We start from the raw sequence: 214,293 nt of genomic DNA on the forward strand, positions 1-214,293 counted from the left end.
CCACCACTTACATGATCTCTAATCTGCTTTTTTTTTTTTTTTAATAATATAGTTACATGTTTAATCTGTTCTTGAGTTGAGTTTTCAGGAAAATAAGGTTGTACGAAATTTAATCATATATAGTAAAATAATAATATCATAATAACTGTTGTATTATTAATATATAACAAGTATATATATAATGTATTTGCTATATGATTAATTCCATATAATCATGTATATTTTTTTTTCATTTAATTCTACAAAATAAATCACCTTTGTAAAAAAAGTTGAATATTTTTCATTTATCCCTCCAATATACTAAGTTTGTAATTACATAAGAGATTTATTCAATGAAGTTTGCGCATCATATTTTTTCATCTGACGATTATCATTTTTTTATTACTACAATAGGAGTGAGAGCAGTCTATTTTAACAAGAAAAGTGATGCTAACTTAATCAATTAATTGACAATGAGGAATCATTTCTGTAGATTCATTTCACGGGTATTTTTTTTGTGTCTAAATGAGAATTTGGGCGTATGCATATTTATTTATTAATAAAAAGAAAAAGAATTATAAATAACGAATAGTATTAGGGTTCATGGTGTTGCGAGTTACAGCTAATCAAATTTCTGAAAAATCACTGAACCTAATTAATACCACTTGTTTGGTGGTCGTTGTATTTGTAGTTGAAACATTTCATGTATGATGTATCCCTATAAGAAGTAAGTGTCTACAATTGAGTTAAAAGATATCCCACACGACATCACTTCCTTAATAGTTGCTTTTCCAATTAAGAAACCCTTTGTTCGTAGAAAACAGTTGTTGGCTTTTGCTCTTGCTTGCTTCTACCAAGTTACATGGCCACCATCGGTGCCGCCTCACTTTGAACAAATCATATAGCAAATGTAATATATATACTAAATGTGCAATTTCTCTACAATAAAAAAAAAAGATAAATAATTCCATAATAAATATATTATACTGTGATTGATTTGTTTCTGTCAAACCTGAATTAGATAAAAATTTGGGGTGATGTCCATTGTTTTTGAAGAACATTTGTACCCACTTCATTCGGTTTATTTGATAATTGGCATTTGGATCATAAGCCCATTCATTTGTTTGCATTGCCTAACTACAATAAGATTATAGGTACTATGGGCTCTAAATTTGGGCCTGCCCTGTTTGTTGTTGACCTTTCCTTTTTCCTTTTTCTTAAAAAGACTTCCCTTTTGTTGCCATATTTGAACACAAAATCCACATTAAACATATCAATGTGGGGTGGGCAACAAAATATAACTCACCAATTCCTTCAACACCCACATACATATAATATGATTTGCACTAGACAGGAGACTATAGTTTATACTTAGAATCCATGTGTTAGGGGCATATAAGAAAAGAAGGATAAATTAGTCATTTCACCAATCTTCACATAAACCCTAGCTAAATAAGTACTATAACTCTCATCCCCAAACCCTGCCAATTCCACCAATTCTTTACAATTCCCCCCGCCGCATTAACATATCTTAACCCGCCCAAAAATGCCGCCCAAGTTCGACCCAACCCAGGTAGTGGACGTTTTCGTCCGGGTCACCGGCGGTGAGGTCGGCGCAGCTTCTTCCCTCGCCCCCAAAATCGGCCCTCTCGGTCTCTCCCCTAAGAAAATCGGTGAGGACATCGCCAAGGAAACCGCCAAGGATTGGAAAGGCCTCCGTGTCACCGTCAAACTCACCGTCCAAAATCGTCAGGCCAAGGTGACAGTCGTTCCCTCCGCCGCCGCATTAGTGATCAAGGCACTCAAGGAGCCCGAGCGTGACCGTAAGAAGACCAAGAACATCAAGCACAATGGCAACATCTCCCTTGACGACGTTATTGAGATCGCTAAAGTTATGCGCCCCCGGTCCATGGCCAAGGACTTGAGTGGCACGGTGAAGGAAATTTTGGGTACCTGCGTTTCTGTTGGTTGTACGGTCGACGGAAAGGATCCGAAGGATCTGCAGCAGGAAATTACCGATGGTGATGTGGAGATTCCTCAGGATTGAGATTTTGTTGGATTGGATTTCGAGCTGAATCTCTATGGTTTGGATATTTTTGTTTCTTTAGCTTTACTCTGTACTTCCTCTTTTCTTTTAGTTGAATGCAGTATGTGGATGCTAATTACTGCTTCTATTACTCAGTTTAAATGAGATTTAAGTTTATAATTATGGTTTCATTTTTGAGTATTGATTGGGCTATGGTGGGACTTGGAGTTCCTGAGTGGATCAATTCGCATTTGATTCGTGTGCGTCATTTGATTGATGAACCGCAATGCATCCTACAAGTTACTGAGAAATATTGAGGGCAACCTTTTCCCCTAGCTGCAAAAACAGTTTAGTTGGAATACATTGTGCAGGGGTGCTAAGACCGTATGCATTTGCTAGATTTTGTTAGATCCTCACACGGGAGTTCTGTCTTTTCCACATCCCTTCACTTTGATCATTATACTTGTTGCAGCAGCTATAGATATCTATGTAGTCTTTATTTGTAAAACACTGCAGCACCTAAGGTCTTTGTCCTTCTTTAATCATCTTGAATTGTATGTTCCATGAATTGGAGTCATGCCATGTAGTTGCTGATGGCTGAGCATAAGCATTGGATCGAGTTAATGTAATTTGCTATTCCACTCGATAAATTCCAGACTGATATTGCCCCTAGTTCATAGTCTGGTGGATGTTTCTTGATGCGCATTTGATGTAACTGGGAGTGTATGTCATTAAAGCAGCAAATGTCTCATATTAAGTATACTGTATACCTGCATCTGCCATTAGATGCCTCTCTAAGGAAACTGTGTTGCATGATTGTCTAGCACAAATGTGCATGTGTATGTGTGTATGTCGCATGTTTGTTGTGTTTATTCGGCATGTTGAACTATGATTAACTTGACATTTGAGGGCAGAGGTTGACTTTCTGTTTTTCAGATGGAGTTAGTGTTTAGTTCAAAGAGTCGTGGTGGATTGGGATGGGATCATGAACATGATTATGCTTTTGTAGTGCTCTAGCATGATGTGTTGTGCTAATAAAACATAACGGAAGTGATATATTACCTCAGACTGTGGTTATACGTTTGTGCTTCTACCGTTTTGCTCCAAAGAACATAAATGTTTGAGAAATGAACTGTGGAAGGCTATGGAGTCACTGTATGTTTATAGTGAGGACTGCACATAAACTCCCATGTATAGGTTGATGAGCAAGTGGTTTGTAGGAGGTGTTGGCTTTTATATGATTAAGACCTTGGGAAAGTAAATCATATAAAGCATGTTACGACATCATCTATTCAAGTGGTAGGACAGTGAAGCATCCCGTTTAGAAGTTGGGCTGTTACCTACATTTATATAGTTGTTCTGAGACGACTACATACTTGTCTTTGCTTGGTCTACTAATCGTATTGCAATGTATGCCAATGGTGGTGGACAAAGAAAGTTACCAGAAGTTGAACCCTTTTCTTTTGCTACAAAGAAATTACCTTGCAATTGCAAGAACGTTTTTAATAATTTTTATTTTTCTCTCTCTTCTCAACTCTCACACCCTCTTTTATTCTTTTATTTCTTTTTTCAATATGATGCTCCAAAAAATATACATAACCCAAGAAGAACCCCTGTTTGAGAAAAATACAATGAAGACCCAAAGGCCCAAAGAAAAATCCAAGGCGAAAGCAACTTCAAACCCAATACCCTGAAGGGATTCGATGCCATGAAGCCGAAAGAAGACCTATGAAGGCTCATGGGAGGCTCAAGCATGGCAGCCACCGAGACACCATAGTATCCTAGTGCACAAGTGGCTGGATGCTAGTTAGACAACTTAGAGGAGTGACGATCACCAAGTGCCCAAGGATCCAAACGGTTGTTGGACTTGTTCTAAACCCCCTAGGAATATGATAAACTTATCTCACGGGAAGGCTTATCCTCTTGAAGGCCAATAATTAGGAAATCCTTGTCGACCCCTCCTTTTGCTTTTGGGAAGGATCGGGGAGTGAAGACTTTGATTCAATCAACTAGTACGAGCTTGGAATAAAAACCTCGTTAGCTGTTAAATGGCGTTAGCGCTGAAGTCTTCAGGTAAAGAATCTTGGCTTTCCCAGCTGCACATTCATCGTATATATATAAAAGAATATGCCACACTGTCCTTTCCTTGCGTGGGATATCTTTACTAGGTAATTAAGGGTCGATGCAATTGAGAACCTGTGGTGGGAATATTGTCCTTGTGCTAATCGGTCCGGTCTCTGAAAGAAGGTGCAAAAGAGGCAAGAGCGACTCAAGCAGCACCGACTAAGGGAACTTGGCCATTCTTTCTAAATGAAAAACTATTATTAGTTCAGTTCGGTAGAACATCGATAAGAGGATAATTTTTTCACAGAAGCATATGATTGCCCCTCAATCGCCAGGCCAGGTGCATGAGTAGCTTTGCTGGCAATAGTTGGAGTCAATATCTCCTAAACTGCTTTCTCAAGTTCCAAGAGGATTGGGCTCTCTCAGTCAACAAGGGGTGAGGGTTGTTAAAAAAGGATCCTTCTCCTCGATAAAGGGTAATATTTTTTCAATATTCACACAAACTATATATGTTATTTTTCTGCAAAGTACTCTCGTATTGAATTATCATTTTACTTCACATTTTCACAGTTTGAATTCTTACTTTATCATTATTTATTGATCTGAATGTTGAAGTGTCAACGTACTTTTTTTTAAGTTATCTTCTTAAGACTTGTACAAAACTAGGCCCAAAAATCAAAGTTGGATTACGAGCAATATTTTTGCTCTCACACTAATTTCTCATAAAATTATTATATATTTTTTAATAATAATTATTTTTTTAAAATTTAAAATTAATTATGCACACAAATTTTCACATGCCTATATACTAGTTTAGATAGTAGTGGGAGGGATGAGAGAGAACTTGAGGGATTACATACACAATTAAGTTAGGCAATGAAAGAGACGGGTCCTCTCTACCTGCCTGTCGGTGCCATAAATGCTACATTTAACAATATGAAATATTTATTTCCCATACATACGTTGGACTTTAGTTGCTCCGCCCGTGATGAGGTTGATGAAAGAAGATGACAAATTAGCCAAGTGTGTGGTTCCAATTCCGACAGAGTTTCACATCTTCCACATGCTTAAATTCTTACATTATTGGACGCGAGTACTCCACTTTCGCAGCTACTTCACCAGTCCTTCCACTCTCCTCACTTTCTCCCTATAAATTAGTGTTGCACCAAAACCCCACTCCCAATTCCCATCTTCAACAAACCATCTCTATCAATATTCCTCTCCTCCCTCTTCAGTACAGAGATATACAGAATCCATTTCCTGATCAGCAGTTGTTGATGAATCTGATGATGACGAAGCGGGTCGGATTGTTGAGTTCTTGGGTGGAGGTTGCACCAACCCTTGTTGTTTTCCCTCGCAAGCCCTCCACTAATTGTCGTCCCACCCTGGAGACCATTGCAGAGGAGGAATCCGACATCATTTACGACGACGACGATGACGATCAACACGAGCAACTGCTGCAATCTTCCTTGCAACCTTGTTTCAACTACTAAGGATCCATTTGCAATCTTCTTCTTTGCAAATTCAACCTTATAATCTTAGGAGTAATTAACCTTTTATTTAGATAATCTCTATATATGTATCAAACTATCACTCCAAAGCGGAAGGCATAATTAAGAGTAGTTTTAGGTTTCTGGTTATGTAATGAAAATTTTACCAGATAACACCAATTGTATACTTATTTACTATTTTCTTATGGGCGATTTCTGCATCTTTCTTCAAATTATAATTTGGTGTATAAAAGCTCTCTTTGCATTCTTTTCTTTTTATAATTTTAGACCCATGCAGTTAAGTAATATTATATATGAGTGTGTATAGGAGCAATTTAGGACCGGTACGTAATTGACATATATATATATATATATATATGTCGGCAAGGCGACAGATACAAGACTTCTGTATAGTTAGGCTATTAAATCTTGATATTGAGCAACCTCCGACCTTTCTTTACATTTTGGATCATTCCAATTGTTCTCCACATTTACCACATCATCACAAGTTAAATGGGACTGATTATTCTATTGTAAGAGACCCCTTTTTACTTTATATTGATGGGTACTTAATTATTTGCATGTGATTGAGGCATTCGTCCTATGTACGAACGAACCACTGTTAAACAATTCTATTAAAATTTTGTTTAAAACCTAAAATACCCCAAAAATAATATATATAAAACCAATGTTTTTTGTGGCACGTATGATTGTGTGCACTTTTAGTGGTGGAGTAGGATGCATTGCGAGAAAATCGGAGTCATGCTACCACAAAGTGAGTAATGCTAATCCTACAGGACCACCTCCCACCCACCCCCCACACGCAAAAATCTTGCACACAATAAAAAGAGCATATAATATTTATGGGTCTTAATTGCATTTATTGTTTCGTATAAGAAGGGGAAGTAGCAAAATAAGAACTCTTAATATAAAGATAGCAAATAATACTTTTATTAGCATTATTTTTGTTTTTGGCAATTATAAAATGACCATCGAATTCTAAAAAGTGGCCCGAAATTGATACGTGAACCAAAATTAAGGGTTTTTGTTGACATGGAATTGTAATACAAAACCAACTGTCAATTAAGATATTTTCTTCTTCTTTTTGCTTCCTATCATATAAGCGCACAGTCGGGCTACAGGAATGTTGCCTAGTGCTCGGGGGTAACGCCATTCGCCCACCTCAGCTGAGGGCAACACCGTCGGTGGCGAGGAAAGGATTATAATTTTTTTTAATTTATATTATATAATATTTTTTTATAATTTATAATTATATACATAATATAAATTTTATTTTATACATTTTTTTTTCATGTAAGTGCTTATGTGTCAGGTTGTTTTAAGACATACCCAATCAACTTTGTTTCAAATTTAAAAAGCTTTAGATTTATACATATTAGCAAATTTTGGTCATTTTAAAAATTCAGTGACTTGAAATCCTAGAATTGTCAAAAAATAATAATTTCGGATTATTGTTTGACACCTCTATATTTACAATCTTTATTTTACCACCCCTTGTATATGGGGCACTAAATGCAATATTAAACGGATTTATGCGTCAGCTTGTGATATTGCATTTCGAACAGAACTTATCTTCTCTCACCAGTTTGAGAAGAAGAGATGGAGTGCGTTTACTAAGAGAGAAAAAGAGAAGAGAGTGGTACAAGTAGACAAACTCAGTCGAGTGTCTCTTTCATCCAGAAGGATCGAGAAGGAACAATTGACTGCATGCAAGCTATTAAAATGTCCATTTCCAGGTTAAATTGGACAGCAAAAGAGAGGCTTTCACTCCATAATAAATGCTACAAATATAGCAATATGAAAGAAATGTTAGATTTCCCATATGTGAACTATAGTTTGAAGTTGTCAACATTAACAACAACAACCTATTTCAGTCGAGTGGTTTCTGTTTTCTGGTGTCTATTTCATCCAGAAGGAACAACTGACTGCACGCAAGCTATTAAGTTCTGTGGTTTCTACGGTTCTCCACACCTTCCACATGCCAAAATGAAATTTCTGCACTGCACTTTCACAGCTGCTTCAGCCGTCCTTCCTTCCACCCACCACAACCTCGACTCCCTATTCCTTCACCTGGTTTTGTCCTATAAATGCACCACCCAAACCCCCCAACTCCAACTCCAACTCATAACAAACCATCACTCCTCCTCTCTTCAGACAAAACAATAAACCTTAATTATTAACCTCTCTGAATCAATCCTATTTCCCGAATTACATGGCGAAGTGGATGGTGGTCGGGCTGTTGAGTTCTTGGGTTGAGGTTGCACCATCTCTTGTTATTTTTCCTCACAAGCCCTGCAGCTTCTGCCCCACCCTGGACACCATATCAGAGGAGGAACCTGATGAAATTCGTGATGATGATGAAGAAATTACTCACCACCAATCCCAAACTTAAACCTCCTTAATTTGCAAATTAGCTTTAACTGCGAACCTAATTATGTTCTTAACATTTTATTTGTGTGCGTTCTTTCTGCTTGCTGCCAAAGTATGACAGAGAAGGGACAACAAGATTCTTTTACGCTTCTGGCTATATATTTTCGTTTTCCAGAAAATATGTGTTTCTTCCAATCATATGAGAGTGTTATGTATATGTAGTAGTGTTTAGTCCCAGGCCAACTTTAGCTAAACATATGTATACCAACTTTTTTATTGTATATGGACAGCAATTTTTTGGATGAGGCATTACAATATATGGTCCGTGTACGTTTACTGTTACAGTAGTTTCTTCTTTTTTTTTTTTTTTTTCTTATTTTAATATAGTTGTTGATTTTTGTATTATCGATATTGACATGTATTGGGTCCAACACCGCTACAAAAGTCGAAGAATCTTCTTCAAACTTTTACAATTATCAAAGACTAATCTGCAAGAGATTGAGGTCATACATTTGTGGTTGTATTTGTTTGCCCCACAAGAAAGAAGTTGATATATACATATGGTTAGATGGTGAGGAATGTGTGTGTACACATAATTGTTAGATTTGGGAAATCAAATGCACAAGGATCTTACTATGATCTATTCGTATATTACAAGTCCCAAATTAAAAAACAAGTGGCCACTGTTACGCAAACTCATCGCTTTCTGATGTCTCTTTCTTACAGGAGAGGATGGAGAGCCACACCTCACTCCCCTGCCCCTGCCCCTGCACCCGCACCCTGGGCATCATAACACAAGAGCAATATTCCGATCATTTATGGTGATGATGATGAACCTCTTTTCATTACCTCAATAATTCAAACCTAATATTATGTTTGAAGCACGTAGAGACAGATGTGTGTATGTGTGTGTTCTTTCTGCTGCCCTTCAAGATTCTTGTTTTTTTTCTCTGTCTTTTGGGCTCTCTTTTCTTCTGGTTGTCAATGGTTGGGTGTTGTGCCAATCAAATTAATAAAGTTTGTGTAGGAAGGGCAATATAGATGGTGTAAATGTGGAAGGGCCCATGGGCTGATGATGTTAGTGGATATTGACTTGGGCCACATAAAGCCCAAGCTTCTTAATTCATTCCACTAACATTACTTATTTGATTTATAACGCAGAAATCATTCCACCCAAACGCGGCATTACTTATTTGGTGGCAGAGCACCGCTGGTTTGATTGGATTATAAGTAAAATTGATTCGCGCACAAAGCAAAAACGGAAGGTCCGCATTTAAAGTGTTGAGTGAGTGGACAACATTTTTTTTCTTAACAATTAAGAATAAGTTCCCTATTCTTAACAACACACACACACACACACACACACACACACTACCATCACCTTATTTACATTACAGATACAGCTCATGAGAGAGTTTATCTGCAGTGTAGTTGGGGGTATTTGTTTGAAGTTTCACTATCATTAAGGGTGTTACTTGTAATTACAATTACAAATAGGATGTTTGTATAATTAAATTTAATTTTAAAAGGTGTCCATGTAATTTATCTTATTTTTAGTTTTATTTTAGGATAATTACATTAACATTCCCTTATCTATGGTTTATTTATACAAATCACCCATATTTTTTGAAAAATTACAAAAATTACCCCTGACAGCCTTTAAAGAATGCTAGGGATGATTTTTGTAATTTTTCAAAAAATATGGATAATTTGTATAAAAAAAAATAAGTGATGGAGTGTAAATGTAATTATCCCTATGTGTAAATAATAATTACGTTTTTTATGAATATATAATATAATTATTCAAAAGATCCAAATAATTTATATAAATAAATTATATATCACGAAAATAAATGTGAGTATGTCACTATCCCTTTTATTTTTATTATGGAGAATAGACCGTACTCAATCTTTTTTGCCTAAAATTAAAGAAAAATACAAAGCCAGCCAACATCAAGATCCATTGATTGATAGTGAAATAAATCCCTAACTCGTAGTGATGTCCACTGAGGAACACGATTTTCTTGAACCTCTTGCTTCACCCAATGAAAGTGATGTTTCCGTAACCTTATACACAACAAACTTGTAATATTTGCATCTCAGATCATGCAAAATGTCTGTTTGCATAATTCTCAGCACCTTAATTTGCATGTAACTGTATTAGTCACAAACTAGCAGTACATCTGATATTACAATCTTAATTTCTCTACCCATGTGGCTTTAAAGATATATAAAAATTTTCGAAAATAGTATGTAATTTTGTTGTTCATTCGATATGGACAAATATATATCATATAATTTGAGACAGTTCGTGAACCATCCTATATCACTCATCTTGTTTATGATGGTGAGTGTATACTATCATCACATGTCACATAAAGACGAGAAATTTAAACAATATATAAGCCTTAAAGTGCATACGACTTTTCGTTCAAAATTGGCAATATATTTGTATCAGAATTGAAATGAATATAAATCGTTAAAAAATTTATTTAACAAGGATGGAATCAATCAATGAAATCAACCTTAATTAATACCTGATACCTTTATTTCATTACAACTCAAATAGCACCTAATTCAGACATAGAGATAGAGAGTGGTTTAGGTTATTAATTGGAGAAGATTTGAAGTAATTAATAAAAGAGGAGAGGAGGATAAATTAAGGTTGATAGTGGGTGGATTTTAGGGAGGGAAGGACAGCAGCCATTGCTAGTGGGGTTAGTGGGGGTGGAGGAGCGCCTCTTAATCCCCTTTTCCCGCAACTTGGAGTGGAGCCTCCGGGCCCACACCTACCTTCCATGTCTACTTCTGCAGCTACGTCTTACTACAAACTCTCACCAATTTGTTTGTAATAACTTTTATTTTATTATACGATTAAATTATAAATTTAATAGTGATGTATATAACCCAAAAAAATCTAGTTCAAAAAAAAGTAAAGGGGTTCAGGGTCTCCTGTAGTCTACCAATAACCCATGAAAGCAGTGATCATCCCTGATATTCAAGGACCGAACCCAAAAATGTGGCTCAATCAGTAACAATCAGCCTAAGATCCATATTTAAATGCCCCACGTGGCATAACCTAGGCCGCCAAATGTATCTCCAAGTCAATATGGAAGACACTTATCGAGGGATGCTCCTTCAAAAACTCAAACTCACTCCCTGCAGATTAGGAGTTCTCATCGATGAAAGATCCCCTCAATATGGGGACTGACTTGTATTGACCAAATTAACAAGAGATAAGAGCGGAATGTAGCTTATCCTAACAACTTCTATCCATTCCGCCCAAAAATAGGGCGCATGTGCAAACTCTTACTAGAGGAAGACACCCCCCTATAAATACAAGTTTGATCCCTAGGCGAGGGATACCTTCCAAACTTGAATTCTTGCTGTCAACTCTCTCTTTGTACTCTCTTGGTACTCTCTTTGCACTTTGAACATGATTTTCTCTTATGAATTCATTTGTTATACTTCGATTCTTGATTATGCTTTATTTTTTGCGCTTATTATCTTTTGAATTCGATACTAATTTGAGCATCATAGTACTAACGTGTTGTTTTGTAGGTTTCGTTCTTTAAGATAATTCTGTACGCATCAAATAATCTATAAAACACATTATATATAATACAAAAAAGCATCTCCTTGCAACTAGCAAGTTCCAATTTGTGCTCAAAGGAACTTTTCCACCATACTCGAGTCAAGGGGTTTCAATAGCATTATTGTAGTAATAATCATAATAATTAGAGCATAGACAGTTTTTGAAAATTGTGACTACAGGACGTTAACCTGCTAACTCATTCATTATTAAATGTCAAATCAAAGTAGATCATTCTCCACTATTAAACTAATAATACCAAAAACTATAGTTAATCGGAATTTATAATCAAGAAATCCACATACAATAGGTTAAAAAAATTGAGACTTTAATGAATAAATTTAAAATTATGCGTTTCAGAATAGTTAAATGTATGGATATTTATCTCATTTTAAATATAAATTATATTCAATTTATTAAGATACTATTTATCACTTAAAAAAAAAGACAAAAGTCAGAAATTCACCCATCAAATATAATATTATACTATTGCGAACTAAGTTGTACTACTTAATAGTCGTTTTACTGCACCTCTATCCCTTTTTCCTCTAGGGTTGCGTTCCAAGTGATAAATTTGAATTTGACTAGAACTTAAAACCAACGGATCTCAAATTTATTTGATTCTAAATGCACATATTTGAATCTTTTTATTTGGTTTTATAAGAAATTTTCGTATATAGTTTAAAATTCAATTGATTAACGATGATATTATTTGATGATTGAGTGGATTTCAAAAATATTATAAGTAGGTTTAAGATTTACAGAATATGATGGTATCTCCAATCATTTTTTCTAAATTCCAAAATATAAAGGAAGTGGACCCAATTTGTGCAGGAATCAACTCTGTTGACCCATGAGAAAGGTATTTAGTTCATATTTCAAATCTTTACAACTACCTAGCACAAACCCCAATACAACAAGGTGACCAAGTGGACATCAAGGATGTTACATCACACATATATCTTACATCTTTTGGGACATGTTATATTGAAACTTCAACAAACACATCTTAGATCTATGGCGGCTAACCTAACAACAGCAAGCAAAACGAATCTCGCTGAACTCGGGCTGACATGGCATATCTCATTCAAGATAAGTCCAAGTTGTAATATTTTTTTCTCTTTTTGTTATTAGTTAGCTAACTCATGCATGATTCGTGTATCATAAATTACAACCACTTTCAAATCTTGCTCTCCATCGACCTATAAATGAAGGTCGTTGTGCAGACATAAGACGTCAAGTATTATTACTTCACTCTCACTCTATTCTCTCAATTTTCACCAAGTTCCTTGTATTCTTATGCACTGCACATAATTATTCTCACTTTCTTTTGATACATCATCAAGTCACTTCACGTATTTCATTATTATTTTTGGATTTTTCAAATTTTTTTATTATTTTTTCAATAAACCTATTGATGACTTAAAATCGGTACCAATCACTACTTTATAGATTGATATTCTTTTGATCTTAAGATTTTTATAAAAATTATTAGACCATTGTTGTGGTATTCGATCCCACTACACATTAGGTGCCAACGAGGGATTTACTACCATTAATTTATTTTGGAAATCAAACAAGTTAAATAAATTTTAATTATGAATTATAAATTCAAATAACCAGACTCATCAATTTAAATGCATCATAACAATATGTTACGCTTATATGAATTTGTGAGAAGAATTTAAAAAAATAATTTTAATAACACTTATATTAAAAAAAGTTAGAAGTTTATAGAATATAATTTTAGAAGAGAGTTAAATGATTGTTTATACTATAATATTAAAAATTTAATCATTTATTTTAAATTTATAATAATCCTATAAATAATGTATGGGTTTTGAGGGTATTTGTGTGAATGTTGATTATACGCAATACCCACTCGGCCACTCCCAACCCCGCACCGCACCGCACCGCACCGCACTCCACTCAGCCAATTCTCATCCCCATCATTAGATTCCTCTTCCACTTCGCTTTTCCTTTTACCCCCACCTCACCCCACCCCACCCCACCCCACCCCACCCCACCCCCCTCTTATACCTATACATACATTATATACATACATTCCCCCCTTCCACCTTTCTCCTTTCTTCCTCCTTCCTATCCTAACGCCTCAATCAATCCACAAACCCCACATTTCCCTTCTCTTCAATCAAATTCCCTTATTCCTTTGCCTTTCTCTCGTTTTGCTTGGTGATTGAGAGAAGAACCGCCCGAATTATATTCAGCATGGGTAATATTGGGAGCAGTGGAGCCAACGGCCGGAGAAGAAGCTCCAGTAGGCGGAGCCACCCGCCTCCGCCTCCGCCTCCGCCGCAGGCTCCGCAACCAGAGATCACGGCCAACCGTTACGTTTTCGCTGCTGCCACTCCTTATCCTCCCTCACAATACCCCAACCCTAACGCTCCCCCGTATTACCAGTACCCGGGTTATTATCCGCCTCCTCCGCCTGCGTCTATGCCGGTGCCCCTCCCGGCTCCGTACGACCATCACCACGCCGCGCCGCATGCCAATTGGGTTAACGGTCGGTACCCCTATGGCCCCATGATGCAGCCTCAGCCGCCGCCTCCGTACGTGGAGCATCAGAAGGCGGTCACTATTCGGAATGATGTTAACTTGAAGAAGGAGACTCTAAGAATCGAGCCTGATGAGGGGCATCCCGGAATGTATCTCGTTGCGTTTACATTTGATGCCACGGTGGCGGGAAGGTATAAACAGCGTTTTTGTCCGTTTCTTCATGCCTTTTTCGTCTTATGGATTCTGTGTAGGTTTTGTTGATGATTAGGTGATTTAACTTTCGTACTTGAGTTTCCTAGATGATCATATTGAAATGTTTCTGCAAATTTGTTACGTCTTGTGGCGCATCATTTCTGACATTTGAGTGAAATGGCTATGCTTGTTAGTAAAGTTATCGGACTTTGTTTGTTCTACAATTTGCTACAATTTACCCTGCTGCGCGAAATTAGGCGCTGTCTGGGGGTCGTAAATAGGTTTGAAAATTTTGCCTGTCTGGTGCTTGAGATTTCTTATAAGCTGAGCCTGAACACGATCTCAACATCATAGACTTCTTTGGCATAGTGTTGAGCTTGGACTCGCCTAGTTAAAATGTGACATTGAGATGTCACAAGTTAGCTAAGTTGGTCTAGCTTGTTGAATGTCTGTATGTACTTTAATACGAACCTCAGCAAGCTTAGTGTGAAAAGATAGATAAGCTCTTATATCTCAATGTGGCAGATGAGCTTGAAATTTGGACGCATGATAGCTCATATCAACTTTAGGGGTATATTTGCAAAACTCAATTCGGAATCAATTTGTCTTGATTTGATTTGTTAGAAGCTCATATTATCATTTTCAAGTCAATGGTTTGTTAAGATTTTTATTATGGATACAATTCAGATAACATCATTTTTCCTTTTCCTTGGCTGCAATTAGCATGTTTACCATGGATAAGTGAGATGTTCAAGGAATGCACATAACAAAGATTTCACTATTACAACCAGGATAACTTGACACCTATTTCTAATCCTGATATTTTCTTTTTTCACTCCGTTTTCATTTCATTTCCAGTGTACTTCATGTTGCTCAAGGATTATTCTAGATACTTCGATTGGGTAATTTGATTTTTAACATCCTTGTCATATATATATGCAGCATTACCATAATTTTCTTTGCTAAGGAGGGTGAAGATTGTTGCTTGACTCCAATGAAAGAGAACTTACTTCCACCTATCACGGTTCATTTTCAACAAGGTTTAGCCCAGAAGTTTAAACAACCCGCTGGAACCGGGATAAATCTTTCAATGTTTGAGGAGGGAGAATTGTTGAGAGACGGGGACATGGACGTCTATCCTCTAGCTGTTAAGGCCGAGGCGTCTCCAGACGACCAAAGTGGAAACTCTGACAGCGGATCCACAAACTCCCAGATAACTCAGGCTGTGTTTGAGAAGGATAAAGGTGAATATCAGGTTAGGGTGGTCAAGCAAATATTATGGGTGAATGGCATGAGATATGAATTACAAGAGATATATGGCATTGGGAATTCTGTTGAGGGTGATTTTGATGGGAATGATCCTGGAAAAGAATGTGTCATATGCCTTTCTGAACCCCGAGACACTACTGTCCTTCCTTGTCGACATATGGTACCCTCTTCTCTGCTCACCCTATCATGATGTTTTTCTTTAATGTTCTATTAAGCATATTCCGGAGTTGTGAGAACAAGATCTCCCTGATTAAACATAATTAATCAATTCATCAGTTTGTAAATGACAAACAATACTCATCATTTCTTTCAATGCAGTGTATGTGCAGCGAGTGTGCGAAAGTTTTAAGGTTCCAGACAAACAGGTGTCCAATATGCAGGCAGCCGGTTGAGCGCCTTTTAGAGATCAAGGTCAACAATGGTACTGAAGAATGATGAAAATAATCTAATGCTGGCTCTGATTCTGTAAAGTTTTTGTTTGATTGTAATTTTTTACTCTTTTTTCCTTCCTCCTGGCCATGCCCTCATTGCCCTGTACCTGCACTTCCGGGACTTCAATAATCAGATTGGAAGCCTCTTTGGTAGGCAAATGTGTTTGTAGTACACTATGATCTTATTAGCCTATTAATTTCTTTCAAGAATGATTTCAGAAAAGCACATATTGCCATCCTTCGATTGTAGCCTTCTTTTACATGACACAAGATATAAAAAGTGTGGCCTGTCCGGTTTCAGTGTTCCATTTTATTCATGCACAAAACCATTGAACAACTACCCTTTCAGCTTAGCTATCTAATTGACCATTTCTTGGTAACTCTCATTATACAATGTTTAGCAAGCAACCAAGGGTGTGTACTCCGTGCGCTGTATGTTGCATAAAAACCACACCCCCCTTGCAGCTGTTTGAAGAAATGACCATCTGATAATTGAATTTAGACCTCCGATGCTGTGGTCCACCACTCCAGTTAAAAAATAATCGCAGAACTCTTTGGAAGGATCAGTCTGGCTCCAGAATCTAAACTGCTTTCAGCTTCAAGTAATTTAAGATGATTATGTAATAAGAAAAAACAAAAGGGTCAGCATCAATGTTGCAAAGCATCTAGGTTTACTGACAAACTCAAATCACATGCTACAAAAACAACAACTAATAATACCCACTGAGGTTAATTATGTCGAGGAAAAAGAAGAGCCCATCAATGAATTTAAAAATAAATCTTCTATGGCAAAATTTGCTATGGGAATCAGACTGCCAGATAAGTATAAAAAGAAACAAAATGAAAGAAAGAATTTTAGAGAGGCGTGTTAAATTATTTAGTCAATCACTAAATGTTCCTTTGATAGCTCTCTCATACTTACAATGAGGTTGCAACATGCTTCTCTCAATCCCATGGCGATTGAAAATCCATTTCAGCCCTCTGTCTATACACTGGCCTTTGTCAGTTAATCATTCAGTGGAAGCCTGTCCAAATGGCAACAGCAGATATCCTTTAAGCTTTGATCATTGACTCATTGTTTGTAACTCAAAGTGACAACTTTCCCCGATATCGATGATTTTTCCTTCAAGCTCAAACTCGTGAGAGAATCAGAGTTGCTCATTTGGCTTTCAGCAAAACCTGGTCTGGTCCAAATCTTGATGTGCCCCTCCCGGCAAACTGTGAGAACGGATTCCTGAGTGAATGTCAAACCAGAGAGAGGTTCTGTGTGAACACGGTGAGCAACCAATGGAGAGAGCTTCGGAACATCTCGCATGCTTGGAGCAGGTTGCAAGGTACCGGCAGGGCAAGCACTGTCCCAGTGAGATGACTGACTTCCGGTACTAAAAGTGGGAGATCCACCTGGTGGGCGACGAACTGGTACGACGAGCTCCTCTATTTCCAGATCCCATAGTAGGAGTTGTGTGTCCTGCATAACATTTAAGTTTTCATATGGCATATCACAGAGGTGGTGCTAACAACGAAAACTCGTTCCAACCATTGCAGTACCAGCAGGGGAATAAGGTTTACAGTATACTGGCATTATCAGTTCTTTGGTCTGGAGCTAAAGATAAGAAACTCCTAAATTTATGGTTGTAACTCTGAGGCAGGAGTTAAACTCTACCTCAGGCAATCAAATATACTAGAGGACCAACAATACATTTCAGATACCTGGCCAACAGAACCAAAACGGTATACAATGTTTCCCCCCACGCCATCTGAATTTGGAGCCAGCCAATATGAATCAAATGCCACTCCACTGACCTGCCATCATTGAGCACAAAATAACTCTACTCCTTGCTACATAAGAAACTAAGGAGCAATACTAGTTACCAGTGCCATATGGATTCTTTGCATGAGCATCATGCAGAACTGTATGTTCATAGTTTGATTTAGCAAGCCACTAAACATTAGATACCTCAGAGAAGATTGTTATAGTCTTTGTTTAAGTTGAATCCCTTGCTTTGAGTTGGAATGGAGTTTTCTTGGAAAGGGATTTATTGTAACTTCCTATTTTTCGCCCTCAGAAATTATGGCTGTTAGTTACATGCATCATGCAAGTTCTTCTGGATACAAATTGCTATTGGCAGAAATAGGTGATCGCCAGTAACTGGTTCAAAGAATTAGAGTAACTAAACTACAGCTGAAGGGATTAATTTTGAAGTCCTTTCCAGCAGGAAGCCATCTCTGAGTGCCATGTCAACAGTTGACATTATTATCTTTTTATATGTGATGAAGATTAGTAATGAAAACTATTGATGCATGTCAATCGATCAACCATGCATAGTAACAGAACCAATACAAAATAGCTTAAAATAGCTCAAAACTCACCCATGAGTTGTGTCCATCTCCCCATGCTACAATCTTTCTATCTTCCATACTCCAAACTTGAACTAGGTCATCCTCTCCTCCAGCCAAAATGTATTTTCCGTCCATGCTGTTGTTCTTATGCCATCAGTCACTCCATATTCTCGCATTATTAGCTTAGAAAACAGTTTCTTTCCATAAAACAAGAACCATTGCATACAGAAAGAAAGCAAAAGTCGGACAACAAATTTCAGAGTTATGGACAGAAAAACTAATTTTCCCTCACCTCCACGCACAACACAAAAGAGCACCATAATAGCTCTTTCCACCACAAACTAGCTGTTCATTTTTGTAGTCAAACACTCGTAGGTAACCTGCATTCAATAGTCTTTTTCACATAGATGGAGATGTAGAAACAGAACAGGGAGTCGGTTGGCTTGGGGGGTTGGACAGATCAAGCTAAAATCCAAATACAAATAGAGCAGAGACAATGACTATACCATCCCTTCCTACTGTTGCTACATAAGAACCATCTGTTGAAAAAGCAATGCCATTTATTGAACCCAGGCATATATGCCATCTAGCAACTGGATTCTGCAGAAAATCATATGAAACTATATGAGGGCGCTTTAGACCATAGTAGTAATATATATACAATGAGCAGAAGAGGAGAGCATAATTAACAGCCTCAAACAATCATGAGAGATCCAGCGGTAGCATTTGCTTCCATAATAGGATACCCTTGGTCATAAAGAAGGAAGAAGAGGAACAGATTAAGAAACTATAGCCAAAGAGAATATTCAGATGTAGTCATTCAACTTAAAATTCAATGTCCACAAAATTTATAGACATCTAATACTGCTACACAAGTATGACAAAATCGGGGTCCCAGAACTTGAATTGAATCACCTTTATGTAAGAAACAGAATTTACTCTTGAAATCCTCACCCTACACCTTATATTAGCATACTCATTTGGAATTTCAGATGACACAGTACACATGCATAGTCCATCTTTAGCGAGGAAGGTGACCTTGTCCTCAAGAAGCTTATTTGGACTCAATTATTTGATGACTAAATCCCTCATAAGGAAGCCTGATATTTTTGGTAAGCATCTATTATCATAAAATATAGGGTAAATTCCAGCTACCTCCCATAAAATTTGGCATAAATAAAATCATCCCCTTGTGCTTGATAAATTGCCAATAACCCTCTAATTTTATCATCCGTCCAACAATGAGCCCATTTAGGATTACGAATTATATACATATTTGAGAAGGCAACTATGACTTTACCCACCCTCAAATTCTTTTACATTTTCTCAACCGTCTTTGTTTTCCCAAAAAAAAAATCAACAAGACATTTTCACCTCACCATCCAGGGGCTACAAACTATTTTCTATTTCGGTTATTGGTACTTTCCAAACAATGAGTGAATATTTGTAATTATGCCAAAACCTGAGGGCAACTCGTTGTAATTTACCCTAAAATATAACATCAACTTGTCCTCTTCCGATCCCGTAAATAGATGAACAAACTAATACTACTAAGAAATGTGAGTAAATCAATAGAGCTAGACGGGTGAGTGGAGGATCATAATGGTATTCAACCAAATAAAATTCAACTAGCACCTTACTGTAGCGGGCATGTGCTACAGAAAATTGTGTCTGATCCTTGACCACAGGGAATGAAGCATCACCAGAACCATCTTTATTCTGAAAAATAAAGAGAGCTACTTAGTTCCCACAGAACTATGGAATTAAGAGGATGATATTGGCTCATTGAAATAAAGGTCATGACTTGCCTTTTCATATACATACATATTGCCATCCGCATGAGCAACTATAAATGAGCCATCACCATTTGGAATCCACGCGATGCAAGTACATCGACTGTTAATTTACAGAAAAGAAAAATTGAATAGAGAATAATCCAATGATCCCAAAGTATACATCAGTATATATTCCATAGTAAGTAATAGAAACAATAAGGTAAAGGCTAGGTTTCAGAAACTTCTATACACCATCTTAATGCTTAGTTAATATATATGGCACAAAATGAATAAAGTTTCTCAAACTCATGTGGAGGAAAAGGTACCATAAAAATTATTAGGAAAAGAATAAATAATATTGATAATAGGCATACTTCTAGATGTTTTGTTCCAGGTGAAGATCTGCAATTAACTAACAGATAATGGCGTACAATCCATCATTGCTGCCATTGCAGTCTGCATCACAAGTATGACCCGCATCACTGCTTAAGAGGGGCAATGCTTCAAAAATGTTTGTCCTTCAAACTTTGATTTGCCCAAGCCAACCAACCTCAAGTGCTATGAATTCAAATAACCACCTATGTGAACCTAGTATATACATACATATTTCGAGTATTCATTAACACCTCTGTTTAGAAGACATAACTCCGTTTTTACAAAAGCTATCACTGCGTCATGTCTTTGTGGAAACTGAATCGCTGCTCTATCTTTCTCCTAACTAATTGTCCACTAAGATATAATGCTGACTTCTTTATAACAATGACATTGTTTGAATGCTTCAAAATGTTCCTTCATTTGCCAAATATGACCTTTTATCGTCACCACCAAGGACTATGAGATTACTAAGGTTAAAACATCAAAAATTAGAAGAAACTGGTCAAGATATGCTAATATAATAGGCTAACAAACTAAAGAGACTAATAAATTATCTCGTATCATAACAAGATATCTCATCGAAGGCTTGATACTTAAATATAAGAAGACTAAGGGAATGAAAAGTCAATTTCTTGCCTATTATTAACAGAACCATCTTTATTATAATGTTGAGCCCCCACAAGCTTCTTTCCAGCATCTTGTAATTGTTGTCTTAGAGACATTGAATAAACTACAAAAGAAAAAAAACCAAGTTTATTCGATGAAACTTTGAATTACATGTTAGTCCCTTTAAAATGTGGTGAGTAAAGGCATACCATCTCCAGAGTGTAAACCAATAAGCAAATCATGTCCATCTTTTGCATCGGGGTCATATGCATGGCAAACTGGATTTGAATTACTGAAATGTATAGCTTTTATGGGATCCTACACACAGCAACCCTCTCAAAATGAATTAAATTTAGAATAAAATGTTAAATTGAAGATAACCACAGAAGTACCTTATCCTGAGAATTTAGGTCACTGATGAAAATTGCATCACCAACATTGAACACCAAGTAAGTCCCTTTGCCATCAAAGTTTGAATTTCCAACCACATTATTTGAACCTGAAGGCCCAAATGATCCCAATCTAGTACTAGTCCCATTCATTGACTTACTTCCACCATTCCCTCCAACAAAACTAAGTGCCCTACTCCCATTCCCACCACCCAGCAATCTCGCTGCTGCTGATCTAACTCCACTGGTTACACCCAAACTTGAAGATGACTGTAATGGTGCCTGCATTGGCTTATCCTTAATATGACCAAGAGTCACCTGACCAAAAAGATTAACTGAAATCAACTAAAATTCAGTTAATATTTCCATTTCAAGTTTTAAACTATTTTTTCAAGGGACAGCATTAAAATTAGTGCTCAGTTCACAGGGACCCAAATCCCAATGCTTTAACTAATCAGTGCTTTTAGATATGGGATCCACAAGAAGGTTAAATAAAAAGAATTATGTCCAAGTACAAAATAGTCTAGAATTCAGACCGAAAAATTACCAGGAAGAGGTTATCTAAATGTTCTATCCTTTTTGAGTGGGAATTGAACAATGCAACATGCAAAAACGGTAAAAACTTCTACCCGTTTTCCATACTCGAACCTTCCATTTAACCACGTAAAGATGCACCAAGTCAAAAGCTTTAGACTTTGAGAAATGTCTAGCATGCATTGGCCAACAACTCAATCCAAAAATCCAAACTTTTAAGACAATAAACCCACAACACATTAGAACAAACAAGTGAGTCATTCCGACATTCCAATCTCTTCGCACCACGGAAAGCCAAAAACCACGATTACCAAAAAGAACAGTCTTGGAAATTAACTAGAGCAACTCATTGCCCCAAAAATAAGCAAACTTCCAACAAAACCATTGGCAAACAACTGCAAAGGAGAAGAAAATATTTAAAAACATGAAAACAGAATAAAACCTAAAATGTATGAGAAATTGACGAACCTGGGTCACAGTTTTGCCATGAGCGTAGTGAAGAAGACCCGGGGGATGAGTTTTTTCATACTGAAGTTTGTATTTACCTTCCGGGGTCTTAAAATACGTCTTCAAACTCGGCGCCTGCGCGTTGCTCCCAGACGCCGATGCAGAGGACATGGTGTTATTATTAGCCGCTGTATTCATCGCCTCTTCTTAAGAACTAACTATACAAATACAAAACAAGTGAAAAAATTCAATGAGATCATGAATTCCAAATGGGTTTTTACTCAGGATTCTGGGCTGGTTTTAACTTTGTGAGATGAGAGAAACAGAGAGAGAGAGAGAGAGATTCAATGTGCTATGTGCATCGCGGATCAAGAGTGTTTTCCATTAATTGTTGTTCTGGGAATGAATTTGGAGTGGATTTTCATATTTTGAGGATGCAGATTTTACTTTGAGGGGTGAATTTGGAGTTTGGAGTTGGAGTCCTCTAGTCTAGAGTGTAGTGTGCGTTTTTTTCTGGCTTTAGGTTGAATTTAGAATCTACACAACTACTTTGGAGAGTTGAATTTGGAGGGGCTGATTTCAGTTACATTCATGGTTTGGACTTCTGCTCTTGCTCCTTCGCTTCAAAGTTTTAGGCCCATTTCATATTTCTATATTTCTAGGGTTTAACCATTAATTTTTAGTAGGTTTCGAGTTATTTGTATGGAAATATTTATATTGTTTAGTATTAAATTAACTTCTAAAAGAAAATAAACACCCAAAAGAGAAAACCCGATACATTTATATTTTTCTATGATTAAAGAGTACAGACGGATGGACGACCAACCATACCAATCCAGATCTCGACTTGCAGTTCTTGAACCAATCACTTTGACTCGGCGCCAATATGAAATGGCTCACATTTTGGCACCAAAATTTTAGTTTCCTCAAGTAAAGGATTAGAGTGAAATAAGCAGACTTTAAGACTTGCACCTTCTCCTTCAATTAACTGTTCTACGTACAATTTCCTAATGTTATTTCCATTTCACCAGGCTGTCAAGTACAACATACTGCAATGAGCCAATGATAAGCATTTGGGGAAAAAAAAAGGCCTATAAAAGTGTAACCAACTGCAGCTGTTGAAGGTTAGTCAAAACTGCTATTTCTAAAGAAAATGAACGCTCTGAGCCTCATCCTCAGTAAGAATTCCAGGAAATGCATTTTCCTACTCCGCATGAAGTTAAAAATGAAAACCTCCAAATCCACCAGGAAATCCACCTCCGGGAAACCCTCCTTCAAAGTGGAAGGTATATTGTTGGCCTCCTCCCCCGAAAGGATTGAATCCTCCACCGCCCATTCCGGTTCCCATGTCATCAAGATCTTCACCCCTGTCATATCTGGTGCGCTTGTCCTCATCACCAAGAATCTGCAGAGAACATAGCCATTGGATTTTCAGAGCAACACTTGGATAATTGAAAAGAGCAACAGTGGACCAACATTATCTCAACAGGTTGAACGAGAAAAGAGTTGGAACAGATAGATTCAAAGATGAAAAGTACTGAACAGAAATATGACAAATATGAAGGTAGCATCATGACAGAAAGCGGAAATAAGGGGAAGACATTAGTCCCAACCATGTAATGGTCATTTTGACATATTATAGGCAGAACGTCAAAGCAGCCCTAGAAGGTCTATAAGATCATCAAATCACTCAAATGATTCAGAAAAATGATCAATGAACTTTGAGCAGACCAACCTCATATGCAGCGGCTATTTCCCGGAATTTGGCTTCAGCTTCCTCTCTATTGTCAACATTCTTATCTGGATGCCACTGTAAAGCGAGCTTCTTGTAAGCTTTCTTAATCTCTGACATGGACGCAGTTTTTGAAACTCCCAATATCTTGTACCAGTCCTTCCGTTGGCTCAATTTCAGTGATCTTTCAGCCTTCATTAAAGCTTCACGAATATTCATATCCTGTTAAAGGTTACGGATTTGATCAACTTCCAAGGATCTCACAAAAGCACAAAAACTATAGAACTCTGAACAAAGTACAATCAAATAATCAAACACGGGTAGGGACTGTATCATAAGAGATAACAAGTATTCAGAGAAGCATCACAAAAGTCCTCGGGCAAAATCAAAGTCTAAGGGGATCTGTTGTAGAATTATGCTATTTCATTTAATTGGAGTTCAAATTTATAGGACATTGTGCTGAAGTAAAATCTCAGACCTCCACACCTCACAATCAGCTCCTCTTTAATTAAACAAGCTAAATGCATCTAAAGCATATAAAAAGAAATCTCACATTACATAACTTGATCTCAATCAGAGTGCAAATCAGAGTGACTGGACAAAGGCTACTCAATCATATGAAAGTTGAGAATATGGAACAATTCTATCCATTCAACTCAAACACCAGTTGACTCTCATAAACTTTAGCTCCGAGTGATTGTAGGAGAGCAGAATGAAAGAAAATTACATCAGAAGGAAGTAGGTTCAAGCTGAAAGTTGAGAGCGGTGACAGGGCAATCTGTATCTCTGGTATGCTTATTTTCAGAAGCAACTCAGGAAAACAAGAGAAGATCAACATTAAAAAAGTTGATAGTTAAGCCTTCAGGAGAAGCAAAAATTCTATAAGCATGACACAGCCTATGCCTTAATACTCCAACAAACTCTACATGGATCATTCATATAGGGAGACATTAATACACATAACAAAAGATATCAGTAGAATCCTAAATCAAGGCATAAACACTAGCATGAATTATAGAACTTAATCATTCTAGCTTAGAAAAAACGACAAACCTGCGGCGACTTTTCAGCTGCTGATTTTAGGTCTGCTACGGCTCCTTCCCAATCTTCCACCAAAAGCTTAGCTTCACCCCTCTAGGAGATTTCATCAAAAGTTAAAAACCGGAATATCAAACTAGCCATCCATTAAGACAGCACAGTTCAGACAGCATTTTCTTTAGCTTTTTAATGCGCTTTTTTTTTTTTATTTTTAAGCCTTAAAATAACAGAAGATGCATACCTGGGCTAGAGCTTCAACTAAATCTCCATCAATTTCAAGTGCTTCTGTGCAACTTGCCACAGCATCCTTTCCCCTACCAAGTTTCACCAAGACTTTACACAATCCAAGATGAAGATGTACATTATATGCAGAATGGTCAGGATCCAAAGCAAGGGCTGCTTTATAATCCTCTACTGCCAGGCGAAGCTTACCCTTGCTGGCATTATCTTCTGCCTGCATGAAATATAAAAATTATCAACTTTCAAGACGGTTCACTATAACACTATCTTCACGTGAAGCATCAGAGAATGAATGTATAAGCCTCACACTTTTAGTCTTTTTCAGGAGGTTTTTCAATCCAAAATAGGCTTTCTTCAACTCCCCGTGCTCAGGGTCCAGTCGGAGACCCTTCTGGTAATGTCTGAGGAAGAAAATGTGAAATTATAGGAACATACTCACATAGATAAGAATCTCAAGTATAATCATAGCTGCATAAATCACTAATGACCCATCCTAATCACTTTGCCTCAGTGCATTTGGCTAGGGGTGTGAGGAAACCGTGTATACATTTTCAAACGCACCTAACGGCAACATCATGATCAGCTAAATAATAGTAAGCACGACCCCGTAACAGCAATGCCTCTAAATTAGCTTCATCTTCTTTAAGAATATATCCTGTCTCAGTTATGGCACTTGAATAATCTTTAGTTGCTATCAATAATCTCACTTTAAGGAGTTTAGCCTGCAAGACAAAACCAAAAATTACATGAAGATGAATCCATGAGCTATGTAATTTAGCAAGTACCAGAATAGTCCTTTAACTGAAGAATGATAATCGTTAATTTAGTCACTAGGATAGATTTAAATACAGACCTTGGAGCACGCTGGAGAGAAAACAAGTACAACTTTTTCGATATATTCCAAAGCTTTATTAAAGTCTCCTGAAATGAAAAGATTGTCGGCTGAATCTAAGGCATTCCTAGCTTGGTGTAACTGAGAAAGCTCCTTCTCTGCTGCTGAATTCCCAGGTTTCATCTCCAAGAACTTTTTGTAACTTTCCTCCGATTCCTCATATCTACATTAGCCAAAAATTTCCTGAATCATATGATCTGTCAATCAGATATTAAAATGGGACATAGACTACGAACCATCCAATACTTATCTACAGGAAATACTAAAATTCTTAACTACATTTGGGCTCAAACTTTCTCATCTCGTACGTGGAAAGAACCTCAGTGACACTAAATTATGCAGAAGACAAAGCAAAACAATATACAATTCGTTAAATAACAAAAAAATTTATCCAGTTTTGCTTTAAGAGAAAATGTTTGATGAAGTGCTCGATATTGAAATAACAGGAAGGGGCAATCAACATATGGCGTCTGGTTTCAGCAATATTCTACCCCCACCAACATCTGAGAAACTGAAAAGGAAGAAGCAAGGAAGAGACTAACACACACACACAGAGTACTGATGCCAAATTTATACGATTTTCTGTTAGAAGCAACAAACATATTTGATGAGTAAATTTTCATTCATAGCTGGAATTCAATTAATTCAGTTCCACTTAATTGATCATATAGCTATCAACTCACTAACATAGCACACAATATTTTCAAATTTTACATCTCAACGTATCCTTGTTTAATGAATAATAAAAATGTATAGTTATTCCTCTTATCACACACACACACATGCGGAATCTTTGAATAGAGATAAAAGCCGTTATGAAACCTGCACAACTGACGAAGGACAGATGCTCGATGTGAATATGCTTCTGAAAGTGCTGGATCAGCCTCTATAGCAGCATTGAGTTCAGCGAGTGCCTCACTATATTTTTTCACTTTTATACTCTGTGAAACCCTCTCAAATAGAGTAGCAGGATCACCGGGTTTTCCATCTGCATTTCAAGTAAGAAAGGAAGAGTAAGAGCCACTTAAATTTATAAAGTCATAGACTTTGACAAAACTGTACTACAAAAATAAACATCATAAGCAGATAAATTCCTTCTATTAGCTCATGTAACTCTCTTAACATTGCAACAGGGACAATCTCAAGAAGGCCCAATGCCGCTTAAAACCAATAAATATAGCCCTTAATACATGTTCAGCATCATGTCCAGAATCCATGGCCATATAAAAACAAAATTCATATTCAAATTGCATTGGATATTTGTTAAATACAATTCAACCCCGAAATCCCAAATAATCCAATTGTTTAAAGTAACATTTTTTATAGCAACCTAAAAAATGAACATTGACGATTACGCTCACTCTAACCCATAACTTTGAAAAATACCACAGTAAACTCAACCAAAACAGATCATTACAAATTGGAATATCCAATCAACACAAAGATAGAGTAAAATGAAGGGACAAATTGAAATTGAAGGTGACCTATGGCAGCAACAAGAGGCTGGAGGAGAATAAGCTGACAACAAAACACGAAATTCAGAATAAGTACTGTATATATGAATCCTCTGCAGGCCACCATATCAAGACCAAAGACCTTCATCCCCATCCCCATCTCCATCTGAAAACCTTAAAGAACTTACAAATAACTGCAAATCATAGATACAATCAAGAAATGCAGTTGCTAGTGTGTGAGACGCTGCGTGTGATTTATGTGAGGATTATATTAGGCAAAGTGGGAGGAAGTATTATTATTGGGTTACAGTAATCGGAACCTCATCGAGGAAGGAGGAGGCGCTATAGAAGGTGCCGGTGTGTCATTCCACGTTACTCCGACCTATAGCTGGTCTCCACGTGGAGGGTCAGTTCCTCTGTGGCCCGTTCAGCTACCCAACACAGAGATGCCACGAATAGCGGCCATGGGCCCAATCATCTATCAAATATTAACAGCCCAGGAAAGATGGGCCCAGACCCAACTGCACTTTAGAGGCAGAGGAAGACGAAGAAAATGTCACAGGGTCGAGTGGCTTATCCAAACGTAAGGGTGATAAAAAAAATTTAAAATCATTTAAAATCGTCTGAGTCGAATCAAATCAAATAGTTTTTCATGATTTATTTTTTAAATTTTAATTCTAAATTTAGAGTACAATCACACCATATTATTTGTTTAGGTTTAATTTATAACTTAAAAAAAATCGCCAAAAATCGAATCACACCATTTAATATATAATTATTTTTAAATTACATATATAATATTCAATAAAATAATTATCTTTTAAAAAAATTTCATATTCGAATTATATAATTCCAAAATTCATATGTTATCAAAGATCCATATTACAAAGTCTATTTTTGAAAAAACTATATTTACATTTTATACAAAAAACAAATATGTTTAATTTTTCAAATAAGTTTTGAGTTCATTTAATGATTGTCTCAATTTTTCATTCATTTTTTTCCCCTATTTTTTCTCTACCTCTCTTTCTTCTTCTCTTTTTCTTTGTTCTGTCTTTCATCTCTATTTTCTCTAAAATCAGCCCTTTGTGGGATTAAGTGTTTCCTTTAGATTAATATATATGATCTTATATTTTAATTTACTTAAAGTTGTGGAAAGTGTTGGAAGTATATGGTGTATAATGTAGGTTTTTCTCGCTTTGTTACATACAAATACTTGTTTCATCTCTTGATTTTTATTAATCTCAATGTTTTATTTTCGTTATAAATATTAAAATCGTCAAATTGCTCGCAATCGTTCAAAATAGCACAATACCGCACATCTTATTTTGATTTTAAAATTGATAATTTAATATATAATTTTATAAAATCATCAATAACAATTCAATTTGAAAATAAATTTAAAAAAATCGAAATCACAGCATGAGTACCCATATCCAGCAAAAAGAAACAAAATGGCATTGTAAACTCGATTGCATTGTTTTTATTGTGGACTATCTTTTATCTCATCCCTCTTTTTTCCCATTTAAATTTATAAATGCTTTATAAGAGTGTCATAGTGGTTTATGACAATTGCGACGGGTTTTTATTTTTCTTAAGAATAAATTAAAAATTGAATCGGATAACTCTTTTGCATAAGTAAATAATAAACATGCATAAGCTGGCTAGCTGGGGTTAAATCTGAGCCATGCCTGGAGCATTAAACGCAGGAAGAAATCCCGTATGAGGATTGCTTGTGAAGTAGCTCCATGGTTGAACTCATGGAAGCAAATGTCCATCTCTCCGCCCTGCGGGCACATTCACTTCGCAAATTGTTGGTCATGCCTTCCAATATATATTTATACGTTTCATACCTAAAGGGGTTACTGTACAAATATTTTCAACTTTTACTGTGGCACAGTCCACTAACTGTAGAAACCGGGCAAAAACACCAGCTGCGACAAAGCTCCAATGGCATAGAACTATTCCACCTTGAATCTACTTGGAGCCTCTATGGATGCCGAAGCTTTATTTCTTTGTCCTCTCTCGCTCTGACCATCAGTAACAATCTTGTCTTCTCTGTTATTTATACTCTTCCGACTATCTACAATAGGACGCCTCCTTTTCTTTATTCTTTTCTGTGGGGAGGTTGTGTGTTTGGGGGGGGGGGGTGTCAATGAGAAACAAGTGTATAAGTTCCATGTCAATAAGTCACTGCAATCAACATATCCCAAACAGGTCACATACAAATGCAAACCTATTATACAACCCAACCAAATACAAGAGCGACATCGTCAATGGACCAAGAGAATACTGAAGAAGCGCACACACAGTTCAATCCATCAAATCTTGCTGCCACTTTATTTCCTCAGCACACTGCAAGTTAACATTTTGTCATCAGGAATGATATCTAATCTAAGCAAGAGAGTGTAAGCACAAATAAGCATGTTATTATTAGCTTATTACTAAAAACATGCTAATATAAAAGGAGAGCGGAGAGATGTCTAAGGTGCAGTAATAAGTTTCTTTTCAACAATATGAAAAAGAAACTTACTTGTACAAATAGGCTGCAATTCCAAGAATTATACACAGCAGAATGATGTCAATGCAGAAATTTCGGCTAGATCTCAGCTGCAAGAAAACCAAAAGTTCCATAAGTACAGCAAAAATTGGGAAAAGTGTCCTACCGTACATTCTGAAAAGAGCATGATTATCCTTAGTTTCTTCTGGGGCTCCAAGACTTGAGATAATCATAACCATCTATCTTGTAGACCCACAAGAGATCCACTATATATAGATAGTTGCAATTTTCCATAGACTTGGAGCTCGAAAACCTCCCAAAAATTACATGTGAAGAACATATCAAAATCCAAGAATTGAACATAGTATCACCTGATTAACTGTGTCCTTCAGTCTGACATTGGTATTTTTTAGGTCAGCTGTTGCCTTGTCCACCTATAGGCAGTCAACACGGAAGCTTAGAACTCCATCACAAAGTCAAACTACTGCTTAATACTGGCAATTAGTCAACATAGATGCTGTGAATTTCTTCTTCAAAGTCCAAGTACTGCTCAGCAATGGCAACATTAGGACTATACCATGCTCTAATTGCATTCTTCAGCCAGTACAGAAAGCTAATAACTTCAAGCTTTATGAGAGGAGGTAGTAACACTCTAACTTTGTCCATCACACAGTATTTGTTATGTTTTGAGGGCGTCAAACTTGTCCCTCTTTCTTTAAATGAAAATACTTAATAATAACCAGTGAGTAGCATACTGTTTGTATAGCCTTTGCGTGCATAGCAGAAGAAGGGACGCTGTCAATCACATTAAGTGAACTAATAATTTGCTGGATGCTTTAGAACTAATGACAGAAACCATTAGACTATCAGGCAACACAAAATAGACAAAAGCATTTGAAAGGTGAGTATAAATAACTTCATGTATTGCCAACCTTATTGACAAGTTTAAGTCCCAATGTCTAACCTTAGTGTCAATTTCATCCATGAGAGGAACTTGCCTATCCACTTCCTGAAAGAAATACACAGTACTTAAAGTTATCGATCATAACATATTTGAAGGCAACTGTAATAGCAACTACTCAAAATGAAAAAATGAATAAATAAGCATAACAACATGGAGAACAGGAATATAGAAGAAACATAACCTCATTCATGTCCTGGGCCATGTTTTTTAATGTATCCAGACCTTCTGCTATGACATCCAATCCTTGGTCCTGCATTAAGATGATGCTACAATTAAAGTAAATGCTAAAACTTTGAAAAACAATTCTACATCATACATTTTCAGAAAAGCACATGCCTGTTTCATTCTCCGCATTTCATATTCTTGCCTAAACTGGCTTGACTCTTCAGTTTGCTGAAAGTATTCGTTGTCGAACCGTCCATCTAAAAGTCAACATTAATGCATAAGTTAACAACAAACAAAAGGGGCTGAGGCTTCACCAGAGACGAAGAGTCAATGACGCACACACAGAGTTGGACACATTGAAAATTAAAGATATGAACCACGTAGGAAAACCTGAATCAAATTTGATTTCAGTACGAACAGCTGAAGTTCCCCAACCCCCACCAGATGATTTAGGTGCAGCAGCAGAGCCATCTGGTATGGCTTGAATTCTATCGGGCAAGGCAAGGACCAGATCATTGCGGGCAGTAAGTTCTTCTGTTGAAAGTCCTTTAACCTGCATTGTCAATGCTTACCAACTTCAAAAAGCCATGTGACTAATTGTAAGTGGGGCGACACAAAAGGTGAAATAACAAAAACCGTAAACATGGCACGAGAGACAAGAAGCTGCAAAAGATGCAAAGACTGCACAGGTCTATCACAAATGAAAAAGAACATGATTCATCCATTCCTAGCAACAGTGGTGATCAGTCATACAAAAACAGCACATGTTTTCCTGCCCAAATTAAGCTCTCCTTGCCAGAGTGAACTTCCAGATATATTGACTCCACCAGAGGCTCTTGTATATAATGATTGATCACCATTACAAAATCATTACTTATGTGGATGTCGAAGTGCGTCTTAATCATTTTAAAGAAAACATTCAACAACCAAAACCATCTTTTCCTTGATCGTATTAAAAAAAAAAAAAACATTCTACAAACCTAACTAACTGTTTACTTTACTCTTTTTTTCGTTAAAGCGAAAAAGTAAAAGAAGGGGGGGAGTAAGCAAAACCTTCTTAACAGCCAAACGCTGCAATTTGGGGACCTCTTCGAGCAATCTAGCCTTGGTCCTTCGAATCTCGGCGTTGATCGCCACGACCGACGCCCTACTCTTCTCACTTGCAGCTGTCTCCGCTTTCTGCCAAATTCAATTGGAAAAAATAAAACAAAGTAAAATAAAAACCCTATCACATTCACTAAATCGAAACACACGTGAGAAATGGTTAAACCTGAAGAGCGGCCTCGATATCAGACTCTACGGCGGCGTAGAGGCGGGCGAAGGCATCGTCGCCGGAAACGTTGGAGTCCTTCTGCGTGACATCGTACTTGTCGTACTTCTTGCAGATCGCGTCCACACGAGTCAATATATCGATCACGCTCATTTTTCACCTCTTTGAATTTCAAAAACTGGAATTTCCTCGCAAAAATATAAAAACCTACTAACAGAGGTTTTATGTTGTGAACAGGCTGAAATACCAATACAAATCTCTCCAAGTAAACTCTTGCTATTTCGAAAGCAACTTCACCTGAATTACCAAAACTACCCTTGTCGAACCATCTGAAAAGTGTATTAACAGCATGAATAAACTTTGATTTGTGGTTAAGATTCAAACATTTATAAAGACACAGTTCAATATTGCGACTACAGTAAAGATATCATTTTTCACATTTTGAGATTCTAATATATGATTGGTTGAAATTCGAATTGGGTCCCCAAATAACACTAAAGTAGTTGAGTACTCATTAAATACTCTATAAAACACCAAACTTTGAAAAATTCGATATCATAGAGAGAACGATGAGATGATCAAGCAATTTATGTGATCGAATGCAAAAATTGAATAAAATGAAGGTAATAGTGAGAGAAATATGTATATTGTGGATTCAAATTGAATCGTGAATGAAGTATTTATAACTTTATTTAATGGTACGAACAATCCTACCAGGTTTATGATGCTTATGGGTTGTCACTTCAATTAATTAAGGTCCATAAAAAAAGAAAAAAAATGTAAATAAAGAGACATTCAAGGGCCTTTTCTGACAAATACAATGTGAACTGGGCCGTAACCCATAATCCCCATATGCTAGTAACAATCAATTGGGCTGATTTACTTAGAATATGCAGCCTAAGAGGCCTGGCCACAATATATTGATCCAAAAAGAAAAAAGTAAAAACATAAATACATACAACATAAAGATATACGTACATAATTATGCGTACACACGCTCAGATAATATGATTCATACTCGTAGTTGTCAAGGAATACGCCACCCATTATGAATCAACCGCTATATAAAATAAAATATTCCATCGATTCAGCTGACGATTTACCCTCCTCCCCAACCCCCCCCCCCCCCTCTCTCTCTCTCCCTCTCTCTGTTGTTGTTCACATTCCCTGTGGTTCTACAGTGTATTGATACATTTACAGTCGCCGTTGATCGCTCATTGGAATCATCCCATCATCGATTAACTAAGGTTCGTGGTTTTTCTTTTTCTTTTTGTTGTTTTTTATTTCCTTCTTTTTTTCACAAGTGAATGCACAATCTGGTTATGTTTCTTCTTCTTATTATTATTTTTGGCATGGAATTATATTTACTTCGTCTGCTCTTCGCTTGATTGTTGGTTGGTTGATTTTATTTTCTTTTTCCCCCTCCGGCTCTCCGATTAACAAGTTACGTTCCAGCCTTTTCTTCTTTAAAAAAAAAAATTAATTGTATGGATGGTGTATTATTTTTTCTTTTATCACTGTCTAAATTCTTGAGTTTACGATTTTTCCCAGCTATGGGCTTTGTTTTTCTTTACGTGAATTTGTTTAATTTTGAATTTTATTTTTTCTGATTTGATTTCATTTTTCCGTATGTTTGTTTTATTGTGCATGTCGTAGCGGTTGATTTTGATTATTAAATTTATTTTTTGGCCGTGTTGTCAATATATTTTTAATTGTGCTGTCTGTTGCCAGATTCTGTTCAACTGATAATAGATGGTGGTTTGGGTGATCTATATCTTGCTGAGATTGCTTGCTTGACGAGTTTCATTTCTGTAATTAAATTGTCTTGTTTTAGGAGTTGCCCATTTTCATTTTGCTCCTTTCGACCTAACTGGTTTTTAGGGCTTTTGTCCCGTGTCAGTCAGGATGTTATTATATTATTTGTTGTCACTAATTGTGGTGCGTGGTTATGATAACTTGATATGATACTAATATTGTTATATCTTGTCATTTTGACTATTCTCACAAATTGTGGTCATCACCATTTTTAATTGTTTCCTGCCCCTCACATATTCTGCTGAGAAGATGCTTTGAGGTAACTGTGTCTTTATTGATGATTGTTTTAAGTAGCTACTTAGTGCAACAATTTTCATGTTAGTATCATTTTTATTATGTCCCAAAAAATTAGGTTTAGATGTTTTCCAATATGCAGGCAGGGGTTGCTGGTTCCATATATGTATGGGAGATTTGGCCTATGATTTATAAAGAATCTCTACATGAAGCCTAATAATACAAACTTAGGCATTTTTGGTTACTTGAGCCTGTTTTTGGAACAATGACACCACATCATTTTTGTCCACCTCCTTTATCTAAAAATGAAAATGAATCGGCAAAGCACATGGATTGAGAGAACAAGTTGCAGGTGAGCTGTCTTGATTCTCAGTTCTCTCTCTCTGTTCCTCAAATAATTTCTTCTGGAACAAACCTCCTTATGTTTCATCAGTCAAGCTATGCTTACAGTTTGATTATCATAAAGAAGGTTTCTAATGCAGGGTTTTAGATGATGGCTAAGCATAGCTAGGATATGAACAGTGTATTCAGATCTTGGTTTTATGTGTCTTGTGTAGGCTTAGTCACATTTAACGTGTTAAAAAAATGTAGAAATTGCACTATGTCCTAGACACAGTTCGGGCGCATGCTTAGTGGATAGTTGCTTAGCCTTTCTAACATGAAGAATCTGAATCATGAATTGTATTGCAGGGACTTTTATGGTCTATCTGGATGACTGATGAACAGATCTTATTTTGATTTCTGCTGTTCCCTACAAAAGATTATTAGATTGACCTCTTCAGTTGCAATATCCAATTCAGCATTGAATTGGACAAGAAACAAGCGAATATAGGACTCATTGTTGCAGGACCCTTAATTTCCTTGCCTTGAGAGTGGAATTTACATGTACATCATTATGCTCCAACAAACTGACACCGACATCACTCTGAATTAATTCTAAGATTGCCAATAACCCTTCATGAACATTACCAGTCATATTTTGGTGTTCTGGGGGCTTTTTTGGTGTGAGACGCTGGCATATTTTGTGTCTTCATGATGGTGCATGTCAGACATATGGGAACAGGAATGCTAATAAATTAAAAGTTCTTCGTCTGGCTTTTGAAAATTATTTTGGCCAATTTCCTTAGTGGTAATGGGTAGCATGGAATTGGAGTACTAGGTTGGGTTGCAATTCTGGTTGTGCTGATCAAATCTACATGGTATGGTACGTGATGGAAGAGTTCAGCGTTGCCCTGGTCATTCTTTACATTCATCCGGGAGATTCATATGTAAATAATTGCACATTATGTATTTAATAAAGTCCTCTCTATCCCATCCTGGTCCAGTACGGAATGAACTTGTAATCATGGAATCTACTAGCGCCAGTTCCTTTTCCTTGGGTTCAGTTACACACTGGTTGTTTATCATTGTAGTTAACTCCGTTGAGGTACTGATGCTTAATCTGGAAGGTTATTGATTATGATCTTACTCAAATGTTGGCTGGGATTCAGCTTTTGAGTAAGAGAACGCTCAATAAAGTGGGCAGCGTAAGTTTAAGTGCATGGTCTGATGGCTATTTGCTATTACTATGTTCAGGGTATGGACTTATTTATAGCACATCAACATCATCAATTTAATAGTTAGATGGGGAAGCACAGCCGATATGCTGCACCAGAATGAATGCTGCTTATTCCTGCCTCGCATGTTACTGCAGCCTGATAATAGATGACAAATGTTGTAACTTGTACTAGTAAATGCTCAATGACTGATAGGAAATTAGTGGTGCACTGATTCATGGACAAGCTTCTGTTCTTGATAAGATGAAATTTTGATGCATGATGCCTTTATAAGCCTGAAATTTATTTGTGTTTCCCTGGCTGCATGGCTGGAAATGCAAGCACTATGATTTTGTTGATGAAGTTCTGTCCAATGAACTGAATGACTCTATCTCCCATTAATAGTTCTGGAATTTTCCTTGTTTTGGTCGAAACAGATGCCATCACTGAGGTACATATTTAGGCTGTTTATATGGTATTTTGCGTTTATTCAGTTCAGTGCTAGCTGTGACTTTTTATATTTCTCTTCTTTTGAAATCCTACCTTGTTCCTGGTACAATATGATCTAACTCACTGTTTGCTGCAGACAGCACGGTAGGTATGGGGAAGATTTTGTTTTTGGCTGTATAATTGTGAACATACTGCACTTTGTTTGAACTTGCTTGGATAATAGTTTAGTGAAAAATAATATTTGGACCAATGATCACAACTTGTTTTCCTTCTTAAGACATTAAACGTCATATTAGTGTTACTTAGTATCTGTTTTTGGAGTAAGATCTGATCTGCAAGTATAAATTTCATTCCTCCAAGGGCATACGGTCTTAGTATTCTGGTATTCAGCAGATGGAGAATGCATTTGTATGCAATTACCAATTCTAGTTACCATCTTTAATGGATCTACTCCTGCAAAGGTCATCACAAAAGGTTATTCATATAAGTATATTTCTTGTAGTTGTCTAGTATGTTCATTCGTAGCTTCATCTTATTACAGAGAGGAATGGACTGTGCAGTAAAACTATAATGCATTTGGTAGACATGATGATAGAAATCTTACTGTGAGGAGCCTCAAGCTTGCAAGATGTGAAATTTTAAGGTTTTTTCCGCTTATGATTACCATTCTGAATTACCTATCTTATTCAGGTCATAGGTTCCTGTTTGAATTTCAGGTGGTGTCTCAAAAGTTGTTTTTATTTCCACCCATCCTTTTTTGTACTTCTCATTTTTAATAAAGATGAGAAAGGAAACTGGATTTTTGTTAAGCTTGCATTTTTGAGTTAAACAATCCATTCTTCTAGTCTTGATAAAGTTGGACCTCCTTCAAATCATTATGGTGGTGATCCAATATAGCTGCAATTTTTTTGGGTTTCTTTGGAACTTTTTGCTGGTAGAGAGACCTGCTTCTGAGATAATTTGATCCCCCTGCAGGTTCCAGGCTGCTGAGTAAATTGGTTACCACAGATCAGCCAGCTATGGGGCATAGACACATGTTTAACACACCTCTGATTCATGAGACTGATGCTGATGAGGGATGGAATCATGCAGAGCAACCTTACTTGCCTATGGGTATATATTCAACTGTTTCAGTTGCATGCAGTGTTTTGGTTGCATGACTACTTTTTTGTTTGAAGCGGGTAACGAGCATTTGCTTTGCTATCGTTTTTTTTCATAATTGAACTGATTAAGAAGCCTTCTTAGGCTTCATGATCTGCTCGGAACCTCTTGCCCTTTTCTAGTCATTGTTAGCCTGTTTTGGCTTTAATTTGATCTCTTATAGAATCTTGTCACACAGATGACTAACTTCTGTCGGGATATTATCCTTTCATATATGCAATTTCTAGAGAACTTGAAGGATTGAGTGAGATGTTTGGGACTACAGTCCATCCTTGTGGCTGTTGGGTGACCCTTTTTGTTATGATGATGTACTCTTTAAGAGTTAGCGGAAAAAATGAATCTGCTCATGATGGAAAGTCATATACTAATTAGGTTGAAAATTTTACCCTAGTCTGAAATTGATGAATTATAGGGCAGTCAGTTAATAACAGAGGTTACGGCTCTATAAAAGTAACACTTCAATTATGCTTGGTAATGGTTTTCATAGCTTTTCTTTGTTTTCATAGCACTCTTATGCTCTTTTTCTGTTTTCTTTTTGTAGCAAGGTCTGGTGTTTCTGGAAGCAGTTCTCTTGTTCATCCTGTGGAGAATACGACCATTCAAGGTGGACCCTCGACTTCCCTGTGGAACCCTCCTCCTAGGTCGAGTGGATACTCTTCATCCACTCTTAATGCTCAATTGCCACATTATCAACCACAGGCTCCTACTCCATCTCATGATCCTTTTCCGCATCAACCTCCTGGTGGGAATTTCCATATGGTCCCAGATGCTTACTCCCATCACCCATCTTCGTCCAGCCTCAGTGGGCAAACAGTCCCTGGAGTAGATTGCAGTTTTTATAATCAAACAATGGGCAGTGGCAGGGGACCATACAAGCGCAAAAGCCCTGGAATCACTCTGCCATATGATAGGGGAATTACATGCAGATATTATGATGCTGGAAGTTCGTCGAATCAGTACTTACCTGCTGATGGGTTGCAGGAAAAGCGGAGTACAGAATCTCATCATATGCCTTGGGAGTATCCACCTGGTTACAGAGTTAATAGCCTCTCTATTGGTGGTGAAGGTATGCTGAGAAATGTGAGAAGTAGAGCTGGAATTCACATGGAACCCAATCTGGCTAGGACTCGTTTGCCAAGCAATTATTTGTATTGTTCTTTTTCTAGCCGATCCACTGATCAATCTAATTTGGTGGATTTCCGGGGGCAGGGATCAAATCCCCCAAGAAGGGAATGGGATCCTTCTCTTGTAGCTGGTCACGTGGTGAATTGTGACACAGGTATATTTTTGTTGATTTATTATGTTGTATAGCATAAACCAAATTTATAAGTTTGAAGTATCAGAGTCAAGGTTCCTTATTCGTGATCAGAACACCCTCAATGCACTAAACAGTTATGCTTATGGTTTGGCAGAGAGTGGGGTTTACAGCAATAATGCTATCTCAAATGGGAATCCTGTTCCTCAAAATGCTAACAACCACCAATCTGTCAGAGGGGTTAGAAGTGGTTATTGCCAAACATCTGTTCCATCTTTCGGGTCTTCGTCAAGCAACTTTCACACAGGACAGGTAGGTGCCTCTGATGAAGGGCTGCAAATGACTGCAGAAAGTTACCTTTCTAGACATCCACGGGTCTTTTCTACCACAAGATTGCGTAATGGTGAAAGGATTGGGAGAACTGCGATATTAAGGGACAGATATCGGTCAATTACTGAGCAGGCGAGCCTTCGTGATCGATTGACATCAGAGGTATGCACTATCTTAAAGGAAATCAGCTTATTTTCCTGCAAATGTTTCTGCTATGGAAAAGTAGGAGTAAACAGCTTTGACAGGGTAATTTTGTGGAGGCCATGTTAATTGAAGTCACGGGCATGTTGAATGCATGGAGATGTGGGTTAGCCTTTTGTCCTATCTGTGATTCATGCTTGAAATTCAAAGGACCTTTACTCTATATTGAATGCATGGAGATGTGGGTTAGCCTTTTATCCTCATCACAGTTGCCTGACAATCCCTTTTTAGTTTGTTGGAATTCATTTCAGTCAGTAATTTTGCCTTATAAAATTCCAATATTCTGGAACAAAAATTAGTAGAAGGGTAAAGGAAAAGCAAGAAACAGCAAAAGAGGTGGAAGAATAGCAGGGAAACTTTTCTGCTGCAAAACTATTTCTTGACTAAGTTTTATAATTCCTTGCGAGTTTATATCTTCTAAGTAAATCTGTGTCATCGAACTCATTTATTTAAAAATGCAATTTTTTCTTTTTTCCCCCTATCCCTGAGAACTGGTACTTATGGGGCAAGTATGCAAGTAGTGAAGGAAGGATCCTTCAATTTCACATTTATGCCAAAAACTGACTAGAACTATATTCAAAGATATCTCCGTAATTTGCAGTCTCTCATGTGGCTCTATTTCAGGGCCTCATGGTTGCAGACCGTCCTACATTTTATGAATCCAGAACTCTTTTTGATCACCACAGGGAGATGAGACTTGACGTAGACAATATGAGCTATGAGGTTACATCATGCTCCTTTTCCTAACATTTTTCTTCATTTGGCTTTGTCGAAAAACTTATGCTTCTCGTTACTACTATTATTTTTATATTTACGGTTTTCAAACCTTATATACTGAAACACAATTGGTGTGGGTGCAGGAGCTCCTTGTACTGGGAGAGAGGATTGGAAGTGTCAGCACCGGCTTATCTGATGGTTTAATTTCAAAATGCTTGACTGAGTCGATATACTGTTCATCGGACCAATCTCAAGATGATGGAAAATGTGTTATTTGTCTGGTGAGAGTCTCACACTGTCTGGCAACTTCTCTCTCTCTCTCTCTCTCTCACACACACACACACACACACAAGCGCATGTATATAAATGTACTTTGTCTTAATGAAAAATCAATAGAATGTTGCATATTACCTATTTCGTAGTTGAGTTTTAATAATTTACATGTGTGTGTATAGATGAGAATAATTCTGCATTTCTAACTTCAAATCCTAATTGGTGTTAACAGGAGGAATACAAGAACATGGACGATGTTGGGACTCTGAAATGTCGCCATGATTTTCATGTGGGCTGTATCCGAAAATGGTTATCAATGAAGAATTTGTGTCCAATCTGCAAGGCGTCGGCCATGGATGATGGTGTCAAGGAGAAATCTTCTGCTTAAGTTTTCCTATAATTTACCTGGACCTTTTTTGTAAAATATGTTGGAAAAATCCTCATAATGGATGACTGAGTTTTGAAACAAGATACTCTATTAATGTATTTTATTTTTTGGATCATGCAATTTACTTTTGCAGTTTACTCCACATGGTTTCGCGAGGGGGGCAGAAAACCTCATGTCAAAATTCAGAGAGCTGCTTAAGAAAAGCTTTGCCACAGATTAAGAGCTTGTTTAACTAAATTTATTTAAGTGATCTTACAAATTCAGACATTTTTAGATTTTGTTAAAATATTCTGAGGATAAGCTTTTTTATGTATTCATGCACAAAAAGTAAGATCATATAGTTTATAAGATGTTAATATTCATATTTTTATAATTAGTATGAAAAAAATTGAATAAGTTTATTAAGACTTTAAAAATACATCATATTTTTATAAACTTTTTAATTTCTATTTTTATAAAATTTACCAAATACATCATAACATGAAAATTTATACCTTTATTTTATATTGTATTTTTAATTTCTTTCCTCTACTATGTCGTCCCACCAACTATTTTCATTTTCAATTTGAAAATAGTATTTAAAATAAAAAAAAATTATATATTTGTATGCATTCTCATTAAAAATATATTAATTTAACATTATAATTTCATATAAAATATAATCTCTTTAATTAATTTAAATATATTATTATTTTCATACGATAATTTGTGTAAAATTGAAACACATAAATTTGATTGAAGAACAAAATTTGGTGCAAAATAAGGAAAGAGAAGTTGCATGCACTAAAAGCTCATCAAGCCCACAATTGCCATGTTAAGGACTCCAACTCTAAAATCTTGCGGCCCCAATTCATGGACTTCGTTTTAACCCTCTTTCACCAAAGAATGTTGGGCTATAAATACACATGTAAAACTATTTGGGGGCATTCCGAGAATTGAACTCGGGACCTCTCGCACCCTAAGCGAGAATCATACCACTAGACCAAATGCCCGATTTGTTTATTACAATTCGACTACATGCTCATCCTCTTGGTGGAACTTCTCCACATACAATTACTTGTAGGATTTAAAATGCTTGATAAACAAAAGTAGAAAATGATGTGAAATCATCACATAAGTAACTAAACATGAGGTTTTCCATATCCATAGTTAAAAAGTTGTGCATCAGATGTTGCCAAGAATCTTGTCTTTTTCAGCTTTTGCATGCCCAGAGTAGTCATTTAACATGTGAAGTACTTTGTGGAGAATAACTGATAAGGTTCCACAATTCTTCACTTCTTCATTCCTCCTTTATGTACTACCTCTACAACTACAGCCCCTCATCCCATCATCCTTCTATCTTCATACCCTAACCAACCACGCACACATCAGATGGCTGCAGAAAACTTTGAGGCCGTATGCCTGTTTGGGGCCATGGATTGCCTCTGGTTTAACCAAACTATTCTTTTCTCCAAACACTCCTTATCTCTTGGCCCCATCACACCCTTGCCCATCTCAGAATCACCAAGAAACTGCTCCCAAGAATCACAACTCCCACACCAAGAAACCTCATCTTTAGCTTCTGTAATAACTACTACGCATTCACAGGTAAGCAAAAACTATATATGCCCACTAATCCCTCTATGTAACTCTCATAAATCCCATCTCAATATTGTTGAATTACGTTGCTGTTTGTGATTATGACAATGTTTAAGGATGAGGCCGGCTGCAGCTTCTTTCAAGAAAGTGATCATGATAAGGATTCTGATCATGATTTGTCTTCACTACCAGTCTCAGCTCGAAAACAATCCGTTTCCTCAGCAGGGAGATTGCAGAAAAGCATGAGCTGCAAGAGCTTGGCGGAGCTTGAACTTGAGGAAGTAAAGGGTTTCATGGATTTGGGATTCACTTTCAAGAAAGAGAACATGAGCCAACGCGTGATGAACTTAGTCCCAGGATTGCAGAGGATCGAGTCATGTAATAAGACGTCTAAGGACAAAGATGATTCATCATGGGATGGGTTCGGATTCACCCATGATGATCATACTGATAATAATGTTGAAGAGAAAAATGAGACAATGATGATGATGATGAGGCCGTATTTGTCTGAAGCGTGGCTGATGAAAACACCTGATTCTCCATTACTCAACTTGAGAATTCCAAGAGTTTCTACTACTGAGGATATGAAGAAACATTTGAAGGATTGGGCTCGCACTGTTGCATCAGCCATTCACCAACAATCTTGACGTCACCTCCATTTTTCATCAATGTCTTCTCCAACACATCTTGGAAGGCGACAGTGATGTTTGTGATTAGGATGCCTTCAAACCTGATTGCTTTTCCTACTCCAAGTTCTCCTGCTTCTTTTATTTCAGATAATATACACAAAAATTGTTTCATTTATTTTATTTTAAAAAAAAAATTATACATGTGACCCGGATATATTAAATGGAATAAAAAATTCAACAAAATATGAAATAAAAAATCGAATCAGGCTAGAGAAATAAGGTATATGAAAATTTTTAGTACGAATCAAGTTTTGATCATAATCAAATAAATTCGTGGGGTAAATTACAACGGGCTACTTTAAAGTTTTTCATAATTACAATATTCTCTCGTTGTACGAAAACTTTTGGTATGAACTATTATCTAGCAAATACTTTCTTGTAACAATTCATTATAGACGGTATTTGTTAAACGGTCTTTAATTTCGGGGATATTCATAATTTTTCAAATAATGAAAAGATATTTGTAATTATAAGAGATATTGAGAAACCATGTTGTAATTTATTCTAAATTTGTGAGTATTATGTAGTCAAAACTTCGCTTCTTGGGCTACCATTATTTGTCTTTGATTAATTATTGGTATGGGCCTAACATTGGGCTGGACCGTGGACGGTATGATACAGAAAGACCAATGGGCTTGGCTGGACTAGTATTGGGCTTTCCAAAGTGATCCAGAGGCCTCAGTTAGTAATATGATCATTCACAAAGCACCCCCCTCATTATTTTCAGTGGTAAATTAAATATATGACTCAACTAATTATGAATTCATCAGTCAACTTTAACATTAAATAAATATATAATTACCTCTAATTTATTGTATATGCGGATTTAATTTTTAACGGACGGACAAGATTGCACCAACATCTTATAGACATTGGTGATTTTCAGTGGGTAGTGGGGCCCTTACCCATATATACGACTCTTGAAGGAGACATGATTATGGTAATATGATGTTAATTGAGATGATAACCATTAAATAGGAACACTCGCAAACAACAAAGTTAAAACACAAACTCCTTTGCGTGCTTATTACACCATTAATCCTACCATCAAAATTCTTGTCTTAATGCTTAATTATTAAATTTTCGTTTAAATATAGGAGTTGTGGATCACTGATTTATAATGTTCGATTTAGTACAATAAGATACCGTAAAACAAACATATTTTAGGCTGAGTTTGATGTCCCATAAATAAATTTGAGATCATGAATTCAAATCTTATCGAAGGTAGATTTTTTTTTTTTTTTTGAGTATTTATAAAATATTTAGAGTTATACGGATGTATTCATTAAATTAAAAAAAAAAAAGAAGTTTCTTTAATCATAAAACAAAACACTAATGTAGATTATTACACGACACCCACAAATATCACTTTTTTAATAATATTTTATTAATTATAAAGTTATGATGAAACCATAATTATTTCTGAAAAATTGGTGTAAAGATGAAAGCTCAAACTTTTAACTTAATTGGGCAATCGGAGTTTCTAGCTCACCAACATTATTACCCAAGCCTCACGATATTATTATGTCGACAATCAATAAAAAATTTAAAACTCATCAATAATTTTTATAGTATTTTTTAATACTAAATCAATTTAAATTAACAAAGGAATATATGTGGAAATTTTAATCCGCATCCGATTTTAGCCGAACATGAACTACTTATATAGCAAGTGTAATATATTATTTGATCGATATACAATTTAGAAAAAATGACCAATCACATAATAAGTATATTGATTTAATTTAATTAGGCAAAACCTGATTCGAGCAAAAAATTGATTACAATCATTCTTGTCGGATGTCAATATATAACAAAGACAATTATAATAATTTAACCAACACCAATTATTACAATAGAAGCAATACCTACTATTCACAGAGCATGAGTCCACTGCACTTGTCTTTTCATTTTCTGCATTTCACAGTTGAAAAAGTGGATGAATTCTTTTTTTTTTTTGAAGTCTATTATGTTTTCTATTTTAACTGTAATATATTAACATTACGTGTAAAAAAATTATATTATTTATTTTATTTAATTATTTTTATAAATATGATATATATATTTAAAATAAAATAAAAAATAGAATACGAATTAAACTAACAAATCCCTATAAAAGGGTCTTAAATTGCGGGTCCCGTTTAGGAAAACTTTGGTGAAGAGTGAAGAGCCATTGCACCTAACCTTAAATCATGCATCCATAGTAATACAAAAAGTAGTAAAGGCATGCTATTTATTGTCTGAATGTAATGGATAATTATTACCTATTCTTTTATTTATTAAAAATAAAACATATAATGATCATCTAACTATTTAGTGTACTAAATATCAATTAGACACGTCCTGTTGGCAATTAAATTTTTTGGTATTTTCATAATAAATACTCGTGACTTCTAATTTTTGTGTCCAAATTTTTATTTATCTAAAATCTATCACTTATTTAAAATTATAAATATTTTGGGTAAACTATAGCTACGGCCCTTGACTTTTGTCATAATTAAAAAAAATTATTTATTATTTAAAAAATTATAAATATTCCAATAGAATGAAAAATAATTATGTCGTCTTTAGACGTTGAGGTAGAAATTACTATTTTGTCCTTGTTAATATTTTTCTTTGAAAAATGTGAAAGAAAAATGAGGAAGAATAAAGTAAAAAAAATTTAAAAAATCTAAAAAATATATAAAATTATAATTTATAATATAAAAAAACATTTAAGATAGTTCACCAAAAAAAATTGAATAAAAACTTAATTGAGGTTAATAGAATGAATATGTTATTTGACAATTCAGGACAGTATCCATAATTTTTTAAATGATTGGTATAGATTTACTGTAATTATCCAAATATATACACGTACAGTACAGTCTCTATACCCCCTACTACGTGTATTTTTTTTTCAACAAAAGGACATTACTTATGGAGGTCTTACCATTACTCATCGGTTACACCAAAAATTAAGACAATAATTCCAACGCCTGTCCCTACGTAAAATCCAATTTCTTCAAATCCCAAATATACCCTTCCAATCTTCATATCCTTCCCGGTAAGAACACCACCACCAAAACTGCTCACGTCGGAACTGCAAGAATCTCTTTACCGCCGCTGGATCACCACGTGGTCTCCACATGTCTTCTCCTCTTCTCTCCCAACACCTCCCTTCACACTCACTCTCTCTTCTGATTTCCTCTGGTCTGCTTCTTGAACTTTTTGAGAAGAGAAACAAGCAAACACGGCCTTGTTCTCTGATTGGTTGCTCTGTATTGCAGCCATGATGTCACTTTCCGGCGGCTTTTCTTTTGGTTCGGTTTTCGTAGCGAGTTTTGTTTTGTTTTCCTTTTTTTCCGGTAATGCGTTGAGGGCGACGGAATTCGACTTCGGTTCGTTGACGCTCTCCAGCCTGAAGCTCCTCGGGGACGCCCACTTGAGCAACGGGAGTGTGAGGCTTACGCGAGATCTCGGTGTTCCGAACTCTGGTTCTGGAAAGGTTTTGTACTCAAAGCCCGTCAAATTCCGGCGGGCTGGGGTTCAGTCACCGGCTAGTTTCTCGACGTCATTCTCCTTCTCCGTTACGAATTTGAACCCCTCCTCCATTGGTGGGGGCTTGGCTTTTGTCATCTCGCCGGATGACGAGTTCGTCGGTGACGCCGGCGGGTTTTTGGGGATCATGGACGCGAAGGGAGCTCCAAAGGGTGTCGTCGCCGTGGAGTTTGACACTCTAATGGACGTTGAATTCAAGGACATAAACGGAAATCACGTGGGCTTGGATCTGAACTCAATGGTTTCTGCCGAGGTTGGTGATTTGGAAACTGTAAGTGTTGATTTGAAAAGCGGCAACCTGGTCAATTCATGGGTTGATTATTCCGGGCCAGGTCGGGCTATCAAAGTTTACGTATCGTATTCGAATTTGAAGCCCGAAGAGCCCATTATATCAGCCACTTTCGATCTTGATGACTACATAATGAACGATGTCATGTTTGTTGGGTTCTCAGGGTCTACTCAAGGGAGCACAGAAATTCACACCATACACTGGTGGAATTTTAGCTCGTCTTTTGATGAAAATCCGAGTCATAATCCGGTGTCTCCGTCGGGATCACCGCCGGCGGGGGGTATTCTGATGAACCCAACGGCGGACACAGCCTACCTGGCACCACCCTCTCTCGCCCCTGAGGCTGACAACAGAAGTTCCACGTCGCACGGAAAGGAAAGTAGTGGGAATTGTCACAACCAGTTATGCAGAAAAGGTGCCGGCACCGTCGTCGGAGTGGTAATCGCCAGTGCGTTTTTCGTTGCACTTTGTGCTCTGGCATTTATATGGGCGTACCATAAGAAATCCAAGAATGACAAAAACTCGGAGACTTTGGCTTATGATGTGATCAAAATGCCGAAAGAATTCAGCTATAAGGAGCTAAAATTTGCTACCAAAGGATTCGATTCCAATCGGATCATTGGGAACGGAGCGTTTGGGACGGTTTATAAGGGCAACTTGCCAGCCACCGGCGACACTGTGGCCGTGAAGAGGTGTAGTCATAGCGGACAGGGGAAGGCAGAGTTCTTGTCCGAATTGTCGATAATTGGATCCCTTAGACATAGAAACCTAGTTAGGCTTCAAGGTTGGTGCCATGAGAAAGGTGAAATTCTCTTAGTTTATGATTTGATGTCAAATGGGAGTCTAGACAAGGCATTGTTCGAGTCGAGGACGGTATTGCCATGGCCTCATAGGCGAAAGATTTTGCTAGGTGTGGCATCGGCTTTAGCGTATTTGCATCAAGAATGTGAAAATCAAGTGATTCACAGAGACATCAAGACCAGCAACATTATGTTAGATGAAGGGTTCAATGCAAGATTAGGAGATTTCGGGCTAGCAAGGCAAATAGAGCACGACAAATCCCCCGATGCCACGGTGGCCGCAGGCACAATGGGCTACTTAGCTCCCGAGTACTTGTTAACCGGTCGGGCCACTGATAAAACCGACGTGTTCAGCTATGGGGCGGTTGTGCTGGAGGTGGCGAGCGGGCGAAGGCCGATTGAGAAGGAGTTCTCGGGCGTCGGGGTGAGTACTAATTTAGTGGAATGGGTGTGGAGTTTGCATAGGGAAGAGAGGTTGATGATGGCGGCTGATCCAAGACTTAGGAATGAGTTCGATGAGGGGGAGATGAGGAAGGTCCTATTGGTTGGGCTGGCTTGCTCGAACCCTGACCCCATGGCTAGACCCACGATGCGGGGTGTGGTCCAAATGCTGGTGGGGGAGTCCGAAATCCCTATTGTCCCGAGAGCCAAGCCAACTATGAATTTCAGCACATCTCAGCTCCTAATGACCCTGCAAGACAGCGTCTCCGACTTGAATGGCATGATCACAATCTCCACCACCTCGTCGGAATCCAGTCTCTATGCCGCCGCAGGCGGCGGTCCAGACTTCGTATAAACAAAACTCCAATTTTGCTATGAGATTCTCGCACCCGGATTATATGTTTTTATTTATTACGACATATATATTCATTGATTTATAATTCTATGCATGTAACACGAATAACTTACATGCCTATGTACTAAATAAACATCTTCTTGCGACAACATGGAATCCTAAATTCTAAATAATCAACTCCTCCCCCATCTCAATTAGAGGAATTTTAACTCAAATCAAATTTGATCAAATTTAAATTAATTATATAGTAAGTATAAAATACTTATTGTATAATTGATATATAATACTAGTGATCAATCACATAATAAATATGATATTTTAACCACGTAATTTGCTTGGCTGAATCAAGCCTAATTTGATAAAAAATTTCTGAATGACAGTTGATAATGCGAGAAAAAAGAGGTGAATGATTATTATAGTTATGGAGAGGGGGACAAATGGAAATGGTGTATGGTAGTCATTTTCTTGCAATCAGTTGTTCTGCGGTTGCTTTCACACGTAACATGTGTTTTAGAGTACAAGTCTGGTAAAGTGTGAGAGAGTAGAATAATTGGCAGAAAGAGAAACATGTTTATTTATTAGCAGGTATTATTGGACTTTTCTACGGTTTTCTGCTTTGGATTTTACTGTAAAAGGTGCCCATTTTTTTGTGGGCTTTTCCACTTTGCTTTGCATCTACTGCAAAAGATTCTTGTGCATACGTTTCAGAGTATAGATGATCTGTTTACTAATTATAATTCACAATAAATAAGTATAGATGATATGGTAACCTTGTCATATATATGAAATTACTAAAATATTATCGTTCGAAACTTCGAAAAACCCAACCAATCAGGATCTCTAATTTATGGTTGGTTGATGTCGTAACTTCGAAAAATTCAACCTATCGGGATCTCTAGTTTAAGATCGGGTGATATCATGACTCCAATAGATTGTTCGACTAATTACGAATTCAAGATAATTGATGAAACACATCAATTAATATGACGTGTTTGATGATGTCGTCACTAATTTGACCGTTGGATCTATTATGAGTTCAGAGCTACCAATAAAACATGCGGATTGATGTGATAAGTTCAAGTGAACACCAACTACAAATAGCCTACTCGTACAAATGCCAGGTAAGCAAGTGAGAAACGTATTGCTTATCATGAGTTTTACATCGGAACGATCTTTACTTATGTATTGGAGGACTATAACTGGGGTTTTATCCAAATTATTCCCGGATCGTACTTTATGAATGCACGACCTAGGATCGAAGCTCGAATTCTTTCATGACTTAGAAGCACAAGTTGCCTCCAAAGTCATACTTGTATATAGCACATTCGATTTATGTGTACAACACATAATTAAAATAATTATGGTATAAATATAAATAATTTTAAAAGAGAGTATTTGGAGCATAGGAAAGAGATAAAATAAATACCTCTTAAAAAAATAATTTTTATTATTTAAAAATATGAAAGTTGATATATAAAAAAATAAATAAAAAATAGTTTAGCGCGATGTATAATGTAAATATGGATATTTGAGGGAGTGGAGTGCACATGCACACAAGTTCCATCAAGAATCTTGTCCCATGCACTCCCGTACATAGAGAGCTGACTGCAGAGCAAGTGATCTGGGATGTGCTGATTGTTTTTTGGACTTTTTGCCTTTGCCTCCATTCCCTAACTCATAATTAACCCACTTTATTATCACACTCACAATCTTTAATCATTATTCTTTTTAATTATAATTCAACGTCATGTCCCTTGTCACTCCATCTCCCTTTTATTTAAATTAATTTTGTTTCATAATTCATAATATTTAAACGGTGATGTAAACGAGTCGAGTCGAGCGCAATACATTATTATTAAAAAAAATTTAAATTATTGTCGAGTTGGAAAATTATTTTCTAGCATGGTTTGATATTAATCGAATCAAGTTCAAATAAATTTTAGATCAGACAAGAGTCAAGCTCGACTAGTTTGATATTTTAAAAATATTATTATTTTTTTTGCTAATCGAATCAAACAGGAGAGCAGGGTGAAAATTTTTATGCAAGTTTGATTCATTAATTGATATACTTGGGCTTGGGCTGCATAAGTTTTAGTGTGTTGTTTGGGCTTAAACGGCGGAATTGGGTTAATTCGTAAATAAGAGAAAATGGATGGTCTAATTAGAAATTTTGGTCTCTGCTACCGAGCTACAAGAAACACTCGTCAAAGTAAAGACCCTGGCCTACACACTCTCGCAATAATCTTCAATTTCTCGCGTTGCGGATCTTTCAATTTATCTACTTCTTTTTTCTATTTAAAATTTCTCAAGAAAAAAGGTGCGATGGATTACGAACCAGATGCTGAGTTCGATCGTGTGCCTCCGTCGTTTGATCGTATGGTATTTATTTATTTATTTGTTTCCGTTTTCTTTGGATCTAATTTCAGTTGTATCTTGATTTTGCTAGATCTGTTCTGTTCTCGAGTGGATTTTAGTTGTTTTATTCGTTTGATCTAGGGTTTTGTGAAAATGTTATAGATGGACGATTGATGCTGTGTTTTTTTTTTTTTTTGTTTTTTGCATGCATTTGATTTTCTGAAGGAAAAGGTTTTATATTTATCGATAATCAGCTGGAATCTGATTGCTTCGTGGTGTGGTTTTATTTGCTGGATTTAGATTGGATTTTTATTTCACCTTATCATTTGTTCTAGTTAAGGCTATTCCTGGAACCTGGATTTTTTTGAGGAAAAGGGTAAAGAAGATTTATTCTGCATTTGCTTCTGATGTAAACTGCTAAGAAATTAATCAAAGTAATGTGTTTGTGAGAAATATCGATTTTCTATAGAAGAAAATGGAGCTATTCTTTCAAGAGTTTAGTATAATACTTTCACTATGTTTATAACAAATGGGCTTTTTTACTGTCTGTGTTGCTCAGAGGAATAAAACAATGATTTCTGAGATTTATGTATTTAACGACTATGGAGAGACTCCTGAGCTAATATGCCCTCACTCTTTGGACTTGCATATTCCGATGACCCCTTTACATGTGTTAGTTTGCCATTGTCGTGGAGAATTCGAGATTGCAAAATTGAGCTCTTTAGCCGACAGAAATTTCTCAATAGTGAATTTAGCTTATTTCCTTTGGTTGACTGAATGGAATGGATAGAGTGGTCATTTTTATGTTCTTAAGCAAATATTGAATCAATTTCAGAGTTAATTGTAGTTCAATACCCTCATATATGGATGTTGATCCAGAGTTTATCATCAATAGTTCTGCTCTAGTCTTATTTATTTAATACGCCTATAATTCTTTTCCATAAGTTTGTTACGACATTCTTTTTTAAGGAAGAGGCTAGACATGCTTTGGCTTGAGTTCTTCATGCTATAATCTATTACACAAATCATTCATCTTCAGTTTAATCTGAACAACGGTGGTTATATAACTGATCCTTCCTGTGGCTGGTTGCTACACTACGATTTATTATTTTTCATCTTCTGGATTAACAGAAAAATGTGGTCCGGGGTGCTGAAGCCCAAGGATTCAACCCTGGATTGATTGTCTTGCTTCTTGTTGGGGGACTGATCTTGCTATTCCTTGTGGGAAATTACGTGTTGTACGTTTATGCCCAAAAGACTCTTCCTCCAAAGAAAAAGAAGCCCGTCTCAAAGAAGAAGATGAAGAGGGAAAGACTGAAGCAAGGGGTCTCAGCGCCAGGAGAATAGATTAGTGATGGGTTGTTCCCCTTACAGATTGAGCTGCTGTTTTTCAAATACTTCGTGTTCTCTGAACTTTATCAGGAATCTTTGCAGCACTTGATGTTTAGAGCCTGCCCTGTTGTTTTGCTAGCTGACTGAAAAAACCTGCGGTTTGTTTCTTACAGGGTAACTAGGTCTTTGTTTGAGAATCAGACAATTATATATCTTTTTTAATTTGAAGTCATTCTAACATGATTGTCTTTTGAGTTGCAATTTGAGGCTCATGGTTTCTATACCAAGTCTTAAGCAGTTTGAGGCTCTGAAACAAGACTTCTATAGCTTGAAATGAGGCATCCAATCCAAACAATAGTCGTTGAGCTATAACTGACTTTGACAGGTGAACTGTTTGAGCTCGCTATCCCCAGAAAGATTAGTTAAGTTGCATATAAACCTAAGTAGCAATAGAAAGAACAACATAAACACCTTAAAAGAGTAACAGAATAGCAACAATCTGAATGATAAACTTGGCAATTCCAGTTATTAAGAACAGTTGATGTATCTGTATCCTATACTCGGATGCATAAAATTTACTTGTATGCACGTTTTCGAACTACATAATAACTATATTGTCAACCTCAGCAATCAGATAATATTACAGAAATGCAGTCGGACAGAAACTCTTGGCAACATAACATTAATTATTGCTAATTAGGCCACACGGCCCATGGTCTGTCCCCCTGGTGGAATCATGACCATCACGGCTTTACCCATGAATCCAGGATGAGGAAGCCTCCTACGCAGCTCACGAGCTTCCTGACAAAGCGCACACGGATGGCAGAAGACATGGGTAGCAAGGTCACAGGCGGTTTCACAGTGTTCGTTCTGAACCTCGTCCATCCCACAGCCCCCACAACACCCAAAGGATCTCACGAGTTCCTCACAGTTTCCCTGTTGTAACCATCAAATTCCCAGTAGCTCAGACTTCTTTACAATAGTATTGCATCTCACGTAAATTATATGAGACACATGCAAAATTATATGAACATAGCTAACCTCAAGGTTAAAGTTACGTCGGATGGCTGTCCGGGTGGGATAAGAGAACCAGGGCGCAAGGCAGTTCCAGCCAAAAAAGCAGCTTCCGATCACGTAAAGCCCAGTGTAAGGCAAGCACTGATTAGCAAATATACCAGGCGCATATCCAAGCCTCTCAACATTGCTTCCGTGGAGCACACAGGGTGCCACAGCACCCAGTAAACCTGCTCAACATCACAACTATCAAACACCAAAAGAAGACAGCCTACATACCACCATTCGTACAGTACTCCGATCCCATGGGAAATTCTAATCAAGACTGCGTTTGTTCATACCGGAAAATTATAAGATAAGTGTAATACACTTATAGTGTAATTGTTGAAAGTAATCAATTACATGGTGAGTGTAATACACTTGCTATGGAATTGATTTGAAAGTAACCAAAGGAATTTTCTGGAAAATTGCTACAGTCTTCGTGATGAAGCTATTCTAACTGAAAATTTCATCCAATACATAAACCAATGTAATTATATACTGCAAGTTCTTCATCATCATAACCAGGCAAAAAACTGTACATTACAATCCCAGATATAAATCAATTATCTGGATTGCGTTTTCAGCATAACAAACATCAAGAATTAGTAAACAAGTCCAATATCCGAAATGTAAATGGATTGAGACCCCCAAACATGCCACTAGGCAATCGAAGACCTGAGGCATCAAAATCGAATCTTGATTTTCTACCTGAGAAAAAGGAATTCACGGAAGGAAAAAAAAAATGAAAAACTCACAAACTTCGAGATCACTGCTGTAGAACTCATCATTCCTTCCAAGACAAGAGAAGACGCGGGAGTGCCATTGGGACCTCTGCGTCAGGGGCTCCCGGTGCATCACGGGCTCCCCCACCGGAAGCCCATTCGCAGTCCATCCCACCGGCACCGCCGGAGGAGGAGGAGGCGGAGGTCCACCGTTCTTGGCGGTGCTGGTACCAGTACTGGTGGAGGATTTCGTTTCATGCTTTATCCCTGCTTCTTTTTCTTGCTTTGGTAAAAAGGGATTTGATTCCTCATAATTCGCCATTCTTGAAATAAAAAATAGATATATAAAAGTTCAGAAAATGTGGGAATGTGGTTATATATATATACATATATTTGTAGGAAATATCAAAGACGAAATAGAGAGATGGGCTTTCTTGATAGGCGCTCTCTCTCGCCTCCCAGATTGTCATATGCTGACTCTTGTAATTTATTACTATTTTGTTTATTGGTTTGTTTTTTTCATTACTATTTAATTCGAATGACAAAGCCTTGTGGCGGACCGCAGAATTTTCTTAGTCACAGATAACACAGATTAGAACCCGTTAACTTTGGAAATTACACTGTCTTTACCAGAATCACACCTTTTTGTAATAATATCAAGAAATGGTGTTTTCCAATTAACAAATACAGTTTTATGTTCGAGCTCAAAAGAGTGTTGGAAAATCAGCTTGGTACTTGAATAATAATAGTAACAATGTAGTTTATGGGCTAAATGTAAAAGGGTCATTTCTGTTTTTAAAATTTTTTAATTTCTTGAAATGAGAGAATTATGGAGAGATAATTATTTATAAGACAAATTGCAATAATTACAAAGAAAAAGGAAAATCCAGAATCCAGTATATAACATAAATTTTTGTGTAATAAAATGCAAAACAGAGCTGTTGAATGATTACAGTCCCCTACATATATATGGCTTGCAATAAACATTACACTATAAATCACAAAGACAAGATATCTGAATCTGCATCTTCATCCAAACTAGTCACAGTACAACATTACAGAGCCCTTTCATCAAACCTCAATTTTCTTTCCCTGAAACGAAAACCCCATCAAAAAACAAGAATTCATCAGACCAAGCAGTAGCTAGTAATCGGGGTAGCAGCAAGTAAACAAGAGTTGTTCTTACATTCGGTCTGTCATTGCGGAGTTTGGATCTCCGACGGGCCATGCTGGTCTGGTAATGGATTCTGGGCCGGGGACCGGCCCGATTCGGTGGTGGAATGTAGCTGTGGGTCTCTGGACCTCTGTAATCAATGTCGTAAATCTCTGTCCCCATATTTTTTGCATGCAATCTCCCTGCAAAACCACCATATATCATAACATATTTTTCGATAATCAAGCATGATCTCGTGTAATAAAATGAAGCCAAGAAACATAAGGGGGTCGAGAATAACCTATTGAGAAGGCCGGCACGGCGACGAGGAGGAGGAGGAGGAGGAGAAGTAGAGTGCCAATGCAACTGTTCTTCATCTCCATAGCATTCGAAATTGAAGTTGCAGGAATTAAGAAACTAAATTTTTGTTTCTTTAGTTGTCTGAATCCGAGAGAGATGAGATTGGGGGAAGAAGTAGAGCTAGCCAAGGTAAGGTAGTGTTTGGGGAGAGGGTTTGGCAATTCAAAGTGTCGCCATCCGCACAGCAATTGATTGCAAGGACGACCTGACTGGTATGGTGCTGCTTAGTTGTAACATTTAAGTAGAGAGATCACCGCTTTGTAGAGTGTTTGGATGTAGCCAAATCCAAGGAAACGGAAATTATTAGTAAGGGCTATTAGTGGCCAAATTAAACATGACAACAAACAAGTCATATATAGTGTGATATATATACATATATAATCATATTTTTCAACATTATTCTTTAGAAAATTCTCTTACATCTTGTGGGGAAGTGAAGTCAGCCGTCATGAGTACATTCTTAGCCCAAGTGAATGATATATAGTCTTTTGCATATCATCTTAGACATGTATGAATATTAATTGCAACCTCTGCAATGTTAACTTAAATAGGTGAGGCTGCATGCTTACTACCCTTTATGTATTTTTGATATGAATGCAGATTTCAAGAATTAAAAAGAAATGGATTGGGATATGGACAGTCCCATGTGTGTATTATTGGAATTTGGAATGGTCTTAGAGGAGGGACATCAAAAAACATTTAGGAGACACCTACACTCTACACACCACCCCCTTTGGCTCCACTTCACTACACAAAAGCCTATCTTAGAATTCCTGCCTAATAAACGCCACCACATTATGGACCTTTTCTGCCCATCATCATTCACTTGTGTGGTGTTCTTGGAATTTACTGCAACTTGTGGTCACCTTTGTAATTCTTTTTTCCCAAAATTCACTATAAAATACGCATCCAAATCCCATCAAAATTATGATAAAATCGTAATTGCTTCCATAAAAAATTAGAGAATAAATTGAGTTGCAAACATCATAAATTTGTTGTGACCACTTATAGTTGGGATATTTAATGCATGCACTGCAACAAATATATGCATAAATAGTTACTCTTCCATGTCTGGATATAAACTTATATAAAATTTATTACACACCTTCATAATCTAACACAAAAACACACTTCATAGGAATTTTTGTCGAATATATACATTTAGAATTCTTTGATTTTTCCTCAGAAAATCACCAAATGAAGTGTTACAATAATTTGAATATGAAAGAGGGCAGGAGACGATGACAGAATTTGTGAAATATCAAATTGAAATATTTCCCCGACAACGTAATAAGAATAAGGGGTCAAATGAAAGTAACGTCATATTTCTGTATGAAATGGCCCCCAGTTATAAAAGGCATTGATTGGATGGATATGTCTTGTTTCAAGGATATTCATTCATCCTCTTTTTAACTTTATAATTTTAAGCTAACAATCAAATTTCAAATAATTATATTTATTCCAACTATTTATAAATTACTCCTATTTATTTTATAATTAAAAAAATCATTCTTAAAGTTTAAAAGTAAATACAATTCATATAATAATATTAATATTTTTGGGGTAGATTTATAGTATTTTAAAAAATAAAGGTGGTTTGTGTAAATGATATTAATATTTTTAATAGGTTTATATATAATTATTTAAAAGAAAAGAGTGACTTTTATAAACAAATCATAATTATCCCATAAAATTTTGCCTCAAATATTCTGACTCCATTTTTCAATTTGTTTTATTTGCTTTTTTAGAAAATTGATGGTATTGGGTGTTTTTTTTTTTTTTACTTCTTTTTGGGCTTTTCCGGAACGGGCCTGCAATTGCTAATTTTAGGAGATGGGCCGTTTATAAGTTTATTTATTTATATTATAAATTAATAGTATTTTCATGATTATTTCCTTTTCCTTTTTTTTTCTTTTGTGGGGGGGGGGGGGAGGAAATGGGGGTTACGTAGAAACTGTTCAAAGAAATTCTTATGTGAACCAAAAATCACAAGCTACTTTATTTTTACAATAATTACTATGTGTTTTTTTAACAGCTGTTTGATTGTATTTTTTATTTCAAATCATATTGTATCTTTTATTTTATATTATATACATATATTTATTTATATAATATTACTTCTATACACATAACATGTGTATATATATATATATTAAAATGAAGGATATGATATGATTTGAAATAAAAAATCCAATTCGATTTCCGTCGGAGTTTGAGCAGCAAATGATGAACTCCACCACCATCAATTCTTGACTACTTTCTTGGCTCGTTCTCGACTCTTCCACTGCATTTTCACAGCCGGGCTTTTGCAGTTTTCCGGATTTTTTCTCATTTTCAGTTTGACTAAACCCCAAAATCTGCCTCTCAATGACAGAGATCTGTGAGGGGTAGATTTACATCTTGTCAAGATTGAAACAATTTTTAGTGGAGAAGAAGATTCATCAACCCTACTTCGGCTGTTTCTGTCGCTACCACCACCAACATTTTGTGTCTTTGCACTTGTCTGATTAGAACAAACCCTGAAAGAATCCTCTGCTGTGTCGACTTTCTTGAAACAACCAAACCTTAAAAACGAACCCCACTTGCACAAACTGCTTCTTTTCCGGCAGCGGAATCTTAACGGTGATTGCCCACAAAAAAGGACTTTCTTGAGCAACCAGCAGCGGCGGCGGCTAGGGGAGGCGCCGCCGGGTTTCTCGACATTGGGTTCGGCGGAGCTGCTGGCTCTGACCTGGCCAATGCAGGTGACTTCTGGAGAAGAAGGGTCCTGAATAGGTTCGGTCACTGTTGATGCAAACATTGGGGTAGGACGTGATCTTCCCCTGTTTCTACTCTTCAAGAATGTGATTAGGGGCGGTAGGAATTGCTCCGCCGTGCTCGGACTTGATATTGGCTTTGATGAAGCTTTCATCTTGATTGACTGGATATGCATGCATGGACTGTGCAGCAATTTTTTCTCTTTGCTTTTCGGACTTGAAATCCCCGATCATCACTTTTTATATATGTATGGAATTTACACTTGAAAATCCAAACGAATAGTAAAAGAAACTCTAACAATGCCTGAATTTCTTGGATGGGAAAAAAGGAAGAAATCAAGTAAGAATTTCTAACCATGCAAGAATTGCATTGTAGAGAAAGTGGGCCTAAATTTATTGCCAAATCCTTATCATGTTTACAACTTTGTTGAAAAGTGATTGCGAACTGAACATGGGATCTGTCACGTCAGCGGATTGAACTATAGATAAGTTCTAAAAGGTTTTATTTAAAGTAAAGAAGAGTTGGAATGAAATCGTTGTCAAAGTGTAGGCAGCTGAAAAATCTACAACCAGAAAGAAATGAGTTTGCAGAAGAAGAAGCAGACGGAAGTGAAATTGCAGAATTTGCAATGGCTCCAAATATTTGCTTTCCTTGCAAGTCTGCACAACTAAGGGTCATGGCAAATTTTTCACAGACAAAATCACTTTCTCAGTCTATATTTTCTGCAAATACTTACTCGGTAGGCAACTTCGGTAGGTGAACAAAATGTCAACTAATTTACTGCGCTCGACTTAACAAGGCCAAGGCAAAAGGAAGAAGAGTCCGAACAGGACTAACTAGTTTAAGAGTACTAATTTTTCGTTTTTTGTTGTTGGGATGGGGGGTGAGGGGTGTTTTGTCCCACTTGTTTGTGAGGGAAACAGGGTAGTTCAGATGAACATTGGTGTCATTCGGCGTCCATCGTCCGTTTCATCCCAACCATTGATTTTATTGGCTCAAATCCCAGCTTCTCTTGATCAACCCCATCTCTTTTTTTCATGTCCTCCTCCTTGTCCTCAATTTCTTCATCTGAAGATTGAAATGAGGGGTCAAAATAGGCATTGAGAGTTTAGTATTTAGCAGAAAGAGTTTTGAGCTAAGTTACAAAAACTATTTATGAACTAGAGGCAAATAAGGGTAAGAGTTCATGCCTGAGTAACTTGCCAAGGAAAATTCGCTTAGACGTTTGACGCAATTCTTGAGTGCTTGGAGCTCTGCTTCTTTCTCCTGGAGTTTAGAATGTGCATGATGCAGCTCAGCTTCCAACTCCACTATTTGGCTTTCCTGACGCTCGATGAGCACATGGCATAATTTTTTATCCAGTTCAGCTGGCAATACTCCATCATAAGGGCACAAATTTAAATTCCCATGATCCTCTGAGTGATGTTCTTCTGCAAAATTCTCAACCTGCATGACATATTGCAAAGTTTCAGCATATACTTATTCTCGAGCTAAGATGACCTCCATAGATAGAGGAAACTTGTTCCCAGAGAAAGATTGAAATGAAATGAACACGATGCATGTGTATACTGAACTAATTATCAGGTAGTAGATAATAATAAACTGTTTGTGGTGGCTGCTATATTTGTGGCGGGCGCGGGGGGGGGGGGGGTACAAAGAGTGAACCAATATCTTCGCCTAAATGAACAGGATACTTCAATTCAGATTGGAATGATATCTCATGGAACAAGACTTGCCTCAGAGATATCTGGTCTTCCTTCAGAACCAGAACTTGCTGTTACACACCAAGGAAGCTTTTGTAGTTCGGTCTCAAGCTCTGCTTCCAACTGATCCATTTCCAGCACCTCAGGCAACTGTTCTGCCGTAAGAACATTAATGGCGCATTCACCTTCCTCCATCAAAGAGGGGCCAAATGGTTTTATTTTATATTTGCTCTTGATGTCTGGCTTAATGAATAACGTACCACCCTCAGTTTGCCTTTTATTTGTTTCAGCTTTGTTTCCAGCAAGAGAAGCAGTTTTGCTGCTTGTGATCTCAGCTTTTAGTTCTTGGACGATCTTGGCAGTCTCATCCATTGCACAGTTCAACCTACTAATTTCAGCTTTCCCAGCTGACATCATATACATTATTCCAACACCGACTCCCCAACCAAAGGAATTATCTGCAACAGCAAATAACAACCGTGATAATGATCATGCTTTTGCTGTCGGAGGATGAAATAAATCATATGAAAGCCAGAGACAAGACAAATGGATTCACCTTTAAAGCAACAACACAAGCAATAAAAATTCAGCTCAATCTTCCCATGTCCAAACTTTGTTGCACGGAATGGAAGCACATGTTTTCTGATCAATGGCATAGAACTTTTCATGGTATGCATAATAGGATTAACATAAGGTTACACTAGAACAACTTCCAGCGGCCATGTTCATAATATGAAAGCTGGTGAAATTTCATTAGTATCCTGAAGCATTATGACAACTATTTTCGTGACTTCCTCAGCAAATGTTAATCTCAAACATCAAAACAAGATTACCACACTACACATGCTTTCTGCCTAAACCACTTCTAATTCAAAACCAAAAACTTAGAAGGCTTGCAATTCTGAGATCTTGTGCATTTAACACAAAGATACTATAAAGCAAACCCTGAGAGTTAATAATCGCTTCAAGTTTTTCTCTTCTACAGAAAGTTGTCAATCCTAACACAACTCGGACAATCTTCAACTTATCCAGATCATCAGTTAAACTCCAGATAATAGTAGTATCTTGAAATAATAGAAGAAGGCCTGAATAATAGATTTAGAACTATCCATGGACCTCCCATCAAACCAACAGCACCATTAAATTATTAAGCAAGAAACTAACCTTTTGAAGAACAAGATTCACACTTTCCAGCAGAATGTTTGCCAGTTCTCCTCTTCTTCAAGCAAACAGTGTTTCTCTTTGCACTTCCATTTCCTCTCTGATCCACCGCCAACTCTTTTGCACCACCTTCCCCAAACCCACTTTTTTTTCCCTTCTTTGAACCGCCATATTTCTTGAGCCCCTTAGACCCACTCCCAGTTTTCTTCCACAATTCCTTAGACGCTGTCTCGGGGCTTGAAAACCTAAAGATTTTGCCATCATCATTGATTGCATCTCCCTGTTCCTGACTGCTGTCTTCTCGAACTGCACCTTCAGTGGGAAAGATCGAATCTTGGGGCTGCAAAGCTTTACTTGGATCACATTCTTGGTCATTTTGCTTGGAATCAGAAATGGGTTGCTCAGCGTCAGTGGGGTTTATTAATTTCTTTGCTAAAATTCCGGATCCTGCTGCTGCAGCTGCTGCAAGTAGAACTTGCCACATTCTGGTGTTTTGAAAATCAAAATGCAGATTCAACTACTGGGGTCTGAAATTCGGTGATAAAATTGGAAGTTTTCATCCTAGAGAGAGAGAGAGAGAGATTTGTTACTGAGCAGTGAATGACATCTATTCAGTTTGAAAAGGTTTGCAAGTGTTGTTGGGTGGAAGCATGTGACGGTCTGAGAGTGAGACAGCGAAGAGCGGTAATAGTCTTATGTCTTATTGCACGTGACCGAGGTCACGTGCTTCCCGCTTTGAACATTGTCCACCTGGAGGGAAATTTTCTTCATGTCTTCACTTCATCGGATATTCCTATTGCTATTGCTATTGCTATTGTTACTCCTAACTTCACGTTCTATCATCATTACTTCCTAGTCCAAAACTTGCAGGCATACGTCTAATAAATTTCGTATTTAACTTATCAATAATTACAATCACTCTTCTCCAAATTTGACGTAATTACACGTAAATTTTCTACAGTTTAAAAAAATATATTTAATATTTTTAATATTTATTTTCATCCAACAAATATATAATCATTTATTAGTCAAATTTTATGAAATTTGTTCATCAACAAAAAAAATTAATTGAAAATCCATATTTTACTTCCAATTGATTTATTTTTTGACTGAAAAATCTATATATTTACCCATATTTGATTTAGTACTAACTTAGCGGTTAATCAGACTAAATATAAATTTTATTCAATTTTTTTGCTAACATCAAGAATTTTTCTAAATTTAATAATAGATGAATTTATTTATTGAATAAAAACAAACGTCAAAGTGCTATAAGAAAAATCTACATATAATTAAACCAAATATCAAAGGTGGTCCTTGTAATTATCCCCGGAACTTAATTAAATTATCATCTAACCATTTTATTGGAACTTTGGTCTTGCTTATACTTCATTGAAGTTATCCAACGACATAAGCAAGCAACAGCCGTACCAATTTGATGTTGAAATTTATTAGATTTTAATTGTTATATCAAGCTCTGCTGACGCTGAACTTTTTATATCAAACTCTACGGTATTTTATGTTTCATTTAATATATACAAACAATATATATATATATATATATCAAAAACCAGAATACTTGCCAATATAAGAACCCTTTCACATACGCACACATTAGTTCAGGAAATTCAACTTCTACTGCGTCATCGTTTCAGACATTTTGAGTCCATACAACAGTTGAAGATGAAAAGCTAGAGCCACAGTTACTAATATAAGAACTGTGACATTGTGTAAGATACTAAAAGGCCTTTAAATTAAAGAGGGCATCATAGACTATGCATTCAAGCAGAGCAACTGATTCATATGTATAGACCTCCACCTCCACCGCGAGCTTCTGAAACTAATTGCTCTGAGTCATTCTGATTCTATTATTCTCTCTAAAATTGAGTTTCCTCCCAGTGATTTGGCAGATGGTTTTCACTTGCGTGTACTTCTGAATGCCTTGCAAGAACCAATAAAGCAGGGACGAATTACATAGGTTTAACACAGCAAAGGAAACAAAGTACCTCAAATGATGTACAAACTAAATCATATACGCGAATTATGAAGTAAATATAACCCATAGCGGTTATGCTCTTTTTCACTTGATGCATCCATCAATGCGTCAAACTCTGTGTGTGTGCAAGTGAAAAAATGAGTACTAGGATATGAACTCCTTGTACTTCATCACACAGCCACAGTCATGGACAAGAGCAATTCAATCTGGTCCTTAGATCCAACTTATTTGGAGAGTGGCTAGAAAGTTCAGATAAACTCCAAGCATTTCTCACAACTGTCCATTAGGCAATCCGGTGTTTTTGTCTTTAGACATTAAAGAGGTCCGGCAGTGCAAATAGACATCCACTATTTATCACAATGTAAGGAAAAGAAACATTCAGAAATGGAAATATTACTCAGGAGATGCTCCTGAAATCTCTAGCTTTGGGGGTTTCAGATTTAAGGGAGCTTCTCTATAAGAGAGTAAACAGTGATAATTTCACATATATGTCATACTAGCAACTAAAAGGCGGCAGTCCTTATTTACTATGTGAAGGTCCAACCAATAGTCAACTAAATGTCAAAATATTCAAAACACTCCTGTTCTTATCCTTTGATCTTATTTATAAAAGACTGTCAATCTGTAATCAAGCTTTCAAATTTCTTTATAGTGAAAACACAACAAAGATCCCTACAATGTCATATTTAACAGGATTTATCTGCAGTGAAGCAGCACACAGATTAATTGTGATTGGAGCTGCACATAACAGATGCAGCTGTGGAGCGGCATAACAGCTATAACAGTTCAATAATCAAATTTACTGATAAGATGAACCAATTTCTTTCAAGAAGAATGATGGCTCAACACGAATGCCTCTAACTGAAACAACCAATCTGCCAATCCCTAGTTTAGATTGGGACAGCGTGCACGTTCTATCTACAAGCATATTTGAAGGCAAAGAAGCAATTCGAACGTCTTGCAGTAAGAGATCATGACAAGAGCAAAACAGATTATTCTTTGAAGCATGACTACACAATTTCATAGAAGAATACTTGTATGCATCCTTTCTCAGATTCCCATGTGATTGTAGCTAGAAAATTGTCAACTAAATTGCAGGGACTAAAATTCAGAAAGTAAATCTTTTAACTCACTTCTTATTATGCTTATAACAGCATAAGAAAATCTTGCAGACAAGCTTGTAATTAACTGGATGAACCTAATTGCACTAAATTTTTCAGATAATTCCAGATGAAACCATCAAAAATTCAATCATACATTTGACTCTAAAAGATGCATCAGCGAAAGTACCACATACTCAATGGTCTATCGGCAACCAGTCAATCTGATCGCTTATAGGACACATGTTTCCTGGCAGCCCTGGCGTTCTCATACTCAAACTTCAACACATTAGGAATGTGCGAAGTATCCTTCACATAGAACATTCTCCCAAATGCACTCTCCTCAATCGCCGGAAAATGACACCTGAGCAGATTGTTCACCACCCAAAACCACCCTCCGCCTAACACCGCCCCAAGCGCTGCCCCAGCAAACACCTGTGCCACCGTATGGTACCCCAAATAAACCCTGGAATACAGAGTCAAAACCGCCAAGGGCCACACCACAAGCCCCACAATCCACATCTGATTCCGGAACAAAGCACCAATTCTATAATAAGTTAAAAGCGTGAAATAAACCGCGAAAAAGAACATGTACTGGGAATGGCTTGAGGGCCAGCCGTGTGAATCGCACATCTCCAGGAGGGCGCAGGTCTCGGGCCGGGCCTGCTGAACGGATGTCTTGATGATCTCGTTTATGAATTGCGAGATCAAAAGCCCGAGCGCGAAGAACATGCCTTGAAGCTCGCGACGGAAGATGAAATGTGAAAAGAAGCCGCCGAGGCTGATGAATACCGGGACAAGAGAAATCCATGCCAGGAAATGGCCCAATTGATCTCCCCTTTGGTACCGAACGTGGGTCAGGGTCACAGCTTTCAGGGGCGGAAGCGGGTGTGGATCCGACATGGGTTCTCTTCGGGATTATCGGATCTTGGACAATTGAGATAATTACTGCTTACGAACAACGTCGATGGCTGATCTCTTGTGCGTTAACTGTTGTGAGGATGATGTAAAGAGTAGAGAGTAGCTGAGACTTGGTTGTGATGCGTGTTCCGTGCGTGTGTTGTGTTTTCTGGAGTTCTTTGCGTGTAGCAGAAATGTTTGACGGCGAGGATGGAAATGGAAGCAGTGGCCATCTTTGTTTATATTTTATTTTTTTGCTTTATTTTGTTACGGCTCTCTATAATTGATAGTTATTATTATTTGTGTAAAAACTTATAACAATTTTTTTTTTCAAAATTAACGTCATTTAGTATTAAAAATAAAAATTTATCTATACTTTTATATTTCATTAATGTTTCTCTCTATAATTTTCGTATCTCTTTTTCTTGTCTCGTTTTTTATACTTTTTAATATTATATTAATTTAATTAATATATTTTTAATAATAATAGTAATTTTTAAAAAAAATTTAATTGATTGTGCACACAACATGTAAGTGTGCCACATATACTCGTGGCATGCAATTTATGTGTATATATAATATTTTTTATTTTAAAATATATTATAAATAATAATAGAAAATATAAACTACCAGAATATATATATACTAATATAAAAATAAATTAAGCTGATTCTTTATCAAAATATTAATTACACTTTTCTCCCACAAATTATGTTTACAATTACATTCACCAATTTAAAATATAAATATAATAAAGATTAACTTAAATAATAATAACCATAAATTTTGAGACGACACTGTCCTTAATATTTGACTCCCTTAGAAAAGGTTTATTACAGTCGTTCCCTTATATTAAAACTTTTATTTAAAGCAAAAATCATAATAAATCATTGTTCTTGTAGTTACTATTATCATAAAAAAATAATAATAAAAATAACTCATATAAAGTGAAATAAATACTCATTCGTTTAATAAAATTTAAATTTATAACTTTGAATTTATTAATAAAATTGCTCTCTTAGCGTCAACTACTAAGTTAAATCATCCTTCGTCAAAAGGTGTATTATTAGATTCAATTGAAAATTTTCACATGGAGAAAACCGGACTAACCTTGTCACGGACAACATATCCACTACCAGAATGGGAAATTCCAATAAGCCAAACAGTACTGAGAAAGCCAGCGTGAAATCGAGTAAACTTCCCCCAAATTTTAGAATCCCCCTAAAATCCTGTACAAAGCCCGCGACCCACTTCAACTTCAGGAAAGGCGCGGCAATCAAGAAATTTCAAGAACATCTTCTCCCTTCAGCTGCCTGAAAATCTTTTCGCGAACCCGTGTTTTCTTCATTTGATCAAAGGGGGGAAAACTAAGGAACCCTTGTTTGCTTCTATCCTTAGCTTACTGGAAGATTTTCCGAGTAATAACCTTAAACCTGCGAGACGATGTCGGATGAAACCTCAACACCCCAGAAAAGAGGGCCCATAAAATCACCAGGCAAAACCACACTCTCCTTCCTTTTCACTATATGCGTGCACGTCTGAAAGTAGCTTATTTATTCATTTATTTTTATAGTTTAGCTTTTTTGTGTGTGGGGATGGTAGAAATAGAAATCGTTTTGTGCTTGTATGTGTTGTTTTGTTCTATTATTAGATAGATGGAATGAGGGTGTATCTGCTGGTTATTTCAGTTGGAAGTGTCGCAGTGCAGAGGAGACGAGAACATGCAGTTATGGTAGGAAAAGAAAGAAGAGAAGCATTAATGAGGACAAAGCGTTTATGCAGAGTGGGAGTTAGCAGTGAAAATGCTGACGTTCCAGTAGAAGACGACATGATGATGGATGAAGAACAATCAGTTCTAGAGGATCAAACTCTAAAAGCAGTGGAAGAATTGAAGCATGCCATTGGCTATCAGTAAGCCACATTACTTTTGTTTTGAGTATATTGAAATTTTGATGCTGTGGAGTTACAATATTTGCATCATGCCAATCTAAGATAAATTGAGGCTAGGAGTTAACTGAGCTCTGTACATGGGATTCTTTCTGTGTGTCTTGGTTGAAAAACACTGAACTATGAATCATGCAACAGTAGGACAGCGTAGGTCCCATTGGTAACGTGGCATGATTCAAACTGCCTAGTGTTTTCAAACGCTGTTCATCTAGGAAAAACCTGTATATTCCAACTAACATCGCAGCGTGATTTAACTTGTTGTGTTCTTATGCATGTAACCTATTAGTTGGGGTTATGGCCAACTGAACTAATATATCAAGTTGTATTTGTGTATTCAACTACCGACCTAGTGAAATGTTATCCATCAGCTAAAACTGCACCAGCATAGTTGTATATGACGTGTGAAAGCTGTTCTACCCTTGTATATATTTTCAGATCATATTGAAAGCTTGCTGTGGGATTTTGACTTATACTGTATTTACGGCCTCCTAGGGGTAAAGGAGCAATGCAAAAAAGAGTTGGTGCTCTTCGTGAGCTAAGACGACTGTTGTCAAAATCAGAATATCCTCCAGTTGAAGCAGCCCTCAAGGCTGGAGTAATGCCCACTCTTGTTCAATTTCTTTCATTTGGTTCACCTGATGAGCAGGTTTGAGGACTCTATTTAACTTTTGCTAATCGTTTATGTGAAGTCTACAGGTTTCTTGTCATATAGAGATCACTCTGATGGATTATATGGTGCCAACTTATCTAATGTATAGTGTCTAAAATAACATACCACATTTTTAGTTACTCGAGGCCGCTTGGTGTCTGACAAATATAGCAGCTGGGAAACCAGAAGAAACAAAAGCATTGTTGCCGGCATTACCGTTAATTATTGCTCACATGGGAGGTTGGTAGTTTCTGTAGGGCTTTATTTTCTTTTGGGCATAATTGTTGGTATTTTCTTAATTCCTCATCATAAAGGCATCGAGCTTTTAGTTAACTGGACAGTGGTGGCATGCACAATTTTTGAATCCATTGCTTGGAATTTATTCCAAGAGTATTTTGTGTTTTCAAGTTCAGTTGATCACCACTAGGACGCCACTTTTTTTATGCTTTTTGTTTGATTTATTGGATTGTCAATGTCGTCAGTGTTATTCCAGATACACTACAGAGAGAGAGAGAGAGAGAACACAGCTACATAACTAAGCCATTTTTATGTGAAGTACTCTCAAGTGATGCAAATTGTCTCTTTTGAATCAGTAATGTTGAATGATAACAATCTGATTATCCATGAAAAAGAGAACTGGAAAAGCATTGCCATATATATATGTATATATCTATATATATCTTCTTGTTAGTACCACACAGTCTTCTGGTCTTTATTGGTCGTGTTAATATAAATAAGTTGTGCTTTTTCCCCCATAAGATCAACATTTCAGCTTCACGATTGTACACTATAATTGGATTTCTTTTATCAGCTTCGATCACTTCATTGAGGTCTTCTCAAGAAATTTATTGCATTGTCTTTATTCCTTTGCAGAAAAGAGTTCACTGCCTGTTGCAGAGCAATGTGCCTGGGCGCTGGGAAATGTGGCTGGTGAAGGAGAGGAAATGAGAAACGTTCTGCTATCACAAGGAGCTCTGCAACCTCTTGCAAGGATGATGCTGCCAAACAAGGGCTCAACCGTGAGAACAGCTGCTTGGGCATTGTCAAACTTAATTAAGGTGCTGAAACATGTTTTGAGCAGAATATATACTTATTAGTTTCAAAATAGTTTTGACTAATGTCAAACATTCGATAAACTGTTAGAACGATAATTTTCTTCTTATTTTCAAGGCTTGTAACAATTCATCGCAGCGGTTTATCTCAGCTTTTTGCCAAATAACATATCTTCTTTCTAAAGAATGTAATGTTGATTTTTTCAACTTCTCTATGGCACTCTGTTGGTGCATAAGCCTTTAACAGCACAGAGAAAACTTTTTAAGGTTTAGCTCATACTTTCTGCGATATGTATGTAACATGATATCTTGGGTGTAGGGACCAGACCCCAAAGCTGCCACAGATTTAATAAGGATTGATGGCGTTCTTGATGCAATTCTTCGACACTTGAAGAGAGGGTAGGGAGTAAACTTTTGCTCTCATCATGTCATTCTTAGTCATGTTGGAAAAGCTACATATCACGTGATCTCATTTCCTATCTTACTCTTCAAATTTTCTGCTGGTTTAATCAGGGATGAAGAGTTGGCTACTGAAGTGGCATGGGTGGTTGTGTATCTAACAGCCCTTTCAAATTTTGCTACCAGCATGCTGGCCAAAAGTGATCTTCTGCAAATAATTGTAGATAGACTGGCATCATCAAATAGCTTGCAACTGCTTATCCCGGTAATGGGCATGATATGTAGATGGTATACTTATTTAGAATCATTTACTTAAAGCTAAAGATCAAATATTGCTGCTAGCAACTGCCTGGAAGCCTCTCTGGTTTAATTTGTCTTTGAGGTACCATATCCATGTTTTCTTTGTCTAATCAATACGGAAAAAACTTTCTTGCCACATTCCATCATGAACTAACTGTTAAACATTATCACTAACATGGACTAGTTAATGAAAACAACAGAAAAGCAAGTTGCCAGTTTCTTGACAATGTTTTCTTGTAACAAATTTCATGTTTCTCTGACTTCGAGTTCACAAATCCTCTTTTACTTCAAAAATTCAATGAGTCAGCTGCAAAAACTAATTCCTAGATGCATTCTACTCGTATTTTTGGGGCACTGTGTGAAATTTATATGGAGTCATTTAACGTAAATATCACCTTCTTCATGAATTAAAAGTTCTTATGATTTCTTTCTGTAACACGTTTCACCCTCTAATTGTCTGCTGGCATTGTCTGGTTATACAGTGCTGATGTATAATTAATTTTCTACACTTTTTATTACTGTTCATGTATGCAGTTGCTACGGGGTTTAGGCAACCTTGTCGCTGGTGATTCTTATATAACTAATAATGTCCTTGTTGCAGGACGTGAGATCACAGGCTAGTACTAGTTCTTTTTCTGCTTGTTTTTTCGAGTGAAGGTATTCTACACTAATGTTTCTCAATGACCAATTTTCTGCAGTAAATGTAATTCAAGCACTGATAAAATGTTTGAAAAGTGAGCACCGTGTCTTGAAAAAGGTGTGACAATTTATATTTTCTTGTTATACTTGCCTATATGTGAAGACAATTGTTATTGCATCAGTATCAATTTGTTCTATGCATGCATTTTGTAGGAATCTGCTTGGGTGCTATCTAATATAGCTGCTGGTTCTGTTGAGCATAAAAAAATAATACATTCAAGTGAAGCTGTGTCATTATTGATGCGCCTGCTGTCAACTGGCCCATTTGACATAAGAAAGGAAGTTGCATATGTTCTCGGGAACCTCTGTGTTGCCCCGGCCGAAGGATCTGGAAGACCAAATTTGATTGTTGAGCACTTGGTTTCTCTTGTTGGCGGAGGATGCCTTGTTGGTTTTATTGACTTGGTAAGATCTGCAGATACCGAGGCTGCAAGATTGGGGCTTCAATTCCTAGAGCTGGTAAGCAGACTTTTCCCAGTCACTGTCTGATCAGGAACATTGGAGAGTGTATGTTATAGCTTGCTGGTCGTAACAATTCTCTCTTTAACAGAACTGATTGTGAAGATTAGAGTTTTAATAAATGACGAAGAGTTTCTCCCCTTCTTGTTAAGCACAATAACACATGATGCTTTTGTTGTTCCTGGCCCTGTACGTGCTGTCTTTGACTGTTGTTTTGTTAGATAAATGGAACAATTAAAAACTTTTGTTGGTATATTATGCGGGGAAGCCAGTTCTTTATTTAAGCTCAGAGGTTAACTGTTTGACTTTGTTTTTGGGACAACGCATACAATGTAGCAAAGGCAAAAAGTCTGTGTAAGAACTTTGTATTTTTATCCTTCAATAATTTTTCATTACATTCTTCCCCACAGGTTCTGAGGGGAATGCCAAATGGCGAGGGACAAAAGCTTGTCGAGGCAGAAGATGGGATTGATGCCATGGAAAGATTCCAGTTCCATGAAAATGAAGATCTAAGAAACATGGCCAATGAGTTAGTCGACAAGTACTTTGGAGAGGACTATGGACTCGATTCATAGAAACAGCTCAGACATTGCGTACTTTTGTGTGATAACTCAAAGACGCGATTACCTTGAATTATGCCTAAGATATTGGGATGATATATGGATGTCCAAGCTGATTTTACAGTTGAAGTGTTTGTTGAGGGACGTTGTAAAGCACTAATCTCCGGTGTATATTGTTTGGGCCATCTTTAGGATGATGTTCTCTCTGAATGCTTTCTGTGTCTGAATTTTGTATCTTTTGCCCCCATATTTGGTGTGTTATTTCAGCAGCAACAGATTTTAATTTCAGTTAATGGTTAATTCTTTTTCTTATGTGATGTTTACGAAGAAGAAAATGGGGGAATCATTCAATATAAGTGTTTGTTGATGAGAAGGATGGGTTTGAGAAAAAATCAAGTTCCGTTGCCAGGGAACGACCCAGGTCTCCTGGGTGAAAGCCAGACAACCTACCGCTGGCAACTGTGAGTGGAACATTTATCTTTTCTTTTTATACTGGCAACTGTGATACACAATTTCCTACGTATATTTTTTTATTGAATTACTCTTATTGTTCAAGAATTTTCCTTTCTTTTTTTCTTTTCTTTTTTTAAATATAATCAATATCAATGAGTTTGCTTTTTTTTGTAAATATGAGTAATTTATAAAAATTGTTTTGTTTTTCAATGGTTATTTCAAGAATAAAATATATGAATACGTGCATTATATTTAAAAAAATCAATTTAAGGATTATAGACACATTAAAAGAAACTGGCAAAATAGTGTCACAAATTAGTAATGGAAATTATAGTGTTTTTTTTTTGGTTCCCAACAATTATGGAACGCGATTCCTGCGTATATTTTTATTGAATACAATGCAAGGATTACTCTTATTTTTCAAATATATTAGGAAATTCAACAAACATCAATTGGATTTTAAAAAATTCCGTTGCCGGGAATCGAACCCGGGTCTCCTGGGTGAAAGCCAGAGATCCTAACCGCTGGACGACAACGGATGGTTGATGAGTAAAAGCAAAACATGGTTTATGTCGTTATTTACCCAAAACCCTCGTAATCGCTAAAACCCTAATTCCAGCTGCTTCAATTTGTTGCTTCTTTATACAGAGAAGCTATCCAAATCCCATCAACAGAACACCAAAATTACGTTATCAGCGACAGAAGTCTTGATCATTCTGTTGATTTGTCTGATACCTAATGGAAAAGGACACGTCTTTTCTTTTTTCCGGCATCACTTTCAATCGCAAAAAGTTTGCTGGTGATTTCGCGAGATTCAAGGTAAATTATACAAATTTATAGAAACAGTACAGCTTGTTTTAAATTTTGACCAATGCGCTGTTACATGTGGAATGTACTTTCTGGTATATAAAGATATATTAAATGCATAAAAATATTCGTCAGTTTGATTTGTATGTTTTGTTGAAATCTAAATTAGGAGAAAACAGAGAGTGATGATGTTGTAGAAAAGCCCAACTTGATTGAAAATGGGGTTTCTACTATGGAGGAGGGAATGGCGTTGCGTGCTGATAAGAAGAGGAAGAGAAAAGTGGCTCGTTCAGGTGATTTTTCTTTATCGCTTAGTGCGTGTGTCAATTTGATTGAACCGGGGAAGTCTCTGTAGAATTAGAAAGATTTAGGTGCTGTACAGAAGATCTGCTACAGATGCTTAGGATGAATGATCTTGGTGGTAACTCATGAGCTAATGTGTGATTTCTCACTCGAATTCTATTAAGAGTAGTGCTTATTGCAGTTTTTTATGAATGAAGAATAGGAGGATTCAAAGGTGTAAAACGCAATCCTGTGAGCTAATTTTTCTTTTACAATCTGTTGGTTTTCAGACCCAATTGAAGGATTCAGTGTATTTAAAAGATCAAAATCAAAAGCTGTTGATGAAGCAGGAGAGCATAATGAAGATGAAATTTTACAAGAGAAGAAGGAATATTATCGGCAGTTGGAGGTTGTGTCTCTCAGTTTTATTTGATGCATCTTATTTTATATTTAAGTGTACATTTCCCTCAAAGTAAAAAGGAGAAGGAAAGTACTGGGTTTGTGTAAACGAGATGCTTTTGGTGGTTTTTATACAAACAAAACATAACAGAATCTTTTCCCTGTCATTTTTGTTCATGATTGTTAGAGGGATGCTCTTTTCCGGAAGAGGTATAATATTCATGTTTCTGGGAGCAATATCCCGTCTCCACTTCAGAACTTTACAGAGTTGAAATCGAGGTAATAAATGATACTTTTTTCATTCATGGGATTATCCTTTGTGCTGCTATTCTAGCTCTCTTGATTACCATCACCCATGCATTGGCTTCATTTCCTATTTCTAGTCATATATCCATACGAATACAAGTAAACAAGCTATAGTCTTTCAAAGCTTTTGTTTACAGAATAAAGGAATGTAGCGGTACCCAGTGGAGTGCAAGAAGTACCTAGCTGAATCATGATAATGTGTTTATAGTGTTGGTTGAATAAGTACATGGAATGAAAGAGACAGCTGTTTCGTGGAAATAACATTTAAAAAATGGTGAAATATCCAGCTGGTTTTACTTTGTTGAAAACAATCATAAAATATGATACATATGAATGCTATTCTGAATTTTGCTAATGTTAGCTGGATGGAGATGTTTTCTTGTAACTAGTTTTCATCAAAGTAAGTTGTTTTGGTTCTTGCTCCCCCCTCCCCCCCCCCCCCAAGTTATTGTCACTAAATTCAGTTTATAACTATTCTGTACAGGTACAATTGCAAATCTTACCTGTTGCACAATTTGAGTGATCTGGGTTTTAAGGAGCCAACACCAATCCAAAGGCAGGCTATTCCAGTCTTACTATCTGTATGATCTTTCATTTGAACTGTTTTTGTTTTTTAATTTTCTATTTTAATTTGTCCATCTCCTGTTTTGTTTTAATGGATGTAAGAGGTCATTAAACTTTAGCATTGCAACTCTCATCTAAACTCTGCTGCTTTCTGCTACTTGTGTGTGTCCAGGTCTAACATTTTTTTGTTTTAATATTTTTTACCTTTCTAAATGTGTGCAGGGAAGGGAGTGTTTCGCCTGTGCTCCTACTGGTTCTGGAAAAACCTTTGCATTCGTCTGCCCAATACTTATGAAACTTAAGGTATATAAGACACATCAGAAGTCCCAATATAATTATATGATATGATGTCCTCTGCTAATTGATCACTTCTCAACAATCAGCATGCTTCAAAAGATGGTGTTCGGGCAGTGATTCTTTGCCCTACACGTGAATTAGCTGCCCAGACCGCGAGAGAATGCAAGAAATTGGCCAAAGGAAAGAAGTTTTACATCAAATTAATGACTAAGCAGCTTGCCAAAAGTGCAGATTTCTCAAAACTGCCCTGTGATATTCTCATCTCCACTCCGTTCCGGATACAGTTTGCGATCCGCAAAAGAAAACTTGATTTAAGCAAGTAAGATACGCATTCCCTTCTGGTTTTGTGGCTTCTCTTTGCAGTTGTGCTGATTATCATATGCTGTATTCTGCAGTAAGAAAAAGACATGCTTTATCTGTTTATGTTGAAAGATTCATGAGGTTTTCATTCTTAAATTCTTGTGTTTGTGTGAAGGTCATTCTTATTTTTCGGTCATTATAGTTTCTTATGTGTATGATGTTAGACAATGTGATATTTCTGGTGTATTATGATATAGTATTGGTCCAAATTAATTGCTCCCTTGGTCCTTAGACTTGGAACTCAACTGAAAATACTACCAAATGGCTTTTGCGCCATAAAAGCGTGAAAGGGTTTTCTCTGAATATAGGTAATGCATTTACTGGAACAGAACTATCTGTTCTATTTTAGTGGAAAACCAGAAACACTTGAGTCTCCACAGTTTGTGCACAGAAGCTGCTTGTTCTCATTCTGAAGAATGTCACTACTAGAAGAGATTGTTATTTGAAGTTTTGGCAATGTGAAAGCTAGAAGTCCTACTATGCCAATGACTTCGAAAATTAGCTTATCTGTGTTTTTGGGTTGACTTCTTATCATTGTGTAGGGTTGAAGTTCTTGTCCTGGATGAATCCGACAAACTTTTTGAGTTAGGATTGGTTGAGCAGGTTGATGCTGTGGTCAAAGCATGCTCAAACCCTTCCATCCTGCGCTCATTGTTCAGTGCTACTTTACCTGATACTGTTGAAGAACTTGCACGTACAATTATGCATGACGCTGTCCGTGTTATCATTGGCAGAAAGTAAGAAATAATTGCTTCTATTGACAGCAGGAAGGAATCTTATTCTTCTGCTGATTGGATAAATCTATTTTGAAAAGTAGAGTATCAAACTAATGGCATTATATAGGGATGTACACCTGTTCTTTATTGTGGCTCTTTTATCTTCGCAGAAACTCTGCTTCTGAGTCAATAAAGCAAAAGCTCATATTTGTAGGAAGCGAGGAGGGGAAGCTTCTTGCTCTTCGTCAAAGCTTTGCAGAGGTATGGATGTCACTTGAAGTGTTATTGGACTAGCTTTATATATATATAAAATTGCTTTTTGTTTCTTTTTTTTTTTTTTTTGTTGTTGGGGGTTGGTTGGGCTATTTATGGATGGGCTTGAAGATGTATCCTTGTATTTGAAGCCTTTGTCAAGGAATTCCAAGGCAAAATTGCTAGTACTTTGTTCCATGTGGTCATTGCTAATATTGACTACTGAAGATTGTTTACATATACTTTTTAAGATGTTAAAAGAGTTCCTACGTACTTAGATTGGGATCTTTTTGTTTTTAATTTCCAGAAGCACTCCTTAGTGCTAGATGAATGTATTTGCTATCATGCTTCTTTTTTTAATTTTAGCTGAGGATATTATCCAGCTTTAAGTATTGTCATTCGACCACCTTCATTCATGATTCCAAAATGTTTCTTTTCTTTGTTTTTTTTATTTTTTTTCTCCTTTTCTGTTTCTATATGTTACCTATATTGATGTCATGACTGTTGGGAGCAATTTGTGTTTTCACTTCTTCATTTATTCGAGATATTCTGGAGAAAGACTTGTAGTACTTGGCATGACCCAGTTAAATGTTTTGTCGTCTATTTCAGAGTTTGAACCCACCGGTGCTGCTTTTTGTCCAAAACAAGGAGCGAGCTAAGGAACTGTACAACGAACTGAAATATGATGACATTAGAGCTGATGTCATACATGCTGACCTTCCCCAAATACAGGTGATATACCCTTAACCATACCTTAGGGCATGCTTGGGGTGCTTGTTGAATTGAGAAAAAGCCTCAGGCTGTTTTTCATTTGCTCAAATTCCATATATGCAACAGCTTGTAAATAAATGCATGCTTGAAATGGTTAGCTTTTGTGGATCTTTGTAAAAGTTTCCATTTCTGGATGGTGCCTAATTTTGCTTATTGCTTCGCCATGTATCCTCCATACTTAACTGGTGTTCTTCTCTATCTGCAATGTTCAAAGCAAGAAGGAAGGGGTTAATGGTTGTTCTCTAGATTGAAATGCCTGTTACCAGCTATTTGTATCTGAAAAGCAAATTTAGGTGTTGTGCTGGCAGCTTGAGTGGACTTAAACTCTCCTAATGCACTCTCTCTCTCTATTTGTCTCTCTCTCACACACAGACACACATGCACATGCATTTTAAAAAATCTCTCCTTAGCCGTATCAGACAATTCATTACTATGTAAATAGAAGAAGGCAAAAGCCAAAAATACTGTGCCTTTGATGTTTGCATTGGATATCTGATATAGAACTTGAGCAAAAGTCGGTATTCCCTCCTAGCACAGTTTTATGTTCCTTTGAATTATTATTGGGAGGAATCCTCTGAGGTTAGATCCTTAGCATATTTTCTATCTGTTTGTCTTTTTCACTTTTAAGTTGACTCATTAACTTTTTGTTCGTACATAACTTCATATCTTTCAATTTCCTGATAAAATTCTCTTTTGTTTTCTTTAGCAAATATGCGAACCCTATTGATTTATTTCCATTACACATTTAAATGATGCAGAGAGAACATGCTGTTGATAACTTTCGATCTGGGAAAACTTGGGTTTTGATCGCCACTGATGTTATTGCTCGGGGCATGGACTTCAAAGGTGTCAATTGTGTGATCAACTATGATTTTCCAGATTCTGCTGCTGCATACATTCACAGGATTGGTATGTTCATGTTTCATTGTCTGGGGTTTTGATCCTTGATCTTCTTGTCCTCATTTAACTACTAATTTCCATTTGTTAAAAGCTACCATACCCCTGTTTTATTGAAATAAATACCCACCTGTCGTGAATTGTTTATTGGAGTTTAGTTGATTGTTAGCGAAGGAAATGATATATAAGACTTCTCTGGCTTAAATTTGTGTTTATTTACTTCAAGCCAGCCAGGCACCAGTTCTTGATAAGAAATTCTAGTTTTCGTTTCCTCATTCTTCTGTTTTTGCTCAAAGGTGTATTTTCATACATATCTGATGATCAATTAATTTGGATTCTAATTCAAAAGATTATGTTGGCATACCCATAACATTGCGACTATCATAGGTTGCCAATTCTATTTCCGATCACATATTCTCCACCCTCATTTATTATTTGTTTGGCTGGGAATCATTTTCAAGTGTACTAAAACAGTTTCTTCCGATGTTTCATAAAGGTCGTTCTGGCAGAGCTGGGAGGAGTGGGGAGGCAATAACATTATACACTGAAGCAGATGTTCCGTTTTTGAGGAATGTAGCCAATGTCATGACAGCTTCTGGCTGCGAGGTGCCTGAATGGATCTTGTCCCTACCCAAGAAAAAATGGAGGAAACATAGGCCTCAAAGGGAATCCATCTCTACGAAATCTCAAGATGAGAATTGACAACCAATAGATGATGGATGCAATCATGGCCTCAGAGTTCTGCAGAGCTGGTCCTCTCTCTCTCCATCTAATTCAATTTTGTTTGAGAAACATGTTTAATGATAATGCTCTGAAATATAGGGTTGTTTTCTTGGTGTATCTGAATTCTGATGTCATTTATGCTGCTGGACTCGGGAACATTCTTTTCTCGTTCCATCAAAGGACTGTTTTATCTTCAATTACAATGAATATAGGGTCTTCGCTTTTGTATTAACATTGTTTACTTGGAATTGTTGGAAAGATTATCTGGGTTTGGAAGTAACAGAGATCCCCACTTCCCAAAGGCTGGATTCTGATGTTAAGATGATGAGGAATTATAGAGAGGAAATGCAGAGGATGGGCTGCAGTTATCTGTCCGCTTAACTAATCTTTTCTCAGCGAAAATCACATAACTGCATATTCCCCATCAAACTTTTGCTTCTTGGAAATTGGATTGAATTTTCTTATTTTAATTTTATTATATTTTTTAATTCCACTCATATGCATTATTCGTTTTATTTCAAGAATTTTGTTTACTCATAATATGACTCGGAACAAGAAAATTAAATTCGAATGAAAATGTCCAAAGTAATTTATCAATCAGGAAATTATATGAAATTAAGACTGTAAATGATATGAGTTTAGTGGAATATGTCATTGTTTAAATTTGTTAGAGTATTATCGAGTTTGAAAATTTGTATTTGAATTTGGTTTGATTATTACTCTAGTCGTGTTCAAGTAAACTTTAATTGAATCAAATACGTGTGTCGAATTCAAGTAATTTAGTACTTTTAATATACTTTATCATTTTTGTACTAATTGAATTGAGTTCGAGTCGGATTTGAAAGTTTATCAAAGTAAAAAAAATGTGGTCAAATTTAATTTATTAAGTTTAACAAATTAAATTTCAATGATTTTTTATACAATTTTAATTGAATATCAAATAATTTAATTTGTTTTTTCGCCCATATTTAAAAGGACTTACAAAATTTGGTATGAGAAGTTTATTAATGGCAACTCTAAGGCAAGATAAACCGAAAGTGTTGCTATTATTACTTCTTTTTATTTATCTTTTCAAAAAGTGGGAAATTAAAACTAAAACCCATCCTCCAAAGCGGAGCGACGTATATGTCTTCTCCACTCCTCTAACCCAAACCCTCGATAAACCCTAATTTTTCTGCCGTCACAATGAGTTTACTCGCCAGAGCAAAATTATCCGCCAGAAGACGCCTTCTCCTTCACCCCATCACTGCTCTTCAACATTCGAATTTCTATTCCACTCATGTCAAACAAAAAGCGCAGCAATTGAGCAAGCCTAGAACCCAGAAATCTTCATCAGGTTTTCCTCAGAGAACCGGGAAACAGGATGGTCCGCCAATTGTTTGGCCTAAGCCAAGAGAGATCCCATACCAAGCAAAAGTTGCGAACTTTGTGAATTTGATAGGTTACGTCACAGCCCCTGTTCGGTTCGAGGTTGCTTCTGACGGGAAGCACTTAGCTTCCACTGTGATTTCTGAGGAAATTAGTGGTGGGAAAAACTCTTTTTTGATTCCTGTTGTGTTTGAAGGTGATTTAGCTCATGTTGTGGCTTGCCATGTGAAGGAGAAGGATTGTGTTTTCGTATCGGGGCAGTTGAATGTAGACCCATTGCGCTTTGGGTTGAGCGAGAGTCTTGGGAGGTTTCTTGTTTTGGCTGAAAATCTCAACTTTGTTGAGGGACTCGGGAGAAATGATTCCGCTACGGAAGCTCTGGTCTCGTTCTCAGGTGTGGAAATCGATAAGCCTGTCCCTCAAAAGAGTGACGAGGTGACAGAAAAGGTGGATAATGATGAGGACTTCAATCAGCAATGGAGAGAGGCATTGGAACATGCAAAGGAGAAGCGTATTTCTGGCGTTAAGGATGATTGGGCATCAGGTGTTTATGCAAGCAATTCTATTGTTCCAGAGTTGCAGGCTGGTGCTGAGATAGCAACTTTGGAACATGACGAGTCTAAAACCGAAAAAGGTAATGAGAATAATGGAGAGAACGCTAACAAGAAGAAAGATCGGGATTCAATCTTGGATTTATGGGTGGATCTTGTGCAAAATTCCCTGCTGTGGTGGGATTATCGCCATCACAAGTCTAATGGATTGGTTAAAGAAAAATTCCCAGATTTTAAGCGCAAGGTGACTGGTGAGGCACTCTGGATCAACACTGCTCCTAAGTGGGTGTTGCCTGGACTTGAAAACTTGGAGTTTGATGTTAAGGATATTAAAGGAAAACAAGTGCAGGGAGGTGAAGGACCTGGAGAGAGAAAGAATGACAGTAAAGAAGATTCTTGGAAGAACTTGGTGGAATATCCTAATAAATGGTGGGATAATAGAGTGAACAAGCGATACCCAAAATCGCCGGACTTTAAGCACAAAGAAACGGGTGATGTATTATGGCTAAGCGACATACCAGATTGGGCATTATCCAGGTTACCACCATTGAGAGATGGGAGAAGTACTTCTGATGGCAAGAGGAATACAGAAACACTCTGAAGCATCTGGACGAGCTTCCTTTGATTGGTAAACATTTTTGTGCTTCTTGAGTGATTGACCCTGCGTGATTAGAGTTCTGGTGCTCTGGGAGTCTTGATTATGACAACTACTTGTAGCCTCTCGAGTCTCACAAAAGAGCGGAAAAGTATTTGTAAAATCAAAATGAAAGAAAGTGGCCTTCTTTTCTCATATCTGCTGTTGTAGGGGCATAGACTGTTCTCATACATTGTGCGGACTTTGTTTCAGCACCTGTAGTTAAAATTAGCAAGGGATTGATCTGATCAATTGTACTGCGCACATTAATGATAGTAGAATGCGCCACCATCATCTTGCATAGGCTTATCTTTCTCACTCTGATTCGTATCTTGTTTCTGTGAACGGTAAAATGTCCATGTGAATCCACAATATATTATATATTGCAGAAGCAGAGCAGGTACTTCTACATGATCAGAATTCCAAGTTTTACATAGCTGCCCATTTAGCAGCTGCTCATTTCTGCAGTATCTGCATGTATGATCCCTTGCCCTTTGAGTGTGAAGTAGTTGATAAATGCAGCAATTCTATAGTTCTAGCCGGTCATCGATCTCAGGAAACAATCTGATGGGCAATTTGTGGAGCAGGAAACAATTCGGAGCATGTGATGGTGGTGCGAAATAATGCAATGTTAAGTAGAACAAATTAACTTGACCTTTGGAGATGCATGATTAGATGTCGATTTTAGGTGTCACAACTAATAGTCATGCTATGAAGTCATTTTCTTGGATCTAATATGCCATTTAATTAAACTTTTTGTATAAATTCTCTGGATCAGATGGGTTTCTAGTGTTTCCGAACTGCTGCTATGGGTTTATCGTAATCAAGGCTATGTATATAGATTCCAAGGAGGAAATACTTCGCTGTCAATGATAAATAGTCTTTACAATCCAAATCTTCTTTATTTTTTTCTTTTCAAAATTTTAGGTGGATGAATTCACTTCTCAACAACTATTTGGTGCAGAAAGCAATATTTTTTGCCCATCTTTCTTATATTTCAAGGCATTACTCTATCAAGCAAACCCTCACCAATCAAATAGCTCATCAAAAACTAGCGGTATTGATTGAATTCACCTACAAAGAATTGTTATTTGTCATATGAATCCCTCCATTTTCAGAAACCTATAATATCTTGTACAACCTTCTTAACATTCTGGTACAGAAATCTATACACTCAGATTGCCTTCATCGGCACACCCTTAAAATTGCCAGAACCAGACTGTAAGAAGCAGGATTCTGGCTTAAATTAACTACATTCATCAAACTTTTCAGATTATGGGATCTCAAGAAAGATCAAAGAAAAAGGTCCAATTATGGAAGAAAGCCATAGTTCATTTCTTGCTCTGTTTTGTAATGGGATTCTTCACCGGCTTCGCCCCAACGAGTAAGTCCTCCATATTTTCAAGCCACGTTACAATGTCACTCTCGACGAGTTACTCACCACAGCCCATGGAAGTATTGCATCAATCGAGAATGCAAAATCAAAACAGAAGTCTGTTGGACGATACAGAATCAGCAGGGCAGAATCACAGTGCAAAAAAGGCTGTAGTCCCTCAAGAAGAGAAAAGGGAGATTGAGGAATTCAATCCAAGAAGACTAGCTATTGTCGTCACACCAATGAGCACGAGAAATAAGCTTCGTAAGGTGTTACTTAGGAGGCTAGCAAACACATTGAGATTGGTGGCTCAGCCGTTATTATGGGTTGTTGTGGAACAGCAGTCCAATGATTCTGAGGTTTCTGAGATACTAAGGAAAACAGGCATCATGTACAGGCACGTCGTCTTCAAGGAGAATTTCACCGATGCACATTCTGAAATGGACCATCAGAGGAATCTAGCTCTCAATCACATCGAGCACCATAGACTGAGTGGAATAGTCCATTTTGCGGGGCTCTCAAACGTTTATGATCTCAGTTTCTTCGAAGAGATCAGAGGCATTGAGTAAGGCTTGTTCAAACTTTGTTCTTGATATTCTTGTCATATCTTAGCTTCTTGTCTAAAAACTGAGAGGGATTTTCAGGGCATTTGGAGCATGGCCAATAGCTAAACTATCTGCCAACAGGAAGAAGGTGGTCATTGAAGGGCCAGTTTGTGATTCTTCACAAGTTATGGGCTGGCATTTGAAGAAAATGCAAAATGTGACAGAAAACATCAGAACACCCCCTATTCATATATCAAGCTTTGCATTTAACAGCTCTATTTTATGGGATCCTGAGAGATGGGGGCGCACTTCTTCTGCTCAAGACACCTCACAGGTAACATATCCCTTAGTACAAATTTCTACTTTGGTTGTAATTGTCGAGGTTTTTTTTTTATTATTATTATTATCTGAAATTGTTGGTAAAAAAACATGAGCAGAATTCAGTGAAATATGTAAGAGAAGAAGTTCTTGAAGAGGAAACCAAGTTGAAGGGAATTCCAGGACAGGGTTGCTCTAGAGTTCTGCTGTGGGACCTCCATATTTCCCACAAAATGTAGAATTAAGTTCATGCAAGCTTACCATCAATAATAGTCTGAGAGAGAAGGAAAAAAGGCCATTTTACAGTGTAGATTACAATTTTTCTACATTTTCAGTTTTTTTCTTTTTTTTTTATTGTATTTTTAAAGTATAATACTCATTTATATTCTGATTCTTTTTTTTTTACAGGATTTTTATTTTGATTCTTACAAGTTTTTTATGGAATGAAAATTTCATGCTACCTTAAAATTTGGAACCAGACATCAACCATTTGAATTTGAACAAATTTAGAGAGGTCTTATTTCCAAGTTTACTATAAGGCCCAAATACAAGACTGGAAAGCCCAGTTCACTTTGAAGCTCGTCCTCCTCCCACATCCAAAACACATGGTTCTTAGTTATGTGAACTAGAGTCCTTCTATATTATCGTCCCTTCGGGGACATCCGATAAAATTGGAACGATACAGAGAAGATTAGCATGGCCCCTGCGCAAGGATGACACGCATAAATCGAGAAATGGTCCAAATTTTTTTTCCTTCTTGCCCACCTAATTAAGTGAGGGTTAATTATATTTTTGACCCTTGAATATACCTATAACTTTATTCATCTATGTAAAATATAGAAGAGAATAAACAATCCCCAATAATATTAATCATAATTTTTAGGATGAAAAATGTCCTTATTTTAAATAAATTATCATAATTTTTTTTATTAAATCAAACTTGTTCAAAAATGATCGTTTTTGTAATTAATACAGAACCTCGTAACTCTATAAGCTTACAACCCTCATAGTTTTAGATAATTATTTTTAAATTTATATATTTAATGGTTTATGTTGTTATATATATGGACCTTTATATGTGTATATTTCTTTAACAAAACATTGCCAATGCAATTTCAAAATATATATATATATTAAACTTATACATAAATTGTAAATGTTCAGAACTATATACCTAATTATTCTATAATATACCCATATTTTGTGAGTAATTAATGATATGATATTTTAAAATATTTATTCAAATTGTAATCCGATATAGAATATATAATTTTAATATAACATAATTTTTTTTAATAAAATTTAAAATTTATACACATGTCATCATGTATATATTAAATGAAATAAAAAAATTATAAGCGATGAATAAGTGAATAGGTTATTGGTTTGTTTCATGTGCTCCCATAAATGATTTGGTCCCAATTCCAACTGAGCTGTCGAATTCTCCTTTTGTTATTTTCACAATTCCTCTTTGATGATTAATTAAGCCTTACCTTTCTTTAATTTTAAGCAAAGCAAAGGTTTATCATTTCACTATTTGTTTTTCTTACACACGTCCTTTTTATTTACATATAATAAATAATTTTTTATATTTAAAATATATAAAATACTATATTACATTAAAAAAAATAAAACTAATTTATCAACTATGTAAAATTTAAAAAATTGAATTTGTTAGTTATTTTATATATATAAGTATTTATATACAACATAAAAAAATTCAAAAAGGAAAGTTTGATTACTTGCTTTTTGGTGGATGCTCACACTTCTTACATGAGATATTAGGCATGGGAAACATGGGGTGCCATCTTATTGTACTTTCGGTTTTTTCCTTTTCTTTCTTTACCCCAAACAAAAACCCATTTTTCTCCTTTTGAAGATATGTTTTTTTTTTTTAAATTATAAATTATAATATCACCTATTTTGGCTTCGTATGAGACTTGTGATTTTATGTTGGAGAGCCGCACTGCTAAAGAGGTGAAGCTTTGGGGCGTATAAGTTGCTTAAGCTTCTTATTTACTACCAATATGAGAAGTTTATTTGTATTATCAGCCATAAGAAGTGGATCTATAAACGGACACATGGCCTCATTCTCAGATATAGCGTCAAATAATGCGACTTACGATTGTGTGGTATTGTTCACTATGTTTTTGCATAAGTCCTACAATTATATCTTAAAAAAAGATCTTGTAGTTAAATCCACTCAAATGTCTCAATACAATCAATATGCGACATGTATACGTAACATACAAAAAAATTCATAATATTAATTTATAGTAAAATATGGGAACTATTTAGAAGTTGCAACTGCTTGAGAATTGGTAGTTGGTGTATTGATGATTGAACCAAAAAAGGAAAGACAAAGATGTAAGAAAGCATACCTTAAATGGCTGATGATGATAGAAGAAATGTATTAATGGAACATGAAAACCGGATCATAAATAATGCCTTACATAATTTATTTCCATCACATTCACTCTTGTACTTCTGTACTGTTTTTTTTTTAATATATATATATATATATATTACTATTTACAAAAATAGTGAAAACTAAATTTTCAAAATATATAGTTGCATTAATAATTTTGAATCAGAAAATACATTAAAAGATAATAAATTATGAGGCCATAATAGGTATTTCAAGTACTTTTGAATACAAGGAGTGATTGGATGACAAGGAATAGGAGTGAGAACGACATTCAACACTGCACACATTTAACGTGATGATATTACATAAACCTCAAATAAAAAAAGAATCAACTTTTGTTAGAAAGAGAGAAATACAATAGATTGATAATGGCCTTGCTAGTTTCACTCATCAGAATCATTGTATTCATATATTAAATTGCAAAAATAAATATACTTTTATCTTAAGATTTTTGAATTCAGGGTAAATTACAACAACTTTTCTTGAAATTTGAAATAATTATAAATATTTTCTTATTATTTGAAAAATTAAATTTAAAAAAGAATCTTTGTAATATACCCCAATTTTTATTCGTCCCAACGGGAAAGAGAGTGAGATGAGATGTATTAAAAAAGCCAAAGTGTACAGGCAAATGCATGTTGTCTTCTTCTTTTTTATTACTATTTTTCTTATCACTGTTATTCATGTCTTTTTAATAATTACATTCTTTTATTGAAAATATCAAAATTATTTATATTTTAAAAAAAATTACACATAAATCTTTTAAAAACGTCAATATTATTACATAAATTATTCACACTTTTCATCTGTTGAATTGGATCGTATAAACAAATCATTAATCTAAATTAAAAAATAATAATTGTTTCTTTCATATATATATATATATTGTTGGATTATTGATCTTGGAAATTTGATGGGAGCAGTGAGTGTGAGGTGATGAATGATGATTGAGATTGAGTGTTCACTGACTGACCAACCCCACCACCTCCTCCCCTACTCTCTGTTTCTTTCTTTTCTTCAAACCAAAATTATTCAAACTCCAATTTAAGGCGCGTGATTGAGGAGTTTTAGGCCTGTTTGGAACTTCCAACTCTGGAATCAAAACCCACAAAATGTTTGATGAATAAGCTATCATTTTATTAAAGCTAGTGGTAATGTACCCACTCGATGTACAATCCATGGAGGATCGTATATGTATCATATGTACAATCCAGAGTTAGAAGCTCTATAATTGATTCGTTATTTTTTAAAATTAAAGTTTCGCACTATGTGAGAATCAACATACAAATCATAATGTATGCTTAATCCCATCAAATACTTTGACAATGGTTCAAACTTATATTGTGGGTGTGATAACATTCGACTTTAACTTATAGACCACAATAATTAGTTTTAAATAATTATTAAAAAATTATGCATATTTTTATATTATCGTTCGTTAAAAGCAGTGATTGAAAATTTATAATGTTATATAATAAAGAATGAACATTAAAGAGTTTGTTTATTTTAATAAATGAAGTTTTATTCAAGAATGTCTTGAAAAGTTCAAATTATAAATATGGAAAACCCAACAAATGGAATAATTGCAATTGATAAATATGAAAATGAGAATTTTTAAAAAAAATTGTAAAAATTGTTTATCCGGATCCAAAATATCCAACCAATTATGCAGAGAATTATTATTATTTTCTAGCTTAGGATTTATACATTTCCTTACCTGGTTACTTTTCTTTTTCATGCAAATTTCTTTTGCACCAAACGCGCCCTTAGTCTCCCTCCTCTCCTTCCCTCTCTAAATTTTGCTTCTGACGAAAAAACAAAGGGAAGAGAGATTGGGACTGACTTGGGAACAGCAACAGCATCAGAGCAGCAGCAGCAGCTTACGAACCCACCTTTCTATCTCGAGCTCTTCACTCCACACATTATCTCTCTGCTCCTGATTCTTCATTTTCTGTAGGGTTTTCTACTTTCTCTCACCATTTTCTGGAAAATTGTGCGACACCAACAACACTAACAACTCAGCTGCTATTTTTCTCTGGAAAAAAAAAAATAGAGAAAAGCTTCAAACTTCTACGTGGTAAATCTGCTGCTTTGTCAAGAGATGTTTTGTTTGTGTTCTCGCGAGGACTCCTCTTTCAGTTGTGGGTGTTCTGCGTTTTAAATTATTTGTAGTAGCAGATTTATTTATTTTGGCGAACTTTCTGTTGTTTGTTCTGCAATGTGGGTTGGTCTTGAGTCTTACATGCGACGCGAGTTTTTCTTTTCTTGTTTAGGGTGTGTGTGTGTGTATCTGCGTGTTCCTTGCAGAGCTTTTTGTATGGTGGAAAAATTACAAAGAAACTATGTGCTTCTCTAGATCTAAACCGTATGAGCTTACATTTATTTCTAATGTGATTTGTTATACAATTTCCTGGAAAAATGGTGATTCTTTTAAATATCAGTTTTTGGCTAATGATGCCTCATTATCAAATTGTTGCAGCAGTTTAAACATCGATTTTTCTGTCTGTCCGTCTCTCATAATGTGCTATTATGGTCTACTGAGATCCGTTTGCTGTGTTGTTTGTTTGTCTAGTGTTTTCGTTTACTAAAGTAAATTCTTAGACTGAGGTTGAGAGTGTCGAATTTTATAATGGAATTCATAAAGAACAAAGCGCATTCGGTCCCATTTCTGATATTATTCTCTTCTTTGGATTCCTATTCTCTGAGCAACTTTTGTATTATTAATTACCATTCTTGAAATTTATGAATGTACGTCAAAGAGTTGTTAAATGGTGCCTTTCACGATTAATGCATGTGGTGAATGGTGGTATTCTCAAATTGGAAGATCTGCTGAATTGAGGGTTGTATTGTGTTTGTCTTTATAATATGGTCTCAATGTTATTATTCCTAAACAGTGCAAGTTCTTGAGTAAAGTGGAAGAAAAAGAATGTGAAAGTATGAGAGTTGATATTTGTTTCTCTCTGGATAGCTACTTCATTTTGTCTCATTTTCTTTTCTCCATTTTCAACTTTTGCCTTCTGCTGTGGGTTTGGTTGTTGGAAGTGGAGGTTGTTTCTCTAGTTTCCCTTTGAAGGGATAACGTTGCTTCTTTCTTTCCCTGGTTTGGTTTGCAAATAGAGTATGGATTAGAGGGTGGATTTCCTCCTTTAAAGTTTTATTAACCATTTTTGTATAGCCATAAAACAAATTTCTCTCTTAGTAGAATTTCGTAAATATTGCAGGGTTGTGGGTCACGTGTGCTCAGGACATCTAGTTCGCTGCATCTTCGTCACGCAGACAATAAAATATGCAGACCCCTAAATCAAGGTAATTGGAAGTCCTATTATTAAGCCAATTTACCTTTTTCTGTTTCTCATGTTGTCAGTCTTTTCCAAATGCCATGAATTTTAAGTTGTATTTTCTTACCTTCTATCTTCCTCTAAAATTGCTATGTTGGTTGCATTTTACATGTTCCTGTCTGAACTGTGCAAAGTATGTACTTTACGAGGTGATTCTGATGATTAAGAATATGATATATGGGCTTGTTATCTAAATAACTAACTGCCATTTGGTGTTGCACAATGTAGTGACATGTGTCAATATCACTTAACGATCTCTTTTCTCTAAAAGAGAAAAAGAAAAAGGAGACTGGTTGAAGCTTTTGATTGTTTTCTATGTGTTTTTGAGTGCAGACCTGGTTCTCTTGATGTGCCTCAGAAATTCTCTCCTGCAACAACTCGTACAGGCGGGAAGCTCAAAACTCTGGGGTCAGATTCTGATTCTATGACATCTCCAAGTCCAGTTAGTAAGACACTGAAAGACAAAAGTCCTAAAATTGTTGACCGTCGGTCTCCACGAAGTCCAGCAATTGAGGTATATATGTCGGTAATCCTTTAGACGGGACTCATTTTAAGTAGATATCTATAGATCTGATACAAGTGTTAATATGTACAGGGCCTTGTCTTTCTTAGGTTATGCAGCATCCTTGTGGTTAGAAACACTTGGAGTGCATTGCTTTAATGTATTATTAAGTGTACTGTCATTCACAGTTTGTCTTCATAGTCCAGTTATTGTGTTGGTTTTTTTATTCTAATGTGTCTCTTCATGATCTGTATTTGCTAAATGTAGTGTGTCCAACTGAAAAGTGCTGTTCTTATCACAGAAAAAAAGACCAAACAGAGCGTCTGAATTGGAACCTCAGCTGGTCCAGCTCCAAGAGGAACTGAAGAAGGCAAAGGACCAGCTGAGTTCATCTGAATCATGCAAGAGGAGGGCTCAGCAGGAGGTGGAAGAAACTAAGAAACAGCTTGCAGCCATGTCGGCTAAAGTTGGGGAGACTCAGAAGCAACTGAAGGAACTTTCTGATTCTGAGGAAGCTCGAGTCCAAGAGTTACGTAAGATATCTCAGGATCGAGATAGAGTATGGCAGTCTGAACTGGAAGCTGTACAGAAGCAGCACTCGATGGATTGTGCTGCCTTGGCTTCTGCACTTAATGAGATACAGAGGCTCAAGATTCAGTTAGACAGAGTTTGCGAATCTGAAGCTTCCCAAGCTAAGCATGCCGAGTCAGCTCATACTGAGATTCAGAGCTTGAGGGTTGAACTTACTGAAACTCTTGGACTGGTCGAGAAATTGAAGAACCAGTTAAATGATAGCAGAGAATCTGAAGATCTGGCCCTAGAAGAATTCGGTAGAGCTCAAATGCTATTGGAGGTTGTGAAGACTACTGAGGAAACCCTGAAGTCAGAACATGCTAACACCTTGGAATCCTATAAATCTTTGCTAGCGGAGTTGGAGCAGTCAAAGAATAGAGTGAATTCATTGGAGGAACTTGTCTGTAACCTCCAGGATGATCTTGCTAAAAGCCGCAAGATCATAGCAAATCCTCCTGATGATATTAAGGCCTTATGTGAAAGTGGAGAATCTGATCAATCAGAAAAGTTGAAAGCTGAGCTTAATAATTTGAAAAAAGAATCAAGTCAATTAAGGGATGCACTCGAGGCTGCTGAAAGAAGGTATCAGGACCAATCCCTTGAGAGCACCTTGCAGATTCGAAATGCATATGAAAAGGTGGAGCATGCAAAATCAGAATCATGCCAGAGAGAAGCTGAATTGGAGGCAAATGTGAAAGAATACAGCGCTGAAGTCGAGGAATTGAAGACAAAATTGATCGAAAAAGAAAATGCACTGCAAACTATTTCGTGTGAGAAAAACAAGCAGCTAGCTGAAAGAGAAACTGAACTTGAGATGGAGTTAGAGACATCGGAATCCATTTTAGAAGATCTGAAGGCGAGCTTATTGGAGAAGGAGACACAGTTGCAAAGCATCACAGAAGAAAACGAGCAGCTGAAATCCGAAATCATGAAGCGGGAAATAGAGAGAAGCAGAGCAAGTGATGAGGCTCTTGCTCTGGCAGAGACAGCCAAAGCAGCGGAACGGGAGGCCCTGATGAAGCTCGGTTATCTGACTGAGGAAGCAGATAAAAGTTGTCGAAAAGCTGCACGGGTTACTGAGCAACTTGATGCGGCCCAAGCTGCTAACAATGAGATGGAAGCCGAATTAAGAAGATTGAAAGTGCAATCAGATCAGTGGAGAAAGGCTGCTGAGGCAGCTGCTGCAATGCTATCTACTGGAAATAATGGGAAGTATGTAGAGAGGACAGGCTCTTTAGACTACCATACGATCGGTGGGAAGTTGAGTTCTCCGTATTCTGAAGATACGGATGATGAGTCGCCTAAGAAGAAAAACAGCAACATGCTGAAGAAGATTGGTGTGCTGTTGAAGAAAGGGCAGAAATAGACATAAAACTCTTCAGGTTTTCATTTCCTTCTGGGCAGCTTTAGTCTTAGTCCTCATATATTGAGTTGCCAGTAATTGTTACCCTGATTACTAGCGTCTTTCCAGGCATCTTCAGCATGATAACAGGGCGGAGACTGATGGAAGAAAGCTTTAAGTAACTCTGTATAGTTATTGTTCAACTTTTTATGAATTCTACCCTTTTGCTTATCCTACCATTGTTGTGCTGGTCGTTTCTTGGTGAAAATTTCCAGTAATTCTCCTTCTCTTGTAGCCTTTTTGGTGGCGGCTCATATTTTTCAGTTGCAATCAGATGTAAAAGTTACTATATTTGGACCAGTAATCCTTTGAATTTTATGTCATCTGTTTTACTTGGCCTGTTGGTTCCAGGAAATTACCACTTGGTGAAAAAAATCAGTTCATATTTCAGCAGACTCCAATGCTTTGGAACTCTTTGTTGAGAATTACTATTATGGTTGGTATGCAACATAAATTGGGCAGAGATGTAATACTTGGAGTATAATTAACTGAGTATTCGACGAAGAATTTTTATTGAGTTAACTGAGTCTGACAACATTATTAGTAAATTACAAGTAATTAAACGTGTTTGCTTGTATTTGTATTTATAGTGACTAAGTGTGTAATTTTTTAAAAGTGAAAATGAATAGTTTTTAGATACAAAAAAAAAGAATAGGAATAATTTAATTATATATATATATATATGTCTACACACGATAATATTTGATTTCTGGAATTAAAAACTGTGACTTATTTTTCACAAAAATAAGATGTCGGTCGAATTCAAGATTCCTTGGTATTAGGTATTGCAATTGAATTTGGGCCTGGCTACATGAATGAGAGATCCACTGATAGTTACAACTAGTTCCCTCATTATGGGCTTAGGCCCAAAATAAAAGGCGAAGCCCTTTTAACTTTGTAGTTGATTCAGAAATTAGGGTTTTACACAGCCCTCAGCGTTCACTCCTGTCGAAGCCGATTCTCCGCTCCTACGTTCTCTCGACTCAGCAGCCATGGGGTATGTATATGCATCTTCTTTATCGTTTCTTTCTTTACGTGTCGCCTCAATCTCACCTTTTCACCGGAAATTTTTCGTTAACATAGACTGTCTGGTTTATGGTCATGGCTGCCTGTGATTATTGAACTTGTGTTAGGAATTTAGCTACTTTATACTGAGCTTTCGAATCGGAGTGCTCTGCTCTTGTGGATATTTATATGGAAGAATATGCGTGATGAGAATTAATACCGGATAATTGTTTATTCATTTAAGTTTCTCTCTTCTGGAATTCATTGTGTACTTCACTTCGTACTGGTTTTAAAATTCAATCTCGCGGTTAGACAGTGAATCATGGTGACGAGTGCGGATGGTTCGAATTATATGTTCTATTAGGAAACTTCGTTCCCTTTCTTTTTGGAAAAATTGTTCTTGTATAAATGTCGCTAGATCTCTGAAGTTTGAGGAGCCTGACGTTGATGAATCTCATCTTGGAAAAGCTGGTAGTAAAAAGAGAAATTTCTAGGATGATTTGTGTATAGGTTTTATTAAAAGTAGTTGATTCACTTCCTCTGACTTGAACTCTTGGAATTGGCCAGTTTTTTCTGTGTGGTGTTGCGAAGTTGGGATGGTTGATCTTGCATCAAAGCCAATATGCATGAAATGTACAAGTTTTTATTTGGATGGTGATTGAGTTACGTTGGATGTGGATCATTTGATAACCATAAATGTAGAATTTAGTGTTAGACCATGGTTTTCTAGAGTTTATAAGAGCGGATGTAAGTGATAACGGAGACCCAGGATGTCATTGTTAGACTGCCTCCAAAATTATTCTGCAGGACCATTCACTCATGCTGCCTCCTGCAAAAAGAAGTTGACTTCGAAATTCATAAGTACATTAATTATCGTTGATGGGATTCACATTTTTTGTTTACTGTTTTGCAGGAAGACACGTGGTATGGGAGCTGGGCGCAAGCTCAAGTCCCACCGCAGAAGGCAAAGGTGGGCTGACAAGGCATACAAGAAATCTCACCTTGGGAATGAATGGAAGAAACCATTTGCTGGATCATCTCATGCTAAGGGCATTGTGCTTGAGAAAATGTGAGATACCCTATGTCTTCTAGTTCATAATTAGTCTATGCGTGTTTTTCCGTTAAACTGAACTAGCATATTTCTTCTGACATTTGCAGAGGTATTGAAGCTAAGCAGCCAAACTCTGCTATCCGTAAGTGTGCTAGGGTTCAGCTCATTAAGAATGGAAAGAAGATTGCTGCTTTTGTTCCTAATGATGGTTGTCTAAACTACATTGAAGAAAACGTGAGTTAACATCATCAGTTTGGATGTCATGATTTCTTCTGATTACATCCTTTTTATGTGTGTTCGTGCGCATTTATTCTGTTCTTTGTAAATTTTCCTTACTACCAAACTGGCAATGTCCTTTTGTGCAGGATGAAGTGTTGATTGCTGGATTTGGACGTAAGGGACACGCTGTTGGAGATATTCCTGGTGTTAGATTTAAGGTGGTGAAAGTGTCTGGTGTTTCGCTGCTTGCCCTCTTCAAGGAGAAAAAGGAAAAACCTAGATCTTAGTCATTTTTCCTGATGAGTGCCACTTAAGTTTTGATGAATGGTTAAAACATTTGAGTTGATTTCGTGAACTATCTCCTCTCTTTCCTGAAACGTAGTATAGTATTCTAGACTGCTGTTAACATCATATTATTGTTTTTCTTGTTTTTGGATGTCGGGACTTAATCGACGTTCTCTTACATTCCCGTGCTCATGAGCAAACCCAAGAGGGAGTTTTGATGTGGTATTTGCTTCAAGGTGAAATGTTGATGTTAGAAAGAGTTTCGGATTGTATGAAGTTTCTCTGGGATTCGGCCCATACAACTGAGACTCAGACGCGAAGCATTGATATTTAGACATACTGGATTGTCTTGTTGAAAGGGATGTGATGGTATCAGTTCTGACGGTTTTAGTGCAGAAGCGTTCGTAACTTTAAAACGGACCGGAAAGTAATGAGCCAATAACAAATGGATGTTGGCTCTACGGGCCATTTGGAAAATGGGCCGGGGAAAAACGTAATGGCCGAATTAAATAACGGGCCGATCCTCTATGGCCTATTCCAAAATGGGCCGGATCATAACGGTCCAGTAGAAAAAGCCTGACAGCATTGGCACAATTCTGAACGGGCCGGACGAAGCCCAGTGTAAAACGGACCGGATAGTATTGAGCTAATAGCGAACGGACGCTGATGCAATGGGCCAGTGATAAAATGGGCCAGACATTAATGGTAGAGTAATAAAGGTCGAGACCGCAACGGCCGAATTTAATAATGGGCCGGAACCGTCACCGTCCAGTAAAAATGGGCTTGATCAAGTTGGTCCAGTATTAAAATAGGCCTCATCAACTTGGCCCATTATTAAAATAGGCGTCACCAACTTGGCCCATTATTAAAATAGGCATCATCAGCTTGGCCCATTATTAAAATAGGCCTCAACAACTTGGCCCATTATTAAGATGGGCCCGACAGGGCTCGACCATTTTGGCCCATTATTAAAAGGGCCGGCCCATTAATAATATGGGCCCGATCAATTTGACCCATTATTAAAATGGTGCCGATTGTTTTGGCCCATTATTAAAATGGGCCTGACCGCCCAATGTGGCCCATTATTAAAATGTTTCTCATCAATTTGGCCCATTATTAAAAGGGGCCCGATCAATTTGACCTATTATTAAAATGGTCCCAATCGTTTTGACTTGTTATGAAAATGGGCCCGATCGTTTTGGCCCATTATTAAAAATGGCCTGATAGCCCAATTTGGCCCATTATTAAAATGGTTCTCATCAACTTCGCCCATTATTAAAATGGGCCCGATCATTTTGACCCAAGAACGGGCCGGACATAATGAGCCTATTAAAATGGCGCTTCCGCAACGGGCGATCGAAAGATGGGTCAGACAATAATATCTTAGTAGCCCAATATCAAAAGGTCCGGAATAAAGCACAATTCTAAAAACGGGCGGACAGTAGCAAGCCCATATCAAACCGTTGAATGTTTTTTATCGTACTTTAATTTCTAAAAATAAAAATTTTAAACATGTCGATAATTTTTATCAAAATCATAGACAAACTATTTACTAAATTTGTATAATTCTTTGAATTTACACGTGTACCCTGTATGATATCCAAAGCATCTATAATTTCAAACCCTCAAATGGGGCAGTTTCGCAGCTGTATAGGGTTCAATCCATTTATTGCATATACGGAGAACGATGAGAAGCCAAAAGGGTAACCTTTACACTAGACTTTGTTAAGTAAAAATGCTGGGAGTGGGCGTACAATCACACATTATCCGAAGCAGTGCTCCTAGCATGACCAACGAACTAAAATAATGACGCATCACTACAAAGTAGCCAAGAGACATCCCCCACTTGTAGTCACCTTACATCAAAGGCCCACAAAAGTTGAATTAATAGCTTGCTTAAAGTGGCTTCTCACGGGAATAACAAGACAGTATCAACTCTGAATCTACAGCTATAACTTAAGTACGCAAAGAGACCAACAATATAAGAACATCTAGATGCAATTCCTCTATATGGGATTCCATCTTATTTCGTCTGCCCTTTTTCTCTTTGAGGGATTGAGGGCTGCGGGCCAGAAAAAGTTCACATATTGCATGTGAGATTCCCATAACCAAACCTAATTGATCTGCATGAGTTGTGTACCCTGGAAACAAGCCCAACGGACAGGGGTTTTAGCTATTCTCTTTCTGCTCAGAGGAAGGCACTATAAAACCTGTCTTATCTGCAACAGCTACCTGTGTAGCCAACTCCTTTGGCATATCAATGCCTTCACTACTGCAGAAAACATTCTTGAGAGCCAAAGGGGCTCTGCAGGCTGCAGACTCAGATGCAGTTGTAGGAAAAGGGAGTGCAGATTCTGTTGTACTACTTAGAATTTGATTTATCAACTCATGGACAATGTGATATGCATCTTTGTTGTCTCCTGTCATTTCTTCCCCTGGATATTTAACATGACAATTTTCCTTGTCAGTATCTTCGCAAATTGGATCAGAATTTTTCTTAAGATGATTCTGGTTAATCAGTAGATCTTCTATCCATTCAGTATGTTGTGAACCTGAAGCGACAATCTCTTCAACATAAGCAGTCTTGATATCCCCAGTGACCCTACTTTTATGCATATTCAAGTCAGCTACATTCTCCTTAATAGTGGCACCCATACCTTCACCTACCACTTGCTTAGCTCCATCTTCAGCCTGAACTTCCTCTGCCGTCTGAAAATTTTCACCAATCGCACTGAAAGAATCTTTTACATCCATTTTCATACTAGAAGTATTTACCAAAACATGTGGTTTTTCTTGAAAGGATGTAGGAGATGTGGCCTTCGGAGAACTGTCCTGTGTGCTTCCGAAAGAAGTTGAAGTTCTAGTCATTGGAACCTTAGCACTCTTCAGTTTGCTGTTTGAGCTTCGAATTGGGGTGCAGGTAGCAGCTCCATTCTTGGGAAACACAGCGTGTAAGCCAGCCTGAGACTGCTGATGCCCATTAGGGGTGCGAGCTGATGACTTAGCCTGCAAACAGATTATTTTAGATGTATAGCAGAACTTGTAACCTTAAAAAAGCATTTCCTAAACATTACATAGTGAAATTAGAACATCTTGTGCAAATTCCTTCACATGAGCAGCAACTGTGATTAGTTATCTAAAATGCACCTCTATCGAATAAATTCACAATTTTTCATGCATAACTACATTTCAGAAACTTTAATACTGAAGAAATAAGAAAGACCAAAAACTAACCCCATCGAAGAACCCAATTTTGGGGGATGGCATTCGTAATCCTGATGGTTTCGTGAGAGCCTGACCGGTGCCAGTCTGTGTAGAGGATTTTTTTGAAATGTTGCTTGTTAAAGTAACTTCTTGATTTCCATGTATATCAGCAGTTTGATCGGCTGGCTCATTACTTGAATCCAGAAGAATGATATCACCATCTACAGACCTACAAGAGCTGGTATCTAGACTTGTTCTCGAGTTATTGGATCTCTGGTTGACCATTGAAGATGATGATGATGATGCTGAAGACCACTCACTGATTGAACTAGCTGGTGAGACACTTGAGGAGATTTTAGAAGACATCAGATAAGCTGATAGCTTAGATGGTGCTGGTTTATTCTTAAGCAGAGCTCTGGATGGAGTTTTAGGAATGGGACCAGACGGACCAGTACCAACACTGCCACTTTTGCTTGTATTTCTTCTTGGTGTCAATGCAGAAGATTTAGCAGGTGTTCCAGAAGACATACTACTAGCGCCGTCACTTGAGGCAGAGGACCTTGCAGGATGTACCCTACTTGTAGTTGAAGCAGCCAACAAAGAAGACTTTGATGTTACTGCAGGTTTTGGCAACACCCTTCTAGCACCACTTACCACAGATACTTTTGGTGGCTGAGACCCTTTACCGGAAGCAATTCCTGTCAAGTTAATAACAGCAGTAGACACTGTTAAAATTTAATTTCATGATGGAAAAATAAAGTTTTGAAAAGTTAACTAGAAGCACCAGGTTTTAAGCTTCCAGGTTCAGATTTAAGACGACCAGCTCCCACCGAATCCCGCTTTGTTGTTGTTGAAGTCGGGATGAAGCTATTGATTGTCTTGGGTGGTTTAGGAAATAAATTTGTCTCACCAGTCTTAGCGATAGACATTATCTACAACAATGTGGCAGGTGTCAGTCATATATGATAATCACAAATCCCATACCTATAAAAACTAGTTACATTTATACATTAACAAATGCAATTTTTTTCTTGAGAAACAGGGAAGAGAAAAAGCATAAGAGAGTTTTTTAACCAAAGAAGTTAATTTCTAAATGAATAATACCAATAAGATTTGATTTTCTATATCTATACAATATATAATTGAAGAGCACTCTACTCGTATCTTCAATTCATTAGTATGTTAATTCTTTATTTTTTTTAAATTAAATAATTTTTGTTAACTTCCCCATTCATCATGATTATAAATAACTACCTTTTGGTAGCTTTTTTTTCTCATTCATTTTTATCTTATATATATATTAGGTAAATTTTTAACTTAATATAATTTTATCAAATATTTTATAAAAATTATGCACATACGTAGAATGTGCCACACTTACTAGTTTAATATGATAGGCAGTAGGGTCCAGACTGTTTATGCATACTACAAAACATGGAACTCGGAAGATGCAAAGTCATAATTAACCAAACTTAAAATAACCATAAAAGATCAGTTAATGCAATTTTCAGAGAAGCCTTGTGTGACATTTTTGCATAATCTAAAAATATACAGACAGAAAAAAAATTCTTACATGCACTATAAAGAAAGAAAGACAAACAAGGAACAGACTGATTTAAGTGGGCAATGCCCTCCATATTAGTTAGCGAATGATAGGACAGTGAAGTGGTGGTGTGAGAAATCCCATCTTTATCCACAATGTAAAACAGGGAGGAGGTTTCCAGGCAACAACCAGCTTGTCTCACCTGTGAATGACCAGAATCCTGCTTGATTGCTTTCCCTGATCCTATCTTCCCACTATTTTGTTTTGGCTGACATTTGGAGATCCTAACAGTCTGCAGGCCAGTGGTTTTCCTGGAACCTGGTTTTGGATTCTGCAGGATCTTATTACAGTCAGTACTCAGTAAGCATCAAAAGACCACCAAAATTGGTCCAACAATCAATTTGCGGTACTCACTTTTCAGAGTTGTCAAGCTTACCTTATTTTGAGAAACAAAGTCTTCCTTCTTCAGAGCTGTATAAGAATATTATTAGTTCAAGAATAATTTGACAAGCAATCTAAGAAGACAAAAACCTTGGTCTCTAAAACATGAACAAGCAAAATACAACTGGTTACTACAGAGAGGTCCAAGCAATTTTTTCCAGATAAAACCATGATAAGAAAAATAGATATTGAGTGGGAACTCAAGCTTCATGTTAAATACTTAAATCCAAATGCTTTAAACATACATGAGTTCTTAAACTTGAAGATATGCACATGCTACTTCATTAGTTTTCAGCAATGCATTCTTTCCCCTTGTATTTAAGAAGACTAATGTTAGATGGCATCTAGCACTGCGTCATGTTTAGTTTTTCACACAAAAATGCCAGGAGGGACTGATATAAAAAACAGCAATATCCTAATCACCAGGCAAATCAGAAAGTAATATCCTAATCATACAAGAGGAGCAACAGAAAGAAACATCCTTACCAAATACCAATAGAAATAATTATATATCTAAAGAGATAAAACTGCTTACTTACATGAAATGGCTGCATTATCTACCTCCAATGCTGCCGCTGTACTGCTTGATTTCGTCAAATTCGATGTCCTTTTACTGGATCTTTGGATGGAAGCTCTAATGTCTACAAACAAGTCATCCTCAAGAGTTTCAATAGTCAAATTATCACTTTGGAAAGTGGAGATAGACTCAGTCGACGCTGAAACGTCTTCTTGAATTCCAGGTAACAATCGCTTTTCACCCTTATCTGCTCCTGTAATCATGCTTGATAATTCTTCTGGATCTAGTACTCCTAACATAAGACCAAATAATTAGCTGAAGAAATTGAATTCCCTGTGAAATCAGAATGCAGGGGCACTTAATTCACAGAATACCTGCACTTGTGAAGAAGGCACTGTCCCAGGCTAGACTTTTACGCAAATTATACCTTCCATTTCTTTGGTTCAGTTGAGGTTCAGTTGATTCATGCAGTTGAGGCAAATGGTCATTATTGAGACTAGTATCAACTTCTTTTTCAGCACTCATAACTCCTGCCAAAAAATTAAGTATTGAAATGATTTGATTTCCTGAAAATAATTCAAGAAAAATTTCTAGACACAAACTCCATGCTATACGGGATATGGTATGTGCCTTAAGCACACTAGTGAGATGACCACTTATCCCCTAAAATATTGTAATTTCATTCGATTTCTTTAATAATTGCTGAGTGTGATTTAATTTTGACAGGAAAGCTCTATGCCCTAAGAATGAAAAAATAGATCAATATTTATTGGCAGTCATGAGAACTTTCGCTTGAAATTCAAGATTTATACCATCTCCAAAATAAAAATTGAGTCGAAACCCGATTTCATTTCGAGCTCTGGCATCAAAACATAAAAATAAAAAATGTAACTGCACATACATCGGATTTAATCTACGGATCAGTACACTGAGATACACACGGACAAATTCCGAAACAATCCGAGAGAGATTTGTATATAAGCGAGCATATATAAAAGGAAAGCAACATAACTAAAGAAAGAACCTGAAAATTCAATATTGTCTATGAGACCGTGCGCTTCGAATTCCAGATCAATCTTCTCAGACCCCTCCATCTCCATATTCTTTATTCCGATTAACCGGAAAATCAGGTTTCTATCTTCTTCTTGTACTTTATTACAAGATCTTGGTTTTGCAATTGCGACCAAGAGGGTGTGAACAATGATAGAGATAGTGTGTGTGTGTGGAGAAAGAGGGGAGAAAAGAGGAGAGAGAGAGAGAGTGGGAGCGCAAAAGAATAATTTTGAACTGCGGAAGAGGCGGTTTTCTGAAAATTAAAAGAAGTAGGAAAGCAGGGCGTGTTTGGGTGGGAAGATAAATCAAATGAGGGTGGGCCAAATTTCCTTGTTTTAACACTTGATAATTTTTCAAATATTAGCGGCCATGTTTCTGTGTCCATTATGAAAGATTTTAAGATTGGCTCAAAACACACTTGAGTTGCATGCTTGAAAATGACAATTTTGCCCTTAAAAATGCCATGAATTGTGCATGTTAATAAAACAAATTAATTGAATCAAGACTTTTCAATACTTATTTTTGTTTGGTAAATAGTAATGGAAATTTAGCGAGTACACAAACAAGTCTCCTAACGTAAAATAATATTATAAATTTACAATATATATACTATTTTTTAATGTTTTCCTATTAGATATCTAATAAATACTTATCATTTACATCTTGAAAATACAGAACAAAATTTTATGTATTGGAAATACAATAATGTACTTATTGCAAATATTTGATAAAATACATATAAATGTATAACTAGCTTTATATTATATTTCAACACTTGAGTTATTCATATTATATACTTCCAACACATTAAAATATTTCTATGGATATTCGTTATATTTAATGTATTTAGAATAGTGTATAAATTTTGTGATTGAAAATCTTGTAAATATAAAATTTATTAAAAGTTATTGCTAATGATTTTGACATGTTTTGGAATGAGTTTATGAATGCTGGTGCCGTTTCTCGCAAATTCCCATATACCAATCACGTCATTATGGTCATTCTTTGTAAGCAAAACCTAGGTTATAAACCTACACAAAAATCTTTACTATATTTCTGAAATATCAGATTCCTCCTGTCCTCACTCTCCTTCTACTGCACTACAAGGCAAAAGTTTACAAATAATCATCTACTATATATACATACATAAATTTGATGATATCAACTTCTGAATAGTTCACACCAAAACACCAGAGCGTCTAAACGAATCACAAAGAATGCACCATAACATTGCATGACACAGTGAGATTAAGGGCAACACCAAAAACAAATCCAGAGCACAAAGCATAAGCATTCAATAATGTAGCAAATCCCCGCCTCAGCCTCAGCTTGTCCTTCACAACAACTCATGCAGACGCGATGACAAGAAGTGCCCATGCCAAGTATTTTCTCAGACACTAACCACACTACAATCTACCAGCATTACCGCGCAGCGGTTGAAGTAAGAACATAATAGGCCAAGTATTGCTAACAGGTAATACATGCCAAAGGAATTAATAGTAACCGATTGTGTAAACTAACTGATATAAGATCTGGCCGCTAATATTAACCATATCCAAGATCAAGTATTTGATCAATGATCCAATGCACCAACAAGCAAAACCAATGTTCAAATCATCCTATACATTATGTAGCCTCTCAACAATGGAGCAAGACCTCATGAGCATAAATTTTTAATGTTAAGATGGTGAATAGTCCTAAATACATTTGTTATTGGAATATATATATATATATATATATATATATATAGAATGAGATTTATTTGGAGAATGTATCTACTTAAGGCTGCTTCTTTTTCTTTCTCCTTCTGAGCAACATCAAGTGAAGTTTGAAAATATAGCTTCTCTATTCAAACTCGGATCAAGAAAGAAATATTAAACAGACCTGCCTATTCAGCTCACTACAAAACACATGGTGAGAATATATTTATACACAAACTGAGAAACCAAAGTAAAAAAGTTCAAAGTTGGACTAGCTTTAACACAGTAACCCTCAAAAGATGTTTACAGTTACATCCACCACAATCACAATGTATATCCCATATTTAGTTTTATGGTCAGATAAAGATTATTGAGTCTGCTGTATACCCAACATACTAATATGAAACAATAGGTCAGCTGCTAGCCTTCCTCTATACGCAAGTCCTCACAACAATATACTAAACAAAGAACTATAAGAGTTTTTAATAAGGAGATAAAGATATAATACATCTACTAATCCTCACCAAATTCAAACAGCAATGACTTTCAGAGATTCGTCTTCTTGTTCCTCTTTGAGGCTGCACGAGATTTACGAGGTGAAGGGGCATAATGAAGGCGATAACTGACAAGCGACGGCCCAAAAGTACTATACTTGCCGGTGCTGCTAAATGCAGTTTCAGCATCTGCTCGCCTCTTGAAGATCACCTTTGCGCGCTTGCTTTTGCTAAATATTTCAGTCTCCGACTCCTTCAAAGGTCCATAATGGCTGAATATCTCGTTCAGATTGACAATGGATGGAATAGCCTCCAAATTTGTAAAGTTAAGAATCAAAGCAGTTGGAAAATCTTCGTCAGATACTTCATTTATCTGAACTGATGGATTTTCCGCATCCAAGTCCACAATTACAGCATCTCCATCTTTTTTATTGTGCAAGCTCAAAGCTACACCAGCATTGGCTTCCACTGTAGCAGCCCTCTCATTAGGGGCCCCTGGTTCAAACAACACCTTATCTTGAGAGTGGCTTTCAATGATTCTGTCTGTCCAGTATGAGTCCTCAGTACCTTCAAATCCAAATGTATTGGTAGTCTCCAAGTTGGATGCTTGTGTATCCTTGTGCTTTCCAGCATCCTTTTTCGTGTTTCCAGAACTATATTTTTCTAGACAAATTGAATTCCTGAATTCACGAAGCAAGCCAACTACTGAAACCATGTCGTCATGCCCATGCAGGGGGCTTTTTGCAGCAACGATTAGGTTTGAGAGAATTACATCAGGAGTAGGAACCTCAGCTGGAATGATTTCCGCTCTTTGAGATTTTCCAGAACCATCACCAGCAAATGTTCCACTCTTTGAGATGGACTTCCTGCGAGCCCTTCTTATGGGCTTCTTCTCATCATTCTGTAAATTTGTGCTGCCAGTGGACATCAAAGCAGATACATGTTTTTCTTTTATCTTTGAGAACTCTTCAACACCTGATAGGTGCTTACGCTTCCGAGAAGAACCATCTCCAGCAGTTGAATTTCTCTTTTTAGATGGAAAATCATTGGCACACTCAGAACCTGAACCTGGAAGGACGCCTTCCATCAGTTCCACCGAGTCGTTTCCGTCCCCCTTCACAGAAGTATCATCCTCCAACAGCCCACTCTCTTCAAAAACGGGGAGCTGAAAATGACCCTTCCATCTACTGAAGGAGAGTAGTTGAGCTTTTGCTACAGCAAACTGCAGCCCATCAGTTTTGGACTGTGGACATCCAGCCAGTGATTGCACAAACTGCACAAGTTCTCCCGGTATAAACGAGGCTGCACTAGATAAATTGTCCCCTCCAGCTCTTCTGCTCGATTCTTCTCGGATACCGGCACTTGCAACTTCTTGGAGTTTTACCTTATCACGCACCTGTGGGGGCAAGCATGGACATGAAAGCCCGAACTCAACTCGCCGAGCAACCTCATTGAGGGCACAAACCACAGCATGGCGAAATCCATCTGCATTGCTCTGTTTCTCCATTTGAGAGAAATGCATCCGAAAAGGTTTGATTTTTGATCCTTCATTCCATGCAAATGTTTGGTCCCCAAAGTACGCTATCAAATAACTCTCTCTCTTGAAATATTTTATTGCCTTATCGGATGCAGCTGACGGTGCAAATATCTGGCCAGGCCACCAAGGGTGGCTTCTAACCTTGCCCCACACTAGATCCGCCACGTAATATTCTCCTTCCTTTTCCGTCATAAAATGTTCTCCACGTTGTTTTGGTATCAATACGTCATCCTTAACATTATTTACTTCCTCGGTTTCCAACTTCCCATCTGGCACCATTTCATTAGAGATTAAATCTTGGTTTCCATATAAAACAGTTCTCTCACCCGGAGAACTGGAATTCCCCATATCCGAATCTTTGTCGATTGCAGTTCCTTTAATGTCAATTCCATTTCTAGATGTCGGCTCCCCAATCACACCCTGCCACGCCTTCGTATCTGCAACCGGATTCACCTCAGGCCCATTTTCAGGATTGTTTACATCTTCCACCTCATCATCCATAGAAAACCTTCCCTCCAGCACTCTACCAACCAAATTCATAACCCCCCATGATTCCCATCCGCCACCAGGAGACATCATTTCCACAACTCTGCTTCTACTCCCATCATGCCAACCATTGATTCTTAAGCTACAAGATTCAGGAGCATGCCACCCACTCCCACTAATTGTGGCGCCGGTGTTTGATTCCCGGACAGAAACCTCAGACTCCTCCGAAACCCTAACCCCATCACTCAAAATCTCCTTATCACCAGGATTCACCGCTAGGGTTTTGGATTCCGAACCGTCAACCATTCCACCACTCACCCCTTTCCTTGATTCTCCCGAAGCGGCACCGGAACTCACGTCAACAACACCCAATTTATCAGACATTAATAAACCCTATACACAAACCATCCACAAAACCCATCATTTCATGAAGCAAATCACACACAAATGCATTGGGCAAAACTTGTTGATGGCTACACATTCAAACGTGCATGCATTTACAAATCACACATATACATTCATACACAAAGAAAACAAACACATGTGAAAAAGAAAATCACTGAATTTGACAGAAACGGAAATCACCTGAGATGATTGAAAAGCAACTGAAGCTCCAAACCACTGTAAATTTTCTTTCTTCAATTATAAAAAAGACGCTGCAAACAGAGAAAAAATACTTGGGTTTTTTCTTTTCTTTTTTGGTCTATATTTGTTTTTCTCCTTTTCCTTTTATTTTTTTCTTTTTTTTTCCTTTGATGCTGTTGTGAAATGGAGAAATGATTTTTCAACTGGAGGGCATCTTTTATACAAGGTTTGAGTTGGACACGCGGCGCCCTCACGTGCCATGACCACTGAAATGCTGCCCTGGCGACGGTTACAACTTCGCCCATCCGACGTCGTTCCCGGTGACGTGTCTTTTTTTGGAAAATTTTAAGATTAAGAATATTCCTAAACAATATTTATGTAATCTATTTGATTTGAATTCAAAATTGAAAAACCTGCGGCCGTCTTTATTTTCAATTTTCAGCATTTTAAATTTTATATAGATTTTTATGTGAAAATAAAAATATATTTTAAATTAATTAAAATAATTATATTTTATATTGAACCGTGGTGTTGAATCAATATAATTTCGTTCAGAATATGTATAAGCAAACAAACATCCACTTTAATTACTATTTGAAAATAATAAAAAAAATTAAAATTAAAATATAAAAGAAGATGATAATTTGAAATTTTAATTATTTGATGAAGAGGAAATTGCAAAATGCATGAATGGTAAATTATCTGAATGAATTAATGGATAAAGAGAAATAAATGTTAATGAGAGAAGGGAACATTCTAGATATTGGATTTGTAGAGTTAAAAAGGGAAAATATTAACTATATAAAATATTACTTTTCATTTAAAAAGACTTACCAGAGAAAAAAAATTGTTGACCAATCGAAAACATAAAGAGACTTTACGTGAGTCATATTTATTGTTTGTTGAAATACATACAAAATAATGTTGCATGTGTGGGGTTTGTTATAAAATAATAAAATTCTATTTTTTATATTTATAAAAAAATCATGTAAATAATAAGTAAATTGATGTAAAAATAAAAACTAGAATTAAGCAGGTGAGTAATCATTAGTACAATCTTTCTCATTATAAATGGCATGGGTTATTTATGTCCATCGTCCATGAGATTTCAATTTTTATTAAACACTTGTTGTCTTATTATTATTATTTTTTTTTTGTGAAATATTATATCAAATTATAAGTAAAAACTACAGTACCCCTAATGTAATATGTATATATAAGCTATAAAAAAGGTACATGTTAATTTATATGGGTAAGGGAATACACTGAATTTTAGATAAATCATTATTTAAAAAAAAAAACTAAAATGTAGGTTGTTTAAATTTTATTATTCTTTTGTATATAAACTATATGTTTTTCCTTGATAACTTTAGTTCGATTATATACTTTGTTAAACAAATATGAAAATTTATGCATTGAAGTGGGACCAATTTGCGATATTTATTTTAATAAAGGCTTAGATTATAGTTTTCTTTTTCCCTTCTTTCGTTGCTTTGAAAACTTATGCGGTATGATTTTCTTCTACACCAAAATTAGCATATTATTTTAAGCAATTGAAGATGATATATTCAATTGAATCACTTCTTATTTACCATAATACTCATAAAGATTTTAGTTTTTTCATAAGCAATCCACTTACATTGTCACTTCTTCTTAAGGAATGTATTATTAGCTCGTATCTTGAAACCCGTATTTTTCATAATTTTATTTTAAAGAATTAACTCTGATTTATTTTTAAAACAATGTTTTTTTTTTTCCTTTTTGTACAGAATCAAATTAAACCCCGTGAAAAGTAATTAGTAGAAAGAGCTTCCAGAAATTGGGAACTAGATTTGTTGGGGGAAATTCCAAAAAGGAATACCCCCTCCAAAAATTGGCGTATGCCGCTTGATTGCGGCAAGCACACGGTATTCTTTAGTAAAAGGCGAAAGAATAGTTCGCTATGTGCTTACCGCGCGGCTGCGTACTTAAAAACTGCCTCGCGCGCCCGAACTTATAGGACGCCGTTCTCTCCACCTGCTCTTCCTCCTCTCGATGTGGGACAAAGCTCAGTACTCTTGAATGCTTAATTCCCCTACCCAAACTACTTTACACCCATCCAAATAAGCCCAAAGGCGACAAAATTGACAGAGCAAGTCCCATATTGGACGGATCAGTGGCCCAACTTCGGAGCCTTGATTAAGTTTACTGGGCCGAACTATTGTACAGGTCAATTTTATTGGTTGGGGCTGCCCTATTACTACTGCCTGCCACAAACTACACACCAACATCAACAATATCTGTACAAACAAGGCCTAGCTTCCGGAAAATTAAACAATGCCTATAGGTAAAATTCATTTTCATTCCTGATTTTTTAAATTAGCTTCAAAATCACATTTATTTTTTCAATTAGTTCCTCCAACGATTTTATATAAAGATGACGTGATATATTTATTCATTAAAATATTTTTATACACTTAGTGTATATTTATGCCAACGCAAAAAAGAAAGACCCTCTATATTCATAAATAACGATTAATATTGCCGTCGTACTAATTTTTAAAATTATAATTGTACCCAAAATTAGATATTTTTAAAAATTAATAATAGTTACTTTTTTTTTCTCTAATAAAAATGACTCCCACGTCATTTAAACACTTCCACACCAATTCGTTTGTTGTGTCGATAATACCCTAAATTATTCTTTTTGTTTCTTTTATTTTTTCTTGAAATGTGATTTGTTGGTTTATATATTTTATTTTTATTCATAATAAATCTTGAAACGTGAAATCATATTTATTATATGCACGTTTTGATGATGTACTACCACAGCTAATACTAATATAAAAAATAAAAATATTTGAAATTCACAAACGGTGGTTTATGAAACTACAACACCAATATTTTTGTTATGCCTACTACACTCCTAATTTGTTTTTGTTTTTCTTTATTTCTCTTTGAAATGTGCATTGGTTTATATATGTATATATTATTCACATCATATCTTAAAATATAAATCAGAAAATAATTAATAAAAAATACAAGAAAGAAAAATCAGGTTTGGTTGGTGGGGACCACCTTAATTAATGTACATGGGATTGGTGAAGTGAAAATAGTGATAGTGTGGTGTAGTAACAAGTAACAAGGATAAGAGTTGATGAGAGTAACCAATGGATGTTGCGGAGTGCTCATATCAGATTCATCACTATTTCACTCCAATTGGCGTCCACATCTCAAATTACTTACAGCTCAAACCCTGCAAATTTGCATTAACAAGGAAATGACAACTCCTACGTAAATACCCCTTGTTAAGGCATTGTGTGTTTACCTAGTGTTTTTCCGTTAATGTGTGTGTCTGTGAGAGAGAGAGAGTATCTTTTGTTCCAAATTTTAATTATGTTTTATTATATATAAATAATGTGTTGAGCCAAAAAAATGCATTTTTCCCTTATTTCTATGCACTCCAAAGTTTTTCCACTCACTTTAAAATTTCCAAAAATGACAATGTTGATCTGTTAGGAATATTTTTCATATAGTACCAAATATTGATCATCATCCTATAATAATTATAAAGGAAACGCATACATTGATGCAACACAATTTTAATAATTTAATATTAACTACCTATTTGGCGATAGGTGAATATTTTAATAAATTAAACAACTAATCAATGCATAAATCATATCAATACACCCACATAACTAAATATTATGATGCAATTATTATAAATTTATATAAAATAAAAAAATCATTTATAATAAAATTTAAAATTATAATCCCAAATTTATTCATAAAACCTCAAATTGAGATGCGGATGGTAGTGGACTTGCAGTTCATAAGTCTAGAGGCCTACGGGAAGGAAGGACCGTTGGGACTTGGTAGCATATGAAGTTCTGGTTTCTGTGTGTTTCATTTTTTCTATTCAAATGGTACAGTGTGGGCCGTACCAAAGAGTGGGGAAAGCAAGAGGCAAGTTGAGAATAGTCAAATCAGTTCAACGTGCTCAGAAAGGAAGGACTGCCCAATCAGCCTATCCTACGTCCTTTCCAACCCGATGCCAAGACTTGAATACGCGGGAATCTTATATCAAATTTTGGCATTATATGTAGTTTAATTTGATATATAGCCTTTTCTTTTAAAAAAAAATTAAAAATATAATTAAGTTGGTTATTATTTAAAAATGGGTCGCATAAAATATATGTATGTGTACGATATTTGCACGAATTTTAAAATGTAATAGAAGATTTTTTGTCTACTTGAAAGCTAAGGCAATATCGATTGAAATTTGTGCTTTTTTTTCAAAATTCCAATTTGTTAATAATCAATGAGAGATAAAGGAACTTTAGTTATTAATTTCGAGGGCATTGAAATATTTCTAATGGTAAAATTAGTTTTTAATAATAAAACTCCGCATAAATACATATATCCTGCCACATGAAAACTGTCAACTCTATATAAATTTCTATTATTTATTTTTTTAAATTGGGGTACATATAAGGCTAAAACATAGCTTCAGAGGTAGGAGAGGATGGTGCAATATGATGCGTTGGCTTTCTATTTGATAACGTAATACATTAGAGTAGTGTATGATTATAACAGTAACTCAAGATGTACATAGGTACAACCACATGGCGGGCAGGTTGGGGGGACCGAAGGTAAAACCACAGTTTGAAACTGATAGATATAGACAAAGGTTGAACTTGAACACCTCATTTAACCGAGCGGCTCGTTGCTCCTGCCAACAGGAAATGGAGGAATTTACATTCAGGCCTGTTTGCTTTCATTCTCTAATTACGCATTTTTATTTTTTTCAGAAAAAAATGTAATTTACCCCGTGATATGAGAAAAGAGTAAAAAAATAAACTAGCAAATTATTTCCTGTATTTTAAAAAATAAAGTAAATTATCTCATATTTAAATCATTAATAGGAGTAATATGCTTTGTTTTTTTGAAACATAAGGAGGTACTTTTTTTACAAAGGGATATTTGCTTATTTTATATATCATGGGGGGGTTAAATTGGATTTAACCTATTTTTTTCATAATTCAAAATATATAGATTCATTTGCTTTCAAAAAATTATGTATTTCTACATATAGAATATCTGCATGTAAATATAATTCTGACACACTAATAAAAAATATCTTTATTTTTATGTAAAAACTAAGTGAGGCAATAGTAATTTCAATTTTGGAAATGTTGAAATTTTAAAAATAAATGCAGGAAATAAAACCAAAAGGACTAGACTGACTATTCATTAATGACCTTTTAAACCATTGGGCAGAAATTTAAGAATAAAACATGCCTGGCTGTGTACCATACATCATCATGTTCAAGGACAAAACATAAGCACTAGTCCTAGGATACCTTTCAACTTTTCAGTTGGAAGTAGTACTATTTTTTTTGAGAAAAGAGGGAAAATAGCACGTTCTAGGAATAAATGTGTTTGAGGCAGTTGGCACTTACTGGGACCATCGTCATAACTTCCCTAGTACAAGCAATTCCCAAGTGCTTTGTTCGAGACAAATGAAATAATTGAACTACCTAATGCACCTGATACAAGAACAATATTGGAGCAACAAGGATTCATCTTGAAAATATCAAATCCCTGTTCGTCGACCTGTTAATTTGGTCTTTAATAAATCATAATGAATGCCAGTGTCATGACAAGCTTCATCCATATCACTCAAAACCATATTTCTTAGAACTTGCATTTAATTGCATTAGTGCATGCAGATGAATCAGTAAGCATGTTTTGCACATAGGAATCTGGGGTGAATGTAAAAGACTAAAAGTAGCAGAAGCATTAGAAGCTGTCCATAAAATGAAAATAAAGGACCAAAGCAGTTTGTATGAGCATTTGAGTAAAATTCTGTCAATTAGAACCCCTAAATTTTATTGGTTCTTCCAGTGAAGAGGGAGACGGGTTCAGATGGTGGTCTGACATGGGCTGCTGCTTATTCATTACCTCCAACGATAGTGAGATCTATTATTCGAATTGGCGACAGGTGGTGGATAATGGTTTTGTGATCTTGTGTTGAAAGGCAACTCGTGAATAGCAGCTGAAGAAGAAGTGAAACTTGAGGTAGCGAATCCTGATGATGCTGCAATGGGGAAAAGAGGTAAGGGATGATTCCCATGAAAATGTTCTGGGGACTTCCATGTCCAGTTTGTGGATGGATCAACTTCCACACTCTTGTCAATTGTTGTTCCCTGCAGAGAGTAAAATGAATTTTAGGTTGCTTATCATATGTCCAGGAACTAACTTATCCGGCAAAATGAATAAGAAAAATATCATGTTGCCTGTCATAGGTGAAAGAACTAATCACCTAAAAGTTGTTGCAAATAACACAAATTTTGAGAAAGTTTAAAGTATAAATGCAACCAAGATGTTTGCCAACAATCAGCTTGCAACAAGAAAAAAAATATCAACCAAATCATTCAAGCGAAGTAAAACCAACATGAAGGACTGGAACAGCCACTATCTAAAATGAATACCTTATGAGCCAGATGGAAAGAGGAATCCACTCCACTCCAGATAAAAGGACGTCCAGAAGCACTTACGTGTCCATGGGACAATTGAGCTCCCACAGTGACTGAGGCAGAGTCCTACACAGGTAAGGAAGTAAGAATTAACTAAGCAAGGTTTCTAAATATTCACGGTTTTTAAAGGTGATGCAATCTGAAAATTCTCCTTTCACAATACAGCAGAAACAGAGAACTGTCTAAATGCCCAGAGAACCTTTGTTCCGGTATTTTCAGGAGGGTTGTTTGAGCAGGACTGGATCTGAAAGCTTCCCATCTCCATGTCCCGAGTTTGAACATTGGCTCTATTAGGAGGAGCTATGCCCAAGTTTAGATCTAGATCATGGTTTTCTCCAGCTAGATATCAAGAGACAACAAAGTACCAGCTGTTATGCAAAAGATATGACTTTCAGGGAGGAAACTATGTGCTTCACTAACATTCTTACCTCCAATTTCCGGCTCGGAGCTTAACTCCTCATCATATGTGCTCGGCTCGAAATTGGTGACTGCTTCTCTTCCATTACACTTAATAGCAGCCTTGTCATACGCCCTGACCAACATCAACAGAAATTTAACAAGAAAATTACCGACAAAATTGCCATAAACAAAGGACGCAGGGATGCACCTGCAAGAAAACATCAACAGAAATTTATCAAGAAAATTGCATACCTTGCAGCTTCTATCTCACTGTCAAACAATCCAAGATAGATATACCTGCAAGAAAACATTGCTAACCATGACGCGTGCTGTTGCTCATAATTATAATAATAAGATGAGTTACTGACTGATCTCGATTTTCTCGGAATCAACATTATGATTAACAGATCCTTCGGAAAAAAGAAACAGCCAGTTCTAATTCCATCTTACTTCTTGCCAAGAAACTGTCCCATCCGAGCTTCCCATCGTCCACATTTGTGCAATGTTACCCCCCTATACTTTGAACTGCCTCTCGAGAACCCTGTACTCTGGCGACGGAGTATGTGCACGAATTCTTCCTTTGTTAAATTGTTCATCTGTGGAGCAAGGAAAGGACAAGCCTCAACGTTAGAAGCTCATTAGGAGGAAAAGAGAAAATTATAAAGTGAAACACAGCAGGCACAAGCCAACCTGCTTAAGATCTTCTTCATAATCACTGGAGTTAAAATTGATGTCCGCATCCAGCCCCCGGAATTTAATTGCGGCACGATCATATGCCCTAGAATTAGAGTTCCAGTTTTCACAAAATTTTAGCAACCACAACTCCAGTGGTGGAATAAATGTCAATGTCAACTGACAACAATTGGAACTCTCTCACCTAGCCGCAGCATGTGCAGTGTCAAATCCCCCTACGCATTCCAGTTCCAATCAGGTTAGATTTCAGCAACAGTTGGTCTGATTAAATAAAATCTCAACAAAGTAAATACATAGTTAATTTTTAGGCTGCTTACCTAAATAAACTTGTTTGCCACAGTCCCTGTACAGATCACATGGAGAAAGCTTCTTTAGTTAATCATACATTACCTGACCCATTCCATGATAAGCTATAGCAATTAATCGCGATCATGTAGGAGTTACAAATCACAAGCAGCTACACTCATCACTGGGCGATCTTAAGATCAAAATAAGGTGGGCGGTGTAGATTTGACAAATGAAGAAACTATATAACATCCAGTCATTTCCTTATTTCCCGACCTCTAATTTCAGATCCGACAACGAGAGAATATAAAAAGTTGAGTACCAGATAGAAACCACCGTTTTCAATTGGATACTATGTTGGCATTATTGTCTAGTCGCTTGAGTTTTCTGGAACTCAATAGGGGAAGGTTTAATTGATTTATTCATATAGTTCTTGAATCATAAGACAATATATACACGTATTACAATTTTGAAAGTTTCGCAATACTAAAATTGTCAAAGCAATACACTGATAAGAATTAGAGTTATACAGTTCAAACTTTATACTGTACGACTTACCAAATGTGAGATTCCCAACGTCCGGTACGTCGATAGAATGTGACGCCACGATACTGCGAGCTGCGAGACCTCGGTCCCCTCCTACTCTTCTTCACCTGCTGCCTCTTCTGTTGCTGCTGCTGAGCAATAATCATCTCCTCCGCTACCTCACGACGATCCTCCGAGAGATCCAACCACTGAGTAGGCCGCACTTCGCCACTAGCCGGAAAAAACTCCTTCGTCACGTAACCGCAGCTCGATTTCTCGCTCTCCTCGTACTCACCATTGCTCTTCCATATATCGAAACCGACGAAATTATTCGAACACGAGTTCTCGTCTCCGGCGGTGCTCGAGGTTTCCACATTAACAATGGAGGAATTAGAGCTTCCGGAATACTCCATTTGATCGCCGGATAGTATGAGATGCTCATCCGACGCCATTTCAGCTCGATTAGCGATCGGTATCGAAGGATCAATAGTTAAATTTAGGTTCAACATCACTAAATCCAAACTTATCCCAGCTTCTGCTCTATATAATGCTATATATGCATATGTAGACGGCGAAAATGCATGCGGGGGGAAGAATGGTGAAGAAGAAAGGAATACTTTTATATTCTATTGCTATATCAGAAACATATAGATACAGCAAACATTTGTATCTAGAGATGTTTTCATATGAAAGAGGGGTGACTGAGGATTTGGTGCTGCTTTTTTGTCTCTCTCTCTCTCTCTCTCTCAACGGAGGTTGAGAAGAGGCAAAAAGTGGAGAGAGAGGAATGAATGAAGGCCGGCTATATAATTTGCAGTCTAGATAGAGAAAATCAAAGAGGAGCTTTCGAGAAAAAGGTAAGATATTTCGCAACACTATAAAACCTTTTTTAGTGTGTGTAGTGCGTGCTGCTGATACCGGAGGAGTGCTACTGCTGCGCGTGCGGTTGTGTGCGCAAGTATTGTGCATTACAAGGGTTCTGGTTGGTGCTTGCGGTGGCGCGTTAGGGCAACGTGGTGTAAGTGAGAGTCTCTGTAGATGCGGGTAGGTTTTTTCGCGACATTCGAGAGGAGTTTGGCAAGGCCTACGAATCACGGGCGGACTCTCTTGTCACGCAGCGGAATATATTTTTCGCCCGTGCGGCGTCTCAGGTTTCACCCAACCTTCGACCAGCCTGCGCACATCTCAGAGTTTACCGACTGTTCGTCGCGTGTCTTCGACACTGAAGCTCGCTAGCACGACATCTGAACGCATCCCTGCGCGGCACCGCGTGCCTTTGCGCTCGCCTATCCAAAATGCCCATGTTCGCCGAGGCTCTCGGCACGCACGCCTTAGCGTCTCTTAGCGGCCGGCCCTGACTAGCTAGTCTGCCGCCATGCGTCTCGCCCACAATCTCGGAACCCGCCGACGCATCCCTCGATGGCAAGGAGCATCCTCGCTCTGCCTCGGCATTACGGCGCTCCGCATGCGCCCGCAACGCCCGTCTCATGTCCAATGCACACTCGGGGCATCCTTGGCGCACGCCTTCGTCGTGGCCGTCTTTTATGCCTCGCCCGAGTAGGACCGCACCTTAAGTCCGAGACCCACATGATATGCCGACATCTTGCTTTGATCCCGCATGGCATGCCCGACATGCCTTCTTGCCTTTCGACGTGGCTACATAATTTGCCCACAGTGCGGTGTCGCCCCACGACCGCTCATCTTAGCCAACGGACCCCCATGGACGGCTAGAACCCGATAGCACGTGCCATGAGTTGGATCACGAGGTCTTGGAGTGCTTGCCTCGATCACCCATTCGCACGAGAGGTGTTGCCCCAAATATCTCGCAGCCCGCGGAGCAACCTTGCACGTCACACGGAACCTCTCGGCCGCATTTGTGCCCAACGTAGGCCGTCCTGGCCCTACGCTGCCCGTCCGGTTCCCATGCCTTTCGGGGACTCTAAACACTCCTTTGAGATGCCTAGAGCCGGCCCTTGGAGGCCCCCAACATGCCCCCAAGAGATGCTCATTTAGTGCCGACGTTGCCTACCGCCACTGCCGTCGTGCACGGGGAGGGCCGGCTGGAGCTCACCGCATCATACCCCCCTTATAATAGGCTTAAGAAAGTTTTTCCTATTTCCAGCAGTAGACATTGAAAGGGGTTGAGGAGCGCACCTTTTTCGTATCTCCCTCAACCGATGTCCAAATCACGTGCCGCTTGAACCGTAGCGTAGCCTACGACTTCTACATCATAACTCTTGAATTTCAGCCCCATCCGATCATCCATCGCTGAGGAATTGCCCACGCAATATTCTGAAATTACAGTCTCGCCACTGCACTGGCAGACTCTGAAGATCATCGTCGTTTCCTACCCAAACGGAACCGTCTACCTCTGAAACATCTTGGAGGTGTTCCCAACACTCCAAGGATCTCGCCATAGAAACAGTTTTGCAAATCTCGAAAGATAAAGCACTCTGCTTCACGCATTTCTCTCCTGCTCGCGCGCAGGGTGGCGCCTGATCGTCGCCCTTATATCTCCTTGCCCAAACGTCCTCGGAATGACTTCATACTTGGCGGATAGCATCCCCACACATCAAGGAAGTTCCCATACGAACAGTTTTGCAATCCCCAATCGGTAAGAGTCTCTGCTCGGAGGCCGTTTGCGCACCTGCGTGCCGGCCGGCATCCCCTAGCCGCCCGCACGTCCTCCGCAAGTCACTGCCGGCCGTCTTGCCCAAGGAGCGGCCAGTGACATTCTCCCCCACTCGATCCGTTGACGTCCTCGTCAACACATACACGAAGGATTGAGGTGTATGCGGTGCCCAATACTCTCTCTCAGTATCGCGCGACACCAGACCGTCCTCCTACTCTTTCGAGCACTTCGATCGTGAAGTGCCTCTTCAGCACCCCACGTAATCTCCCCACAAACGGTGCCTCTGCCGCACCTGATGTGATCATCTCAACGCAAGTGGAAGTCCGTGTACTCGTCGACACCCTCTTCCCAAATCTGTGCTAAGCTCCCCCACAAAACATAGTGCCTCAAACGCACTCGATTCATCACGAAAATTCAAAGCGGAAGTCTGTGCCTCTCTCTGCACTCTCTTCCCAAAGTGGCGGGTAGCTCTCCATAATCGTGCCTCAATGCACTGCATTTCTCATTGTCTGCTCAAGTTGGAAGTCTGTGTACTCCTCTACACTCTCTTCCCCATTGTAGCCCACACTGGAAGTATGTGCCTCTCTCTGCACTCTCTTCCCAATTGTAGCTCAATCACTGATCGTTTGCCCCCACGAATAGTGTCTGAATACACCCAATTTACAATGCAAATACCACAGGTCGGAAGTCTGTACACGCATTCTGTACTCTCTTCACAACTTCTCAAACGGGTGGGTAGCAAACTGTGCTTCAAGTCCCGTCAAGTGCGCCTCTGAAACTCTGATGTTCCTCAAAACAGTGCCTCAGATACACTCGAATTGATTTGGAACGACTGAAGTGTGGAGTCTGTGTGCACGCTTCACACTCTCTCCCCCACTCGAGGTGTTGCCGTCCTCGGCAAACACACATACCCGCCTCTGCGGTTGATCACACTTGAACCAACTTTAACGCACATGGGCCGGTTGCCCCAAACTGTCGGAACCACGCCACTCGTGGACCGAACATCTCTGCAAAGAGTCCTCTCTTGACTCAGCACAAAAATAGGGTCACTGCCCTCAAAGATTGCGGGACTGGGATTTTCATTCACAACGCAACACAAGGCTAAGATTTCTGAATCCTCGCCCAACTACAAAACTCAAGCTCAAATCCCTGCCTGCTAGCACCCACAAGAAGGGGATTTTCAACCCCCAGCCCGACCGCAAACTCGAATTCCATTTCAAGCCCGGCCGCAAACTCGAATTTAATTCCTAGCCCGGCCGCAAAGCCCAAGCATCATCGATTTTATAGTCCCAACCCGGCAGCACCATGCCGCTCATGGTGCCCATGGAGCCCGATGCTCCTCTCATGATTCTCAACTCGATCGTCCCCCTCGGAAATCCTTCAACCAAAGAGCCCATAATATGGTGTCCGAATCCCCTCGAAGAACATTCGCAGTTCCGCTCAACTATGCTCCTGACGAGCATCCAACGCACGGCTTAGTGGGCTGCTCCCACTCAAGCTCCGGACAAGTTGCCGTTTTTCTCATAACGGATGCTTATGCCCCTCTGGTTCTTGAAGCGTGCCATCTTTCCTTTAGACGCACTCTCATATACCACAACAGCATTCCATCCCACATTTCTGCTCGGCCACATACGGCTCATACCGACAACTGCCCACAAAACGAAGGGGTCTCAACATCCACTCCTCGCAACCCCAAGGGTGGCTTGTTCCAAGCACCTCATGTGCAATTGTGCCTAAGCACCTCAACTTTCTGCTCGTCCTTCCCTGCTGGAAGGTTCCTCGAATCCACATGAGAAGGTGGCCCTTCATCCACCACTCTCCACAAAAGGTGGCATCTCGCACACCACAACGGCCTCAACGCCTAGATCACCTCCTGACTTGCGGCAATTCCGCACACATGGTTGCTTATCTCGCAATCGTGGCTCTCGCAGTCCACCCGACGCATCGGCATGTCCCCCTCTCGCTCAGGGAAGTCAAGATGAATTCTGAAAATCTGATATTCGTTCCTTCCAAAAAAAATTTCGGACCACGGTTGACAGCTCGCTCAACATATCTGCGACGCTAACCCAACTGCCAACCAATATCATCAAAGTTGGACCGTAGCCACTTGCTCTCTTGAAGCAGCTCAAACTCGCCCGAAAGGACTCTACTGAACATAATCTCTGTGGCAGACGTCCCTCAAAATCATACCGTCTCACAATCGGCTCGCTGAAGCATTTTAAAGCCCAAGACAACAAAGCCACACATCTGTGTCGTAATCCGGTCTGATCTTGTCTCAACTGACGATCTCAACTCAACTGAGCTCTACCTGATGTAGAGGCGTGTGCCAATCCAGATCTTCAACTGGGCACAATTCTCTTTTTGAAGAGCACAGAGCCCGGGTACCGGGCTCTGATACCAACTGTCACGGGCGGACTCTCTTGTCACGCAGCGGAATATATTTTTCGCCCGTGCGGCGTCTCAGGTTTCACCCAACCTTCGACCAGCCTGCGCACATCTCAGAGTTTACCGACTGTTCGTCGCGTGTCTTCGACACTGAAGCTCGCTAGCACGACATCTGAACGCATCCCTGCGCGGCACCGCGTGCCTTTGCGCTCGCCTATCCAAAATGCCCATGTTCGCCGAGGCTCTCGGCACGCACGCCTTAGCGTCTCTTAGCGGCCGGCCCTGACTAGCTAGTCTGCCGCCATGCGTCTCGCCCACAATCTCGGAACCCGCCGACGCATCCCTCGATGGCAAGGAGCATCCTCGCTCTGCCTCGGCATTACGGCGCTCCGCATGCGCCCGCAACGCCCGTCTCATGTCCAATGCACACTCGGGGCATCCTTGGCGCACGCCTTCGTCGTGGCCGTCTTTTATGCCTCGCCCGAGTAGGACCGCACCTTAAGTCCGAGACCCACATGATATGCCGACATCTTGCTTTGATCCCGCATGGCATGCCCGACATGCCTTCTTGCCTTTCGACGTGGCTACATAATTTGCCCACAGTGCGGTGTCGCCCCACGACCGCTCATCTTAGCCAACGGACCCCCATGGACGGCTAGAACCCGATAGCACGTGCCATGAGTTGGATCACGAGGTCTTGGAGTGCTTGCCTCGATCACCCATTCGCACGAGAGGTGTTGCCCCAAATATCTCGCAGCCCGCGGAGCAACCTTGCACGTCACACGGAACCTCTCGGCCGCATTTGTGCCCAACGTAGGCCGTCCTGGCCCTACGCTGCCCGTCCGGTTCCCATGCCTTTCGGGGACTCTAAACACTCCTTTGAGATGCCTAGAGCCGGCCCTTGGAGGCCCCCAACATGCCCCCAAGAGATGCTCATTTAGTGCCGACGTTGCCTACCGCCACTGCCGTCGTGCACGGGGAGGGCCGGCTGGAGCTCACCGCATCATACCCCCCTTATAATAGGCTTAAGAAAGTTTTTCCTATTTCCAGCAGTAGACATTGAAAGGGGTTGAGGAGCGCACCTTTTTCGTATCTCCCTCAACCGATGTCCAAATCACGTGCCGCTTGAACCGTAGCGTAGCCTACGACTTCTACATCATAACTCTTGAATTTCAGCCCCATCCGATCATCCATCGCTGAGGAATTGCCCACGCAATATTCTGAAATTACAGTCTCGCCACTGCACTGGCAGACTCTGAAGATCATCGTCGTTTCCTACCCAAACGGAACCGTCTACCTCTGAAACATCTTGGAGGTGTTCCCAACACTCCAAGGATCTCGCCATAGAAACAGTTTTGCAAATCTCGAAAGATAAAGCACTCTGCTTCACGCATTTCTCTCCTGCTCGCGCGCAGGGTGGCGCCTGATCGTCGCCCTTATATCTCCTTGCCCAAACGTCCTCGGAATGACTTCATACTTGGCGGATAGCATCCCCACACATCAAGGAAGTTCCCATACGAACAGTTTTGCAATCCCCAATCGGTAAGAGTCTCTGCTCGGAGGCCGTTTGCGCACCTGCGTGCCGGCCGGCATCCCCTAGCCGCCCGCACGTCCTCCGCAAGTCACTGCCGGCCGTCTTGCCCAAGGAGCGGCCAGTGACATTTCGAGATCAGGTGCAAATTGTAAGGTCCTTTATGGCTAACTACTGTAGTCTTTATTGTTAATTGCCGACAATTACACTCTTATATTCCCTCATGTATGATGTATTTATAATAAATTATTTTTACTTTTTAAATAATTATACGTACAATCATTAAAAATATCAATATCATCACATGATTATAATTCTTAGAAATATCAAAATTATTATACAACTATTTTGAATTTTAACTGCCAAGAGCCTATAAGTGATTTTTATAATTATACAAAAATAAAAAATAATTTGTGTAAGCATACTGTAATTCTAAGAACGTAAAGTGTAATGATCCCTATTAATTAATATTCATTTTTCTTATTTTTGCAGACCAATTTTCCCATCTCACCCTTATAATTGAAACTAGCGCTGATTCCAAATCTATGAAGTAAATTATCGAAAAAGTAAAGAGCTCCTAAATGTTTTGAAAATAATCTATCTTCTTGTTTTTATTCAATCGAGCTTAATAATTACCTACATTCCGCAGTATTATTATATGATTAGTTCAAGTGGATCATTACTATAAATACCCTGAACAGTTCGTTTATCTGATATATAATCTTGATCTTATCCATATTAACTATTTAAAATAACTCAATTTATTTGGACATTTAAGAACTACTATATGACATATTCAGCACTAATTAAATCTCCGTTTCAAATTTAGAATATAAAATTGGTTCGAGATCAAACCCGTTGCACTTACGGACTTAAAAAGGAAAAACCACATTTTCGATCCCGAATCAAATGCCAAAATAGTCACTTGTATGGGCGGCGCGTGGTACAAAGGTGGTGGTGACAGCGCGTGGGTTGGGGGGGGGGGGGGGGGTAAAGAAGGAGGGGAGTTAAGGTTATGGAGAAATAATGATGAAATGTGGAAGGGCGAATGAAAGGGGACAAAGAAGAGAAACAGAAACAGTGAAAGAGAAAAGGTGGGATTAGACAAGTGAGAGATTTCATTGCTTGAGCGACCCCCAGGGTTGGGAGCTTTTGCCACCTGACGCGTGTAAAGATCAACAGTGGACTACACCGCCAAGATTGAGCGCGTAGGAGGAGAAGCTTTCCCTTTTTCCCACATTCTGTTTTACAGCACGGAGTATATAACTTGAAAAACAAAATTAACTAACGAGGAATAACGCTGTAACAAACTTTTTGTTATTGTCACCCAGTCCTCCTACACTCTCACTCTTACGCAACTACCCCAAACCCTAACTACCCAAAAGTTTTTTTTTTTAATTTGATACAATTATAAATATTTTTAATTATTTAATAAGTTACAAATACTATTTGAATTTAGTTTTCATCCAATAATGAGCTAATTTGGTTAGTTTTTATCCATTTTTTTTGATAAATTAATTAAAATATTATTTATATTATGAACTATAATTTTATATACTTTTTTAAAATATTAAAATATTTTTATGAACTAATATGCCAAAAAAATTATTTACTCTACCTTACCATTAATTTTTTTTCATATTATTTCAAATACTAAAGAAAAAAACCAGCAAAGGTGAAATAATAAATTCATATTACAATTTAGGGACCACATAATTATTTTTCATTTGAAGAGGTATTTATAATTTTTCAAACGACGATGAGTTATTTATACTTATACCAAATTATAAGAGAGGTGATTGTAATTTACCATAGTTTATAAATACCATCACAAAGTGACGGATAGCGGTAACTGAATTTGAAACTATCCAAATTTTAATTATAAATTTTTGAAAAATATATTAAAGCATTCATGATTATGATATTTCCAACTTTATTATCTGTGTAAGAAGAAAAGAAAAGAAAAAGCTATTTTATTGAATTATATAATCCCGTGAAAACATATAACAAACGATATGTTGAATTTCGATCAAAATTCAACATGCATAAAAAAGATATATATTTCTTATACTGCAATATGTGATTAGTTATTTTGAAGAAAAAAGTGAAAAATATAGTAAATGTGATTGGAAAAAACTCTCATCATAAGAAGTAAATTTGAAGTTGAAGTTTCTATAGTTTGAGGTAAGAAAGAAATGATGACTGATTGAGATTTGAGAGTGTTGGAGAGAGAGATGAGATGATAGGAAGCTATGGATCACACTTTGTCAATTTGCAATGATAATTAAAGGACATTAGAGCTACAATATGTGCTGGCTCAATCATACTCCTAAAACAACACAAACCCCCTTTTGACTTCCTGCTCTTCCTTAAACTTACACAAATCCCATTCACTTAACCTAAATAAAACAATCAGAAATTCAAGAGAAAATTGTACTTTTTTGTTTTAATCTCAAATTTACAGATTTAGCACATTTGGTTTTCATAGAATGAGAAATTATAATATTTTTTTTATCCAATTTAAAATGCTATAATCTTTTAGTCTATGGGACCAAATGTACCAAACCCGTAAACAGTGAGGCCAAAAAGTAAAATACTCTGTGTATGAAAAGTGTAATTTTTCCTAAATTCAATGACAAATAATTATAAACTATTAATAAGCTATATATATGTAGATTGGTTGATGTAAAATGTCAAGTTGTTCCACTAACTATTGGGGGCAGCGCTGTTAGGTCTGTTGAGCCTAAAACTATATCCCTATGAATTAAATTTCTTAGGTTGAGAGTTTGAACAACGTCAGATCCTTGTGAGATTGTATTTTTGGGGTAGATGAATATGAGATGATTCTCGCTTTTGTGTTTATTATTTGGGTTGGATCCATCATCCATCCACTCTTCAGCAACACATCATACTACACAAGTTTTTTAATAAATAAGGGATTTTCTATTATTAATCATACCAGGAAAAGATATCATAGTACACAAATTTTAAATGATTATTATTCTTCTTTTTTATTAATTTGTGTGGTTGGGTGATACCACCGCTGCTTCTTACCAGGGTGCATTATTGTTTCTTTGATTTGGATTTTCTCTTATAGATCATTTTTTTTTCCTGCTGCTTGTTCTTTTTGCGTTTATGTGTCTGTGTTTTGTGTTTTTTTTTTAAAAAAAAAATCAAAATGTTTGATGAAGTGGCGTGTTCTGAGACATATATTAATTTTATTTGAGTAAATTTTGATTCTTGACAATAATAAGTCATTTATGAGAACTCCAACCCATTCAAAGGCATAAACGCAAATTCTCGCTAATGGTATGTTAAATTTGAATATCTAATATTTTAGTCGGAGTATTTATAAATATGGATATACTAGTTCCTTAACTTCTTCCACAAGTATTAGCTAGTTCCAATACTATTTCAATTTTATGATATTTCTATACTTGCACCTATACCCACGTCATTACTACATTTATTACTCATCTCTATGTTTCCATAACACCTACCTATTTTAGAGCTATAAGTGGCAGTGGCTTGCCTATGTTCATTCATGTCCCTACAACTCCTCTATTAGCAGCCCCCATCCACACTATTTATATATATACTTAACTTCTTACTCCAGTTTAATGATTTCCCAACAAATCCAAACCTAAATATTCTCATTGTGGCATCTGGACTAAAGGCCCTCAGCCCAAACCCAAATATCATCTGAATTCTTGAGTTTTGTTTTTTGTTTGGGACCACATTGGATTAGCTTTTGTAAGCCCAACACATGCATATTTGATAAAATTATATATTAATTGGATTAAAATATAAAAGATATCAACTTTACCCTTACTATATTTTTTTATTTTTTTAAAATAAAAATAAAAATTTATAAAAAAATTGAATGGAGTGTATTAAAAAAATTATCAACTAAATCAATTGCAAAAATAATACAAATTTTAAAAATAAATAAAATTATAATTTCTAAAACACAAAAACATTTTGACCAATTTACTACAAAAAGATAAATAAAAACCTAACAGAGATTAATTGTATGGGCTAATTGTTAGACACACATTAAAATTAAAAATATATTGATAATTTTTCAAACACCAATAAGCATTCATAATTATGCTAAACCTCAAAATTTACCCTAAATTTAAATACTATCCACCATATTTATTCAGAGATTGTCATTTTTTATTATTATTATATACTTCCTCAAATATGTGATGGTAAAAGAATAAGCACAAATCTGATAACATGCCACAAGAACGGAATGTGTCCAAACACAGCATCAGACTTTGCAAGATTTATAGATACAGACACTTACCACTCCAAAAACACAGTATCCCCAACATAGCTAATACGAAATACACGACGCTTCAGGGTGTTGCCACTTTCTGACGAAATTATGTATCATGTAAAGGAATGAATCAATGCGAGACAGAAACACAGTCATTTGGAGGACAGGTTACCATACAGAATTCATCCAAACCACAAAGGAAAATAAATGGATCACAAAAAAAAAAACAAAAGAGAACGGACGAAACGGCACTGGTAGAGAACATGATAAAACTGTGAATCCTTAAGATATTGTCTAAACCAAAATTTCTCAAACTAAACAGAAACTTGGGCACCAAAACATGGGATGGAAAAAGTAAAGTTGATCTAGGCAAGTTATTGCAGTGATTCCCATCCCATATAATCCTATCCATGTCTTGAAAGGCTTAGAGTCAAAAACAGTAAACACAACAAATTCAAAATATAGCAGGTTCTAACAGTTATCAAAATTAAAGATTCAATTACTGAGATACACCCAACCACTTTGAGAAGTTCTCAAATTCTGTGTAGTCACTATCTGAGATCATTGTTTTGTACCAAGTCTTGCTAGCAGATTTGATGGCCGAGGCCTCCTCCTGCAAGAGAGAGTGATGGGGAAAAAAAGTAATGCAGCAATAAGTTAGTGCTCAAATATGGGTGTTTCTGTCGTAAGCTACTGCACAGAAGAAATTATTTACTTGCATAAGTACACATTATGAAAACAAGTATTTACTTGCACAAGTACACATTATGAAAATACTGACGTGTTGTAGCACTTTAGAGTTTGTTCAATTTCACAATTTTATGATCTCCTCTGCTAGATACATCAAAGACTTATTAAATAGTGAGTCACATCTAAGCTTTTCAACTAAAATGGTGAAGAAAATATCACAATCAAGGTATACAACGAAATCTTGAGTAAGACATTATGGTCAAAGTCATATCAGCAAGAATCACAAGTCAACATGGAGATATGACCATACAAGACTCAGTAAAGCATAAATAACACTAAGAAAGATACAGCTTAGAAGAATCTCAAACAAACGACCCATATAAACCAAATATTGCTACTTTCTAATGGTGAACATGGACACAATAGATGCTCGTCCAACCAACTATTCCAGGTTCAAGTAAAGCCTATTCAAACATCATTAAGGACTACACTAATTGTACACCAAACATAAATATTCAGAAGACAATTCCTTCTCATTTCATCAGCTCAACATATTGAAATGTGAAGTGCAGCAGCACTCAACCCTATAGTGAGCAAATCAGACATGATACAGCCTAATGGCACAAGGCAGAAATGTCAAATGTCTGATCCCGCAAGTTACATATCTACAGTGTTAGGCTAAGAGCAACTAGGGGACTACAAAATGTTGCTGGCATATTAGTTAACACTGTTCCACATAATATATGCACCAGATCATATAAGACAAGGAAAACATGATCAAACTAGTAGGCATAAACAAATAACGACAAGTTCTCGAAAGATATTCTACAACCATACACATCACTCAAGTACATGGAACTAATACAGAATAATTATCATTCATTTATTCAATATAAACTAATACTAAAGAATACACACGATTAACAGAACAAATAATATCCACAGTTAACAAAAAGAGAGACAGAAGAAATAAACAGAAGTCAAGACCTGCAGAATCAGCAACGCATGACGGGGTAAATTTAAAAACAATGATACCTTGGTGATCTGCTTCCTCTTCTTGTCAAGCTTCTCCTGCTTAGCCTTCACCCTCTGCGCCTCAGCCAAGAGAGCCATCCTCTTGGCTGCCTTAGCATATGGGTTGAGCTTCAACATCACGTTGAGATTCTTTAATGGGTTCTTCTTCAATGGAGCTCTCCTGATCTCCTTCTTGATCGGCTTCACCACGGACTGCACCTCGTCAGAGTTGATAATTCTTGCTAGATCAGCATTTACCATCTTAGTCCTTGGCAACACATAACCCTTCTTCTTCTCAGAAGGCTTGTCAAAAGTCCCATAAATCTCATCAAGCTTCTCAAAAGCAGACTTGGTCCAGATAATAAACCTTCCAAGATGACCTCCTGGAGCGAGCTTGAGGAGATTAAGGCGAGAAACATGGGCCACTTCGACTCCAGGGATGTTCCTGAAAGCCTTAGTCAGCTTAGCCCCCTCAGTGCCGTACACAACGAGAGGTCCTTTCCTAGAAATGTACCTACGGTTACGCATTTTCCCCTTACCAGGACGGATAGCATGGCTGTCCTTAGCCTTCTCAGCATCGGGGAATGCTCCGATTTGCTTGAGGATTTTCAGGGCAGCATTAGTTTTCTCAACAGCCTCGGCAGAATCAGACACAACAAGAGGCAACTCAGGAACTTCCTCAATCTTATGTCCGCGAGCAAGCACCAGAGAAGGAACGGCAGAAGCAGCGATCGCTGAGACGACGGCATGGCGCTTTTGAGTAACATTAACTGCCCTATGCCAGCGGCGCCAGATCTTCGTTGGCGCAAACATTCGTCCACCACGGCACATGTTTCCGAAGGCTCCCTGCCCTGCGCGGTGGGTACCACCTCCAGGCACACGGGGGATACGAGAAACGGCACGGCCTGTCCCCCACGACTCCGCGGAGGTTTGGTGGCCAGCTTTCTTAGAAACGGCATAAGGCTGGCGGGCGTTGTTGGAGATTTGTCCGTGCACAAAAGTGACAATGTCAGGGCGGATAGCGGCCTTCATGACATCGGGAAGAGGCAAGGAATTGGCGGCGGCACCTCCGTCAGTGGCCATGTCATTTTCCAGGGCTTGCACGGTGACGAGAGGGCGGGCGGCGGCAGCTGCCATTTCGTTAAGTTTGGCGTTAGTGGCGCAGGAGCTAGGGTTCTGGTATGAGAGTTTCTAGGGTTTGAGTGAGATCAGGAATATATAGATACGGAAATGGGGGTTATTTACAGAAATGACATTGGGTTTCAGCCCATTTAAGTTGGGCCTCAATCCTGTGGTGGCCCATAAAAAATAAATATTATTAATTTAAAAAAATTATGAGAAAATTATGAGAGAAGAAAAAGAAAATATAAAAGTTAAGAAGAGTGATTAACTTGGAAGTTATTAAGTGAGCAAGAAATGATGCAATAATGATAGATACATATATCTATATATAAAATAAATAAATATGAAACACTAAAAAGTATCCCCTTAAAAATAAAGTATAAATGATGAAATAATTAGATTCAACATCAGAGAATTTCTTCACTTAAATATATTTGTTTATACATGTTCTTATTAAAAATATACTGTTTTGATACTATAATATAATATAAACTACAGTTTCTTTTTAATCTAAACACATTCTTATTTTACATGAAAATCTAAATAAAATTCAAAACACATATTTGCCACTGAAAACTGAATTAAAAACACAAACAAATAGGCCCGTTCAGTAAAATTATACCCGTTTTGACACTTCGTCATCTAATTATTATTATTTTATTATTTTTGTGTAAATGAACTTATCATCTCAACTTTGTTAAATTTGTACGATACCATATATAATTATTTTTTTAATTTCTTTTTGCCGATAAAGCATGACATGCAGTACACATGACAGAAGAAACACCATGACATTACTCTTTAGTACACACTGCATGTGATATTTTTCTAACAGAAGATTCAAATCAAAAATAGATCATATATGACAAAGTCCAAATTTCACAAAATTGAAATAACAAATTGACAAAATAAAAAATAAATAAACAACAAAATATAAAACAAACACAATTCAGATTGCAAAATATAATTCACCATTCTTTTTATCCTACAATCTTTAGGCTTGTGAATTTTGCATGATATCACCAAGTATAGTAGTAGTACTCTTTATATCCTACATTTTCTTTTATTCACATGGTTTAGCACACAACGCAGAATATCAACTTGAAACCATTTCAGAGACGTCCAAAAGTCCCCTGAATAGAGCACAATTAGCAAAACTCCTGAAGAATACTTAGCCAATTTCCATCCGCATGGTATAAGTAGGATTCATGAACGCAGTTACTCTTATCAGCATCGTCGCTCTGGATGAAAATTGCAAGAAAAAGAACTCTAGTGTTCTGCTACAAGAATTACAGATCTTAAATGCACAGTCAAACATTACACAAGATAGACAATTTTCTGGTCCATTCTGTTGATGGATCATTTCATATGGACACACTTGTCCACATACCTCCTTTACTGGAAAAACAGGCAACATATGGGAATCACATTCGAATAGATTGTATATAAAATGTTGCAAATTGATCCACAACATAGTTACCAATAACATAGCTCAAATTGAGTATCAATCTTCACTATCAGAGCTTCCTACATCGCTACTGTAATCACTACTATCGTCCTCAATATCAAGCTGCACATGCCGGACCTGTATGGGCTCCGGTGCCTTTGCCAAACCAGGAGGAGGGACGGGCCTCAACTGCTGTTCGTCGGCCCTTGCTGGAGCAGGAAGAGAATCCAATGGGGGTAATGTGATCGGGTCACCAGGCTTCCATCCAGGTGGAGGAAGAATTGGTAGATCACTTGGCAATTCCACAGGCATTCCAGGTTTCCATCCTGATGGTACAACAATATTTGGAGGAAGCAAGCCTTGGATTGCGGAAATATTGGCGAGTGGATTGCTTTCTGCTGGCAGGGCAGGCGTTTCCATCAATGGTTCAATTATTTTCTCTTTCCCTTCATCCATTTTAGGTAAACCAACATCAAGATCAGCAAAATTATATAACTGCGATGCACGCATCTGCTCCTCTTGTGGAGCGGGAGGAAGTGCTCCACGGAGAGGAGCCTGCCCAGCACCGAATTCTGGAGGTGCAAAAGTTGTATAGCTTATTTTATGTGCATAAGACAAAATATCTGATAATTTTAGCTGAGTGGCAACAGTAGTTGTTGGAGCATCCTCTGCATCATTTACTGACTTGGTTCTTTTAGGGCGGCGGTAATCAGAATAATCATCAACCAGAATGTCAAGAATATTCTCAGCCTCTTTAAGCTTGTTGGCAAAGGCAAGAAGAGCAGAATCTTTGGAGCGGATTTCACGAGTGAGCTTCTGTTTAGCATCTTGAAGATCGAGTATCTCCTGGAGTTCTGCAACAGCTTCAAAGAGTTGAGTCTGAAGAGTATTGAACTGGGCAAGGATTTCTTTGGCTGAAGAAGGAGATGAGTCTGGCGAAGCAGGTGGTAACGACTGGGTTTGGGAAGACAAAAAGGACGGAAGGGATCCCCGGAATGCACTGATCCAATGTGCACGATTGGGTGAGACCTCAAAGAGTTTCGAGGCCAAAGACGCCATTTGGAGGAGAAGAGATTGAGCTCTAGTAAGAGGTGGTAGGAGGGGGAGGAGCGTTGAAGAAACAGCTGGAGTTGACAACTGATTCAACGATTGATGAGAGTGGTTAGTTTGTTGGTTTTGAGAGGAGAATTTAGGTGGGTTGGGGCTTTGAAGAGATGGTGAGTTGGGATTTGGCAGGCCTAGCCTGGCTGGAGATTGCACAATTTGGTGGGGAATACTTTGTAACATTTTGAATACCTTTCCTGTAGAAGTAACCTGGCATGAGGAAAATAGTAAGAACACATGGAAAACACGCCATGAGGATCATCTATCCTTATGTTAAAATCTACCGTATATGCTGAAGCAAACAGCAAAAAATTCTCCTAATTTGACAAAAAAGACAGAGATCCATATTAGCCCCAGGAGAAAGAAATGCATGCTTGTAGTTCATCAAAACTGCTATGTACCTAATTAAGATAATAGTTCTTCATTAGATGCACAAATAGTATGCCTCAAAGTAAAAATAAAATCCACATTGTCATACCTATAGATAATTACGGGCAAAACCTGAAAATTTTTCCATTTGTCAGCACTAATTAACAGTCTCATTGAATTCATTTTGTCATCCAACGCATGCAATATATTTAGTTATCCAGAGGGTCCAAATCTTGAGTTAGCTGACAAGGTTAAAATTTTAATTTAAATTCATATTAAACAAAATAACTTTAGCAGCTAAATATAATATTTCAATTCACTTATGTTATTATGTATTTTGATAATTTTTATAAAACTGATTACACATATCTTATCACATGATAAGAACTCTTTAACTAATACAATCAAAGTCATATAAAAAAATTATAGCAGCAATACTACCCAAGATGATGCAAAGAATAAGCACATCTGGACATGTTAGAGCAAAGTTTAATCTTATCTTTCAATCTTCATTCTTCAGTATCAGTTTTCAATTTATTACAATAATTACCTTATGTAAACCTAGATTGAGAAGCTTGCAACAAACTGTGGAGCTATTCAGCTTCACAAATCTCGATGCGGAGATTTGTTTCCAAACTGTATATACTTGACTCTACTAATCAATCCTATAATCGCTTAACAACTTCACATCCTCATCGACAAAACAATTCCACAGCACTGGCAGAATCCCCAAATCCAGAAAGTTCCTTCCGAGGATTTGAAATTTAAATCCTAACCAGCCTCGACTATTGAATCCAAACAAGGAATTAAACTTCTTCACCATAACTCACCTACGTACACTCAGGGCGAGCAGGCCAAGAAAGAGAGAAAGAAACTTACCAAGATCGCAGCGGGGCAAAGCGCAAAATGATGGAGGCGCGTTGGTAGTGGCGATTCGAAGCTCGAACGGAGGAGTAAATGAAGAAACTCCAAAAACCTCGAGCATAAATTTTTCAATGATTAACAAATTCTTGAAGTGAAACCCCAACAAATTGAACTCAAAATCAACCCATTTCCACAAACGCTTCATTACAGACAATAAATCAATGCACGAATTCGAAGAGTCCATGAATTCCACTCAGTCACACATAACCATAATAACCATCAACTGTTCCTAATGATAGCCTTAAACACTCAGAAACATTCAAAAGACAAACAAATTATATACAGAAAACAATAATACGAGAAAGAATATGAGAAGAAATAGCAAACCTGTTCGAGCTCTTGCTTTTGGCCGTGTCCCGTGTGCCGACAACAACAATCGTCTTCCTCGTCGCTGGTAGATGGATTGGAGCTTGCAATAGTTGGTTTGGGGATAGGGTTTTAGGATTTAGATTTGGGAGAAAGAAACTGGTGAAGGTCCACTAGTAAGAATTGAGGAATGGGAAGAGTGAGAAAGAAATTGAGTGTTAGAATTTAGAGTTTTGAGTTGCGAAAGAAAGAGAAAAAAGAATGTATATTTTTGTAATAAAATTGTTGGTGAGATTTTAAATTAGTTTAATAGTAATATAATATTGAAAATAAATTACAAATAAATATAAACTTTACAAATAGACATAAAAAATTATAAATTAATTATTATGGCTTGTCAATTTAAAAAAGTATTAGAGATTATAAATAAATATTAAAATATAATATAAAATTTTATGTATCATATTAAATAATTATTTTAATAAATTACTAAAACTTACTAAATTATTGATTAAACTTGATCTCTTTATATATATAATAAAATAATTAAAATTATTCAACCATCATCATTATTATTATTGTAATAATCTCTAGATTAATTCATAGGTTTGACATAAATTTATAAGTAATAAAATAGATTGCGTCATGCATACTATGTATCCTGATATAAATATAAAACTCACAAATGAATATAAAAAATTATAAATTAATTGTTAGGACTTGTCATTTAAAAAAGTATAAGAGATTACAAACATATATTAAAATATAACATAAAATTTATATGTGTCACAATAAATAATTATTTTTAAAAAATATCAGAATTTACTAAGTTGTTAATTACGCTTGTTTTTGTATAAAGATTAAATATATAAATAAAAGTACCATAGCTTATTATTATCTAAAATAAAATATATGGTGTTGATTAATAATTATAATATATGGTCAAGTTTGAGTATAAAATTGATAAAGTATTCAATATGAAATTAAACATATAAAAAAAAAATATATATATATATATATAAAGCTTGTGAAATTATGAATACATAAAATTGAGCTCGAACTCAAAATCAAGCATCGTGAGCCGGCTCGACTCGTCTGCCACTTCACAACATAAATAGAGACGATCAGAACCCCTCGAGCCCCAATTTATAACTCCGTTTGTTGTTCAATTTTTTTCTTTATCTAACTAAATCTAATTTAATTTTATATTTACTATTAAAAAGTAAATATTTAGAGGGTGCTTGATTAAATGTATTTAAATTTATTTTATATGAATTACCTTATTTTTAAAAAGAAAATTGAATTGTTTCAGATGAAATATTATAATGAAACTTATAATATGCTGGTAATGTTAAAATTTATAATTAATTTTTATAAAAATAAGTAAAATTATTGATACTTTAAAAAATGAATTGAAAATTCCATACCTTTTTTGTTTCAACTCTTATTATATATATTTTTATCTTATAAACAATTGCTAAAAATGTGTATTTTATTTTATTAAATATTTTATAAATCATTATAAAGAATTTATAAGTTTAGGAGTGAGCTCTTTTTCTTTTATCATAATATTAATAATATTTGTAGGGTCATGTATTTAAATCAGTAGACTGAAAATCAAGAAAATGGTGAAATCATCTGATGTGAAATAATAATCCAACAGTTGAAGTGAAAAATACCGATTCCATACCATCCACAAAAATTGCCTTTTCTTTTGCCATATTGTACACAAAAAGAAGAAGTTGTTGCGAGGAAGAAACAATCGGTTGAAGTTACCTCGCATTTTCAGCAAAGCGAGAACCTACAATCTGCTGCTCCAACAGTCTCATGCTTCAGAATCACGCGACCAAATAGTTTGCGGCTGAAAATTCTTGAAATCCCATCGAAGGAAACATATACCCATGGATATTCGACTTCGAATCGGAAGCCTTTATTCTCGTAATTTATGGAATTTTACATCGATAAATCACAAAATTCTCCGACCCTGCTGTGCGAAGAGGCCACCGCCCCAGCAAAATGGCGACAGCAACGATAACAGTAAAGGTTAGCATTTTTCGTTTTTGGAATTCTACATGGAAATATTTCGGGCATGCATGTGTGATTCCGACTTTGAGTGCCCGATTACTTGTTTTTTTGGGTTTAATTTCGAAGAAATTCATTGCTTCCTTGCACGGAGGATTGGCGTTGTGTGAATATACATTTTTCGGATTTTTCCAATAATACAGGTCTGGTACAGTGTTCTACCACTTTGGTTGCATGTGCAATTTACGGAGATGAGTTAGACTCTTTGTGTTGCCTTTCTTAGGCCTCAGCCTCTTGCAGCTGAGATAACAAGTATTATTGGAAGCTTAATACCATCAGATCATTTCTAATTTTCTCAATGTTGATCCTTTACTAGATCTCATTTATTGATGCCTGATTTTCTTGATGCTTGTGGTGTTTATGGATTGATCAGAATTACGGTGCCATGTTTTCCATGTGATGAAAGTGTTAGACGAAAAGCTTCCTAAATTTGATGATAAATTGTAAGGATGATCTTCTTGTCAATTTGTGTAATTACTTAAGTAGGTTGGTTAGTATATCAAGTGATGGGGAGTCTTTTTGGCCTGTGAATACTTGCGGGGGAGAAGATAACGGAAAGTTTTACTGCATCAGCTATGTGGAATGACTGCTCCTTCTCTAGGTGCAGGCATATATGTATCGGTTGATTGTATTTGATTCGTGCAGTTTCATGGATACACATGTTTCCCCCAAGTATAACTATCTTGAAATTATGGTTATGAATGCACTAAAACATATCAAGGGTAGTATTTCTAATGTGTTTTGGCGGTATGAACTTCCAACTGTAATGAAGTATTAGTAACTCCAGGCCTTTTAATTGAAGTCGCTTCAACTTATGTTGGAGAATGTTTTGAGTTGTCTATGTAAGGGGTGAATAATATAATCCTGCATATGTTTGATTTTGGGCAATGTCCTGGACAAATAGCCTTTCTTTTTTGAACTAGTTGTGGCTTTTCCTGAAATTTGTTCTGCTTCAACATATTAGGTGCTTCAACCAACATCTAGTCCCTTTAGTATTGAGTCTGAGAAGATCTTTACTGCTGAAAGTCGAGAAATCCCATCAAATTGCTTCATGAATTTTCCTGCGTTTTCTGCCAGCAGTAGGAGCCAGCCAAAGAATGACATGTTTATCATTCAACTTTGATTATATACTTCCTCCAAAACTATGACATATTTACACGAGTGATCAATGAATTCCCCTACCTCATCCATAAACGTCGTCTTATGTGTGCTCGTAAAATAAGCTTTGACATAAGCGTTGGGTTATGCATTGAGTTATCTTTTACCTCAAGTTACTCACATCGGGGTTCTCCATGATTCGGACAGAAACTACTGAAATTAGTTGCTCATGTTGCTTCGTCATTTTCTAGGTGATAAATTCTCAACAGATTGGGACAAGGCCTGGTCAAGCTTCAAAAAGCAAGGAAAAAAATCCTTGTTCTCAGATTTCTCTCCCAACAAGTATGTGAGCTGGAACCCTAGGCGGTCCGAGTTCCCACTTTCCGAGGAGGTTGACCCCATTAAAAGAACGGAGAGGTCAAATCTCATGTTATGGACCAGCCCCAGGTTCACTCTGGCTGGAGCAATTGTTATAGTTAGTTTTCTTTTGGTGTATACAATTCTATCCCCAGTTACATGAATCTCTGCCAAACAATTGTACCCAGTCACCTGCTACCTCTATTCATGTAAATCTGCTGTTATTTATTGGAATGGACGAGGAATTCACTCCTTTTGCGTCTCAGAAGCAAATGGGTCGTCCAGCATGATACTTATTTTTCGATATTGTTATTTTTTTGATTGGTATATGATGAATGTTTGTGATGTAAAGAAATCATCCGATGACAGTAGGGTACATTCTTCACCCACATTTTGTAAACCTTTTGTGTCGTGTATGGGTGTTGATATACAGGGTATGTGATCTCTTAAATGCTCTGAATAAGAATTTCAGTAGTCTGTATTACATCAATTTTCAAATGCATTACCTTTGTTAGCAATTATTTAGAAGCATCTGGAGACAGCCTCACAAGATTCATGAAAGGAAAGAGGAGTCGGGTTACATATTCAATGAAACAAATTAACGTTTCATGGGGGCTGATACTGCTCTATAAATTTGCACAACAATCAAGTGCAAAACTCTGGCTGAGTTATAATAACCAATGAACTCCAGCTCAATCCTAGGATTGGAAGACAACCTATTACCAGATTTAGCATGATATAGACCATAAGAGACTTACTATTGGTATCACCTGGCGTAAGGAAACCCTAGCTCTCTCGCACACAATGCACTTCAGCTAGGAGACTCCAACTAAGCCCTATTTTCCGACGTCAAGAGCCGAGCAAAAAATGCGCTTGGACTGTACTCTGTGACACACAGGATCACACGTGGTCACCTGATTCTTTGATTTGTAATGTTGTTCTTGATAGGCTAGCTTCCAGTTCATTTAGTTCATCTATGTCAAGATCGTCATCATCATCATCAGGAATACCTTCTGCATCATGTGTAGTTGATGTGGAAGAACCTGGCCTATCTGTTGGAGGATCTTTGTTGACCTGAATACACGAGTATGCTCAGCAAATGCTAAGAAAATAGAAAAAGTACAATGAGATTGCAAGAGATGTTAAAACAAAAAAACAAAAAGCATGAAGTATTCTTAGTTTTGCTCACAAAACGGTTCTGTCACGTGAACTTTCAAATGCAAAATTTGCCTGAACATTGACAAACATAATTTTGGCAACATGACTAATCAAAAGGAAAAAAATCCAAGGCCAACATGAAATCATCTAGTTCAACTTTGCCTTGCCAAAATATGTTTTGATCCTGAGTCTGAAATAGAAATAAATAACTCTTTGGATGCTTGATCTTGGTGAACAAAACAGTTTGCAGTACCTAAGTGGAAGAACTATAAAAATGTGTAGAGGCCCCTGAATCAGAATATGTAGCATGCCTTTGAACCATCACAATATGAAATACAGAAAGAAGAAATCATTACCAATCACCAGACTAAAGACAATTCTCGAGATATGTAGTCTTCTTCAAATAAATGCATAAGAGATCATTTGGCATTGCTCAGAACAACCAGTTTTTGCCTGTATGCTTTCTGGAATCTGTAAGCCTTTAGCCTTATTTGACAAACAATTATTACATGCAGAAAATTAGAAACTCAAGGGTTTTCTGTGACTTTAGGATTAGTTGGGAACCTTGATTGTCCTCAAAAGATATTACACACGTAAAATGTTAAAACAATTTTGAGGCGTGTTTGCCACTGCTTACAATAAATCTTACAGCTTATTGTTGAAAATAAACTTTAAATATTATGTAATTTTCCCCAAATATTCCAACTTCAACTTCAACTTCAACTTCAACTTCTTTGCACTCATCACTTCTGTTTTCAAACACCGCCAACTTTCATTATGGCTTAACTCACAATTTTATCTACAACTTATTACCACAAAAGTGGAAGCTATTGAAAAGACCCCTTTAGCCTTACTCAACCTCAAGCTATTTAAGTTCTTATAAGCATTAATGACTTGTACGTTCTTATAATTAGCAGTAGTCCTTTCTGTAAAGGTTTATCATCTTGAAAATTCCTTAACAAGATGACAGAAATGGTCCCTAGATATAAAATTTTGACCTAAATTTCAAAAGAAAATTAGCAAGTCTCCAATCATGAAATCCCAGACATGTGAGCTTAAGGACAAAATTGAAATATAGAACATCCATGTCATAATAAGTTATAGTTTGCAAGCGTAAACAAGTGTTAGGAACAAATTAGGAAAACATTCTCTTCATTTATGCTACTAGAACTTTACATGGTATGTTCCAGAGAGAGTAAATATCAACTCATTGTTACATCCTAAAGCAAAAAAGAGAAGCTCTTTTTAATGCATAAAAACTAAACATAGAAGAGGCAGTTACCTTTTGATCTGAGTCTGGTTCTTCTTCTCTTTGGTATTTGTCATAGGCTTCAGCATCATCAACAAATAAGCTTGCGTCTGAGAGGAACAGCTCACGACCACTGGGACATAAGGAAGCAAAAATATTAAGTCAATACTTTCTCCCAACGGGAATATAAGTAAGATCACTATATATGAGTTCATGTATTCACAAAAGTGGGCGTGCCTCATGCGGTCATTCTTTGCTCTCTCTGCCCTCTGTGCAGCAAGACTGGCTTCTCTCTCCTCCATCTTTCTCTTTTTCCATTGCATAAACAACTCTGGAGTCATAGGAGTTGTAGAAGTTACTTTTGCACGCTGAAAAGAGAATTTAAAACCATTAGCATGACATATACATATGGGTCTGGAGGTGGGGGCTAAGGAACTATAGAGCTACAATATGATATTATAGGAAATAGTACATGAAATCAAAAGTTATTGCTGCATTAGTAAGTACTACCTGGTTTTCTATCTCCTCTTCTATGGGTATCTTTTCACTTTCCTCCTCTAAAAGAGCTTTCATCTGAGACTTTAAAACATACCCAGGCGGAAGTGCATGTCTGTAATGACAGTCTTTACCACCATTTGGGCAGACCCAAAACCAACCATACTGCTTCTTCTCCACTGCTTCCAGAAAGTATTTACACACCTGCAAAATGATGAGAACATGGAATTACTAAATATGGTATTGCAAATAGAAAAACCATAAAACATCAATAAAGTATTGTCACAGACCATTGACGGAATGAGGTTCTGAAAACAAGAAAGTAGATAAGACATGGCTTACATTCAAAGCCACCTAAATCCAATAAGAAAAAGAAACCCCTTTCACCAATCTCATAAACATACATCACTTTTGCACATGAACTTACATAACTTTGCTCATCTAACATCGACATTCCCCTTGATTGGATAAGCTCTCCTTACCATACATGTCAACAATGCGGTACTTAGACCATATAGCCTGGCTGATATTAATTGCAGGTCTTTTTTTTATATACTAGCAAAACATAAAAATTCTCCGTTGCAAATACCTTGATATGTTCTGAATTAAATGTGCGATATAATGGATTTGCATCTTTTACAATGTTGGAACCTCTTTTTCACTTTGCTTACTAAGGCAAGATCTTAAAATAGCATGTCTTTGTCATGCACAGATTATGAAATCCATGTGCATCAATTACAAATTTACAATGTCCCAAAAGTTTAATGTCATGAGAAACAAGGTAAAATTAGTTTGAATTCTAGCACATTTGAGATAGTTTAATAAGAAAGCCAACAGAGTAAAGGAGGGCTTACTATATCAGTAGGCTTATTTTTGTTGTACTCGTTGCTCTTGGATGCAACAACCTTCTCCAATGTCTCTTGGTCCCAGTCCTCCATTGTTTCACGTTCTTTTTCTTTTAAATACAAAGCAAAAGATTCAAAACAGAAAAAAAAATATTGAAGGAGCAAGTCACAGGTAAAAAACATTAGAATTATTTGAAGCATTGTTAAGAATTTCAAATATCAACCTTCATCACGCTTATCACTGTAGATATCTATCTTCTCTCCTTTCCTCTGCACATTCAAGTCATGGGAGAACTTGCATTTAAACCCTTTCGCACATTGTCCCACCTTAAAATGCTCACATACAATTGACTTTGGATCAACACCTGAAATCAACACAAGATAATCATTACAATATGGTCGTTCATGCACCCCACATCACCGAACAATCTACCACAAAAGTTTGTTCATGTATGCTAAATGTACAAACAAACTGAATCAAACATCTTATATATAGACACTGAATTCACAAGAGGACGAATGCATATCGTGAGAAAATTTATTCATGAACGCGTATAGATCACATTGGACCTTATATAATAATCCAAACGACTTTATTTCCATCGGAAAATCCGCGAAAATAATTCAGAGAAATTTACCAACAGGAACTTTAGGTTGTTTTATAGCAACTTTAAATAACTCATTGAGCTCCTTCTCTCTTGCCTTCTCCTCCTCTTTCTTCTTCTGTTAAATCAATTATTCACCAACAAAAGAATTAATCGATCGATCAATAAATAAAACCATATGCATATAAAATACATAAAAAGATCAATTATCGCATAGGTGTCTGACCTGGGCATTGAGTTTGCTCGGGTCAGGCTTGGGCTGAACCGATTGTTTGAGGGACTGTACGTACTTCTGTACATTTTTCGACTTGTTCTTGTTCTTCAATCCGAACGTCTTGTCCTCGACTATCTTCTGTTTCTTCGCCAAATCCGCTTTCGATTGCTGCTTCGGCGGCATTTTCTGTTTTCTTCTTCCGGAATTGAATATTTAAACTCGATAATCAATTAAAAAAAAGATTGTAATTCTACAGGGATAGGTTTGTAATACAAGCTTTGGCGCCGGAAAAAATGGCGTCGCCGGAAGTAGAGAAGCCTGTGCGAGTGTTGTGGGGCGAGGATGTGTTGGTTCTGAGGGAGAGTCGGGTTTCGAGAAGCTACTGGACTCTGTGAGTTACGTTGTCACCCTTGCGGATTTTAACGGGTCTGGTCTGCGAATAGATAACCCGTAACCGTTAATGTTGAATCCAAGGCCCATCTGTTTCTTTCTCGGTTTCAGACACCCAAAGGCCGAACTTCATTTTGGGTCCGTAAGTTTGTTTATTTATAAAATTTCATCTTCTCGTATTATATTTTTGTGTAAATTACAAATACCACATCTGGTAATATCATGAGCGAGTATTTTTAAAAGTCATATAAATTTATGAATTATTTGTAGTTTTTATAAGTTACCTATACTTTTAGTCCTAAATTTATTGAATTTTGTGGTGATTCCAGTTTAATTTGAAAAAGATTTAAACTAGAAAATCAAGATTTAAAACTTTTTTTATAATAAAATTTAAAAAAAGAATGAAATAAATGTTTTACACATTATTATATACTAGTATGTAGGGCACCCTCAGATGAATGTGCACGGTTATTTGAACATTCCAAAAAGTAATTGTTACTATAAATTGGTGAATAAGTTGAAATTATTAAAAAGAAAAATATAACAAGAAGCACAAAAAATTGGTGAGAGTATAGCAGAGTGGAAATTTTGAAAGTTAAGAAAAGAAAGAGAAAAATATTTTGTCATAATATTAAAAACAAAATGACATACAAAAACTTGAGATATCAGTATAGGTATATTTATAAAATAATAAATATTTTTTTATTGATTTGATTAGATCTCTAGCAATCGACGGAGCGTTTTGATATCTGAAATTCGGTATAATTAGATGTATACATTTATGTTTTGAAAAAATTATATTTATTATTCTTCATATTTGTTTTTAATAGGTCAAATATATTGAATTTATTGATCTAAGCAAGTATTTTAAATGAAAATTCATATTTATACTGCTTGATTTATTGCAAATCTAAGTTATAAGAGCGAAGAAAAAAGAAATATCAAATGCATCCATTGAGTCAAATTCATAGCACTATATGCTGAATTTGTCAAGAAATAGTCGTGAGAGCAACTTTTCATTATAATCACACTCAAAAGGACTGAACTATATTAGTTCATATTAGAGCAACTTACATTCAACATCAACAGTGTGAAGGAACCACAGACCAGAGACTGATTCCTAAATCCATTCATGCTCTTTGTATCTTATAGATGCAATACTGATTCCCAATTGTACTTCTCGACCAGCATCAAAAAAGAGGAACAGAGATACAGTTTGCCTTCAGAGCCAATCCTTCTGCTGCAGCTTCAGCGGCAAATACACCTCAGTGAGATACTGAAATCCAAATGAGCTCAAAGCCTGAATTTCAGCTTTCTGCTTTGACTTCACCATCAGATTCAACTCCTCGACCCATCCGGAATTCTTCTTCACGAAATCCTCCTCCAACAAATCTTTTCCAGTCTTGATATCCTGCTCTGTCATCGGCAACCTACACTGCTCTGGGATCTTGTACTTATCCAGATCACTAGGCCTAACTCCCAACCACTTTATATCAGGGGTCGTCAAATTTGCACTATCATACGACATATTCTTCGACCCACAACCATATACTGACAAAATCTTCAACCCGTATGGATCACTGTCCACTAATGCCAACACTGGGAGCTTCAACTCCATCTTCATTTTCCTCAAGAACAGCCTTGTCGCCACATCCGGCTGACCTTTTGCCGTCACAATTATACAGGGAAACCTGTTGTAAAACCTATCCTCAGCCAACCTCATATATGCAGCATCCTTCTCCACCAATAGTATGAACAATGCATCACTCTGCATATCTCCAACTCTATCAATATTCGGAGGTATCGCCTTTCCTCCTATCCCCATTTTCGTGCAATCGATCATATCACCATTATCACTAAAAATGAGCCTACCCACAACCACACCCTTTTCAGCTGCGACGACATTGAGACTCGACCTCGTGCAGCCGAGAATGCAAGAGACATCATCCAATATGGCATCTGAATGAGATTGATCTTGAAAAAGCTTGACATCAGTGTAAAAGAGATCACGTTTAGTGACGTGGATGTTTTTCAGGCAGAGCTGGTGGATCAGCTGGAGAATCCGAGTGGTGATGGTGGCTTTTCGCACGGAGGAGACATTGGCGAAGGGTCGAGCGGAGGATTTGTCTTTCAAGACGATACGGTCGAGCTCAGGGACGTAGAGCTGATTGGCGCCGGCGCGTGAGGGGACGGAGAAGGAAAAACCGTTGCCTGAGAGGATGGAGTGTGCAAGTGAAAGGACAACTGATTCGATGGAGGATTGGACGGAGGTTAGCGGTAGGTCGCTAACTTCGCGGCAGGCGGTGGGGAGGTTGAGGTCGGAAAGGGTTACGGGTTTTGCGGCGGAGGAGGTGGCCGCGGAGGATTTAAGGGCTTTGAGTGTTTGGAGGATGGTGGAGTCGGGTTTGAGTTTAGATTTGAACTGGAGAGGGTCGGACTCGGAGTCGGAGTCGGTGGCTGCTCGGCGGCGCTTCTTCTTGTCGGCCATTTGGGGAGAGTAAGAGAGGCGGGAATGTGTTGGGCAAAATTGCGATTGGGAGGAAATGTGCTAGGGCTTTAGCCTTGTATGTATAGAAGTTAGTGCCGATCGTTTGATACCTGCTGATTTTTTTTTGAACAAAAACAAGGGAAAGAATTCGATAAATATTGTTAGAATACATCTTACCGGCTCTCAAGTTAGATGATTAGAATTCCTAATTTATATTCAATATCTTAACAAATTTTTCGAAATTTTCGACCTATTAATAATTTATGAAAATTTCATAAAAACTAAAAAAGCAATCTTATGATATGCCAAAATTTATAAATATTTAACATAAGTTCATCTGAACATCCTTGAATAGTCTATCGTCAATGATAGAGAATCAACTGAAAAATGTTTTTTCATGTGCGAGTGGATATAATTATATATCAACAGAATTTCACATGCTAACATACAGTAGAAAGCAGATGTCCATGCGATCAACATGGATGTCATAAAAATTTATAAATATTTAACATAGTCAGTTGCATCAAAAGCGGTGGATCAACATGGATCTCATAAAAGCTTACACCTTATTCTTATTTGGCTTTTTTCTTTTGACGCAACTAACTGATAACATCAAGAACCACATATTCTATCTCTGGATATGTTTATCTAGGTAAATGTATATTGTATTACAATCAAATATTCTATACAAGGTGAGAACTACTTATCAGTTGCTTTGCGAACAACAGGCCTTCAGGATATCTTCTATATTTGGGTCATCTCCTGCTTCTTTATCCTGTGTATATCAAACAAATAAGATTACAGATCACTAGCCAGGAACAAGTTTCTGGAGAATGAAAAAGAAAGCACTTATATGAATAAACCGGAATGAAATAATACGGGTTTAATGCAATTTAAACCCTTGTGATACAGCAAATGAGCAAATTACTCCCTAATAAAAAAAAAAATAGCAAATACAGAGGGGTAAATTGCTAAAAACAAATTTCATATGGGGTAATTTGCACATTTGCAATATCACAGAGGGCTAAATTGCATTTTTTCCGAAATAATACAATCATAGAGTTTCAGTATGCTATTCGGATTCGTATATTCCTGTATTACGATGTAGAACTCAAAAGAAACAGAGAGAGTCAGCTATCTATATTTTGTTTTCTTAGCAACAGTGTGGATATATGGAGGATGAGTAGGGATTAACCTTGTGGATGTATGAGATGTTATTTTTTCCAGGGCCTGCAACAATGATGCCGCCTTGCTGCCTGCAAAATCAATAACAAGTATTCAGATTATGAACACATGCAAAAAGATTTACAGAGTATCATGTTAGGGTCTGAGGTGCATGAAGATTGTTTTCAGCCAACTTTTCAGTAACTGAATTCATAAATATTAATGAGAGCAAGAGAAAAGGCTCTATCACTGATGTGCCATAGCTTAGAGACAGGTAACTCAAAAAAAGTTCTAGTAGAATTGAACAACCTGGGACATAAATTTCAAAAGAAAATTCATGGTTTAGCTCCTTGTATGTCATAATACCAGCCAAATCACTTCATATCTTGGCATTCTTTTCTTTTCTGACCCATTTACGTTAGTGGCACTAATTGAGGCAATCAACCTTTGTACAAATTTGTCAGCGCTTTATGTAGGAAATTATCACTACTGGTTGATAATGCATCTAGTACGCGAAAATTGAATCCAGCAGAAGCACATTGCCCATATCATAAAAATTGCTGAAGCAACATAAGGAAGCTTATACATTCATCACAGTATCCATCAGTAATTCACATGCGTTACTTCAGATAAGAGGGGCATCCTAGTCCAGCAAAGTTTGAATCTAAATAAAAGAAGCGAATTGTCTGCAAATAATATTTCCTCTGAAATTACACATGAACTAGGACGGTACCATACCAGCCACCTCTTGTCCTGGTATCCTTCTCAAAGGAAAGCGCCCAGTCTTGTCGATATCCTTCTAGATATGCTTGTATTATTTTCAAACCTGCCTGAGAAAAAGATTGAAAAAATATGAAGTTTAGAAAAGTGCATGAAGAAGTTGAAAGACCTCAAATGCATGCAGCATAAAGGGCATAATTTCATCTTGCTGTTACCTAATGGTGGAAGATACGTCAAAAACACAGGAATCAGAGCATTACCATACCCCAGGAGTAAATGTGGTGGAAACACCAGAGACAAATTTTAGTGCCTCATATGACGAATAGCTTGGGTCTGCATATACCTCTGCAAAAACAAAGCAGCTTTGTTCAGAAGTTGTAATGAGATATCAACAAGAAGGAATTTGCAACACAGTGGCAGCAGATGAGTGAGAGGTGCAACCATCACCAATCTTCTAATTATGCTGGTTAATCTGTCCATTCTGAGACTTCTTCCTTTTTCCATTCTTTTACTTAATATATGGTATAGGGAAGGCTTTACAGGTACCAAGTGAGATTTTCCATTTTATGGAAACAACTCCAAATAGTGGGATTCTATGCAGTGATTTGGACATGTGAGTTCCATTTTTAAGCAGACACAATGATAAAATGACAAAAGAAAAAAGAATGAATAAGCAATAGATCTCATGGTGTAACATTTTAAATCTTGAATTTCCTATAATTAAGCTAAATCCATAGAATATAGAATTGATCTGAAAACTCACCTCCTTTAAATTTTGTTTGCTCAGAGAATGCTTTTGCCTGCCATGAGAAGAACTTGTTCGATAAACCTTCATCATTCAATGTGGTGAACCACGTGAAAGGAAAATAGGACGGGACAAAGGAGCAAAGAGAAATATCACGGAAATAGAAATTCACACTGCTCAACTTTAAAAATGGGCAAAACAAAAGGTTAACTACTAGTTAGGAATAAGAAAAGAAATCATGAAACAGCTAGTTGAATAACAGCTGAAATTGGAAGACCAATAGATATTAAAGTAAATATCACTTCTCAAGAGCTTTTTGTTTGTGCTTTTCCATAAAGAACCATAAACCAGGAGTTTCATCATTATATACCTGATCAACACTGCCAGGGCCAATTAAAACAAGTGCGACACCAGCTGCATCCATTTTGTCCTGTCAAAGAAGCACAACTTTCAGTCAAAATAGAAAAGCTGAAACATTAAGTTCGAATCATCCAGACTTGGTTTGCAATGCAAGAATTGGCAATCAACAAGTCTGTTGGGAGGATAATGTTTTGATGTTTGGTAATGTTACATTATGTATTTCATTTTTCCTGCCCTTTCCAATTTTTTGGTTCACTACCTTTGTCCTTACTGACCTATAACATCACCAGACATTGTTTACCTTCTCAGCTGCAAGGTAATCAGCCCTTTTTCGACATAGTACACATCTGCAGCAGCAAAAGGGTTAACAAGTGAAATTTTGTGCATGATACATGCCTAAAAACAAAGTACTGAAGCACAAAGCTCAAAAAATCACCCGAAATGGCGAGCAAAAGCAACAACAGCTTTCCTATCTTTCCACAAATCAGAAATGGGAATTCCGTTTCCATCCAAGTTGAACACTAGCACACTGTCCAACAAGTCAGTGGTACCCTCAGTAATGGTGGAACTCTCAGCTCCTGTTTTAAAACATCATTCACAATTAAGAAGAATAAAATCCACTTGGAGAGACTTTCCTATTATACACATGCAAACAAGATCAGAATTCCCGCAGGCTTTTTCATTCAGATATCTTTGAGCATCTCAACTAAATCCTCTCTAGTAACTTACTTCCCATGAAATTTAAGTTCATTTTGTCTTACATCCTTGCCATTAACTCGTATGTTGAAGCAGTATCAGTAATTTGCTATTTCACTCTTATATTCCCTGATTATCACGAGAAATCTCAAACGGATAACCTAATCAAGTCCTCTAGATGACTACAATTGGAAGTCCCACTTCAGTACTCCGCCTAACATTTATGTAATTTAATAAAAAATTAATGTATTGCTCTTATTTCTTTTTTGAAGTTTCCAACATAACACCTGACATATGTCTGCACTAACTCTCAACATTACTAATTTTAAAGCCAAAATGAAAAAAATTCACATAATTTTCATTATTAAGTCTAATCCGGAACTCCGTTAGCTGAACTCCACATAAGTTTCAACAAGCATGCTAAATAGAAATATTTAGCATAACCAGCTCGACTCTCCTACATCAAATAACAAGCATGCTAAATATTTTTTCAAATATACTTTTGTAATTATTTCCGCTTGATTGCATAGAAAATGTAACACAAAATTAAATTAGCAAATCCGAAACGAGATCATGCACAAGGATGAAAAATTTTTGAAAAACCACTTGCAGCTTACCTGCGGAGCTGGAGATGGCGGACGGAGTGATGAGCCGTTTAGGGGTTGAACTTCTTAAGGTGGATTTGGCATGGAGAATATGATGGAGAGGAAATTTACGACAGCGATAAAGTTGTTGCGATGACTTTACGACTGCGTGATTAGATGAGTTGTGCACGTGAATTTTCTTACTCGCGGCGGCGACGACGTATACGGTGGTTGTGCAGAGAGAAGCCGCCATTGGGAGGGAATTCGGGAAGGATGTGGAGCTGTGGCTGGTAACTGTCGGATTGTCTGTCACAGTTGAGCTGACGCGTGGCTTACATCTTTTATTAGGGGAAATTTGAAAAATAAAAATAAGGGTAATTACAATCTTCTTAAATTGGCATTTTTTTGGACTAATTATATTTCCACTCCTCACTTTTTTACAAATTATCAAAAGGTAATTGAGGTGGCAGAATAATATTTATGATAATCAGTAATATGATTCCATATATTTTTTTGTTATTTATATTAACTTTTAATTTTAATTTAAATTATTTTATAATTTTTTTATTGAATCTTTATATAAAATTGTACCTTAATTAAAACATCAATTTGTACAATTAATATATAAATAAATTAGTTAATAGATTATATATTTAAATTAAAATATCATCACACTTGTATAAATTATTTAAAATTGTTAAAATCAAAAGATTAGTTATTATCTATTTTTATTTATAATTAAATTTTATTAAAGTAAAAATTAAAAATAATTTATGTATTTTATATTAATAAAATAAATTTATTTATTTATTAAAAGGGTTAGGGTGGGCATGGCAATTTGGTTGGAAAGAAGGAATAATTTTTTTAAAATAAATAATTTGATAATTTAAAATATCTTTTTAATAAATAAATTATTTATTTGATAAATTCTAATATAATTTATATAAAAATACATAAATTATTTTTAATTTTAATTTTTGTAAAGATTTAGTTATAAATAAAATAGAGGCCAAATAATCTTTTAAATTTATTAATTTTAATAAGGAACAATTTAATGTTTAATTATTAAAATGTGCAATTTTATGCAGAGATTCAATAAAAAAAAATTAATATAATGATTTTTAGTTAAATTAAAAATTAATATAAATAACAAAAAATATATACGGCGTCATATTACTCATCTTTATAAATATTACTTTGACACATCTTCTATTTTTGATAGTTACATAAACACCTTTAAGAACATTTTTGTCCTTAAAAAATTATTTTAAAGGTTGGATATTCTTTGTTTTAAAAGCTGTTAGGGTTGGTTTCTGCAATTTTTCAAAAGATGGTTTATATAAAAGACAATAGGTGATGGAGTGTAAATATAATTATCCCTAAAAAAAACGATCTTTGATTCTTTTGGAATTTGATGGAATTAGATACAATAGTATGTATAATAATTAACTCAGTCCGTTAACATTTTTAAGAATTTCATTCAATTTTGTACTGGAACACCCATAATGAATTTATAGACTTTGTACTAAAAAAATAACTTTAAAAAAAAAAATCCACAATTCGAGTTTAATTTTTTCTTCTATTTGTTTTGACAAGGCTAGACCGCCTTTGACAAGACTGACACACCTGCACCTTGTTTTTTTTTTTAATAAATATTTGATATATTGTTATTATTAATATATTTAATTTTTGGTCCCACAAACTTTCATAAATTAAATAAAATGGAACCGGCTCATTCGGACCCAAATGATTATCACAGTCCAAACAATACCTTATTACAAGCCCGAATCAATTTGGAATCTGGAAAAAGATTCCAACGTCAATCACAGCTCTATTGTTTAACGTAAAGCCTAGAAAACTACACATCATTCCTTTTAAAACATCACTGGACAGAGAGCCGAAATCTCTTCCTCTCCGCAACCAAACGCGCCGTTTGAAGCCTCCTCCGTGCTACCACCCATGGCGGCTGTGACCCGCCTCTTCAGATCTTCTTCGTCGTCCTCCTCCGCCCTGTTTTACATCCGGAGGTCTCTGTCCACGTCGGCCGCCACCGAATTAAAATCCCAAACCTGCCCACCCCGCATAGATCCTAAGGGCAGGAATGTCCAGTGGGTATTTTTGGGATGCCCTGGTGTAGGAAAAGGTACGTACGCGAGTCGCCTCTCTGCTCTCCTCGGCGTTCCACACATCGCCACCGGCGATCTCGTTCGCGAAGAGCTCTCGTCGTCTGGTCCTTTATCAAAGCAAGTACGTTGTTGTGATTGGATTTCTGGAATTGGGTTTACAGGATTGGTGTTGATGATAAATCCATACTGAATTCGTATGGCAATGTTTCTGATTGCAATTACTTTAAGTCTTGGATTAGATGATGTCGATATTGAATTTCAGTTCATGTATCTGTGTGTTTGTGGACTTATAAATATTGTGAGCGTAATTGGGTATTTAGATCATTTAAGTTAGCGTTTCAGATTCAGAAGAGTGGTGTAGAAAAAACCACAAAGCTGTAGTTGTTAGTGATCTCTTATAGGTTATCCGGGCAAATGAATCGAGTTGAGCCAAACAAAGTGTTGTACCAAAAAAAAAAAAAAAAGGAAAATGAAGAAATGCTTGGTTTAAATTTTGTGGATCATCAAAATGTGGTTAAGTTTGGGTTCATTACTAAATGAGTTGTGTTCAAGCAAGCTCCAATAAGGTGAACAGGTGTCAAGTCCAAGCAGCTTCATATCTTACATATGATTATCGGTTTTGAAACTTGTGAGTTGAGTTTGAACTGATCTTAGGTCGAAGGAAAAGACTCAAAGGAGAACATTTGGTTTTCACGATTAGTTTGTTATGTCCTGTGAGCTGAACTCAAACAAGATTTTAACCATGTATAAGTATGACAGAATTATAATCTTTCAAGCAATGGAAAACTGGATTCTTTTGGTCTTATTGGGTTTGGAGTGAGGTCGACTTGCTTTGCTTGAAATTGAGGCTTTTATTGATATCTTCTATTTTTATTTCTTTAATATGCGTAACTGATTTCTCCGGATCCCAATTGCAGCTTGCGGACATCGTGAACCAAGGGAAATTGGTGTCGGATGAGATAATTATAAATTTATTGTCAAAGAGGCTTGAGATGGGAGAAGCCAAAGGAGAATCAGGATTCATACTTGATGGGTTTCCCCGCACAGTACGACAAGCAGTAAGTATTAAGTAATATTCTATGTTAAGAGCTATTACAGAAAAGGTGGTGTGAAGCATATCACACGTGCGACTGCTAACCGAAAAGGTTCCATTTGTACGAGATAATGCTTCCAACAACCGAATCTTCATATTATGCTCAAAATTTAGTGAGCTTCCTTTGGTTTCAAGAGATTTCTGAATTGAGTGGGAATTAAAAGAGTAGAAGCTGTAAGGAGATTGAAGTGCTTAGTTGATTTTGGGTTTCTGATGGTGGGTGGATGAGCTTGTGTCTTACTTCTTATAAATGGATCATACATATTTAAAAATCAAATGAAGGACCCTATATGCTATGCTGCATTCAGACTTGTGCTAGATGAGTGTAACGTACCATATGTGGTATTTATCACCCAATACATATCTGTTAATTGCCAACTGGTTAACATGTCCATTCATCAGTACATGCAATTTCGATATTTCTCTGTTTTGGTTATATGCAGGAAATATTGGATGAAGTCACAGACATTGAGCTGGTGGTAAACCTCAAGCTCCCAGAAAATGTACTACTAGAGAAGTGCCTTGGAAGAAGGATTTGCAGCCAATGTGGGAAGAACTTTAATCTGGCATCGATCAATGTCAAGGGTGAAAATGGGAATCCTGACATAAGTATGGCCCCTCTTCTACCTCCTTCTCAGTGTGCTTCCAAGCTCATTACTCGCTCAGATGATACTGAGACTATTATAAGAGAAAGACTTCGTGTTTACAATGAAAAGGTATTGCCCTCTTTTCCCTCTGCATGTGTGTGGTTGTTGGGGATCAAAAGTGGGGGCAGTGTGGAGGATAACTTACATTTTATCCTACATTATATCATTTGGAGTTTGATAAGAAAAGTTGAATACATGAATTGATTAGCTAGTAGAAAGCTGGATGCGAGATGTGTTTTGTTACATTTAATCAGTCTTGATCTTCTATGAATATGAAACTAAGAGCGCGAGCATCTTTTTGGTCATGCTCATTGCTGTTCAGGGTCAACTAGCTGTGAGCATGTGGAGTTTGGTCTAGATCATATTGTTCGATGCAAACATCTGTTTTTTTGTTAATTTATGCATAATTAGATTCCTTTTGGATGATGCAGAGTCAGCCGGTGGAGGATTTTTATCGCGGCCAAGGGAAATTGCTGGAATTTGATTTGCCTGGAGGCATCCCAGAGTCCTGGCCGAAGTTGCTAGAAGCACTGAACCTTGATGAGAATGATGATAAACAGGCTGCCACAGCATAGAATCTGATGGATGCTTTGCATGTTTCATTCACCGCATGCTTAAAATTTTGCCGAAAGCAGAACTTTTTTTCATTTGCTTACTTTCTTTTCCCCAATATGGGAGCAATAACAAAACAATGTAGTTCACTCGGCCATTAATACTGATGGCTGCATTTTACATTTCTAAATATTTTAATTGATTGTAACATTATAGGAAAGAGGGTTGCTGCGAGAGTTTAATATTTCTCTTGACGTAAGTGTAATAAAAATCTGAAACAGTTAAAGAAAGTGGTTTGTCAAATGTTATAGTTGTTCTTCCCCCTATTATGAGCTTTGGTATCATCTAATTTTGATCGATGGCTAAACTAACTAGAAATCTAGAACCATCCTGAGATTTATTACAGAGATCCTTGGGAGATACAAACACTTCTTGGTCCGTCTTCTTTGAATCACAGTTCAAAATAACGACATGGATCAACATTTTCATAAATCGTGTAGTGGCCATGCTTAAAGATCTTCTTATGAATGTATTCTCTTTCTTGTAATTTGATTTTAAATCTTGTTTTCTTATTCACTGTTCCAATTTATTCTTTAGATTATATAACAAAACCTTCTATTCACCGATAATGACTTTTGTCATACTCGTAGAAACACGTGTTTCCCCATAGGCTGTTCCATTTGTATCTCGTTAACATCATTCGCGTATGTCATTGATCAGTTCATCCTATGTGCTGCATGTGGAGCATGCACATTATTGTTATTCTTAGAAGCGTGTAGATTGTTTTGCCTTTTTCCAATAAGGGCTTGCTTGCAGTGGGTATATAAGTTTGTTGATGCCAGATTTCAGCTGTCCGGGGTGTTTCCGGCCTGTGGGCAGTCAAGGTGCTTCATGGAGCTTTGTTTGGCGCGTAAAGCTGCCACATAAGGTCAGAGTTTTTCTTTGGCGACTTTGCTGAAATGCAATCCCAACTTGTGCTAATTTCTATAACAGACATGTTGATGTTTGGGGTGGGTATTCGCTGTGTTTGTCTCAGGACGAAGATGACAAGCATGTATGTGATCTTGCAAGGCAAGCACGGGCACTTGCTGATTTACCATGGATCTCTCAGCAGGGTGGGAACGATTTTCCAATAAATTTGTGGGCATTCTCCTTCAACTTACCTACTCTCTTACAGAGGACACAAATTTTGATTTCCGTCTCAGCAGCCACTATACACAGATGGCATAAGCAATTTGTGCTTCAGAACTATGTATTGCTTCCAGATCCCATCAAAGGAAAGAAATAAAAGCATCAATTTTTTACTGGCAAATTGGGGGAGAAACTATGTTTGCTTTTATTTTGTGCTTTATAAAGGTCCAACATTTCAGAATATAAAACATAAGTATTCCACTTTCTGAAATGTTTTTCATTTTCACACATCTTTTCCTTAAATACTATAGAAACATAATAATCGCTACAATGCATACACACACACATTTTATTCAAACCATTCTATCAACTAAAAAGAACAGGAAAAAATGCATGTCATGGGAATACCCTAATTTCAATAAAAAGACAAAATCACCCTTAATAAAGGGCAATTTAGTAAAAACAAACCAAGGTTCGCGTATCTCTATGTTGGGTTGGGTTGGGTCTCGAGAGCCCCGGCCCTACTCTCTAACCCGAAAGAAGGATCCACTTACTGCATGAAGCGGAACCGTCCAATTAGAAGCATGGATACATTGAATCACGACACGTGGCCCATTTAACAATATACATTTGAGTCTTATAAATACCTCGATACAAATTATTTGAAGTAACTGGCATTTTATTATTTTCAACCTTACTCTCCGTTAATCACATATTTCTATCTCGATCAAACTGACTTGAGTGTCGGAGGATTTTAGTCGGGGACGAACCCGACGTTATTGTTTCATCCCCAGGACCCAATACTGATCTGGGAGATTACATGACTGACATTGGATCGTTCAACAAAATTGCATATTTCAAGTTAGATCAGCAAGCAACCTCTTGTGATATTGTAAATGAGCAAATTACCCCATACAAAAAGATAAATAATAATTTACCTCCATATATTTTTTAAAATATAGCTATCTCCCTATGTTTTTAAAAATGAAGCAATTTACCTCCCTAGACTCATTTTAAAAGGTACAAGAGGGTAGATTGCTATATTTTTTTTCATATACAAACGATTTGCTCATTTTTAATATCATAGGGGTATATTGCTATTCACTCAAAAAGAATATATATCTACATTTCCAATCATTAAAGAATTTGATACGACACTCATAAATGAAAAAATAAACAAGAAAAGAATGGCCTCTTCCTCTCTCGACTCTCATGGCATCATAAGCAGACAAACCCCCAAAAAAGAAAACGACGAAGCTGCTGAGAACTGCCATTCCAACGTCATTTTGATGGGATAATCCTCATGTCATCACTTCCTGTTTTCTCTATTCTTGACGGTCATTAGTACCAGGATCCGTATCGCCATCTTTTCCCTGTCAAAATAGCTTATTTCTTTACAATTTAACATTGACACGTACAACACAAAAAAACAAGACAACTTGAAGCAATGAATTTGTCATGCCATAGTGCTGCCAAGGTTAGGTGCAAAACACGGACGAACAGTTGTACTCTCACAAGCTTAAGTGGCTTCTACATTCTACTGGATTACGGGTGCATTAATCAAACCAATTTATGCGACCAGAATTGCCACTGCCAAGTTCTTGATCTCAAAGAGTGGTGGTAAGAATGCTGAAGACAAAACATGTTTTGGAGTAGAAATAAGAAACTTACCTTGCGGTCTCGCCAAGAGATGCCAAATGGAAGTATACCCGTCTTCTTTGTTGATGCCTCCCGTGGTGATTCTATACGCCCATACCTATAATGGATGTTTCCTACAAAGTTATGAGCTTTTCAAGACAATTAAAAAATGATAACTGCTGAATCTTTGTGGCCATTCAGATGAAAGTAATGGAAATAGCTGACTCACCTTGGGGAAGATGCTGCTTTAGTTTGCCCAGATTCATAGTTCAATGTCGCTTCCAACATTGATTCGGCCATAACAGCCCGCTTCTCCATCTCAGCCAGGGAAGCCATGGCCTTGTTATACTTTTCCTGCATATGTAAAATTATCGAGCAAGATAAAAACAACATAATCAATCTTGAACAACTTCTGTTGTCTTTGCAGCTGAGACATTGTGTAGTATGTACAAAGATTACTAGTTTATCACTCAAACAAGGATCGATGAAGTTCTTTGAGAAACTGATCACTCTCGCTGAAACAGAAACGGGTAAAACAGAGAACTTAAATATCAATTTATGTCAGAGAGGATACAGAACCTGAAGAACTTGCACCGCCTGTCTCTGAGCAGCAGCATCTTGTTCTGCAAAGAGTCGAGCATCTTCAGTTTCCTTCTGTTCTTGCTCCACTTTGATCAAAACCTAAAACAAAGTCCTTGTAACTATGACTTTTGAAAAGAAGATCAACCACTTCATCCTGCTGCGTATTACGGCGAAAGAGTGGGAGAAATGAAACCTGAAGCATTGCATTCTCCCCGTCTTTCTTATCAGCCAGAGCCTGACGGAGTTCCACAACCTCTTGCTCCAACTGCTCGACCTGCAGAAATTTTGAACAATCACATCTTAGCTTTTTCAGATGGGACTCTCAAGGAAGAGAATGACTGATTTGGATGAACCGTGGGCTTTGTCAAAGCAATTACAAAACAATGCTCATGTCTGTCTGTTCCATAATAATAATCAAATCGGAATAAATCTGTTGCTGGTGAATGGATGTATTGACAGTACATGAATTATAAAAAAGATGATAGAATATCAAATAATCACATATTATACAAGGGTATACATTCAGTTTAAATGACACCAAAGGAGGGGAAAAAGAAAAAGAATCACACAGAGACAGGCAAGGGGAGAAATGACAGCGTAATTTGACTAACTGTAGAAAACCAGAAAAATGCACTATGCAAGAAGCCAGAGAGAGTCAAATACCCTTGCGCTCAGTTCTCTTCTATTATCTTCCGTGACCATCTCCATCAGTGCAGCTTCTAATTCTTCGGCCCTGCAAAAGAGAAACGAACGTTTTGATACTGCAGCTAATTCTCTGATGGGCATATCAACAGTGTTCTAATCAAATATTGGGAAAATAATTTAAAAATTTACAGATTATTATCAGATTTATATTCCCATTGAAATGGCCATCAAATAACTGCAGATATAATAACGATCACAACTGCTTGGCGGCACCTTAGAACTGTAGAAGGACATCAAGATACTCAATATTCTTGCTCAGAAAATGTACGATGGAATTGGTACCAACATGCATTGACCAGTGGACAAGATAATGATAGCATTCACCGACTTAACCCCTAAGCACTCACCTGCAACTCTAACTGAAAAGTACAAGTAAAAGAACATAATTCCAATCATTCCAAGATTCACAGTTCAGGAATCTCTGAAATTTATAATTATATGACTAACCTGAGCACAGCAGATCTCTTTTCGGCCAGCAACCTACACAGCTCAACCTTTAACCAAACCACCTGAGGAAAATATGTTAATTGTTGAATCTGAAAAAGGGTGGCTCAGAATCAAGTCTGTTCGATTATAGGAGCTGTTAACCACTGACATTTAGTTCCTTGTAAGTAGATTCTCGATAAATTAGAATATCTTTTATGAACATAATACATTGAAAATGAGTTATAGAATTAATGGCTTCATCATTGTATTGAAATGATCGGTGAAAAGAAACACATGCTTCAATTCTCTGAAATAGAAAGTTAAATGGGGCACTTACCTGTTCCTGAAGATCTGGAAGAGAGTCTACTTCAGAATCAATAGTTATGCCCTTCAGAAATTCATCCAAGTTGGCACCATCAGAATCTAGACCGGATATTTCACCCGCATCTACCTTATCACCTGGCCCAGCTTCGTTCTTGTTTTCTTTTACTATTGATTCAGGATTATGCTTGAAACTGTATAGCTTAGTTGCAAGACCTTTAGGGTCTTTAAAAACTCGACCTCCTTTTGCTCTTTCCTCGACTGTTGCAACTATAGCTGGCCTATGCTGTTCCCTTAGTTCTTGCAATCGATCTTCAGTTATGGTCAGGAAACCCATGCAAGCAGTCAAGACAAGTTGGCTGCTATCAAATGTGGAACCAGTGAGCGTTTGCAATAATGTTATAGCATCTCCAGCATCCTTTGTTGTTACTATAGCAGGTCCTGCAAATAATTGGGCATGATAAATTTAATATGTTATCGAATGAAATTATTCAAAGAATATGCAACATTACCATATAAATCCATCAAAGCAAGTGCAGTTCTAAAGAGCATTACACGGTTCCCTTCAAACAGAAGCACATCCCACACACGAAGAACTGAAGCCAAGAAAATAAATAATAAAAAATCGTGCTATAGGGAAAAGAATCAAAAGCATATGAACGCTGCATATACATTAATTGAATTATATAACTCATTGCAAAATTTCACACCACTTTCCCATGGAAGCATATTTACAAAGATCGAAAGGAACCAGGGCCCAGATATCCATGCCACCTCTACTCCCAAGTAATCAAGATGATTCACTGCATCAGCATGGCGGCAACAATGAGAAGCTTTATATCTTACATAAGTACAAAAGGAAAAGACTAAAGAGAGAGCAAAATTTTAACAGTGGACAAACCCAGTTTAGGAAACCTTTCACGCATCAAGTCCTCAAAAACAAGCTGGTCAACCTATGATGAAGTGACGTATTAAGTTGTCAATTCTATTAAGATGAGGAAACAGTATTTCCTTTAAAAGAAAATCATGGAGATGTAGACCTGGGATTCTATCATTTCTTGTGAGAAATAACCCTCAAAATAGTCATCGATTATACCCACCAATGTCCTGAAAGATTTATAACAAACTAGTTAATAAAAAGTTAGCTTAAATGCGGAAATTTTAATTTGTACACAAGTGCATGGTTCACAGGTCCCAAAAGTAGTTTTACATAGCTGACGTGGTTGATTTCTGCTTCATTTAATACCACATATTTGGATAAGTACTTTGATAACAAAGTTTGAGCTAGTCAGAGTTACAGTCAGCTAAAATAACACAGAGCAACCAGAAGAACAGAAACGGTTGTTATATGAGACAGGACAACCTATGTGAGGATAAAGCATAGAGTAACATGAAAAAGGTGATCCCTTCTCTATTGAGATGTTAGTGAAAATAAATGGCAAAGCAACAATAATTGATCTATCAAAACACTAATAGAGACCCCAAAAGAGAGAGAGAGAGAAGAATAAAAAATCAAGGGTAGCATTACAAATCTGATATTGGCCAGGAGAAGAAGCAACCAATATAAGATATTACTTGAAGGAAATGTTCTTCTGCAACAATTACTTGAAATGCATTTTTGGTTTTAACTTTGACTCAAGCAGAACGAAGAAACAATGTCCAAGAGTCAAAACATGAGAGAGTAGAGACAATTCCACAAAGCATATTGTACAAATGAGTCATAGATGTGAGCAATAACTCAAGTGATTCAACATGAGTTTCTTATTTTCAATTTTTATTAACAATATAACTTCTGCTTTAGCTAATACAAAACACAAGTCCTCGCTAGATCATGAATTTTTGCCTTCCCTAAGTTGTCCAAAATCCAGGTCCGACAGGGTGATGATAGGTAAAGCTTGAAACTTACCAAAATGCATTTTCCTCTGGCATCATCAAAAGTAATAAGCCAGCAAAAAAATTCATTGCCTGAAAGTACAACGATAACAAAGAGCAAAATGAAAAAATTAAGTTGAGGAACGAAAAGGAACAATTTACTACTCAAGGTTGTCTGACCCTAATGATGTAAACTGCCATGATATATGCCATCAATAATGCAAATTGAACTAAGAGGCTTCTGGGACTCTATGGCTGCAACTATGTATTCAAACATCTTCCGAGATGTTTTCTTTTCTTTTCCATTTAAGTTTTCTGCACATTAATTTCACAAAATGGACAAAAATAATTTACTAAAGGTTGTCTAATCCTAATGACCTAAAATGCCATGATCTAGGCCATCATTAGGGCACATTGAAGTAAGAATGCTTCGAGAACTCTATGGCTGCAAATGTGTATTCAACCATCCTGCTAGATGATTTCTTTTCTTTTCCATTTAAGCTTTCATAACATTTTCTTGACAGATTTTCTGCTAATTTACATATTGCGACAATTATCTTAAGTATCAAGGACAAAGAAAATCTCTGACCTGCTACTTTCATTTGAAACTTTCATGTCAAAGATTAACTAGAAAATAAGAAGGAATTGCAATGAGATAATGTATTGCAGCAGGCAGTTACCTGGCAATATCCAACAGAGGGGTTATGCCGTGCATATGCCCAGAGTACACGCCTTAGTGAATTTCTTCCATTTTCGTTTAGTGCAGGGTGCCCAGGAAATGTTCGAGGCAGATCCTGCGACAAGCCAACGGTACGTTAGTTAATTGAGAGATCAGGACATAATGCAAAATAAAAACAACCTCTAATGAAAATGGATTCTTTTGGTTTGAAGAGAAAACTTGAATGTTATGATAGGAAACATCAACTGTAGAAAACAGGAAGAATTTTCGAGAAAAGAAAGTATATCTAAAAAGGGTAAAGAGTAGAAGCATCCATTAGGAGGGGTCATGATGAATGAAAATGCAGAAAACAGTGTGTTTTGTACATGAGAAACCCAACTTCACTTGTAATGCATGAAAGATTAAAAAGACATTCTTGAAGACCATCCCAGATGAACCCTAAAAAGAAGCAGCACCTACGAATTAAAAAGATTGAACGATAAAGTCCAGGACCCATGCATCTATTGACCTTCTCAATCTGCTTTTTCAACTTTTCTGGCAAATCATATCCCGTCCCTTCATGTTGCATCTTATTCTCTCCTGACAATAATTTATCATCCTCTTTTCCGTCGCTGGCATCACTTTCTATAGCCAGCAAATCCTGGTAATATCTTTCCACTCGGCGGGTCCTCACACCAACAAAAGCTTGCCATACCTGCCCCATTAAGTACAAAAGCATAAAGAAACAAACTTAGAGCCAGAAAGGATTTTTAGCACCTGTGAAACTTGTAGAATCATGGGACTGTACCTCTCCTCTAAGATCTTTAGGCACTCCTCCTTGAACAAGAAACTCTAGTTCTTGTTTCCAAGGGAAAAAAGGTTGCCGGGATATTTTATCACTGGCACTACTTTCTCTAGCAGAAGCATTTGCACTATCATCAATTATCTCTTTGTCACAGAAGACATCCTTGTCCTCATTGTCGGATTCTTCTCCTGAGAGTCTTGCCTCATCAATTGATGGAAGGTCATTGTGCATATGTATTATCTTTTCATCCGTCATGTTTTTTCTCTTCTTAACACGTACACTCATCATATGGTCAATATAGTTTAGAGAGGGGTTAATTTCAGCCCATGTCTGCACCACACGTGGCCTTGCATGTTGGGTAGTTGGAGTTTCCTTCGACGGAACACTTTCCTCCCGAGTGTCAGAAACCGGCCTCTTTTGACTTGAATCATCCGCTTCTTCACTCACCTTTTCCACAGGCTCAGTTTTCTTTTCACTTGAATCATCCGCCTCTTCACTCACCTCTTCAGCAAGCTCGGTCTTCTTTTCTGTGACTTCAGAACCTGGCGAGCTTGGTTCAGTTGAATCATCGCTTTCTCCACTCACTGTCTGCGCAGGATCACTTGGCTGCTTGGTATCCTCAGAAACAACAGGTTTAATAATGTCTTCACTAGTCGGCTCTGCTTGCTGCTCAAGAAAGCTCTTCCATTTCTGCAATCTCTCTTCTTCTTCTTCCTGCAAGCTATTGTGTTAGTCTAAGCTGAGATTAAAACTTTCTTTGAATGAAAGATGCATATGACTAGCCTGTTTCGTATGTTTTCAAACAAATACCAAGAGAAAGAGTTGCTCAGATATTCCAATACAGTATTCAAGATACTCATTTAATTAAAATTTATCAAAAGAAAGGAAAAGAAAAACGTCATTGCCACTCAATTTACCGAGTTGGTAAATATCCAATGGAAGCTTATACATGGAAAAAAGGATTTAGCAGTTACCTTGTAGATATGGGCGTACTCACGATATCTATGAATATGTTGAGGTCTCACAGTAAATCCATAAGTATCCCTGTTAAGATTTCAAATCGTCAAATGCAAATATATCATGCATCTTCTTCACATGCTCAACATATATGCGAACAATTCCAAAATTTGGTAAATTATGATGCGAGTATACCTGGACTCATCATACAATGAACGCTTGCTCAACAAGGACAACAACATACTTCACATGAATTCTAATTCCACCGCCCATGTCGTTTTTCTTCTCAATCAAACCAGCCTCCAATTAAAATATTATTCAACATTCCCCTCAAACAGCTCAACAACGTGATCCACATCTACATAAGTATCCCTACGTCTTTCACTAGATCCTACGATAAAAACTAAATTTAACCAGAAGAAAACGAACGAAATGAAAAACTATTAAATCATACTCCTGAACTCAGAATTCTCTGACACACATATAAAAAGAAAAACATGATCCCACAGCATCACGTATATATTCCCTCATCAATTCTCCAATCAATACTACAAACCAAATCGTGATTAAAAAAAAAATACGGTTTGAATGAGTTAACGCGGAGCTGAATGCTCCTAAGCATCTTTGTAAAAAACAAACCGAACTTCCTCAAATTTCGAATCCATGGTACAGAGTCTAAGCTCTTGGTCTACATTCCATAACAAACCCCCGCCATAGCCACACGTGTCGAGCTCAAAACCCGCACAAATCGACGTCAAGATCACATAAACACACACATAGAAATATATGTATAACAGTGTAAGTATATGCATGTGATCGTGTACGGGAGAGCGTACCGTTTGGGCTCGAAATTAAGGAGAGTATGGGAGGCTTCGCTCGTCATCTAACGGTTGGTGATTGCCTGAGGAAATCCCGGACAATCGAACGGCTTCACCTTCGTCTCTCCCAAACAGTTAGCTGTTTGTTTCCCTCTTCCTCGCTCTTCAGTTTCTTTTCCTGAGTGTGTGCGCGTTGCTGACTGGTTCATTGTGTGCGTTGTTGGCTACGAAAATAAGTATCACGTGCGCGTTGGGCATTTTTGTCTTTTGCTTCGCGATGACGAGATTTTGCTAAAATGACAGTGGTAGAGAATACTGTTTGTCCCGTGTTGACATGGGGAATTATTGAATTTCTCGGTGGGTTCAACTTTATTAATAAGATGGGCCTCGAAGTAATAGGTAGGCCCACTTATTTAATTGTCGTCTTGGACAGACTTGTCAGTTTTCACCACGGAGTCCTGTTGAGCCCCAGTCTCGGTGGGCCTAACAATCCCATACTACTGAAGAATTGGACAAGATTTGGAGCTGCCGTAAAAATAAGTAAACAGCAATTCACCCCCTTAAATTTCACACTTTACCCTCTAAAAATAATTTCAGAGCAAGGCTGAACTGTTGAAGGAAGCCTAAAAGAGTTGTCTAGCTCAAGTGATCCAATAATTTAAGTGTAATTAGGGTAAAATCAGCAGACTAAAATGCAAGAAGTCTAAAGAGCAAAAGACAATTCCAACCTTGTTGAAATCTTGTTAGGAGACCGAGTTAGTTTAAATCTAATTCTAATTACTGGTGGTCCAATTGACTCAATTGGCATGTCGGGTGGCACTTTCCACCTCGAATGACAAATCAACATGTGATAGACCTACACATATAAACTTTTGGAATAAAGTCAATAGATAATTAATTTCCCCTAAATCAGTGATTTTCCTGTTGATGTTGAAGGTTTATGTCCCTGTTCATGTGCACATGAATAAGTGACATACAACTAGATCAATATTATCCCATGAAACTAGATTTTTCAAGAAATTCAAGAGCAAAAAACAACTCCACCCAATTGAAACCTTCTAACAAGTCCGAGCTAGTCCAGACCTAATTCAAATTCCCCATGGTCTAATCAGCTCAATTGACATGTCATATAACATTTTCTGCCTCGGATGGTCTATCAGCATGTAATACATCTACAAGTAGGAACATTCTGGATAAGGTTAACAGATAACTAACTTAAACAGATTATTTTCTTGTTGATGTTGTAGCTAATGTTCCTGCTTGTGCAGACACGAATGATATGACATTCAACTGGACCAATGTTATCCCATGAAAGTAGATTTTTCAAGGAATTTGAAACTATTTTGATTGTGTTCATCTACTTCTCCAATCTTCTCACTTGATTCCTTTGAATAGAGATTTAGATCGATCAATAGAAATAACTTAACTTCACTTGACACTTTGACTGTTCACACCAATTTGTGAAACTTATCATTCCCATAGCATTCCATATATTCTTCAAATATTTCATCACTTAGCTTATTGCATTTAGTTTATTTTCTTCATATTATCGATGTAATTTTTATTAAAATTATTATAATTTTAAGCATCAAAGTATTAACCCTTTTTGAAAGGTTACTCCTTGAAAAATTTTGAGATCATCAACTTATCTTTTGGTCTTTTTATAGTGTTGTTGAACTGCCGACATTCGTCAAAATCTATCAATTCAAACATAATTTAAGAGAGAAAAAAAAACCCTCTTATGCATTATCTTCAATTTATAGTATCCAAAGCATAATTTCTAGTGATATTTTTATTTGATGTAGATTTAGTTGGACTTTGTTTAGAAATATTGCAATTTGATTGGCTGGAAAATCGGTCCAAAGCTTCTAGTACTCTAATTGGGCTAATTTCTGGGCCCTTTTCAGTCACTATTTGGAAGCCCATCAGCAAAAGGCCCGATCCACTAGCCGTATGCCGTCTCGTGTTTATAGCAGAAATCGCTTTTTTAAACACCCGACTATACTGCACGGGTTGGGCCTTGCTTTGTGGCACGGAACCGCAACAAAAATATCTTCCACCAACGCAGCATTTCATTCTGATTTTGTATTTTCTGTTTTTCTCCATTTAGTTCTCGAAGGATTCCTTCCTACTACTCTGCTTTCTCAATCCTTCCTTTCTCCATCACACGCGTAATGGCAGCGGCGACAGCTTCTAAAATGGAAAACCCTAACGAGCATTCGGATCTCAATCCGGCGCCTGCCACCGCCGAAGATGCCTCCTCAACTCAGCCACAGGCATCTTCCGTTGGAGGCAGCGACGAAATGAAGAGTAAATCGGCGGTGATAGCCGGCAGTGCTGACGACGGCGGTGCTGTTAGTGATATTGAGAAGAAGATGAAGCGTGCCGAGCGGTTTGGAATGCCACTGCAGTTGTCCGAGGAGGAGAAGCGCAATTCTCGAGCTGAGAGGTATGGTTTTGATTTTACTGCTTTATGTTCATCATTTTCAAGTTGGTATTATATACGGTTAGGGTTAGCGGTCTAAATTGGGGATTTCAGCAATGGTTTAAGTATCAAGGTTTTGGGATTTGGAATGTGGTCTTTCATTTAGTTGTTTGTCTGTTGTCTATAGTGATGGGAGTAAGGTTACTTATTTTAGAGGGGAACTTGTCTGATTGTGTACTTGTACCGAAGGTTCGGCACTGTTTCTGCTGTCAGTGGATTAGATTCTTCCAAGCCATCAGAGGAGTTGAAGAGGAAGGCTAGAGCTGAGAGGTCTGTATTTTTTCAATTTCGGTTTCTTGTAGGGTGTCTTCTCGGGTGAGTTTGTTGACATATTTGTGGTTGTGGAGTAGGTTCGGGATTGCGCAGCCTGACCCATCTGACGAGGAAGCAAAGAAGAAGGCTAGACTTGCTAGGTTTGGTTCTTTCTCCAAAACTGATGCACTGGAGGAAGATAAAAAGAAGGCGAGGGCAATCAGGTTATTGTCATGTGCAAGTGTCTACCTCCATGTGTCGTGTTTTAATGTTAATCATAAATTTACATGCATTTTGTTGGGTGAGATATCCTAATATCATGAAACAGAGTACAAGCGGGAGCAATTTGAGTATTTAATTCGATGAGTTGGTTCAACACTATTCTGCAGGTTTTCACAGCCGGATTCTAGTCCAAAGGCAAATGGGGAAGGGAATATAGAGGTGGTAAGTTACTCAGATATCTCTAATCACTACTAGGCATGTCAATCTTCCTTCTAATTCTTGGTCTCAGCTGGTTCTATTCTTATTGCGAATTTCAGAATACAGCGATTGCTTATAAGGCTGGTGGAGGAACCTAAATGAACATTCATCTTTGATCAACAGTAAGACATCCTTTTGGAATTTTGTTGTTCGCTCAAACCTATTTTTTTCAAGGAGTGCATTTACCTTGATTGTTTTTACTCCCTCCTATTCGTAAGAGTTTTATTCTCTTGTTCAATTTCAGGATGGTAGGTTAGAGAGCTGACTTCTTATTTTCCTTCCGTTCACTCTGATTGCTTGACATGGATTGGACGAACACCAACCTTTTTATCTGACTTTCAGTTGATGTACAAGATTGTCTTGTTTTTCTATTTATAGGGTTATGGTTTGCCTGGTGAGGCCTGAGCTAATTAACAGCAACCCTCCTTATTTTAATATGCATGAAGCACTTTATCAACCAACCATATCAAAATACTGAAGTAATGTCTGAAAAAGGTCTTGCAGAGTCTTGTGTAGGATGTTCTCGCTGTGCTTTTGGGTGCTTTTTTTAGCCCTTACATTCCATTTTGTCAACTTGATTTTGATGTAGGTTGCCTGAAACTTCTTTGTAATTATCCTCATCTGATAGGCTGGTGATCATAATGAAATTGCCTGCACAAAAAAGTTGCATTATCTACTGAAAGTTTTATAATGTAGGATATTTGGTTAGTATCAACTTTTGGCTCTCTCCTGTATGAGACTGATGATATCTTACAGTATTATATTGCCTAGCCAGGTTAATTCAGAATGATATTGCGGTGTTGGTATGTTTATATTTTTTGGTCATTCATAGATTTGATAGGAGTTTATTGACGAACAACTCATTATTCACTAGGCGTGTAACATCATCCTACAGATGCTTCACATTCTTGCATGTTAAGGATTCATGTTTTATATTTTGTTAGGGATCTCTTTCCAAGCAAAGGGCAAAAATGTGTTTCATGTTTTCCTGGGTTATATGTTGTCCCAGTGATTTGAGCTAAAAGGAGACATAAGGCTTTGTGCAAATATTTCTGAATAAGATACTGCAAGGATCTGATGAATTATACAGAAATACTAATAATTTCAAATGGCTCATTGATCTTCACTGCTTGGAATTTGTTTATATAAACTGCCACTTGCATGCTTTCTATGGCACTCGTGACTTGACTGAGTCAATGGGCGGTTTCTGTTCTTTAGGAAAGAAAAATACGAGTTCATTTTGAGGCCTCCAGAGTGTTCATCTTCCCTTAATTTTCTTTAGCAGCAAAAATGTTTGTAGTGGTTTCAGGGTTTGTGATATGGTTGGTCTTTTGATATAGATTAATGCGGAGGGATTGTTTGTTTTCTAGTCATGGTCTCACCAGGTGAATCTCTAGGTTTCTTATATGTGCTCGAAGGAACTGAGATACCGGCAAAATACTTGCAATCTTCTGCAAGTATGTTATGTTTTTCGATTCTTGCTAGTTGGAGATCTTGTATCGACATATGTTAATTTTTGTAAAGGCCATTTTATTTGGTACCCTTCTACTTTCAAAAGTTGTCTCTACCTTGTATGGATGTAACTATACTGGTCTGCCGTTTGCTTTGGATGATATGGTTGCGCTGGCCGGAGTATATACAGTTGTCTGGCCGTTATTCTAAATGTTGCTGTAGGTTGGTATGGTATAAACAATGGCTTCAAAGCATCAGACATGATAACTCAAGGTTATATGGTGTGTTTGATATATGGTAAATGATAGCAAATAAAGTGAAAATGGGAACAAACTCTAAGGCATACATTCTCATTTTGCTCAAATGGCAAATAAATTGTTCAGGCGTTGATTTAATTAAATATAGCCAATTATATTTTAAATATCCCATTGCCGTTTTGCATTGACATGTAAATAAAGATAACCAATTATATGTTATTTATTATAGGCTAAGTTACAAATACTTTTTTGTTGTAATAGTTCTTGCCGTTTTGCTTAAGGTTTGATACAATTATAAATTTTGTTTAATTTTAATGTCTGTCTAACAAATTCATTTTGTTAGCTTCTATTAGGTTTTGATTCAATTTTTAAGATGAATTGATCAAAATGATATTTTAAAGTATGGAATACAATTTTGTATATTTTTAATAATATTTTTATAGATTAATATATTTATAAATTATTTATCTCATCTATTTTCAATCTTTTTACATTTTTTGAATATTTTTTGAAGGATAAAAAATAATAATGTCCAATCCATTATTTAGGGGTTAAATAATATTTGAGAAGGTATATATAATTTTGAAATTAAAAAATTATTTTTAATTATATCAAATTTTAAGAAAGATAGCTCTAACTTACCTCTTTGAGTCAATTTTTGCTAAAGCGGCCGAAAGAACCGATCGGAAAAATCACTATTTCTAATAGATAGTTGTTCTCATTGAACGAGGATTTTATGCCTATGGGTGGTGGGTGAGCATGCTGCTAGGTGAGCCGGAAAAGCTGCCTGCTATACCGGATAAAGAAGTGCAAAGGGGAGGCACAGCAAAAAGACTTCTGGAAGGGACGTAAGCTACCGAGGGTAGGGATAATCGTCCAGGTCTTATTGTGAAAGAAAAAAGCCGCCCCGCCACAGCAGGCGGGTTGCTTCCTGTGTCGTCGCCGGCGAGCTCTTGGTGAGGAGACCTTAGGATAAGTTGCTAAAACAAACGGGGGAGGGGAGGATTTGATTATACTATCATTTCAGGTGACCGGTTTGATGGTACTTGTCTTGCATCCTACCATTCAAATTTGTCCTATTCAAATTGATTAACCCTAACTAGCCTTTCGAAAATCATGAGCATAAAAGAAGTAACGAGAACAAATAGGTAAAAATGAGAGAGTAAAAGAGGAAGCCACAAACTTATCATTCATAATTTACAAACAAGGGATCCACCCCCACAATAACAGAAAGATCATGCAATTCTAATTAGGAGAGTAGGGGACACCTCCTCCTCCTCCTCTTATTGACACTGTGCAGCTCCGAGGAGAGGGCCTATGGTTGGAAGATTGATCTATAAAGACAACCACAACTGTAATATCGTCATGGAAATGCCGCCTCACACCTCGCTCGATTTTCTTCAAGTCCGAGTACCGCATTTCTCTCTTCTTGGCTGCCACAAGGAGAGCTGCTTTAACAAGTCTCCTAGCAATGCCCTGTTCAAGAAATGTGTGATGGGGAGTTCATACAATGGTTGAAAACTAACTTAAGGTTAGACGTGATGAGATGTGAAATAGGCAGTTGATTGGTGTGTGGCATGATGCAATTGGTGTGCGGTGTAAGCAGAGTTACCGATCACTTGACAAGTGCAATTTAACAGTTGTAATATGATCGATTTGATGTGGCCAGACCTGAGTCTGATTAGATTTTCTAGCATATTGTATAAGGCTTACACGACGGGGATAGCTGTTGACGATGTCGACTGCCTCTTGGTTGGTAAGATGCTCCCACAAACCATCTGAAGCAAATATGAGGAACTGATCTCTGGGATTGAGCCTGTGTACAAAAATAGATGGTTCTGCACTGAGAATTGGCTTGGTGAAGGGTTCCGACAACCTAAATTTTTGCAACAGTGGTTCTTTGTTGAACTCGGATCTCTTAAGATAGGCGTCTCCGATCGATCTTGATACCTGGTGAAACAAAAATATAATAAATGCCACTCGTACAGATGGAACAAATAATCAATTAAGGGGCGTTATGTGCTTTTTGACGCCGTTCCTGTTTTGATCTATGGCATCCAATATGAAATTAAACATTTCAAAATTACAAAGCTCACTTCAACTTGCACCAGAAGTACTCGGGAACAGTAAGGTTGGTGTAAAATAATGGAATCATCCATATCCTTGTGGTTAGCAGCTCAAAATACTTCCATTCACCTTTCAAAAGAACAAGAAAACACAAGAAGCTAACCTGTATAATTCCCTTCACACGCCAAACTTTGTGCTTTAAAACGACAATCCGTGAATCATTAGGATGCAAACTCCGTAATTCATCTCTAACTGATTCGATATTAGCATTGTGCTCCGTTGATAATTGAATAGCTGTCACTCCTCCAGCAGCCTTATCTTCCCGGCCTAAAACTACCCTGGAGTCTCCAGCATTGGCAACATATAGGAACCCGTTGCATATTACCCCCACCAAACAGCACGTTCCTACTGAAGCAATTTGTGGCATAATATGCCACTTTTGCCTCACTACGGAAAGAAACTCCTCCTCAGTTGCCAAGAAAGCCTTTTTAATAACATTTGCAGATATTTCTTTATGTTCAGAGGCAAATTCTGTATCAAGGTAAAAGAAAGCACCATTATGATTCAGCAGGCTGAAGCAAAACATGTGGTACTGACTCTTTTACTGCAGAAGGAAGTGAACGAATCAGAGAGCTTAGATATGCACAGAGGCAGCAGCAACACATTTCGTCTTCTAACAATTTCTATAATTTTCTAGTATATTCATGGCATGAATAGAAGAATATGCTGTAAATCGAGTTATCCTGCCAATGCTCAACATTATTCATTATACCAGAAGGGCTGGATTTACTTCATCAAATTTTGCTATAATTTGGAAGCCGGTTCTACAAATGCATATATGATATATATTAGTAGATCATATTGGGGTAAATAGCAATAGTCCAGGAGGCAATTCAACAGATGTAACTTCTCGATGAAAACTATTCAGCAATCAAAGGTGAGGAAACATACTCTTGAGATTTGCGAACAGGGTTTCGTTTACAAACCGAGACGTCTCTGGCCCTCCATGTCCATCATAGACTCCAATAAAAGTACCACAAGGTCCTGAATCAAGTGAACTCAACGGCCCTGATTCAAACTGGCTATAATCCTCCAACAAATTATTGGCTTGAATCACTGCCATTGAGAATTCTCCATCTACATGCTGCCCCAGATCCTTATGCCACAACAGCCCATCGAACCGGCCTTTTGTATCTCCCCCTCTCCGACTCCCATCTCTTCCCCTCCTTGATCCATCATCATCAACCAAAGGTCTCCAACAAGGCTTCACCATTTCAATGAAACCGATGTATATAGAGTAGTACTTCATATGTATAAGCTACATGTCCAAATGATCTAACAATGAGTGTAAAATTTTAGCACAAACTTTCTAGCGCATCTATATATCTATGATCACACAGATTCACATCCCTTGATAGAATTCATCCAAAAGAACCAGCAAAAGAGATGTTCATCAATCCCAACCTCAACTCCAGCTTTTGCTTATATTCCAACCCAAGAACCTCAATTCTCAAGACTATCCACCCACCAGCTCTACAAGGGCTAGACACCATTAATATGTAAGGAACAGACAAAGAAAAGACGGATACAATCTAAGAAACCAAAAGGGTATGGGCAAAACTCACCCAGAAAAACGTGTCCCCAAGACAAGAAATCAAGCAAAGTTATTTTAGGCGAGGGGTGCTGCCCTTGCATACCTTGAACCAGGGTTGAAAATTTGTCGACCTTCCATATTTTTGGTGTCACCTTTGAATAACAACAACATTAGCTGTAAAAACTCATGAAGATTTGATGGTGGAAGAGTTTGCTCCTGGATCAGAGGATAGAAAAACAGAGAGAACACAATTGGATAACAAAAGGCAAAACTGCGTCTTGGAATTTTTCTCGGCAGGAAGAAACTCTTTTTTTAGATTAATTGTCAGAATGAGATCTCAGATTATGATTATTGTGGAGGGGGAAGGTACACAAGGAAAACTTAAACAAAGGGGTTGGAGATAATTAATTTTTTATTTTAAAGAACCAACCTTTTTTTCTTGTCTGAATTTGTTTTATCGTATCATTATTATATTAATAGTCTCCTGTCCTCTCTCTGTCTCTCTCTCGTCTTTGTTATGGTTGGTTGTTGTGGCAGGGTAGGTTTTCAGGGTTTTTACTTAGATGGTCAAGATTTGATTTTGAATCCTAATTTAGTAGCAAAGCAACATTCTAGGCAATTTTTGCTCCGCTCACATTCACCTTAAATAGGCAGACACAAAAAAAAAAAAACAATTTTCAGGCTAAGTATGGATAAAGTCAAACAACACTCCGTTCTCAAATTCCTTCACAGAATAAAAGAAGGTTTTTGGACTTGCATGGCTCAAATTCTACCAAGTAAAGAGGTATTCAAGCTCAACTTACACACTTAAACCAACATTGAAAACTTCTTTTTTTATAATGTCAAAATGAATAGTTAGATCACTTTACAAATCCTAATCTGATCTATTACCACAACAAGAGTCATATGATGGGTTCTGAATCTTTGTCTTTCCCTTGTACATAGAAGTAGACAAGAATGCCTTCAGGTGGACCGTGGATAAATATGAGCATTTCAAGAAGCTATAAACAAGACTTTTGCTTCGGTTTTAACCCTCATCACTTTCTATATTCATTTTCACATCATGTAAAAAATTCTAACTTTACCTCTGCTCTTATGGTCAGGACAGAAAGAACTGTCTTTTTAATCTTTTCTCATGTGGGGTTTGCCTTATCTCACAGTAATTATTACCTCACCACTCAGCCATAGTTTATTACAAGGTGATGGCTGCATTGCAATTTACTGTTAAAGTAAAGAACATTCTTGATTTTCAAGAATAGCTTTGTTAGGTAGCTGTAATCAATGTAGTCAGTGTCCACAATGTAGTAGTAGAGGCCCCAAGTAGTGATTGAGATTGAGAGTGATATCTTCTGTATTTGGATAATATATTGGGTGGATCAAAGGATAACAGTTGATTCAAATTCTGAAACCATTTATTTCAATTGGCAGCAGCTAGATTCCTTTCATTGGTCCCCCAGGGCAACTAGCAGAAAACTACTGTTCATATTTCAGAGCAGAAGTGTGAAACTGTGTTTTTCACCTTTTTTGAGCAAAGTTGGTGGATGGGTGAGAGTGTATGAGGTCTTTGGTCTTTTCTTGGTTGCCCATTTCATCTGTGTGACCCTTCCCCCCCCCCCCCCCAAGAACAGCTATTTCAGATCATGTTACCAGCTCCATGTAGAATTAGTTTGTGATGTACGCACATGCCCAAAATCGATTGCGATGAGAAGTTTAAGTGATATATAAAACCAATGCCTGCTCTTCCAAACGAAGTGCATTTTCGGGACAACCCTTAGGCTTCAAATGATACAAAGAAGGGTTCGAGTGTTTGAGTTTTGACTCATGAAACACCTGATGCAAATTTGTTCAAGATTAATATTTAAACAAGCAAATTCTTTTCAGTCACCATCTTGGCATTGTTAAAGAGTTCTGTCTTACAAAAGGAGACATCAAAGTATTTGAACAAGAGTTTCCTCAAGAGCTGAAAGGAAGTCCCAGTTTCGATTTCAAGATTCACAGGATCCTTATGCGATTCCATCGGAACCATGGTGGACGCAGTGTGGTTACCTTACGAACCCTCAAGTCTCTGATGAATCAACACCAGAAATAAATCTACATAGCTCATAAAAGATTATATTATTATTCTTCAGAACAACGTGGCCGCTTTTATTAGAAGTTGTAATTCAAAGAGTCTTGCTATTCTCCTATGCAGAAACTGTGAATTAAGTTGTAAATTGCAGTTAGCACCCCTTCTTCAAGGTTCCTTTATCTGTTCTTCTCTAGTTTTTGCTGCACAAATCATTCAAGAATCATATTGTTTTCATGGAACCGCCCCCTCTACTTTTGGCTTTACAGGCAAAGAGCTGAACTTTGACTGTCTGTCTCACTGATTGTTCAATTGCTTTGGAACCGAGAACAAACTTTTCATAAGTTGCATCACTTTCATGTTAGGTTCTTTCTTGCTGAAACCAAGGCAGAAAATTGTACTGTCTGAGTTTGGTTAAACTTGCATCAAGCTGTACCTTAAAAACCAAAATTTTCCATTCTTCTTACTTTGATCACTTAAAAACCACGAATGCATAAATGGGAACCAAAGAGAACAACGCAAAGCAAACAAAGTTCAAGAAGATTGCCATTAGTGTAACAGCTTGAATCAGTACATAAGTCAGCCATTTATTCAGTATATGAAACAATACTTGTCTTCCAGATGAAACAAATCTAACCAACTTTAATCATGCTTGTTCGCCGTCTCTCCATCGAACTCTGAAGTTGTTCCTTTGCATGCTTTAACGTGTCGAGCACTTGTTTCACCGTGGCATCAAGAACTTCCGGATCAATGGGCTGATTTTTCTGTGGCATATCAACCGGAACTAAGGCCATCATATTATCTATTTGACGGTCTGAATCTTGATCGCCTTCTTCGTTGAGGCCCTCTCCGGCAGAAGATTTCACACTGCGATTGCAGATATCACTATGAAAAAGCAAATAGGATGAGTGTAACTTAAACATAATTGCTATAGAGAAATTACTCTGTAATCAATCAACAGCATTAGTTCACAGAATTCACCTCAGTTCATCCATGTTTGAGTCACTGCAATTTTGATTGGAGCCCAGATGACTTGACTTTTCAGAATATGAATCAAATGCGGAGGAAGAAGAATCCTCAAAGGTGGCATTTTCTGCTATATTTTGTCCAGAGTTCTTTGAGACTGATTGGGACATTGGATCTTGATTTGGTCCCATTTCATATTTCTGGCTTTTGAGTTCTTGCAAATTGTCTCCAAATACAGAACTTGCAGAGCTATCATCACTGAGACTGAATGAACAATTTTCTGAATCATTTGGCAGTGAAGCTTCCGACTCTTTCTGGGATTTGGCATTCTCTTTTGATTCTTGACTTTTGACTATGTTGGAGATTTTCATCTGCCGATGTTCATTGTTTTCTTGTAGTTCTTTGGTGCTTGAAGAAGTTGTTGATGACACGGATGAAATGTCAGTTTTGTCCACCAAGCCTGAGTGCTCTGATTCATATATAATGTTCATGGATTCAAGCTTCTTCAGCAGGAATTTTAGCTTCCTCTCAGCCCTGTTTCTTGATCTTGCCTCTTGTTTTAACAGGTTTTCCAGTTCCATCATCTGTGATTTCCAGAGAGTGGAATAGAAGAAATCATCAATTTGAAAAAGGTGGCAACTTCAAAGGCAAATACAGGAGAGAGAGAGAGAGACCTTGTTTCCCAAAAACTCGGCCTCCTCGTTTGCTTTTCTTGAAGCCGCTCTCTCCGCAAGCAACCGCCCCCTCAAACAATCCACTGTCCTCACACCATTTTCTCCTTCCATTTTCTTCTCACTGAACCCAAGACCAAAAAAAAACAACCATTTTCAGACATTAAAACTTGATTCACAACCACAGAGAATCTCATAACAGGAACGAGATCACAATCCCATGAAAACATAAAAGAAAACTCACCGACATTGTGAATCTGCATTGCCTCCTCCTCTTCTCATCCTCTATTCTTGAAATCTTCTCTTCTCCCACTCGTCCCAGTGACTAACATCTCATCACTTAAAATCCCATTGAGCAACTGAACAAAACACCTTTACTTTGTCTACTTGTTGTTGGCCCAGATTATTATGCTCAGACAACTGAAAACATTGAGGAATTTATAGGAATATTTTTTTTAAAAAAAAAAAAGAATTTGAAAGTGTTGGTGTGTCGGGTTTCGGGCACAGGCCCTGTTTGGTTGAAATAATAAAAAAAAAGATGCTTTGTAAGAATCATTTTGTTTTCACCTATGTCAGGTGAGTTGGACTCTTTCCCTCACCATTAATGTCTTTAACTGTGTACACTGTATGTGAGAGTATACTCTACTGCCTCTGCCTCCCTTACCTTCTCAATTACTTCAAATTTAAACTTGTAACTGTTCATTTATTGGTATGTGACTCATACTTTGAACAATTTCATAAACAGGAAAATAAAACTAAAAATCCATTTATATCATATTGCTGTTCTAGTCATTAACAATCCTTAAGAAGTTAATTTCATATCTTGAAGCTATTTCTTTACATTTTTTGCTATTTATTTGTATATTTTTCAGCTTCATTATTAAGTCTTACTCTTTTACATTATCGAAATTAATATTTGTTAATGACGCCACTTACAACTCATATATTTTGTTTCATTGTGTAATGTTAATCCATCGTGAGTTTCGTATGAGCCTTATAATCTTATTATAAAAAAACACATTTCTAGAAAGACGAGTCATTGAGACTTTTAGGCACACTTAACCTTCTCATCTGCAGCTAATTTAAAACGTTTGCCGACATCATATATATATATACATATATTCACAATATTTTATTATACGTCGAAAAAGCTTTAGTTTAAGCGGCGAAACTAAAACTCTACGACTATAACACTATGAGTTTAAATCCCAACAATATATGATGTTATTAATATACTTATCAAAATCTATAATATAATATATAAATAGTCGAGTCACTAAAAAGAAAAACGTTTTGTTAGCCCGCAAATATTTGAAGATCATTAGTTCCATTTTTCACATAATTGTTTTTGTTTTTCTTCTTAGTCTAGTTATTACATTCTAGTTTTATATGCCTTTAAGTCAGGAGAAACATTAAACAAAATTTGTATATTTTTAGTGTAAGGTAAAATACAAATATATATTAAGAAAAACAAAAGAAGAAAGGATTAAAAAATTTGAATGTGAAATAGAGTTGGAAGGAGACAAAATTAGTGATGGGATTTCTGAGATATGAGTGCAACAAGTATAGCATAGGCATAGCCCAGTCACATGGTAGCCGGTGGCCGGTGGCTCCATTCACTCTTTGCCCGTGTCTGTGTCCTTCACATTCAACTTGCCTCCTATATAAATAAATATCCTTAAATTCCAACCATCCCCTTATTTTTACATTCTCCTATTTTTTGGCCATCATTTTTGCATCTAAGTTAAAGTATTAAATTAGTTAAAATTTAAGGTTAGTTTCCATAATTCGATATAATTACAAAAATTACTTTTATTATTTTACATAATCACATAAATCAGACTTCTCAGTAATTTAGGATCAAAAAAAGGGCCTAAAAGTATGAAATGTCAACAACGTCTTGCGGGTAAATCCTTAAAAAAAGAAAAGAGAAGAGAAAAGAAAACAAGTCAAAAGTTGATTTTGTGGTGTGGCCTTTTGGCGTCTCTAGCTATATCAAAAGGCAATTGCATTTTAAGGATTTTTAAGTAAATTTCTCTTTTGAAAATTGATGAAATGAAATGAATGGTAGCCCCCTTTTTTCTTTCTTTTTAATAATTATACTCTCGTCCCCTAAAATTTGGTATTTTTACATGTAAACTTCATTTGATTTGAAAATTGAGATTTTTTCTATATAACAAATAGGTTCCTACATTAGTCAACATTCACTGAATTTGTTGATACTAATAAAAGAATTGAATGAAAATCAATATTTACTCTCGATTAATTTATTATAGATCAAACAAATCTTTTGTGACTAAAGTACCGTTATGATGCTAAAAATATACATTCTCACGTGCATTAATGTGCAAAGATGTACAAAAGTAATTTAGTCATAAAAATTTTTATTTGACCTGCAATAAATCAGTATTAAGTCAACTGGGTTAAATATGACTTTTATCCTATCCTTTTGTTAATATAATCAAATTTAGTAAATTTTAACTAATAAAAGGACTTATTTATTAGATGAAAGCAAAATTTATGAGTACTACATGTAATTTTAGAAATCATAAGAAATCTACGTAAAATTACACAAAATAGGAGGAAATATGTGTAATTATTATGTTTTTCGGGAAGGAATTTACAAAAATAAAATGGTAATGATGAGATTGAAAAGCAGATGGCTCCTGCAGTAGTAGTTGGTGGGTGGTGAGTTTGTGGAAACTGAAAAGGAAATAGATTGTTATGATTTGGGCAAACTATTCTTCTAAGAGAAGCAATGCTCAGCATTTTGCCCTCTCTTTTTCTTTTTTTGGTCATGCGCAATAATCATCACTTGATTTTCAGAAATAGAACTTGGAACCTTCCTTCTCATTTTTACTTTTCATTATTAATAAAATTGTAGTTAATCAAAGTTGATACATTGGATTTCACTCTAAGTTTTCTTTTATTTTTGACTTCTCAATCTCAAGAAATAAATAAATTATATTAATATGGATTTTTAGTAATAGATATACACGAATTCAATGAATTTTTTGTTAATATGGGGATGCAAATATCATTTTCATGCAAGACGATGGCTAATGATCTCGTCGGAATTCAGTTCATAAAAATTTCAATGGATCGAGTCTCGAATTTTGACAAACTTATCCGAAATATAATTTGTTGCCATTTCTAGTCTAAAAATAGTGCTGATATTTCAGAAAGCATGATATAAATTTAAGATTTTTACTTAAATTCATTATTCAGAAAAATGAGTTTTATATCTTGGAAAGCATAAATTAAAAAGGAATTATTTTTCACTATATCGAATATAATATATTATTAGTTTATTACCTTATTGCTGAATTTAAATCAAGGATTTGGCAAGAAAAGTTCATGGCAGGGTAGCCCATATCAGCCCAACATAGAAAATGTAGTAAGCCCATGTTTTCTTTAAATAAGCCCATTATCATGCCTGAAGAAGCACTACAATTAATAATTTATTTTTTTTTTGTTTTAAATTAAGCTTATTAAAAATAAAAGAAAAAGGCCAATACGATTGGATATTCTAACCAGGTTTAGGTTCATTAAATATTTCGGTAAAAACTCAAATCCACATTATGTGTACGATGATTTTCTACATTAGTACTGCTTAAATGGGCTGGGCTTATAATCAGGGCCCAAATTGTTCAGTCTACCTTTGATGAGTAGTAATGGCATTGTCCGTATATACATAATTGCTTTCTAGGTTTTATTTTGCAATACACTGGAAAAAAGTTGTGACATGAAATAACTATAAACACGTCACATGATATAATGGAGAAAAAAAGACAAGGGGTCTTTGTTTTTTACTTATATTTGTTCCCCTTCTTCTGTGCGTTTTCTTTCCTCGAACATAGTCCGGCACGAAAAGGAGAAAGGAAAGAATTTGGGCCGCATTTTGTATTGGATTTTTTTTTTTATTTTAAATCATATTATATTTTTTATTCCGTTTAATATATATATTCCGGATGTGTATATATTGAGGCCTTATTTTGAGTATAGGATTATCAGGGCGATATGATAAATTTAAATTAAATGTATGATAAAAAAGTTTAAGACTAATTATAGAAAATTTACTTTGTTGTACTATTCTTGTTGTTAAAAAATAATCTAACGTTTGCTTTGACTGATTACCCATTTTTAACGTCGAAACGACTAGTATGCCCTTGTTAGGTATGGCGATGGAGGACATGAGGGTATTTACGTAATATGCCAAGCAAAAATCTGGACAAAATGGAACTTCTAAATTCTTGTCTGGATTTAATATATGGGTCGAGGTGGCTTGAGTTACTAAAGTTAAACAATAATATTAATATCGGGTCATGTCTCTATGATTAGGCGCCCGTCCCCCAAAGTAAACGGGCTACTAACCTAGAATATTAACCTTATTCAAACTAATCGGTATAAGTAAACACAATCTAAATAAAATAAAAGATACAATAAAATTGGGGATAAGAAATTGATGCCATCATTTGTAAGAAAGTGTTTGAGGGGAAAAACTCTTGTCTTAGGATTAAAAAGCTCAAGAACGTGTGACAATATTGTGAGGGATAAATATCCAATTGTATATTAAATGCATTTCCATTCAATAATGGACAGCCTTCCTCATAAATTCAATTGATAATCGGCATACAAATGATAGGAGTAGTCTATGGTTGTGAGTTCCCCAAATATCAAGATTTTGGCGTATCACTTTCTCACTACTCACGACTAACACTCACCACACACCGGAACACACTCACCACCCAAGTTTTGCTATCAACAACGAGTGATCATCATGCTTATGCTGCCATTCACACAACTACTTGCACCAATTTTTTATTATTTAACTCAATTCAAATTTGATCGATTTAAATTAATTATACAATAAATATAATATATTTATTATGTAATTAATCACTTTTAATAAATTGTACATCAATCACAATGCAAATATATTTCACTTAATATATAATTAATTTAAATTTAATAAAACACAATTTAAATTAAAATTTCCCCACACACACCTCACACCCCTCATTTAATTTTTTCCATATTTTCCCATCATCCCAATACGACGCTTCTCTCGAAATAGGTGTCATGAGTAGTGTAGAGATGTAGTGACTCAAGTATAATCATGATAAGGCCTAACCCATCACTTTAGCCAATTAGGCCTAGCAACTTTATACTTTTTTTTCTTTTTTTTTTTGGAGTGGGTGGATTGTATTTATATTATGAATTTTAATTATTAATAATTAATATAAAACATATATGAACAATCAATAATTATTATTAGTGTAATTTTACGATATTGTTCTATTTTTATGGGTATGAAATTTTTTCATAGATGAAAGTAAGTTTTTTTTTTTTTTTCCTTGTATAATTAACTAGGCTAGCATTTGTCAAAATCATCGACCAGACTTTTCCATTACAATATCAAACAAATATAATATAAAATTAGAAAATCAAACTGCACATATATATATATATATATAAAAATACGATTTCTCGAATCCTAGTAAAAAAGGACAATGTATCTCTATTTGTATCATCGTCGAATTGTAATAACTGTATTGCTACTCTTTTCATCAGACATGCTCACTCCATACTGATTCATCATTGATTATACAAGATTCTACACATTAATTAATTAGAACATCATTGCTTACAACCATTCTCGATTTGATCCGCCACCAGCACCACCGCCAATCTTGGCGAAATCCTCCAACAACCGATCGATCTCACGGCGGACGTCGTCAGTCGGGAGGCGGTGCCGGCAGCAGGGACACGTGTTTCTCTTCTTGAGCCACCGGAGTATACACATCCAGTGAAACATATGGCGGCATGGCAATTCACAAACCTCTCTCCCTTTCTTCATCTCTTCTTTACATATCACACACTCCCCTCCTCCACTCGCCTCCACCGTCGGCAGCGCAACCACCGCCGCCACAGATGCCGCCGCCTCCCTTCCCTCCTTTCCTTCACCGCCACCACCAATCAAACCCATTACGTTAACCAAATTCCAGGACCTCCCCACAGACTCAATGTACTGGATCAAAACTTCACCGCTAGAACACCCACCAAAACTAGACAATCTCAACATGGATTTAGATACATAATCGCAGAGAATAGCACGCCACGACGAAGGCGGTGAATCGAGCAGCTCTCGATCGTGTTGGTGGAGTTCGCAGAGGAGGAGGAGGAGAAGGACGGCGTCAAGGTCCCGGAGTCTCATGCACGCGGCGGAGTAAAACAGGGGCGGTGGGGTTTCCGGGCCGTTGTTTTGCATGAAGTGTTTGAGAAGGGTGAGGCTGGACAAGAGGTGGCGGGCAATGAGGAGGGATTTATGGTGGAGGGAGAGGGAGTGAAGGTGGCGAAGAGTGAGGGAGAAGAGGGTCGGGGAGGAGAGGAGGGCGGAGAGGCGGCGGAGGTGGCGGTGGAAGACTGCGGAGATGGAGTGGGTGAGGTGAGAGAGGTGGGAAGAAGGGAGAGTGGAGAGGGCGGCCATGATTATGGTATGTGTGGAGTTGATGTAGTTGGCCATGGTAGGATCATTGAGTAGTGTGTGGATATGTAATGAGTTGTTGTAATTGAGGACTCTAGAGAAGAAAAAGTTGTTTGACCTTAAGGAGCAAGATTTTCGTACTACAATCATGTTCTCCTCCTCTCATATATATATACGTAGATTTGTGAGAAACTCAATTGACAATTACAAGTATCTAATCACAAATTAGTTAAATGTATAAAATGTCGAAATAAGTGTAGTTTGTCTGCCCAGTTTTTTCTTCTTTTTTTTTCATATGCCATGCACATATATAGTTAGCATATGTTATAATGAGTATTTCATCTCATTTAATATAAATTTATTAATTTAATTGATGTATTTTTTCATCAAATACTAATATAATCGATGTATTTTATCAAATTTTGATATAATTATATAATACCATTCTTATAAAAAAATTAAAAAAAATCAAAGGGGTGAAATTGATAATTGAGTACAAGAATTTGACCGATGATATGCCGGTGGGGTGAATGAAGTACGAAGTATTAGTAGTTTCTGCAGTATCAGGTTGAGTACTATTTATATTGATAAAGATAAAAAATAAAGTCAGGAAAAATATAGTATATTACTATTGCCTAGACGAGGAATGTTCTTTAAAGAAAACATCAGATCCAAAGCAATGAATATAAAAACAAGAAAAAGGAAAAGAAAGAGACAGTAAACATGTTCTTGCAGCATTTACGTTCACTTTGGATATAAAATTAAAGAAAACCGAAAAAGAAAAAATAAAACAAGTCATTGCTCACTTTTGTTCAAATCTTTATTTCTTTACAATTTATATACTAACTAATTCTAAATCTCTGAAACATAAAATGAAATAAAATTTTAATCAAAACCTGTTCCCTTTTATTTCATAATAGAACCCAAATACTTTTCTTTCACCAAAACCTAAAACTATCGATGTTTATCCGTCCACGCATGATTTTATGTGCATAGAGTCTATAAAAATTAAACATATTAGACAAAAATAGATGTAGCAAGTTGCATTATTGAGCATGGGATGATGAAGAATGGTGTGAAATATTGGAAGAAGAGGTGGTGTTGAGTAAGATGGAAGGGAGTGGATGGAAATGTTGGGCTCTTGTCCACAAGTTTGTGTCCAGTTCAAGAAAGGTTGACACTTCTCTACTTTTCATTATCTCTGTTCACTAAGGTGAAAACAACAAATAACAAGAAAATAAAAAACAACTCGGCCTATTTATCTCTCTCTTGGCCCTACAAAACAGCAAAACAATAATGCTATGATCTCCAAAGCAATCTGCGCCTATCAAGGGCTTAATTTCATTCCCCCATCTTTAATTCTGGAGATCAAATTTTGGGGGTTGAGCTGTGGTAAAAATGTGAATGCATAGAATAGTTGCACCTAAGCTCACAAAAGTTTAGCATGGCAATATGTAAATATCAGTTGGCATATAATTGATGCACAGTATGGACTTACCATTTCTAGATGCATCATGAAAGACTATGCAGAAAAGTTGCGGGGCAACTTTGAAGATGAAGGACAAACATCGACAAGATGGATTGGTATTGATTCAAGTAAGCTGAGGCCATATGTGGGACCAGTATGAATCATGGAAAGAAGGAAAAGGAAAAATCTGAGGCATTTTGATACCTTTTATCCCATCCCATTTGTGCGTAAAACAGACAAGATATAGCCTTTGCTGTGAGAATCCTAGGTGATTTGATGCTAATCTTCTACTGGGCATTAAGGAGATTTTAATTCAGTATCTGCAAGAAAAGGCCGCAGAACAAAAGCAATGGTATCTGTGGAATCATAAGTACATGTTGGACATGCCAAACAAAGAGCAGCTACATGAAATGAAGTTGAAGAAGAAACACTAGCATATATAAATGAGTTAGAGAAGTATTTATGTAAGAGCAACATTTCTCACAAGCGATGCTCTAACTGCTTGAACTTAGATCTAGTCTGGTTAGAATGAACCAAGTAGAAGCATGATAAGGTGATGAGTCAGGTGAACATCTCCAATCCCCTGGGGAAAAAAAAGGAAAAAGAAGGAAAGAGGACATGCCTCCGGTCAGTCTTTTATAGTGGGAAAAGTATGTTTGGCAGCATAGATAGAAAGCCAGTGTAGAGTACAATTGCTTACTCTTTGTTGTTCACATCTTGGAGACTTAGATGCCAATGAAGGGCTTAAGCCAAACTCCTGGATCATAAGATTCAATTACGATCAAGCATATGGAACTGGATTATTGCATTAGTGGAATCCCGAGTTTCAAACAACTCTCATAAGTGAGAACCAATGAAAAGAAATGGACAAGGTTCCTCATGGATGTATCAATTACCACAGACAATGAAGCTAAGTCCATGGTGTGGATCTCTGAGTTCAAGATTAATGATTAATCATCAAAATAAGTCGTTCCTTTAGTGTCTCCATAAAGCTGAGTTGTGTGCAGTCTGGTTGGTGTCATGAGAATTCCCGTAAAAATCCCGCTAGCAGCGACCATCACATTTCAACTTTATTCTAGCTCCTGAAGTTGCAATCTCTCCCATGAGTTGGAATATTGTTGTTTCTGTCAATCCCACGCTCACTTATAAGCACTTTTCTCTCGAATTCATCAATTGTTAGTTACCTTGTTTCTCCATCAACTTTGGTCATTTTGAATATCATAGAATTTTGTTAGTCTTTTCATCTGTAGCACCTCCAGCTATAAAACTTAATAATCCTCCGGAAGTTTCTATTCTGCTACTTCCAGCAACTTTTTTAAACCCAATAGCATTCATTTTCTCTCTGACCCTCTCTGCCTCTTCCCACCTACCAGCTTTCGAATATAGATTTGCCATAACAATGTAATTGCTTGGGTTCTCGGGCTCCAATTCAAATAAATGATCACAAACAAACTTTGCAAGTTCAACATCATCAGATTCTGAAGCCCCAGTGAGCAGTGCACCCCAAACCTGTGCAGTAGGTTCAGTAGGCATTTTCTTAACAAATTCCACTGCCTCAGAAAGCTTCCCTGCTCGGCTCAGACATGCAACAATGCAAGCATAATGATTAGGCAAAGGTTGAATCCCATACTTTGGCAACACTGAGTTAAATACTTCCCAAGCTTCCTCAACTAGACCAGCATGGGCACAAGCTGCAAATACAGCGGTAAAAGTAACAGCATCTGGCTTTGTTTTGCTATTCAGCATCTCATCAAATAGACTAAGCGCCATGTTAGCATCTCCATGAGCTGCACATGCTGAGATTATTGCTGTCCAAACAATCACACTCCTATCCTTTGTTAGATTAAATACTCTTTGTGCTCCAACAAGGAATCCCAGTTTGGCATATGTGTCTATCATGGCAGTAACTACATAAATATTCCTATCACAACTTATTTTGATTGCATAAGCATGAATTTCTTTTCCTCCTTTTAAATGCGAGACATATGGAATGGCTGGAAGAATACTAGAAAGAGTAACACTGTTAGGCTTGAAACCAAAAGCTTGCATCTGACGTACTAAATCTAAAACCTTATCATACTGGTTATTCTGAACCCTACCTGAAATGACAGCATTCCAAGTACTCATTCCTGGGTTTTTCATTTCCCCGAATATCTTCATAGCATCATCAATAAATCCATGGACCATGTAACCAGACACAATTGTGCTATAAGTTATTTCATCCTTCTCAGTCATCTCCTCGAAAAGCTCCCTGGCATAGTCCAAGCTACCACATTTTGCATAAAGAGCAATAATTGAATTGCAAACTGAGAGATCCATTTTAATCCCATTATCCATCACATATTGATGCACCTCCATGCCAAAGACAAGATCAGTTGATTGCGCACATGCATGCAAAACGCTCACGGCTGTAACCCCATCAGGCCTCACATCTTCCAAACCCAACATCATTCTGTACAATTCCTTGCACTCCTCATAAAAACCGCCTTGAGAATACCCTGAAAGCATTGAATTCCAAGACACCAAGTCCCTGTCAGGCATTTCATCGAACAAATACCTCGCAGACACCAGATCATCACACCTCGAGTAATAAGTCACCAACCCATTGCCTACAAAAACATCCAAATCAAGCCCGTTTTTAATCACATAACAATGAATCATTCCAGCCGAAAGAGGTCCATCCAACACCACCTCCGACATCGCCTTCAGCACACAGCTCAAAGTAAAGCTATCCGGATTAACATCAACCAAATCACCACAATCACCATCCCTCCGAGACAAACTTGTCCTGAACAGTTCCAACGTTTCAGTGTGACGGCCATGTACGGAGTACGCAATAAGGAGGGCGTTGTAGGCGAAGGTATTCTTGTAGGGTATTTGGTCGAACACGCGACGGGCATAAGTGAGCTGGTGGATCTTGGAGTAGAAAGCGATGAGTTTTGAGGCAAGGAAGTTGTCGGCAGTAGTGGAGGAGAGAATGAGGCGGGCATGGAGCTGCTTAGCCTGGCGGGAAAGGCGGCGGTCGGTGCAGCGCTGGATGAGGTGGCCGTAGAGAGTATAGTTAATCCGGTGACCATCACTTTGTAGGAGGCTCTGAAGGGCTTGGCGGGGTAATGGCTGTGCGAGTTTCATTCAAATGTCTCAAGGAATGAGTTTCTTTTGCTTTGATATTTGAATTAATGCGCGCCGCTCAGTGGGCATATCAACGCAACATGCCATGGGGCTTGAGAAAATAAAAGGTGTTAGCCCATTGGGCTATAAAAATAAGGGGGGGGGGGGGCAATTAATTTTTCAGATGTGGCCCAATTTTGTTAGGTTAATTTCTAGGGTCAATTACACATAGACTCCATCTAAAAAATGAAATTATATTTTTATTAAAAAAAATTAAAATTACACTTATACCCCCTCTAAAAGTTTTAAAATTTTCAGAGAGGGTGGTGTGTTTTGAAACTTTTTTGAGGAGAAATGTGATTTTGTATTTTTAGAGAGTGCTAAGTATATTTAAGTTAATTAACCCTAATTTCTATCTAGTAACATGAAAATAGAAAATTAGAAATATAACCCAAAGCGCGCTTGGTGGTGTAAGGCCCAAAGCGTTTAAATGTGTGGAGTCGATCTATTTAGCGAACAATCCCGGGTTCGAAACTCATCGGGTGCAATATTTCCTCGGGTTAAGACAACCATGAACCGTGTGTGGAGATTAGCCTCAAATCCAGTGGTGTTGGGGATACCTCGTAGGCTTCGTGTGGGATTATATTAGAAGCCTCGAGCCCAATGGGTTCACCTCGTACGGAAATGAACATATATGTTTAAATGAGTGGACTAGAAAATCTAAGCAATTGAGTTGACATGTTGGAAAGCCTATTGAGAGACCAAGATGTGATTGTTGTTAGTTTTTCTATTATGATTGTCTACTTGTTTGCATGAATGTTTGATCACCATGCATAACTGCAGCAAGACCTTTTCTGACTCTATCTAAGCAAAGTTGTGATGAATTCACTTGTATTAACATTTGATTTACTCTGCAATTGCATCAGGTCTGGATGATGCTTGCAATGGATCTCTGAACGAGCGATTGATAAAATCCTCGACACATTCTTTGCTTGGTAGATTGTAGTTTCTCTTCTTTGGACTCAAACATGAAGAACCATCCACCAAGTAATCATCAACAAGGGATTTTCTTGCAGTTCTTGAAATCTCCATCACTTTCTCGGAGTGGATGTTGTTCGTTTCTTTCATGTTGTCGAGACAACGAGCACTTAAGACATTGATTTTGTCCAATGATTCATGGTCTAGTCTCACTGGATCTGCAGAGAACAATGTAAATTAGTGGCTAGGACAATGTTGGATAGTACTTGAAAGAAAATTACTTACATTCTACCGACAACACAAGTTTTTTCCTAACTTCATCTGTTTCTTCAAAAACCGATGGGGCAATAGATGAAAATCGAGCGTGGATCTTTTCATTCTCTTCCGTACCATTCCTGAACATGACATTAAAGAATATGACTCAAACAAATGACCTCCACAACGTAGTAACGACTGTTTTTGAGCTTACTCAATAAAAGAAATGACTGCATCGACATTTTCCTGGAGCAGGTCAAAAAGGGATTCTTCAGCAACTCGCCGTTGTTCTGCAACCTCTGACGACTTTGTTATGCTACATATATTGAGTAAAAGATTCAATGAGGCAAAAAGGTGTATCTGCATGAACTCAAGAAGAAAAAGAGGCTGCAATTTCGTTGTGTATACCAAAGTTGAAGGCCTTTTGCAAGATTGCCCTTTCCAGCTTCTATTGCAGCAGAGTTTTCCCCATAGTTACCTTCTGTTGTCTCAACGTAATTAGTCCACTTTTCTTCAGCATCAGCAGTGATATTTTGCACGTCGGATATTTCCTGATTTAGCTTTTCGGTTCTTTCACGGGCGCTCTCTAGTATGTCATCTACTGCTGTTTGAATCTGTAGAATAGTATATTCAAAAACACATGTTATAAAAATGTATATTGCATTGAAAGAAGTACTTGCCAGTTTTTTCTTTCTAGAACTTGAACTTGTTAGTAGCTCTGCTATTTGTTCTGCTAAAAGCCTTTGTTCACCAACAGCAAACTCCTGAAGAAGGTAATCGAAGATTTACTAAGGTTTATAGGAAATTACGGTAGAAACATAAAGCTCTGTGCTCTTAATGAACTACCTCAAACGTCTTCGTTATGGCACGCAGCTTCTGGCTAGTGATGGTTTGAGAATCTTCTTCCATGAGTGTCAATTTGGAAATGTAAATCCTTAAAGTCTTGAAGAAACTAAGAAGACTTTCAGAAATGGACTTGGATGTCTGGTAAGTCCTCATGTGATTCTGCAAACATAAATAAATCAATATACATAAAATCATCATGTCTGCATTTGTATGGTGCATGTAAGATTTTGTCCCGTGAATCAAGAAGACGAAGAAATGTTCGTGAAAGGCTCCTGGTTGCAGGTTTCTTACCTCATGCTGTTGCTGTATAAATGATTCGATTCTTGATCCAAGATTGTTTAGGTTGATTTTCAGACCATTACTTATTGTATCAGCATCTGATGAACTTTTCATGATAAGCTGCAGAAGAAACACTGGTGAACTAAAGAAACGAAAGGGATACTGAAGTAGCACAAGGCCAAGTGATGACAGAATCAACACTCACATCCATAATGCAAGAAGAATGAGCCGATAATTCAGACCTCAATCTACGGAAGGCGAGTTCAGAATTTTGATATAGTTCTTCGGCTGAGTCATCCAAACGTTTAAAACTGGACGTATACAGATCTTTGAGATCTTGGATCTGTTTGAGCAGCTCCTCCATCGCCTACCGATATAAGGTGATATGAGATTCAATCTCCATTTCAGACAATCAGAAAATAGACATTATTCAGAAGTTTCCAAGTTACCGCAGCTTTTGAAGTTAATAAAGATCGTGCATTTTCTTGAATCGCTTCCCAATTCTGTTCTTGGCGTGTCGCTGAAGCTGATACAACTTTATCCAACTCTTCGAGCTGGTGAGCTAACTGAGAGTGAAATTTCTGAATGTGGTATCTGTTTCTTTCTTCCAAGTCGTTCTTGCGTTCTGTTGGGACAAGAACCACTACTAATCATTAATTTGTGAAAACCTCCTAAAAGAATTCCAAGATTTTATTTGTAGGAACACATACCAATTCTGGCAAACAGGGTTGATACATCAGATGCTGCACTCTCAAGGTCCGATCGAAGTTCAAGTGCTCTCTCAGTGAGTGCTTTTCCTGTAAATTAACAAGAACATGTCAAGCTCCGAAACATATCTTGAGGGCAAAATATCCTGTAAATTAACAAAGTTGTTACTATTTTGCTCAAGCCACATGCAGCATAATGCTGAAAATACATTTGCATCAAGATCATTCGCCTGAGATATAATGCAGTGGTTCTCTTACCAGAGCAAAGGATATTGAATATCATCGCCTCCTTATCTTTGTCTTTCGCTTGTCGATATTGACCTTCTAGATTAAACAATGATTCTCGAGTCTTCATTAGTTCTCTCTGGATTCAAACATAAGGTAAAGCATTTCATTCATTTCAGGCTACCAGAAAAATGAAGTAAACATCAGCAGGTGATCCGAGAGGGAAGCGAAACAGTTGAATTGTGACATAAATACCATACCTGTGTGCTTTCAAGCTTATCTTTTAAATCTACTGTTAACTGTTGCTGATACATGTAAAGTTCTTGTAGCTCCATCAGTTGCTGCTCCGAAAAAGTGTTCGATAAGAAAGAGATCGTTACATGAAAAAATAGGCGACCAAGAAAATTTTTCTCTTGAACTTTGAATCAACTGCGCTGACAGTATTTTCAATGGTTAGCTAAAAAAGATAAATAACCTTGAAAATAAGACATATCGACGCTCGCTTCAAAGAAATTAGTAAGGGACGAAAACAGAATGTAGCTATAAATACATTGATGTTTGGGCTAGTCACCTTCCTGGTTGCCTCCTGGCTATGTTCCTTGTCCTGGGGTACATAAACACCATTCTTTTCCCTTGCTGCATGTAATTCTGATGGAGGAAAATGAAAAAGTAAAATGAAATGTGTATTTTCTGTGTATTGTTTGTGCAGCTTTCTTCGAAATATGAGAAACAATTATCAGAAAAGAACTCAAAGCAGTTTGCTCAGACCTTGTTTGAGACGGTCTATCTGAGAGTACAAATCTTTTATCAGTGTAGATTTCACAACTTTTCGGTTCACCTGAAAAGTAACACAAAAGCTATAAAATCATTGTTTGAATAAAAAGTAGACGGCAAACGATCATATAATCACAAACCTCTGGTCTGTTCTTGATACTTTTAGCACGAAACGCATAATCAAGAGTGCTGAGAGTCTCTTCCTGAGAGAGAACGGATGGTGAAACTGTTGCGATTATGCATGTCTTCGTCTTACCTCCAAGTGAATCCCTCAACAACCTTGTCAATTTGCTCTCTCTGAGATTCAACAGATTATCCAAAACCAATGTTCTCAGAAAGAAAATCAGTCTGAGCACGGTGCAGCATTCAAAAGGCTAATAAAACAAAACATGCCTGTACGGGACATGAACAGAGTTCTCTGTCAATGCATTGATAACACGGCCGAGTGTGAGCAAGCTTTTATTGATCTCACCAGCTTCCCTTGCTCTTTCCTAAATGAAACAAGTTTTCAAGTCAATTTCTTGCAGAAAAAAACAGTTATCTTCTAAGAATTAACAAGATATTTTAGAATGTTTTACATCTCTTGCACCGGATCGTAGGATGTTCTCTGATCCAGCAAGGTCGACAAGATTCAACTTGCCACACTTGATCAGCTCTGATCCATCTGAATTATACTGCTTACTTTGAATTGTGATGGAAAATATAGAGTGAGAACGGTTGCTTTGTTTGTTGAGAAGGGTCTCTGCCGTATGCTTCTTGGCTGACCCTCTATCCAAAATTGCATATATTTCATCCGCAGTTGACACTATCTCTTCCTCCAATCCTCTAACAAAGATGGCGCTTTTTCCATCTTCCATGAGAAGTAACGATCTTTTGGGTTCATCATATAAGGAATTTAATCCCTTGTCCACAGCCAAAAGATCAGTTATTTCTTCATTGTAAAGCTCCAAAAACGTCACTTTGATGCTGTAATCAGCTCTTTCACTTTCCAAAACATCAAAAATTTGCTGGACAGCTCTTGGAATAACACCGGCATTCTCATGCAGTTTCCCGTTTTGCAATAAGAATGAAAACAGAGACAAAATAACACAATACTGAACAATTTGAGGGCAACAGTTCAACACATATGAAATGGCAAGAAACCTTCTCTTTTCGTCCTTCACCTTCCATCGTGTAAGTCTTGCCCGTTCCCGTCTGGCCATAAGCAAATATTGTCCAACTGTATCCTTCAAGAACTTCATTAACAACAGGCGCCACAACATTATCGTACAACTCTTGTTGCTGTGATGCTGGACCAAACACCTGGATCAGCAAAAAAGAAGCACGAAAATTCTCAGACAACTTTTCTGAGTCCAGAATAGTTCTATTATTATGGCATCATTAACAACGCAAACCTTGTCAAACACTAAGGTTCTATCTGTTTGCTTGTAAGCCATGTATTGAGTTGCAGTTACTTCTCGTTTGAGCTCGTCGCACGAAACCACTAGGTGTGTTCTCGCCTTGATTTCATCTTCATTCAGAGGCCTAATGTGATGAATACAAACATCTACGTTAGATATAGTTTCACATTTACCATATATGTCAAGAAACTTAATCAAACACGATGAGAAAATGGAAAAATCTTCACCTGCAACGCAGCACAACTTGCACGTTCACGGCCTTATGATCGTTGCTCAATTGTAAATCTCTAGTGGGGCTTTCAATGGACCAGAGTGTTCGAGGCATCGAGGAAGGGGTCAAACTCCTCCTCTTTTGCTGATTTTTCTTTGAACTATCCATAACTGTGTTTTTTCCGTTTCAGCTACTCCTTCCTGTTCAAGAAACAAGAACTTGGGAACATCACAGAAAGAATGAAGAAAGAAAGAAGCATGAAGTGAATATGCAAATTAAACCTGAGTCTTTGTAAAATCCGACAACCAAAGGTAACTTAGTCAACATGAATTTGGACATCAAGATTTAAAAAACCTGAAGGTACGAAGTCAGGTCAAGTCATAAACTCTCTGGACAATGCTTTGATTTGGTAAAACAGTTCGAGATAGCAGAGGAAGCAAAAGAAAATCAAGAAAGTGGTTGGCAGGCGAAGAATTCTAAGTGCAGGAGAAAGAGACAGTTTGTTGAGTTTGTTGAAAATGGTGGACTTGTGACACTAAAAATTCTTAAATTGAGGCCTGCATATTTATTTACTTACATGATCTCTTGTTTTTTTTGGCACCTAGAATTTTTCTTGTATTGAACTTGTTCTTTTTAAATCAAGAAGCTAGATCATAAAGACATGGATCCGTATGGTGTTCAATTTGATATCACTATTCAAACGTTGTTTTTATGGATTAAATTGCTGTGAGGCGTTTATGGCGTCGCTAAAAATATTCTAACACGTCTTTGAGTCATTTACTTAACACGACGAATAAAATTTTAAGCAACAAAAGGTGTAACGACGTTCTCACCAACGATGTTGTAGTTGTTGCATGCAGAGCCCCTACTCATGGAGGCGATACTATGAATCTCCCCAAGACTTGAAGAGTGTTAAAAGCAAGTTTCAGATGGCGAAATTGTCAGTGCATTTCTCAGCTACAAATGTTGTCTTAAACCGAGGATCTTGCTTTGAGGGAGATGTCTCTTAATCTTCCGACGTTATCACTCAGGCAATAAATTTATGTCGACAACAGTAAGTTACAATTCTCTTTCTAATTGTGCCTTGCATACAGTGTAAAAATACTCACTTTTGGACATTGTATTTTCCTTTTGGCCCAGATGGTTTGCGATTTACGACGTTGTCATAAATTGAATATTTTCTTGGTGTTAAACTAAGTACAAAATGTAGTTGTCATTACATTATTTAGCCACTGGAGAGGCAAAAACGTATCAATGAATATGCCGTGAACAGTGAATTCTCAACAAAGTTATTGAAAAACAGATTCGCACAGCAAATGAATAAAGTGTCCCGTCTTATGCCAATTTTGCTTGTATAGAACATTCAAGAAAACCACCTAACATGAAAATCGACAAAGTATCCTTATATTTTACCCCTCTTTGGAATAATACAAGCACAGCAAAGGAATATAATGTTTGTTCCTGTGCAATCTTACGTGGTACCAAACATGCAAGAAAACCACCTAAAATATGACAATTGACAAACAATAGGGTAGAAATGAAGACAATTTTTTAAACAATAATCTTGAATCGTATTGACTATACAACAGTGCAATCTCTACAGTTTATCTGCTCACAGATCTACTACTTGGCCAGTATGTAGACCCACATAAACTATGCAAGTTTCACAGGACTACCACCCCCAACCATTATTGTATTTCCAGATAATTAGAGTAGCTATCTAGAACAAACTGTAAGGCATTACAAGCTTAAAAAAAATGCGTAATAATAAGAAAGTCACTGCTTTGCTTAACAAGATCAGATGAAATTGGAAGTTAATGGAGACAAAATTAGTTGCTTGAAACAAACCTTAACAATTATACGAACACTACTTTGTCCCTCACAAGAAAACTATATATCTCAACCATTGCCAATAGATGATAACGGCAAATCTGACTGGGGATGGGGACATAAAGTTTCCCCATTAAAGAAAACTAAAGCTAATGGAGAACTTGCAGTGTGATTTGATTATTGAGACAAAAGCCTCTGTTCTTGGTAATATATGCATGCATGGCCAAAGCTTGGGACGGGAAGCGAACAAGTGCCATTCTAATGGGGCCTTGATCCGTCGGCCTGCATCGTTAACCAAAGAACTCAATTTCAGTAAAGACTGTCAAGTATTCGGGCAGAGGGGAAGACATCGCCAAGTTCAGCTAATAATTGCTCGGTGCTTTTCTTATGGGACAAGAATGACATTTTAGGTATTAACCTGACAAACATCTGAATTGATGACGAATCATAGTGGCAACCAGAAAGGAAGCGCTCAACATCATCAATTAATGCATTGCGAGGGATTCCCTGCAGCAAAATCTGAAATAACCAGAGACAAATCAACCATATGCACTACTTCCAATTTTTTCTATAGTAATAACTTATCAAGTTAAGTGTATAACTGGGAATTTGTTAATCATCTAAACAAGCATAAAATGCAAAGCAGGTGAAGCAGTCTGCCATTTGTTAAGCTTGAAACCTAATGCAGAAAACAAAAAATAAGATACATAAAGTCCAAAACTTATCCTCACCACTTTGCCATCGTAAGGAGTAGTAATATCCCACTGAGCTTTATCAGCCTGCGCGCAAGTTCGTAATGCAAAAGAAGAAAGGGTAATTGAAGGAATATTAAATAAATAGATCAAGCATAAAAGCCTGTAAGAAATTACCCTTATCATATTAAACAAGCGACCTTTCCTATTAATTGACTTGACTGCGGCATCATAAGCTGAGCGAGATGGAAATTCAACCATCCTACATAAGACCACAAATGGGATATAAGTACTATTTGAAGCGACCCAGCACATTTTTATTATCCTTTCTGAGGGTTTGGGTGGGATTGGGGCCTTCGGGGGGAGGTTGGGAGGGAGAGTCCGAGCAAAATTATTGAACAGATTGTGAACACAATTAAACAACAGTATAATCTATCATTCCAATAGTAGATAAGAATCGGACATTCATATAGAAGAAGCAGTGCTTTCACAGGAGAACCTTACATAGACTTCGGAAGGTAGGTTCGAGTATATTCAACTTTGAGATTATGTGGATTCAAGTTACACCCCTCGAGGACATTTATTATATCACTCTTTGTAGTAAACTTCGTGATATTATTAACTCTCCCATAAACTGAACCTGAAAATTAAGAGAGAGATTCCATTTAGAAATTTAGAGCGATAGAATTCCATTAGTTCCAAATAACACAAGAGATCATGGCAAGATAATTGAATATGTCTTAGGTAAGACAAATCAATCTCAGGATCCATTCTGGCCAACTATTATTTTTCAAAATCACTAATTCCGAGTATAAGCCCTCCACACTACATGCATCAAACGGATATGTTTGCCTGTTTAGTCGGAGAACAACTTTTCATTCCAAAATATAGTTTCCCTTCTTGATTAAACATCATATATTAAAGCCTTCCCAACATCATTTAACCACATATTACCTTTTTCCTTAATCTCTCTTCCCTTCAAAACCATCCTCTAACCAAGCAGCAGAAAACATTACTAAAACACTCATACAGCACCAACAAGCAAAAATTTGAATTGAATAATCAAATAAACCGAAGCAAAAACAAATACAGAGAACAAAATGAAGTTCAAATCAACATTATATTAACGATAAACCCATGTCACCCCAAAACCCTAAACCCTGTATCCTAAAAAGATGAACTGCCACAGGTACCGAAAGCTATAATGGAACTAAGATGATTAATATCAAAAGAGAAACCGGTGAAAACCAGAGTCTGGAATGCGAAAAAATTGATCGTCGGCGGAGCCGAGGCTCGAGTCGGATGCCTCAGTAGAGAACAGCTTCGGCGAGAGAAAAAAGGTGGAAGGCAGCCGTCGATTTGGCTGCGCCGTTTCCATAAGGCGGCTCCATTTCATCGCGGCTCGGCTCAGTTGACTCATTTTTGCTGGTTTCTGCAATCTTCCGAGTGATGGGAACACTGAAACTGGGGTTTTGCTAGAACTAGGAATGAAGGGGTTCACAGCGGATGCGATGTCGTTTTGAGGAGAAGGGAAGCTCAGTTAGATTTATCACTACATTGGGCCTATTATGTATTCTGGGCCAACTTTCTATCAATTGGGCTTTTGCTGCAGGCGGCATATAATACATGGGCATGAACCGTTGCATTACCCAGCCTACTGATAAACCCTAATCTCCAAATTCATAGTGGCAACTAACACAAAATTCTCATCACTAATAAATTTCTTAAAATTATATTGTGAAAAGTAAAATTACTATTGCTTGTATATTTTTATGATATATATTATTATTAATTGACGTAGCTTACGACGCAATTAGTGTCCCGTTGCACGATGTATGGTCTGCTCTGACTTTGTAGTAGTTCACGGTTTCTTTCTGAAAAAGCATCTCGATAGACATTGGAAACCTCATAGCCTATCTATAAGCTGCTCAATCTCCTCAATTGCAATTAATATAGAACATTTATGTACATCATTAGCCCTCAAATGAGGTTTTGTCAAGAAAAGACAACTCTATACAGAATGGAGGTTTAGGGACTTACAAGCCGCTCAATTTTTTTATATGCACTAAATGTGGGATGCTTGCCTATATCACTAGTATTATCTTTTGTTGTAATATTATGTATTGGTATTAGCTTTTTAAATACAATAACTTTAATGGTATAATAATTATTTCTATAACTTGTCATTTGTCCATTTAAGTTAAAAATGCTGATTCCTCAATCAAGTTGTCTTTATTTATTGCATTGCTCCACCCCTACTTCCTTTCATAATATTAATTAAGCTGAACGTACAAAGTTTTTGGCAGGTTCTCAACAGCTAATTCTTTATTTCACAAGGAAATGAAAACTCGTTTTCAGAATATTGTGTAAATTTATGCTGAAAAATTAAAAATTTGTTGGTCATTATCAAAGATCTATCCTTTCATACGCCTGTCCCCACCTGCATTGGATTCCGACATTATTTTATGCTCAAAATCAGACAATTATTACAAAAATGTCTTTATGAATTATGCTTTATTTAATTCGACTCTTATTTATTATTCCGTCCGCCGTCAAAATCTTGTAATCTAGCAATGTGTTTGAATATTCAAGTGTTTTCACCTCAAATATTTTATAAAAAAATCATATCATCAAGCACTTATAATTACATGATCGAAAATTACATTAAATTCCAATTTCCAAATAATGTAAATCTTTATGGCAGTTTCAGTTGAGAGAATCATTGGGGGTGGGGGGGCTCGTACTGGGCAGTTGAGATTCTTTAGAAGTTTGAGAAAAACTATGTAGGGCTGAATTGAACCTGTCCAGATGTGATAAGGCCAGTACTCATTTTGATAAGCGTATTGCCAAAATCCCTCTCTAATTTACTCTTTTCTATGGCTCACCTGACTTAAGCTTTTTTCTTTTTTTTTTTTTTCCAAACAAGCCCTACCATCATGTCCATTGCCATGCCAACTCATGTATAAAAAGATATACATAAAAATACTAAATAAGGGACAGAATTAAAAATTTATACAATATTCTTTGCTAACATTAGTATTTTTCGTTCAAATCATAACTAAAATGGGTCATGTGTAAATCGATAATTTTCGAAAAAAATATAATTGCAATTTCACATTTTTTTTTGATAAAAGTGGACTTCATTCACTCTTTTGCATTTGAACTCCAATTTGGTCCCTGCACAGCTTTCAAATCCCCATTAATTTCTTCCTATTATCATCAATTGTGTTTTAACAATCTGTTGTATAAAACCCTAATTAATGGATATCATATGACCACGTCAGAACGGACATAAATCCTAAAAAAGATCGACGACATCTCTTCTTGTTTGATTTGGTCAAATTTATATATCAACTGTTAACATGCGATAATCACATACTGTTAGGAATTGAAAATAACAAGACAGAAAAGGAATGTAACAAACATCATGCATGTGAGTGTGAGTGTGAGTGTGACCTCGTCACATGCTCTTCTTGTCTTTAATCACCACCGCACCAATTATCGCTTCTATATTCAAATCAAACAAACATAGAATTTATTTAATCACCACCGCAGCAATTATTTTAAAATAATTACATTTACATCTTTAATCTATAATTTATTTACAAAAGTTATCCCTATTTTTTTAGAAAAAAAAATTATACACGCACCCACTAGAAGCTTCAAAATTATTTACACAAACACCTCTACTTTTAAAAAAATTACACATACACCTTCCAAAATTATCAACATAATCACACAAACAATCTGTGTTTTTGCTTGTATGGGTGATTTTTGTAATTATACAAAAGATATGAATAATTAAATAAACTATAAATCATGAGGTGTAAATGTAATCATCCTACTACTTTTCATATTATTATGCGCGTGCATAATATTACACCCACTATAAAAAAATGCCGGATTTGGGGCGGGCGGGTTTAGGAATAGTTTTCTCGTCATTTGACACAATTCGAATTGAAAAAATTATTTTAGACCAGATTTTGGAACGGTTTGTGAAATGTCGCTGCAGACGATGTTACTAATGCTTAGGAATGGTTGGCGACTAACCTTTCCAATTTGGAACAGACATTGCAACACAATGATAGTGATTGTTTCTAATGTTGTGAACTTTCAATCAGAATTATTGTCTTTTTCAGTTTCGTAATCCTTGTCAAAGCTATTTTTGTCAGATTCGTCATCATATTCACCATTTGGAGGTCGGGATGTACCTGCTCCTTATTGATTTGCAACAGAAAGATCAAGGATTGAAACTGTTTTAGGATCATAGATTAGAACAATTCTTTTATCAGTTGAATTATAGTCGTTGTACTCTATCTGGAATGGTCTGAGTAATACAATATTAATAATACACAAAAATTGTTCCAAGTTGGAACATATTGTGCAACGGTCTTGGTAACACAACAGTTTTCAATTAAAAATCCAACTTATGAACAGTTTTCATAATATTAGACCATACAGACACTAAAATCATTCCAAATTGCGCTTCATTTTGAAATTCATTTATTAACTATCTTTTTTTTTTTATATTAATTGTCTCACATATAGGAACGGTCAACTCAAGATCATCCCTAATTTTATTAATGTGTTCCATACGACTTCCAATTTATTATCATTACAAATTTGGAACAATTTTAGGAATAGACATTGTAACTGCTATTTTGAAATACCATTTGAAATTATTTTTTCGTACAAAAGAAATTAGACATAAAAAATGTGGATCATGACATCATCAATAACTTTTTGTTCCTCTTGAGTTCTAATGCCCGTTCTAATATGGCATGGGCGTTAAACGATTGCGGATCTGCGTCAAATCCCATTTTTTTTTTCTTGGGTGACCTTGTAAATTCTTTAATGATGGCCCAAAACTTCTATATATTCAAAGAAATATATATTTATATACATTTCATAAATAAAAACATACTAAATTATTCCAACTACTACTTTTATATGATTTGATAAGAGTCCATGATATATCAAAATTGTTCAATAATTACGAAATTAACTTTACAGCAGAGGTCTATAATCAAGAAATCTCATTATTATCTAGATATTTATTTACTTTATAAAAACTTATTATAATTTATCCTATAAATAAGTAGAGGGTATGAATTTAGGTAATTGGAGTGGGGTAATGATGAAATCCTCAAGATTCCGATGACTAAGCTGGGACCCACAATCGCACTTTAGGCCAGGAAGTACCCATTCGTATTCGGTCGTACGTACCCTCCCTCCGCACTGCGCTGCACATAAATCCAATCGATTTATCAATCCAATCCAGAAAGCATCAGCTTCCGAATAATAACTCCACGGGTTCTTATCAAAAGTTCATCTTCACCAGGGGAAGGTCTCTTCTGCCTCCACACGAATATAACCATTTTAGTTTCAATTCTTTGTTAATGTCCGTGTTTTATTTTTTCTAAATTCTGATCAAATGGTGTTAGATGTAAACACTAAAATTTGAGAGAGATGTAACTATAATTTTAAAATTTTTAGGGAATAGAATAATTTTATATTTTTAAAAAGAATTTTTAGTATAATTAATTCTATATATTAAATAAAATAGGAATTACAATGTTATTTTATAATAATAATAATAAAAAAAATATTTATTATTTGAATAGTAGATATCACTATAATAGTAAAAAGATTAGTGAGTAGTGACTCGAAATTATTGGTATAATTATTTAAATAATGAAAGTGGTTTTACAATTTGATGTTAATTGAGGGGTTCAGATGCAATTTGTTAAATTTTATTATTATAAATGACGCATGTACCTTATATCGTACCTCGAGTTTCAGACTTTCAGTTGATTTAGTTAAAGCTAAAACCTTCCTGCATTAACAACCTTTTGTCGAGGCATACCTGCTGCAGCCATGGACTGGGCGTGGCTGGTGGAGTTCTTGAAGGGTATGATCAAGCCCACGGCGGCGCTGGCGGTGGTGGCGATGGCAATCTTCCTCTCGTACCTTCAGAAGCTGGGCCTGGAGGCTGAGATGGCTTATTCCATTTTCAGGGCTTTTCTTCAACTCTCCATCATTGGGTTTGTTCTGCAGTTCATATTCAACCAAAAGAACGCTGTTTGGATTGTTATGGCTTATCTTTTCATGGTATGTGTGTGTATTTGTGTTTGTTTTCGTATAATTTGGTCAATTGCCCCTTTCAATTCCTATTCTGCCATCGGTCTGTCGACTTAGATTTACCAGAAACGGCTGTTTTTCACTCATTCGGACAGCAGTTTACAACTTTTGATGCTAGTAAACATAAGTTTTATTTTATATTTGGTTTCGACACCGATCACCTCAGGCGGCAGGCAATATATCAGAAGCCAGAGGGAGAGATTTCTAGTTTTTGCATGTTTTCTTGCAGTTGTTGTTGCTGAATTTTCGGACAGGTCTCATCTGTTATTCTTATCAATCATAGTCTAAGTTTTGTTTCTGAAAGAATAGCAAATGTTTTGATCAAATGGAGATGACGTGCTTAACTCAGTACAGGTATATTTCATACAACATGTTAAACAATTGCTGTCGTCGTTTAACGTTTCTTGCACTCCTTAGGAAGAGAGATGAATTTGTCTGAATTTTTCAATTCTGACTTGTGGTAGAGGAAAATTTTCTTACTTGGTGTGTAGGCTGACAGAGCACAGTTGAAATTTTCTGTTTCTTGCATCAATGGTTTAATAAACTAAGAATTCAGCTTCAGCTATACACTAGACAAGGACCAACTCTGTTTCTTAAACATTAAAAAAGGAAGAGTGGGCTTTATTTGATCTCTTTGTTTGTGGTCGAATAGGTGTCTATTGCTGGTTATACAGCTGGACAACGAGCCAAACACATACCAAGAGGGAAGTATGTGGCGGGAGTGTCGATTCTGGCAGGAACGTCGATTACTATGGTTATGTTGGTGGTTCTGAGTGTTTTCCCCTTCACTCCGAGGTACATCATCCCCGTTGCAGGGATGATGGTCGGCAATGCAATGACGGTCACCGGTGTTACGATGAAAAAGCTCCGGGACGACATCAAGATTCAGATGAGCCTGGTATATACATCAATTCCTTGCAAAACGATCATTCTAGGAGAAACGGCTTCTTGTTTGTCCTAAATCTTTCCCCCTGTCATGAGATCTTCATCATTTCTATTTTAACTAGTTCTTGATGGAGCCCTTTACTAATCTGCTGTTCTGATACCATTTTGTAGGTAGAGACAGCACTTGCTCTCGGGGCAACACCTCGTCAGGCAACGCTGCAACAGGTGAAACGGGCACTCGTGATTGCACTCTCTCCCGTTCTGGACAATGCCAAGACCGTTGGACTAATTTCACTTCCGGGTGCAATGACGGGCCTTATAATGGGCGGAGCATCGCCCCTGGAGGCCATCCAGCTCCAGATCGTGGTGATGAACATGCTCATCGGGGCATCCACAGTTAGCAGCATCATGTCCACATATCTATGCTGGCCTTCGTTCTTCACCAAGGCTTACCAGTTGGAAACAAAGGTGTTCTCTTCCGACTCAAGTTAGGAGTAGAGAACTTTCTGTAACATGGAAAAGGGACGTATTGACAGAAAGCTAAAGTTTATCCACAACAGTGAAGTATTCGTTTCACTGGTTTCTCTGCTATGTGAATGCCTTTTTCTTGCTACACTTGTACCCTGCTTGATTGCAGAAATAAGCATAAGGGAAAACAGAACAACTCAGCCAACAAGTTCTCTAAAATCCAGTCTACCGATTGGATTTTCTGTTGTATCTTTTATTTCATTCAACATATATATGCCACATCGTGTGTATATAATATTTTCTAAATTAAAATATATGACGTCATCCTTATATATGTGGCATATGAATATTCAATAGAGCAGAAGATGCAATAGAGTTTGTAACAGAAAATCTAATCCGTCCACTCCACCTATTTAATTAATTATTGCTTTTTGTTTAAGGAAGACAAAAGTTGGTTCACAACTCTCTGAACACTTGAATTCCAAATTTATGCTAGCCGGCTTGACCGTTCCTTTACTGTTATTTTTCTATCTATGGTTGCGGATTTGCTCTGTGGTCGACAGATTGAATTTTCTATTTCGAGTTTAATTCTATCTTGTATTCAATTTTAACATATGCATACTATGAGTATAAAATATTTTCTAAATAGAACGGACAATTTTAACATTTACAACTCCTGATATATATTTTATTTACACAAATAATCCACTTCTTTTTTGCGTAATTATAGAAATCACCATGGCAGTCAAAAATAGGATAATTTGTGTAATGTTGGGTGTATATGTAATTTTTAGAAAAATATTGATGATTTATATTAACGTTTCTGATGGGTGTATGTGTAACTTTTCAAAAGTCAACGGTGGGTTATATAAATAGACCATAGGTTAGGATATAATATGATTATTTTAAATAAAATACATAATGTCATCTTTATATAAGTGGAATGTATATATTAAATGGAACAAAAAATGCAACATAATTTAGAATAGAAAATTGAATGCGATCATCTATTCTCCAAAAATAAAGGTAGATGAAAGAATTAAAATTCAGTTCTCAAACTCAACTTATATAACGAAAAAATTGACGATAATAATAATAATATAATCTAAATCATTGTTTTAAAAAAAAATCTAAATCGAGTAAAAGAGTAAATCTGGAATTAAAAATAAATAAATAAATAATGATAATAACAATAATGAAAATTTCAGAAGTGAATAGAGATTTACACCGTTGTCTTTCTTCATTTTTTCTTTGTTTATTTTGGGAAATACCCAACTAACTGGAAAATTCTCACTAACCGTCTCCAACTGAATCCTTGTGCGGTACAACCTTGACTGCGAAGCGCACAACCTTAAACAAAAGCGACAGTTGTTCACGCGCGAACCTCAGCTCTCTTCTTCCGATTCGATCCCATTGAACTGATTACGTTTTCTAATCTTACTCATTGATCGGAATATGGGGGCGGCGAAGGTGAAAGGTACGAGGATACGCCGACGTTCGGCGCCGAGGGTTCCGTATCTATGTTTGTTCTCATGCACGATTCTTCTCAGCTACTCTCCAGGTAAAGATTTTGCCCATTCTGTTAATATGCGAGGGAGTTTCACGCGAAATTTTCATCTGATTGTGTTTGTCTTTGGAGATGATTAATGATATCTTGTTGAATTACAATGCATTGGATTTGTAGAGGTGTAATTATGGCGTTTCTGTCTTTGCTTGTAAAATGTAAGTTTTGTTTAATCTTTTTGTCGTGCACTTGGTGGAAACGCATTGCTGATAAAGGAATCAATTTTTGAGTTATGAAATTTTATTTGTGAATTAGAGAGATTTTCTTTATTCTCTTTTTGTTTTTTGTCTGAGGAAACATATACAGACTTATCATTCATTACATCCAAACAATTACAATGCTCAGAACATGAAGATATCAAATACTAATGTAAGAAATTATCAAATAAGTAGACTAATATATACATTATTCGGGTTCAAACGCAAGAACTCTTGGTTTTGGGGCCTTGTTGAGTAAAGATATATGGAGATGTTTTCTTCCTTAGGTTGAAATGTGAATGGAAAAGGTATAAATGCTATTTTTAATTCTTCTGAAGTTATGCTTGTGACTTGTTGGTACGTTTCTTATCTGCTTATTTTTTCCCCTGCCAACAGTGCTAATATCAGCTGCAGTCGTTACACTTGATTCTATTTTGATATACAAAACCCATGATTGGCTTCCAGCCAAGAAGACAGTTTCCTTTCAATGTAAAGGGGAGCATTCAATAGTTTTACCAGATGTGAAAGAAAAGCATGTCCTGTATACCTTCAAAGGTGAAGAATCTTGGCAGGTAATGGCCTATGATTGTCCATATTCAAATTGCTAATTGTTTAGCCTTTGGTATGGTGTTTCTAAGTGTAAAAGTCATAGGCATGCTTTTCACATTTGATGCCTCAGTTGATTTTTACAATATTGTATTTCCTCCGGAAAATTGGAGTCCATGGAGTCCACAGAGTGATTGTATCTGAAATATTTTTGCTCTGTTATCACTTACTGTAATTTGTTGTAGAACTAGAAAGCTTGAAGTATCTCTTACTTAGTACATACATTTGGAGGGTTCTCATGACCATCAGCTTGGACAGCGTTCTTGTTTTCCCCAATTAGCTAATGCTTTTATTTTCTCCCGCTAAATGTAATCGCTTGTTTCTTTCCTGCAGTTTCGTAATGCTTGATCATCTGTCCTTTGAAAGGAATCATCTTACTGCTTCAAAAGTTGTTTGCTCCTTCCATCCTCTATCAACAGCTGTTCATTCTATAGTTGCCAAATATCTATTGTTCCGGAAGTAGCATTAAGTTAAACTAAAGGATTTCTTCCTCAAGAGTTTTGGTGACTCAGAATATTACACAAGTATCTAACTAGTGTTCTTGTCTCCTATTTGGTTGCCATGATAAGCTGTTGGTGACTTGTTCCGCCAATTAGTATTTGGTGGTTGTTTGATAATTGGCTATTCCAGAAACTCAATGATATTTAGCTTTTCTATCTGTTGCATCTGGAGTAAAACCTTAAATGGTGATGATAAAATTCTTTCATTTATTCCAGCCTCTAACAGAACTTAAAGATATAAAGTGCAAGCGTTGTGGATTCTATGAGAAGGATGCCATCACTACAATGACTCCATTTGATGAATGGGAATTTTGTGCATCTGATTTCACGAGGTCTGATGGCAAATATGTTCATCTCAAGGAAAAGGAGATTAATGCTACATTTCTATGTCCAGAATGTGTCTCTCTTGCAAATGGTGAGTCTTTATTTCATCTTTCTCCTCGTCTCTCATTTTGATAACCTGAATTAGGGCTTTATATGTTGTTCCTGCATTTGCTAACGATTTATTAGGCTTGTGGCATAAGGGCATCTCAATTTATATAAGATGTGGTTTTAAATATTCATATAGAACAACACCTTTCTTTCCAGGTGGCAATAATATCTAAAATCTAAAAGATTGTCAAAATCTCTATTTTGGAAAAATTTCTAATCCAAACTAGGAAATAACGAACTGGCCATTTTCCCCCCTTGACCCATCAGACGGGCAAATATGTTCTTTTGCCCTTTCCAACTACCTTCTCATCTAACAAATATACTAATTCCTAGTACTTTGACCATTTCATGAGGGGTATCAACATACTTATTCCTATGTTTCTTACGCCAAACATGGTTCGTGTTGTTCTACTGAATGCAGATTACGTACATCTTAAGTAAACTTATGACTATTTTACTTGTACTCATTTGACAGATGCAGAGTATTTCTCTAATGAGAAAAACTACTTCAAAGGGATGCACTGGATTGTGGTCACCATTGTCGCTGTTTTAGTCTCAGGCGTGGTAATTGCTGGCTTCATAACTGCTTATAAGTACTGGCAGAAAAGAAAGAGGCAGCAAGAACAGGCACGTTTCCTCAGACTGTTCGAAGAAGGTGACGACATTGAGGATGAATTGGGTATCGGCCCTCTTAGTTCAGTTTGAGATAATTGTACTCAATTCTTTTCACAACTTCATTTTTTCTTTTTGTATATTAAAATTGTCCACAGCAAGGGGGCAAGTTTCCTACAAAACTAGAAGCATAGGTGTGAAGCATACGAACTTCACATGTTTTGACACAGATGAAGCATACGAACTTCAAACAACTCTGCAAATGCTGAAATTTTGGAGGAATGTTGCCATTGAAACTATTCTTGCATTTTGTTTCTTTACAAGAACCATCCGTATGTCAAAGGATAAATCTAGAGACAGACCTGCAAGATTCATCATCTTGAACTGCTACTCCATACAGCATGGTTGAACTTCTCCAGCTCTTCTGACTGTGTTCCATAAACAGCTTTAATTGTGTCCACACAGCAACTGAAGTGAATGCATTACAATAACTAAATACAAATCCCAAACTGTCCGTTTCCACAATTCACGAGACCAAAAGCTTAAACTAAAAGGGTTGAGATTAGCATACCTGCAAGCCTCCTTGTTGAACTTTTTCTTGTCTATCCCGTATAATGTATCAAAAACCTCTGGCTCAACTCGGCAAAAATACGGACGCTCTACAGCCAAAAGCAAGAAACAAAAGTTGAAATATGAAAAGAGCACAATCAGGGGAAATAACATTTTTTGTTCCGTAATTTAGATTATATCCACATTTAGTTCAATTAATGACGTAATTTTCACTTTTGATCCTATAACTTCTGAAAATAGGACTTTTGGTCTCAGAACACGTTTCTGTTGGATATTCTAATACATATTCGACTTGCTTGGGACGTGGCCGTTAGGACTTTTACACATATGGTCCCATTACATTCTCCCTAAATCAAATGAACCAGTAGTCCCATATGCTTAAATGAACCAAAAACGAAAAGATGCTGAATTATGGGACAAAAAATATTATTTTCCAGCGCAATTACAACGTAAGCTCAAGGAATTGACAAAGAAAATGCATTCACCAGCATAAATGGAACACTTTCTTGAGCTCTTATCATAGTGGATGCACCACCCGTCTTCACCAACCAAGCTTTTATACAACTGAAAACAAACATCCACGTATTCAACATCTACAATACTCTCTTCACCTATACATACACAACTCAAGTGTATATATATATATATATATATATATATATATACATACAGAGGACGAATCCTTAACTGATACACACAGAACATACATAATCATGCTTATCAAGCAAGAAGGTTATGGAAGCTAGACCTGGATGTCAGAAGGGTCGTCGAAGATTTCATCAGGGGAAGGAAAAGTGGGGCCCTTGTCGAGCTTGCAGCAAGCTCCACAGTTCTGTACGCACTGCCACACAGGATCTTTCTTCTTGCCGCCGAACCCCTGCGTGGCGATTGTGGTCGGCTTCTGGCGTTGGGTTCTCTTCGGAGTCTGCGAGGGTGGCCTCTTGCTCGCCGCCGCTCGCACGGCAGCAAAACACGGTGGGGACTGAGCTGCCACCACCACCGCCGCCTGTAACATTTATGGAAAACCGGACTAATCAGTGACGGGAATTTCAATGGTCAGAAACTGAGAAGTTAGGATTTAGGCTCAAAGTGGATAAAATCTTGATTTGGACCCATGGCCCATTAAATCAAAACTGAGCAGCACTATAAAGGCCCAACACAGAGAAGATCTTGGGTGTGTGGCTCAGTTGGATTAAACTGAATTTAAGTAAGTTGAATGAGTGACGTCACAGTAGGCGCCTGGTGATGCCGCTTATATGATTTTATACCCACATAAAAATACCCATCATTAGATTATATGTGATATTATCATCACGTGAAATGCAACTATTCACACAGATTTTGTGTCTGTAAAGAATAATATGACCCATTGAAATTTATTAATTTAAATAAATACGATTTACACTCACTCTTCTCTGCAAATATTAATTCAAGGTCTTGAAGCTTTTATTTCAAAATTTAATTATCAATCAATTTATTTAACTTTTAATTGATAATTTATTTTAAAATATTATGATATCAACACCAACGATCATATTCATAGATACAAGAAATGAGTTCCATTAATACTTTGAAAATATTAAAATGGTAGATCTTTGAGATAAGAATGTGGACTAAAATACTCTCAAGTATAGGAAATAATTAAGGGGGAAAAAAAAGAAAAGAAGCCAAACTCTTTAATTAATGCTAAGCAAGTAGTATATAATATTGAACACTTTCACATTTCTACACTTCTTCTTCGCTCTTTCAAATCCAAATATATTCTTATTTCAAGATTTGTATAAGAATAAATGAGCAGAATCTGCATATCGGACTGTGTGAATGACGCGAGAACTCCGGTCAGGGCCAATTATGTCAACCTCTACAAGTGGCCGGAGTCCGACGCCGAGTTCGTGAAGTCCGCCGCGGACCACGGCGGAGCCCGGCTGCAGAGTAGGGTGGTGGACAGCGTTTCATGCAGGCAGATGTACCTCCGAAGCTACACGTTTTCGAGAAAGGAGACGGTGCCTGAAAGAACCATGAAATGTTTTGTCAAGGTGAGGGAGAGGGTGGTTGCCGGAAAAAAGGAGAAGGGAGATGTCCCGTGGAGGAGGAGGAACGGCGGCCGGCGGCACCGCGTTGCGCTGAGGAGAGTCAAGGAGTATTCAAGTTCGGTGTTGTCTGCCGCGTTCCGGCGGCTGTTGTTTTGCTCTGCCACCGTAGATGTTATGGATCACGGCATATAGCCTTATAGCTTATCTCGAGAAATTTAATGAGGTTTTTTTTTTTTGCTTTTCGTTTTCTGTTCTATTTTGCAATTTTTGTGATTTGATTATATTATTCTACATTATAATTGTTTGTTTGGAATATAATCTTTGTTACCTTAAGAATTGCTAATATATATGGGATAATTTTCTGAAAAAAATTACAATAATATTTTTACTCATTTTTTATATTACAGGGTCTATGTGATGCCCTTGTTATTTAATCAGTATATAATTTAATAAGGTTATGTTTGGATACATGAATTTGAATTTGAAAAAAAAAATTAAATCACTTTTCTACTAAAAGAATTTAAAATTCATCAATATTTAACAAAATATAAACCAAATTTACAACAAATCCAAAAAAAATATTACTAAAATTTTGAAATTATGAGTTCAAATTCGACAATCGAAACACAGTCTAAAATTAATAAATCACGTAATTACTTGGTGTTATCAAAGCATAATAAATTTCAGGAAGAAAAATCTGCAGGGGGTGTTACATAATTTTACCGTATTAATTAAAAAAGGAAATTAAAATAATCTTCATTATTTAATATAAAATATGTTTGGGGAACAAAAAGGCAAAAGTTCCAAAGACGCAGCAAAAGAAATTGGGATGCCCTTCCAAAGCAGACAAAAGTTTGTCCGTTGGTAGTTAAAGGAGTTACCGTATACATATTTTCATATAATTCTATTCAGCTCATCTACATAAATTATAAAAGGGACAATCACATCCTACTCAATTAAACTTTAATATAATTACATATACAATTTTTATAATTTGAAGATTTATATTTACTGTTGTTTAAGTTTATTTTTATTTAATAAATAAATTCCATCGTTACCCAAAATTTATTAAATTTGCTGATACTAATAAAAGCAAACTGGATGAAACTATATTGACCCACAATTGACTTATTAATAACTTATTGTATGTCAAACAAACTTTTTATAACTAAACTACCCTTATACACCTTCACATCTTAATGCATGTATGGAGATACTTTTTCACTTTTATGAATAAATCAGTAATAAATTTAATGAATTACATATTTGTTAGACAGAAGAAATTCGGGGGCATTAGATGTAATTTTTTAAATTATAAAATATTTATGCATAATTATACCAAACATCAGGAGAGGGTAGTGTAATCATCCCAATATATAATGTCAATTTGTTAGGTATGAGTCATATAACAAATAAAGGGCAGATGTTAGAGAGGAGCGGACGTATACACAGTGAGGAATCAGTGCGTTCTTCATTCTTGTGATTAGGTGATGGATTGGGAATTAGGCAGCAGTTAGTAATTAGTTAGTGGTTGAACAAACGACAACAACAAAAGACCAACAATTATAAGTTACATGGTTGCTTGTTCCTATAATACTATGACTCACTATATATAATAATAATAATAAAAAAGAAATATATAAGTACGAGGTGAGCATTGACGAGGGATTTGGAGTGGAATACGGAATAATTTATGAATGCATGAGTTTCAACAAAATTTGGTAGATTGAAGGTGCAGCAGAAGTAGCGTGGTCCACGTCGTTGAACTTTCCGATTTATAGCTACCAATTTATTACCTTTTTCATGGACCCATTGGGTTGGACTTCAAGTTGGGCTCGAACTCAGCTCGGGTTTGGGCTTCTGTTCTACCCTCTTCATATTAGCACAAATAGAAAATATTTTCTTACGTCACAAAAATGGGCTCAAATTATTTTTTATTATAAAAAATATATTATATTAATAATGCGAGTTGCGGATTGTCCACCAAATTTCAGCTTGGAGTCGCGTACAGGTATTTTTCTTTTTCCTTTTTTTTTCTAATTTTTTTGTATAGATTATATTTATTTCTTATACTTATTTATAATTTTAAATTTATAAATTGTAATTAATAATAACTTTGAATTTATTCTATAATATTTAATACGTAACTAAACATTTAATAACTTACTAATTATTATAGATAATAATTATATTTACTAATACTTTTTATAATTATTAATTTTAATAATTCATTAACTATAATTAATAATAATCTTAAAATTTTATTAATAAAAAAGATATGGTCAACTGTTACAAATATTATGATAATTACATATAAATGTTTAAAATGATTGCCCTGTCCCACAATTGCGTCGGTGGCGCTGGCGTCGAGGTCTTCTTATTTTCTCAACCACATCCTGTTTTGATTCATTTTGTTAATTATCATCATCATCGATATTAATATACAACCGACTTGATGTTGTTGCAAAATTGGACTCCACATGATCATCATATGCACTAAATGAGAGAAATAGAATTGGTGAAATGTTATATTATGATATATATGGTTGATTAATGTCAACGCCAATATCAATATTAACATGTGGAGAATAAGATTTTGTATGATTTGGCATATGTGAAACTGATTCAAACAAATCATCTTATTGTGGTGGTTGAGGCACATAGTAATCTTGAGGTGTATACATTATAGAATAACCCCCAACTTATTACATTCAATTGAACTAGTAGATATTCGACTACAACTTCTCCTTTATTTGTGTGATGCGAAAAGAGTATTATCATTTGTTGGTGGATTTTCTTTTGAATGCATGACGAACTCAAAATATTGTCTATTGTGGCATCTTTCTGTATGGCAACATATTGAGACCTTCCACATCTGTTGGTCTAGGTTGAGTATTTATATAAAAGGATTGTATCTGTTGAGCCTGAAATATGAAGAAAATATAAATTTCAATATAAATAAAATATTTTATATTATAAAACCTACCACATTGTCTGTCATGCATGCATCTCCAAGTTGGTACCCACTTTCCACACACCTATTAGTAGGTGATGAGACAAAACGAAACGACGTGTTATGTTATCGCACCATTCTCAATATACAGTTGAGAATCCACGACACTATTATTCATACTTCTACACATCTTGGTCGAAATCAAACATCACATATTCAAAGATGGATTGACAGCAAACGCGTCAAAGACAACAAGCCCAACAAAAAGAAGATACTTTAAGACGATTGAATGCGCCAATGCGGAGCCTTCCACGATAAATAATCTAATAGTTAATTGAAAATTTTTAAATAGTAAACTTTTAATATTATTGTTTATTACGACTAGTAAACTATTTAAATGTGTTTTAATTTAATTATCTTATTAGTTCAGATTAAAAAGTTATATTTATTATTAATTATAGTTACTAATTATTAAAATTAATAATTATAAGAAATAATAATAAATATAATTATTATTTACTATAATTAGTAGAATATTAATTGTTTAATTATTTAATAAATATTATAGAATAAATTTAAAATTGTTATTAATTACAATGTGTAAATTTAAAATTATAAATAAGTATAAGAATAAATATTATTTATATAAAAAAATTAAAAAGAAAAAAGAAAAAAGAAAAAATGGGAGTCGCGGACCAACTCAAAAATTAAAAAGAAAAAAATATTTGGTGGAGTCGCAGATATTTCTACTTGTGATGGGACTATTTAAACAATTTTTTGTTAATTATTATGAAATTAAGTATTTTGACCTGCTATTCTGTCGGATTAAAAGACAAGAGAGGCCAAAGTTACGAAAAGGTGATTTGGGCAGAACTCAATTTCAAACTCGCACAAAATCATTGATCAGGCTTCAGCAATTGCTTGAGTTTTAGGGAGTATTGAAAAGAAGTGCATTTCTTTATAACTTGTGAGCTTTTCCGCTATTTTAGTTAATAAAATTGTATTTTATATTATACTATGATGCTAAATTAATATATTTTCAATGAGAAAAAAAAGGGACGGGGACAGGGACGGCGGGGGAGAAAAAGAAGACATTAGTACGTGATATTTTGCTTGTGAAATGGCATATCATCAACCTCAAATAATGCAAAACTTACAAATCTTTGAGAATTTGAAATTTATGAGCCAACTAATGAAACATCAAGAAGTTCATACAGAATGAAGAGGTTTTTCCTAAATGTGAGCTGGCTTAGCTTTGGTTCAACACAACCATTTCATCATACAATGAATCAGAATTCATTTCATATTCCTACAGATATCATAGCCTTGCACATTCTTAAGCCAACAGCCACGTGCATAGAGCACCTAATCTGCAGATTTGTTAATGCACACAATAGAATATCAAGGAAGGATGGTTTAGCAGATTTGGAAAGGGGAAAAAGAAGCATGCATCGAGACAAATGACGAGCTTCCAGCAAATATAAGTGGTTAAGTAAGCTTCCTCCATGGCTCTACCAACAACCCACAGAATAACAAAGTAAGATTGATAACAAGTCAGGTTCAAGCAGAAGATCTCCTACAATGTTCAAGCTATCAAACAAAATATGCAGGTAGAGACGCGTCCACAGTCAAAAGCCAGCAAATTGTTCTTGCATGTTATTGGTGGTTACTTGATGCAATAATGATACAAACTTGTACAACGTAAGGATGGATTCACTGGCAAACCACAAGATTGGCATTATTGAAGAAAGGAACAAGGAGGATTAACAGCACAACTGAATAATAATTGTTTCCTGCTTAAGGAACTAATGAATTTAACAGAAATATTCAGGGACAGAAGTAACGAACTTCCAGAAATCAGTAATTGAGGAAAACTTGTACTAAGTGAACAAAGAGAAGGAACAGCGAGAGTCGTGCAACCAACAACATTTCCATTTCCAAGAGGGCGAAGGGTTTCTCAAGTAAACTTGATTGTTTCTCTACAAGAAATTAAAAGAAACAAAAGAAGTGACAGCTACATAAATCAGAGTTTGCAGCAAATCTAATCTATAAACTTGCTAAATCACTCACAATCCGTAAGTGTGAGGCCAGGTGATGGCCAACTTCAAAGCTCAAATTCTTCATCACGAAGAGCTAATTCTGCTGCTTCTTCATCCTCATCAAGTACAAAGTAGCCGTTCTTATCAACAGGTCTAAACATGTAAAACATCACCACGTAAAACGCAAGATTGGCAATCTCCTCAGCAGCATTAGACACCCACTGGTACTTATAAGCAGCGATTGTGCGTAGGGCAAACACTACAATCCTCGTGAAATACAAGTAGCCAATAACCACAATATAGAACTGCCTAAAAAGGGTCAACTTCGCAAGATTCCTCGCAGCCTTCCCATCAGTCTTAGATGTCTCCCGCAAGGACCTAATGGACCATACAATTGGAAAAATAACGGCACAACAACAAATAATATCCACCAACAAGAAGACCTGATTCCAAGTCACCCAATCCTTTATAAAAGGTCCCGTCTCCCCTATCACAATAGATGCTACATTCGCCAAAACTTGCAATGGGATCACAATCATCAACACCTTCTTCTCCCTCTCCTGCAAAACTGGCTTCAAAAAGGACCATCCGGTACCAATCAAAACAATCACCGTGAACAACAACACGACCCTAATAAACTGAAAAATGTAAAACAACACGTCCCATCCATGTGGCGTCCCGGTAATCTTTACATAATGCTTATCCTCAGCCGCACAAAGCAAATTCAACGCCTTCATAATAAGCAAAACCCCCATAAGCATATGAATTCTATGCACGGACCTTATACTTTTCACACAAATGTAAATCCAGAACGCGAAAAAAGCAAAATAAATAACGAAAAAGCAGAAAAACAAAGTCGGCAACTGAGTTAACCCAGCGGATAAAAAGTCCTTCTCTCTGCCATCAAAGTTATAAAGCTCGGTGCGCACATCCATCGACACCGTAGATTGCGGCGCACAATTGGCAAAAAATAGCGAGTACTCATTTGGAGCAGTGATAGGATAAGAGTGGTTAAAAGAGGAGTCCGGCGGCGGGGAGAGATCGCGGAAAGTAAAGAGCAGATTAATGTACTTTGAGTCGAGGACGCAAAAGGAAGGGTTTGTCTGCAGCTCTAGGAGGACTTGGATTAGGGATTCTTCGGAGAGAAGAAAGAAACCCAACCGAGATGGGTCGGTTGCACCGACAGAGGAGACCACGGATACGGAGGAGACGGCGATTGTGGCTTGGCCGGTGTGAGTGAAGCCGAATCGCTCAAACAGAATCATAGGCCGGGTGTCCGAGGTGATCTTTAGGGTTTTGATCTCGGCTGAGGTTAGCGGGAGGAGGAGGACGGGAAGGAGGAAGAGGAGGAGTGAGGGTAGTCTCCCCATTTCGACTGTTCGCCGGAGGCTGAATGCTGCCGTTGCGCGGAGGAGAATGAAAGAGAAGCGGCTGCGGGGGGTGAAATTTACGATAACGGGCTTTTGTTTTTATCCCTTAGATCTGGTGGAGTGGTGCGATTGGATGGGTGGAAACTGGAAAATGGAGAGTGTCACCGACTAACCACTGGACCAGAATGAAAATTTTAGGAAAATAACATTATAGTCCCCTATTTATATGATAATTCTGATTTGACCCCAAAATCCTGAGAACCCATTTTACTCTTCCTTCCGACCTTCTGGATTTAAGGTTGTCTATATTTGGGGACATTTCATTTCACAAACATTGGTACTCCTCTATTCAGACAGTAATGCCCGAACTTGTCGCTACATTTTAAACGGGAGCGTTATTCATTTTACAGCATGATCTTCAAATTAAGTTAGTTCGGGACATCCAGGTTGTTACTAACGTAATCGTTGAACTTTGAACTTTGAAAAATAAGGATAAATGGTTAGATTTATTGAGTGGTCTCCGAAATCGATTTTTAAAATGAGATCCAAGAAAAAGTGAAGAATACATTGTTAAAATGTTAACGATTAACAATGTACGTTTATAGAGTCAGATATCTGTAATTATACAAATTCAAGTGTTGTGCCGAATTTTTATGATATGATAATCAATAATCATAGTTTGCAGGTCATTGAGTGCAACCGATTGCCCGAATAAAAAACATGCCGATCTTTATCCTATAACAAGGGGATATTTTTGTTCTTTTCATTAATATTATTGATAAAAATATTTAAAGATTTGATGTATGAAATATTAGACATGGGAGTCAATCAACATTGTTAAAGTTGAAGTGTAGTTAACACTAATAATTACATGTAATGGATAACTTGTACAAATAATGATTAGCCCACACTCCCACAAACCACTAATTAGTTATTTTTTTAAATAAATAGATTGTAATAATTGAGTAACTATATTTAACAATAATTATATACTAATTATTAATATAAAATAAATATATTTAATTAATAATTAATAATTATTAATAAAATAAAATTAATATTTAAAAATTTGGTGGGATTGATACCTATAATTTAAAAAAAAAAATCATGAGACCTTAATTTTAAAATTAAGCTAAATTTCATTACCTTCTCTATAATGCTTATTAATAATATGATTCAAGCCGCTTTTTTTTT

The 214,293-nt window shown here is 36.8% G+C and overlaps 43 protein-coding genes and 4 non-coding genes across 76 annotated transcripts; 19 read left to right on the forward strand and 28 right to left on the reverse strand.

Moving 5' to 3' along the window:
• Positions 1-1,436: 1,436 nt before the first annotated feature.
• LOC105161385 (large ribosomal subunit protein uL11) lies at positions 1,437-2,196 on the forward strand. Its single transcript, XM_011079048.3, has one exon. The coding sequence runs from the start codon at positions 1,526-1,528 to the stop codon at positions 2,024-2,026; it is 501 nt and encodes a 166-aa protein (XP_011077350.1). The 5' UTR covers positions 1,437-1,525; the 3' UTR covers positions 2,027-2,196.
• Positions 2,197-13,594: 11,398 nt separating this feature from the next.
• On the forward strand, positions 13,595-16,174 carry LOC105161485 (putative E3 ubiquitin-protein ligase LOG2). Its single transcript, XM_020693811.2, has 3 exons — positions 13,595-14,250; positions 15,194-15,680; positions 15,839-16,174. The coding sequence occupies exons 1-3, from the start codon at positions 13,772-13,774 to the stop codon at positions 15,953-15,955; spliced, it is 1,083 nt and encodes a 360-aa protein (XP_020549470.1). The 5' UTR covers positions 13,595-13,771; the 3' UTR covers positions 15,956-16,174.
• Positions 16,165-23,017, reverse strand: LOC105161386 (uncharacterized). 2 transcript variants are annotated; one of them, XR_847771.3, is made up of 12 exons: positions 22,439-23,017; positions 21,440-21,754; positions 21,257-21,365; positions 21,078-21,171; positions 20,100-20,187; positions 19,927-20,010; positions 18,798-18,891; positions 18,584-18,671; positions 18,322-18,427; positions 17,662-17,754; positions 16,874-17,419; positions 16,165-16,547 (listed from the first exon to the last, which is right to left on the reverse strand). XR_847771.3 is itself a non-coding variant. In XM_011079049.3 (11 exons), exons 1-11 carry the CDS (start codon positions 22,613-22,615, stop codon positions 17,024-17,026), a joined length of 1,644 nt encoding a protein of 547 aa, XP_011077351.1. In that variant the 5' UTR covers positions 22,616-23,017; the 3' UTR covers positions 16,666-17,023. The 2 variants fall into 2 exon arrangements, 1 of the variants encoding a protein (XP_011077351.1); XM_011079049.3 differs by lacking the exon at positions 16,165-16,547 and having other exon boundaries at positions 16,666-17,419.
• Positions 23,018-23,355: 338 nt separating this feature from the next.
• On the reverse strand, positions 23,356-28,271 carry P58IPK (DnaJ P58IPK-like protein). Its single transcript, XM_011079051.3, has 9 exons — positions 27,804-28,271; positions 27,142-27,307; positions 26,281-26,482; positions 25,989-26,149; positions 25,735-25,828; positions 25,429-25,641; positions 25,203-25,283; positions 24,153-24,371; positions 23,356-23,822 (listed from the first exon to the last, which is right to left on the reverse strand). The coding sequence occupies exons 1-9, from the start codon at positions 27,937-27,939 to the stop codon at positions 23,637-23,639; spliced, it is 1,458 nt and encodes a 485-aa protein (XP_011077353.1). The 5' UTR covers positions 27,940-28,271; the 3' UTR covers positions 23,356-23,636.
• A 1,673-nt stretch (positions 28,272-29,944) lies between these two features.
• SYP71 (syntaxin of plants 71) lies at positions 29,945-32,922 on the reverse strand. Of its 2 annotated transcripts, XM_011079052.3 has the most exons (9): positions 32,673-32,920; positions 32,456-32,581; positions 31,793-31,955; positions 31,574-31,659; positions 31,419-31,487; positions 31,238-31,282; positions 30,645-30,707; positions 30,307-30,383; positions 29,945-30,128 (listed from the first exon to the last, which is right to left on the reverse strand). In XM_011079052.3, the coding sequence occupies exons 1-9, from the start codon at positions 32,823-32,825 to the stop codon at positions 30,113-30,115; spliced, it is 798 nt and encodes a 265-aa protein (XP_011077354.1). In that variant the 5' UTR covers positions 32,826-32,920; the 3' UTR covers positions 29,945-30,112. The 2 variants fall into 2 exon arrangements, with proteins under 2 accessions (XP_011077354.1, XP_088736334.1); XM_088880208.1 differs by lacking the exon at positions 29,945-30,128 and having other exon boundaries at positions 30,303-30,383; positions 32,673-32,922.
• Positions 32,923-33,760: 838 nt separating this feature from the next.
• On the forward strand, positions 33,761-41,151 carry LOC105161389 (uncharacterized). Of its 9 annotated transcripts, none has more exons than XM_088880621.1 (10): positions 33,765-33,919; positions 34,864-35,073; positions 35,412-36,707; positions 37,248-37,349; positions 37,682-37,819; positions 38,409-39,146; positions 39,280-39,614; positions 40,278-40,376; positions 40,514-40,651; positions 40,876-41,151. In XM_088880621.1, exons 5-10 carry the CDS (start codon positions 37,726-37,728, stop codon positions 41,029-41,031), a joined length of 1,560 nt encoding a protein of 519 aa, XP_088736747.1. In that variant the 5' UTR covers positions 33,765-33,919; positions 34,864-35,073; positions 35,412-36,707; positions 37,248-37,349; positions 37,682-37,725; the 3' UTR covers positions 41,032-41,151. The 9 variants fall into 9 exon arrangements, with proteins under 9 accessions (XP_088736749.1, XP_088736747.1, XP_088736748.1 ...); XM_088880622.1 differs by having other exon boundaries at positions 35,412-36,147; positions 36,297-37,349; XM_088880619.1 differs by having other exon boundaries at positions 35,412-37,349.
• An 800-nt stretch (positions 41,152-41,951) lies between these two features.
• Positions 41,952-42,023, reverse strand: TRNAP-AGG (transfer RNA proline (anticodon AGG)). The gene has a single exon. It is a non-coding gene; the product is annotated as a tRNA-Pro (tRNA).
• Positions 42,024-42,251: 228 nt separating this feature from the next.
• On the forward strand, positions 42,252-43,439 carry LOC105161392 (uncharacterized). The gene is made up of 2 exons (XM_011079059.3): positions 42,252-42,618; positions 42,726-43,439. The coding sequence occupies exons 1-2, from the start codon at positions 42,403-42,405 to the stop codon at positions 43,254-43,256; spliced, it is 747 nt and encodes a 248-aa protein (XP_011077361.1). The 5' UTR covers positions 42,252-42,402; the 3' UTR covers positions 43,257-43,439.
• Positions 43,440-46,228: 2,789 nt separating this feature from the next.
• LOC105161393 (Concanavalin A-like lectin protein kinase family protein) lies at positions 46,229-48,811 on the forward strand. The gene has a single exon (XM_011079060.3). It carries the CDS (start codon positions 46,570-46,572, stop codon positions 48,721-48,723), a length of 2,154 nt encoding a protein of 717 aa, XP_011077362.1. The 5' UTR covers positions 46,229-46,569; the 3' UTR covers positions 48,724-48,811.
• Positions 48,812-50,919: 2,108 nt separating this feature from the next.
• On the forward strand, positions 50,920-52,650 carry LOC105161394 (DNA-binding protein S1FA). 2 transcript variants are annotated; one of them, XM_011079063.3, is made up of 2 exons: positions 50,920-51,097; positions 52,210-52,650. In XM_011079063.3, exons 1-2 carry the CDS (start codon positions 51,062-51,064, stop codon positions 52,423-52,425), a joined length of 252 nt encoding a protein of 83 aa, XP_011077365.1. In that variant the 5' UTR covers positions 50,920-51,061; the 3' UTR covers positions 52,426-52,650. The 2 variants fall into 2 exon arrangements, with proteins under 2 accessions (XP_011077365.1, XP_011077363.1); XM_011079061.3 differs by having other exon boundaries at positions 50,930-51,102.
• A 238-nt stretch (positions 52,651-52,888) lies between these two features.
• On the reverse strand, positions 52,889-54,797 carry LOC105161395 (cell number regulator 8). Its single transcript, XM_011079064.3, has 3 exons — positions 54,222-54,797; positions 53,452-53,654; positions 52,889-53,346 (listed from the first exon to the last, which is right to left on the reverse strand). The coding sequence occupies exons 1-3, from the start codon at positions 54,508-54,510 to the stop codon at positions 53,107-53,109; spliced, it is 732 nt and encodes a 243-aa protein (XP_011077366.1). The 5' UTR covers positions 54,511-54,797; the 3' UTR covers positions 52,889-53,106.
• A 276-nt stretch (positions 54,798-55,073) lies between these two features.
• Positions 55,074-56,019, reverse strand: LOC105161396 (uncharacterized). Its single transcript, XM_011079065.3, has 3 exons — positions 55,643-56,019; positions 55,375-55,544; positions 55,074-55,280 (listed from the first exon to the last, which is right to left on the reverse strand). Exons 1-3 carry the CDS (start codon positions 55,722-55,724, stop codon positions 55,260-55,262), a joined length of 273 nt encoding a protein of 90 aa, XP_011077367.1. The 5' UTR covers positions 55,725-56,019; the 3' UTR covers positions 55,074-55,259.
• A 1,705-nt stretch (positions 56,020-57,724) lies between these two features.
• On the reverse strand, positions 57,725-58,953 carry LOC105161486 (uncharacterized). Its single transcript, XM_011079184.2, has one exon. It carries the CDS (start codon positions 58,631-58,633, stop codon positions 57,944-57,946), a length of 690 nt encoding a protein of 229 aa, XP_011077486.2. The 5' UTR covers positions 58,634-58,953; the 3' UTR covers positions 57,725-57,943.
• A 258-nt stretch (positions 58,954-59,211) lies between these two features.
• Positions 59,212-62,204, reverse strand: LOC105161397 (POLAR LOCALIZATION DURING ASYMMETRIC DIVISION AND protein). Its single transcript, XM_011079066.3, has 4 exons — positions 61,326-62,204; positions 60,195-60,619; positions 59,649-59,904; positions 59,212-59,526 (listed from the first exon to the last, which is right to left on the reverse strand). The coding sequence occupies exons 1-4, from the start codon at positions 61,804-61,806 to the stop codon at positions 59,405-59,407; spliced, it is 1,284 nt and encodes a 427-aa protein (XP_011077368.1). The 5' UTR covers positions 61,807-62,204; the 3' UTR covers positions 59,212-59,404.
• Positions 62,205-62,940: 736 nt separating this feature from the next.
• LPPGAMMA (Phosphatidic acid phosphatase (PAP2) family protein) lies at positions 62,941-65,544 on the reverse strand. Of its 4 annotated transcripts, none has more exons than XM_088880408.1 (2): positions 64,616-65,544; positions 62,941-63,255 (listed from the first exon to the last, which is right to left on the reverse strand). In XM_088880408.1, exon 1 carries the CDS (start codon positions 65,319-65,321, stop codon positions 64,638-64,640), a length of 684 nt encoding a protein of 227 aa, XP_088736534.1. In that variant the 5' UTR covers positions 65,322-65,544; the 3' UTR covers positions 62,941-63,255; positions 64,616-64,637. The 4 variants fall into 4 exon arrangements, with proteins under 4 accessions (XP_088736534.1, XP_011077369.3, XP_088736535.1 ...); XM_011079067.3 differs by having other exon boundaries at positions 62,941-63,263; XM_088880409.1 differs by having other exon boundaries at positions 64,609-65,544.
• Positions 65,545-66,417: 873 nt separating this feature from the next.
• Positions 66,418-71,695, forward strand: LOC105161399 (importin subunit alpha-9). Its single transcript, XM_011079068.3, has 11 exons — positions 66,418-66,813; positions 67,007-67,229; positions 67,758-67,911; positions 68,052-68,154; positions 68,788-68,972; positions 69,286-69,365; positions 69,480-69,630; positions 70,200-70,281; positions 70,364-70,422; positions 70,518-70,823; positions 71,234-71,695. The coding sequence occupies exons 1-11, from the start codon at positions 66,762-66,764 to the stop codon at positions 71,396-71,398; spliced, it is 1,560 nt and encodes a 519-aa protein (XP_011077370.1). The 5' UTR covers positions 66,418-66,761; the 3' UTR covers positions 71,399-71,695.
• Positions 71,696-72,303: 608 nt separating this feature from the next.
• TRNAE-UUC (transfer RNA glutamic acid (anticodon UUC)) lies at positions 72,304-72,375 on the reverse strand. Its single transcript has one exon. It is a non-coding gene; the product is annotated as a tRNA-Glu (tRNA).
• A 74-nt stretch (positions 72,376-72,449) lies between these two features.
• Positions 72,450-78,442, forward strand: LOC105161400 (P-loop containing nucleoside triphosphate hydrolases superfamily protein). Its single transcript, XM_011079069.3, has 12 exons — positions 72,450-72,655; positions 72,813-72,936; positions 73,216-73,334; positions 73,512-73,603; positions 74,115-74,211; positions 74,417-74,497; positions 74,578-74,810; positions 75,394-75,588; positions 75,738-75,828; positions 76,429-76,551; positions 77,349-77,499; positions 77,984-78,442. The coding sequence occupies exons 1-12, from the start codon at positions 72,575-72,577 to the stop codon at positions 78,187-78,189; spliced, it is 1,593 nt and encodes a 530-aa protein (XP_011077371.1). The 5' UTR covers positions 72,450-72,574; the 3' UTR covers positions 78,190-78,442.
• Positions 78,443-79,275: 833 nt separating this feature from the next.
• Positions 79,276-81,081, forward strand: LOC105161402 (protein OSB2, chloroplastic). The gene has a single exon (XM_011079070.3). The coding sequence runs from the start codon at positions 79,396-79,398 to the stop codon at positions 80,728-80,730; it is 1,335 nt and encodes a 444-aa protein (XP_011077372.1). The 5' UTR covers positions 79,276-79,395; the 3' UTR covers positions 80,731-81,081.
• A 724-nt stretch (positions 81,082-81,805) lies between these two features.
• On the forward strand, positions 81,806-83,406 carry IRX9 (Nucleotide-diphospho-sugar transferases superfamily protein). Its single transcript, XM_011079071.3, has 3 exons — positions 81,806-82,703; positions 82,783-83,017; positions 83,121-83,406. The coding sequence occupies exons 1-3, from the start codon at positions 82,039-82,041 to the stop codon at positions 83,238-83,240; spliced, it is 1,020 nt and encodes a 339-aa protein (XP_011077373.3). The 5' UTR covers positions 81,806-82,038; the 3' UTR covers positions 83,241-83,406.
• Positions 83,407-83,647: 241 nt separating this feature from the next.
• Positions 83,648-83,750, forward strand: LOC148788215 (U6 spliceosomal RNA). The gene has a single exon (XR_016065646.1). It is a non-coding gene; the product is annotated as a U6 spliceosomal RNA (small nuclear RNA).
• Positions 83,751-87,170: 3,420 nt separating this feature from the next.
• Positions 87,171-91,583, forward strand: LOC105161404 (interactor of constitutive active ROPs 2, chloroplastic). Of its 5 annotated transcripts, XM_011079077.3 has the most exons (5): positions 87,171-87,506; positions 88,651-88,735; positions 89,101-89,281; positions 89,571-91,224; positions 91,314-91,583. In XM_011079077.3, the coding sequence occupies exons 2-4, from the start codon at positions 88,716-88,718 to the stop codon at positions 91,206-91,208; spliced, it is 1,839 nt and encodes a 612-aa protein (XP_011077379.1). In that variant the 5' UTR covers positions 87,171-87,506; positions 88,651-88,715; the 3' UTR covers positions 91,209-91,224; positions 91,314-91,583. The 5 variants fall into 5 exon arrangements, with proteins under 5 accessions (XP_011077379.1, XP_011077376.1, XP_088737003.1 ...); XM_011079074.3 differs by having other exon boundaries at positions 87,172-87,570; positions 89,571-91,583; XM_088880877.1 differs by having other exon boundaries at positions 87,172-87,506; positions 89,571-91,583.
• A 502-nt stretch (positions 91,584-92,085) lies between these two features.
• On the forward strand, positions 92,086-93,982 carry LOC105161405 (small ribosomal subunit protein uS12). The gene is made up of 4 exons (XM_011079078.3): positions 92,086-92,241; positions 93,163-93,318; positions 93,408-93,534; positions 93,666-93,982. Exons 1-4 carry the CDS (start codon positions 92,237-92,239, stop codon positions 93,804-93,806), a joined length of 429 nt encoding a protein of 142 aa, XP_011077380.1. The 5' UTR covers positions 92,086-92,236; the 3' UTR covers positions 93,807-93,982.
• Positions 93,983-95,455: 1,473 nt separating this feature from the next.
• Positions 95,456-100,845, reverse strand: LOC105161406 (uncharacterized). The gene is made up of 8 exons (XM_011079079.3): positions 100,534-100,845; positions 99,884-100,039; positions 99,532-99,801; positions 98,988-99,022; positions 98,754-98,882; positions 97,793-97,940; positions 97,039-97,706; positions 95,456-96,810 (listed from the first exon to the last, which is right to left on the reverse strand). The coding sequence occupies exons 1-8, from the start codon at positions 100,607-100,609 to the stop codon at positions 95,974-95,976; spliced, it is 2,319 nt and encodes a 772-aa protein (XP_011077381.1). The 5' UTR covers positions 100,610-100,845; the 3' UTR covers positions 95,456-95,973.
• Positions 100,846-102,513: 1,668 nt separating this feature from the next.
• LOC105161407 (PWWP domain-containing protein 5) lies at positions 102,514-105,563 on the reverse strand. The gene is made up of 2 exons (XM_011079080.3): positions 105,365-105,563; positions 102,514-105,172 (listed from the first exon to the last, which is right to left on the reverse strand). Exon 2 carries the CDS (start codon positions 105,161-105,163, stop codon positions 102,809-102,811), a length of 2,355 nt encoding a protein of 784 aa, XP_011077382.1. The 5' UTR covers positions 105,164-105,172; positions 105,365-105,563; the 3' UTR covers positions 102,514-102,808.
• A 1,643-nt stretch (positions 105,564-107,206) lies between these two features.
• LOC148788216 (U5 spliceosomal RNA) lies at positions 107,207-107,325 on the reverse strand. The gene has a single exon (XR_016065652.1). It is a non-coding gene; the product is annotated as a U5 spliceosomal RNA (small nuclear RNA).
• A 3,693-nt stretch (positions 107,326-111,018) lies between these two features.
• Positions 111,019-114,629, reverse strand: LOC105161408 (APETALA2-like protein 3). The gene is made up of 10 exons (XM_011079081.3): positions 113,821-114,629; positions 113,295-113,320; positions 113,162-113,192; positions 112,975-113,062; positions 112,735-112,880; positions 112,537-112,581; positions 112,314-112,417; positions 112,085-112,224; positions 111,841-111,951; positions 111,019-111,555 (listed from the first exon to the last, which is right to left on the reverse strand). The coding sequence occupies exons 1-10, from the start codon at positions 114,294-114,296 to the stop codon at positions 111,307-111,309; spliced, it is 1,416 nt and encodes a 471-aa protein (XP_011077383.1). The 5' UTR covers positions 114,297-114,629; the 3' UTR covers positions 111,019-111,306.
• A 10,250-nt stretch (positions 114,630-124,879) lies between these two features.
• LOC105161410 (large ribosomal subunit protein uL4z) lies at positions 124,880-127,526 on the reverse strand. The gene is made up of 2 exons (XM_011079082.3): positions 126,346-127,526; positions 124,880-125,233 (listed from the first exon to the last, which is right to left on the reverse strand). The coding sequence occupies exons 1-2, from the start codon at positions 127,459-127,461 to the stop codon at positions 125,120-125,122; spliced, it is 1,230 nt and encodes a 409-aa protein (XP_011077384.1). The 5' UTR covers positions 127,462-127,526; the 3' UTR covers positions 124,880-125,119.
• A 1,336-nt stretch (positions 127,527-128,862) lies between these two features.
• Positions 128,863-131,825, reverse strand: LOC105161411 (hydroxyproline-rich glycoprotein family protein). 2 transcript variants are annotated; one of them, XM_011079084.3, is made up of 3 exons: positions 131,618-131,824; positions 131,246-131,342; positions 128,863-130,207 (listed from the first exon to the last, which is right to left on the reverse strand). In XM_011079084.3, the coding sequence occupies exon 3, from the start codon at positions 130,178-130,180 to the stop codon at positions 128,951-128,953; it is 1,230 nt and encodes a 409-aa protein (XP_011077386.2). In that variant the 5' UTR covers positions 130,181-130,207; positions 131,246-131,342; positions 131,618-131,824; the 3' UTR covers positions 128,863-128,950. The 2 variants fall into 2 exon arrangements, with proteins under 2 accessions (XP_011077386.2, XP_011077385.2); XM_011079083.3 differs by lacking the exon at positions 131,246-131,342 and having other exon boundaries at positions 131,618-131,825.
• A 1,434-nt stretch (positions 131,826-133,259) lies between these two features.
• Positions 133,260-135,633, forward strand: LOC105161412 (2,3-bisphosphoglycerate-independent phosphoglycerate mutase). Its single transcript, XM_011079085.3, has 2 exons — positions 133,260-133,639; positions 135,028-135,633. The coding sequence occupies exons 1-2, from the start codon at positions 133,498-133,500 to the stop codon at positions 135,294-135,296; spliced, it is 411 nt and encodes a 136-aa protein (XP_011077387.1). The 5' UTR covers positions 133,260-133,497; the 3' UTR covers positions 135,297-135,633.
• Positions 135,634-135,666: 33 nt separating this feature from the next.
• On the reverse strand, positions 135,667-140,176 carry LOC105161413 (zinc finger CCCH domain-containing protein 11). Its single transcript, XM_011079087.3, has 8 exons — positions 139,712-140,176; positions 139,519-139,603; positions 139,105-139,245; positions 138,890-138,990; positions 138,051-138,239; positions 137,778-137,908; positions 137,574-137,673; positions 135,667-136,207 (listed from the first exon to the last, which is right to left on the reverse strand). The coding sequence occupies exons 1-8, from the start codon at positions 139,880-139,882 to the stop codon at positions 136,034-136,036; spliced, it is 1,092 nt and encodes a 363-aa protein (XP_011077389.1). The 5' UTR covers positions 139,883-140,176; the 3' UTR covers positions 135,667-136,033.
• An 841-nt stretch (positions 140,177-141,017) lies between these two features.
• Positions 141,018-142,869, reverse strand: RHL2 (Spo11/DNA topoisomerase VI, subunit A protein). The gene has a single exon (XM_011079088.3). The coding sequence runs from the start codon at positions 142,575-142,577 to the stop codon at positions 141,312-141,314; it is 1,266 nt and encodes a 421-aa protein (XP_011077390.1). The 5' UTR covers positions 142,578-142,869; the 3' UTR covers positions 141,018-141,311.
• A 154-nt stretch (positions 142,870-143,023) lies between these two features.
• LOC105161415 (Thioredoxin superfamily protein) lies at positions 143,024-147,175 on the reverse strand. Its single transcript, XM_011079089.3, has 9 exons — positions 146,880-147,175; positions 146,003-146,144; positions 145,868-145,913; positions 145,577-145,636; positions 145,225-145,261; positions 144,727-144,806; positions 144,480-144,571; positions 143,773-143,833; positions 143,024-143,352 (listed from the first exon to the last, which is right to left on the reverse strand). Exons 1-9 carry the CDS (start codon positions 147,097-147,099, stop codon positions 143,284-143,286), a joined length of 807 nt encoding a protein of 268 aa, XP_011077391.1. The 5' UTR covers positions 147,100-147,175; the 3' UTR covers positions 143,024-143,283.
• A 1,472-nt stretch (positions 147,176-148,647) lies between these two features.
• On the forward strand, positions 148,648-151,567 carry LOC105161416 (adenylate kinase). The gene is made up of 4 exons (XM_011079091.3): positions 148,648-149,093; positions 149,890-150,030; positions 150,509-150,781; positions 151,144-151,567. The coding sequence occupies exons 1-4, from the start codon at positions 148,806-148,808 to the stop codon at positions 151,285-151,287; spliced, it is 846 nt and encodes a 281-aa protein (XP_011077393.1). The 5' UTR covers positions 148,648-148,805; the 3' UTR covers positions 151,288-151,567.
• Positions 151,568-153,459: 1,892 nt separating this feature from the next.
• LOC105161417 (uncharacterized) lies at positions 153,460-161,390 on the reverse strand. Of its 6 annotated transcripts, XM_011079092.3 has the most exons (19): positions 161,196-161,370; positions 160,555-160,750; positions 160,377-160,446; positions 159,406-160,116; positions 159,127-159,312; positions 158,620-158,733; positions 157,974-158,032; positions 157,108-157,174; positions 156,969-157,020; positions 156,778-156,870; positions 156,580-156,663; positions 156,084-156,508; positions 155,768-155,829; positions 155,279-155,348; positions 154,809-154,889; positions 154,613-154,714; positions 154,263-154,387; positions 154,067-154,151; positions 153,460-153,768 (listed from the first exon to the last, which is right to left on the reverse strand). In XM_011079092.3, exons 2-19 carry the CDS (start codon positions 160,599-160,601, stop codon positions 153,721-153,723), a joined length of 2,481 nt encoding a protein of 826 aa, XP_011077394.1. In that variant the 5' UTR covers positions 160,602-160,750; positions 161,196-161,370; the 3' UTR covers positions 153,460-153,720. The 6 variants fall into 6 exon arrangements, 5 of the variants coding, with proteins under 5 accessions (XP_011077394.1, XP_088736994.1, XP_020549627.1 ...); XM_088880868.1 differs by lacking the exon at positions 160,555-160,750 and having other exon boundaries at positions 161,196-161,389; XR_016065631.1 differs by lacking the exon at positions 160,555-160,750 and having other exon boundaries at positions 153,731-153,768; positions 154,067-154,167; positions 161,196-161,390.
• A 1,841-nt stretch (positions 161,391-163,231) lies between these two features.
• Positions 163,232-165,936, forward strand: MOS11 (Protein MODIFIER OF SNC1 11). Of its 2 annotated transcripts, none has more exons than XM_011079095.3 (6): positions 163,232-163,626; positions 163,852-163,932; positions 164,013-164,138; positions 164,304-164,355; positions 164,454-164,516; positions 164,639-165,936. In XM_011079095.3, the coding sequence occupies exons 1-5, from the start codon at positions 163,352-163,354 to the stop codon at positions 164,490-164,492; spliced, it is 573 nt and encodes a 190-aa protein (XP_011077397.1). In that variant the 5' UTR covers positions 163,232-163,351; the 3' UTR covers positions 164,493-164,516; positions 164,639-165,936. The 2 variants fall into 2 exon arrangements, with proteins under 2 accessions (XP_011077397.1, XP_011077396.1); XM_011079094.3 differs by having other exon boundaries at positions 163,239-163,626; positions 164,304-164,358.
• A 1,322-nt stretch (positions 165,937-167,258) lies between these two features.
• LOC105161420 (Protein phosphatase 2C family protein) lies at positions 167,259-170,199 on the reverse strand. The gene is made up of 5 exons (XM_011079097.3): positions 169,796-170,199; positions 169,122-169,712; positions 168,334-168,701; positions 167,817-168,053; positions 167,259-167,579 (listed from the first exon to the last, which is right to left on the reverse strand). The coding sequence occupies exons 2-5, from the start codon at positions 169,477-169,479 to the stop codon at positions 167,349-167,351; spliced, it is 1,194 nt and encodes a 397-aa protein (XP_011077399.1). The 5' UTR covers positions 169,480-169,712; positions 169,796-170,199; the 3' UTR covers positions 167,259-167,348.
• A 2,149-nt stretch (positions 170,200-172,348) lies between these two features.
• Positions 172,349-173,977, reverse strand: LOC105161421 (uncharacterized). Of its 3 annotated transcripts, none has more exons than XM_011079101.3 (4): positions 173,715-173,977; positions 173,470-173,590; positions 172,811-173,379; positions 172,349-172,714 (listed from the first exon to the last, which is right to left on the reverse strand). In XM_011079101.3, the coding sequence occupies exons 2-4, from the start codon at positions 173,578-173,580 to the stop codon at positions 172,462-172,464; spliced, it is 933 nt and encodes a 310-aa protein (XP_011077403.3). In that variant the 5' UTR covers positions 173,581-173,590; positions 173,715-173,977; the 3' UTR covers positions 172,349-172,461. The 3 variants fall into 3 exon arrangements, with proteins under 3 accessions (XP_011077403.3, XP_088736337.1, XP_088736336.1); XM_088880211.1 differs by having other exon boundaries at positions 172,349-172,696; positions 173,711-173,977; XM_088880210.1 differs by having other exon boundaries at positions 173,711-173,973.
• A 4,907-nt stretch (positions 173,978-178,884) lies between these two features.
• SGR9 (RING/U-box superfamily protein) lies at positions 178,885-180,098 on the reverse strand. Its single transcript, XM_088880209.1, has one exon. It carries the CDS (start codon positions 179,990-179,992, stop codon positions 179,114-179,116), a length of 879 nt encoding a protein of 292 aa, XP_088736335.1. The 5' UTR covers positions 179,993-180,098; the 3' UTR covers positions 178,885-179,113.
• Positions 180,099-181,756: 1,658 nt separating this feature from the next.
• Positions 181,757-184,578, reverse strand: LOC105161423 (Pentatricopeptide repeat (PPR) superfamily protein). Its single transcript, XM_011079104.3, has 2 exons — positions 182,122-184,578; positions 181,757-182,004 (listed from the first exon to the last, which is right to left on the reverse strand). Exon 1 carries the CDS (start codon positions 184,551-184,553, stop codon positions 182,640-182,642), a length of 1,914 nt encoding a protein of 637 aa, XP_011077406.2. The 5' UTR covers positions 184,554-184,578; the 3' UTR covers positions 181,757-182,004; positions 182,122-182,639.
• Positions 184,579-185,307: 729 nt separating this feature from the next.
• On the reverse strand, positions 185,308-190,444 carry LOC105161488 (kinesin-like protein KIN-5D). Of its 2 annotated transcripts, XM_088880389.1 has the most exons (20): positions 190,224-190,444; positions 189,991-190,120; positions 189,742-189,898; positions 189,175-189,653; positions 188,990-189,087; positions 188,737-188,893; positions 188,591-188,660; positions 188,394-188,470; positions 188,083-188,163; positions 187,856-187,961; positions 187,601-187,687; positions 187,340-187,515; positions 187,096-187,257; positions 186,903-187,010; positions 186,612-186,770; positions 186,446-186,529; positions 186,174-186,379; positions 185,980-186,081; positions 185,796-185,905; positions 185,308-185,728 (listed from the first exon to the last, which is right to left on the reverse strand). In XM_088880389.1, exons 1-20 carry the CDS (start codon positions 190,373-190,375, stop codon positions 185,439-185,441), a joined length of 2,991 nt encoding a protein of 996 aa, XP_088736515.1. In that variant the 5' UTR covers positions 190,376-190,444; the 3' UTR covers positions 185,308-185,438. The 2 variants fall into 2 exon arrangements, with proteins under 2 accessions (XP_088736515.1, XP_088736514.1); XM_088880388.1 differs by lacking the exon at positions 190,224-190,444 and having other exon boundaries at positions 188,373-188,470; positions 189,175-189,898; positions 189,991-190,119.
• A 1,528-nt stretch (positions 190,445-191,972) lies between these two features.
• Positions 191,973-194,239, reverse strand: LOC105161424 (Ribosomal protein S24e family protein). The gene is made up of 6 exons (XM_011079105.3): positions 193,978-194,239; positions 193,234-193,369; positions 192,907-192,991; positions 192,769-192,816; positions 192,456-192,556; positions 191,973-192,319 (listed from the first exon to the last, which is right to left on the reverse strand). The coding sequence occupies exons 1-6, from the start codon at positions 194,147-194,149 to the stop codon at positions 192,187-192,189; spliced, it is 675 nt and encodes a 224-aa protein (XP_011077407.1). The 5' UTR covers positions 194,150-194,239; the 3' UTR covers positions 191,973-192,186.
• A 4,274-nt stretch (positions 194,240-198,513) lies between these two features.
• On the forward strand, positions 198,514-200,553 carry ALS3 (aluminum sensitive 3). The gene is made up of 3 exons (XM_011079106.3): positions 198,514-198,840; positions 199,523-199,768; positions 199,927-200,553. Exons 1-3 carry the CDS (start codon positions 198,607-198,609, stop codon positions 200,245-200,247), a joined length of 801 nt encoding a protein of 266 aa, XP_011077408.2. The 5' UTR covers positions 198,514-198,606; the 3' UTR covers positions 200,248-200,553.
• Positions 200,554-201,450: 897 nt separating this feature from the next.
• On the forward strand, positions 201,451-204,254 carry LOC105161426 (uncharacterized). The gene is made up of 4 exons (XM_011079107.3): positions 201,451-201,784; positions 202,381-202,556; positions 203,307-203,505; positions 203,998-204,254. The coding sequence occupies exons 1-4, from the start codon at positions 201,679-201,681 to the stop codon at positions 204,225-204,227; spliced, it is 711 nt and encodes a 236-aa protein (XP_011077409.2). The 5' UTR covers positions 201,451-201,678; the 3' UTR covers positions 204,228-204,254.
• A 143-nt stretch (positions 204,255-204,397) lies between these two features.
• Positions 204,398-205,819, reverse strand: LOC105161428 (zinc/iron-chelating domain protein). Of its 2 annotated transcripts, none has more exons than XM_088880263.1 (4): positions 205,453-205,819; positions 205,190-205,268; positions 204,706-204,793; positions 204,398-204,562 (listed from the first exon to the last, which is right to left on the reverse strand). In XM_088880263.1, exons 1-4 carry the CDS (start codon positions 205,717-205,719, stop codon positions 204,472-204,474), a joined length of 525 nt encoding a protein of 174 aa, XP_088736389.1. In that variant the 5' UTR covers positions 205,720-205,819; the 3' UTR covers positions 204,398-204,471. The 2 variants fall into 2 exon arrangements, with proteins under 2 accessions (XP_088736389.1, XP_011077410.1); XM_011079108.3 differs by having other exon boundaries at positions 204,398-204,602; positions 205,453-205,811.
• Positions 205,820-206,388: 569 nt separating this feature from the next.
• On the forward strand, positions 206,389-207,082 carry LOC105161490 (uncharacterized). Its single transcript, XM_011079187.2, has one exon. It carries the CDS (start codon positions 206,495-206,497, stop codon positions 206,927-206,929), a length of 435 nt encoding a protein of 144 aa, XP_011077489.2. The 5' UTR covers positions 206,389-206,494; the 3' UTR covers positions 206,930-207,082.
• A 4,519-nt stretch (positions 207,083-211,601) lies between these two features.
• On the reverse strand, positions 211,602-213,273 carry LOC105161429 (protein CANDIDATE G PROTEIN-COUPLED RECEPTOR 7). Its single transcript, XM_011079110.3, has one exon. It carries the CDS (start codon positions 213,097-213,099, stop codon positions 211,795-211,797), a length of 1,305 nt encoding a protein of 434 aa, XP_011077412.2. The 5' UTR covers positions 213,100-213,273; the 3' UTR covers positions 211,602-211,794.
• Between the last annotated feature and the right edge of the window lie 1,020 nt (positions 213,274-214,293).

Source organism: Sesamum indicum, linkage group LG5 (assembly GCF_026168435.1).
Source record: "Sesamum indicum cultivar Baizhima isolate 11 linkage group LG5, ASM2616843v1, whole genome shotgun sequence".
Taxonomy (NCBI): Eukaryota; Viridiplantae; Streptophyta; class Magnoliopsida; order Lamiales; family Pedaliaceae; genus Sesamum; species Sesamum indicum.

Bases quoted from the DNA above. Each gene is read 5' to 3' on its own strand.
- ALS3 (XM_011079106.3), top strand. From the start codon at position 198,607: ATGGACTGGGCGTGGCTGGTGGAGTTCTTGAAGGGTATGATCAAGCCC. The intron at 198,841-199,522 runs GTATGTGTGTGT...GTGGTCGAATAG, and splicing joins TTATGGCTTATCTTTTCATG to GTGTCTATTGCTGGTTATAC. The intron at 199,769-199,926 runs GTATATACATCA...ACCATTTTGTAG, and splicing joins TCAAGATTCAGATGAGCCTG to GTAGAGACAGCACTTGCTCT.
- LOC105161407 (XM_011079080.3), bottom strand. From the start codon at position 105,163: ATGTCTGATAAATTGGGTGTTGTTGACGTGAGTTCCGGTGCCGCTTCG.
- LOC105161397 (XM_011079066.3), bottom strand. From the start codon at position 61,806: ATGTGGCAAGTTCTACTTGCAGCAGCTGCAGCAGCAGGATCCGGAATT. The intron at 59,905-60,194 runs GCAAGTCTTGTT...TATGTCATGCAG, and splicing joins GAAGACCAGATATCTCTGAG to GTTGAGAATTTTGCAGAAGA. The intron at 59,527-59,648 runs GCATGAACTCTT...TTCAATCTTCAG, and splicing joins TTCCTTGGCAAGTTACTCAG to ATGAAGAAATTGAGGACAAG.
- LOC105161486 (XM_011079184.2), bottom strand. From the start codon at position 58,633: ATGCATATCCAGTCAATCAAGATGAAAGCTTCATCAAAGCCAATATCA.
- LOC105161408 (XM_011079081.3), bottom strand. From the start codon at position 114,296: ATGTTGAACCTAAATTTAACTATTGATCCTTCGATACCGATCGCTAAT. The intron at 111,952-112,084 runs GTTCTCTGGGCA...TTACCTGTGTAG, and splicing joins CTGAAAATACCGGAACAAAG to GACTCTGCCTCAGTCACTGT. The intron at 111,556-111,840 runs GTATTCATTTTA...TACTCTCTGCAG, and splicing joins CTTTCCATCTGGCTCATAAG to GGAACAACAATTGACAAGAG.
- LOC105161393 (XM_011079060.3), top strand. From the start codon at position 46,570: ATGATGTCACTTTCCGGCGGCTTTTCTTTTGGTTCGGTTTTCGTAGCG.
- LOC105161490 (XM_011079187.2), top strand. From the start codon at position 206,495: ATGAGCAGAATCTGCATATCGGACTGTGTGAATGACGCGAGAACTCCG.
- LOC105161429 (XM_011079110.3), bottom strand. From the start codon at position 213,099: ATGGGGAGACTACCCTCACTCCTCCTCTTCCTCCTTCCCGTCCTCCTC.
- LOC105161399 (XM_011079068.3), top strand. From the start codon at position 66,762: ATGTCGGATGAAACCTCAACACCCCAGAAAAGAGGGCCCATAAAATCA. The intron at 68,155-68,787 runs GTTGGTAGTTTC...ATTCCTTTGCAG, and splicing joins AATTATTGCTCACATGGGAG to AAAAGAGTTCACTGCCTGTT. The intron at 69,366-69,479 runs GTAGGGAGTAAA...TGGTTTAATCAG, and splicing joins CTTCGACACTTGAAGAGAGG to GGATGAAGAGTTGGCTACTG.
- LPPGAMMA (XM_088880408.1), bottom strand. From the start codon at position 65,321: ATGTCGGATCCACACCCGCTTCCGCCCCTGAAAGCTGTGACCCTGACC.
- LOC105161400 (XM_011079069.3), top strand. From the start codon at position 72,575: ATGGAAAAGGACACGTCTTTTCTTTTTTCCGGCATCACTTTCAATCGC. The intron at 74,811-75,393 runs GTAAGATACGCA...ATCATTGTGTAG, and splicing joins AGAAAACTTGATTTAAGCAA to GGTTGAAGTTCTTGTCCTGG. The intron at 77,500-77,983 runs GTATGTTCATGT...TGTTTCATAAAG, and splicing joins TGCATACATTCACAGGATTG to GTCGTTCTGGCAGAGCTGGG.
- LOC105161423 (XM_011079104.3), bottom strand. From the start codon at position 184,553: ATGAAACTCGCACAGCCATTACCCCGCCAAGCCCTTCAGAGCCTCCTA.
- P58IPK (XM_011079051.3), bottom strand. From the start codon at position 27,939: ATGGAGATGGGGATGGGGATGAAGGTCTTTGGTCTTGATATGGTGGCC. The intron at 25,642-25,734 runs GTGAGGCTTATA...TATTTCATGCAG, and splicing joins TCCTGAAAAAGACTAAAAGT to GCAGAAGATAATGCCAGCAA. The intron at 23,823-24,152 runs GTTGGTCTGCTC...TGTTCTCTGCAG, and splicing joins AAATAGCCGCTGCATATGAG to ATTCTTGGTGATGAGGACAA.
- LOC105161405 (XM_011079078.3), top strand. The intron at 93,319-93,407 runs GTGAGATACCCT...TGACATTTGCAG, and splicing joins GGCATTGTGCTTGAGAAAAT to AGGTATTGAAGCTAAGCAGC. The intron at 93,535-93,665 runs GTGAGTTAACAT...CCTTTTGTGCAG, and splicing joins TAAACTACATTGAAGAAAAC to GATGAAGTGTTGATTGCTGG.
- LOC105161404 (XM_011079077.3), top strand. From the start codon at position 88,716: ATGCAGACCCCTAAATCAAG. The intron at 88,736-89,100 runs GTAATTGGAAGT...TTTTGAGTGCAG, and splicing joins ATGCAGACCCCTAAATCAAG to ACCTGGTTCTCTTGATGTGC. The intron at 89,282-89,570 runs GTATATATGTCG...TTCTTATCACAG, and splicing joins CACGAAGTCCAGCAATTGAG to AAAAAAAGACCAAACAGAGC.
- LOC105161396 (XM_011079065.3), bottom strand. From the start codon at position 55,724: ATGGAGATGAAGAACAGTTGCATTGGCACTCTACTTCTCCTCCTCCTC. The intron at 55,545-55,642 runs GTTATTCTCGAC...GTGGTTTTGCAG, and splicing joins CGTGCCGGCCTTCTCAATAG to GGAGATTGCATGCAAAAAAT. The intron at 55,281-55,374 runs GTAAGAACAACT...TTTTCGTTTCAG, and splicing joins TCCGCAATGACAGACCGAAT to GGAAAGAAAATTGAGGTTTG.
- LOC105161485 (XM_020693811.2), top strand. From the start codon at position 13,772: ATGGGTAATATTGGGAGCAGTGGAGCCAACGGCCGGAGAAGAAGCTCC. The intron at 14,251-15,193 runs GTATAAACAGCG...ATATATATGCAG, and splicing joins GATGCCACGGTGGCGGGAAG to CATTACCATAATTTTCTTTG. The intron at 15,681-15,838 runs GTACCCTCTTCT...CTTTCAATGCAG, and splicing joins TCCTTCCTTGTCGACATATG to TGTATGTGCAGCGAGTGTGC.
- LOC105161412 (XM_011079085.3), top strand. From the start codon at position 133,498: ATGGATATTCGACTTCGAATCGGAAGCCTTTATTCTCGTAATTTATGG. The intron at 133,640-135,027 runs GTTAGCATTTTT...GTCATTTTCTAG, and splicing joins CAGCAACGATAACAGTAAAG to GTGATAAATTCTCAACAGAT.
- LOC105161420 (XM_011079097.3), bottom strand. From the start codon at position 169,479: ATGAAGTACTACTCTATATACATCGGTTTCATTGAAATGGTGAAGCCT. The intron at 168,054-168,333 runs GTTAGCTTCTTG...TTGTTTCACCAG, and splicing joins GTGTGAAGGGAATTATACAG to GTATCAAGATCGATCGGAGA. The intron at 167,580-167,816 runs GTAAGCCTTATA...TTTCTTGAACAG, and splicing joins TCAACAGCTATCCCCGTCGT to GGCATTGCTAGGAGACTTGT.
- LOC105161426 (XM_011079107.3), top strand. From the start codon at position 201,679: ATGGGGGCGGCGAAGGTGAAAGGTACGAGGATACGCCGACGTTCGGCG. The intron at 201,785-202,380 runs GTAAAGATTTTG...CCCTGCCAACAG, and splicing joins TCTTCTCAGCTACTCTCCAG to TGCTAATATCAGCTGCAGTC. The intron at 203,506-203,997 runs GTGAGTCTTTAT...CTCATTTGACAG, and splicing joins ATGTGTCTCTCTTGCAAATG to ATGCAGAGTATTTCTCTAAT.
- LOC105161392 (XM_011079059.3), top strand. From the start codon at position 42,403: ATGGCTGCAGAAAACTTTGAGGCCGTATGCCTGTTTGGGGCCATGGAT. The intron at 42,619-42,725 runs GTAAGCAAAAAC...ACAATGTTTAAG, and splicing joins TAACTACTACGCATTCACAG to GATGAGGCCGGCTGCAGCTT.
- LOC105161386 (XM_011079049.3), bottom strand. From the start codon at position 22,615: ATGAATACAGCGGCTAATAATAACACCATGTCCTCTGCATCGGCGTCT. The intron at 21,755-22,438 runs GTTCGTCAATTT...CTTTTTGGTCAG, and splicing joins ATGGCAAAACTGTGACCCAG to GTGACTCTTGGTCATATTAA. The intron at 20,011-20,099 runs GCAAGTCATGAC...TTTATTTTTCAG, and splicing joins ATATGTATGTATATGAAAAG to AATAAAGATGGTTCTGGTGA.
- LOC105161417 (XM_088880868.1), bottom strand. From the start codon at position 161,242: ATGACGAGCGAAGCCTCCCATACTCTCCTTAATTTCGAGCCCAAACG. The intron at 158,734-159,126 runs GTCAATAGATGC...GGCTTGTCGCAG, and splicing joins TGAAAAAGCAGATTGAGAAG to GATCTGCCTCGAACATTTCC. The intron at 156,664-156,777 runs GTGTGAAATTTT...TCTTGGCTTCAG, and splicing joins TATGCTTCCATGGGAAAGTG to TTCTTCGTGTGTGGGATGTG.
- LOC105161424 (XM_011079105.3), bottom strand. From the start codon at position 194,149: ATGAGTCAACTGAGCCGAGCCGCGATGAAATGGAGCCGCCTTATGGAA. The intron at 192,992-193,233 runs GTAAGGTTCTCC...GGTCTTATGTAG, and splicing joins ACCTACCTTCCGAAGTCTAT to GATGGTTGAATTTCCATCTC. The intron at 192,320-192,455 runs GTTAATACCTAA...TTAACGATGCAG, and splicing joins TCAATTCAGATGTTTGTCAG to GCCGACGGATCAAGGCCCCA.
- LOC105161410 (XM_011079082.3), bottom strand. From the start codon at position 127,461: ATGGCAGCTGCCGCCGCCCGCCCTCTCGTCACCGTGCAAGCCCTGGAA. The intron at 125,234-126,345 runs GTATCATTGTTT...TCTCTCTTGCAG, and splicing joins AGAGGAAGCAGATCACCAAG to GAGGAGGCCTCGGCCATCAA.
- LOC105161488 (XM_088880389.1), bottom strand. From the start codon at position 190,375: ATGGATAGTTCAAAGAAAAATCAGCAAAAGAGGAGGAGTTTGACCCCT. The intron at 188,471-188,590 runs GTCTGAGCAAAC...TTCCTCCATCAG, and splicing joins GATAGACCGTCTCAAACAAG to AATTACATGCAGCAAGGGAA. The intron at 188,164-188,393 runs GTGACTAGCCCA...TTTTCGGAGCAG, and splicing joins GCCAGGAGGCAACCAGGAAG to CAACTGATGGAGCTACAAGA.
- LOC105161413 (XM_011079087.3), bottom strand. From the start codon at position 139,882: ATGCCGCCGAAGCAGCAATCGAAAGCGGATTTGGCGAAGAAACAGAAG. The intron at 139,246-139,518 runs GTAAATTTCTCT...TGTTGATTTCAG, and splicing joins ACAACCTAAAGTTCCTGTTG to GTGTTGATCCAAAGTCAATT. The intron at 138,991-139,104 runs GTTGATATTTGA...TGTATTTAAAAG, and splicing joins CAGTGATAAGCGTGATGAAG to AAAAAGAACGTGAAACAATG.
- LOC105161421 (XM_088880210.1), bottom strand. From the start codon at position 173,748: ATGAGAAGAGGAGGAGGCAATGCAGATTCACAATGTCG. The intron at 173,380-173,469 runs GTCTCTCTCTCT...TGGAAATCACAG, and splicing joins CCGAGTTTTTGGGAAACAAG to ATGATGGAACTGGAAAACCT. The intron at 172,715-172,810 runs GTGAATTCTGTG...GCTTTTTCATAG, and splicing joins TCAAACATGGATGAACTGAG to TGATATCTGCAATCGCAGTG.
- IRX9 (XM_011079071.3), top strand. From the start codon at position 82,039: ATGGGATCTCAAGAAAGATCAAAGAAAAAGGTCCAATTATGGAAGAAA. The intron at 82,704-82,782 runs GTAAGGCTTGTT...AGGGATTTTCAG, and splicing joins GAAGAGATCAGAGGCATTGA to GGCATTTGGAGCATGGCCAA. The intron at 83,018-83,120 runs GTAACATATCCC...AAACATGAGCAG, and splicing joins CTGCTCAAGACACCTCACAG to AATTCAGTGAAATATGTAAG.
- RHL2 (XM_011079088.3), bottom strand. From the start codon at position 142,577: ATGGCCGACAAGAAGAAGCGCCGCCGAGCAGCCACCGACTCCGACTCC.
- SGR9 (XM_088880209.1), bottom strand. From the start codon at position 179,992: ATGGCCAACTACATCAACTCCACACATACCATAATCATGGCCGCCCTC.
- LOC105161394 (XM_011079061.3), top strand. From the start codon at position 51,046: ATGGATTACGAACCAGATGCTGAGTTCGATCGTGTGCCTCCGTCGTTT. The intron at 51,103-52,209 runs GTATTTATTTAT...CTGGATTAACAG, and splicing joins CTCCGTCGTTTGATCGTATG to AAAAATGTGGTCCGGGGTGC.
- LOC105161411 (XM_011079083.3), bottom strand. From the start codon at position 130,180: ATGTTACAAAGTATTCCCCACCAAATTGTGCAATCTCCAGCCAGGCTA.
- SYP71 (XM_011079052.3), bottom strand. From the start codon at position 32,825: ATGAGCGTGATCGATATATTGACTCGTGTGGACGCGATCTGCAAGAAG. The intron at 31,956-32,455 runs GTTTTGCTTACT...TTGACAATGCAG, and splicing joins AGCGTTTGGCTGTTAAGAAG to GTTAAAGGACTTTCAACAGA. The intron at 31,283-31,418 runs GTTATGTTTCTT...TATTTCTTTCAG, and splicing joins TGGCCCAGGACATGAATGAG to GAAGTGGATAGGCAAGTTCC.
- LOC105161406 (XM_011079079.3), bottom strand. From the start codon at position 100,609: ATGGAGATGGAGGGGTCTGAGAAGATTGATCTGGAATTCGAAGCGCAC. The intron at 97,941-98,753 runs GTGAGACAAGCT...ACATTGTTGTAG, and splicing joins AGGATTCTGGTCATTCACAG to ATAATGTCTATCGCTAAGAC. The intron at 97,707-97,792 runs GTGCTTCTAGTT...TTAACTTGACAG, and splicing joins ACCTGGAAGCTTAAAACCTG to GAATTGCTTCCGGTAAAGGG.
- LOC105161416 (XM_011079091.3), top strand. From the start codon at position 148,806: ATGGCGGCTGTGACCCGCCTCTTCAGATCTTCTTCGTCGTCCTCCTCC. The intron at 150,031-150,508 runs GTAAGTATTAAG...GGTTATATGCAG, and splicing joins CCCGCACAGTACGACAAGCA to GAAATATTGGATGAAGTCAC. The intron at 150,782-151,143 runs GTATTGCCCTCT...TGGATGATGCAG, and splicing joins TTCGTGTTTACAATGAAAAG to AGTCAGCCGGTGGAGGATTT.
- LOC105161395 (XM_011079064.3), bottom strand. From the start codon at position 54,510: ATGGCGAATTATGAGGAATCAAATCCCTTTTTACCAAAGCAAGAAAAA. The intron at 53,655-54,221 runs GTGAGTTTTTCA...GATGTTGAGCAG, and splicing joins CAGCAGTGATCTCGAAGTTT to GTTTACTGGGTGCTGTGGCA. The intron at 53,347-53,451 runs GTTAGCTATGTT...TGGTTACAACAG, and splicing joins GACGTAACTTTAACCTTGAG to GGAAACTGTGAGGAACTCGT.
- LOC105161389 (XM_088880619.1), top strand. From the start codon at position 37,726: ATGGGGCATAGACACATGTTTAACACACCTCTGATTCATGAGACTGAT. The intron at 39,615-40,277 runs GTATGCACTATC...GCTCTATTTCAG, and splicing joins GTGATCGATTGACATCAGAG to GGCCTCATGGTTGCAGACCG. The intron at 40,377-40,513 runs GTTACATCATGC...GTGTGGGTGCAG, and splicing joins TAGACAATATGAGCTATGAG to GAGCTCCTTGTACTGGGAGA.
- LOC105161402 (XM_011079070.3), top strand. From the start codon at position 79,396: ATGAGTTTACTCGCCAGAGCAAAATTATCCGCCAGAAGACGCCTTCTC.
- LOC105161385 (XM_011079048.3), top strand. From the start codon at position 1,526: ATGCCGCCCAAGTTCGACCCAACCCAGGTAGTGGACGTTTTCGTCCGG.
- LOC105161415 (XM_011079089.3), bottom strand. From the start codon at position 147,099: ATGGCGGCTTCTCTCTGCACAACCACCGTATACGTCGTCGCCGCCGCG. The intron at 144,572-144,726 runs GTATGGTAATGC...TCTTTTTCTCAG, and splicing joins CCACCACATTTACTCCTGGG to GCAGGTTTGAAAATAATACA. The intron at 143,353-143,772 runs GTTAATCCCTAC...TGATATACACAG, and splicing joins ACATCTCATACATCCACAAG to GATAAAGAAGCAGGAGATGA.
- LOC105161428 (XM_011079108.3), bottom strand. From the start codon at position 205,719: ATGTTACAGGCGGCGGTGGTGGTGGCAGCTCAGTCCCCACCGTGTTTT. The intron at 205,269-205,452 runs GTCTAGCTTCCA...GTTTGTTTTCAG, and splicing joins ACGACCCTTCTGACATCCAG to TTGTATAAAAGCTTGGTTGG. The intron at 204,603-204,705 runs GTATGCTAATCT...CATTCACTTCAG, and splicing joins TTCAACAAGGAGGCTTGCAG to TTGCTGTGTGGACACAATTA.
- MOS11 (XM_011079094.3), top strand. From the start codon at position 163,352: ATGGCAGCGGCGACAGCTTCTAAAATGGAAAACCCTAACGAGCATTCG. The intron at 163,627-163,851 runs GTATGGTTTTGA...CTTGTACCGAAG, and splicing joins CGCAATTCTCGAGCTGAGAG to GTTCGGCACTGTTTCTGCTG. The intron at 163,933-164,012 runs GTCTGTATTTTT...GTTGTGGAGTAG, and splicing joins AGGAAGGCTAGAGCTGAGAG to GTTCGGGATTGCGCAGCCTG.